At 44.1% G+C, this 288,358-nt stretch overlaps 2 protein-coding genes and 2 long non-coding RNA genes across 9 annotated transcripts; 3 read left to right on the top strand and 1 right to left on the bottom strand.

The window, feature by feature from the left end:
• Window positions 1–43,560: 43,560 nt before the first annotated feature.
• LOC149121715 (uncharacterized) lies at window positions 43,561–45,496 on the top strand. Its single transcript, XM_089315615.1, has 2 exons — window positions 43,561–43,812; window positions 44,774–45,496. Exons 1-2 carry the CDS (start codon window positions 43,744–43,746, stop codon window positions 45,494–45,496), a joined length of 792 nt encoding a protein of 263 aa, XP_089171741.1. The 5' UTR covers window positions 43,561–43,743.
• Window positions 45,497–100,860: 55,364 nt separating this feature from the next.
• Window positions 100,861–227,441, bottom strand: LOC138845849 (uncharacterized). Of its 5 annotated transcripts, none has more exons than XR_016222442.1 (3): window positions 227,216–227,441; window positions 159,937–160,027; window positions 100,861–100,945 (listed from the first exon to the last, which is right to left on the bottom strand). It is a non-coding gene; the product is annotated as an uncharacterized LOC138845849 (long non-coding RNA). The 5 variants fall into 5 exon arrangements; XR_011383051.2 differs by lacking the exon at window positions 100,861–100,945 and adding an exon at window positions 125,706–126,541; XR_011383052.2 differs by lacking the exon at window positions 100,861–100,945 and adding an exon at window positions 125,706–126,541 and having other exon boundaries at window positions 227,257–227,441.
• Window positions 207,840–214,758, top strand: LOC149121714 (uncharacterized). Its single transcript, XR_016222443.1, has 2 exons — window positions 207,840–208,399; window positions 214,494–214,758. It is a non-coding gene; the product is annotated as an uncharacterized LOC149121714 (long non-coding RNA).
• AGR3 (anterior gradient 3, protein disulphide isomerase family member) lies at window positions 226,062–252,841 on the top strand. Of its 2 annotated transcripts, none has more exons than XM_051832549.3 (8): window positions 226,062–226,142; window positions 230,002–230,137; window positions 235,394–235,457; window positions 246,003–246,055; window positions 247,104–247,180; window positions 248,075–248,138; window positions 249,520–249,603; window positions 250,350–252,841. In XM_051832549.3, exons 2-8 carry the CDS (start codon window positions 230,032–230,034, stop codon window positions 250,397–250,399), a joined length of 498 nt encoding a protein of 165 aa, XP_051688509.3. In that variant the 5' UTR covers window positions 226,062–226,142; window positions 230,002–230,031; the 3' UTR covers window positions 250,400–252,841. The 2 variants fall into 2 exon arrangements, with proteins under 2 accessions (XP_051688509.3, XP_008272298.3); XM_008274076.5 differs by having other exon boundaries at window positions 226,142–226,281; window positions 250,350–252,838.
• The last annotated feature ends 35,517 nt before the right edge of the window (window positions 252,842–288,358 follow it).

Raw genomic sequence — 288,358 nt, 5'->3', positions numbered from 1 at the left:
ATGGATGCCTTATTGTGCGAGTTTTTCATTCAAAGGCATTTGTCAGGAGATCTAAATAGCAATAGTAAGCACATAGATTTGTTCACCACCACGATGCGATGTCTTACTATAGAAAGACTGCACGCTGCAGCTTCCCTTTCTATAACAGAAAAGTCGGTTTGCCAAATGACGTCGTAAAGTGCCTACAGGGAAGAAAGATTCAGCATTGGTGCCATGGGCCCACGTCATAAATCCAAGCTCTGCTTGACTCTGGAGTATCTTTCATCTTTCTCAGCCCCTGTTTGATCGACAAATGATCATACACAGTCCAGGACTTAAATTTTCTTACGTGACCAACAGGAATAGGTGATTTTTTTTTCTGACATAAGACAGAAGCAGATTTTAGCAATCAGATTTGAACGAAGAAAGTATAATGATGAATATTATGTTGTTTTTCTAAGAGGTGTGTGCAGATAAATATTAAATGACACATAACACAGTATTATCCATTCAGAATTGTTTATATTAAGATATTCAATATCGGGCCAGCGCCACGGCTCACTAGGCTAATCCTCCGCCTTGCGGCACCGGCACACCGGGTTCTAGTCCCGGTCGGGGCACCGGATCCTGTCCCGGCTGCCCCTCTTCCAGGCCAGCTCTCTGCTGTGGCCAGGGAGTGCAGTGGAGGATGGCCCAAGTGCTTGGGCCCTGCACCCCATGGGAGACCAGAAGTACCTGGCTCCTGCCATCGGATCAGCGCGGTGCACCAGCCGCAGCATGCCGGCCACGGCGGCCATTGGAGGGTGAACCAACGGCAAAGGAAGACCTTTCTCTCTGTCTCTCTCTCCATTGTCCACTCTGCCTGTCAAAAAAAAAAAAAAAGATATTCAATATCTTAGCAGTAAAGAGATACTAAAGCAAAGTTTTATGTTCTGTGACTATGTCCAATCCTATCTTTCTTTTTTGGTACAGTACTGTTCACCAAGTATACAGTACAAAGATATTTTTAAAGTTTATTTATTGGGGGGGGGTATGAGGAAATGTACTTTACTACCTATTTGTATAACTCCTAGCATCAGTTATCAGATTTCCCCAAATGAAAACATGCTTCTGGCCGGCGCCGCAGCTCAATAGTCTAATCCTCTGCCTGCGGTGCCGGTACCCCAGGTTCTAGTCCCGGTTGGGGCACGGGATTCTGTCCCAGTTGCCCCTCTTCCAGGCCAGCTCTCTGCTGTGGCCAGGGAGTGCAGTGGAGGATGGCCCAAGTGCTTGGGCCCTGCACCCCATGGGAGACCAGAAGTACCTGGCTCCTGCCATCGGATCAGCGCGGTGCACCAGCCGCAGCATGCCGGCCACGGCGGCCATTGGAGGGTGAACCAACGGCAAAGGAAGACCTTTCTCTCTGTCTCTCTCTCCATTGTCCACTCTGCCTGTCAAAAAAAAAAAAAAAGATATTCAATATCTTAGCAGTAAAGAGATACTAAAGCAAAGTTTTATGTTCTGTGACTATGTCCAATCCTATCTTTCTTTTTTGGTACAGTACTGTTCACCAAGTATACAGTACAAAGATATTTTTAAAGTTTATTTATTGGGGGGGGGTATGAGGAAATGTACTTTACTACCTATTTGTATAACTCCTAGCATCAGTTATCAGATTTCCCCAAATGAAAACATGCTTCTGGCCGGCGCCGCAGCTCAATAGTCTAATCCTCTGCCTGCGGTGCCGGTACCCCAGGTTCTAGTCCCGGTTGGGGCACGGGATTCTGTCCCAGTTGCCCCTCTTCCAGGCCAGCTCTCTGCTGTGGCCTGGGAGTGCAGTGGAGGATGGCCCAAGTGCTTGGGCCCTGCACCCCACGGGAGACCAGGAGAAGCACCTGGCTCCTGGCTTCAATCAGCGTGGTGCGCTGGCCGTAGCAGCCATTAGGGGGGTGAACTAATGGAAAGGAAGACCTTTTTCTCTTTCTCTCTGTCTCTCTCTCTCTCTCACTGTCTAACTCTGCCTGTAAAAAAAAAAGAAAAAAAAAAGAAAAAGAAAGAAAGAAAGAAAAAAAGATGCTTCTGAGCAACTTCATCCAAGCAAGCAGGAGAAAAGATGAATGGGGTTGGAGAGGTTTGGCTTTCCAAGGCCATGCAACAAATTTGATCACTGAATTCTTAAGTTGCATCAAATATTTCACTTACATTAACAACTGTGATGGATTAACCAACTGTGGCTTATAATTACTGCAATAGCTCAGTAGTTTGGGGCCAAACCATTATATTCCAACACAGAAATTGCTTAACATGCCAGAGACAGAAGAACAATGGGCATGGGCCAAATGTTAAAGGGGTTGAAACAAAAATTTTAGGGTGAAATGTCCTAATTTGAGGTCTTTGCAAAAACTCTTCATTAGGGAGATTACACTTTTTTTATAAAAAAAATCCTATTTTGGAAAGACTGATTGATTTGTTTCTAAGTCAAAAAGAAGGAATAAAAGAGAGAGAGAGAGATCTTCTATTTGTTCATTCCCCAAATGGCCTCAACGGCCAGGGCTGGGCCAGGCTGAAGCCAGAAGCCCAGAGTTCCATCTGGGTCTCCCACATGGGTGGCAGGGGCTCAAGCACCTGGGCCATCCTCCACTGTCTTCTCAGACACATTAGATGGGAGGTGGATCGGAAGTGGAGCAGCCGGACTCAAACCGGATGCTCCGATACGGGATGCCAGCAGGTGGTATAGCAGGTGACAGCTTAGCTCTCCTCGCCTCAACGGCCAGGGCTGGGCCAGGCTGAAGCCAGAAGCCCAGAGTTCCATCTGGGTCTCCCACATGGGTGGCAGGGGCTCAAGCACCTGGGCCATCCTCCACTGTCTTCTCAGACACATTAGATGGGAGGTGGATTGGAAGTGGAGCAGCCGGACTCAAACCGGATGCTCCGATACGGGATGCCAGCAGGTGGTATAGCAGGTGACAGCTTAGCTCTCCTCACCACAACGCCAGCCCCAGGAAGTTGTTTTTATTAGTGAGGATAGGTAAGTACAGTTGAAATTGTAAGAGGAGACTTCACAAAGCATACAGAAAGCGGAAGTAAAACATATTTATTTTTGTGCAAAACAGTGAAATTCAGGCGACATAATTATAATATGCATTTTCCATGAGCTTTTGGAAGACCCTCATATGAACAATATCTGAAACTCAACGACAACTCAAAAGAAAAGGTTATTTCTTATTTTTTTTCATTTATGCAACATCCGCTGGGGGCCTGGGAAACTCCAGAAACACAGTCCTCTGTGCGCCACAGGGTGTTTGGCGCTGTGGGTCCCACTACCTGCCCACAGGGCCTCCTCTGTACTCGCTGTAGCAGGTGCATAGAACACAATAGCATCTACACATGCAGTCAACACCCTCAACCCAGAGATGACACTGGCAATTAGGCGCCTCCCTCCATAAACCCTTCCACCTGCAGCTCACTGGCTGTTTTCACTTGCGTGGAAAGATGAGACAGCTACACATCACCGGGAAGAAATATGTGTCATGGGATTCTGCAGAGTCCCTAACACAGTGTTTTCCCCCTAATAGTCACTGCCTATTGAATTAATTCCTGGTTCAACTCGCCAGATCATTTAGCTTTCATACGAGCTTTCCATGTGAGGGCCAGGGATCATAGGGGTGCCACTAGTGGAGTTTGGATATGTGTGGGCACCTGAGAACATGGGTGACACAGACAAAGCAATAGTACCTTTCCAAGAGAGGTTGAGAGATGAAGGAAGAGGGTCCCGCCCTACAAGAAGCAGAGTTGGGAAGACGGTAGAGTTCAATAGCAGAGCCTCACTCTGGGGGAAGTGTAAGCAGTGTTTGGGTGATACGCTGAGCATCGGATGAAAGAGTTGCTCTACTATCAGTTCTTAGAAGCATGGAGGTCCATTTCACTCTGCATTGGGGTGCTCCTTTACAAACAAAATCATGGCAATGCAAGAAACTCTCTCCCAAGAGCTGATTCTGAACAAAGCTTGTCACCCTGAAAGCTGCAGAATCTGCGACAGGAGTGATTAGCACCTTGCAATAAGTGCTGGTGTTCAGGGAGGTGGTCCTTGGAGCCAGGCAATGGTGTTAGAAGCTGGAGAGGACTGGGATCAATTTGGAAATGACAGCGCCCAGCAAAAGCAGAATCAGTAGCCCAGAAGATGGGGACAGTGATCCAAGAGTGTGACACAGAGTGGGATTGAAGCAGATGAGTGGAAAAAACACACGGTGATGACGGAGTGATTGAGCTCACCGGGCATATTTTTGGAAGTTTCATGCTCAGATCTGTCTTAGCAGGCAGGGGTCCCCTTCCCAGACACTGCTGGGCATGACAGCTGCTCACGATTCACAGCAGGGCCCTCTTTAGAGAATCTCTTGCAACCAGAGGGGGTTCTCTTGCCCAGGAGATTGGCACCCCCTCCTGGAGACAACCTGAACTCAATAGCTGCCTGGCCTGGGGTATAAATCTGCACTTAATCAACCTGTAGGCCACAGGACATACAATTAGTATATGTCAGTAAACTTTCTTTATAAATGGCATAAGAAGGGGCAGATGTTTAGCACAGCAGTTAAGACACCGCTCAGGGCACCTGCATACCATATCAGAGTACTGGTTTGAATTCTGGCTACTCTGCTTCTGATCCAGCTTCCTCTTATTGTGCACCTCAGGAAGCAGCTGGCAATGGCTCAAGTATATGAGTGCCTGCCACCCGTGGGGGAGACCCCAGTAGAATGCCTACCTCCTGCTTTTGACCTGCACTGGCCCTGGGTATTGTGGACATTTGAGGAGAAAGCCAGCAGATAGAAGATCACAGTCTGTCCACACATTTATTTATATGAATTCATCATGATGCACTTGCCTCCAGGCAGGCCCAACCCTGGTCACTGCTCTCAGGCCCACCCCTCCTGTGGGGCTGGGCTGAAGCCACCTTATAATGGAGACCACTGTCCTTGCTTAGTTTCCATCTCCGGCATGATCCTCTTCTTTCCTGTGAACCTGAACAGTCTCTGTTTCCAGAGAGCTCAGCAGAAACAGTGAAACAGCATGAGAAGTTTCCATGGAGCACAGAGAGTAAGGCCATGAGCTTCTTCCAGGGGACAGCACGTGCGCTAAGATCCGTAGCACGAGGGGACGCTTCCCCTCCCCCAAGACCTGGCTCAGCTCAAGCAGCTGCGCTCTCCCCGCAGCAGCTGGTAGACCAGCTCCAGAGCCACCAGACTTCCTGGAATCCCTCCCCGCCACGCCATCACCCGCAGTGACACGCTCTGAATTTCAGTGCTACTCATTGTGTCTGGATTTGGCGACTTTTCCTTCAATACTCTGACAACTTCAACGTCTCCATGACTTTTCTAAATAATTCATTCTTCTAAGAATAAGCATGTCATGTGTCAGACAGAGGGCTAAAAATTAGGTTTCCAGAGATAAGCAAGACATGGCCCTAGCTTCCGGGAGTGCGGTAGAAAGATGATTTATGCAGGCGCCACCCAGCTCAAGACATGAAGCCGCTCAGCTGTCTCCATTGTTCTCTCTGTCCTCAGATGCAACCAGTACCGTGTTTGGTGTTTATCATCCATCCTTTGCTTCTGGTACACGTGCTATACATAAATATAATCAATTTACAGGTGGGTGCTTGAAATAGCACTCAAGACTCCACATCCCTGTGTGTGAGTCGTGGCTCTGCCTCTGATTCCAGCTTCCTTCTTAGGTAGACCCTGGAAGGCAGTGGTGATGGCTCAAGTACTTGGGTCCCTGTCACCCACATGAGAGATCTGGGTTGAGTTCCTGGCTCCCAGGCATTTGGGGAGCAAACAGAATATCTGCCACTCTCTCCCTCTATCAAATAAAATAACTTAAAAATTTAAATATATATGCTGATAATCAGTTTACTATATTCTTCTGCTCTTTGCTCACTTTAATATCACATTTGTAAAATTTACCCCTAATATGAAGCTTAAATGTGTTCACTTCCACTGCTGTCTAGTGTATATAGACATAGATTATAGATATAGATGTAGATAAAGATGTATATGCGTAGTCAGATCCAACTGGTTTAGCTGACTTGTGGCAAAGTGATATTATAGTCCATGGGGAAAAGAGAGTCATGTCCAGAAAAGATTTTCAATATAGGTGCTGGATTATTTGGATATCCATATGAAAGAATATGTCTATACAGGCAAAATACTCCATACTCTATACAATAATCAGTTGTGCGTGTATTATAGACCTAATGTGAAATACAAAACACCAAAATTTTCATGAGGGAACATAGGAGAAAATCTTCATGATCTTGAAATAGGACAGTACTTTAATAGAATACAGAAAGACTAAAGAAAAGGAAGAGAAATGATACATTTGGCTGTGCTAAAATGGATGATTTCTATTACTCAAAAGATACTATTCATAAGCTGAAAATGTATGCTACATATGGTTATAAAACTACCTTAACAGCTGCATTCTCAAGAAAATATATGAGGCAAATTAGAACAATTCCTAAAAATCAATAAGTGAACCAATACAATGGAAGATACACAAAAGACTTTTAAAAAGGCAATTCACAAAAAGAAACTTTGCAAATGATTTTTAAATATACAAAAAGGTGCTCAAGTAGATGTCAGGCAAATACAAATCAAAACTGAAAAAACAGTGTACTATACATTTTCCAATATGAGAGGTTTTTTTTTTTTTAAAAAAAGATAGGCAAAGCCCAAAGTTGGCAAGATATGAACCAGATGGAAATCTCACCGCTTAGCAGAAATGACTGAAGTTATTAAAGTCACATATCCAATAATCTTGCAATTCGTTTCTTGGACTTGTACCTAACAGAAAGGCACATGTGTTCACCAAAAGACAAAGACAGTGTTCACGGCTACACTACTTACAATAGCTCCAAACTAGAAATACACAAATGCCTGTAAAAGTGGAAGGAATATAGAAATTACGGCATGCTGATAGATTACCTAATGTCCATAAGTGCAAGATTAACTATAGCAGTAACATGGGTGGATCTCACACACATGTTGAAGTGAAAGAACCAGGCAGGAAACAGCACTGGCCGTTTGATTCCACTTACATAAATATTAAGAATTCAGAATAATGATTATCCTTTGGGGTTATGGTTGAAAGCCGGGAAAGGAATCTTCTGGTTGCAGATAATAGTGTATTTCCTCATCTGGTTACTAACTCCACACAGATGTTGTCATTTTGTGGGGGGAGAAAAGCTGTGCACATATGATTTATGCGCTTTCCTGTAAGGATGCTACATTTCATTAATGAGCTAACTTGAAAATATTGCTCAAGGATGAGTCAAGTGATTCTATAGGCTTATGCTCACACTTCACAGCTGAATATTTCTTATGGAAAATCGTGGGAAAATCTCAACTTTCAATGAGGAAATAGAACAATTCCTGCCAATAGCATTCTTTTTGGTCAAGGATATCACAGTAAAATTAAAATGCTGACTCACACGTGGGAATCTAATATAACTGGACGATAGCAGACTGAAGTTCAAGAGTATTGTTTGCTATCTGAGGGTCTCAGTGTTGGTTTTGGTTTACCATTTTCCCCGTGGAAACTGGTATGGGCACATTCATGTGCTGGAACTTACTCGCCTGCTACTATGACTTACAATGATCAGATTCCTTTATAGAGCTCCTTCTACCAACACAGCTCTCCCAAGAGTCTTGCGATTCTGCACTGCTCTTAGAATTTATATACATAAGCTTTGCACCTTCCATTAATGTTATTGGCATACCCACTATCTGAAGCTACATATGGGAAGCTTATAAGTAAAACTCGTTCTACTTTAATCTAATAAAGATGCTTTGGGGAAATATTTTCTTCATGAAAAGGAGCCATCAGAGAGTGTATTAGTTACACCTGAGAAGGAGTGAGTCTTTTGAAACTGACTCAACCTTTTGATAGAGAGAAAGTATCACATCACGGAGGGTAGGTTATGGTGGGGGCACTCCCCCCACAGTCTAGGGAAGGATCTAGTCTGATTTTATTTCAGGCATACTGCCATTAAGTATAGGTGATTCTGAACTGGCAAGAGTGTTCTCTACAAATATGAAAAATTTTTCCACCATGTCATTATTCACCCTCAAGTAAAATCCACATTGGGGTTTTCCATATCTTCTTTACAAAGGAAATAAATTCCAGTATAAAATTTATAAAACATTTCAATGTTTTATCAAAAAGTTTCCAATATTGCAATAGCTCGTTTCTCCATCTTTTGGGTCAGAATGGTTAGTGGAAGCCACCAAATATGTTTGTTATTATTATAGGTTCAAATAACTGTAAATCTTTCATGAGTAATTCTGAAATTGTCATGAAACACTTCCCTGGCTGTTGTAGATTTGACACTTTTTATTAAAGATAAAGTAGGGTTTCTGCCATACTTCAGACAATGCAGAAAAGAACAAGTGATCTGTTTTGCATCTATTTATTGTAATATCCAAGGGCATTGTTTTCGTCTCTGCAATGATAGAGCACTAATGTAATACACAGTTCATTAACTTTAAAGGAACTGCCCAACCATGGGAATCAATTTACCCCTTTTATATTTAGGCACAACATTTGTGGAGTTTTGTAAGTCCAGGAGTTGGGTGTACAGCCTCCTCCGCACAGAGGTGAAAAGGAGAAAACCAAGGCGTCCTTCCACCCTGGGAGGCAGCTGCACCAAGAAGCCAGGGCAGTGGATTGAACAGGAGGTCATGGGAGGGGCAAAGGTCAAGTTCACTGGGGGCCAGGGGACAGTATCTGCCTCCAGGCAGTTTCTTTACTCAGGGTGTTCCCAGGGTAACTCAGAGTCTGCAAAATCTGCAAGAGGAGTCCCATGTGGCACTTAGGGCATCCTCCTGGTGGACAAGCACTCATCCTCCCCACCCTCCCAACAGTGACCTCATAGTGTGGCCCTGCAGCCTCCATCCATGAGGTCTGGAGCAGATTAATTCACAGGTGTTACGCACTTCAGTCACCACCTCTGTGACTCCCATGGGAGACTGCGTTGTGCGATGGCTCATTTTAGGTGTCCACTCACCTAGATTAAGGAATACTACAAACCTGGAAGGACCCAGATTTGGTTGTGTCTGTGAGGCTGTGTCCATAGGAGATAAGCGTGGAAGTTTGAGTGAAGCAGGTGGGAAGGCCCAGCCTCCAAGTGAGCAGCACCATCAATTGGTTGGGGATCCAGAGAGACTGAACAGCAGAGGAGATTGGGCCTCTCGCTCGGACAGCTGGGACATGGGCAACAGCTGCCAGCCTTCGGACCCCAGACCTTAACAGTAGCAGCCCTCTAAAGGTGATCAGACTTCTGCTCTTCACCCAACAGTGACACCCTTGGCTTCTGAGCTCCTTGGACTTGGGCTGAACCATGCCACTGGCATCTCAGGGTCTCCAGCCTGCAGATGACCCATTCTTGGACTTCTCAAATGCCAAGATCACATGAGCCAATTCCTCAATTCATACACCTGTACACATATCCCACCCATTCTCTCTATACCCTAATGCACACTGTGACTCAAACATATTCCAAAGCCACAAGAGCTCTTCTTTCTTGCATTACAATTCAGGGCAACAGAGGGTATGGTATTATACTTTTCCTTAAACACCTTTCATCTAAGGTAACATCAAAGAGACCCTTTGATCTTAACCAAAGAGGAATTAAAGGAGCTGAACTTAGTTTAGGATATTGTACAGTCACAGTATTTTTCCTTATGAGAAATAATAGTTACTACTAAAGGGGGCAGAAGATAAAGAATCACTCATACATATTAAAATATGTAGATACATAATTTCCATTCAGTGATGACTTTTTGACCTACAAAATGCTCTACAGATAATATCTCATTTTTCTCTCTTTAGGAATTATCTAGCCTTATAGTTGAAAACTAAAGTGCAAGAGGTTATGTACTTTCCATACTGACAACGATAGCAAACAGCAGAAATGGAATTGGAATTGAGTTCTATTTGGCTCTAAAAACCACATGCTCTTCCTAAATCGTGACTGTATCACCCTCTAAGACAGGATTTCTCGTCCAGAGATCAACATAGTGCTAGTAGCAGAGACAGCACAGGCTGTCTCTTACAATGCAGACTTCTGGGCTGGACATTTGGCGTAGCATTTAAGCCACCACTTGGTATGGCCCCGTTCCATATCCATATCTGTATTGAGCACCTAGGTTCAAGTCCCAGCTCTGCCCTCCATTCCAGCTTTCTGCTAACACACACCTTGGAAGTAGCAGATGATGGCTCAAGGAACTGAATCCTGGCCACTTATGTGGGAGATGTAGAGGGAGTCCCAGGCTCCTGGCTTCAGCCTGGCTCAGCACTGGCTGTTTCACGCATTTGGGGAGTGAACCAGCAAATGAGAGACCTCTTTTTCTCCTCTCTCTCTGCCTTTCTAAATACATTTTAAAAACACATATTTGTGGTCATCATGCCAGACTGACTATAATTTTAGTAAGTAGCTCAACTGCTTCTTACCCCAAGCTAATATTTGAGATTATCATCCTAGGCTAAACACATTTCCTGTACAGCTGTTCAATGCAATTAAACTTTTAGCACTGTATTTATAAAGAAAATTATATACATTTTTGGGGCATCATGTGATAGCCCAATACAAGTATTCATTGTGTAATGTCTAATTAGGTGGACACATCTCTCTCTTCAAATGCTTATCACTTCTTTAAGGTGAAAACACTGAAAGTCTATCTTATGACTTTTTTCACTAGGTTAGAAAAATATCCAGTACCTTGTCTATAGTTGCTCTACTGTGCAATAGGACACCTACTCCTAGCTGCCATAACTTAGCAGCATTTTAATATGCTTCACCCATCCCTGCCTGCCCTTGCTACTCTCCCCAGCCTCTGGTAACCACCGTTCGACTCTGAACATCTGCGAGATCCACTTTTTTGGATTTCACATAGGAGAGACATCATTTGTCTTTTCTGCCTTTAACTGATTTCACTCAACACAATGACCTCCAGTTCTATCCATGTTGCTGTAAGTCACAAGACTTCGTCCATTTTTGTGGCTGAACAGTATTGTGTTGAGTATATGCACTGCATTTTCTTTATCCATTCATCAGTGGGTGGGTTCTTAGGTTGTTTTCATTTCTTGGGTATTGTGAACAGTGCTGCACTAAACACAAACAACATACTGATTTCATTTCCCTTGGTTACAAACCCGGTATTAGGATAGCTGAATCATAAAAATAGTATTTTCAGTTATTTGAGGAAACTTCACTGCTTTAAGGCATTAATAGGTACTACTCTGGGGACAAAATCCATTAGGATCTGCCCAATCTTGTGTTTTATCAGCCTAGCACTGAGTACTATGGCACGGTCCTAAGGATTCTTGCTTTCCGCCCACATTATGAAGACAGGTACTAGAGTCCCTTGGCCATTCGGGCAGGCACTAAACTGAGTCACACTGGGTCTCGCAGTCACCGCAGTGCACACCAGGCCCACCCAGGGTTGGTGGTGATACATCCTGGGGTAAGAGCATCCCACTCAAGACATAGTTCCCTGCTTGATGCTGGGTTAGGTTTACAGGCTCAGTCTGTGATCAGCAGCCTAGAGGTAGGGGCATGCAGGTTCTTTCGCATGCTGGGTCTTAGCTCTGAGCTTCAGGGCCCAAGCTCACTTTTCTACTCTATTTCTCAGCAGCTGGAGTCTTGTCCCACTGTCTACCAGATGTTGGAGTAGTGAAAGTAGAGGCGGTCTCTCTTGGCCATCTGGTTAAGGACGATCTAACAATGCAGTCTTTAGGTGCTAACCTGGGAGGTCCTTTCTCTCTGTCTTGCCCACTCTCTGTGACTCTGCCTCTCAAATAAATAAATAAATCTTTTTTAAAAAATAAAAATAAAATCAAAGTGGGCAACCTAAGGAACACAGAGCACCTTCTTGAATATGTTTCTGTTATATTTGGAATAGACTTGACTTCTTTTATAAGGATTTTATTTACTGTTTGAGAAGTAGAGTTACAGACAGAGGGAGGAAGGGAGAGAGAGATCTTCCACCCACTGCTTCACTCCCCAAATGGCCACAATGGCTGGAGCTGGGCTGATCCAAAACCAGGAGCCAGGAACTTCCCCTGGGTCTGTCTTCCACGCAGGTGCAGCCCAAGCACTTGGGCCATCTTCCACTGCTTTCTCAGGCCATAAGCAGAGAGCTGGACTGGAAGAGGAGCAGCCAAGATTAGAATTGGCACTCATATGGGATGCCAGCACCGCAGATGGAGGCTTAGCCTGCTATGCCACAGGGCTGGTCCCTAGACTTGACTTTTAAAAGCATGACTTGGCATTAGGTTAACCCTGAACATATCAGTCATATTGGGCTTCATATATGAGAAGTCTTCTAAAACCCCATCAAAAATGAAATTAAAACAGTATTTTGGTACAAAACATTTATGAAATCCATACGAAATTTTTTGATACATATGAATTTTCCATGAGCTTTTTTTGTTAAAAACTCAGGATAGATTGTAAAAATCTTTATGCGTCAAAATGAATTTATCATTTCCTTCCATTTTCCCTGAACTTTTTGAAGCTCCTCATCTATCAAACAAATTTAAAATGCATCTTTGTATATGATTATCGGTAGAACCTGATATATTCCAGAAATGTGGAGCTGAGAGGCCTTGATGGTGAAAAATATTCTGAAATAAGTGATGGTATGTCCAAATTACTATTGCCAACCAGGCGTCATTGCTTTTACCAAATAGAATCTCGATTAGAAGAAAAAGAATTTAGGGGCAATAAATTGGACCTACTAATTTAAAAAACACAGAAAATTAATGAGGAAGCCCATTTATTCATAAAATATTTTTCACATGGTTTTTATGTGCCTGCCACTGTGCTAAATGCTAAATCAGAAATTATTAACTTATGTAAGTCCTCAAGTAGTTCAGACACTGCTGTTGGGACTCTAAAGAAGTACTAGCACTAGTTCTTTGGTCATAAATTTTGTTATATTAATGAGAAAGTTTATAGACATGAAATAACAAAATAATTGCATTTAGCTCAATGATGCTAAATAAAAGAGCTTAAAGATAAAAAAAACTAAGAATCTTTAAAATTTTGGGTACTTTAGTGATTTAATATTTTACACACATCCTCTTTAATTTATACTCACAAAACTTTGTGATGTATTTAAATCAGTATTTTTAATTAAAAAACTCTATTGTATATATTTCAAGTTTGCAAGATATTATGGGATGCAAACAGATAATAAAATGGTTACTATAGTGAAGTACATTGACATATCCATCATATCACATAAGTCTTTTTGCCTCAAGAGTGACTAAAATCTACTTATTTAACAAAAAAAATCCCAATACAGTAAATTTTATAACTGATATTTTATTTTTTTATTATTTTTATTTTTCAATTTTTTTTTTGACAGGCAGAGTGGACAGTGAGAGAGAGAGAGAATCAGAGAGAAAGGTCTTCCTTTTTCCGTTGGTTCACCCTCCAATGGCCGCCACGGCCAGCGCACCACGCTGATCCGATGGCAGGAGCCAGGTACTTATCCTGGTCTCCCATGGGGTGCAGGGCCCAAGCACTTGGGCCATCCTCCACTGCACTCCCTGGCCACAGCAGAGAGCTGGCCTCTCTCAGAAGATGAGAGTGCAATGATGGCTACTGGAGGCTGGGGAGGGGTGGGAGAGAGATATGAGGGGCGGTTGGTCAACAGATGCTAAGGAATTGTTGGCGTTCTATTACTATTATTATTATTATCTATTATTATTATTATTTAAGGAGATAGATGCAATTACCCCCATTTGAATTTACAGTATACACGTGTGTCAAAATATCACAGTATCCCATGAAGAGACATCATTTTTTGTGTCAATCTAAAAATACGTTTAAAAAGAAAAGAATGTGATGAGACTACCATAAGGAGTTAATAAAAATCTCTCCAATTAAAAAAAAAAAAGACACGGCACAGATTTTCACTGAGCTACTATGTGAGGCGAAAGGATCACTGTAGGATTCCGGCATCTGGGCACAGTGAGATAAAACAGGGCAGTCCCAAGTGTGTGGGCACTTCAAAGCACAGCTTGGAGCAACAAAGGGCAGCTGGAAAAATCTGGAAAACAATAGCAGCTGAGACAGCAGCGTGGCATGTGGTTGAGCAATGGGGTAATGAGAACTTGGCAAGCCCCTAACAGGTTCTGCAATTGAGTCTTCAAGGAAGGGGCTGACATGGGCACAGGTACAAAGGATGTTCCCGATCCCTTGTTTGTCTTTGGAGTGTCCCCGGAACATACGTGAAACAGTTACAGTCTTGCTGCCCTGCATTTTAGGAAACCAGCACAGAAATGTGTGGCGAAGTCATCGAGTTTCAGGTAATTTATGAAAGCCTGAAGGTGAGAAAACTGTGACCCAGAGAAATTAAATGTGTAGCCCATGTCACAGGGCTGCTTAGGGGCCACACATTCTAGAACCCAGGTCTCTACACTGCTCCTGCTGTCGTAATGTTGGCCAGAGAATGAAAAGCTCTTGTGGAGTAAATGAAGAAATGAAAGTTATAGATTGACTGCATCCCTAATTTTCAACAAGCTAGAACAATGTCATGCTGCATCCTAAAACTGCCCTGGGGGCTGGTGTTGTGGTGCCATCCCAGAGGGAAACATGGGCTCAAGTCCCAGCTGCTCTGCTTCTGATCCAGCTTCCTGCTAATGCGCCTGAGAAGGCAGCAGCAGAGGGCCCCTGCCATCCATCTGGAAAACCCAATTTGAGTTCTAGGCTCCTGGCTTTGGCATGACCCTACCCTGGCCATTGTGGCCATTTGCGGAGTTAATCAGTAGATGTAAGAACTCTCCCTCTGTCTCTCAGTCTCTCTGCATTTCAAATAAATAAATAGACAACTCCTTAATAAATAAAGTTGCCCTGAGCAGAACTGAAGTGATTCCTATCTGACAGCAGGGTCATCTTTTAAGGCCATCACAGGCCTACAGTGGTATGTACACATCTTTCTCACCCAATGCCTAGTGGAATACATGATTCTGATATGGCTGTTTTCAAACAAGCACTTAAGAATTATTTGACATCTTCCAAAGAGCAAGATGAAAGCTAAATCATATTTTTCTACATATTTGTTACTTCTCTTGGGTCTTTGCTCAGGTGTCACTTCTGCCGTGAGGCCTTCCTTGAACACCAGCCTCAAAACTGCAAATCATACCCATGCTCTCCACACCTCAGACCCTTGCCCGTGCCTCTCTCTGACTTAGTTCTCTTCTCCAAGGCCATTATTTCACTCTAACAGATGATAATTTACTCTGTTACTGTGCCTGTGTTGCAGTGGGAGCCTGACGGAGGCTGGAATTTCTGTGGGCCCTCAACAGCTAAGGACTAACATGATGGGTGCTTGGCAGGATTTGTTGAATGGATAAATGAATATAAAAAAAATAAGCTTCAACAGTATGGAGATTCTGCAGAAAGCTGAAAATAGACCTACCACATGACCCAGCTATTCCACTCCTGGCAGTTTACCAAAGGGAAATGAAATCAGCACAAGAAAGAGTTATCTGTACCCCCACGTTCATTGCAGCTCAATTCACAATAGCTAAGATATGGAATCAATCCAGATGTCCATCAACCAATGACTGGATAAAGAAATTGTTGTATATATACACTATAGAATACTACTCAGACGCAAAAAATAATGAATGAAATCCCATCTTTTGTATCAAAATGGGTGCAACTAGAAGCCATTATACTTAGTGAAATAAGCCAGTCCCCAAAAGACAGGTACCATATGTTTTCCCTGATCTGTGGTAACTAATAGAGGATCTAAAATATAATGTATAGGAGTGAAATTGACCTTTTGAGATCTGATGATTGTTTACAGCCCTTGGCTCTACTGTTGAGGAACAGTGTTTTTTGTTTTTTGTTTTTTGTTTTTTTTCTTCTTACTATTTGTTGAACTCTTTCCTTAGTGTAGGGTTAATCTTATGAGTATAAAGTAAACTGAAAGTGGATCTTTGTAAACTTAAGAGAGGAATTAGACGACAAGGAGGAGGAAGGGTGGGAGTGTGGGCAGGAGGGAGGGTAGGGTGGAAAGTATCACTATGTTCCTAAATCGTATATGTGAAATACATGAGATTTGTCCACCTTAAATAAAATTTTAAAAAAAGAGAGAAAAAATAAGTTTCTAAGGGTGAATTAAAGTTCTTGGTCTCATTGAGCCTGGATGTCTGGAATCTCAATAAGTTTTATATAATTGTCTTATTTTCCCCTTTTTTATGATATTTATTACAATGTAAGATATAGCCTTTGATAACAACAAACAAAACAAGGACTAACATAAAAAAGTAATTCAGTGTGGGTTTTAAAAGCAGTTAGCTTTTTATAACACCATTTGCTTGAAAATTGAGCTTTATATCATCCTCTCTTCATGGATGTTCAAGAGACTTTAATTCTCCTAAGAAGTTTTCATTAGATGTTTCTGTGGTCACCAAAAATTTCTCAAATTCTAAGTACATTAAAAAAACCTACTAATTTAGCATTTTCTTTGGCAAGATCTATTTTTCTCTTAAGGTCGTTAGAGGGGATACCGAACAACCTAGAACAATCCAGATACAGTTGCTCTGAGTGAATCTGTACAGAAATCCCACTTAAAACCATGACAACCATCTGGACACCTTGGAGAGATGCGGGGCTGCCTCTGTGCTGGTGGCCAACATGAGCCTGGTCCCTGGCAGGGGTCTCAGTTGCTCCTTCCCCACCCAGGTCCCCAGAGCCAGTCTTACCATCCAGCTGGGTGCTCTCCAAAAGCTACCAAACAGCCCCTGTCAACCCTGCCAGACACTGAGTTAACCGACATACAGGGGACACAGGCTTGGGAGCCCAGGGCATGTTAGTGTCAGCAGCAGGAGGTCCTGGGCTTGGGTCAGGTTGGGATATGAGGCACTCCTGTTGTCTGGTCCCAGTGCTTTACTTCTGTATATGCTGATGGGGGCGCAGGAGTCCCCTGAAGGGCATTACCCACAGAGCCCATTATTGGGGCTCTTGGCTGAAGACAATGCAGGTCCATAGACACACACACACATACACACATACAACAGAGAGAGTACTTGGAAAATATAATTGAAAGATATGTCTATTTTGCTTTGGATTGGCCCAGCTCTGGCCATTGTGGCCATTAGGGATGTAAACCAGCGGTTGAAGGATCTCTGTCTCTATCTCTTGCTCTGCCTTTCAAATAAATACATAAAAATCTTAAAATAAACAAAAAAAAAAGCGTGACAGTGATCATTCCTGCCTAGTACTGATTTTGTTGAAGTAGTTCTACTGTTACCACTTAAACTGATGTTGATGTAAAAATACTTGTGAATATTTGTTTTGATTTATCAGTGTTCAGTGCATGAAAGGAAAATATAAGTACTCAGTCTGAGGGCTTCCTCAAGCATATTGATTATATTAGTAAATTCTGTACCATCCCTCCTTATGCTTTGTTCTCTAGATGTATGCACCTATGAAGTGTCATTAAACAAATTTATTAAGACATAAATGTATAAATCATCAATTTAAAATGTGATACTGAAATCAGAATAACATTTTACATTATAAAAAACTTACTGGAACACAAGGAAGAAGATGAAAATGTGTCTAAAGGTACACTGTGGGCCGGCACCATGGCTCACTTTGCTAATCCTCCGCCTGCGGCGCTATCACCCCGGGTTCTAGTCCCGGTTGGGGCACGGGATTCTGTCCTGGTTGCTCCTCTTCCAGGCCAGCTCTCTGCTGTGGCCAGGGAGTGCAGTGGAGGATGGCCCAAGTGCTTGGGCCCTGCACCTGCATGGGAGACCAGCAGAAGCACCTGGCTCCTGGCTTCGGATCCGCACGGCACACCGGCCGTAGTGGCCATTTTGGGGATGAACCAATGGAAAGAAGACCTTTTTCTCTTTCTCTCTGTCTCTCTCTCACTGTCTAACTCTGCCTGTCAAAAAAAAAAAAATAGAATGCACAGTGTACCTTTTTATTTTTTTGACAGAGTGGACAGTGAGAGAGAGAGAGACAGAGAGAAAGGTTTTCCTTTGCCGTTGGTTCACCCTCCAATGGCCGCCGCGGCTGGCACGCTGCGGTCGGCGCACCGTGCTGATCAGAAGGCAGGAGCCAGGTATTTATCCTGGTCTCCCATGGGGTGCAGGGCCCAAGCACTTGGGCCATCCTCCACTGCACTCCCTGGCCACAGCAGAGAGCTGGACTGGAAGAGGAACAACTGGGACAGAATCCAGTGCCCCAGCCGGGACTAGAACCCGGGGTGCTGGCACCGCAGGCGGAGGATTAGCCTAGTGAGCCACGGCGCCGGTCACACTGTGCATTCTAATGGAAGATTTAGTGCCAGCAGAGATTCAATCTTCTCCAAAGGTATTAATTAAATGCTGTTTTGATTAGATTCACAGTGGGTTTTCTTTTTTAAATATTATTTATTTATTTGAAAGGCAAGGTGACAGAAATAGAGGAGGGAAAAGGGGAGAGAGCAAGAGAGGGAGAGAGAGAGAGAGAGGTCTTCCATCCACTGGTTCATTCCCCAGATGGCCACAACAGCCTAGCTGGGCCAGGCTGAAGGCAGGAGTCTGGAGCTTCTTCCATGTCTCTCCTATGGGTGCAGGGACCCAAGAACTTGGACCATCTTCCGTTGCTTTCCCAACTGAACTAGCAGGGAGCTGGATTGGGAGTGGAGCAGCCCGGACTCCAGCCAGCGCCCATATGGGATGCCAGTGTCACAGGTGGCAGCTTTACCTGCTATGCCACAGTGCCAGATCCCCACCCCTCTTTTTTAAACTAATAAAATCTATTTGTGATTCCGTCACTGATCTTTGGGGTATTATTTCTCAGTTGAAAATAGCAGACGAAATTGTCAAAGTGCCTTTTAAAGTTCGCTTTATGAACAATATGCTTAGGAGGCCTGTGGTGGAAATCGCAGATATACACATTCAAGACAATATGAGAAAGAAAAAAAAATGACCATAGGGGCCTTGTCTGACTGGGTATGTTTTACCTGTAGACAGCTACTGAGCTGTAGCCCAAATGAGCCCTCCCTCTCAGGCCGGGGCTCTGTATCTGGGCCACACAAGTGCACACAAATCTCCTACACGGTTTGTTGTGCCCCAGACACCGCCTGGATCAGGCTCATCCCACAGTCTTACCCAATGTCTGAATCCTGAAATTAGCACAGGTGAGCCTGCAAGAGCATGGCCAGGTGCAGTGAATTATTTGATCTGTAATTTGCTCAATGGCAAATGTGAGCTGGCTTTAGGTGAGATGCTCAGAAGCGACCAAGAATCACCTTGGAGGGGTGGGGGGTGGGGTGGGTGCTGTGGTGTAGAGAAGCCACCACTTGAGCAGCCTGCACCCTCCATCCCGCAACCCCCAGAGCTCCAGTCCAATTCCCGGCTCCTCTGCTTCTGCTTTAGCTCCCTGCTGATGCACCTGGGAAGGAAGCAGAAGATGGCCCCGGTACTTGGGCTCCTGCCCCCCATGTGGGAGACCTGAAAGGAGCTCCCAGCACCTGGTGGATGGAAGAGCACACTCTCTCTCCCTCCTCACCTTCCTCCCTTCCTCTCTGTCATTCTGCCTTTCAGATAAATACATAAATGAAAAGAATCATGGGGTGCTTGTGCCCGACCTTTCCATGCCTGGTGGAGGATCCAGAAGTGGACTACTGCACAATGCCAGTGAAAAAAAATCCCATTGTAAGGATGGCAGAAAATAAAAGAATTGCTTCTTTTAAGTGCATTTGGAACAGTTGAAGGTTAAAGCAAGGCAGATGCAGTGCAGCAAGTTAAGCTGTCTTTTGGGATGCCTACATCACATATCTGAGCATCATTTGCAGCCCACCCCAGCTCCTCCGCATCCACACCAGCTTTCTGTGACTGTGTCCTGGGAGGCAGCAGATGATGGCCCAAGCGCTCGGGTTCCTGTCACCCATATGGGGGACCTGGAAGGAGATCTGAGCTCCTGGCTTCAGTTTGCCCCAGCCCTGAGTGTGGTAGGCATTTACAGGGTGAAGCAGTGGATGAAAGATTCTCTCTCTCTCTCTCTCTCAATCTCTCTGTCTCCTTCCCTCTCCCTCTCCCACTCTCTCCATTGCTCAACCTTTCAAGTAGATGAAAACAAATATAAAAAAAAATTAAGATGTGGAAACAAAGACCCTATACATACATGATGAAATATTTCAGGATTCTCGAAAAGGAGAAACAGTGAATCTATCTAAAATATCTTTTGGTGCCTTTAGAGATCCTGAGGAAACAACAAGTGACTACAAAAGCTTTTCTTTTTAATGAGCAGTCAGACCCCATTTCAAAGCACACACGTTACTCCAGTAAAATTACTAAACTCAACAGAAACCAAAACTAAGCTTACAGCTCTCTGAATAAGGACACACTATTTCATTTACCCAAGACGTGCATTTTCAAATATTTGCATATCCTTCGCTTAGGAGAAGGAACAAAAGAGGGTAATGAGAGTAGTGCCAGGAGCTAGTGTTTCCCGTCTGTCTCCGTTGGGGTTGCAGAGAACAGCCAGAGGCTTTGCAGAGCTTGCATTCCCTAGCACAGTCTGTGGCTAAGAACTCACAGCAAGAGGAAAGAAGGGCAGACGATTTCTTTAAGTTCTTGAGCTCTTCCCTTCCAGGTGGACACAGAGGAAAGCTGTGACAAAGGCTGGCTGCTGGACACTTACACCTGCTCAGCCCCTCAGCAGATGGAACTGGAGCCCCGCTTGTCTGCTTGTCTCTCTTGCATGTTGTGGGTGCAGGCCAATGGGAGAGGCTCGGGTAAGACCTCTGATGAGAGAGGCAGCTCCTGTTTCTCTGCTAGATGGAAGAAAATACCGGGGATACCTTTAGCACAGTGATTGCTCCTAATCTGCGTTTAGACATTGGCTTCCAAAGTCACTCCAAATACTGTGTCTCTTATTTTACATACAATAGGGGTATTTGGGTACTTTATTTATTATGCCTTAAAGTTTTGATTAACATGTAGTACTTGTACATTTTCATGGGGTATTATGCAATTTTCCATCATACATATGCAACTGGATATCTTAAACATTGATTAGCTGTGGTGGGCAAGTGGCTTAACGCTTAGCATGCCTGCATCCCATGTCACAGTGCTTGAGACGGGATCATGGCTTCACTCCGGATTCCAGCTTCCTGCTAATGCTGACCTTGGGAGGTAGTAGGTGATGGGGCAAGTTGTCGGATCTCTGCCACCCACGTGGGCGACCTGGACTGAATTCCCAGTCCCCAGCTTTGACCTGGCCCAGCCCCAGTCCTTGCGAACATTTGGTGAATAAATCAAGGGTTGGGGGCACTCGCTCTTCCTCCCCCTCCCCTTCCCCCTCCCCCTCGCTCTCCCTCTCTCTCTCTTTCCATTCAGATAAACACCCGATTTTTAAAAATTAATATAGATTAATACTTTTACAACATAACGATTTCTCAGGAAATAACTGCAATCTTGTCACTGGTGCTCAGCACTGCTCAGAAAGTCTGGATGAAGCACTGCTCTACCAGAGACACCGCACACTGATAGCCCATGGAAACAGCAGGGAGCCTGCCCACAGCATGGGGTTGCAAATACAGCCACCTCTTCCATGTAACCCACAAATGAGTGTCTTAAGTATTAATTTCATTTCACAATTTCCTTTCTGACTTCTCTGGAAAGTAGCAGGAGGTTTAGCAACAGTAAGCCTGGGTTCACCCTGCAGGGCGGTGACCATGAGCTGATTGGTCACCCCTCAGCGACTGTCCTCACCCCCAGCACCGCCACCCTACAGTCCACTTCACCCTCAGGCCCCATTTGAATTTGAACTTGCAAAATGAAACCCTGTGACAATAGATTATAGCACAGGTCCCATCTTCATGGAACCTGTCTCTGAGTGAATACATACTAACTCATTCATTCATCAGCAAATATCTGTTGCTGACTGGATAAAGAAAATGTGGTATACTACAGTGGAATATTACACAGACATAAAAAAGAATGAAATTCTGGTTTGTTTTTTTTTTTTTTTTTGGCAACAAAATGGATGCAACTGGAAACCATTATGCTCAGTGAAGTAAGTCAGTCCCCAAAAGACAAATACCATATGTTTTCTCTGATCTGCTGTAGTTCACATAGAATACAAAAAAATGTATAGGAATGAAATGGACATCTTGTGATTTGATTGGTATTCTTAGCCCTTGCTTCTATTCCTGTGGCACTGTGGTCTTTCCACTTTTTACTTGTTGAATATTGCAATTAGCAGCACATTAAGCCTATGATTAGAGAGTGGACTGAAATTATGTTTTTGCAAAATTAACAAAAAAAATAAGAAATGAAGGAAGGAGAGGGATTGAGGAAGGGTAATAGGGAGGGAGGGAAGTATGATTATCTTCTTAGAATTGTACCTATGAAATCTGTTCTCTTGGGGCTAGCGCTGTGGCATAGCGGGTAAAGCCGCCACCTTCAGTGCCGGCATCCCATACGGGCACTGGTTCGAGACCCGGCTGTTCCTCTTCTGATCCAGCTCTCTGCTGTGGCCTAGGAAAGCAGTGGAAGATGGCCTAAGGCCTTGGGCTCCCGCACCCGTGTGGGAGACCTGGAGGAAGTTCCTGGTTCCTAGCTTCAGATCAGCCTAGCTCCGGCTGTTGCGGCCAACTGGGATGGAAGATCTCTGTCTCTCTCTGCCTCTCCTTCTCTCTGTGTGTAACTCAGTCTTTCAAATAAATAAATAAATCTTAAAAAAAGAAATCTTTTCTCTTTATATTAATATTTTTTAAAAAATGCAATGGAGGAAACTTTAAAAACACCAGTATCTGTTCAATGAATAGTTTACTGTGCCTTTTATTCACTTGTGAATACATTCAGCCACACTTGTTCCACAATCCACCAAATGAAGGAATCACATTGTAAACCTTAAAAGAGAAAACCTCTCCTGAGCGCTCACTGCAATCACAGTGCAAACCACCACAGCTATTTAACTCTTAGTCAGGAGCTCTCAATTTGTGGTCCTCTTCCATGTGTATTTATCTTGCCTTCCCACTGAAACTACAGCTTATCAAAGGTCAGGATGTTTGTCTTTTTATGTCTTTGGGGTCGCCCATGGTGTTCCATGCATGATTGTAATGCAATAAGCACACACTCGTTTTTTTGGAAACCTCACGTGCAGCAGAAACATCTCCACATCCTTCAACCATGACAGGGTGGCCATGTCTGCGACCATCCCTCTCGGCCCTCTCCTCCTGTATAGGAATAATCTATGGCTGAGTCACACAAAGCCATGCCAACTGCTTTGTTCTAGTTGTGACTTCTACTGGCTTCTTTCCCTGAAATCACAAGCCTGGATCCTTTGAAGCAGGCCCTGCTGGAGAAATGATAATGATCAGGTCGTGCTTACAGCAAGTCCGCAGAGCTGGAAAGTGGCTCAGGTTACTGGCACTTACATGTTCACACCAGGCCCTGCCAAACCGCATGTGCCCCACTCCAAGGAGCTTCCTCTCCAACACAGGGCAGACTTGCTGGTTGCTCATGCAAGGAGATTAATCAGGGACCCTGAAGGCAAGTAATAAACTTGCTCTTCTTGGCATAGCCTATGGGTAAGACACGTCCAAATGGATGCCATGAAAATAGATAACTATCTGCAGTGAATGCACCCAGACTCTCTTCCTTGTCCAAGGAGGGTTGAAAATTCCCTGTCAGTTCAGGTGGCTTCAAGGTAGGGAACCTTTTTGCTGCCAAGGGCCATTTGATGTTTTTGACATCATTTGCAGCCCATCCAAAATGATAAACTTTCAAAATCAGCCAGTTATAGATTTGTTAAACTTTGAGTCCTGACTGCAGTTGCTTTGACAGGGCCAGGCCAAATGATTTTTGCAGGATTTATGCTGCCCATCCCTATGAGACTGTGGCCGTGGTCTCACAAACATAGTATGATGAGGGGGGCAGGCAGATGTAACAAACCTGACACCGCACCTGATAATTGGGTTCAGTTTGCCTCAAGTTGTGCAAGTGCTGGTCACTCTTGTTGGATGAAACTGTTATCTGAGGGCAGATAACAAGACTTAAATGGAATCAAATCCCCATAGGAGGAAAAAAAATCGTCATCTTAAAGAAGGCAAATTATTGCTGTTGATAATTTTAAAAAAAGTGAAAACTGCATTCATATGTAATTGAGAAGAGGATCATTTTAAAATCAAAATGGCATTTCCCCATAAATGAAAACAACACCTAACAAGATTATATGGGACTGAATAGATATATGAGAGCATTGTAGGTTTCTCAAGGGATGTTGATGCTGTTTGGATAGGGTTTAATTGCATCAGATCCTTGCAGGAAGTGATCATCAGTTCAGTAGGTTAGGTGCTAATAGGCTAAAGGAGGAAACATCTATATGGACCTGGTTCTTATCATGCCTTTCCCCCCACATCACCCACCCTTGGTAACCCTTTGATGGTCTTATTCAGATGACTTGTGATATGGAAAGCAACAGGAAGAGCCGAGACTCCCCATGCAATGAGTTTTAAGGCCTGCCAGTTGGCAATAGTTAACAGTAGGAATGTTATCCCTTAATTTCTTACAAAAATCCTCCTACCCTGCCGTCTGTGAATTTATCCTATTGCTATGTCTCCAACATGCTTAGATTCTGAAATAACTACCTGTGTAAATCTTGTCTACAATTGTCATCACAGTAGGTGCTCAAAAAGTATTTGTCAAAAAAACTAATGAACAAATAGGCAATTAATATTTTCAAATTATCAACATGACCACACCAGCACTTAAAAACATATCATATTCGGGCCTGCGCCACAGCTCACTAGGCTAATCCTCCGCCTTGCGGCGCCGGCACACCGGGTTCTAGTCCCGGTCGGGGCACCGGATTCTGTCCCGGTTGCCCCTCTTCCAGGCCAGCTCTCTGCTGTGGCCAGGGAGTGCAGTGGAGGATGGCCCAGGTGCTTGGGCCCTGCACCCCATGGGAGACCAGGGTAAGTACCTGGCTCCTGCCATCGGATCAGCGCGGTGCGCTGGCCGCAGCACGCCGACCGCGGCAGCCATTGGAGGGTGAACCAATGGCAAAAGGAAGACCTTTCTCTCTGTCTCTCTCTCTCACTGTCCACTCTGCCTGTCAAAATAAAAAATAAAAATAAAAAACATATCATATTCGTATTGCCCAAGATTGTTGAGCATAAGGCCATCTCTGATTCTACCTCTGAGTGCTGTCCCATTTCACTTGGGAGGCTCAGAGACGGGATACAGATTTGTTGTCCACAATTTTTTTGGTGGCAAGAAAAGCAGAAGTGGGATGTTTAGTTTCAGAGAGCACAGTAAACTACTGATGACCTCAGCTAAAAGACTACATATTCTAGACTCTGTTGGACGGGCCAAGCAGAAGTCACTGTGCATTTCTTCCAGGAATGTCCTTTGCAGTGGGATGAGTCAGCTGAGAGAGAAGCCCTTTTGCCCTTTCCACTTTTCTCCTCCTTTCTTCTACGGCTGTGATGGGAGGAACTCACAGAGGCTCTGTTAAGGGTGGAAGCTACACAGGAATGCGGGCAAAGACAGCAGTCTGGCCCACCGTCACCAACTACAGAGCCATTTGCAGCTTTATTGGAAAGCCATCTAACAGATTGCTATGCAATTAGTCCACTACATTTAGGATAACCAGATGATATATCAACTTGAATCATCTAAGCAGTCAAATTGCATTAATATTTAAAAAGAATTCATTTGGTTGGAAGGGTATATTTCACATAAAAAGAAGATGTCTACCATGCATAAGCTATGGATGTTATGAAAATGACTCTTTTTCATGCACTATCAGATCACTGTATTGAAGAGATAATTTTTTTAATTTTTAATTTTTTTTTGACAGGCAGAGTGGACAGTGAGAGACAGAGAGACAGAGAGAAAGGTCTTCCTTTACCGTTGGTTCACCCTCCAATGGCCACTGCGGCCGGCGCACCGCGCTGATCCGATGGCAGGAGCCAGGTGCTTCTCCTGATCTCCCTTGCGGGTGCAGGGCCTAAGCACTTGGGCCATCCTCCACTGCCCTCCCAGGCCACAGCAGAGAGCTGGCCTGGAAGAGGGGCAACCAGGACAGAATCCGGCACCCCAACCGGGACTAGAACCCGGTGTGCTGGCACCACAGGTGGAGGATTAGCCTATTGAGCCGCAGCGCTGGCCTGAAGAGATAAATTTTAAAATCCTGTTTAGAGCTGGTTTTTGAAGAGAAATCTGTGTTCCTAGGTTTAGATAAGTGGCATCTTAAAACTAGCTCCTGAGAGATTTTTCAACATTTTAATCACAAATTTACTTAATCTCTTGACTCTGAATTTTGAGACAGGGTCAATTTTTTTTTTGAGATAATGATTAATGATAAGTAGCCTTGGCAGCCAATGTCATGCCTACAATAATTTGATCAAAGGTAATTTTATTTTAAAGATTCTTATTTACTTGTTTGAGAAGTAGAGTTATAGACAGAGAGAGGGAGAAACAAAGAGAAACGTCTTCCATCCACTGGTTCTCTCCCCAAATAGCCACAATGGCTGGAGCTGAGCCAATCTGAAGCCAGGAGCCAGGAGCCAGGAGCCAGGAGCTTCTTCTGGGTCTCCCACACGGTTGCAGGGGCCCAAGGACTTGAGCCATCACCGCTGCCCGTCAGTATCTGTACAGGCAGGAGCTGGATTTGGGAATGCAGCTAGGGCTTGAGTCTAGGTATTCTTAATCTAGAATGTGGGCGTCCACAAGAGCATCTTAGCTGCTACCTCAACTCCCTGTCCCCTGCGCATATTTAAAAATAAAATAAAATAAAATAATACCAGGCCAGTGCTGTGCTATAGTAGGCTAAGCCTCCCTCCACCTGTGGCACCAGCATCCCATGAGTGCACTGTTTGAGTCCTGGCTGCTCCACTTCTGATTCGGCTCCCTGCTTATGGCCTGGGAAAGCAGTAGAAGATGGCCCAAGTCCTTGGGCCCCTGCACCCACATGGGAGACCTGGAAGAACCTCCTGGCTCCTGGCTTTGGATCAGCCCAGTTGCAGCCATTTGGAAAGTGAAGCAGTGGATGGAAGATCTCTCTGTCTCTCTGTCTCTGTCTCTCTCTCTCTCTCTCTGCCTCTGCTTCTGCTTCTCTGTAACTCTGCCTTTCAAGTAAATAAAGAAATCTTTTTTAAAAAGTCAATAAATGTTTAAAGTATGCATGGGTGGCTATCTGAAGCCTTTTAGAATATCATCATCATGACGATTTCATCCCACTTGAAAACATTAGCCTGGTAAGGAAGGGAGCAGTTATCTTTCGGGATTCTTTCCGTCTGATCTGTCCTGAGCTGGGGACTATCATGTGACTTCTGGGACACAGCTTTCTCAGGCTATCTCTAGACTTGGACATACGGCCTGAGTTTAAATAAGCTCTGGAGGTGCTCTGGGAACTTTCCTGACTATTCCAGGATCTGACTTCTTCCACCTGAGACCTTTGCCTCCTGTTACGATGCCACCTTGAATGTGTCAGGGCTTGCTCCCAATTCTGTCCTGCCTTGGTATCCTAATTCTTTGTGTGGTTTTGGTGGTGTTTCATTTGGCCTCCCAGGGAACCATATAATAGCTGACAACTGAAAAAAAAGAAAGACTTCTTCTTGGCTACAGTATGTATTTTTGGTAACCTTGACATTTGAGTAATATTTATCTTATGGGTTTCAAGGTATTATATTTGTTCTTATGCTTTGAGAGAGTGGCCAAAAACTAATTGAGGCTTCATTTATCCTTATCTTATCCATTCTTTTTTTTTTTTTTGAAAAAAGATTTATTTATTTATTTGAAAGTCAAAGTTATATGGAGAGAGAAGGCAGAGAGAGAGAGAGAAAGGTCTTCAATCTACTGGTTCTCTCCCCAGCTGGCCACCACAGCAGAAGCTGAGCCAATCCAAAGCCAGGAGCTTCTTCTGGGTCTCCCACGTGGGTGCAGGGGCCCAAGGACTTGGGCTATCTTCTACTGCTTTCCCAGGCCATAGCAGAGAGCTGGATCGGAAGTGGAGCAGCCAGGACTTGAACAGGCACCCATATGGGATGCGTGCGTGGCAGGCAGCAGCTAGCTCTACCTGCTACGCCACAGTGCCGGCGGCGCTCATCATCCATTCTTTAGATCTAATATTTTCCATGGTCCTATCACATTCTCAAAAAATGATTGAGGTTTAAAATAGAAAAGATATGAGTAGATCGCATTTATATGATCAAGTTTGCTTTAAGTGGAAAAACAAAACTGAAGCTCTGATAGGAAAATATTTGTCATCACCATTTTCATCCTTCAGCTATTTTTTTTTTATGCTACCAGTCTCAACTACTTAGATTAGTTAAGGTTTATATCAGTAAGGCTGTTTAGGCTGACAATGATGAGAAAATGCAATTCAAAAACATAGTGTGAATGATAAGATAACTTATTATCTCACAAGGCAAGGAGTCCAGAAAGTAGGGTATTTCCAGAGCCGATGTGCTCAGCAGGCCAGTCTGTCTGTTAAGGACACAGGTGCTTTCCGTAACCCGATTCTACCACCATCCACTTGTTAGTTTTTGTCCTCAACACAACAGCTTCACAAAATGATAGTCCAGAGAGAATGTCCTTCTGCTAGCTCTCTTTTTTCATCATCTGACACAACCATGCCTTAGCAGATCACTAAGAAGGCGATAGGACTACCAGGTTTTGCTTAGGGGAGTCGAGACTTGTATCTCATGCCCTGACGTTTCCAATGAGTCCAGCCTTCTTTGAAGGTCAAGACCGTCTATTCCCTGCAATAGTCAGTTATTAAGAAAATCTAGGGAAGATGGCCCTTGGCTAACCACTGCTGTTCCAGGTACAAAGGGATTGACCTTTAGGGTTTATGACTCCACTTCCTCATCTTTAGCTTTCACCTAAGTAGCATGTCAAGGCTCAGTTAGAAAGTCTGTTTACAACTTGATTTGCTTTCCAACCACATAACATCTTAAACAGGACTTGTGAATTTCATTACATTTATTATTTGGAAAGGTTTTAACAGTCCTTACGTGTTAGGTTATTTATAGAGAATTCTATTAAAATGCACTAAAGTCTGCCTGATTCCTTAATATACTCCTTAAAATATTTAATAATAAATAATAATAAAAATAATAAATTCCTTAAAATATTTCTCCTTTAAAGGATTTGAATCTTAAAATCAACCACCCCGTGTTGCCTGAGATACACTGTTTTAGCATTAAATACACATAATTCACTTGAAGAAAAACTGGCATCAATTATCACACAGGTTTGAGAGAGCCCATAAAAGGTATTCTAGTGTTATTGCTAAAGATGTAAAAGCAGGGCAGGCATTGTGGCACAGTGGGTTAAGCCACCACTCAGGATGCCTGAAACTCATATGGGATTGCCTGAGTCAAATCCCAGTTACTCTGCTTCTGATCCAACTTCGTGCTAAGGCACCTGTAGAGGGAGCAGATGATGGCCCAAGAACTTTAGTCTCTGCCACACATGTGAGAGACCCAGATGGAGCTCCTTGCTCCTGGCTTCCACCTGGCCCAACCCCTACTATATTTGGGAAGTGAACCAGTTGATAGAAGACATATGCTCCCTCTCTCTTCCTTCCCCTCTCTCTGTTTCAGTCTGTCTTTCAAAATCAACAAATAGATAAAATCTTTCTAAAAAGAAAATGAGAGGCACCACATGTCATATGCAGACACAATCAGATTTTCAGCCATTAGAGGGCTTTGAAAACTGCCTGAGTTTCAAAGAGGAACTAATGATAAAACTTATATAACAAATTTGTTGTGAGATCAAATAGAGTTCCACTCCTGCTAATAGATAGGCATGTGGGTCTATATGTGTGCGTGAGTATGTGTGACTATATATTCACTCATGTAAATTCACAGACACATGTGTATATAGAAATATATACAGGCAGATAGGAAGACATACACACACACACACACACTCATGTACTCTGTTTACAAATACATTCAAGCTCCTTACAATTTGTAAAATGTAAATGAATGAATAATAAATGTTAGTTACACTGTACACTCATGAATATTTATGTTCAAGTTAAATTATGATGGTACATATGATGAGCATCTTTGTGAGTGAGGCTGATGGAGAAAAGGTCAAGGCATGGCTAATATCTATTATGTTAACCACATTTTAAAAATATGTCACGATCTAAGACTTTGAAAATACTTAGTGTCTTTGCTGTTACACATTTGGCTTTGGGGAGAGTTATTCCACTATTCATTCCTATAAGTAAATTTGCCATCTGAATCCCATGACCCATCGAGGAAAGCTTTTGGTGGACTTGAGGTGTCTTGATTTTGCCCAGAGGGGATAGAGAGACAGACAGGTCTTTGAGACCCATATGAATGAACAGAAGCTTTGTTTGTTTTAGAATTTGGAATCCTTTATCTTTAATTGAGGTTTGCCATATAGATCTTCTAACATCACTGATTAAGAGACATATTTGGAAGCTCTTAATTCTTTAAGAACTATCAGAGGAAGAATCAATGGGAAAATACATTTTAAAAGTCATCAAGTATAATTTTTAATGAGTGTATCTCTTCAGTTGTGATTTTATGCTTAATTTCTGGCCTAAGTATTAGAGAGAGAACAAAGGAAGGGTATGGGCTGCTGAAAAATATTTGAAACTGAGGAAAAATTTTAAACAAATTTTTGCTTAAATAATGCATTCCTAAAAAGATGTAGCTATGCTTGTAAGAGTTGTTTCAAAGAAAGTTATCTAGAAACCAGATTTCACTTTTCCACAAAAAGTTGTTGTAAACTATGGTAAATTCCAAGTGTAGCCCAACAGACCATAGAAACAACATCATTCTTGCAATGGGAAAATTTATGCTGAGCTTTGAAACTTGAAGAACTGGTCGTCGGATGTATTCCAGCCACAGGTGGAGGGGCAGGAATCGCCCTCCTTTTCTAAGACGGTTATGCTGGGATAGTGTCAGAGCAGTGTCTCTTCCTGAAGTGGATGGGAAGAGAAATCATGTAGCTACCAGGGAGAGAGGCAGAGAGTCTTCTGGAATGCTTGTCCAGTTGCAGTGTGGGCCACTTGTATGTCATGTTTCCATTGCTTTGACTGTCGGCCATGCTCTCAATTACCAAAAATGCATACTCTGGGAGGCAGCATATGGTGGCTCAAGAACCTGGGTCCTCGACACCCATGTGGGTGACTGGATTGAGTTCCTTGCTCACAACTTTAGCCTGGCCAAGCCCTGGCTATTGTGGTCATTTGGGGAGTGAACCAATGGTTGACAGTTCTCTCTCTCTCTCTCTTTCTCTCTCTCTCTCTCCTCTTTTCTTTAAAGGTATATTTATTCATTTATTTGAGAGGCAGAGTTACAGAAAGAGAGGGATGGACAGAAATAGAGGCCTTCCAAGTCTGCTGGTTCACTCTCCAGGTGGCCACAATGGCTTGAGATGGATTGATATGAAGCCAGGAGCCAGGAGCTTCTTCTGGGTCTCCCACGTGGGTGCAGGGGCCCAGGCACTTGGGCCATTTTCCACTGCTTTCCCAGGCCATTAGCAGGAAGCAGAGCAGCCAGGACTCAAACTGATGCCCATATGTGATGACCACACTGCAAATAGAGGCTTAACCTACTATGCCACTGTGCCAGCCCCTCAACCAACTTTTTAAAAAATTAAAATGAGAGGGACATAGGCAGCTAATGGTCACATCCTCTTCGATACTGCTGAGTCTAGGCACCCTGGCTTTCCATCCTGCAGGCAGTGGGCAGACATTCAGAAACAGTCAGCGCAAGATCTTCCATTCACTGGTTTACTCCATTAATGCCTGCAACAACTGAGGATGGGCCAGACCAACTACAGGAGGCAGGAACTCAGTCCAGGTTGGAAGCAAAAGAACCCAGGGATTTGAGCTTTGGGTGGGCCGATGACAATCAAATCATCTTGTTGCTTTCTCCTACAGTTCCCAAGAGGAGATGCCATGTGATTCACAGGGGAGCACAAAAGCAAAGGAGTTGTTCAAGGAGAGAGGGAAGAACTGATAAGGAACTGGGAAAACAGGCCCTCTGCTTCCCTCATCACCCTCACCGAACAGTAGGCTGGAATGGAAGTGCAGCACCTGGGACTCGAACTGGCACTCTGATATGGGATGCTGACATCACAAGCGGCAGCTAAACCACTGTGCCAGAAAGCCAGCCCCAAGAGAAAACGTAAAGCCACCAGAAATGAATGAAAGATCTGGTGCAAAGTGCCAATGAGAAGCATTAAATCAATTTAACTATAGGACTAAGAGCAAAACAAGTATATATATAATGATTAAACAGAATACAAATATGCTAACACTAGTAGTGTAGACAGGACATAAGTAATGAAAGGACTAGAAGGGGAAATTTCTTCTTTTATAGCTGGAAATCAAAAAATATGAGCAAGTACAACACCTAACTATACAATTAAATAATGACCTAAGAAAATTAATCTAGTGAACCAAAATTGAATCGTGGGTTTTCCGATCATTACTTATAGTAGCATACTATATGAATAAATCAATAATTAAGCATGAAATAAAATTGTGGTTATGAATGTAACAATGAGAAAAAGAGACAAACCAAATTTTCAGAAAAAGATTCAAAATTAAGACATCATAGACTCTACAATAAATAATGAGAAAAAACTCAGAAAGCATAACATAGATAGAATATGTGAAGCAGATATGGCATCGGACTGGTCCCTGGCTCTGCATGGACCTGGTCAGATATCTATGGATGCCTCTTACCCCAGCCAAGTGTTTGCTCAGATGTTACTGTTTGAAGCTTGTTCCTCACACACATAAAATTTGTCCCTACCCAACTTTGAATTTCCCTCGTGGAAGTATGATCTTTTGACCCACTGTGTGATTTTTCTGGTTGTTCATAGTGTTGGTTTGCCTTCAAAGAACAGAATGCAAGCTTTGTGGGAACAGAGATCTTTGTTTAGTGATGTTTACTGATCTTTGGTCCTTGTTCACTGATGTATCCCAAGCACCTGTAACACTGCCTAGTACAATAAATACTTGTTAAATATGATTAAAAAATAAAACAAAAATAAAAGGAAAAGTATAGTGAACCTAAAGCAATAGTGAGAAAGAGAATAATAAAGATAAGAACAAAAAGTGATGGAATTGAAACCAGAAAAACAATATGGAAAAATCAATGAAACAAAGAGTGATTTTTTGAAAGATTAAACAAAATTAAAAACTGGTAGTTAAGACTCAAGAAAAACAGGTGATACAAATGACCAATGACTTGAATAAAACAGACTCTGCAGACATCAAAATGATAGTAAATGAATACTACAAATAATTCTGCATATCTAAATTTGATGACTTAGAAGAAAGTTACCAATTACTCAAAAATACTAAACTATCATAAATCACCCAATATTAAATAGTTTGATCAGAACTAAAGCTATTAAAAGGATTTCTAATTTAAAAGCTCTTCAAAAACTTAATCACCAGGCCAAATAGTTTCCCTGGAAGATTCTACTTCTGTAGAAAATGCAACAGTGGCACACATTATCTTGCATAAAATACAAAAGCAGAGAAAATGATTCATGTTACAAAGTCTATATTACCCTGATACCAAACAAAATCAAAAAGAGTAACAAAACAGAACAAAACTACAGCTCAACCTCTCTCACAAATAAGACGCAAAAATCTTAACAAAATATTAACAAACAGAATTCAGTCATACATAAGACAGATTCCACTCCAGGGCCATGTGGGTTTTAAGACTAGTTTAAAATGGAAAAAATTGGCTGGCGCCATGGCTCACTAGGCTAATCCTCCACCTAGCGGCGCCGGCACACCAGGTTCTAGTCCCGGTCGGGGCACTGGATTCTGTCCCGGTTGCCCCTCTTCCAGTCCAGCTCTCTGCTGTGGCCAGAGAGTGCAGTGGAGGATGGCCCAAGTACTTGGGCACTGCACCCCATGGGAGACAGGATAAGTACCTGGCTCCTGCCATCGGATCAGTGCAGTGTGCCGGCCGCAGCGCACCGGCCACGGCAGCCATTGGAGGGTGAACCAACGGCAAAGGAAGACCTTTCTCTCTGTCTCTCTCTCTCACTGTCCACTCTGCCTGTCAAAAAATAAAAAAAAAGAAGAAAGAAAAGAAGAATCCAATAGAACATGAAATTGAGATCTTAAAGAGAAATCAAAATGAAATGAAGAATTAAATAGAACAAATTAAAAATGCAGTGGAGAGCCTTAAAAACAGAATCAGTGAGGCAGAAGAGACAATATTGGACTTAGAAGACAAAGTGCAGGAAAGTATACAGTCAAACCAGACAAGAAGAGGAAATTAGAAAACTAAAACCAATGTTGAGAATCTACAGGATACTATAAAAAAAAATTTCAGGTTCTAGGAGTTGCTGAAGGCATGGAGAGAGAGAAAGGATTAGAAAGTCATTTTAGTGAAATACTAGCAGAAAACTTCCTGGGTTTCGAGAAAGGGACACCCAAATAAAGGAAGCACACAGAACGCCCAATAGACATGACCAGAAAAGACTCTCACCACAACACATTGTAATCAAACTTACCACAGTGAAACCTAAAGAAAAGATTCTAAATATGTACAAGAGAAAAATGCCAAATTACTTTCAGAGGATCTCCAGTTAGACTCACAGCAGACTTCTTATCAGAAACCCTATAGGCTAGTTGCCCCTCTTCCAGTCCAGCTCTCTGCTGTGGCCCAGGAGGGCAGTGGAGGATGGCCCAAATCCTTGGGCCCTGCACCCTCATGGGAGACCAGGAGAAGCATTTGGCTCCTGGCTTCAGATCAGCGTGGTGCACTGGCCACAGCACGCCAGCCCAGCGGCCATCAGAGGATGAACCAATGGTAAAGGAAGACCTTTCTCTCTGTCAGTCAAAAAAAAAAAAAAAAAAAAAAAAAGAAAGAAAGAAAAAAGAAAAGACAAGACAAGACAAAAGAAACCCTACAGGCTAGGAAGGAATGGCAAGATATAGCACAAGTATTAAGAGAAAAAAACTGTCATCCCAGAATATTACACCCTGCAGAGCTCTCATTTGTGAATTAAGGTGAAATAAAGATCTTTCATAACAAACAGAAATTGAAAGAATTTGTCAACACCCGTCCAGCCCTGCAAAACATGCTTAAGGATGTGTTCCACATAGAAACACAGAAACATGGCCATGAATATGAAAGAAGATAAAGGAAGAAAATCTATCAGTAAAAGATCAAAGGAAGTTCAAAGTATAAATCAGGAATATCTTTGACAAAATGGCAGAGCAAAGTCATTACTTATCAATAGTCACACTGAATGTAAATGGCCTCAACTCCCCAGGTAAAAGGCACAGACTGGTTGAATGGATTAAAAAACAAAGCCCATCTATTTGCTGCCTACAAGAAACACATCTTACCAACAAAGATGCACACAGACCGAAAGTGAAAGGTTGTAAAAAGATATTCCATGCCACCAGAAACCAATAAAGAGATAGTGTAGCCATCTTAATATCAGAAAAAATAGACTTTAACACAAAAACTGTTAAAAGAGACAAAGAAGGGCCGGCACCTCGGCTCACTAGGCTAATCCTCCACCTGCGGTGCCAGCACTCTGGGTTCTAGTACCGCTTAGGGCGCTGATTCTGTCCCGGTTGCTCCTCTTCCAGTCCAGCTCTCTGCTGTGACCAGGGAGTGCAGTGGAGGATGGCCCAAGGGCTTGGGCCCCTGCAGCCACATGGAAGACCAGGAGGAAGCACCTGGCTCCTGGCTTCGGATCGGTGCAGTGCACCGGCCGTAGCAGCCATTTGGAGGGTGAACCAACGGAAAAAAGGAAGACCTTTCTGTCTGTCTCTCTCTCTCTCACTGTCTAACTCTGCCTGTCAAAAAAAAAAAGAGAGAGACAAAGAAGGGCACTATATAATGATTAAGGGATCAATTCAACAGGAAGATGTAACTATTATAAGCATATAGGCACCTAATTACAGGGAACGTGGCTATTTAAAAGAAATATTTAGAGATTTAAAGGGAGACTTAGTCTCCAATACAATAGTATTGAGGGACTTCAATACTCCACTCTCAGCAGTGGACAGATCAACCAGACAGAAAATCAACAAGGAAACAGCAGTTTTAATCGACACTATAAACCAAATGTATCTAACAGATATCTACAGAACTTTTTATCCTAAAGTTGCAGAATACACATTCTTCTCAGCAGTGCATGGAACTTTTTCTAGGATTGACCACATACTAGGCCATAAAGCAAGTCTCACCAAATTCAAAAAATCAAAATCATACCATGCATCTTCTCAGACCACAATGGAATGAAGCTAGAAATCAGCAATCCAGGAATCTCTAGAGCATATGCAAATACATGGAGACTGAACAACATGTTCCTGAATGAACAGTGGGTCATAGAAGAAATCAAAAGAGAAATCAAAAACTTTCTGGAAGTAAATGAGGATAACAACACAACATATCAAAACTTACTGGATACAGCAAAGAAACAGTGTTAAGAGGAAAGTTTACACATACCAGGGGATTCCAATTCAATCCCATCAAGGTGGCATGTGCCAATGCCATCTCACTATTCCAAGTGATCAATTTCAGTTCACAATTGATCATAATGAAAGGACTAAGAGTCAAAGGGAGCACATAAACAAGTCTAGTATCTGCTAACACTAACCGATAGAATAAATAAAGGGGAGAGTGATCCAACATGGGAAGTGAGATACTCAGCAGACTCATAGAATGGCGGATGTCCTAAATCGCACTCTGGCCTCAGAATCAGCCCTAAAGGCACTCGGATCTGGCTGAAAAGCCCATGAGAGTATTTCAGGCATGGAAAGCCAAGGCACTCTGGCAAAAAGATCTCTGTGAGTGAGATCCCAGTGGAAAGAACAGGTCTTCAAAGAAGGAGGTACCTTTCTCTGAAGGGAGGAGAGAACCTCCACTTTGACTATGACCTTGTCTAAACAAGATAAGAGTCGGAGAACTCAAGGGGCTTCCATAGCCTTGGAAACTCATGACTGGTGCATAGGGAGATTATTGATGCCATAAACAGGAGTGTCAATTTGTAAAGTCAACAACAGGAGTCACTGTGCACTTACTCCTCATGTAGGATCTCTGTCCTTAATGTGCTGTACACTGAGGCTTAATGCTATAACGAGTACTCAAACAGTATATTTCACTTTGTGTTTCTATGGGGGTGCAAACGATTGAAATCTTTACTTAATGTACACTAAACTGATCTTCTGTAAAAAAAAAAAAAAAAAAAAAAGAAATTATCAATTCCCAACTTGACTCTCACTGGGATTAAACATGACAATAGGTCTGATCTGATTTCATCATGATTTAAAAAAAAATCATCTATTATTTTTCACTTTATGTTTCTGTGTGGGAACAAGCTGTTGAAATCCTTACTTAAGGTATACTAAGCTGATCTTCTGTATATTAAGATAATCGAAAATGAATCTTGATGTGAATGGAAGGGGAGAGGGAGTGGGAAAGGGGAGGGTTGTGGGTGGGAGGGACGGTAGGGGGGGGAAAGCCATTGTAACCCATGAGTCGTACTTTGGAAATTTATATTCATTAAATAAAAGATTAAAAAAAAAAAGAGGAAAGTTTACAGCAATAGGTGCCTACTTCAAGAAACAGGAAAGGCACCAAATAAATGAGCTATCAATGCATCTCAAGGATCTAGAAAAACAATAGCAATCCAAACCCAAAACTAGTAGAAGAAAAGAACTAATTAAAATCAGAGAAAAAATCAACAAAATTGAATAAAAAATACAGAAGATCAATAAAACAAAAGCTGGATTTTTGAAAAAATAAACAAAATTGAAACACCATTGGCCCAACTAACCAAAAAAGGAGAGAGAAGACTCAGATCAATAAAATCAGAGATGAAAAGGGGAATGTAACAATAGATACCACAGAAATAAAAAGAGTCATTAGAAATTACTACAAAGAGTTGTATGCCAGAAAAATGGGAAATCTATCAGAAATGGATAGATTCCTGGACTCATACAACCTACCTAAATTGAGCCATTAAAACATAGAAAACCTGAACAGACCCATAACCAAGACAGAAATTGAATCAGTGAAAAAGGCCCTCCAACAAAGAAAAGCCCAGGAGAAGATGGATTCACTGATGAATTCTACCAGACATTTAAAGAAAAACTAACTCCAATTCTTCTCAAGCTATTCAAAACAAATGAAAGAGAGGGAATCCTCCCAAATTCTTTCTATGAAGCCTGCATCACCTTACTTCCTAAACCTAAAAAAGATGCAACAGAGAAAGTGAATTACAGACAAAATTTCACTGATGAACATAGATGCAAAAATCCTCAACAAAATTCTAGCCAATAGAATCCAACAACACATCAGAAAGATCATCTACCCAAACCAAGTGGAATTTATCCCTGATATGCAGGGATGATTCAATGTTCGCAAACCAATCAATGTGATACACCACATTAACAAACTGCAGAAGAAAACTCATATAATTATCTCAATAGGTGCAGAGAAAGCATTTGATAAAATACAACATGTAAACTCTAAGCAAATTGGGTATAAAAGGAACATGGTCAACACCATCAAGACAATTTATGACAAACCCATGTCATATTGAATGGGGAAAAATTGGAAGCATTCCCACTGAGATCCAGTACCAGACAGGGATGGCCACTCTCATCATAATACTGGAAGTTTTAGCCAGAGCCATTAGGCAAGAAAAAGAAATCAAAGGGATTTAAATTAGGAAGGAAGAAGTCAAACTATCCCTCTTTGCAGACGATATGCTTCTTTGTTTAGGGGATCCAAAGAACTCCACTAAGAGACTATGGGAACTCATAGAAGAGTTTGATAAAGAAGCAGGATATAAAATCAATGCACAAAAATCAACAGCCTTTGTATACACAGACAATGCCATGGCTGAGAAAGAACTGCTAAGATCAATCCCATTCACAATAGCAACAACAACAAAAAAAATCAGATACCTTGGAATAAACTTACCCAAGGATGTCAAAGATCTCTATGATGAGAATTACAAAATTTTAAAGAAAGAAATAGAAGAAGATATAAAAAATGGAAAAATTTTCCATGTTCATGGACTGGAAGAATCAATATCATCAAAGTGTCCATTCTTCCAAAAGCAATTCACAGATTCAATGTGATACAAATCAAAATACCAAAGACATTCTTCTCAGATCTGGAAAAAATGATGCTGAAATTCATATGGAGGCACAGGAGACCTCAAATAGCTAAAGCAATCTTATACAACAAAAACAAAGCTGGAGGCATCACAAATTTCAAATCATACTACAGGGAAGTTATAATCAAACCAGCATGGTACTGGTACAAAAGCAGAAGGATAGACCAATGGAACACAATAGAAACACCAGAAATCAATCCAAACATCTGCAACCAACTTATATTTGGTCAAGGAGCTAAAACCATTTCCTGGAGCAAAGACAATCTATTCAACAAATGGTGCAGGGAAAACTGGATTTCCATATGCAAAAGAATGAAACAAGACCCCTACCTAGGGCTGGCACTGTGACATAGCAGGTAAAGCTGCCACCTGTAGTGCTAGCATTCCATATGGGCGCTGGTTCTAATCCCAGATGCTCCACTTCCCATCCAGCTCTCTGTTATGGCCTGAGAAAAAAGTAGAAGATGGCCCAAGTCCCTAGGCCCCTGCACCCACAAGGAAAGACCCAGAGGAAGCTCCTGGCTTCTGGCTTTGGATCGGTACAACTTTGGCCACTGTAGCCAACTGGGGAGTGAACCAGTGGATGGAAGACCTCTCTCTGCTTCTCTCTGTGTAACTCTGCCTTTCAAATTAATAAATAAATTTTTTTCTACAAAAGACCCCTACTTTACACCTTACACAAAACTCAACATGCATTAAAGATCTAAATCTACAACCGGACACCATCAAATTATTAGAGAACATCGTAGAAACTTTGCAAGATATTGGCACAGGCAAAGACTTCTTGGAAAAGACTCCAGAGGCACAGGTAGTGAAAGCCAAAATTAACAACTGGGATTACATCAAATTGAGAAGTTTCTGTACTGCAAAACAAACAGTCAGGAAAGTGAAGAGGCAACCGACAGAATTGGAGAAATTATTTGCAAATTATGCAACTGATGAAGGATTAATAACCAGAATCTACAAAGAGATCAAGAAACTCCACCACAACAAACCAAATAACCCACTTTTTTTTGTTGTTTTTTGTTTTTTGTTTTTTGACAGGCAGAGTGGACAGTGAGAGAGAGAGAGAGAAAGGTCTTCCTTTTGCCGTTGGTTCACCCTCCAATGGCCACCGCCACCGGCGCGCTGCGGCCGGCGCACCGCGCTGATCCGATGGCAGGAGCCAGGAGCCAGGTGCTTTTCCTGGTCTCCCATGGGGTGCAGGGCCCAAGCACTTGGGCCATCCTACACTGCACTCCCTGGCCACAGCAGAGAGCTGGCCTGGAAGAGGGGCAACCGGGACAGAATCCGGCGCCCCGACCGGGACTAGAACCCGGTGTTTGGGCGCCGCAAGGCGGAGGATTAGCCTAGTGAGCCACGGCGCCAGCTAAACAACCCACTTAAGAGATGGGCCAAGGACTTAAACAGACATTTTTCAAAAGAGGAAATCCAAATGGCCAACAAACACATGAAAAGATGTTCAGGATCACTAGTCGTCAGGGAAATGCAAATCAAAACCACAATGAGGTTTCACCTAACCCCAGTTAGAATGGCTTTCATAAAGAAATCAACAAACAACAAATGCTGGTGAAGATGTGGGGACAAAGGCACACTAATCCACTCTTGGTGGGAATGCAAACTGGTAAAGCCACTATGGAAGACAGTTTGGAGATACCTCAGAAATCTGAATATAGCCCTACCATATGACCCAGCCATCCCACTTCTCAGAATTTACCCAAGGAAAATTAAATTGGCATATAAAAGAGCTATCTCTACCTCCATGTTTATTGCAGCTCAATTCACAATAGCTAAGACCTGGAATCAACCTAAATGCCCATCAACGGAATACTGGATAAAGAAATTATGGGATATGTACTCTATAGAATACTACACGTGTTTAAAAAAAATGAAATCAGGTCATTTGCAACAAAATGGAGGAATCTGGAACACATCATGCTGAGTGAAATAAGCCAGTCCCAAAGCAACAAATATCATATGTTCTCCCTGATCTGTGACAACTAACTGAGCACCTAAAAGGAAACCTATAGAAGTGAAACTGATACTATGAGACGCAATGACTTGATCAGCCCTTGTCCTGACTGTCGAGGAAAAGCTGACAATTTTATTCTTTTTAGTATTTTCTTTTTCTACTTGATACCATTGTTTGAACTCTTTACTTAATACAGAATTATTCTTAGCTGTTTAAATCCAATGGAAAATTGAGCCCTGTTAAAAATAAGTGTGAGAATAGGCCGGCGCCGCAGCTCACTAGGCTAATCCTCCGCCTTGTGGCACCGGCACACTGGGTTCTAGTCCCGGTCGGGGCGCCGGATTCTGTCCCGGTTGCCCCTCTTCCAGGCCAGCTCTCTGCTGTGGCCAGGGAGTGCAGTGTAGGATGGCCCAAGTGCTTGGGCCCTGCACCCCATGTGAGACAAGGAGAAGCACCTGGCTCCTGCCATCGGATCAGCGTGGTGCGCTGGCCGCAGCACGCCAGCTGCGGCGGCCATTGGAGGGTGAACCAACGGCAAAGGAAGACCTTTCTCTCTCTCTCTCTCTCTCACTATCCACTCTGCCTGTCAAAAAAAATTTTTTTTTAGTTTAAAAAAATAAGTGTGAGAATAAGAGAGGGAGGAAATGTACAGTTCAGCACACATTCCCTCAAACTTACCCCTAAGGGTAAAGCTAAAAATTTGCCTTAAGACTCCAAATCCCATTAAATTGGTAGGTTCCTTGAAAGCCACCTTGATCAGTGCTGGGCTCAGTTCCAGATGAGGACTCCAGCAGACACTGGGGAGTCGATGCACTCCTTTCTGAAGGAACCCGGGGGTCCCCGAGTTATCAATGTTGCCTGAGTGTGTGAAGGACAGAGCGGCAGGCCGGGGAGGTGCCTGGTGCCCCGGACAGCAGCTTCCCCCATGCCTGGCTGGGTCCTGCCCTTCCTCCTCCTGTCCAGGAAATGCTCAGCTGTGACTGACCGAGTTCACCTGCTGCTACTCCCTTTCGGCTGCTGCGGGAGCCTCTGGGATGGGCAGGGCTCCCTGGTGCTCCAGGTTCAAGCCCCCAGAAGTGGCCTGGGGCTCCCTTCTAGCTCTGGGGCTCCACAGTCCTGCAGGCTGCAAAGGAGGAGCCAGCAGCCCCCAGGTCTGCCCCTCACTCATGGCTCCTCCTGATCGTACCTGCAGAGGCCCCAAAAGCCACTCAGGAACCGTGAGGGTTTGAGAAGATGCAGGAGCCAGAGGCTTCCCCTTGGAGAAACTCCTCACGACCAAGCAAACCCGAGGGAGAGGAAGCACCTGCCCAGGTCTCCCCCAGGCCCAGGGGCACAGGCAGCAGAGGAGAAGGTGCTGCATCTCGTGGCTTTGCCCGTTCTGGGGTCATGGACAACACTGGACCACGGAGGGAGCTGGGGTACCACCTGACTACCTGGGATCCTCCAAATTTCATCTGACAGAAACTTGCTCTCAGGAAGAGGTCGGCTAAGTGACTCACTTCAGATGACCAGAGAAAAATCTGATTCCTCTATCCCTGGAAGTTGAAGAGCCTGGGGTGTATTCCCCCACTCTCCATCACACCTGGACAGAAAGAACCTCATGGGCAGCAGCTGTGGGCCCTGCTCCTGGCTCTACCCCAACGCAAGGGCCTGGCTTCAGATTTCCTGGGTGGTGAGGGCATCCTTCCCTGGGGAAGGCTCCTGTGGTTGGGATGCTCCTGGGAGGTAGTGGCCTTCTCCCAGAGCCCCGTCACTCTCCAGCAGGTGCCAGGTCCTCTGTCTCTTCCTCACCTCACACTCAGCAGGACTTGTTTTCTGCTTTTAGGATCAAAAATCTGGGCTGGGCATATTAGGTTAAGATGCTGCCCAAAACAGTCTTCAGAAACTCCTGGCAATGGTAGTTCCCATTGGACAGGGCCCCTAAGGTGCCCCCAGAGAACTCTTTTCTCAGAGCAGCAGCGGCTAAGTGGCCATTAGTAAGCAGTGCCCTTGGAAACAACACCCATCAGGTGACCGGTGGCCACATCCGGGTGCAGCCTGCACTCAGAGGGAGGTTATGGTTAGGCCACAGCCCCTATCCCCCTGCAGCTGGCCCTGGGCAGGCAGGCCCTGAGCACCTGCTGATCCCCTGTCCCCGCCCAGGGCTTCCCAGTATGAATTCCCTGAACCCCTTCCCAGCTCACAGCCAGGCTCTGGGGACAGTCTGGCCAGGTCAGCCCCTCCCTCCCAGTTTAGGAAGGTGACAGTGACAATCCTCCACAGCCTGTGTCGCATGGTGTCCTCTGAGGAGGCTCTCAGGCAGATAGGATCAAATTGATTAGATTTGTAAACTGCAGCCCAGGCGTTCCCTATGGGTCCTGAGTGATCGCATGCCCCTGAGGACACCTGTGCACCCACCTGCCAATCGGATTATGTAACCACGCCCCATTGGAAGTAATGAAAGGCCTGGAGCTCAGTGGGCCCCTCCCTTGTCACCCCTGCCTGCAGGTACTTGGCCGTCCGGCTGCCTCTCAGCTTTGCTTTCCTGCCTGCATGCCGGCTCCACAGGGCTGCTGAGCTGCTCCGGGCCTGCTCTGGACCCCGCTGATGCTGCCGGACTTCGTTCTCCCCTAATGAAAGCCCTCACTCTCCTGTGCATTTCTTTCACTGAAGAAAACGTTTACAACTTACCATGTCGCCTGGTAAATATTGAGCCAATACTCAGAATTCTTATTAGAATAGATGGCAAAAAAAAAAAAACCAGGATTCCATATATTAAAAATTATTAATAAAGGTATATGACATCAAGGCCAGGTCTGACACGCCCCTGATGGCCCTGGGATCCAGCTCAGCAGACAGCAGGGACCCAGTAGCTCGGCAGGTGGTCACCTGACTGTGTCATCTGGAGTCACACTGGAGGGTCCCACACCCACAGATACACGACACCCACGAGAGACACTGACCTCTGCCCTACCCTCCAGGTCAGGCTGAGAAAGTCCCCAGGACTTAGCATTTTTCATGGAACAACTCTCCTGGTGCCTTGGGAGGAGCCACACCTCAGGGGCGGGTACAGTGCCCCTAATACACAGGTAGCAGGGTCCTGGTCCCAGTGGGGCTAGAGGGGAGCAAGCAGTGCACACTGGGAATTTGGGGATATTTTGTGTGAGGAGGGGGCTCAGCTCAGGAGCCACAGGAAGTGACCTCACTATGCTGGTGATGACCTAGAGAAGTGGGTGCCCCGGCAACCACCCCCACATTCCGAGTTGAGTCTGAGCCAGCTCACCTGGATAGAGACTCATAGAAAGATGTTCCTCTGTTGTATCCCGCGATGCCGAAGCCCAGGCCCCGAGAAACCCTGCTGTGGGCGCCTCGCCCAGTGGTGGGGACGCTGGGCCAGCCCTCACCCCCGACGCTCCAGGCGCTTCAAACAGAAAAAGGCCAGGGTGAGTCTGAAAGCAAGGACAGGTCTCTGTGGACCAAGACACCACTGGGAACCCACCGGAAGCCCATAGGCCCCTGGGTGTGGGGGGACATGGGGCCACTACACGCTGGGCAGGGGGAAGTTGGGGTTCAGAGGCGGAGGAGCCTGAGGCCCAGAGCTGCTGGCTGCAGAGGGATCCAGGGACTGCCTCTTACCTGCCATTCTCTGCTCTTGTCTCCTAGGTCCAGGACAGGTCAGCCTCGCCTCTGGCGCAGCACAGCGGGCTGGGGATCGCCAGCAGCCCGGACAACCGTCAGCCAACTAAAACTGATGACCTGTGTGTGGTGGGGGAGTGGTCAAACTCACCCACAGCTCCGAAGCTCCTGTATCGGGCATTCCCCTGGGCGCACAAACCACCTGAGGTTCCCCTCAGGCACACACTGTTGGTCAAAGCCAAGATAGAGCCCAGGGGGTCCGCAAATGCCCATTTCACAGCGGGGGCAGTGGGGCCCGACAACTTCGCCTGTGTCAGTCGTGACGCAAGGTCAGGGCCAGGCCTGGCACCTGACCTCACGGCTGGGGTGGAGCAGAGCCCCTATATTCAAACAACACCCCCTCTGGAGCAGTGCTGGCCCTCCAACGGTCAGCGCCGCCACAAGGATGCGCGGGGGACAGCTGTGTCCCCAGGGGCCGAGCAGGGCTCAGGGGAGGCCCTGAGAGAAGAGGCTCTGGGGATGGAGGGTCTGGAGCCAGGACTGTACGCAGCAGCTGAAGCCGAGGACGCTGCAGGGGCACCAGACGCAGCACTGGCCCCGGCCTCAGCCCCAGCTCCGAAAGTCCCTTCTGCTGCAGCCCCAGTGCCACACCTGTCCTTCCCCACCCCCGTCGTCCTGTATTTCTTTTTACTCCTCCCCATTGTGTTCCTTTCCTACACCTTATTGTCCCTGTACCTCAATAAATTTTAATTCCTTACCCAGTGTGTTATGTACTGTGCGAGCTCCCCAGGCCGTGCTCTCCCCACCCCACTCTCCCTGCACCATGGCTCCAATGCCCGGGACCTGCATCCTCTGCAGAGGACACGGGCACCTCCCCAGGGGCAGAGCCAAGGTTCCCCATTTGGACAAAGAGCACCACACGCTGGGAAGGCCAAGGGAAGCAAGGAACAGGGAGACACTGTCATGGCTGGGGCAGCGTCTCCTCATGGTCGGGTGACACAAGCGGATATTCTCACTGCAGCCTCAGTGCCCTCATCTGTGAAATGGGATGGCAGCCCTGCCACAGCCATCACCAGGACAGGGAATGCGATGCACCGCACCTCCCTGCACACACTGGGGACCCCCAGCTTCTGGGATGAGGGGCGTACAGAAAGGAGGAAAAGAGTTCTTCCACTGAGGGCACAGCCTCATGTCCACACACAGAAGCTGTCACAGTCTCTGTCCCTGTGCTCAACAATGGGTCACTGGCAGAAGAAGCAGAGCAGGGATTTGCTCACGGCACAGGAGGCAGAGGGGGCCTTGTCCAGGACCCCATGTGACCCAGACTGCCTGGTGTGCAGGTGAGATGGGTGGGTCTTAGCTGGGAATATGGAGACACAGAGGATGTCCCCAACGACTTGCCATGGGACTCCAAATCCCATTAAGTTTGCAGGTACCAATTCCATCTTACTAGTTAAAGTGATCACTGTAAGTTCATACCTGATCATAAAGATAGGGATAAGTGTCAAAGGGATCACATAAACAAGTCCAGTGTCCACTAATAATAATAGATGGAATTAAAAAGGAGAGAAAAATCCAACATGGGAAGCAGGACACACAGCAGATTCATAGAACTGTAGATGTCCTAAACAGCACTCTGGCCTCAGAATCAGCCCTTAAGGCATTCAGATCTGGCTAAAAAGCCCATGAGAGCATTTCAGGCATGGAAAGCCAAGACACTGTGGCAAAAATGACCTACATGAAAGATCTCTGTGAGTGAGATCCCAGTGGAAAGAACAGGTCATCAAAGAAGGAGGTACCTTTCTCTGAAGGAAGGAGAGAACTTCCACTTTGCTTATGGTCTTGTCTAAATAATGTTGGAGTTTGTGGACTCAAGAAGATTCCATAGCCTTGGCAGCTCATGACAAGAGCCTCAGGTGATCACTGACGTCATAAATAAGAGTGTCAATTGTTAAGTCAACAACAGGAGTCACTGTGCACTTCCTCCCCATGTAGGATCTCTGTCCTTAATGAGTTGTACTATGAGAATTAATGGTAAAACTAGTCTTCAAACAGTACTTTACACTTCGTGTGTCTGTGTGGGTGCAAACTTTTGAAATCTTTACTTAATATAGAGTTGATTTGTATATAAAGATAGTTAAAATTAATCTTAATGAAGAATGGGATGGGAGAGGGAGTAGGAGGTGGGACGGTTTGGGGATGGGAGGGCGGGTATGGGGGTAAGAACTGCTGTAACCCAAAAGTTGTACCTATGAAATTTATATTTATTAAATAAAAGCTTTCTATAAGAAAAAAAAGAGAAAATCACTACATTTTGAAATCAAAGCAGAGACATCCTGGGAATTGAGAGAAGACCCATGAGCTGGAGCAGCTCCCCAGGTCTGGAGAAAAAAAACAAAACAACTGTGTCCTGTACAGATGACATGATTAGCAAAATAGAAAATCTCAAGGAATATAAAAAGCTCCTTTGGCCTGGTGTTGTGGCACAGTGTGTAAAGCTACTGACTGAGATGCTGGCATCCCATATGGGCGCTGGTTCAACACCCATTGCTCCACTTCCAATCCAGCTCCCTGCTAATGTGCCAAGGAAAGGAGAGGAAGACGGCCCAAGTACTTGGCCCCTGCACCTACAGGAGAGACCTGGAAGAAGCTCCAGGATCCTGGCTTCGGTCTGCCCCAGCCCTAGGCATTGGTTTCATTGCAGCCATTTGGGGAGGGACCCAGTTATGGAAGACCTCTTTGTCTCTCTCTCTCTCTCTCTCTCTGCTTCTCTCCCTCTCTTTCTGAAACTCTGCCTTTCAAAACATAAAATAAATCTTAAAAAAGAAGCTCTTAGAACTTAAAACATAAACTCAGCAAGGTTGCAAAATATTTAAGGTAGACAATATCAGCTACATTTCTACATACTAACAATAAACAACGGTAACCAATTTAAAATATAATTTCACTTATAAACATGAATATTAAATAAATGGTTCAGGGTAATTCTATCAAAACATATATAACTTCTGGGTTGAAAATGACAAATGCTAATGAAAAAATTAAGATACAACCAATTCAAATATATTCAATGTTATCTTCATAAAGTTGTAAAAGCATTTCAATAGAAGAGGCACAGATTTAAAAAAAAAAAAAAAACATGATGCTGAAACAACTGAACATTCCTTGGTTAAGCAATTGGATGGGCAAAAATAAACCTTGACCTAAACTTTATACCTTACACTATAAAAGTGAATTCAATACGTATAACAGACTTAAACATAAAATTATAAAACCTTTTGAAAAAACATAGATCTGTGAGATCTAGGGAACAACCTAGGTGTTCTTCAATGGGTGAATGGTTAAAAAAAAACTGTGGAATATTACTCAACAATGTCAAAGAATAAGTTATTAATACAAACAACAACTAGTATAAGCATTCAGAAAGTTATGTGGAGTGAAAAAATGCTAGCAAGTTATATTTTATAGGATTCTGTTTATATAATATTCTTGAAATGACAAAATTATGGAAATAGAGAAAAGGTGATTGAGATGAATGGTGACTTCAAATGGTTACAAAAAGCAACATTTGCACAGATCCTGCAAAACATTATTTCAAGAGGGAGAATTTACCAGTGAGTTATTGTGGGATACTAGACAAGAGGTCGATAGAGTTTGAGACTGGGAGCAGAAATGGGAGCACATTCCTTGTATGTTCAAGTGATATTTCAGAGGGAGAGTGACAGGACTTGAAGATAAAAGTATATAGAAACTTGCTTTCCCTTTTAAAAACCAAAATTTCTATTTGACATTTTTTGGCTTTTTTTCTGTATGTATTCACCTTATCCCAATCAACAAAGATGAAAGAATTATTTGCTCACAAATCAAAATTTCAGGGCTAGTGCTATGACATAGAAGGCAGAGCTGTCGTCTGCAGTGCTGGCATCCCATATGGGCACTGGTTTGAATTTAGGCTACTCCACTTCTGATCCAGCTCTCTGCTATGGCCTAGGAAAGCAGTAGAAGATGGCCCAAGTCCTTGGGCCCCTGCACCTGCATGGGAGCTCCAGAAGAAGCTCCTGGCTTTGGATCAGCTCAGCTTCGGCTGTTGAAGCCATCTGGGCAGAGAACTAGTGGATGGAAGGCCTCTCTCTCTCTCTCTCCTCTCTCTCTCTCTGCTTCTGCCTCTCTGTAGCTCTGCCTTTCAAATAAATAAATAAATAACAGTGATTGTCACAATTTTTAAAATCTCATTTTTATTTTAAATCCTCATGAAAATATTCAGAACAGCCCTATTACAAAGCACTGACTTAGCCACGTGACAATTGTTGGATGGATCAAGAAATTTATCTTCATAAAAAATGTACTGAAACCATGACACAAACTCGAATTTCCTATAAATCTGAAGAGAAAACAAAGTCATTTTGTTCTTTGTTTTGATGGGATGCTTGACCATGAAAATATATATATATTTTTTGACAGGCAGAGTGGACAGTGAGAGAGAGAGAGACAGAGAGAAAGGTCTTCCTTTGCTGTTGGTTCACCCTCCAATGGCCGCCACGGCCCGCTTGCTGTGGTTGGCACATTGCGCTGATCCGATGGCAGGAGCCAGGAGCCAGGTGCTTCTCCTGGTCTGCCATGGGGTGCAGGGCCCAAGCACTTGAGCCATCCTCCACTGCATTCCCTGGCCACAGCAGAGAGCTGGCCTGGAAGAGGGGCAACTGGGACAAAATCCGGCACCCCGACCGGGACTAGAACCTGGTGTGCTGGTGCCGCAGGCGGAGGATTAGCCTATTGAGCCGCGGCGCCAGCTGACTGTAAAAATATTTTATGTATCCTATTTTTTTTTTTTTACCAATAAATAATACCCTTGGTCAAGGAAGGATTTTCTTTCTTTCTTGTTTTTTTTTTTTTTTTTGTGTGTGTGTGTGTGTGTGTGTGTGTTAAAATATTCTCTGTATGATGTCTAAGAAATGATCAGTGTTGTTCTAATAAAATCTGAGATTAATACGCAGGCTTGAAACAGATACACTTAGCGTTGTTCTATGATTGTGATGTGAACTATAAATTTTGAAGTGGGTGGGCATTTGACGTGGCAGTGAAGCCATCCATTGGACTACCTGCATCCCACATTGAAGCACCTGCCTTCAGGTCCTGGCTGGGCTCCCGTTTCCAGCTTCCTGCTAATGCGCACCCTGGGACACAGTGCTGATAGTTCCTCCTCAGGCTCCTGCCACCCACATGGGGATCCGGCTTGAGTTCCAGGCTCCTGGCTTCTGCCTGGCCCAGCCATGATAGTTGTGGGCATTTAGGGTGTCCATTTGTCTGTATCTATACCTCTCAAATAAAATAACTATTTTGGAAAGGGCAAACTATTCATTACAATGAGCAGCAGCAGCAGCAAACTATTCTGTAATTTGCTCTCCAGAGTGCCTGCAGCCTTGCCAGGAACCACCAAGCATCATCACCAGTGGGGAGAACCAATTACAGATTTTCTCTTTTAAATGGTATCCTAAAAATATGTGAAAAGTGAATTACTCGCCAAGGTTCAGATCTTTCAAAAAAACCTCTCATGAGACATTACACTGTACTGAGCTTGTAGTGACTGACTAAACCAATACTTTGAAAGAGACAATTGCTGTCCCCTAGGTGTGTTCACATATAGTGGACATGGGTGGAGTTTTGAATGGGAATGCCTCGGATTAGAGTGTACTCTTGCGCTGGTTGTCTAAAAATTAACCAAGAACACATTCTCCATATGAATCATTACAAGACGTGGAGGAATCTTCTTTTGGAAATGCCTCTTATTGTTGGGAATAAACAGCCTTTTGGGTTCAGACAGCATGGAGGCCAGTATTGACAAACCATTCTAAAAATACATCTAACATTGATCTCTGACCTTAACCCATTTCTGTTCTCTCTTCCCCTCAAGGCAAGAGAGTTCCACACAAGCCTCAAAACAGTAGACTTAAACTCCAAGGAATGAATGCATGGATCTGTGGTGGAAACATGGGGTGATTTGGAAACAGGATACATTTGAGCTCTGGAAAAAAAAAAAAAAAAAACCCAAAGAACTGAATAGCCTCTTTTTATACAGCAGCAGTATGCATCAGGATCACAACACCACCGCTGCTAGAAGTCAGTCAATCACACGGAATTAGACGTGATGACTGAGCTTCGTGCCTGCATGAGGAAATTCGGAATCTGTGTTTCCTTCTAAAGGAATCCTTCAACCGACCCAATGGGATAAAAACCTTTTTGAGAAAGGTCAGCTTAGTATCATAGAGAAAGGATGGTAAATAATCTTTGAGTATGTCTGAATATGTCATTCTCCAAATCAGGCTATCACTTGCTTAATATAATTTGGGAAATAATATTTCATTATTGTGTCAAGAAGGGTACATTTACTAAAAATAACCATCATGTATTGGCACTGGGTTTCTATTAGAAGGTGCTAACTTTCTGATGTCAACAGAAACTTTCAAAGTCATACTCAAAATATTTGGACACCCACATGAATGTTAACAAAACGAAAACAGGAAACCCTTAAATCATAGATGATGATGATAATGAAGATGACGATGGTGATTCAATTCTGAGCTTCATAATTTATCAGGAAATTCAAGAGTTTGAAGCAAGTTGAGAGGTTACCTGTAACGATTCAAAGATTGAAAAACGAGCTTTGAGAGTAAGAACAAAGGAAATATTTAGACAAAAGGAGACACCAAGATTAAGGACTTAATAAACTTCTAATTATGCGAGATAGTTGGGCAGCTGCTTTCTGTTGCTTTCTATCCAACTCTTCTATGACTCCACCATAGCTTTCTTACTGTCTACCTTTTCACAAAAGAAGGCAATTGCATTATTTTTAAATGGTAGGACCTTTCAAATACAAAAATATCTGGCAAGGGGGCAGCGTTGTGGCATAGTGGGAAAAACAAAGTCTGCAAAGCCAGCATCCCATACAGGTGCCAGTTTGAGTCCTGGTTGCTCCACTTCTGGTCCAGCTCCCTGCTACTGCATTGGATAAGTAGAAGATAACCCAAGTACCTGGAACCCTGCACTTACGTGTGAAACTTGAAAGCTCCTGATTCCTCACTTTAGCCTGCCCCAGCCCCGGCCATTGGGTCATTTGGGGAGTGAATCATTGATGGAAGATTTCTTTCGTTCCTTTCTTTCCTTTCTTTCCTTTCTTTCCTTTCTTTCTTTCTTTCCTTCCTTCCTTCCTTCCTTCCTTCCTTCCTTCCTTCCTTCCTTCCTTCCTTCTTTCCTTCCTTCCTTCCTTTTCTCTCTCTCTCTCTCTCAAATAAATAAATCTTTTAAAAACATCTGCTAAGTGCCATGGAATATACAAATGTCCTTGGGAGTCTCCTGATAATTTTATTCACTAGTTTTTCCTTCTAAGTAGCTGTCTCCATAGAGCACTGGATTTTCATCCTTTACTCTAGAGTCCTGATAGAGACAGATACCAAGAAACTGTCCTCATTCATGGAATATTGGAAATGTCGTTGCTTTCTTACTTTATTGACATACTTCAATAGATGTAAATCATTATTGTACCTTGAATATCTCTTCAAATTAAAATTCATTAAAGCATGCGAGCGTTTTCTGTTTCTGTTGCTGGACACAGCTCTAATATTTATTCCCAATGGCACGTACTTTAAAGAAAGAAAAGAAAAGAAATTCTGTAATGCTCTCTGTGGCTTATCCTTTTGAATTTTATCTTCTGATTTGTGAAGGTTTCTGATAATATATCTCATCAGAAGTATTCTTATAGAGGAAGACTTAAGTATTAAATTATGTGACACATTTATTTAGATAATACAAACATAAATGTTTTCTGTCTAAATTCTGGCATCAAATATCACCTTTTACTAGTTATCTAGCATAGTTACTACCTAAATGACAACAAGCTTCTAAAATTTAAAAGTTTTTAAAATTTTATTTATTATTTATTTATTTTAAAGGCAGAGGGAGACAGATACAGAAAGAGAGTAACATACAGAGATTTACCATCTGCTGTTTCATTCTCCAAATGCCTGCATTAGCCAGGGTTGTTCCAGACAGAAGGCAGGCGCTAGGAGCCAGGATCTCAATCCTGGTGTCCTAGGTGAATGGCAGGGACCCGAGTCCTTGGGCCATCATTGCTATCTGGGGTGTGCATTAGCAGGAAGCTGGAATTGGAAATTGATCGGCACTCTAATAGGGGATGTAGGCATTCCAAGGGGCATCTTAACCACACCTACCCCAAGTTTCTGAAATCTCACAGCATGTCTGAATATTAAATTTGTCACCATCCTCTTTCCTCTCACCAAGTGGAGTTCGGTGTCTCTTGTACTGGAAAACTTGGTCTGCCCAGAACTTCAGAGAATGAGATCTGAGTCAAACCTTAGCTACAAGTCTAAAGACCACATTGTATAAAACACACACACACACACACACACACCCCACACATTCCAGATTTCTTGCCAAATTTCACTGCTATTAGATTCCCACAATAGTCTCGAAAATATCAGACAAACAGGCATCAGTATGATTAATTCTGATGATTACTTATTTTTTTTTCCTGTGCCCAGTGACCTCTGGAAGCCCTGAGTTTGGTTAACTATACAAAGAGTCTCTTCAGTTAACTGAAATGTTTGTAAATAAATGATATCTTTTCTCCATTAACATGTCTTCATCTTGACCTATAAGAGTGGATTGTGTGGGCAATCTCAGATGACTAATTTGTCTTTCTTTAACCTACAGCAAGAGAGCAGAGAGTCAGAGAAACCCAGAAATATTTAAAACATATACATGTTCAGCCATCACCGCAAAAAGCCAATTTATGCTGAATTTAAGCCAGGCTTTCCTATGAACTTCTAGTTTTTGTCATGAAATCTGAAGTCCAGCGAATTCTGATAATGAGTAACACTTGAATTTTTATTATGAATTAAAAGAGAATTTACTGTTTTTCCTGTATTTTTCCCTGTGTTTTTGTTAGGCAGGAAGTTAGAAATTAGCCTATGAGTGTAAGAAGGGCCTAAGGAGACTGACATCCACAGCAGTCCAGCACCTACATCCAGCACCTGCATTTCAAAGTCCTGCCCAGACCCTGAGAACCTTCCAGGGGGCCCTGCCCCTTCTACCTGGCCTGATGAACACCCTTCCTCTAAGGTGAGCACCCTAGAGAGAAGCCCCTCGGCTGACGCCAGCAAGGCATCCACCCCCTGTCTGACAGCCTCAGTAGTAAACTTTGACAGCAATTTTTCATATTTTCACCCAACAAACCCTTCCACCAGGGCTCCCCATCCTTTGTCCTGGGGGATAGGGGAGGGAGGTAAAGAGACTCCCTTAAAGGCTCGGAGTCCAAAGAAAGGCTGTGCGCTCAGCTCTCTGCCTCTCTGCTGAGCCACCTGCCTGGCCTGCCCAGGTGTATTCTCTCCATTCAACCACGGAACCTCACTCTCTCCCAGTCCGAGTGACTGGGCGCTCTCTCTCTGTCCCCTCCATTTTGATGGATGCTCTATCCTCAAAAAAGCCTTATCACTTCGCTCTCTGTCACAGGCCTGAATTCTTTCTTGCATGAAGACAGGAGCCCCACGGTTTCCACGGCTCTTTTCTCCAGTGACAAAAATATATTTTATTGTTTCTAAATTGTACATTTCATTATTTTATTTATTTTCATCATTAGTGTTATTGTGAGGACCTCAGAATCCATGATTTGTAACATATCTAGGAGCCCTAATCTGTGAGGCAGTTTACATAAAGACTAACAAAGAATTTTGAAATACCTTGATGAGCTTTATACAAAAACCTCTTAGATTTGACCTCCTCACGAGAGAAGACCCCTCTCTGAGGAAGATCTCACAGCAAGTGGACCCATGTTGTCAAGTGTAAAATTTCCCTGAACTGGGCCAAGCAGGAGAGAACAGAAACGTGAAGTAGAGGCCCTAACAATCCTGCATGTGTGACAAAGAAACCTACGTGGTGGAGGAGGAAAAAGGGCAAGACAACATGGATTTTCAATTTCCTCATTAAATCTAGATCGAACATTTACATACGTGTGTGTATTTGTATATGTGTGTATATTTAATTTAAAACAATTTTATAGATTTGTTGATCCATGACATCCTTTTTCTCTCATTTTGAAATCAAATTTATGATCTTGACCTCTAGCATTCTAGCAAATGATCTTGCATTTTCACTATGCTCTTTTCCCTACTCAAATATCTTCTGACTACTCAAATACCTTATTCTGCAAGTGATAAGTTCCAGGAAAAGAAAAACTCTCAAGATAGCATCCTCCTGGAACACACTCAGCTGATAGAAACAATACGTTTATTTTAGTGCCTTGTTTATGCTATCAAATTTCAGCCTCCCCACCAAAAGCCCCTGATGACTGCTGAGGTGTGCATGTGAGCACTCAAAGAGGCTTCCTAGGGGTGGGTGTTTGGCACTGCAGTTAAGATACCACTGGAGATGCCTGTATTCCATATTTGAGTGCCTTGTTCGAATTCCAGCTGCTCCACTTCTGATCTAGCTTCCTGCTAATGCACACTCTGGGAGTCAGTGGTGATGGCTCAAGTACTTGAGCCCCTTCCACCATTGCAGGGAGGGACCCAGATGGACTTCCAAGCTCTAGCTTTGCCGTGGTTCTGCCCTGACTGCTGCAGACCTTTTAGGGAATGAAACTCCCCCCTCCCCGGGTTACTGGAGGTGAGGGCATCACTGGGTCAATTTGTTATCTCTTCCCTGGATTTTTCTGTTGTTCCAACCCTGCCAGAGTCTCATTAAGGATGCATGGAAGGTAAAGAGAAAACACCCGCATTCACATGGGAAGACATGGGAAGAGACGACACATTTCATTGATGACCCTCAAAAGAAGTCTTTCTTATTGAAAGCAGCAACCTGAGCAACTTTAGCACACCAAGAGCTCCAGCACCCAAGTGCCGTGGCGATTAGAGTAGGCTGGTGACCCTCAAGGCACCCAGCACATACTGGGTTGGCTTGGGAGCAGACTTGACCATCAGCCTGTGTTGGGCAATCCAGAAAACCATGCAGATTCTCTCTAGATAGCCGAGACATAGATCAGCAAGCAAGGACAAGGCCAGGGCACTCATCACCATCTGCGTGACAGCACCTGTCACCGTGTGTTGCTGATGCCCGGGGAAAAGGCAAAATGCAAAATCAAATTGCTCTATGACAGAATGAGCCAACTTTTTAGATTTCAGAAAAACTTCTGTTTTGAACTCTCAAAACTAAAAACCTCTATGAAATAGGATGTGAAAACTTCCAAATGGTATTGCCACATAATGGTTTTTTTCCTCCAAATATAAAAAAGGATGTGAAAAAGCTTACCAAAACACGTCTTGGACATAGCATCACTATTCTTTGTAAAAGCAAAAATATCTATTCATTTCATTCACTAAATCACTAACCCTGATACAGTGTATGAGATGCTAATCATGGTTTTAATAGACAATTGGATGAACACACACACACACACACACACACACATATGATCCCAGAACAATTGCAGAAATTTTGAACCATAATTTTTCAAGGGTTTGCTTTTCTCTTTTGAGGCGGTGTGTACACTGACATAATCACACACCCCTGGACTCTGAGCATGCCTGATCCTTCCAATGAAATGGCCGTGACTCGTAGCACACTGTTTAACCTCGCCTACAAAACATCACAGGACAAAATCGGCACCTGTTAGTTGAGCAGACGATGTCAATTGTTTTCTTTCTTCCAAATTCCCCACCCCCATTTTCTTTCCCCCATACTTTCTCATTCCCAATATCCACAGGCAGGATTACAAAAAGGCTGAGACACCACCGCATGGGTAGGTGCCCTGTTTCTGGCCAGTTATGTGAAATTGTCGAGCCTCAATTCCTTTACCCATAAAACAGGGATCAAGACACCTTCCAGGTAGATTTTTATGGGAGTTCAATGGGTTAAGTTCTGTCACGTGTTTAGAAGCATGGCTACTTTGTAGTGAGAACAGGAGCTTCGTGGGAATGTTTCTGTCATCCCTAAGACATAAGACAGTCCCTAGAACTCCTACGTACAAAACAAACGTTCGTGAGAAATGAGGAAATGCAGTCACATGCCAGACCTGAACAAGCCCTGTGGAGACACACATATGTGTGGAGCACAAGCGTCTGGAGACTGCACTCTTCAGGGAATTAAGGAAGTCTCCCTGTGGCTTCTCATTCCCCAAACTGTGTTTCCCACGACTCTTCAGCACCTGCTTCTGTACTACTTACATCTGCACCATCCTGTACAGAGTGCAGGTGTGTGTTAGATACTTGAGCACTTATCTTTGTGCCTTCTGTCCAGGCTGACTGTGAGCTGAGGCTGTTGGAGTCCTTTTGTTCCTTTAGTACCCTATGGCAGGTAGTCACTCAATAAACACACATGCAGTGACTCTCTTTCCATTGGACTTTGTGAATAAATACTCACATTATAATGATTCTATTGTACAACTTTCAGTACTTACTGTTTTCTTAGCAGAATTACTGTTAATTCCAGGGTTAGAGTAAGCACAACTAGATTGTGGCACAGTATGCTAGCTGATGTACCTCCTATTTCCTACTGTAGGTTATGGGCTGGGGAATCCAGGCACGGAACAATCACACTGCTGGAAAACTATAAACTTAACTAACTTTATTCCATGAAATTCTGCGAGAATCTGTATGCCTTGAGTGGTACTGTATTTCCAATATCCTTTTGTAAAAAGTTTTACTGCTTTGATTGTTTGCAACGTAGAGGGAGGTGGGGCCTGAGCTGCGGTGTAGTTGGTAAAGCCTCTACCTGTGGAGCCAGCATCCAATATGGGTGCCAGTTCAAGACCCAGCGGCTCCCTTTCCAATCCAGCTCCCTGCTAATGTGCGTGCGAAAGCAGCAGAAGATGATCCAAGTACTTGGGCTCCTGTACCCGCATGGAAGACCCAGAGGAAGCTCCTGGCTCTTGGCTTCAGGTTGGCCCAATTCCGACAGTTGCGGCCATTTGGGGAGCAAACTAGCAGATAGAAGATCTCTTTGTTTCTCTCTCTCCCTCCCTCTCTCTCTCCCTAACTCTTTCAAATAAATAAATCTTCAAAAAAAGAAAGAAAAGAAAAGAAAGAGAGAGAGAGAGAGAGATCTTCGATCCACTGGTTCACCCACCGAATGCTCACAACAGCCAGGGTTGGGTTAGGCTGAAGCCAGGAACCAGGAACTCCATGCAGGTCTCCCATATGAATGGCAGGAACCCAAGTAATAGAGCCAGCACCTGCTGCCTCCTAGGGTCTGCATTAGTAGGAAGCTGGATTGGAAGCAGAGGCAGAACTTGATTCCCGGCACCGTGATATGGAATGCAGGCATTCCAAGTGACATCTTAACCCCCGGCACTGCACCTGCCCCTCCTGTATGGTTTTAAGTACAGCCTCTCAGTACTGCATCTCCAGCACTCCAACTGTATCAACTCAGTCCTCCCCAGCACTCGATGTGCTCTGCCTGACAAGTCTCATGTGGTGAGAGTAGAAGACAAAGATCATGCAGTGTTTCACCTGAAACAAACCGAAAGACATCTATTGCTTTCAGCTTCAGTGTGCTGCTTGGTTTTCAACTCCTCTTTGATGAGGAGCCAGCAAACAGCTTATGATGAGAACTGCTCCAAGGGTCAGGCACTGCTGAGTGGAAACAGCCAGGTCAGCAGCCCGCCGGGAGCAGACTTGGAGCCTGGGCTTTAATGGGCCATCCCACCTCTCCCACAAGGCAAGCACAGGAGACAGCAACTTGGGAAGATAGCTCCCTAGCCGAGAAGATGTACGTGTAGGAAACTGAATTAGCTGCTCTCCTTGCCTTGGTCCCCTCTACACACCACAGGCCCCATGAAGACTTCCCAAGACAATTATTTTCTCCCCAAAGCCAATCAAATGAAAGAGATTTTACAGTTCCTCATTCTAGTGAGCAAAAGGCCTGGTATGGCTCAAGACTGAATCACACTTGCTATCCCTGGACTAAATTTGTCCAAGCGTTAGTAGATGCTTAAGGAGAGCAAATGCACCAAATCGTTTTCTTTGTGATTGTGTGTGTGTGTGTGTGTGTGTGAGAGAGAGAGAGAGAGAGAGAAAATGAATACAGGTCAAAGTCTAGAACATATACTTTCCTGATACTTCTCAGAATTGTAAGCCAAACGATCCTTAACTTGAGAATCAGAATCAGTTGGAGATTGATGGTCTTAAAAATACTCTAAAACTTTTGACAAGCTCCCTTCCCCTCAAAATAATCTTAGAATAATACACATAAACTTTCATTTCATTTCTTAAGTAGATACTCCAGCTTTCAAATGCTTCAGGATGTGTGAATAGAAGGATTCCTTCCCCAAACTGACAACTTTAGGACTTACCTTCTAGCCCTGCTTTGTCGGACATCACCAATGGGTCTCTTGGGAGTCTGATTGCTGCAAACATACATGTGCAAGTATACACACGTAGTCACATACAATACACACACACACACCTGTCATCAGAGAAAGAACCTAAGAATAATAGGTCAAAGCACTGCCTACAGCAGAGAGGGAGTGATTACACCCTCAGATAAACAGATCACAACATCATTATTTGATATATCTCATTAGGAACCACTGGGCATGTATACATTTGGAATATTCTCAACTTTGTTTCCATACAGAAGCTTTAATGAGCAGATCTGTCAGATATCTAACCGATGCCTAGGTATCTTGTAAGGTGTTTGCCATTTGGTAATACCAAGCCAACCTTATAGGATGTTCACCACCTGGCAATGCCACCTTGCCCAAAGGTGAACTCTCAAACGGAGCTGATTCTTGAAAAAAATTCTATCCCTGCCCTGGGATCACGCATGGGGATGGCTCTGCTCGGCCCTGCATCCTCTCAGAGCAGCACTTTCGCCTCTTCCCAAGGAACTCTCTGGAGCATCCAGTGATGTGTCCAGAAGAGCTCAGGTGTGGCTGTCACTCTTCAATACTTCCCAACATGTCTACGATGGTTTTTGTAAGATTCCCTCCCCATAGAAGAAGGCAAGAGAGGTACGACTTCTTCTTGGATAAATATGCCTAGGAAATTAAGCAAAATGCCCTCTCATATGTGAAATTTTGTAATACAAATTAGTACATTAAAAATCTGTTATATCAAGTTTTCTCAAAATTATTTCATGAGTTAAACTTTCATTTGACTGTTGTGCCAAAACCCATTAACATCCTGGGGACTGATATTTTGCATGCCATACCCTAAAGTTCATTCACACTTTTCTTGTTTGTCTCCACACCTAGACTCCACCCAACCAGCAGAGCAGCCCAATTCCCTTTACCCTCACCCTTATCTATAGATGTTTCTCCAGGAATCATCACTTCCTTCCCACTGCAGGGTCCATGTCAGATAGGACCTAATCCTTGATTTTCTCATAGGAATTTCCATTACTCATGTCAGATTTTTTTTTCAGAAGTTTAGAATTGGGTTGGTGATTAAAGGCATCACATTAATGAAATGTGTTCTGCTTTATGGTCTTGTTGTCACAATATAATTCCTCTTAACAGATTATGGCAAAACACATGAGGCACTATAATGCAATTGAGTTGCCAACTGAATCAATGCTGTTAGTTCTTCCTACCTATCACTTGATCTAAATTTGGATGAGTAAAAATGAGTAATTTTATCATAACGTTATTTTGCCAAACTTGTGACTGCATATTTGTGTCCTGTTCTGACACAGCTAGCCTTCAAAATGGCCCAGGTACTCTTTGTACTAAAGGACTACTGATTTCTCATTGTTTACATTGCTTTTTAATCCCTTAGGGACTATGTTCACCCATTATTTCATGAGCTCTATCAAAATTACTGGTATGCACATGAGATGTACAAGTTTTCTATCCCTGTCTCTAATTCCTGGGACTCTGGCACCAATCCCCTCTCTGTGAGGCAGTGTTCCACCATTTACTCTGTGGGCTTTGCAAAGTTGACCTCTTTGCCCTTGGTTTTCCAGCGTGAAAACTGGCAATAACACTAATGCAATCCCTTATAGGACTACCAAGAGAACTAAAGGAGATGATAAATTCAAAGGGCTTGGCATACCGCCAGGAGCATGGCAAGTCCTCAATAAATGTTATCTGTTGTTAACATGGCAACAGTGATGCGAAAAATAAAACATTCACATACTTCCATGTCTACCTGTATTGAGACAAAGGAAGCTAATTTGTTTGTATGATGACCTGAGGAACTTGCCCATGATCTTGACATTAGTAAGCATGCTTTGACTGTAAATGACAGAGGGGGAAAAGGTCCTTAGCAGAAAATTTGATTCTCTTAACATTTGTTGTCTTTGATGAAATATCACCTTCTCACGCCTTCTCTGATTACTCTGTAGACAGCTACAACACCCGCTACTCTGCCTAAGGACATCTTAGCCCCTTATTGGTTTAATTTTTATTGCATTCATCACCTTCTTATACACTATATAATTTACTATTTATTCTAGGTAATGTCTGACTTCCCTTACTCAAATGTAAACTTCATTGCATAGGAATTTTCCCCATATTTTCAAAGCGACACCCCAGCTTTTAGAGCAATTTTGGTGTGCAGTAGACTCTTCATGAGTAATTGATGAATGAATGAACAGCAAATCCCAAAGTAGAACAGATACAGTTTAACCACAACTAAAGAATATTATCCCGATTCAACTCCTTACAGCCCTTTCCTCTGCCAACCTCAGTATTGACTTTATCTTAAAGAAGAAAAAAAAATCTTCTGGTTACATGATGCAGCTCCTGGCTTCACATCCTGACATGACAATATCCAGAGGCAGAATGCCAGAAAGCCTCCTTTTAAAAGCAAGAAAACACTCACAGGAACTCTCAACAGATTTCTCTTTGTACCTCACTAAATGAAGCTTGAGCACTTAAATCAGTGTTAAGGAAAAGGAAAATTCTTTAAATATTAAACAAATGAGGAATTCTCCCCAAAATGGGAAAATGGCTCATGTTCCTCAAAGAGCAAATATTTGAGCCAATCGGATGTTCCATGAGCAAAGAAGAAAGATACGTCTGGATACATGACGAGAACAGCTTGAGAAATCCTCAGGTCTCTGCCCCTAAGCTCAGCTGCAGGAAGACTGAAGTTTTCACAACCACATGGAGTCATCTTGTCTTTAAATAAAAACAAAACTGGTAAAGCAGCCCCACGTTCAGGTGGAGTTCATCGGACCAGTTCACCCTCACTTGTGGGCTGATTCAGGGAAGCCATCATTGAGCAACTGAAGGCAAGCACAGTGACGTTGCAATCGCATCCTGCTCTCCAGATTCCAGCTCTGCTCACAAAGAGCGTAAGGGACAGTGACCTAAAGAAATCCATCTGTGTACTGATCTGCTCCAGGGACGTCCACTTAAATTTCCAAAAGTGTTTGATATGCCCTTGTAGCAAAGCTTAGCTGCTCTTTATTTAAAAGATAAACGGGCCGGCGCCGAGGCTCACTAGGCTAACCCTCCACCTTGCGGCGCTGGCACACCGGGTTCTAGTCCCGGTCGGGGCGCCAGATTCTGTCCCAGTTGCTCCTCTTCCAGGCCAGCTCTCTGCTGTGGCCAGGGAGTGCAATGGAGGATGGCCCAAGTCCTTGGGCCCTGCACCCCACAGGAGACCAGGAGAAGTACCTGGCTCCTGCCGTCGGGTAAGCGCGGTGCGCTGGCCGCAGCGCAATGGCCGTGGCGGCCATTGGAGGGTGAACCAACGGCAAAGGAAGACCTTTCTCTCTGTCTCTCTCTCTCACTGTCCACTCTGCCTGTCAAAAATAAATAAATAAATAAGTAAACAGTCTTCAAGTGGTCAAGATAAAATACAAAAATAAGTATTTTACAATATGTCTGAAGTCATGGGTTGGAACAGTTTACTGGTTTAGGTTTGGTTTGGTAAGCCTTTGCCTTCTCTCTCTTTTTTTTTGAAGTAGCATGGCAGAAATTAGAAGAATGAGGTTTATAAAATATCTTCTAGAGAACAAAAGAGCACAATTGGACCATTGTTCAACTACGCGATAAGACACTGCATTTGGATGTTAGACATCTGACTTTTGTATTTTTAAAAAGATTAACTTTGTTATAATGTTTTTTAAAGAAACCAACAGAAGGAAGACCTTTCTCTCTGTCTCTCTCTCTCTTTCGCTGTCTATAACTTTACCTGTCAAATAAATAAAAAATAAAAAATATAAATTTTTTTTATATTTTTAGAGTACTGTGTGACAACTCAATATGTGTATATACATTATGTCCAGTTTTGAAAAATAAAGCTTAGTTGTGAGACTTGCAGTATTCCAGTCATGATTATGTACTCTTTTTCACCTCCATCTGCTATTTCACTTCATATATTTTACCTCATATTGGCATCTACAAAAGAAGAAAGGGAGGTGCCTAAAAGTTAATACTTCTCATTCAACCCTCTTATTGGCTAGGATGAAACTGATGAATTGCTGTGAATTTACTGTCTTCTAAGGGAATTAAGAATTGAGTCCTATCAACCTCTTGGGGTTGATATTCAGGGCTCTCCCAGATAAGCGTGATCTTTATATGCACCTGGCCAGAGTCCATGGGTAATAGGTATTGCACAGGAACACAAATGCTAATATTTTATTTATAATACAATATCAGTTATTCTTCATGCATTTAACTGTCAGATTACAGTCAGACCTTCCCTGAAGACTTCATTAGGGACTCTGAGAAAGTGCAAGGAAAATACATGTTACAAAAAAATGAAATTTTTGCATTAAACTTATCTTTTAACTCCATGTCCAAGAACTTTTTGAAGCCCTTTTATTTACAAGTGCTTCAGCCTTCCTCCCCGTTCCCCTGAATGGCCTGATTCTCCTACCCATTGCCTTAACCCATTGCACCTGTCACCTTTTCCACACATTACATAACTTGCAAATGTATTGTATTTCTTTTTCTAATTAAAGGTGAACTTAGATAGAAAGATATAAAGGTAACACAAAATTTAGCAAATCAAGTAACTAAGCAGAAAAAAAATAAACTTCAACAAACACGTAGTTGGCCACATTTTTTTTTTCAACTTACAGAGAATCACGTTCATTCATGTTTTAGGTTTGTGATTCATGTGATAGGCCCAGCAAACAAATCAGACAGTAACAAATTTCTGCAGCCTATGCTATGCATCCTGAGGATTTCCTGCTAGAATCATAGAGCACTTCTAACCTTTGACCTACATACCAAGGAAAAGAAGATGAAGGCCTTTGTCAAACTCTGCAGGAGGTCAAGATCAGAGGACCCCCTGGACAATGAACAGGGACAAGGCATGCTTTCACAGTCAGGCTGGGACTCCACTTCCCAGAATTCAGCCCTCTGGCCCATGGTCAAGTCGAAAGCTGTCAGACAACAGTTTCTCCAACAACAATGCTAGTTCCATTCAAGTTTATACTCAATGTGTGATCAACAAAAGGTAGAAAAACATGAGCAGTCTCCCCAAGGTGTCAGAGGAATGGCTGAACACAGCAGGGTGTCACAGTCAGGGCCTGAGCTGGGAGCAGAGTTGGTGAGATGGTATTTCTCACAAAGGAAAGTGATCACAGTGAGGAACGAACAAATTATGAGAATCCTAACTAGGAACACAACTTTCTTTTGCAAGAAACTCTGAGGGTATATTAGTGCTGTGTAACTTAAGTAAAACCTGTTGAGCAGGTTGAATGAGGGGCTGTCCTTAATACCTCCAGGTATAGTTCCAGGGTTAGGGTGTCAGGTTCATCAAGATTTGAGAGTACATAGTACATTCACACTTACCCTTTCAGCTCTACATTTCTTTACATGAGATAGAATTATCTAGATCCTTTTGGTTTGGACTCATTTAAATAAGAAATCACCTAATTTGTATCCTTCCCTTCAAATATTTACTGACACACAAAATGGCTGTAAGTTTTATCTGAGCAAACACTGCTCTTTTTTCTACAACAAAACATCTTCATGTTCAACTTTACAGAGAAACTCTATAACAAAGAAGAAAAAAGGCAGAAAGAGGAAGCAGTTGAAATCAACTGTGCGTTCCACATGATATGTAAGCAGTTTTTTACTTTTACTCTAAAGTGGTTTTTTTTTTAATGTCATTTCATTTTGTCCTTGAATGCAAAAGGGTCCAGATGTGTGGAGAACCAGTGGCCAAGCAAATTTACCATTACCTAGGCAAATTATATCCAGTCACCTAAAATGTGCTAGACTTGTTCAAGGACAATCAGTTGCATAGGAAGGGTTTTTCCTAGCTCACCGCATTGGGTTTATAGAGCACTGGTACCTCCTAAACCACAGATTTATGATAATATTTGAAACATACGCATATTTAATCTCACCCTCCCCAAGCATTCTTCCCTTAAAGTCATCAGTAACAGTAAGTACAGAGGTGAGTTCAGAAATACACATTGTCAAGGAAAACGAACAAAAAAGACATCATCTGAGAAGAGTTATAACATAGTCTCTGAATATAAACTCCTTGTGTGTATAAAATATGAGTGTTTGATATTGCAACCAGAGCAGACAGTGAGATCTGTACCACTGAAGCTTTTCAAGACCTGGTGAGGTGACCACTCAGCAGGTGTACACACAGAGTCGAGTGTATTTTATGGCCATATGTCCAGAATGAACAGCCTGCAAAGTCTCTCTCTCATGGGAGGCCAGAAAGTCATGACCGTTCAAGTCACTCATCAGCAGTCATTATTAATTATCACCTCAGTGTGAACGGGCAATTTTTGCCCCCAAACAAATCCCTGAAATAAAACAGCAGAATTTGGGCAACTAAAGATGCACCATGTGTCGTTATTTCTTTGATGTTCGTTTCAGTTCCCCTAAAGCAGCTTCTGTTTCTAAATTTCCTCTACAACTGTTTGCTCAGAGTCAGTTGGTGACTCATCTCCTCGTTCTTCTTGAAGGAAAAAAAAAAAAAGTGGTCTGTTGTGGGACTTTGTCTCAGAGTTTATTCTCTCTTTTCTTTCTAAATGATGTTTGTTTATTTGAGAGTCAAGGAGACACAGAGACACAGAGAAAAGTTCCCATCTGCTAGTTCACTCTCCAAATGCCCACAAGAGAGAAGGATAGGGCCAGGCTAAAGCCAGGACTTACAGCTCAATCTGGGTCACTCATTTGGGTGGCAGGGATGTGCACCTGCTTGGGTCACCTCTGTGCATTAGCAGGAAGCTGGAGTCAGGAGCTGAAATCATGAAGCAAACACAAGTCTGGTGTGGGACCTGGCCACCATAACTGATATCTTCGCTGCTACATCAAATCCTTCTTATCTCCATTGCCTATGTGTCTTTTTATTTTAAATATATTGAGTTTTCCATTCATAAAAAAAAAAACTTTCATTTTTAGTTATCCAAGGTCTATTGTTTTCCAAAGCTCATTCCCATAACCCCTGACTTTTGACATGATTTGTTTACCAGTTTCTATACTGTTTGTCCTGGGATCCTTTTATGATATTGGATTTCAAAGACTCATTGAATATTAGAACTATGAGGGGGAACTCAGCCTAAATATTACATTGTAACACACAAAGAACCCAATACTTGAAAAAGTGAATGACTTAGTTAAGCCAGTATCAAGCAAATGAAAAACAGAACCACAAACACCCTTGCCTCTATTCTCATGTTCTTTCTGGAACACCAAACCACCCTCCAAAATATTTTACTATCAGAACTTTCCAGAAATAAACACTTGAATAAAATACCCCCTTGATCTGTAATCTATAACTGTGTATGATTACCCACCATTGAATTCTTACTAATGTGAACAAAATGTTGGGTATTTGCTGTGTAAATCATTGAGATGAGGTTCAACAGCTTGGATGAATGGATGATCTATAATAAAATATTATTTGGAGCACAATAAAATGAATACCTAATATTTAAAGACAATCACTAAAGCAATGCTATAAGGTAATGCCCAATCAATTGTCCTAAACAAACAATAGTGGCTTCTGTGGATTAAAGGAGAAAGCAAGCTCACAGAATAGTGATCACAATGGATTTCAACAAACAGTAGGTTTTTAAGCTTACACAGGATTTTTTAAAATATTTTATTGTTAAATATAACACAGATATGAAATGTAAAAAGTGAAAAAAGTCTTAAATCATATATTCACAAACCAATCATCCTACCTGCCTCAGAATCTCAGAATTCAACATCATGCTCACTCACTCATTTGCTCATTGTGCCCCAAGAGATTTCTCTCTTCAATGTAACAGCAATCATATCCTTGCCTGTTTTATACTTTGGCTACTTCAGCATACAAATTTTATAAAAGGAAACTGGTGGTCAGTATTCTTCTGTTTCTTCTTTCATTTGCTGGTTCAGTCCCCAAAATGACTACAACAGTCAGGGCTGGACCAGGTTGAAGCCAGAAGCCAGGAAATCTATCCAGGTTTCCCACATGGGTGGCTGGGACATAAGCACTTGGGCCATCTTCTGCTGTATTCCCAGGCATATTAGTAGGAAGCTGAATCTTAATAGTAGCCAGGACTTGAACAGGTGGTGTCAGAGTATCTACCCCTCACGTAGGTATTTAAGTGCTGGTCATCTTTTACATATGTATTTAACCTTATGAGATAATGTCAATTTTTACAGTGTCTGTGAAATTATTCATTACTACCTGTTGTGTATGTGTATCTATGTATCTACTCCCTAATCAATATTCAGTACTACTGGGTTTTTAAATTAAAACAGTTCTGTGCAAGTGATGTGTTAAGAACTAAAGTCAATTCATGGAGTGGGGATACAGAATGCTCAATATATAACTGTTTAGAAGAATTTCTAAAAAAAGATTTAGAAAAAGGATAGATATGGAAGGAGTGGTGATAATTTAAAGATGGTTTTCTATTTTCACACTAATATTCTTGGGGCAGTAGTGACTACCATATAGGAGAAAGGAAAGGTGAAATGACATGCAAGTTTGTAGAAAAACTATAACTTTGGTTTCAGATATTTGAGAGGACAAGGAAACAGCTAAGTTCAAATAAGTATATGGATCTGGATTTTTGGAGAAGGATATTAAATATATTAATTTGGAGCTTTTTTACACAAATAAAAATTAACTAGCTTTGGAAAAAAGAGAATGACATAATTTTTTAAATTACTTTAAATACATATACCCTAAGAAGTCATTATTTTTGCCAAAATATTCATTATGTATAAAAAAAATCTTGGGCTTCTGGTTGGTGCGTGACATAAGCTTGCCATAGGAGTACCCATTCAAGTCCCAACCACTCTGCTTCTGACCAACTCCTTGCTAATCTGCCTGGGAAGGCAGCAGAAGATGATCCAAATACCTGGATCCCTGCCATCAGCAGCAGAGACCTAGAAGGAGCTCCAAGCTCCCGGCTTTGGCCGGGCCAGCCCTACCTGTCATGGCCATTTGGACAGGGAACCAACAGATGGAAGACCTTTCTCTCTCTGTCTCTTCCTTTCTCTCTGTCACTCTGCCCTTCAAACAAATAAAGCTAAATCTTAAAAAACATCTTCTTGGGATCCTGCAATAAGTCCTATTAATTCCCATCTCCAAAAGCTTCTATAACTTGCATTATCTAAAGAATAAATTCCAAGCTTCTTACTGTGGCACTTAGCTCTCCAAAACCTAGCCATCTGCCCTTTCCTTCCTCACTGGCCTTCCCTCCTAAGATCCTCCAGGTGGGTCAAACTGCCTTCCACACAGGTGGAGAAGATAAAGGCATCCACTGGGGTTTCTCACCATTTCCCATCACGACAAAACACAAGAGTAGTTACAATGCTAGTCATGGAAGTTTCTTGGTTTTTACCTGGATAGTTATAAGCTATTAGCAGTAACTCATATGCACATGTATATCAGACACATCCAAACTTCCTCTATGTGAATACACAGGCTTTAGGTAATAAGGATTGTTCCTGATGCAGACTGAACATCGGGACCAGTGGCTACAATGGCACCGCTGCCTGGCTCTGTGAACTGACATCACGTCCCAGCTCCATGGCAAAGAGAGTCCTCTACTTTATTATCAGCCAATACTCGGTTAATTCACGAGTCCAACACAGGCTGATCAGACACATGAGACAATGAGAAGCTCTTCTGTGAGCTGGGAAGGGTTATGTGCTGTCTTCCTGCAAGACCATATGACTCTTCCATCTGTGCAGATGCTAGAAAGGAATCTTTGATTTCTTGTAGACACACTGCAAACCCTTTTGAACCATCATTCCCACATGATGGTTTTGCACCTTTATTACTTGCCCTTCTTTGAGTGACAGATTTAATTCTAAGGAGATCACACTCTGCTCCATAATTAATTGCCAGTTTGAGAGTTAAGTGACCACTTGTCTTTCTTCTGCTAATTTTTCTTAAAATGTTAGTCATTCAGCACCAATGTGTGATCTGTTGAAACTGGTAGTTAAAATACTGCTGGGGTATAATTTATTTATTTTCTAAAATAAGTAATAAACTCACAAAGTTCCTTGCTCTTTCATCTGGAATATTCTCATAGCCACATGCTTGGATAGCCAATAGAGTCTAAAATTCCACTTACTAGATGTTTCCGGATGTTTTCCCTAAAACCTGGTGACTCCACCCTACAGGTGCTCAGGCTAAAACTTTAGGGCTGTCCTGACTCTTGCTTTTCCTCAAGACTCCACATCCAGGGGGCTTGTCAAGAAACATTCTAACATTTATTCAAACTTGACCACTTCAAAATGGGGCCAATTTTTTTGGCTCTTAACTTATTTCCCTGCATCCTGGCCTCCCCAACAGTCTGTTCTACAGCCAGCAGCCACAGTGAAACTTGCCACTCCATACAACATGAAGAAGGTCATTATTATGTCATGCATTGTTCCTTGCAATGTTCCCCACCTCCATTTCACTCAACAGAGTCAAGGCATGAACCTGACCTTTGCATTCTAGCCCTTGGTTCCTTTTCCTATCATTACCCCTTACTTCTCTTTCCTTCTCTGCTCCAACTCATGGGCCTTCTGACCCTTCACTGAACCCCCATGGAGGATTTCCCATAGATATTGTCACTAACTGGTCCCCCTCCCTGGAATGTTCTTCCTCCAAGTAAACAGATGGCTTTGACAATTTCCATAAGAATATGCAAGGACAAATGTTCATTAACCATAAGGTTTCTGTATTGTTATTATTTTAATAATAGATATTAAATATTTGTTGGCATTATTTCTTATTTCTTTTGAGTGAATTTGATTGACACATACCCAAACATTGGAATCTTGCTAAGATAGCACAAGAAATACACAGCTTTAGTTATATCACTTGGTGACATTGCAACCTTTGATACACTTATATTTTAGGTATGTGCCGTTACTCCCAGGGAGATGACAGTTACCATTTGTTTAGGCCCTGGATTTAAAGCACGTTATCTGATTTAATCCTCACTCCAACCTTTTGAGGTAGCAAGTAGTTCCCCCCAGTTTAACAAATAAGGAATCTGAGCCTGGTAAAACAGAATGACAGCCTTAAGTTCACAGTAACTCAATGTGTTGGTATTCCAACCAAAGTTCCAAAGTCATCCACAGTCCTCCTTATACCAGACATCAGAACTAGAAAACCATCGCTGTGAATGTGTATAGACTTATCTGGTTTGTAATGCTCTTGGTTATATTTGAACTATTTTGGATGCCAAGGTAACTCAAAGACAAGAAAACAATTCCATGCTCTGAATTAAGTCGCCACCCTGCTTCTATGAGGCAGTCAAGCAAGCCTGAAAAATTCTTGGGATACAGTACAATGTGGAAAAAGAAAACATTAAAGTAAATGAAATGCTCAATAGGAGGAAAGGAAAAAAGTGAATCATGTTTGAGGGGACCCAGAAGACTTAAGAGTAAGGAGTTCTAGAATGTTATAGAGAATCAAAACCCAAAAGGACCAGCAAGTTTTAACAAATGAGCTCCAATGACCTAGGGCCACTTGACGGCAAATCCACGCATATGGACCATGCAAAAGCACATCAATCCCTGCTGATATGCTCCCGCTTACCAAGCACACAAATGGTCACATAGCCGTTGAACATGGGAGCCTTCTCCATTCTCCCCCTTTGCCTGCTATGTGAGAAGGCACATAGTTTTAGAGCCAAATGGAAGATAACATGTACAGAAATGGTAATGCCATCTGTGCTTTGCTATTCCTGGTCCGGAGAAGTCACTTGCAAATTGAGAAGACACCAACAGATAGAGCTGTTAATGGTTACTCTAAATTGGTGTGTGTTGACCGAAGAATGGAAATGCTCAGCCTCCTTCGGATGAGGGAATGAGCTGTAAGTCTATTATTACCTCTTGGTGGAAAATAGTGCTGACCAACCACCCAGTAACAAAGACATCGATTCCATCTATCCATTCCATCTATAGAAGGCTTCTTCAGAAACTCTCAACTCAAAAATCTTCGTAATTGACACAGGGATCTGCAGACCATAAAACAACTGGAACACAATGGTTATAATGAAAGAATGACCAAGTATCACAATGGAAGAGTGCATCTCAGGAGTCTGTACACTATAAATACAACATCACACCTCATCCTTGGGAAACCTAGGAAAAGTAGCCTTGTCTGTTCAACAAATACATGTAAAACTTCCTTAGATAAAAATGCTTTTTTTTCTAAATTTATTTATTTACTTGAGAGACAGAGTTACAGAGAGAGGGAGAGACAGAGAGAGAGTAGTCTTCCATCTACTGGTTCACTCCCCAAATGGCTGCAATGGCCAGAGCTCAGCCAATCCAAAGCCAGGAACCAGGGGCTTCTTCTGGGTCTGCCACGCAAGTGCAGGGGCCCAAGCACTTGGGCTATCTTCTAGTGCTTTCCCAGGCCAATTGTAGGGAACTGGATCAGAAGCGGAGCAGCCAGGACTCAAACTAGCACCCGTATGGGATGCCAGTGCCACAGGTATACCTTACTACACCATAGCGCCAGCTCCAAGAAAATGCTTCTGATAACAAAAAATTCTAGTGATTGAAGAACATTAAAAGATAATTTAAATTATGTTTGTTTTTCATCCACACAGAAAGAAAATATCCACAATGCCAGAAGCAAGAAATGACCAAAAGAGAAAAAGTGGCTAAGACTTCTGACATCTTGGTGGAAAAAAAAAAATAGTCTCTCTGAACTATGAAAACCCTAAATAGGTTCTGTTTGTAAAGAATGCCAAAGTCTATCTTGGAACCCAGGAGCAATCACTGACAAAGATGTTGTCTTAGTGTAGATTCCACAAGCGTGTGTTGAGGTCTTTCATTCACTTCCTTCCTTTATTTAACAAATATTTAAGAACGACCTACTCCTCACTAAGCACTATTCTAAGCACAACAATGAACAAGACAGAAAAAGCCCCTATGCCCAAGGGGATTTCATTGTACTGGGGAGAAGGGGACTGATAACTGAGTATGATTTTATATAATTACAAAAGCTTTGAAGTAAGCAAAACAGGAAAATACTGCAATTGACTAAAAGGAGAAAGGAGCTGGGTGTTAGTTCCAGGTGGGTTAGGTCTGTTGTTCTAACGAATAGCCCCATGTTCTGAAGAGTGCAAATAACTACTACTGATTCTTCTTCCCAGAATCCCGCCATCATGGTTCAGCGTGGAGCCCATCCCCCCCCCCACTCCCAACCACTCCCTACCCCCCAGAACACAGGGTGGGAAAGGCTTCCTTACCGAATGTCATCAATTACAGTGGCATGAGCAAGTATCAATAGCAAATTATATTTAATCTGTTAAAGACATCTGCCATGCAGTGTCCATCATACACCTTCACGTTTCATTGACCAAAGCAAGTTGCCTATCATAGCATTGCATTGTTTTTACAGTAAAATTTTTGTTAAATAATACTAATAGATTTTTGCCTCTCCCCTGCTTCCTTATTTTCCCTGAAAACCCTATGCACAATGCAAGATTTAATTTGCTCACAAGCCACAAACCTCTCGTTTTGACTTTCTGCCCTTTGAGTATTCATTTCAGTAGAGACTATCTATTCAGCTTGAAAAGGTACCTTGGTTCTCTGTGAGTGTGATGTAATCACTGATTTGGCAACTGTGCACCACTATCAAATTCTCACAATTCATTGATTTGTTAAAATATAAGTGTATCAACAAAGCCATCAATCCCGAAAACAAATGTGCCTTGGGGTCTAAACCACATATCAACATGTATTTCTTGAGAACCTATCCCATGATGAGATCAGTGAGGTAACCTAGGCTCTGCTTGCAAAGATTTTACACTTGAATTTGAACCACAGTCATAGAACAATAAAGGACACCATGGTATCTTAGGACACTTTTGAATGGCTCAATGTCTGAACCCTATTCTATTAGGTGAGAAACAGATTTGGGGCATCTCAGTAGGAAGTGAGATCAGATCTTTCTCTCATTAGTCCCTGGAAGCTAAGACTTGGGAGTGTGGCCAGAGAGTCACTGGAGACTCCCACTGCGACTTTTAACAGTGAACAACTGGTAGAAAGGTGAGGGCAAGGGAAGGGGAGATTGATAATTCACTAATGGCAATGGCACAGTTTCCAAGTACAACAGTGCCCAGCCATGGTGTCTTAACCCAACTGTTCCTGCAGAATCTCACCTGTGCTTCCTGCTGTCTAGTTTCATGCCTTTTATTTTATAAAGTTTTATTGATAGATTGATGGACAATTGGTATTTGAAAGACAGACACAAGCCTTTTCTATTTCCCTTGATTCTTCGGAAGACATGAAAGAAAGGGATGACTCTATGTGGGTACCCACACTTGAGTGCCACCCCCAATCTTCATCATCTATCTTGTGTGGTTTCTGTGGGTATCTACTTACTTTCAGCAACAGATTGAGATGTGAAGGGACTGGCACTGTGGTATAGCAGGTTAAACCACCACTTATGACACAGGTTCTAGCCCTGACCTCTCTGCTTCCAATACGGCTTCCTGCTGATGTGCCTGGGAAGGCAGCAGAGGATGGCTCCCCTGTCACCATGTTGGAGATCTGGATGGAATTCCTGGCTTCAGCCTAGTGCAGTTGTGGCTGTTGCAGCCATTCTGGAAATCAATCAGCTGATGGAAGATCTCTTTTCCTCTTTCTGTCTCTCTGACTATTTATTTCTTTGAAAGGCAGAGTACAGAGGGGCAGAGGCAGAGGTACTCCCCAAATGGTTGCAATGGTCAGAGCTGGGCCAGATCAAAGTCAGAAGCCAAGAGATTCCTCAGAGTCTCCCACATGGGTGCAGGGGCCCAGGAACTTGGGCCATCTTCCATTGCTTTCCCAGGTGCATTAACAGGGAGCTGGATCCGAAGTGGAGTAGCCAGGACTCGAACTGGTACCCATATGTGATGCTGGAGCTGAAGATGGCAACTTTACCTGCTATGGCACAGCACTGGCCCCAATAAATCTCTTTTAAAAAATCAAGATATAGGGCTGGCACCGCGGCTCACTAGGCTAATCCTCCACCTAGCGGCACCGGCATACCGGGTTCTAGTCCCGGTCGGGGCACCGGATTCTGTCCCGGTTGCCCCTCTTCCAGGCCAGCTCTCTGCTGGGGCCCGGGAAGGCAGTGGAGGATGGCCCAAGTCCTTGGGCCCTGCACCCCATGGGAGACCAGGAGAAGCACCTGGCTCCTGCCTTTGGATCAGCGCGGTGTGATGGCCGCAGCGCGCCAGCCATGGTGGCCATTGGAGGGTGAACCAACGGCAAAAGGAAGACCTTTCTCTCTGTCTCTCTCTCTCACTATCCACTCTGCCTGTCAAAAAAAAATCAAGATGTATAGTCAATGGAAAAAAAGACTTTTGGTGTATTTTCAAAGGAGTCAGCTGACTTCCTCAGCTTTCATATGCTCGAAGGCTCTCAGTGGAAGGTCACAGAAACAGAAGCAAGCCCTCTGGAGGAGGCTGGGATTTCACTGTCTCCTTCCTTGCAGAATTGACTGTGTCCTTTGTCAATGGCAGCCCTTGAGCTTAAGAAGCAAAGGAGCTGACATACCATAGGAATTTACTGAATGTGTGAGGATGAGTGGGAAGAAGGGAGGTAGAAAAGAAAGAAATCGGCAGCACGGAGGACACAGAGAGCAGGGTCTCTCACAGCGTCATTATCTCTTCTTGGACAGCCTCGGACCCATCCCAAGTAGCTGCAAGCTTTCTGAATCATGAAGCAGGAATTCTGTGGCTCCTGGATGACAAGATGCTGCACAGATAGAGGTCAACCCACGACCATGTAATCGCCACCCACTCCCTATATCCTGTCCTCTCTCGAGCCAGAAGTTCCATGTCCATGGCAGGGTGGACTCAGTGAAAGCCACTACTTTCTGACCAGTATGAAGATCACATCATTGGTATGAATCTGTTACTAAGCAGCAGCAATGTTTGTGCCTTTTATAAACAGAGACTTTGATGTGAGCGCAACTTGCTGAGTTAGGCTCAAGGATGAAAATGGGGCCATTGGGAAGTTCCCCACCTCCTCAAAACCCCCGCGGTGGATGGAGAGTCAGGCTGTATCATGAAGAAAGAAAAGGGGAAGGAAGGAGGCAATTTGTTAGCTTACACAAGGATCCCAAAGAGAAAATAAAAATAAATTTTAATCTTGGCTAAGGGCTGCTAGAGCTGAAAGCCGTCAGTGAAACCCAGAGGTCAACGTGTAGATCTCAAGCACTGATTTCCACACCTCCCGGGACTCCAAAATTAGGTCAGAGATTTCCTCCACGCAGTCTTCAGTGCACACTTAGGCCATTGGGGAAGACGAAGGGAAGCAGCAGTTCGAAAAACAATTCCAAGAATAGGTACAGGTTCCGTGGACAACGCAGACACTTGTTTCCACAGAACTGAACAAAGAAGAGCAACAAAATCAGGCATTTGCAAAAACGGGCTTTGTTGATGTACAGTCTCACTCAGAATCAATGACTGTGGAAGTTGACAGTGCACAGTACCATTTCCTGCTTTGTCATCATGACTTATTCAAACAGGACACAAAGCTGCTGAGGCCACAGGTGATTTCAAGTTACTGTGTACTTCTCCTCTTTGGATAATCAAAGTGGACTCCCTCCCCGACAAGTAAACTGGGCCTTGAAATCATTTGCAATATTGAGAATCTATGAAGTTATTTTTCATTCCAGAGGTGATGAATGCATGCCTCCTTTTGGAAGTACTCATCATGTGTGTTTCATTTTAAACAACCTTTTTAAGGTAACATTTTTTTTAAAGATTTATTTATTTATTTGAGAGGTAGAGTTATAGACAGAGGGAGGTAGAGACAGAGAGAAAGCGGTCTTCCATCACTGGTTCACTCCCCAAATGGTCGCAATGGCTGGAGCTTAGCTGATCCGAAGCCAAGAGGCAGAAGCTTCTTCCAGGTCTCCCACGTGGGTGCAGGGGGCCCAAGCACTTGGGCCATCTTCCACTGCTTTGCTTTCCCAGGCCATAGCAGAGAGCTGGATCAGAAGTGGAGCAGCTGGGACTCAAACTGGTGTCCATTTGGGATGCCAGCACCACAGGCAGAAGCTTAGCCTACTACGTCACAGCACCCCAAGGGGTAACACATTTTCTAGACATTGCAATTGATCAAGTCTGTCACCCAGCCAGAGAGGGAAAACATAATCAATGACTTTACACAGACAAACTTCAGACCATCCAAGGCTTTCAAGGAATCAGAATGTTGACTTCTCTCACGGAAGACAGAGCTCACTATAAAAAGTAGATTATTCACACATTTATTTCAAATGATCCACAAAATCTAGGAGAAATTAATAACACTATTAACAAAGTGCTCAGAAGCTAGCATATCTGTGAATTAAAAAAAAGTTTTCAGAAAGAACTTCCCTCTTTCTCCCAATGTCTACCTCCTTTTTCTATCAATCTACACTTCTGACAATCACATGTCCACCTGCAATGGAGAGTTGCATACACAGCAACGTATGGCAATGTGTACACACACTCAGGCACAATCATATAACTGCAGTATTCTCCTACAGACACACACAAAGGAATGCAGCAAACGGACGAAACATAATCCTTCTCCTCTTTCCTCTGATTTTAACTGCCCGGCTTCCTGCATTCCACATGAAAGCTATCTAATATGAGTGAACACACTCAGAACGTGACCCTACTCTCAGAGCACAGGCCTTAAAAAAATGACCCGATGCATCTAATCAGTTCAGTGGTAATTGAATAAAATGTACTTTTAAAAACTGGGTGGCCATTCTCCCTTATATGTGGAAGCTAGCATTCAATAAATAAATGAGCAAACAAACAAGAAGAAAAAAGAAATGTCTGAGTATCAGTTTTGCCTCAAATATAGTTTTCTAAACCTTGTTTTTATACCTTTGTCTAACCAGTGGTTAAGAATGTTATTCTATTATAGTTTTAATGATTTGTGATTACTTTAAAGTTTACTGTATTTGAGTGAAATGGTCATTTTTCCATTCAATTATTATTTATAGCTGTTGTCTATATCCCCACCAAACTAGGGTCATTTTGTTTTTTACTTCTTAAACTTCTTATTAGGCAAAATAGTAAGCCTTTTTACTGTAATGTAGATTTAAAATGTTATCTCAAAAACTACAAAAGAAAGAGAGAAGGAAGGAAGGTAGGAGGAGTTTAGGGGGAGGGAGGGAGGAAGGAAGGAAATATCACTATGTTCTTAGAATTATATCTGCAAATCACACTGAATCTGCTTTAAAAAACCTAATTACAATTTCAAAATGTTTAAAAAAAACTGGGTGGATCTCTGTGTTGAAGTTCATTATCATTTTTCCAGTCCCACTGTTCATGGTCTTCAAATTAATTTGCTTTGAGAAGCCCTTGAGAGATTCAGACACAATCAATCTCATAAAGCTTTAGGGCTTCTATATCACTGGTTGCTGGGTTTTGATTTTGCTGGGCTGATGCACAATAAAGAATTGACTTCAGCTTCCTTCTCAGGGGTCCCTTTGTTTGGATCTGGGCTCTGCTGCTACCTGTTTCTGTTAAACCACCTTTCTAGTTCAGTAATGAGGTGTGTGTGTGTGTGTGTGTGTGTGTGTGTGGCACTCTTTTCTTAACAATCCATTTTACTTTATGAAACTTACTCTATTTTCTGTGCCAAAAAAAAAATCTACTTGACATTGAGCCAATGTCTCATTCCAAGTAGAGGAAAGGATATCAAGAATTTCCATAGCAATCTGAGGATGGAACTGAATCCGGCAGGAAACCTCTTTAGAACGCAGAGCAGCCTTGCAAAAACAGTGGTTTAAAATATTCAGGAAGTGTGTCACAGCACAGTGAAAGAAATGGACATACGAATACCTCTGTAATGTAAACTCTCTAACCTTAAAATAAACAATTAAATGTTAGCCTTTGTCCTACAAAAATAAACTCCCAAACAACTGTCATTTTTAATCAAATCCTTTGTTATGGTTGGCTTTAAGTTTTTTTTTGTTGTCATCCTTATCTTGTGATCAACACCATGGAAGAATACAAACCCAGTTGTTTATGTAGGTAGGGAAATAATTTCTTTTACATTATTGCTGTTAAATTTAGTTTGTGGGGGCATTGTACAAACATCACCAATTATTTCTTTACCAGTGAGAGTAGAGGGAATGACCAAAATTTATTTTCATGCCGGATGGAAGAAAGAGACAGATTCCTTAGTTTTAGAGAAAGGAATTAGACTTTTAAAAACAGGGACTTCTAATGGTACTTTATGATAGATGATTTTGTAAATGTCACTCTTCCTGGAGTGCAATGGAAAGGAGTGGATCTTGCAATTTCAGGAAACAGAAGCATTGGAATAAACCAGGGATTCCTCACCTGCTGGATAAATGCTGAGGTGTCATAAAAGTTGGCTTGGAAATTTGGATTTCACCTACTCAACTAAGTATTTCTTTCACTTTTTTTAAGATTTATTTATTTTATTAGAAAGTCACAATTACACAGAGAGAGGAGAGGCAGAGAGAGAGAGAGAGAGGGGTCTTCCATCTGCTGGTTCACTCCCACAAATGACTGCAACTGCCAGAGCTGTGCCGATCTGAAGCCAGGAGCCAGGAGCTTCTTCCGGGTCTCCCACATGGGTGTAGGGGCCCAAGGACTTGGACCATCTTCTACTGCTTCCCCAGGCCATAGCAGAGAACTGGATCAGAAATGGAGCATCCGGGTCTCGAACCAGTGCCCATATGGAATGCCTGCACCGCAGGTGGTGGCTTTACCTGCTACACCACAGTGCCGGCCCCGACTAAGTATTTATTTCTAGAAGATCTCCACATCACCTGAATGATTATTTTCCCCCTTTAACAACAGGGTTGTGGTAACCAATATTTCTAAAGCATATGGATTTGCCTTAAAAAAATTGTTGAAACTAATCCTACAAATCCATGACAAATCCTCAACTTTTTAATTAAATCCATGTGTTAGTTTCAAGTAGAATCATTGGGTGTCTTTTGATACCAAATGCAATAAAATAAAAATGGGATATACATCTTAGAAGAGGAAGGCACTATACATTTTTATCTCAAATATTCTGGCCTTAATTTTACGATGAACTTTGAAGAAGGACCTCCGTGCTTTCTGTGTATAGCATGAACTTGAGGGGGTGCCGTGGGCCACTGCCTGCTATTGATTTCCTGACATCATTGTACTAAGCTTTCCCCAAACTTTCTGGGCCAGAAACATTTTTGCATAGACACAGCCCACATGTGGCACAACATTCCTCACCACCACCACCACACACACACGCAATCACACACACAGAGAGAGGACCCAGCCTAAGCACAGTACCAGTGTACAGCATAGGTCACAGGTATGCCTCCCAGAAGTGCTCTTGGAAATCCGATACTCCGTGCACTGGCCTTGGGGTCCTATGACCATCATCTTTCAAGATGCTTTCTCCGATTCCATTACAACCCCCAAATCACTAATCTCACACACGAGACAAAACATGACAAGAATCTCTTAAAACACGATCTGTTAAAAACCTACTTGAATTTGCAAAAGTGTCTTTCTACATACTAGGTAGGAAAAAAAATTTAAAGCAGGTGGTTTTCTTAGCGTGGGTTAACAGACCCCAAGACGAGAGAGTTCAAATGCATGTGGTTTATTTGGGACACGATCCTGGGAAGCACAGCGGAAAGATAAGGAAGTAAAACAAGGAAGAAAGGCAACACACGCAGCACCTGTATTGCTAATGTGTAGATCCCTGCCGCGGTCCCACTGAGGTAGCCTAAGAAGCTGTGGGAGCCTTCCCCAGAGCGCTCCGCACAATGGCAAGAGGGGCTCAGTCCTCTCGCGTCCCCCTGCTTTGCGTTTCCCACATTCCTGTGGTCAGAAACACTCTCAGGTGGAGAGATTCTGGAAGATTCACTTGCTCTGTACACTCGAGTGCCTGGGACTCTCATAAATGCTAACGATCCAAATGTCTGGTGTTGGCTAGAACAACAGGATCTCTAGGGGAGCTGGGCGCAGCAGACAAGTCTTACCGCAACAAGACTCCAGCCAGGGGGCCGGCTTTTTCCTGGTCACTGGAGACAGCCACATTTGGCCCCTAATAGTGAACAGGCTTCCTCCTGCCCCAGATACCCCAGCGTGTGTGCGAAAGGAGTCCCTTCACCGAGGGTCATACACACAGGCAACAAAGTGGCAGGAGACACGATATAGAACGAGAACTGTCCAATTTTTCCTGCACCGTTGACTTAGATATGAATATGTACACAAAGTTGAGATTCGTGTAGCGTGGAGTCATGGCATTAACTTCCAAATGTCTTCTCCTTGAAAGCATTAGAAAAATCGGTTAGACTGAGGAAAGTCTCTCTTTGAAGTCCTCTCTGGGGTTGGTTCTAATTTTTCCTCGTCCAAACCACTGCATTCAATACATTTAAGTCCCTCCGTGGGACTCCATCAGAATGACTGCTGCCTGGAGCAAGGCTGTGACCATAACTCCAGGAAATCCAGAGAAATCTCATAGTCTCTATCTGTTATACCCCAAAATTTGTAAGATCTTGCTCAACACTATTCATAAAGAGATTTCCTTTGATCACTTTTTTTTTTCAAAGTGTTTGTTGCTGGTTTTACCTAACGAGTGTAAATCCTTTGATCAGGTAGCCTTTTAAATCCCAATTCTATTTTCCTGAAATACTCCAAGATTATTAGTGAGAAGAATTATTTCATATTTTGGATTGCATTGGGAAAAGTTATTTTTTTCTACATGTTACCTCCTTGGGCAGAAGTCTTCAAATCCTGGAATATTTCCCCTGAACCACTAACCTAATCAACTGAATAGTGTCTGATGTGTTGGTTGCTTGGGGTTCTAGTGTTTAACAAGTTCACAGTCATTAGTGTGTAGGTCGGGCTAGCATTAAAGGAAACTTGTGGACGATATGGTGCTGCTTTGTGGACAAACAAGGACTTGAACTTTGCCAAAAAAACAAATACCTAAGAATAGGGCTCAGGAAAAAAACAAACAAACAAAACCAGCATTCAGTGTGGGTGGGGGCACAGGTCTTGAAGTTCAAGTTTATGCCTTAATAGCAATTGACTCAAGTCTAGTTGGCAACTTCTCCTAACCATTATGGCTCATGTAAGAAGTGGGATGGTGTTACCTATGTCACAAAGTGGGTGGTAGCTTTAAATTAGATCCTAAGCATCCCCCATTAGGGCATATCACAGGCTTTCGGGAAATATTAACTCCCTTTCTTCTTTCTCCAAAGTTGCCTGAGAAGCCAAGTTACAGCCCACAGCTGCAACACCCCACAGCTCTGCACCTGACCTCCGATGCCGGCTCTGGATGCCCCACTGGAAGCTGGGTGTTGACAAATAGAATGATCCAGATCCTGGAGAGCCATCATAACTGTATGCAAAGATAAACTATCACATTATGTAGAAAAGATCAGAATGTCTTATGAGGAGCATGGATATGTGGGCTAGGAGCTCTTCTTCACCTTGGACAGTAGAAGCTGCTTTGATGGAAGAGACAGGAGAACACACAGATCTGGGAAAATTCTCCCCTGGGAAATTTGTCACTGCTTTTAATGCTACATTAGAAAGACAACCTGAAGGCTTGGGGGAGGACCAGTATGGATGGTACCCAGTGGTCCCCTGATCATTTGCCTAGGACAATGGGTTCAGTTCCAACACCCTCTGCATAAAGTGTTCCCTGAGAACCAGCAAAAATCATTCATTCTATGGGGCCGGCACTGCGGCATAGCGGGTAAAGCTGCTGCCTGCAGTGCTGGTGTCCCATATAGGCTCCAGTTCAAATCCTGGTGGCTCCACTTCTAACACAGCTCTCTGCTATGGCCTGGGAAAGCAGTGGAAGATAGCCCAAGTGCTTGGGCCCCAGCACCTGTGTGGGAGACCTGGAAGACGCTCCTGGCTCCTGCCTTCTTTAGCTTGGCTCTGCTCCAGCCATTGCGGCCATCTGGGGAGTGAATCAGCAGATGGACCTCTCTTTCTCTCTCTCTCTGATTCTGCCTCTCTGTAATTCTGGCTTTCAAATAAATAAATAAATCTTAAAAAAAAAAAAAAAAGAAAGAAAGAAAATCATTCACTATTTTTTATAGCACAGATATGCAGATAGGTTATCTTTCCTTTTCATGATTACTTGATCAGAATATTTTTTCTTTTTTATTTATTTTTTTCTTTTATTTAAGAAATACAAATTTCGAAAGTACAACTTTTGGATTTTTTTTATAGCGGTTCTTCCCCCCTTAACCACCCTCCCACCCACAAACCATCCTGCCTACTACTCCCTCTCCCATCCCATTCTTCGTTAAGATTCATTTTTAATTATCTTTATATACAAAAGATCAACTTAGTATATATTAAGTAAAGATTTCAACAGTTTGCACCCACGCAGACAAACAAAGTATAAAGTACTGTTTGAATACTAGTTTTACTGTTAATTCGCATAATACAACACATTAAGGACAGAGATCCTACATGGGGAGTAAGTGCACAGTGACTCCCATTATTGATTTAACAATTAACACCTTTATTTATGATGTCAGTAAATTACCGGAGCTCTTGTCATGAGCTGCCAAGGCTATGGAAGCCTCTTGAGTTCACAAACTCTGACCTTATTTAGACAAGGCCATAATCAAAGTAGAAGTTCTCTCCTCCCTTTAGAGAAAGGTACCTCCTTCTTTGATAGCCTGTTCTTTCTGCTGGGATCTCACTCACAGAGATCTTTCATTTAGGTCATTTTTTGGCCAGTGTCTTGGCTTTCCTTACAATCAAAATATTTTTTTATCAAAGGAGCTAACACACTGATTTTTACGTGGAGGCAATTGTAGAAATGTAATAAGTCTCCTTCATTTTCTTTAACCCAATCAAGTCCAGAGGTACAGTAGCCTATGTTAGAACCTGGTTTCGTCTCTAATCAAATGAGTTTCACCTCCCAAAATAACTCTGTAGGTGCTGGGTATGAGCATGACTTCATTCCACATAGACAAAATTCTGAGTTTAATGACCTGCAATGCTATCCACTGATGAGGTGAATTTCAAAGTAGTGATTCCATATTCTGGGTGATTTTAAATCTTGAAACTAGAAGATAAAGATATGAACCCCTTAAGAAAATTAATGATCTCCCAGAAATAGTTGAGAAAGAACTCTGTTACCAACATTAAAATAGGAAAAAGTAGTAGCAGGTGGACATTTAGTTGTCATTATAAATGAGTAGGACTAGCGTGAGCTTAAAGTTTTGTAGTCATAATGTTCCACTTGCCTGGGACCAGTCCATTATTAAATATGGGGGTCCTTTGCAAAGCTCATAGAAAGAGAATTAAAAGCTAAATTTACTTTGATGCAAAAAAATGAGATCCATGAACTTTTTAAAAATAATATGCACTTTCCATGAACTTTTGGAAGATTCTCCATATGGTGTTCTTGCTCGCACTGCCCTGAGCGGGCATGGACCATCCCATGCCAGCAGGAAGAGCATTGTGTGCCTGCCTAGCTATGGGCGTTCTTTCTTTCTCTCCTTCTATCCTGCCTGGTCTCTCCTTATTAAGCTACCAGAAATCAATCATGGGTCCCTACCCTAATGGCCTAATCCAATCTAATCATTTCCTAAGGGCCCTGCTGCTAAACACCACAACTGGATTAAATGTCTACCCTCTTAGTGCCATTAATGTGAGATTTTAGGATTTAAACTCCTGTACGAGTTCAGGGGCCAGGTATGACTTTCTAAGTCACTTTGCCTCCACTGTGTATTTTCCCATTCTCTTTTTTTGCCGAAGTTTCAGCTATCAGCTCTCATATTAAGTCAATATTTCTAAGATCATTCTAATGTATCATGAAATGGGATATTTCCACAGAAATTTTGAAACAAGGACAATTATGTTGTGCTATGGAAAGTATACACTTTCTGCTAATCTAAGGGGCGGTTTGGTCAAACTGAAAAGGATTTGGGATTCATTTCATGCCAACACCTCATTTTATGTACTGGAGCTTAGATTTCAATGTAACTTTTCCCACTATTTTCCCAAAGCCCCGACATCACTTGTAAAAGATGAACCAACATTTGGTAATATATCCCCATACTTTTTGTTTCCCAGGGGATATGGAAATGATAGAAGAGTAAACGTGGATACATTAAGGAATCTGGATTAGGGGTGAGTGTTTGGCACAGCAGGTAGCCATAACTTGGAATGCCTGCCTGGCATCAGATTCAAGTCCCAGCTCTGCTTCCAACTTCCTGCTAATATGCACCCTGAGAGGCAGCAGGTGATGGCTCAACTAGTTGGGTCCTTGTCACTTATATGAGAGAGCACGACTGAGTGTCTGGCTCCTGCCTTAAGCCTGGCTGAGCCCTGGCTGTTATAAACATTCGGGGAGGGAACCAGCAGATGGGCGATCTCTCTTTGTCCCTTACCTTTCAAATACATAAAACAAATAAATTAAAAAAAAAAAAAAAAAACTGTGTTAATGCCTACTCCACTAGGAGTAAACCAGAACTAATCCAGTACACTAAGAATAAACAACTCTCCTCTTGCTAACCTTTAGTTGGTTCCTCATGTGTTCTACAGATCCCATGTGTTGTATCTTTAAAATCTCATCCTATCTTGAAAACTACTTATCAAGGTATGAATTATTATCTTCCTTTCACAAATAAAGAAGTGGAGAGGCACACAATTTTTGTCTTTCCCCACTTCTCACAAGTGTTTGCATGCCATGCCCTAACTGTCACAGTGGATTGAATTTTTACCTATGATGTGCCCTTGAGTTAACCTTCTTTTTTCTCTAATAATATTTGGTAGGAGGAACTTGCAGCAGATTGAAGTAGGCAACTGCACAAGCTGCAGCCTTCATTTAAAACTAATACTCTTACTTTAGACAACAGGAAAACCACAGGGAGACCACTGCCTAGAGTGTGCAACCCATGACAGCCTTATAACATTAGTACCATCAATCTGGTATGAAAACTTAAAGGAAGATTGCAGAATAATTTTTAATGCAAAAATAGCATGTAACTCACCAACTAAAACAACAGCTTGATCCCAATCAGCACTTGACAAAAAATAGAGCTGACGAGCAGACAGATTCCTTCAAGGGACATCAGGACACAGTTCTGCAGAGGAATTTTCTGGGTAGGAATTTTACAATATTATTTTTGGCGCCAGCATTGTGGCATAATGAGTGGGGTAAGGTGCAACTTGCGATGCCTGTGTACTGTATGGGCCTGCCAGTTCAAGTTCCAGCTGCTTCTCATCCAGTTTCTTGATAATGTACTTGGGAAGGCAGCAGATGATGGCCCAAGTACTTGGGCCCCCTGCCACCTATGTGGGAGACTGGAAGGAGTTCCTGGCTCTTGGCTTGAGCCTGGCCCAGACCTGGCTATGGTAGCCATTTGAGGAATGAACCTATGGATGGGATCTCTCTCTCTCTCTCTCTCTCTCTCTCTTTCTCCCTTTGTTATTCTGACTTTCAGATAAATAAATATTTAAAAATTATCATTGTCTTGCTGTTCATTAAGCATTTATTGGCTCTTTCACACAAATACATCCCTTCAAGTTCATTCTTGATTATTAAGGTGCATTGTAGAACAAGGAGTAGGAATCCACAGTTTAAACTTCAAACAACTTACTTAAATTTTCTGACTGCATTTGATGTTATTTCCTTATAAAGTTGGGACAACGGAGGGGGCGTGTTGTTCCTGTGAAAATAACTTTCACACTAAGAATGCTCATTGGGACACAGTAAGATGGTAGAATAGGGAGGGAGCTTACCATTCTAGTCTAGGAGAAAATAATTTTTTTAAGATTTATTTATTTATTTGAGAGTCAGAGTTACACAGAAAAAGGAGAGGCAGAGAGAGAGAGAGAGAGAGAGAGAGGTCTTCCATCCGATGGCTCACTCCCCAGATGGCCGCAACGGCTGGAGCTGTGCCGATGCAAAACCAGGAGCCAGGAGCTTCTTCCAGGTCTCCCACATGGGTGCAGGGGCCCAAGGACTTGGGCCATTTTCTACTGCTTTCCCAGGGCATAGCAGAGAGCTGGACAGGAAGTGGAGCAGCCGGGTCTCGAACCGGCGCCCATATGGGATGCCGGCACGTCAGTCCAGGGCATTAACCCACTGCATCACAGCATCAGCCCCTAGGGGAAAATAATTTTTTTTATAAAAGTGGAGAGAGTGCAATCTCAGGGAAGAGTTAGGGAGAGAACTGCAGAAGAAGCTCCACAAAAATTGGAAGGACAATGTGGATACATACAACTCAGGACCCCAGCAGCTGAGAGCCTCAGCACTAGCTTTGGAGAGTGGGGTTAGACCAGACTGCAACAGAACCAAGCCACTGCCAATAAAGCTGATGGGAGACAATGGCCTGAGTCCGGCCTAGGGGGACAGTATACCTGCCAACCTAGAGGGATAAAAAGAGAGCACACTTCTCTCTCCTGGACCACCCAGCACCAGCATCCTGTAACCAGCAGAGTGGTGCCATTTTGGACATATGTAACAGCTGCACCACCTTGTGTCCGTGTGCCCAGCAACGAGGGGAGAGGAGACCCCTTAGTGTGGCTGGGAGAATTGAGAGGGCTGGGTGCTCATGACTGTGGAGCCTTGCGAGCTGGGACTGAAAAACTGGCTTTGTGGGAGGGCACAGGGTATGGCTGGGTCTTTGCACAGTCACTATGGGCAGCTCCACATGCTCGGGGCTCCCTGATTCCCTGGTGAGGGCCATTGTTGTGGGATCCATGCTCATACCAAGAACTGCACAGATTCTTTGTGTGGTCCTTCTGTTAACAATGATGAATATTATACCTACTGGGGCTAGCACCCAATTATTGGTCTCCTTAGAGGACCGGAGGTGAGTATGAGACTATGCCAACATAGTTGATCAAACCTGCTATCTGATTAAAAAAAAAAAAAAAAGGAGGAGATTTAACCATGCCCAACTTGGTAGTCACCTTGGATACTTCCCTCACCCTGGAGTGCTGAACAGAGCTCCCTGGCCACTCCCAGCACACACCTCTGGGTATTCACTGAAAGAGCAGACACACAAATTAAAAAAAAAAATCGAAAGCATACTATGCATCCTCTGAACACAATGAAATGAAACTGGAAATCAACAACTCAAGAATCTCTAGAACATATGCAAACGTATGGAGACTGAACAACATGCTCCTGAATGTACAGTGGGTCATAGAAGAAATCAAAAGAGAAATAAAACATTTCTGGAAATGAATGAAGATGACAATAGAACATATCAAAACTTATGGGGTACAGCAAAAGCAGTGTCAATATTCTTAGAATAGTTAATTGTATGTGTATAAAGTTAATTGAAAATAGATCTTGGTAAAAAAAATAAGAATGGGAATAGAAAAGGGAGGCGGAAGGAGGGTGGGAGTGTGGGTGGGAAGGCAGGTACAGTGGGAAGAATCACTATGCTCCTGAAGTATTTATGAAATGCATGAAGTTTGTACTACCTTAAATAAAAGGTTTCTGGGGGAAAAAAGAAAATAACATTTATATATTCTTCATTTATGTGTTATATATAAACTACTTAGCACAATCTTGAATGCTGTAAGATCTCAATACGTTTTAAGTGGTGGAACTAGTCATATGAGTAGCTGTAGGAGTTATAGTAACAGTTATGAAAGCTATTTTCTCTTGAGCACTGATCAACTTGGAGACTGGTATTCTACTGCCCTGCATTTATGTTAGAACCTGAGTCCATCGCTCCTTCTGCAATTCTACAACAGTTTGGGTGGAGCCAGAAGAAACGGTCTGGCTTCTGTCATCCAAATTTTCCCATTGTTGCTACAACCTGTAGGCCCTCTGGACAGAACCATCTCGGCAAAAATAGGACACAAAATAAAATTTCAACTAGTGAGTTACCACATCAAGAGAGAGACACACAAGATAGGAAAAATCAAACAACATATTAGAGGAATTCATATTTCTTTGGAGAATGAATATTAAGTGTCTACCTTACTCTTTTCTCCAAAATAATTTCCAGGTGGTCTAAGTAGCGTCAAGTGTCAAAATAAAAATCATGCAGAAACCAGAAGGAAAATGCAGCTGAAAACGTATCTGAGGTTGTGATTGGGAAGATCTTCCTAAGCCTGGTTTTAAAAGGCTGAAAGAAGGGTGTGGAGCAAGATGGTTACTGAGTAGGACACTGTAGTGAGCACCTCCCCACAGGGACACCAAGTTGAACAGCCAGACACACACCAAGTCACCTTCAGAAGAGCTAGGCGAGCCAGGTGAACGACCATGGTGCCTGGAGTTAGCATAATAGGAAGAAAAGTTGCACTGAAGAAAGCAGTCCGGCTCCAAGGAGCACAGTATATAGAAAGTTGCCTTCCACTTGGGGGAAAGCACAGGGAACTGCACCCCAGTGCTAGGTACATTCAGAGTCAGACAGGGCCCCCCACACCCTGCCACTAGATCCATACCAGCAGAGCAAGTATTTGTGCCCTCCAGACAATCTCCATCGCGCCTCCCCAGATGTCAGCAGGAAGAGGAGCAAGGGCCCAGGCACTGCAGAGTAGGGTGGAAGAAGGAATTTAGGCCCTTTCCCTGAGACCCAGGATCTGCTGAAGCACAAAAGTCTTTATGCCAGGCCAGTGCTTAACAGAGAGAGCATCTAGATTTGCCAGCATCAGGCATAGCCTTGTGCTCCAGTGGGTAGGAGGGACTCATTTCATTGAGTATCGCCATTAGCCTGAGCAGGCCTGGTATGCACCCACGATGGCCCAGTGCCTATGAGACACAAGTATGACCCAGCCTAATGCCAGTCTGGCTGGCCATGGGGATGCCTTTATCACCTCCCCCTAACCTTTGCCAAACAGCAAGGAGTCACAGGATTGTGTCTTAGTACTCTGTGCTGGGCTGGTAAAGCCCAACACTATGCAGAGCCTAAAGGGCCCCATCCCTAAGGCAGTGCTAGAGAATGGAGTCTGTAGACTTGCTCCAATATCAGGCAGAGACCTGTCCCTGGGTAGGGGGTGCTTATTTCAGCAAGTGTCACTGCCAGCCTCAAATGGGCCTCCATTCTCCCCCAATGTTGTGTGGGGCCTAAAGACCCAGCAGCGGGGCTGCTTCTGTCATCCCTCCTGCAACACTGGGCAGACAATGAGGAACTCTGCACATTCTAGGACTTTGCACAAGGCTAGTAAAACCTAACAGGGAGCAAACCCTGATGGTCTGTGTCCCTATGACAGTTCGCACAGAGACGCTGCACCTGCTTCAGTGCCATGTGGAATTCTGTGGCCCCACTTCTGGGGACGGACTGCCCCTTTAAAGGCACTTCCCCCATGCATTGTGAATGACAACACAGCAGCTAGAGAGCTGCACAAATCTAAGACTGAGGAGTGTTCTAGGACTGAAACGGTGCAAAAACATCAACATGGAATCTGTAGCAAACCGCATCTTAGTGTGCTATCTAATGCTGAAATAGCATAAGTGTCCACAGAGGAAAATCAACAGACTGACTAGAATTTCTAGAAAAGCCACGAAGTCAGATTTCTGTAACTAATTATCCAGCGTGCAGCTAATATGGAACACTGACAAACATTATAACCTCACCTACTGAGCAAAGTAAGGTGCCAGAAATGAACCATCTAGGAGCTGAACTTCTCAAATGCATGGGTGAAGATTTCAAACTAGCTGGTTCTAGGAAGTTCAGCAAACTTCAAGAGCACACTGGTAGATGATTTCATACTCTAACAGAGAGTTATTAAAAAGATGGAAGAAGCTTTAAAAAAAATCAAACAGACATGATTTAAATGAAAAGTGAATTAAACAAAATTAAAAACACAATAGCAGACTAGAATGAACAGAAGAAAGAACCATGAACTTGAAGACCGGCTAATTGAAAATACACAGTTGAAGGAGAAAAACGAAAAAGCAATCAAGAGGAATGAAGAAAGTGCATGGTAACTTTGAGACGCCATGAAATATCTAAGTTACTGGGGAACAAGGGGAACTTGAGAATCCCAAAGGGATAGAGAGCATATTCAAAGAGATGATAACAGAAAATTTGCAAAACATGGAGAAAGATACAACTCTTAGGAACAGGACGGTCAAAGGTCACAGTCAGATTCAACCCAACCCAGCCTACATAAGACATATTATAATGAAGCTTTCCAAGTTAAAGAGAAATAGGATTCTCAAAGCTGAAAAGAAGCAAATAACACACAAAATGGTTCCAACAGAGCAGGCTGCAGATTTCTCAGCAGACACCTTACAGGTTGGGGGGAAGGGGATAAGACTTTCACAGTACCGAGGGGAAAAAAATGAACAGCCAAGAATACTATACTCAGCAAAACTGACCTCAGATGTGAGAGAGATAAAGCTATTCCCAAACAAAACCCAAGAGAATTTATCATCACCAGATCTCTCTTACAAGAAATGCAAAAGGGTGTTATTCAAACTGAAAGAAAGAGGTGAGAATGAGTAAGGAGAAAATACCAAGAGGTGGAATCCTCATTGACAAGGTAACTACACAGATAAATTCAAAATGCTGTAATATAGACATGATACCAAAACCACTCACATCTCTTAGGTGAAGATGTAAAAATGCAACAAATGTGGCTGGCACTGTAGTATAGTGAATTAAACCCCATCTGTGATGCGGGCAATCCATATGGGTGTGGGTTCATGTCCCAGCTGCTCTACTTCCAAACCAGCTCCTTGTTAATGTGCCTGGGAAAGCAGCAGCAGGCAGCCTAAGGACTTGGGTCCCTGCACCCATGTGGAAAAACTGGATGGCTTCAGCCTGGCCTAGCCCTGGCCATTGTGGCCATTTAGGGAGTAAATCAGTGGATGTAAGATCTCTCTTTCTCTCTCCCTCTGTCTCTGTAACTCGCCTTTCAAATAAATAATAAATCTTTTTAAAACAATTTAAAATAATAATAACTACATTAAAACTTTCATAATGTCAGAATTTCAAAATGTGGGGAAATGTGGGGTGCAAGCATAGTTATTTTTCAGTATGTATTATATTTGTTCTTTTCCTATATTATAATCAATGTCAAGTTGCTATCATTTGAAAATAGCATGTTTACAACCAAAATGTTTTTTTTAAGCCTCGTGGCAACCACAAAGCAAAAACGTATCATAGATTAACCAAAAATAAAACACAAAGAACCAAAGTACACTACTAGAGTAAAATCACATAACCACAAATGAAGATTATAACAGAGGGAAAGAAAGGAAATATATAGAACTACAGAATAAGTGTCAAAATGACAGGAGTAAAACCACACCTAGCAATAATTTCTTTAAATGTAAACAGATTAAATTTTCATTAAAAGACATGAGGGATATTTTTAAAAAGAAGAGAAAATAGCAAGAACCAACTATGCACTGCTTACAGGAAGCTCTTTGCCTCTAAGGATGCACATACACTGAATGACAAAGGTGGAATAAGATATTCTATGCAAGTGGAATAGAAACAAATGCAGGATTAACAACATTTCTATCAAACTTTACAATAGATTTTACTCAAAAGCATTGAAAGAAGGCAAAAATAATGATAAAGACTTAGATCCAACAGGAAGAAACAACAACTATAAATATGCAAGCAACCAATTTTGGAGCAGTCAAATACATAAAGCAAATATTAATAGACCTAAATGGAAAGATAGACTCCAATACAATAAATACATCCAACTTTCAGAGATGAGGGGATCATCCAGACAGCAAATCAACAAACAACAGCAGAGTTAAATTGTACCCTAGATTAACGGAACATGACAGACAAGCTGCAGAACTGTCCATCAAGAGCTGCAGAATCCACACACTTCTCAACAATGGAACATTCTCCAGGATGGATCTTATGGTAGACCACAGGTCTCAACAGGTTCTATTTCATTGAAAGAAATTATGAATGAGCCGGCGCCGCGGCTCACTAGGCTAATCCTCCACCTTGCAGCTCCAGCACACCGCGTTCTAGTCCCGGTCGGGGCACCAGATTCTGTCCCGATTGCCCCCCTTCCAGGCCAGCTCTCTGCTGTGGCCAGGGAGTGCAGTGGAGGATGGCCCAAGTCCTTGGGCCCTGCACCCCATGGGAGACCAGGAGAAGCACCTGGCTCCTGCCATCCGATCAGCGCGGTGCGCCAGCCGCGGCGGCCATTGGAGGGTGAACCAAGGGCAAAGGAAGACCTTTCTCTCTGTCTCTCTCTCTCATTGTCCACTCTGCCTGTCAAAAAAAAAAAATTAAAAATTTTAAAAAAGAAATTATGAATGAATAATTGACCAAAAAAACGGTATATGGGTGGAATGTTCACTTCTCCATTCAATTATTGTTTATAGCCATTGTGTATATTCCCACTAAATTATAATATTTTTGTTTTTATTTGTTATCCAGTGAAGTATTATGCCTTTATAATTTAATGTAAATTTGAAATATTTATCTCAAAAACTAAAAGAAAAGCCAGGTAGAAGGAAGGGGGATGGGAGGAATGAAGAAGGAAGGGAAGAAGGAAATATCATTATGTTCTCAGACTTGTGTCTATAAATCCTATTGAATCTGTTAAAAATCAATTAAAATTAAAATTAAATGAAATTTAAAAGTGCTATCCTGAAAAAATAGCCAAACTATATATATAAGAAATAACGGAAAATTTTTATTATGTTAAATATTGAAAACTTCTATATGTAGAAGCAATCCAGAATGAGAAAAAATAACCACAAACACACGCACATATATGTATGAATGTTAAAGGATCCATATTCCATATAAATTGCACATATAAATACATATTACATCTACCAAATGGCCAATGAATAAAATAATTAATGCAAGTTCAGTGAAAGTAACAAAAACTAAGTAAATCCCATGACATTTTCTCTACAAATGGGCAAAGTAAGAACATGATCTCTGGGCTGGTATTGTGGAGCTGTGGTTAACATGCTGCTTGCAATGCCAGTGTCATTCCATTGTGTGAGCGTGAGTGCCATCTCCTCAGCTTCCGTCCCTTCTTCCTGCTAATGTACCAGGGAAGTGATGAGAGACAGCCCCAAGTATTGGGCCCCTGCCCCTCATGTGGGAGACCTGAATGGGGTCCATGGTTTCTGGCTTCAGTCTGGCCAACACCCAGCTGTTAACAGCCATTTAGGGAGTAAACCAGAGAATGGAAGATCTATCTCTCTCTCTCTCTCTCTCTCTCTCCCTCTCTCTGCGTCACTCTGCCTTTCAAATATATAAATAAATAAATCTTTAAAATGATAATAATATATTTTTAATAATTCATATAAATAAACATGCTTTAATTGAAAAATATGTTAAATTACATCTTTCTGGAAATGTTTTGGCAATTAAAGTCTTATAAATGTCTATACTCTGATTTGAAAATTTCTTATGAAAATTATCAGAGATATCTGAAAAAGTTGTAACTATGAGTTGTTCATTTCAGCAATATTTATGAAGCAAAAGACTTTAAAATAGCCTAAATATCCAAAATTGCAGCGATGTTTGAAAGAATAACAGGATTTTCACACAATGGAAGAGCATACAGTCAGAGAAAATCATGGTGCAGGAATTACTCACCTAAACAACATTCATAATGTGCTATTATAAAAGATACAGAATGATTATAATTTTGTGAAACATCTTGATATGTACATAGGCATAGAAAATATCAGTGATTTTATCCCTGGAAAATTGTATTATGGATGTTTTGATCTGTAATTTCAAAAATGCATATATGTCTTGAAAGAGAGCATCTAAGAAGTGAACTTGGGAAGAGAAGGAGGCCAGTGTAACCTACAGGATGGGAGTCAGGCAGTGGCATGGAAGAGCACTGTGAGGCAGGGAGAGGGGCTAGCCAGTATCTACTGATGGGAGGACTCCCATCTTCAGTGGCATTTCCAATAGCCAATGGGCCAACCAACTAACCTGCAGATCTCCAGAGCCATCTGACTGAGACTGGGCAGTTGCTGCAAGTAAACATCTTTTTGCTTTCTGGCTCTGCCTGTAGAAAACAGAGGACAGGGGCATGGCTGACAGAGCTGTTCCTCCCATGAGTGGTCATGTCCACGAACAGACAGGGAAGGGGAACGCGGGAAGTTTTCTGATTTTTCCTGAGAAACAGGCATAGTGTCAGCAGCTTTTTCCCCAATTTCGTTCTGCCTTTCTTCCTGTCCCCTTAGGGACACTGTCTGTACACTGAATTGAATTTCCTGCTCTGAGATTTAAATAACTTACCTATAGTATTAATAACAAGGTGTTGATTTTCATAAAAGGAAGATGTCCTCAGACCAGCTTCACCTAGATATAATTCACTTGACTAATGTTATAGAAGAAACATTGAGTATGGAGGCAAACAAGACAGGAGACACCTGAACAGAATATGAGTTATAGAACAAATGCCCTGACTACCAGAAGTTCTACAAAGGCCTTAGGTGCCATGAGCTTCTACCATAGCATAGCAATGCCCAGTAGTAGCTGAAGGAAAAGTTATTGGAAGCTTCATCCATTGGAGATCTTGGAATTCTTAGAGATCCTACCAGCAGGCTGGTGTCTGCCCTTGTGCTGGTGTGGGAGCTGTGTAGTCAGGCAGCTGGCTCCCCTGCAGTTCACATGAGTGACAGTGATTTACAGAAGAGACAAGTTGTACCTGAGGATCAGCATCCCCAAGTGAGGGCTGTCTCTGTGGCTATGGTATTGCATCACAGCAAACTCACAATGCTGTCATGACTTCATCTCTAACACTGCTCCAAAGCCAGAATCTATACATTGCACTGATGGCTTCATCCCCAACACCACCCCAAAGCAAGAATCTATACATTGCACTGATGGCTTCATCCCCAACACCACCCCAAAGCAAGAATCTATACACTGCAATGATGGTTTCATCCCCAACACTGCCCCAAAGCAAGAATCTATACATTGCACTGATGGCTTCATCCCCAACACTGCCCCAAAGCAAGAATCTATACATTGCACTGATGGCTTCATCCCCAAAGCCCCCCCAAAGCAAGATCCGAGATGGTGCACTGAAGAGAAAATGACTCCAGAGTTTGGTTGATGAAGACTTCCCCTCAGTCCTGTTTCAGACTTCCCTTTGGAGAGTGGAAGTCTCAGGATAATATCCTATTTACAATACAAATCTGATCATCCTTTTTAGCTATTCTGCTTTTCTTGACAAATTAGCATTGGATAGACTTGATAATCCTATTTAGAGACTTTGTTATGGGAAAAACAACCCTCAACAAATGACTAAATTCCCTAAGCTTACCTCAGACATAATTATGTGATCCAAGGTACAGACTGCCTGGGTATTTGGAGAAATGGGATTAAGGTTTGTAGGATTCACTCTGTTGCTACCAAGAAAACAGCTGAAGGCAACTGAGTTGAATCTAAGACCCTCAGGAATATGGAACACCCAAGCAGGCAACGTCCACCCTGACTGACCGGAAGTTCTGTTAGCCATCTGCAAGCTTTACAGGGAAGGTGGGTTCTGACACAGGAAACCGGCATTCTTCTTATTATCTTGGACTACATCTCGAAACAGGGCTACAAGCAGAAAGATCGCAATGCCACTTCCTCTCTTCCTGGGTTAGCTTTAATAGTCCAGCAATGACCACAAAATAGATCGTGTCGATTATAAGTCCTCGCTAGGGCAGGCCACTGGATCCTGTTTCAGTTTGAAACAGCAAAATGCCACTAATCCAATTAAGAAAGTTCAGCTCCCCAGGTCATTAAAGGAAAATACCTCTCAGGAGTGACTTAACATGAAAGAATGAAGGCCTTGATTCCTTCCAATATGAAGCTTTGTGGACCTCTTGGAAAAATAGAGATCATTAGATATATAAATAAATGGGATTACCAGAAATTTGTGAGAACATCAGCTTCTCCACCATCTTATGAATAAACTAAGGCATCTTGCTTTCATGATTTTTTTGCCTGGAGGATCTCTTTTCTCTGCTTTTCTGGTTAAAATCATACTTTTCCAGTCAGTCAAACGTTGTTTTCCCTATAAGAACCACCCATAGCTTTGCTCAGCTCATCGTTTGCCACTTAGGACTCCACCATTCATTCATTAATTCATCCGTCAACAAACATTTATCCAAATTTATACCATGCTGGACATGGTATTAGTTCCTGTCTATACAATGATGATCAAAACAGAGGCAGTACTGCCTTTATGGATCATTAATTGTGATCAGTTCTGAAGAACAAAAACTCAACAACCAAAGGGACTATGGAGGAAGTGACATGGGAGACACACTTTAATGGAGTGGCCAGGGATGGCAGATGGCAGGGGATGTCGGTCATTGCTTGCCTAATATCTTTTGAGTGCCCTTGCTACATTGTGATAGCTTCCTACACTGTGAAAACAGCCTTCTTAAGATAGAAACAAGGACAAATACCACATGTTCTCCCTGATCTGTGATAACTATAAGAGCACCTAAGAGGCAATCTATAGAAGTGAAATTGACACTCTGAGATGCAATGACTTTGTCTCGATTATGTGAATAAAGTCAATTGAAAATAGATCTTAGTAAAAAATAAGAATGGGAATAGGAGAGGGAGGAGGAAGAGGGATGGGAGGGTAGGGAGAGTGGGAAGGATCACTATGTTCCTAAAGTTGTTTGTATTCCTTAAATAAAAGGTTTCTGGGGAAAAAAGAAACCAAAAACCTTGCTGTCAAGAACAAAAATTTGCTGTGCATCCTTCAACTGCCTACTTCCTTCTGAAGACACTACCCTCTTCTGGACTGGGCCACCACCCCGCGGAGCTCACAGGCTGGCTGGAGGCTGAGAGGAAGCTCTGAGTCCCACGGCCTCCATCCCTCCCGCGTCGAAGCTCTTCTCCCTAAGCGGCCTTTCACGTCCATACTTGCCTGACACGGCAAGGTACCGGCAGTGACAACTGGCTTCTCTAATGGTTGCCAGTGGCCTGAACTGTAGAACTTGGGAGCCAGAAGGAACTAGCCCATTGTGAGGCCAAGCCTGACACATAGGAAATGAACATGGGAGAAATCTCCACAGACGAGTTTCTTCTCCTTTGTCCCTTTTAAGGATTCCCTTGAATCAGTTCTAGTTTTCGGTGCTTAGGGGTCATACAGCACATGTACGCATGCGCATCCTGGGCCACTACTCGCTCAGAAACCAAGAGCACCACCGTGCTCTTTAGTCACTTTTTCCTCATGCTCTCTCCTGGATCTGTACCTCTCAGAAAATATCAGCATGTGGGCCGGCGCCGCGGCTCACTAGACTAATCCTCCACCTCGCGGCGCTGGCACACCAGGTTCTAGTCCCGGTCGGGGCGCCGGATTCTGTCCCGGTTGCCCCTCTTCCAGGCCAGCTCTCTGCTGTGGCCAGGGAGTGCAGTGGAGGATGGCCCAAGTCCTTGGGCCCTGCACCCCATGGGAGACCAGGAGAAGCACCTGGCTCCTGCCATCAGATCAGTGCAGTGCGCCAGCCACAGCGCGCCGGCCACGGCGGCCATTGGAGGGTGAACCAACGGCAAAGGAAGACCTTTCTCTCTGTCTCTCTCCCTCTCTCACTGTCCACTCTGCCTGTAAAATAAAATATATATGTATATATATCAGCATGTGCATCCTCATCCCAGGCTCTGCCTTCTCGGGACCTGATCCAAGAGCTGTATGTTTTCTAGACACTTTTGCATATATGATTGGAAATAAACCCAGGATTCATGGCTCAGACACAACCGAGATTTGGCTGCGGATAGAAGCAATTTGTTGAGTAACCAGTAGTGCATTTTGGTAGGTACCACCATGCGGACAGTATCCTGGAGCTTCTGGAATTCATATCAGTTTCCATGTATGACCCATGACTATCAACCAGCTAGGAGTTTTTGCTATAAAAGCCCAGTGGTGTATTGGATATGATTCTAGCTAGATATTATTAGACCCTAAAATCAATAAGCTTTGGTCTTTATTCCTTCTGGAAATTCTTCCATCTAATATCCTATTATAAATCTTTCTGTTCAACACTGTGAATTCTACTTTCTGCAACTAGGAATGCTGGCTGATAGAAAGTTGGCTCACTGACTACCTATTTTCCAACTTTTCTTTTCCTGGCCATCCTTGAAAAGAAAGACTACTAGGAAGTGAAACATCTTAATTCCTCTTCTCCTCTGTGTAGGGTGCCCCTGGGACGCAGTGTAGGCCTAGGAGACAGAGGGAGAATTTGCTGATCAGAACTTTACTTCCTGAATGCGGAGGACCAACCTACACACTTCCATCTTCCCCCTACCTTAAAGACAAATTAGACACCCCGTTCCAGCAGTCATCTTGCAACCATGAGCTAATGACAAGAGCATTAAAGAACGGCAGACTGGAAAGAAGGAGGAAAGTTGAAACACTGATGTAGAAATAAATCTGTAGCTTATGAGTAACTGTACCAGTTTCTGTAATAGCTGAGCTGGCCTTATGCGTGGAAGGCTGAGTGATGGCCCGCCAGTGTCCGTGTCTGAACCCCTGAATCCTGTAACCTTACCTGGCATAAGGGATTTTACAGACATGAACAAGGATGTTGGGATGGAAAGACACTCATGTGTTACCCAGGTGAGTCCAGTATAACCACAAGAGGGAGGCAGGAGGGGCACAAGGTGCAAGGGTGCAGCAGAGGCCAGGGAGGAGGAAAGATGCTAAGATGCTGGGTTGAGACTGGAGGAAGGGGCCAGGCACTACTTATGTAGCTATGGAATGCAGGCTACTTCTAAAGCTGGAAGTCACAAAGAAAGGATTCTCTTCTGAGACTCAAGAAAGATCATGGTCCTGCTGACACCTTGAGCTTTGGCCCAGAGAAACTGAGATCAAACTTTTGACCTCTAGAACTGTAAAATAATAAATTTTGCAGTGTTGCAAGCCACAAAAATAGTGGTAATTTGTTACAGCAAGAGTGGGAAGTGAGTGTTTTACGTGAGATGTTCTGTTACTCCTAGAGGCTCTCCCAACTGATCCGGTAACAGCTTTTTACTTGGTTGTGGAAAGGATTCTTAACCATAAGACCTTCTTTGTGAACTTGAAGATCACTCTCTCATCTACACTGGAATTAAAAATACTGCTTTCTTTACAGAACTGTTGTAAAAGTGAACTGTGTCAGAACATGTAAATATATTGCACAATCTATGAAGTGGCATTGAAATGTCTGTTTTTTTTTGTAAATTCAGGATATTGAAATATATTAGAAATGCCAAAACACTTACTATACCTGCCACCATTCTCTATGTTGGGTCCATGCAGACATAAATAATCCATCACAGAGATCTTGTTCCCTAATCTAGATGCAGCCCTAGGATCCATCTCAAAAATGTTCCTATGCAACCACATCATTTCACCAGTGTTACCACAAGCATATCAGCCTATTTACATTATTTCTAAGATCTGTCTTATTATACACTAATTCTAGTATTATATACACATGAGTAAATTACAAATAGTTCCCTGCATTATGCTATAACAAGGATCCAGTGTATAATAGATGTTCAACTTCAGGCATGTGTCTAATGGAGGATAGTTAGCATACATTTTTAAGTCAGCTCGATGTTCTACAGTCATGAAATGCCTAATGAGTTTTCTAGAAACACTAGATCATATGTATAATGATAGTCACATAAGATCGTTTGGCCTGGTGATATCATAACCATCTTAGTTTGTGTATGTTCACTTTATGACATTCACACAACAATACATTTCCTAGAATGAACATATCCCCCAAGGTTAAGTGTGCATGATTCTATTAATATGCCTGATTTATAAATATGATAAGACAGATTATTAAACAAATTAAACCTCAGAGTATAATTTTTATGATTTCTAAATCATGCATTCATCTGTTGCAGCTCATTAATTTTCAAGGCACATGCTGCTCCATGGTCAGTCCATCTGCCCTTCCTTCTTTCCTTCCTTCCTTCCTTCCTTCCTTCCTTCCTTCCTTCCTTCCTTCCTTCCTTCCTTCCTTTCTCTTTGATATACGAATATATAAAGACACCAATGCAAGCGTAGACTCATACATACACATAATTTAGATTTCTCAATGTCTATAATAAATAACCTACACAGATCCTTACTTAAGGTATACTAAGCTGATCTTCTGTATACTAAAATAATCGAAAATGAATCTTGATGTGAATGGAAGGGGAGAGGGAGTGGGAAAGGGGAGGGTGGTGGGTGGGAGGGACGGTATGGGGGGGAAAGCCATTGTAACCCATGAGACGTACTTTGGAAATTTATATTCATTAAATAAAAGATAAAAAAAAAATAAAAAAAAAATAAAAAAAAAATAAAAAAAAAAAAATAAATAACCTACACAGAAAACAAATGTATAATGAAGCATCTGCTTTCATTAATGAGATTACATGCACAAAACGACAGGACCTGGCAATAAATTCTGGACAGCGTTCTGTGCCATCTCTGCAATGATGAGGTCCAGGAATAAAGCTAGGCCCAGCTGGACACACTGTAAAATCTGCAGACATTTGCAAATTACTCAAGCTGCCCGGCAGTTTGATATTGAAGAGCTCTGATGTCCAGGTAAGAGGCAGTAAACCTCAGGATTTAATTCCCAGTGCAAACCAACCCATCTCTTAGCTGAGATGGCACGGGATGAGGAAGCAGAGCTGTAGTTAGAAAATTCACCCAAGCACTCGACCAGTCAGAGCCCAGCCATAGGCTGTTGTCTAATTTTCTTAGGGGTTTCCTTAAGGCACTCAAGGATTTAGGTTCCAGTCCTCTGAAAGAAGGTTTTGTTATTGAAAAAAAAAAAACAATGTCCCTTAGGGGGCCTACCTTGTGGTGTAGGGGGCATCCCATATGGGACCGGTTTGTGTCCTGGCTGCTCCACTTCCAATCCAGCTCCCAGCGAATGGCCTAGGAAAAGGCATGGAAGATGGCCCAGGTGTTTGGGTCCCTGTCACCCATGTGGGAGACATAGAAGAAGCTCCTGGCTTCAGTCTGGTCCAGCCCTGGCCATTGCAGCTATCTGAGGAGTGAAACAGTGGATACAAGATTCTCTCTCTCTCTCTCTTCCTCCCGCCCTCTTTCCCTCTGCCTCTCCCTCTCTGTAACTCTGATTTTCAAATAAATAAATAAATATTTTTAAAAATGTATCAGAATGGGGGCCGGCGCTGTGGCGTAACGGGTTAAGCCGCCACCTGCAGTGCTGGCATCCCATATGGGTGCTGGTTCCAGTCCTGGTTGCTCTACTTCCAATCCAGCTCTCTGCTATGGCCTGGGATAGAAGTAGAAGATGGCCCAAGTCCTCGGACCCCTGCTCCCACATGGAAGACCCAGAAGAAGTTCCTGGCTCCTGGCTTTGGATCAGCACAACTTCGGCTATGGTGGCCAATTGGGGAGTGAACCAGCGGATGGAAGACCTCTCTCTCTCTCTCTCTCTCTCTCTCTGTCTCTACCTCTCTCTGTAACTCTGTCTTTCAAATAAATAAATAAATCTTAAAAAAAAAAAAAGCATCAGGATGAAGCTTCCTGAGACAGAACATTTAAAAATAGAAACAAAGGCCCATCAGTATCCTATGCCTATAAAATTAGGACACAGCTTTGGTCAAACACAACTCAATTGTTGGTTATTCAGTTTTGCTGCCCAAGTTCTTTTGGAATTAATATTCCTTTGGCAATCAGTCCAGGACTACCCATTTTCAGTCTTCACTTCCCATGAACAATTCATGAGTGGGAAAGTAGAGCCTTCTCTTTTGACTCAATTCCCCACTCTCCACAAGTAGGTGAAGGAGGGGGAGCAGAATTGCCCCATCTTCCATTCTTCTTCTGCAGAGGAGGAATAAAGGGAAAACAAATGACGTAAGGGAAAGGAATTCTTTTCACTTGCAGTTCTCTAGTTTTATCCTCCAGTGTTCTACGAGAAATAATGTTCCCATTCCAACAGACACCAAAGAGGAAAAATGCTCATCATTAAGACAGAAAAATCTAGTCATAGAGTTAATCTTGAAAACATTCATCCACAATTATATTGATTAGCATAGTCCAAGCACCAGAAATCCATTTGGCCTGGCCCCAAAATGCAATGTCTGGAAAAACAATAATAATTTAAATTCTAATCCATGTTTTCTGGTACAGTAAGACATTTGTTAAGACTGCTTACGCTAATCACATTCAGATGCATCAACATTATGATATTATTAAAAGTGAGAGAAAGAAGACAAGTCAAATCTCATTATCATAAATAAGGTTTCATGTTTCCATGCAGAACAGTTAGCAGGGTCATTGCACAGAACTGTAATTTCACTGATAAGCTAAATTCCAGGACAGAGATAGGGAATCTTCATGGAGGAAGTGATGCCCCTTTAAAATATCTGTGTACAGAACCTGGAATATGGAAATTCGAAACTATCAGAACCCACAAAGGAAATATTGTAGACAACTTTGAATAATAAATGAGTTACATGAAGTGTAGACTAGTAGAAAACATAGATGCAAGGAAAATGACATTCTAGTTATGTATTGTAGTAAAAAAAAACAGTAATGGAACTATATTAGATAAAACCTCACACTGAAAACTATCAGCAGACACAGCATTGCACAGAGCTGCAGACATGTGCTCAAGTATTCCCCTTTTTGAGCAAAGCTGAAACTGAAATATTCAATATCTCAATAAAACTCTACAACCTTGACCTGATTTCTTAAGGCTCACTCAGTCTTGAGTAAATATGCATTGCTTAGAAAACATCATGTTCTTATGTAAAAAGAAAAGGGGAGGGGTTGGCATAGCAGTTAAAATGCTGCTTGGGATGCCAGTGTACCATATCATCAAATCTCACCTCCATTCTCGCCACCTTCCTGCTAATGCACACCCTGGGAAACAACAGGTGATGCTTCAAATAGTTGGGTCCTTGTCACCCAAATGGGAGACCTGGGCTGAGTGCTCTGTTCTTGGATTCAACATGGCCCGGTCCCAGCTGTGGTGGGCATTTGGGCAGTGAACCAGCAGATAGGAAATTTCTATCTTTCAAGTAAAATTATAAATGAAACATTTTTAGAAGAAAAGATTATTAGGTTTCCAGATAAAGTACGCGAGTGTTGGCCTTAAGTTTCAGCTTTAACTATATAATGCATAGGTTGGAAACTTCTGTATTATTGAATTGTACTCATATTGGGATAAGTTCCCAACTATAGCAGAAATGTGTACTTGAAACTAACAATTAAAGCACAAAAAATACACAGATAGGTATGTGGTGCAATGTAAACCATATCTATAAATAAAGAGGGGAAAGAATGTTCAGGGATGGTGGGACTTGAATTGGAACTAGGTCATAAAAGGTCTTGCAAAGACAAACTCAGCCGCTTTGCTTAGCAAGACTAATCCAGACACTCAGACTAAAATAGAGGATGAATCAACATGTGGAAATAGATCTACTTGAGTTCAACCTATCCATGTGAATCATCCACAGGCAACCTATCATTATTACAAGGATATTCTTATATATTTTATTGCTTCCAATAATCTATATGCAATTAACTATATCATTTTGCTTAACTAGCTGATAAAGACATGTGTTCCTCAAAAACCCCTGTGTTTTCCATGTAATTTTGCTATAAACACATTTCCTAAACAGCTTTGGTAATGTCTACCTATTTTGTAAAAAAAAAAAAAAAAAGTCCAGAAAATGTTATGCTTGCTGCAAGTTCATCAGAACCATACACATACACTCCCTTTCTGATGCCTTATGGGCTTTCTTTCACTGAATTGAATTCCACAGACTCCCTTGAAGAACCTTATGAAGAAAGTTACATGAATCTTAGCAAGTTTGTGCCTGCTAGAGGAAAGCCGTAGGTTGTATACATTATATGTACACTACACTTATCCACTACATTATACTGTGGTATTTTTTTATTATTATTTTTTTATTTTATTTTTTTTGACAGGCAGAGTGGACAGTGAGAGAGAGAGACAGAGAGAAAGGTCTTCCTTTGCCGTTGGTTCACCCTCCAATGGCCGCCGCGGCCTGTGCGCTGCGGCCGGCGCACCGCGCTGATCCGATGGCAGGAGCCAGGAGCCAGGTGCTTTTCCTGGTCTCCCATGGGGTGCAGGGCCCAAGCACCTGGGCCATCCTCCACTGCACTCCCTGGCCACAGCAGAGAGCTGGCCTGGAAGAGGGGCAACCGGGACAGAATCCGGCGCCCCGACCGGGACTAGAACCCTGTGTGCCGGCGCCGCTAGGCGGAGGATTAGCCTAGTGAGCCGCGGCGCCGGCCTATACTGTGGTATTTTTATAAACGTATACAGAGGAAACATTTCTCTCAGCATGATAGCAAGCTCTGCTTCTCTGAACAAAGGATTTTTTCATTTGATAATCACCATGAATCTAAATACAGATCTTATTTTCCTCTTCGCTTTTTCAGAAATGAATGGAAGAAAGCCTAAATAGATTACAGACAAATAGCTCAAAAAATGGCAGATGGTGACAATATTTTACTCTACCATATCATATTAGAGTGGCTTCAAATTTCATCCAGCTAAGCTCCACGGAGGGAATCCTCTCCACACTAATAACTACAGAAGTATCCTCACTGAATCCTGGAAAGCTCTTTCTCTTCCTCTGGTTCTCCAGGGGACCCAGTACCTGCTTTGCTGTTAGCCACATATACAAATCGTCAGCTTAAATAATCTGACATGCACCTCTTCCTATATCATCTGGGGTCGGACATTGTGGAATCAATAACTTTTTGCCAAAACAATTGTCAAAAGGTATATTGGAAAAATCATCTGAAGACTCCTAACACCACATTTAGAACCACAAAAGCTGATGATTCTTGAATCATGCATGCGTTAATTTGGAGATATCTTTTCTATTTAGACTTCCTTTACTAGGCTTAAGTTCATGAAGTCTAAAACATTCTAGCAGGAGTAGAGTTTTGGCTAAGGACCTGGTGGCTAAGGATCTGGGAAGAACTACAGGCAAATGTTTGGAGGAGGCGGAACATGTAGCTGCCCCAATGGCCCTTAAGTGAGATTTTCAGAGTGACAAACCAAAATCAGGGAGGAACCTTGGCCAGGGCAATGAAAAGGCTTGATTTTAGGTGTGGAGGAGGCTACCTGAGTTGTCTTCCAGCCCAGCCCCTCTAAGACAAATTTCTTAAGCACGAGGAGGTACATGAATAAATCAAGAAATGTGCTTCATTGCCAGGGTATAGCCAACGAGCAAGAAATCAGGGTCAAATAAGATCAACATAGGTGATAAGAGGATATTTACCACCAATCTCTTCACAGCCACAGTTGGAGAAGTGCTGAAGAGATACAGGAAAGATGGCCCAGACACCATCAGCATAGCATTGGTAATAAATGATTGGGAGCACATTGAGAACGTCAATTGGAAAATGAAACCAGGGACCTGGAGCTGAGAAGAAGGAACAGTCTAAAGTCAGAGGGTGAATTCACCACCAAACTATGCCTCTGCTCATCATTCAACAGTTGCACCGGTGGGTTAGTGGGTAATAACCTGTCAAAATAAGGATTTTGTTATTTAAACAGCCTGGAGTCACAGAAATGCTAGAGCCCTGGACACAGATGACAGAGGAGTTCCAAAGAGCAGAGGGAACCAACAGAAAAATGAAAAGATGATGGTACTTCTTGGGTACAGCAGACTTCTGCAGTTACTGAATCACAGGGTGAATAAAGAAAAAAGCTGATATTGGAAATAGAGGTCAGGATAAGCTTGTTGTGAACCTGGAGACTGGGTTAAGGAATTTGGATTAATTATTAGAGAAGTTTGGAAGCCATTAAGGAGTCCAGGAGAGGGGAGTGCACCTGTCACAGATGTGTCTAAGGAAGTTATGAGGCTGATAGTTGGGTGGATGAGGTCGGGGCTGAGAACAAGCAAGGGATGCTGAGGGCCTCCTCCTAGGAGTACCACTGGGGATGGTGATGGCAGGTAGGGGATATCATAGAAGCAGAAGGATGTGGTGGCTGATTGGGACTGGAAGGTCTTGAGAGCCACCAAGAAGCCACTCACTCAAGTGTGAGAATGACTCCAGGCTGCAGTGAGTTCTACGAAGGAAAAGTCAGTTGTGAGACAGCTTGTGAAAAATATACCTGAGAGGCATTGGACGAGGAATTTGCACTTCACATGAGACACACAGGACACAGAAGAGTTAGCTACATGAGGGGGTATCGAGAATGTTCTAGGCAGAGAAAGAACATGGGCAAAGGTCCTGCAGGAAAGAGACACAGGCTCACTAATAAACATTTCAGCGCAGGGCCACCCACTTGGCACAGCAGATTAAGACACTACTTGGGATGCCTGCATCCCATATCAGGGTGCCTGGTTCGAGTCCTGGCTACTCCATAATTCTGACGCAGCTCCCTGCTAATGCTCCTGGGAGGCAGTGGATGATGGCCCAAGAGCTTGGGCCCCTTCCACCCATGTGGGAGACCTGGTTGGAGTTCCTGGCTTCTGGCTTTGGCCTGGCCCAGCCTCAGGTGTTGAGGGCATTTAGGGAGTAAATCAGTGGATGGAAGGATGCATGGAAAAACATCTCTCTCTCTCTATTTCTTTCTCTCTTTCTCTTTCCTCCTTTCAAATAAATAAATCTTTAAAAATATATATATTTTCATGGTTTCCATGACAACTGGTGGTGCTGTGAGATAGAAAATACAGTAAGAGAAGATGGCTTAAGCGGAGCAGTGATAAAAGAACACGTGAATGTGCTGTGTGCTTGGGGCACTTTAAGTTTAGAATGTCAATAAAACCTGGTGCAGCTCTCCAGAGCAGGCAGCCAGATGGAACTGGAGAGTGAGATTTGGGATTCATCGGTATCTACATGGTACCTTTATTCATGGCTGTGATGCAGTTGCCCAGGGAATGTATGCACACACAAAAGATGACAGTGAAGAAATAAGTAAAATAAAAAAAGAGTCACAGAGACTTTAGAGAGTGCTCAGGAAGGCTCCAAGGGGAACACGAGAGTGGTGACATGGTAGTCAGCAGCTGCAATTCTCATGGAGGAAATGGTTCACTTGGCTCATGTCATAAGATGATCAGGGACAATGTGCCCCAAACAACCCAGGCCCAGTTAAGTCACAGGTGAAAAACAGCGTTAGCAGGGGCAGGCATTGCGGTACAGCAGGCCAAGTGGCTCCTGCTAGGGATGCTGACTTCCCATCTCAGGGAATATGCATGATGGAGTCCCGGCTACTCCACACTTCCCATCCAGCTTCCCCAAATGCACCTAGGAAGGCAGCTGGTGACATCAGCCCACGTACTTGGGTCCCTGCCACCCATACAGGAGACTGGGCTCCTGGGTTCAGCCTGGGTATTGCAGGCATTGGGGGAGTGAATCAGTGGGTGGAAAAACCAATCTCTCTCTCTCTCTCTCTCTCTCTCTCTCTCTCTCTCTCTCATCTTTCCTTCCATGTATGTGTGTGTGTGGGCACACATATGTGCATCTCTGTGTGTGTGTGTCTCCTCTGTCACTCTGCCTTTCAAATAAATTTTAAAAATCTTTACTTAAAAATAGCTTTAGCAAAAATAGTTTCAGTTCAGGATGGAATAAGGAAAGTTACTGAGCAGGAAAAAGAAGGAAAGTGCCAACACAAACTAAAAGACTGGTTTTATTTCTATAGTTCTTAGTTATTGTACACTCGTTTTCTTACAAAGAAGGGTTTTGTGACCTTCACCAAAAACTGAGGTTGCAAAGGCAAGTTCCACAGCTGGCTCAGTGCTTGAGGTAGGACAGCTCACAATTTCGTGAAGTAGCCTAATAATTCTTTTTTTTTTTTTTTTTTTTTTTTTTTGACAGGCAGAGTGGACAGTGAGAGAGAGAGACAGAGAGAAAGGTCTTCCTTTTGCCCTTGGTTCACCCTCCAATGGCCGCCGCGACCGGCATGCTGCAGCCGGTGCACTGTGGCCAGCGCACCGCGCTGATCCGAAGCCAGGAGCCAGGTGCTTCCTCCTGGTCTCCCATGCGGGTGGAGGGCCCAAGCACTTGGGCCATCCTCCACTGCACTCCCGGGCCACAGCAGAGAGCTGGCCTGGAAGAGGGGCAACTGGGACAGAATCCGGCGCCCCGACCGGGACTAGAACCCGGGGTGCCGGCACCACAGGTGGAGGATTAGCCTAGTGAGCCACGGCGCCGGCCAGCCTAATAATTCTTGAAAGCAGGTCTAGCATGAGTCCTGTACCTTTGTTTTGTAACTTCCTTGTAGAATCAGACTTGGTTTGCTGAAAGGCAAAGTTTCCATGTGTGTACATAGGATATCATCTTATACACACACAGATTCCAAGAAATTCAGCGGTGTGGGTGGTTAGGCAAATATTCTTTTTTCAGTTCCGGTACTTTCCACTGGACTCTTGCCTTGTAAGTCTGAACTTGCCTACTGGGGAAGCAAAGAATCTGGACGAAGCATGTGTCAGCAAGTGTATGCATATCTCAAAACAGTACCAAAAAAAATGAAGTGGGGCAGGTAAAAATGACTTTGATGGTATAAAAATCAAGTGCCTTCTACAAAGTTGTTAGTGAGCCCAGATTTAAATAAATTAAGGGCTTGGGTTTTTATTCTCATTTTTTAAAAACATTTTTTCTCAGAATAGTTTTAAATTTATACAAAAAAATGGGAGGTAGTGTTACAAAGAGTTCCCATACACCTGTCCTCACCCAACTTCGCCTATTATTCACATCCCATGTTAGTCTATTTGTCACAATTAGTGAACCACACCCAGCTCTCGCTATTTTTTTATCCAAATGCTCTACTTACACACATTTGATCTATCAATGTCAGCAGATATTTGATGAGTTTGAGGATATGCACACATGCCTGCTGCCGTCACCATAATCAATGTAGTGAACACACCCAGCCCCTCCCAGTTTCTGTGGACTCCACTTGTCTTCAGGTTTTTGCAGTAGCGACACAGACCATACGATATTCCCCTTAACAAACTGAGGTGCTCAATACCATGTTGTTGCTGATATTACGTGGACACTACATTTTACAGCAGGTCTCGTGAGTGCATGCAGTTAACATAGCCACAACTTTATACCCATTGAACAGCAATTCCCGTCTCCTCCAACCTCCCAGCTACAGGCAACCGCCATTGTATTCTCTGCTTCTGTAAGTTTCACTGCTAAAAATCTCTCAAGCAAGCAGAATCAGGCAGCATTTGCCTTTCTGGCTCTGGCTTATTTCACTTAGCCTTGCACCTTCTGAGTTCTTCCATGGGGTCACACATAGCAGGGCTTCCTTTTTTGAGGCCGAGTAATATTCCACGTTTTCTTTATTCATGCATCTGTTGATGGACACGTGGGCTGCTTCTCATCTGGGCTCTGTGACTAATGCTGCAGTGAACATGGGAGGATTCAGTGCTGCCCTGATGCCTCTTCTTTTGGGTATATAGTCAGAAGTAAGCAATTAAATTGTACTTCTCTAGCTGAGGAGGGGCTCCTAGAACGTAGTTTTAAACCAACAATGCTTCTTTTTCTTTTACAAATTTCATTTTGTTTATTTATTCATTCACTTGTTTTTTTCATTCACTCATTCTAAAGGCAGTGAGAGAGGGAGAAAGAGAGAGAGAGAGAGAGAGATCTTCCACCCACTGGCTCACCCTTTAAATGGTGTCAACAGCCAGGTGTTGGCCAGGCTGAAGCCAGGAGCTAAGAACTTCAGCAGAATCTTCCACGCAGGTGGCAGGGGCCTAAGTACTTGGGCCATCACCTTTGTAGGTATCTTCCCATTTGACAGACAAGAAAACTCGAGACTTGGATGTAGTACATTTTGTCCAAGATCACACAGTAGTGTTCCTTTGCAAAATGAATGAAGCTGGGATTGATGCTGTGGCACCGCAGGCTAAAGCCCCGGTCTGAAGCACCAGCATCCCATATGGGCGCCAGTTCGAGTCCCGGTTGCTCCTCTTCTGATCCAGCTCTCTGCTGTGGCCTGGGATAGCAGTAGAAGATGGCCCAAGTCCTTAGACTCCTGTACCCATGTGGGAGACCCGGAGGAAGCTCCTGGCTCCTGGCTTCAGATAGGCACAGCTCCGGCTGTAGTGGCCATCTGGGGGTGAACCAGCAGATGGAAGACCTCTCTCTGTGTCTCTACCTCTGTAACTCTGTCTTTCAAATAAATAAAATAAATCTTTAAAAAAATGAATGAAGTCCTCCTCAGAGGCAACCCCAGTTTATTACCAATTTTATTATCCATTCATGCACCCTGGGATGTAATACGAACTTTGGAGAAGAAAAGAAATGGGAAAGAAACCTTTGCAAAAAATCTTTTGTGATCCCTTGAACTTCCTCTGCAATGGGTACATTGTTATAACACAGGTTGATTCCTTTTGACAGAAGTCTAGGCTAAGCTTGTGCTAGAAATAACAAATGCAAATATCAATTCAGCCACATCAAAACATTCAAGGTGCACAGTGAGACAGAACTGCTGGCAACCCACCCCCGTATGCAGATAGCAATCACCACCACCAGTGTTCTCCTTACAGGGCTGATGTCTAAGTGCCTGGAAACCAGGAAAAATATAGGCCCTGAGATTTGCTGATCAAAGTAAGCTGAAGTTCCCTAAAGGAATCAAGATATTAACTAATACGCATGCTTTGAAAATGAGGATACACTCAGATGATACATCTATAACCCCTGGATGTGGCTGATGGGCATAAAAGTCTAGACCACACCCCTTGAGTTCCAAAAGAATGGGAGCAATGAACTTGGCATGGCCAACTCTCTCGTTCATGGTTTTAAGGCTGGAAACCTTGAAATTCCTCACATTTCTTCCAAATCAAGATATTTACATTGCAAACCCTTTAATCCAACTAAAAAGAGATATTTGAAATGTCTGTGCGCTCTGCCCAGATTGAAGAGTTATTTTTCAATTAGGACCAGGGATTGAGGAATTTTCTGGCATCTGCCAGTAAGCAAGTAACTCAAGGAACATAAAATAAACTTTACAAGAAAAAAAAAAAGTACATTTTAATTAACTTCCGGTGTGTCTTAAAAGACAGCCTAAACCACAAAATGTCAGTTTCCAAAACACTGCTCTTTTTTATTTTTGCCAGACAGCCTGACTCCACTGACACTTGTTAGTCCTGATTTGTAAGTGCATTGCTTTAAAAAAAAAAAAAAAAGTAATTGGTTCATAAACCAGGAAAGTACAATTTTTAAAAGAATGAGGCAATCTTAGTACTCCTAACTGGCTTTAAATTAATTCATAGAAACTAAAATATGACTCTATCTCAATATTGACCATCTCAGAAATCAAGGCTATAATAAATTTGTACCATTTCCCCTAAATGGTAAAATAAAATGCATTAGGTTTTTTTTTTTTAATCTAGGGGCATTTTCCAACTTTTAAATGTATATAATTACTCTATAAAACTACAGCCTCAACTTCCTCAACCACGCCTGTGTCCTTATATTTGCCACAATATCCGATGTGTAGCACTTTTAAAAGCTTACATTTCAAATAAATCACATCCATTCATTGGCAATTTGAGAAAATTTGCCATGCCATTGAGAAGCCTTTAATTTTATGGATTTATTATCTGTATCTCCTTTACACTTCAACACTATCAAACATTTTGGCAAGCAGAACTGCTATAAAAGGTGAGCTTGTATGCTGGGAACACTCTTAGTCATACCGAGAAGTCTTATTCACGTGAGAAGTCTATGCTTTACAAGCAAAAGTAGCCAAGAGGCTGAGCGCTGTGCACAATCTGCTAATTCAGTACTTACATTTAACAGAGGTTGCAAATACTGGATTGATGGAAGCTTTATCTCAAGAAATTTGATTTTTTTTAATATGGTAATTTAACCACCGTTTCCCAAGTCCACCTTGAAGTGGGGCCTTAGCTAAACTTATACTCTATTGCCTTTAATGATGTTGTACTGCTTACTGTCTAAAGAATTAGTATGCACCTACTACAATTTATTTGCTATACTGTATAAAATGTATGGCAGAGTTGTTATCCATGCATGAAAGGTTAATTACTTTTTTAAAGAGTGTAAAGGATCCAAGATGGCTGGGTAGGGTATATCCACACTAACTTAAGCTGCTCCATGATATGAAAAGAACAAAGGAAGAACTGTGTTTCCCAGGGCCGGCACTGTGGCGCAGTGGGTTTACTCCCTGGCCTGAAGCACCGGCATCCTATATGGGCACTGGTTCGAGACCCGGCTGCTCCTGTTCTGATCCAGCTCTCTGCTATGGCCTGGGAAAGCAGTAGAAGATGGCCCAAATCCTTGGGCCCCTGCACCCGCATGGGAGACCCAGAAGAAGCTCCTGGCTCCTGGCTCCTGGCTTTGGATTGGCGCAGTTCCGGCTGTTGCGGCCAATTGGGGAGTGAACCATCGGAACCATTTAACCATTGCCAAATAAATACATCTTTGAATGGAAGGGAAGAGGGAGCAGGAGAGGGGAGTGTTGCAGGTGGGAGGGAAGATATGGGGGGCGGGGAGCCATTGTAATCCATAAACTATACTTTGGAAATTTATATTCATTAAATAAAAGTTTAAAAATAAATAAATAAATAAATAAATCTTTTAAAAAAATAAAAAGAACTACATTTCCAGGGGTCTGACAGAAATTTTTAGCAAAGAAGTGGAAAAATTAAAAAAAAAAAAAAAAACTACCGATGAAGATCCCATGGGACAAGAGGAGAGAAGACATAGACACTGCTGCAGCCACCCACGTGGCACAGCCAGTTGACAGCCCTGAGCTGCCATCTTACCAAGCCAAGGTGGAAGGAAACCCCAACACGCCCCACCACTCACAGTTTAAGTGGAGAGGGAATTCCACAGTCACCCACTGACTTTCACATTTTGGCGTGGAGAACCTGAGCAGCTGCCAGGCTTGGAGCAGGGAAGCCGTGTTGCTTTCCCTTCCTCCCCTCTCCCACATGCACAGAGTGCCCGACGCGGCAGCAAAAAGCCATGCAGCACCTCCGTTCCGCTTCTCCCAGCATCGTAGTCAGAGTGAGGGCAACATGTGGGGCAAAGGACAGATCCTCAGCATCCTGTAGGTAAGGGGGCTTGGGGGAATTGGCCCCAGAGCTACACTCGCACACTGCACGTGAGCAAGGGGGACTCACCTTAGCTTCTGGGGGCTAACGGCAGGAACAGCCCATTCAAAAATAACCCACTCCCACCCTGGGGGATCCGGGTAATCACCCTGCTACATCCTGCAACACCAGGACTACAACAATTCCGTCTAAATTTCTCAGTGCCACAAGAAACCACCTAGTGGACAGAGGGAAGAATCCACCTGCGTTCCTCCTCTCTGGACTCATACCATCCAAAGAAAAATCCCCTGTATACCTATAGTCACCCTGTAGGACTGGAGCAAAGTTCAGCTCACATCCCCTACTCCTAGGACCAGAGCTGTTGGTATTAAAAGCCGCAGCATCAGTTGGACTCTCCTAGCAGGAACTGAGGAAGTGTCCATCCACATCACACAGTCCTAGAGCTGCAGCAATTGATGCCATAAGGCCTGGCTTACCAGTCAGTCAAGGGCACAGCCATCTCTGTCCCCTTCAGCACCAAGAAAAAGGCTCCGGCTATCACATTCACCAGGGAGACTGACACTGAACTCTGTGGTTCGAAGATATACACCCAAGGAAACCCCTATCCATCTCATAGCCACACTTCTATCCCTATGCACTGCAGCAGACTACACCACTGTATACTTAAAGACACAGCTGACACTGATTAAGACAAAAGCAATCAGAGTCTACAAACCTGGGCTCACTTAGAACCAAAGCCAAAGCAACAAGCCAAGAGATGCCCCATATTCCAGCTGAAACATAAACTCTTTTACAATAAAATCTGCTCCGTAAAGAAGAAGGGACTAATATACCAGATAGGCAGATAGCAATGGAGGGAGACAAAATGCTCCTCCAGAATTAGATACTGAACTGAAGGAAATCTATGAAATTACAGAGGATTCAAAATAATGATCGTAAGGAAACTCAATCAGGTGCAAGATGGACAGACAGATTAAAGAAATGAAATCAATGAGTAACATGAAAGAAAACATTGCTAAGGAGATAGAACTCATTAAGAAGAACCAAATAGAAATTTGGGGGAATGAAATCTTCAACCAGTGAAATAAAAAAAAAAAAAAACAATTGAGAGCTTTAATAGTACAATAGACTAGGTGGAAGAAAGAAATTCTGACCTTGAGGACAAGAATTTTGAAATAGCCCAACCAGACAAAAAATAAAGAGAAAAGAATTAAAAAGAAGAAGAAAGTCTATGCAAAATAGGTGATAAAATTAAATGACCAAATATTTGTATTATAGCCATTCCTGACGGAGAAGAAAAGGAAAAAGCCATTGAGAACGTGCTAAATGAAATAATAGTTGAAAATGTCCCAGTTGTTGAAAGAGACATGGATATCCACATTCAGGAAGCTCAAAGAACCCCAAGTAGATTCGACCAAAAAAGGTCTTTGCCAAGACATACTATCTTTAAACTGTCAAAACTGAAAGACAAGGAGAGAATCCTAAAGGCAGTAAGAGAAGTGTCAAGTTCCATATAAAGGAAAAACAATTAGATTAACATCTGACTTCTCAGTGGAAGAGAGTGGAAAGATATAGTCAAAAGCCTTAAAAGGAAAAAAACTTCCAGCCAAGAATATCATATCCTATGAAGACACCCTTTAAAAGTGAAGGAGAAATATTTTTTATGTAAGCAAAATCAGAGAATTCACCACTACCAGATCAGCCTTACAAGATATTCTAAAGGGTATCCTGCAGTATAAATAAACATCATGAGGGCCAGTGTTGTAGAATAGCTGGCTAAGTCCCACCTGCGGTGCCAGCATCCTGTATGGGCACTAGTTCGAGTCCTGGCTGCTCCAATTCTGATCCAACTCTCTGCTATTGTGCCTGGGAAGGCAGTGGAGGATGGCCCAAGTGCTTGGGCCCCTGAACCTATGTGGCAGACCCGGAAGAAGCTCCAGGCTCCTGGCTTTTCCTGGTGTAACCTCAGCCATTGTGGCTATCTGGGAAGTGAACCAGTGGATGAAAAATATCCCCCCCATCTCTATAACTCTGCCTTTCAAATAAATTTTAAAAAGTAAACATTTTGAAACACAAGATACCACCAAATTCACTAATAGAGCAGTTAGAATCATTATCCAATCAACAAAATGACAGGTTCCGAGTTCTTATCTATTAATACTAACTTAAATGTAAATGGATTAAATTAATCAATCGAAAGACTTGGCTTGGCTGAATGGATAAAAAAAACCAGACCTGACTCTGTGCTGCCTACAAGAAACTCACTTCACAAACAAAGATATACACAGACTGAAAATGAAGGGGTGGGAAAAGATACACCAGGCAGATGGAAATGCTAAGCAAGCAGGTATGGCTATCCTGATATCAGATAAAACAGACTTTAAATCAAAAACTGTAGAAAAGATATAAATAATGACATTATATTTTGATAAAAGGTTAAATTCAGCAAGAAGACATAATAAGCGTAAACATACACATACCCAGCACAAGACCACCCAGATATATAGAAAATAGTATTAGACCTAAAGAGAGAAATAGACTCCAATACATTAACAGTGGGTGACTTCAACACCCCACTCTCATCAACAAATTATCCATACAAAAGCTCAATAAAGATACATCAGAAACATACTACAGGCCGGCGCTGCGGCTCACTAGGCTAATCCTCCACCTTGCGGCACCGGCACACCGGGTTCTAGTCCCGGTCAGGGCACCGGATTCTGTCCCGGTTGCCCCTCTTCCAGGCCAGCTCTCTGCTGTGGCCCGGGAAGTGCAGTGGAGGATGGCCCAAGTCCTTGGGCCCTGCACCCCATGGGAGACCAGCGCCGGCCACAGCGTGCCGGCCACGGCAGCCATTGGAGGGTGAACCAACGGCAAAAGGAAGACCTTTCTCTCTGTCTCTCTCTCTCACTGTTCACTCTGCCTGTCAAAAAAATAAATAAATAAAAATAAAAGAAAAAAAAAGAAACATACTACAGAGCAAATAGACCAAACAGACATTCAAGGACATTTCTCCCAACAGCCACAGAATACACACTCTTCCCGTCAGCACATGGAACGTTTTCTATGATAGCCCACATATTAGCCCACAAATCAAGTCTCAGCAAATTTAAGCAGATTGAAATCATACCACGTATCTTCTCAGACCATAAAGAAATAAAACTAGAAACCAACAAGAAAAACAATGGGTCACTCATAAATACTTGGAAATTAAACAAATTGCTATTGAATGATGAATGGGCCATTGAAGAAATCAAAAATCTAATCAAAAAAGTTCATGAAATAAATGAAAACAAAAACACGACATACCAAAACCTATGGGATACAGCAAAAACAGTATTAAGAGGGAAGTTTATAGTGTTAGCTTACATTTACAAAAAAGATAAATGTGTCAAATTAAATATCCAATGATGCATCTTGAAGACTTGAAAACAAGAACAAACCAAATCCAAAATTAGCAGGAGGCAAGAAATAATAAGGATCAGAGCAGAAATAAATGAAATTGAAACCAAAAAATACACAAAACATAAAAAAAAAAAACAAAAAGTTTGTTTTTGAGAAGATAAATAAAATAGACAAACCTCTAACCAGACTAACAAAGAAAAAAAGAGAAAAACCTCAAATAAATAAAGTTAGAGATGAAAAATGAGACATCATAACTGACACCACTGACATACAAAGAATCATAAGAAACTACTATGAAGAACTGTTTAGATTATGTATATCTTCTTGCTTTAATCTTGGTAGGTTATATGGATTCAGGAATTTAACCAATTATTCAAGGTTTTCCAGTTTAGTAACATATAGTTCTTCATAGTAGTTTCTTATGATTCTTTGTATGTCAGTGGTGTCAGCTGAAGCAGTAATCAAAAGTCTTCCATTAAGAAAAAGTCTGGGACCTGATGGCTTTACTACTGAATTCTACAAAACATTCAAAGAGGAAGTAACCCAATAATCTTCAAACTGCTCCAAAATATGAACAGGATGAAATTCAGCCAAACTCTTTTTATGAGAGCAGCGTTACTTTGATACCAAAATCAAACAAAGACTTGCTAAAAAAAGAAACTACAGATATATATCTTTAATGAACACAGATTAAAAGATTCTCAACAAAACTAGCAAATCAAATGCAAAACCACATCAAAAAGAGTGGGATTTATCGCAGAAATGCAAGGGTGGTTCAACATATGCAAATAAATAAACCCAATAAACTACATCAATAGAACAAAGAACAAAAAAAAAAAAACCACGAATAGCCAAAGTGATACTGAGCAAGAAAAGTCAAGTGAAAGGCATCACAATATGTGACTTCAAAGCACGCTGCAAAGCTATAGTAATTAAAACAACTTGGTATCGGCATAAAAACCAATGCATAGATCAATGGGACAGAACAGAGAGCCCAGAAATTAATCCACATACATACAGCCAACTGATATTTGAAAAAAGTGCTCAGAATATAGAGTTGAGTAAGGATAATTTCTTCAACAAATGATGCTAGCAAAACTGGATGTACATATGTAGAATATACAGAAATCAACTCAAGATGGATCAAAGATCAAAATTTAAGACCTGAGACTATGAAGTTGCTGAAAAAAATTGTAGGGAAAACACTCCAAGGGAGACCTTCCTGAACAAGACTCCCAAATCACAGACAACCAAAGCAAAACTAAACAAATGGGACTATATTAACTCAGAAGCTTTTGCACACCAAAGGAAATGATCAATAGAGTGAAGAGACATCCAAAAGAATGGGAAAAAATATTTGCAAACCACTTGTCTGAGAAAGGATTAAAATTCTGACCATATCAGCAACTCAAAAAATTCAACAACAAAGAAACAACCAAAGGACTTCAATAGAGAGTTCTCAAAAGAAAAAATACAAATGGCCAACAAATATATGAAAAAATGCTCAACATCACTAGCCATTAGGGAAATGCAAATCAAAACCACAGTGAGGTATCACCTCACCCTTGTCAAAATGGCTAAAATCCAAAACACAGAGAGTAACAAATGCTGGTGAGGATGTGGACAAAGGGGGACACTTGCACACTGTTGGTGGGAATATAAATTAGTTCAACCACTGTGGAAAACACTGTGGAGATTTCTTTAAAAACTAGAAATAGACTGGCCATGTGATCCAGCAATCCCACTTACCACTACTGGGTATAAACCCTAAAGACTTGAACACAATGTATCAAAGAGACACCTGTACCACCTTGTTCCTAGCAGCACTGCTCACAATAGCCAAAAATTGTAACCAACCAGGGTGTCCATCATCAGATGAATGGATAAAGAAAATGTGGTATACATACGCAGTGGAATATTATTTAGCTATAAAAAAGAGTGAAATTCTACCACTTGCAGCAAAATGGATGCAACTAGAGGATGTCTTGTTGAGTGAAATAAGCCCAGACCCAGAAAGACAAATATTGCATCTTCTCACTCATATGTGGGAGATACAACTTAAGAAACAAACAAGAAAGAAAGAAAAGAAAGAAATGTCTGTATCAGTAATGCTGCAAATATAGTATTGTAAACCTCCGTTTTACACCTTTGTCAAAACAATGGTTAGGAATGTTATACTACTATAATTTTAATTACCTACGATTACTTTAAAATTTATTGTATATGGGTGAAATGGTCATTTTTCCATTCAATTTTTGTTTATAGTCATTGTCCATATTTCTATCAGTCTTTTGGCTTTTTACTTGTTAAACTTCTTTGTAGGCAAAATATTAAGCCTTTTCATGGCGCTGTAATTTTAAAATATATTATCTCAAAAACTAAAAAAAAAAAGAAAGGGAGAAAGGGGGGGAGAACAGAAGGGGGAGGGAGGGAGGGAATATTATTATGTTCTGAGAATTGTGTCTATAAATCATGTTGAATCTGTTAAAAACTAATTAAAATTAAATTTTTTTAGAAAAGAAAAGAATGTGATTAAAAAAAAAAAACATGATAACACATAACCTGTGTTGCTCTTAAAGAATTATGGCTACAGAGCCATCAGCGGTATGGTATGTGAATTCTGATAACACAATCCTGCACACCTTCATCTTGTCCAGGATTCTCTACCACCGACCACTTAAAGGATTCATGCTGCAGAGCATCTCCATTCACTCTCATGGAAATTTCTAAGAAAAAAAGGAGCTCTTTCCTTGTCTATCTCGTTCCTGGGGCATCAATTCAAGGGTCAGACTAAAGAAGAAATAAAAGAAGAAAGAAAGGATGGAGGGAGGGAGAAAAGTATCCTTCTATTCTTGGAATCGGTCTATGAAATACACAGCATGTGTTCTCTCAATAAATATTAAAATGTTTTTAAAAGGATGATAATCAGAAATCAATTTTTGAGAAAGGACATGAACTCTTGATTTGAGGGAGTGAAGTTTCCTTTCTCAAATTAACTATTAACATTAATAACAAACAACTATTAACATGATAATGATGATTATGATGCCTAGCTTCTACACTCTGCCTCTCGCTGAGCCTGAACTAGTTTAAGGGAGCCGGATTATATCGTCTGCCTTCCAAGTTGGCCTCGTGGGCAGCATTAGAATGGACTCTGCTCCTTTTAGATTGCTCAGCCCGGGGCCGGCGCTGTGGCTCACTTAGTTAATCCTCCGCCTGCGGCGCCGGCATGCCATATGGGCGCCGGTTCTAGTCCCAGTTGCTCCTCTTCCAGTCCAGCTCTGCTGTGGCCCGGGAGGGCAGTGGAGGATGGCCCAAGTGCTTGGGCCCTGCACCCACATAGGAGACCAAGAGGAAGCACTTGGCTCCTGGCTTCGGATAGGCATAGTTCCAGCCATAGTGGCCATTTGGGGGGTGAACCAACGGAAGGAAGACCTTTCTCTCTCTCTCTCACTGTCTAACTCTGCCTGTCAAATAAAAAAAAAATAGATTGCTCAGCCCCAGGGTTGACACCACAGTTGACACCAGGACCACACTGCTCACATGCAGGCTACTCCTTATGTGTGGCTGACAGCACAAGCCCCAGCTGGCTCAGGGTAGGGACACCACCCCCCCTGCCTGCATATGGAGACAAAGGGGGACCCCATGCTCTTAGTTCTGTCCCAACGGAGGAAAACTAGACGGAGACAAACACCTTATGCTGACACCACCAACATGGGGCTCTGTTCTCAGCATCACCTAACATGCCTCCCATGAACTACAGACCCTCTCTGCAACCCTCCCTTGGGATCCACTGGCTTCCTTGCAGGGAAGATCCTCCAATCACTTTCTGTCCCCTTAATGTTGGACGTTCTTTCACCATCCACAAGGAGAAAAGGATGAGAGAGAATGACCCTGCAATGAGACCAAGAGTTGCCCCTTCCATGAGATTGGCCACGTCCTCTGGCATAAGCCCAGTGACCTAGAGATACATCATAGCTTCTTCATTTTGCCATTTTATTAGAGCACAAGGTATCAGGATAGGAGTAAGCATTTCTCTCCAGAAGGGCAGCCATGGGGAAGAGAGACGTCTCCATCCTCAACGCTGTGACTGTGAGAGCCCTTGTTTCTCTCAAAGCATCCTGGAAAAGTTATGTTGGAGGGTCTGCAGGCACTGGGGTTCCAGAAGCAAATGAAAGAAGTGGAACCCAAAGAGTGCCCAGATCTCTGTCTCCAGTTCACAGCTTATAACATGGACATTTTCACAGCCATCGCATGAGAAAGCAAATGCAACCACACCTGGGACACAGGTCAGAGGTGAGAGGAGGGGAGGTCGACTACCTGAGGGTTTCTGTCAACATGCACTGTGGTAGAATAACACAGAATCCAAGACTGCTACATTTCTATAGGTGTTGAAATGTATCACAATACGGAAATCAGAAAAGAGGATTTCTTTTTTTGTTGACAGGCAGAGTTAGACAGAGAAAGACAGAGAGAGAGAGAGAAAGAAAGAGAGAGAGGTCTTCCTTCTGTTGGTTCACCCCCCCAAATGGCCACTATGGCTGGAACTATGCCGATCCATGGCCAGGAGCCAGGTGCTTCCTCCTGGTCTCCCATGTGGGTGCAGGGACCCAAGCACTTGGGCCATCCTCCACTGCCCTCCTGGGCCACAGCAGAGGGCTGGACTGGAAGAGGTGCAACTGGGACAGAATCCGGCGCCCCAACCAAGATTAGAACCCGGTGTGCCGGCGCCACAGGCAGAGGATTAGCCAAGTGAGCTGCAGTACCGGCTGGGAAAAGAGGATTTTTAAAAGGTACATTAATCTAACTCATGAGTTATCAGCCACACAAAAGATAGAGACCAAGAGAAATCAGCACATTTTCAGTATTCTACAAAGTCCCGAGATCTCGCAATCTTGATAATACCATGCTGTCTCAGAAGAACGACATTGGTCGAAAGCTCTCAACCCATAGAAAGTAGCTATAAATATATTACGTGTAGGTATGATTCCTAAAGCAATGCTCAGAGATGACTGACACTAGAAACGCCTGAGGATAGAGTTTCCCAAAATCTTTCCTGCAATGTCAGTTGCTGGTAGCTCTCCTTTGTCCATCTGCAGATCCTGTGCCCGTGAACCTGACCGTGAACCTACAGGCAAGTATGCTGCTCCCTGTGCCCCGGGCACACCGCACTGCCCTTCCACCCTTCCATACAAGGTGGGGTCCTCTTTCACCTTCAGAGCAATCCCATCCCTTCCCTTGAAGCAGGAGGAGCAAAGGGCAGAGGAGAGGAAATTGGAATTGCAGACGGCAAAGTTCTCCAGAAGGGAACTGTGCCGTTCCTGGAAAAACGGGAAGGCCGGCAGAGGAGGGACTGTGTCAGCAGCTCCTCTCCACAGCCATTTGGGGACCCCCAGGAAACTGCTTTTTCTGTCATCACAGCCCCAGAAACCACACTGCTGAGATCGCCCGGCACCTGCCCTGTTTCCACACCAAGAACAAAATAAAAGACCCTCGTTGAGCCCTTCCCCCTTGCTCTCTTCCACCTGAAAATCTCTCCCGTCGTTAGCCAGTCTCATTTCCCCTATTCAAAGGAGGAAAAGCGGTGACTTCTCTGGCTTGCAAAGGAGAGAGCCACAGTGGAAGTTGCAATGCATGATTCTCTAGTCTCAAGTTTACCGATTATCTCCCTGGCCTGGTGGAAATTTTTAAAGGAAGCCGAAGACAATTTTTATTTTAGGCGTTTAATATAAAATGAAAGGATCATAAGTAATTAAGTTTACAAAAACTGCAGCACTAAGGGTTTCAATATCATTTCTCTGATTAAGAACAAAGTCATCCAAAAATCCAACAGCCGCTTTTTGCTGCATACTTACTCATTTCAGTTCAGTGAAAGTGTTTTTCATGCAAATAATTTAGGTTTCCTCATGGTAAAGCACCACGAAATGTTAGTGAAAACAAGACTGGTATGAAAGCAAGTTTTTTTCCTAGTTGTATCCCCTCTCCTCCTGTTCTTAAATTCCATTTTCTTTCTGTAACTCACCTTCTGCTTTCAAATGCTCAAGGAACCTTCCAGATGGTGGAGTACAGTGTCTAGCAGGCATTCCGTACAGCAGTTGGGCTGCTGGTTGGGACACTTACAGCCCATACCAGTGTGCCTGGGTTCCACTCCCAATTCCCGCTTTCTGCTCACACAAACTCTGCAAGGAAGCAGATGGTGGCTCAAGAAATTGGGTCCCTGACACCTTTGTGAGAGACCAAGATTGAATTCTCAGCTCTGGTTTGGCTTGGCCCAGCCCTGGCTATCGTGGGGTGAACCAATGGATAGGAGAGTCTCTCTCTCTCTTTCTCTCTCTCTCTCTCTCTCCCCCCCCTATCTATCCATCAAACATAAAATTAAAAAAAAAAAAAGATAGAAGGATGAATTACAAATGGCCAATGGATACGTGAAAAAATGCTCAGGGTCACTAGCCATCAGGGAAATGCAAATCAAAACCACAGTGAGGTTTTACCTCACCCCATTTAGAATGGCTCTCATCCAAAAATCAAAAAATCATAAATGCTGGTGAGGATGTGGAGAAAAGGGTACTGTAATATGTCACTGGTGGGAATGTAACTAGTACAACCAATATAGAAGACAGTATGGAGATTCCTCAGAAATCTGAAAATAGATCTACCATATGACCCAGCCATCCCACTCCTGGGAACTTACCCAAGGAAGTGAAACAAGCAGATGAAAGAGTTTTCTGTACCCTCATGTTTATAGAAACTTAACTCGCAGTAGCTGATGTGGAATCAACCCAGATACCCATCAACCGATGACTGGATACAGTAAATGTGGTATATACATACATGATGGAATATTACTCAGCCATAAAAAAGAATGAAATCCTGTCTTTCGCAACAAAATGGATGCAACTGGAGACTATCACACTTCATGAAATAAGCCAGTCCCCAAAACATAAATACCATATGTTTTCCCTGAAATGTAGTAGTTAATATACAGAAAAAGTATTACAATGAAACTGACACCTTAGGATTTGACTGTTGTTTATGGCCTTGACCATATTCCTATGCAACAGGTGTCTATTTTTTACTTATTGAGCATTGTGGTTAGTAGCGCATTAATCCTGTGATTATAAAGTAAATTGAAAGTATGTTATTGCAAAAATTAAAGGAAAGATAAAGAAGGGAATGAAGGTAGAGGGGATTGAGGAAGAGAGGGAGGGAGGTATGGTTATCTACTTAGAATTGCATCTATGAAATATATGAAATCTGTTCTCTTTGTATTAATTTAAAAAAAAAAGATAGTAGGGTAGAACAGGGAAGAGGGTCTGGGAGAAAAACCAGTTTTTCGCACTTTAAGCTCCCGAAGAGGGAACCACGTGGGCAGATAACGTCAGTTGCTAATAACCCCAGCCTCTGACCTCCTTGTGACATCCTGGAGCGAAGCAGCTGCCGCCTTGACCCCTGTTTGCTTACTTCAATCTCTCTGACATCTGCAAAACAATGGATTATGAAATCGCGTCCTCCGGCACAGTTTTTGAGAAGTATTTTTTCCCGTTTTTTAGTTTCGGGGCTTTGGTCTTGGGTAACTTCTCTGGGTCCGAACTGAGAGAGGCGGCAGCCGATCTGACGGACCACACTGTCCACACGCAGGGGTCCCGCCGGGCAGGTGCTTCGGCACGTGGCAAATCACTCAGAGCAGGGGACAGAAGATGCCCCTGGCTCTTACGCATCTGCGCAACACCTTTTACTGAGACCTTTGTGACATTTCCGGCATGGACACAGCAATTCTGTGTTCAATCCACAGCGAACTTACTAGGTCTACTGTGCTGAGATGGCTTAGGTCCCCCTGTAGGGGGCGCTGTCCTTGTCTGACCATTTCTGCCCACCTTGGCCTTAGCTCTCACTGCTGGCTGATACCGATCTTGTCTTCATCCTTCGAATGGCTGACTGAGAGATCCTCAGAAATGTGTCCTCAGAAAATGTCCATCGCAGGTCACTAACCACCCAGTGTATTTTCTGTATTGGTCTAGTTAGGTGTGTGTCACAGGGGAGGTGCAATGTTGAATAATTCAGTTTGCCCCAGTCCATCAGCAAGATCCTTGATGTGGCTGTTACCATGGAGATCCTCGAGGGTACAGCAAGGCACTTGGCCCCCACGGACTTGAGAGTTTACAATGGTAGGGGATGTTCAAGGCGAGCGACAAGGTTCAAATCAGAATAAAATCACACTTAAGCAACACTGTCCAGGTGGTTTTCAAAAGTGAATAATTTTTGTTTCTATTACACTAATGCATCCACTCTTTCTGATAAATTTCCTGAGACACAGGGTTAACAATATCCCCATATTTCTATAGAATCTTACAGTTATCAAAATTTAGGATTTGCTGTCTATGAAAGAAAATCCGAGTTAACAATGGCTTAAACACAAAAGGTGTTGTTCGTGCATGTGCATAGGAAGGCCAGGAGTCCGGGGCTGAATTTGCAGTTCTACGATTTCGTCAGTGTTCTACCTTCTACTGGCTTTTATTCCTACATCCCTATGTTGGGAAGCTTCAGCCTCCCTCCCCAAAATGACAGCTGGTGCCCCAGCCATTACATCCAAGTTCCAGGGGGCAGACTGAGGAAACAAGAAGAGCTGGTGCCCTCTTTTAGAAGCATCATGCCATACCACAGCTTATGGCTCAATTGCCAGAACTCTGTCACGTGGCTACACAATCTACACTGACACCTGAGAAATACAATACTTTAGCTGAATGAATGGATCCTCCAAATCAGAATGGTTTCTAATAACTGAAAGGAGCTTACTTTGTCTTCAGTGCAGACAAGCTAACACCTTCCCCTGTTACTCCCTCTCCGTCTAAGAACTCTGGGTGACAGCCAGAGGCGGCGCATCCAGTCACAGTCTGGCCACTTGCAAGTCCAGAGCACCCTGCCCCGAACACACCTGATGCAAACCACAGCAGAAAAGGAACAGTGCGGCTGTAACAAAAACTCCACGTGGAACAGGGGGAGGGTGGTCAACAGGCCACACTCAGTGGCCCAGGCATTTTCAAAATTCAGCTGGGCAGAGCTGGAAGGTGCCCAGCCCCCGTGACGGAGTGAGTGCCTTGTTGGACCTGTCTGGTGGTCTCTGGCTCTGCAAAAAAAAAAACACTGGCCTTCATTTTCTGTGACCTTTGACCTTAAACCCTGGGAGACTAATCCATGTCCGCTATATCTATGGACATATTGAACTAAGTCCTGGGAGGAAATTACTTTAAAAAAAAAAAAGATTTATTTATTTGAAGGTCAGAATTACACAGAGAGAGGAGAGGCAGAGAGAGAGAGAGAGAGGTCTTCCATCCGCTGGTTCACTCCCCAGATGGCCACAACAGTCGGAGCGGCGCCGATCCAAAGCCAGGAGCCAGGAGCTTCTTCAGGTCTTCCACGTGGGTGCAGGGGCCCAAGGACTTGGCCGTCTTCTACTACTTTCCCAGGCCACAGCAGAGAGCTGGATCAGAAGTGGAGCAGCCAGGACTTGAACCAGCGCCCATATGGGATGCTGGCACTGCAAGCGGCGGCTTTACCTGCTACGCCACAGCATTGGCCTTTTAGGAGGATGTGCACAAGCTTCACAGCCCACACTCAACTGGGACCCAAAGGGGGAAGCTGTCTGTGTCCCAGGGCTCCATGCCCACGTTTGGAGCCTCTTTGCCAGCATCATTCCTCCAACCCTGAAAGACATCAGCTACACTTCTTCTCAGTTACTTCCACATACAAGTAACCAAGATCTCCTCTGTTCTTAGGTTTTCCTCTTTGCTTTAAGATTCTTTTATTTATTTATTTGAAAGGCAGAGATACAGAGAGAGAAGGAGATTCCATCCACTGGTTCACTTCCCAAATGGCTGCAACGGCAGGGCTGGAGCTTCTTCCAGGTCTCTCATGCAGGTGCAGGGGCCCAAGCACTTGGGCCATCTTCCACTGCTTTCCCAGGCCATCAGCAGGGAGCTGGGTCAGAAGTGAAGCAGCCGGGACTTGAATCGGTGCCCATATGGGATGCCGGCACTGCAGGTGGAAGCTTAGCCTACTATACCACAGCGCCGGCCCCCTACAACACAGAAGTAAACAAAATAGGGATTTGGTTTCTCTCTCACAAAAAAAAAAAAAAAAAAAAAAAAAAAAAAAAAAAAAAATCCTGCAAGCAAATAAGGATTGTTAAGCATTGTCTTGAGTATAACAGAAATGGATTTCTGTCTGCAAAGAGGGCAGGCATTTTTTTTTTTTAAGATTTTATTTATCTAGAGCCAGCGCCGTGGCTCAATAGGCTAATCCTCCGCCTTGCGGCGCCGGCACACCAGGTTCTAGTCCCGGTCGGGGCGCCGGATTCTGTCCCGGTTGCCCCTCTTCCAGGCCAGGTCTCTGCTGTGGCCCGGGAGTGCAGTGGAGGATGGCCCAAGTCCTTGGGCCCTGCACCCATGGGAGACCAGCAGAAGCACCTGGCTCCTGCCTTCAGATCAGTGCAGTGAGCCGGCCACGGCGGTCATTGGAGGGTGAACCAACGGAAAAGGAAGACCTTTCTCTCTGTCTCTCTCTCTCACTGTCCACTCTGCCTGTCAAAAAAAAAAAAAAAGATTTTATTTATCTATTTGAGAGGTAGAGTTACAGACAGTAAGAGGGAGAGACAGAGAGGTCTTCCTTCCTTTGGTTCACTCCCCAGATGGCCGCAATGGCTGTAGCTGCACCGATCCAAAGCCAGAAGGCAGGTGCTTCTTCCAGGTCTCCCACCTGGGTGCAGGGGTCCAAGGACATGGGCCATCTTCTACTGCTTTCCCAGGCCACAGCAGAGAGCTGGATTGGAAGAGGGGCAGCCAGGACTAGAACCAGCACACACATGGGATGCCAGTGCCTCAGGCGAATGATTAACCTACTGTGCCATGGTACCGGCCCCATGAGAGGGCAGGCACCTTAATTGGCACACTATAAAACACTGTAGTTCCTTAGCTGTGGGGTGCACCTTCTGTAATACAAACCACTGCCTGTGTCACCTGGCCCTCCTCATGGCACCCTAGAGGAACTGGGGGGCAGAGAACCAACAAAAAGGCCAGCACCCTAGATGATGCTATTGCTGTGAATAATACAGTCTCTGGTGTCTGATCGCAGAGTTCAGTGGCTCTCTGTATCACCTGAGAAACCCTGACAAGGTAATTTCTGGGTTCAGGGCAAACTACGTGGGCAGAATCTCAGACCTTTTGCAATTCTTGACAGACAAAATAAACAGTAACTATAAGCTTTGTCTCCAGGGTGAACAACGATGCTCAGGGAAGCAGTCAGTCTACCCAGAGTCACAGCATTTGTGGAACTGCTGCCCTTCGTCTTCTTCCTACTTCCATTGGACCGCCCACAGCGGCTTCACTGGAAGCAGAAGTGGCTGGGGTGGAAGCTGTGGACCGTGGTTCTTTGTCTCAGAAGCAGATCTGGGAGTTTAGATGAGCCATGTTGGGATTTTCAAGGTGTAAAACTTCAGAAGGCACTCAGTCTCAGGCATTGAACGTGCATTTGCATGCACATGGGGATAAGAGCCTCCTTAAGTATCATGACCTACGACGGATGCTGAGTGGAATAAGCCAGCCACTGAAGGCCGAAACCTGCGTGGCTCCAGATGAATGAAATCTGTAGAGTGGTCAAACTGGGGTGGGTATCACAGCACAGCAGGGTAAGCCTCTCCTGGGAATGTGTACATCCCACATCCCAGTGTGGGCTTGATTCCCGGCTACTCCACTTCCAATCCAGCTTCCTGCTAATGTGTCTGGGAGGCTGCAGATGCTGGCCTCTGGATCCCAAGTACTTGGGGTCCTGCAACAACATGTAGGAAACCCAGATGGACTTCCAAGCTCCTGGCTTCTTCAGCCTGGCCCTTCACTAGCTGTTGCAGTCATTTAAGGACTGAGCCAGCAGACAGATCAATTTCTCTCTCTCTCTCTCTCTCTCTCTCTCTCTCTCTCTCTCCCCCCCCCCCCAGCCCTTGCTATGCCTTTAAAATAAATTAAAATAAAACTGAAATTGTGGAATTCCCAGAAGCAAGGAGTAGAATGGTGGTTTCCAGGAACTGGTGCTTTTAGAGGAATCAGTGTCACTGTTCAGCAGGTGCAAGGTGTGATACCAGCCTCCCAGGACGAGTTGAATTCCTTTTTTTTTTTTTTGACAGGCAGAGTGGACAGTGAGAGAGAGAGACAGAGAGAAAGGTCTTCCTTTGTCGTTGGTTCACCCTCCAATGGCCGCCGCGGCTGGCACGCCGCACTGATCCAAAGGCAGGAGCCAGGTGTTTCTCCTGGTCTCCCATGGAGTGCAGGGCCCAAGTGCTTGGGCCATCCTCCACTGCACTCCCTGGCCACAGCAGAGAGCTGTCCTGGAAGAGGGGCAACCGGGACGGAATCTGGCTCCCCAACCGGGACTAGAACCCAGTATGCCGGCACTGCTAGGCGGAGGATTAGGCTGTTGAGCCGCGGTGCTGGCCACGAGTTGAATTCTTAAGGCAAGCTTGGACCCAAGCAATGAGTATTCAGCGTGGAATCTCAGGTGGTCTAAGTGGGATTTTATGGGGAGTAGCTAAGGGGGCATTTCTGCTTGCAAGGAGCAGCTTAGGACACAGAAAACCTGACTCCCAGCTGGCTCCGCACCACGCTGATGTCTAAAATGTGCCGTGCCGTATATCAGGGTTACTAATGAAAGTTAGAGTCTGTTTGAGAAATCTGACCATATCGTTATTTTCTGGATGAGAGACGACCTTCCTTACCCCTTTAAAGATGATGGCAGGGCAGGTGTTTGGGGCAATGTTTAAGACACACATTCCATAGCGTGGTGCCTGGGTTTGAATCCTGCTCCATTCCTGATTCCAGCTTCCTGCCCATGCACACCCAGGGAGGCACCAGGCTATGGCTCAAGTGACTGGGTCCCTGCCACCCATGTAGGACACCTGGACTGAGCTCCCAGTCTCTGGCATTAACCTGATCCAGCCCAGGTTGTTGCCGGCATTTGGGGAATGGACCAGGAAGAGTAAGATAGATAGATCTCACCCCCACCCCTTTAAAATAAATATAGTACAATAAAAATGGAGGCCAGGGAAGGCTAGAAGGACCAGTCACACCATGCCCAGTCACATCATTCTCACTTGGTGAAGCCACAGGATGGAAAGCAAAGCCTTCCCTCGCCCAGAGGCGCAGGCGAGAAGGCAAGGGAGAAAACCCCAGCTTCTGAGGCTGCCTGGAAGCCCCCTGCATCTGGGTCCCAGCGCTGTACAAAGGAGCTTTTGTGTGCACCCGCCACAGCTCCCTTTGAAGTTCTGGCGTCCCGACACTGGCAGCTTTGCATATCTGCCATCTCTCCGCACCCTCGGAGTGGAGAGATTGGGAAAGAGAGAGAGGGGCAGGACCCGCAGCAAGAGGCGGCCTTGGCCCAGCTGCAGGCGCGCTGGGTAAACACGCTTCTCTCGCCCTGCACAGGTGATTTGTCCCTCAAGCAAAGGGAGTGTCTGGCTCGGCTGGCAATCCACAGCAGGAAATGACTCTCAGCTGTCCACACACGGAAGACAACAGGCACCCAGCAGGGATGCAGAGCCGACTGGGTCTCCTCCAGGGACCCCCAGGGTGCAGGCCCCTTCTCCTGCAAGCTGGGTGCAACCCATGCACGGCCTTTCTTCCCTGCAAAGACTACACAGGCACCAACTTCCCTCCAGGACCAGGCAGCTTTGCTTTGCTGAGCGCTTTCTTAACCTAATTATACCTACAAGGGGCTGTGTGGCCTTTAATTTCCCTGCGGGGTTATGGGTTTGCAGCTCTGAGACCCAAACTGACTTTCCTACCTAATTTCTTGTGTGGCCCTTCCTTCACAAGCAATCACTTCCTGTCCTGTTTTTCTGGGCTGTTGAAGGGAGTATAGTGGGAGGAGTTGGGGAGGGAGGGTTAGATCCAGTTTTAGATCCTCAGAATTGATCTCCAGACCACCAAGTGTATAATCAATCATTTACTACTCCCAGACCACAGTGGGCTAAGAGATAGAGGAAAAGGTTAAAAAAAGAATAGAGAGACCCTGAATTCAGGAAACTTGCAAATGACTTGGCAAAAGTGAAGTACTTATGGCACCTAAGAACTAGCAAAGCAGTCTGTATCCAAACACATAACTGGACAACATTAGCCATAAATATTGTAAAAACTGGGGGGAACATATACATATACAGGAGCCGGTGCTGTGGTGTAGTGGATGACGCCACTGCCTGCAGTGCTGGCGTCCCATATGGGCACCTGTTCAAGTCTTGGCTGCTGTACTTCTGATCCAGCTCTCTGCTATGGCCTGGGAAAGTAGTGAAAGATGACCCAAGTCCTTGGGCACCTGCACCTGCCTGGGAAATCCGGAAGAAGCTCCTGGCTCCTGGCTTCAGATCAGCCCTGCTCTGGTCATTGCAGCCATCTGGGGAGTGAACCAGCAAATGAAAGTCCTCTCTCTCTCTCTCTCTCTCTCTCTGCCTCTGCCTCTCTGTAATTCTACCTTTCAAATATATAAATAAATCCTTTAAAAATATGTAAAAATATAAATATTTGAAAAAAGATAAATATACATAATCTATATTTAAAAATGGACTTCAAGTTAACTGTAAAAAAAAAAAGAGTGTTAATCTGTAAAGAGGAGAGGTAGTTAAAAAGAAAAGTAATTCTGTCATCCAGAAATAAAATAAACACCACAGAGCTGGATCGTGGTTAACGTCAAGGTTAACCAAAACCTGATCTCATTCTCCTTAGTCATTTGCAGCCTGACTGAATTAAAAGCAAATGCCAACAAGGAGGCAATTTGTGGATTTACCAGGAGATTTTAGCAGGATTACCACATGGTAAGTGACTTTTTAGGACACTGAACCACGGAGCCTGGTCCTCAGACTCCTAACTTCTTCAAAAACTATTTTTTTTTACCTACTGCTTCTTCCTATTTGCAGTTGTTTTGTTTCCCAAATAACAGCTTTGTTAAGGCATGTTGAGAAGGCACAACTGTATGCACTTTATGCAATAAGAATACAATGTCACCAGTGTTGCTGTGAGTAGCTGTAGATCAAAGATAAAGACACATTGTTTGGGGCCAGCACAGTGGCATAGAGGGTAAAGCCGCCATCTGCAGTGCCAGCATCCCATATGGACACTGGTTCGAGTCCTGGCTGCTGCACTTCCAATCCAGCTCTCTGCTACGGCCTGGGAAAGCAGTAGAAGATGGTCCAAGTGTTTGGGCCCCATTACCCGCATGGGAGACCCGGAAGAAGCTCCTGGCTCCTGGCTTCAGATAGGTGCAGCTCTGGCCATTGCGGTTAATTGGGAAGTGAACCAGTGGATGGAAGACCTCTCTCTCTCTCTCTCTCTCTGCCTCTCCTTCACTACCTTGTTCTTTACATTGCCTGTGAAGGCCAACACAGCACGACAAGGTGTGGTTTGGTGCCTGGCTTGTGAGGATGAGTCCCTCTCTTCCACCACTGTCGGGAGTTCACCAAACTTGCCGTGTTGGCCTCCAGGTTACCTGTAGTGCTTGGGTTGTATTCCCAACACACGCACACACATGCATACACATGCATGCGCACACTTACTTGCTACAGACAAATCCAAGCTGTCTTAGAAGAGCTTTAAATACTGACTTGCCCCAAATGGTGGAGTTAGAAACATACCAGGGGACTCCAATTTAATCCCATCAAGGTGGCATGTACCAATGCCATCTCACCAGTCCAAGTGATCAATTTCAGTTCACAATTGATCATAATGAAAGAACTAAGAGTCAAAGGAAGCACATAAACAAGTCCAGTACCTGCTAATACTAACTGATAGAATAAATAAAGGGGAGAGTGATCCAACATGGGAAGCGAGATACTCAGCAGACTCATAGAATGGTGGATGTCCTAAACAGCAGTCTGGCCTCAGAATCAGCCCTAAAGGCATTCGGATCTGGCTGAAAAGCCCATGAGAGTATTTCAGGCATGGAAAGCCAAGACACTCTGGCAAAAAAAAAAAAAAAAAAAAAAAAAAACAAAACCAAACCCTAAATGAAAGATCTCTGTGAGTGAGATCCCAGTGGAAAGAACAGGTCGTCAAAGAAGGAGGTACCTTTCTCTGAAGGGAGGAGAGAACCTCCACTTTGACTATGACCTTGTCTAAACAAGATAAGAGTTGGTGAACTCAAAAGGCTTCCATAGCCTTGGAAACTCATGACTGGTGCATAGGGAGATTACTGATGCCATAAACAGGAGTGTCAATTTGTAAAGTCAACAACAGGAGTCACTGTGCACTTACTCCTCATGTAGGATCTCTATCCTTAATGTGCTGTACATTGAGACTTAATGCTATAATGAGTACTCAAACAGTATATTTCGCTTTGTGTTTCTATGGGGGTGCAAACTGTTGAAATCTTTACTTAATGTATACTAAACTGATCTTCTGTAAAAAAAAAAAAAAAAAAAAAAAAAAAAGAAGAAGAAGAAGAAGAAATTAGCAATTCCCAAATTGACTCTCACTGGGATTAAACATGACAATAGGTCTGATCTGATTTCATCATCATTTAAAAAATCATCTATTATTTTTCACTTTATGTTTCTGTGTGGGAGCAAACTGTTGAAATCTTTACTTAATGTATGCTAAACTGATCTTCTGTATATAAAGATAATCTAAAATGAATCTTGATGTGAATGGAAGGGGAGAGGGAGTGGGAAAGGGGAGGGATGCGGGTGGGAGAGACGATATGGGGGGGAAGCCATTGTAATCCATAAGCCGTACTTTGGAAATTTATATTCATTAAATAAAAGTTAAAAAAAAAGAAGAGCTTTAAATAGAAATAAGACAGAGAGGCTAAAGAAAGCTGAAAGTGTGTTCAGCGTCACTGGCTCAGGATCTATGTTTGTTGTTGTTCTGTTTGCTTCTCGGCCTGTGACATGTGATAACCAACTTAATTTTACAACTGTGTAAAGGCAGATCACACTTTTTTTGATCATTTATTTATTTGAAATGTGGAGTTACTTGGAGGGGTGGGAAAGAGAAAGAGAGAGAGAGATCTTCCATCTGCTGGTCACTCTCTGGCCACAACGGCCAGAGCTGGATTAGGCCAGAGCCAGCAGCCAGGAGCTTCTTCCAGGTCTCCCATGTGAGTGCAGGGGCCCAAGCACTTGGGCCATCTTCTGCTGCTTTCCCAGGCCATTAGCTGGGAGCTGGATTGGAAACACAGCAGCTGGGACTCGAACCGGCACCCATATGGGATGCTGACGGTGTCGCAGGTAGCATCTTTACCTGCAAAGTCACAATCCCAGCCCCAAGCGTTCTGCCTTTGAACTTACAGATCTGCTCATTGATTTCGTGTCTTAAAGGAAACCCTACTGTGTACCCCCAGAGATGCAGCTTTTAACAAAAGAGAGAGAAATCTAGAAACTGGCATCCGTAGGTCCTATCTTCACATTAGATCTTATTTTCTTGTCTGGGAAGTCCAATCCAAAAGCTTTCCATCACAGTCACACCCCTGCATCCAGGAAAGACTACAGAGACATTTGTAGCATCTTGAGAGGGTCTCATCAACTCCCTTCTGCTCCCCCCTCAACAGTGCTAATGCTGAGGATAGCCAACCAACCCACCCATGTCAAAGATAACTTGCATCTGGAGCCATGAACAATTTCAGTGGACACAGGAGGGTGAATTAACGGCAAAAAGGAAGACCTTTCTCTCTGTCTCTCTCTCTCACTATCCACTCTGCCTGTCAAAAAAAAAAAAAAAAAAAAAAAAAAAAAAGAATGTTTTCTAATGAAAAATTGGCATAGTTATTTCCAGCCAAGAGAGAGCTACAGGGACTGGATTTACTCTCCCACCCGTGAAACCACTAAAAAAAGAAAAGAAAAAAAAATTTAATGAAACAATGGTTTCCACACATTGCACATCAGGCAGTGTGGAGCAGTGACCAAGAGATGGGACAACAAAGAAAGTGGTGCCGGTGGTGCCCAGGCCTCCTGCCTGGAGAGAGTTCCAGGCCAAAGCTAGCAGGAACCTGGGAGAGTCCTCGGTTACGGAGACAGAGCTGGGAGGTCCTTGGTTACGGAGACAGCTAGAGATACAGGCTTATTCCCTGGAGAGACAGCTGCAGAGAGAGAGAGAGAGAGAGAGAGAGAGAGAGAGAGGAAGAATTGGGTCTAGAGCAGCTTACGGTCTACAAGGCTGACATTATTTATTTCTCATCTGTGGGGACAATGGTCTTGGAGAAGAAGCACCTGGCCCCTCCATAGATGTTCACCAAAAGGTTGGACAGAGATTCTTGACTCGGTACCGAGTTCAGCATCTGACTCCCCTCGTTGCAAGAGAACTGCAGAGGTCCCGGTGAGAAGGTGGATAGTGCAACCAACCCGCCCCGCGACTGCTGGCTCTTCCACCTCGCTTGGCTCCCCTTCTGTAGCAGACGACTCCGATTCCGTGCATAAAGTGATAAAGCCTGCTGGTGCCATAAGGTTGAGAAGTGTTTAGGGAGCTTGTGATGGCGACACTGGGAAGTGTTTCATTCCTTACTCGGAGCAGACAGGGCGTTCAGTAGCCTTGCTGCATCGTAGGCAACAATGCACGGCTCCCAGAGCCCACGCACGTGATCTTTTCCCACCCCTCACAATCGCTCACGGCTCAATTTTACTACTAATGAAACCACGAATTTCACCAGCTTCTTCATATCGCTACTGGAATGGGAGCTCAGTTTCCCAACGCTGGCTTCCCATCAGCCTTTTTACTAAAAAGGGATTTTTTTAATCTGTTCTTTTCTACGGTTTGAATGGAAGGATTCCATCGTATTATTTTGAAAAACAAAGCAAAAACTAAGTGAGGATTCCCCAGCTGTCATGATAAAAGCCTTAGGTGCTCCAGAAAAATCCCTGGGGACAATGATGCCGAATGGGTGACCGGTGCCAGCCCAAGCAGCTGTGGAAGGAGCCCTGCTGTCGGGACCAGAGCGTCTGCCGCCTTCGCCGTGGGAGAGTCCATCCTAGGAGACTTCCTGGGCACGGGGCAGTTGTCTCCAAGGGTCCAGGAGCTGCCTGCATTGCATCTGGGCCAGGTGCTTCCCTCGATGCCCGCTCCCTGCCAGCAGCGGTCCTCCCCTCTCTCTTTACTGATATTTAACTCCCCGTTGTCTTTACCCACCCGACAAGAAAGCGACAGGATGACACTATTTCCTTGTTGTCCAGGAGGAAAATTACATCCAGGTCCTCCCTGGGTCCAGTTGTAACCCAGATGAAGGTCCAACACCAGGCGTCGGGGGGAGCTCCAGGTATCCTCTACCCTCCTTGTCCCCACGTGCTGTCAGCCCACACTGAGTGTCCACTTCTTTGAGACAACTGAAGTGGGCCAAGGCAAATAACGTACTGGTCTCTAGTATGGATTCTACAACGTCACCGACACCAGGCACTTTGTTCATACGCCAATAAGGGCTGTCTTCCTTCTGGACAAGGTCACCCATCTAGTCCTGGCCGAGTTCACTGGTGCTCTGTCTTGCAAAAAGAGAGGCTGCTGTAGCCCATATCTAGTTACAATTTCATTCCAAGGGCATGGGATCAAAGACACACTGAAGACTAATTCGTTAACCAAGAATTTGGAAGAAATCACCAACCTGATGGAGTTTCTCCCCTAGGTTTCTTAAAATATATTAGAGTGAGATCCTGAGATTGTTTAGAGCTGCCTGCCTTTTATGGCAAAAGACCTTTTTTCTCAAGTGTGGCATTTTCTTCAGTTTCACTTCACTTTTTTTCTTCTGTTAAATTGCAGTAAACTGAACTGTAAACTCATTATTTAAAACACATAATAGCATGAGCATCCTTCAATAGCAATGTTTCTGTGCATCTACCTACTTGGTGATATCTATATATACATAGAACAATATTAGGAATGTATTTTACCTAATGTTCATGAAGCTGGGATTTGGAACTTTTAAAGATTTATTAACTTATTTATTTGAAAGAGTTATACAGAGAGAGAAGGAGAGGCGGAGAGGGAGAGAGAGAGGTCTTCCATCTGCTGGTTCACTCCCCAGATGGCTGCAACAGTCAGAGCTGCGCCGATCTGAAGCCAGGAGCCAGGAGTTCCTCCGGGTCTTTCCATTTGGGTGCAGGGGCCCAAGGACTTGGCCCATCTGCTTTCCTAGGCCATAGCAGAGAGCTGTGTCAGAAGTGGAGCAACTGGGACTTGAACTGGCACTCATATGGGATGCTGGCACTGCAGGCGGCAGCTTTACCCGCTACACCACAGTGCCAGCCCGGGATTCAGATTTTTTAAAAAAAATCTCCAGGCTATTCCATGTTTCTTGAATAAGGATTTTGGTTTTCTTTAGTTTTACTATTTAGGCTGACATTTATTTATTTCTTGATTCCTTGCTATTTTCAAATTTCTATTCAAGATACAGCTTTTAAAATTTTCTTTTATTTGAAAGTCAGAAGGAAAGAAAGACAGAGAAGGGATCTTCCATCCACTGGCTCACTCCCCAGATGTCCTCAACAACTGGGCTGGCCCGGCCAAAGCCAGGAGCCCAGAACTCAGTCCAGAGACCAAAATATTTGAACCATGACCTGCTGCCTCCAAGGGTCTACATTAGCAAGCGGCTGAAATTGGAAGGGGAGCTGAGACTGGGATAAGGGATGTGGGCAACCCAAGCAGTCCACTGTTCCCAAAGGCAGTCCCCAGTTCCTAAAGGCAGTCCATTGTTTCCAAAGGCAGTCCACAGTTTCCAACGCCTGCCCCACTGTTTTTCAAAAGAAAAGCAAAAAATAAAAATAAAAAAGTAAATTGTAAAAACTGTGAAGCCATCAGAATATGTCGAGACTCTTTGGAAAAAGCGACTCCAGATCTCAGGACTGGCTCAGGATTGCTGTAACAGGAGGTGGTTTGGGTTTCTAGAAAGGTGGAATGAGCATTTGAGGGAAGGCTCCTCTCTTCTATCTGATCTCAGTCTGCACTGGCCCACACCAGACTCAAACGCCAGGGCTTCAAGCTGCATCCCACCGCTCTCCCAAGCAGTACTTTCTAGACATAGCCTAGACCATGCACCTAGCTCTTTTTTTTCCATTAAAGTGGAAACAAAGGGCTTTGGATAGGACATGGGGAATTCCTCTCACAAGAGATCGGGTGACTGTGTGAAACCCACTGCTATGGGACTGAGAGAACCATGATTTTTGAGGTTGTCACTAGGACTAGATACGGTGACAAACAGGGAGAAAGGACCTTACCATTACCCTGAAACTTCGAGACGAGCGCTAGAAAAGGCAGCATAGAAATCTAGACAAGGATGGGAGCTGAATGAAGAAACCCTGAGAGCGGTAGACAGAAAAACCAGGGACTATTATTACTAAATGAAGGGTTGTTTTTTTCTGGAAGATCTTCTATTAACCACCTCCACACACAGCTCAAAAGATCAGAGGAATTTGGAGGGTATACACAAGCCTGAAGAAGTGACAGAGTCTACAAAATATTTCTTGATAATCATGGGAGAAGATACTTACATTTAAAAACAAATTTTGTGGGGCCAGTGCTGTGGCGTACCGGGTAAAGCCTCCGCCAGCAGTGCCGGCATCCCATATGGGCGCCAGTTCAAGTCCTGGCTACTCCACTTCCGATCCAGCTCTCTGCTATGGTCTGGGAAAGCAGTAGAAGATGGCCCAAGTCCTTAGGTCCCTGCACCCACGTGGGAGACTGGAAGAAGCTCCTGGTTCCTGGCTTTGGATCAGCACAACTCCGGCCATTGTGGCCACCTGGGGAGTGAACCAGAGGATGGAAGACTTGTCTCTCTCTCTCTCTCTCTCTCTCTCTCTCTCTCTCCTGCCACTCTTTAAATAAATAAATAAATAACTCCTTTAAAAAAAAAGTGGTTATGAGTGAGGACAAAATTATGCTCCTACTGAATGCATGCCCCATGCATTTTCAATTCATGTGTGATATTGAAACATGTGCCCCCCCCCCTTTATATAAGTCTCCTCTCCAAATAATTGAGATTCTGATTCATTTAGGAAAGCTGCCTCCTTTGTCCCTTGTAAATTCCAGGAACTCTAATTTGGGATCAAATCTCCAAGGAGAAGCCCATCCATTTGGAAAGTCTTTGTGTACGGCTCTGATAAAAAAGGCTAATTAGCGCCATTTCTTTTTTGAACATTTTGTTTATCCAGCTAATTTTCCTGGGAAAATGACGTGTTTACCAAGTCAGAGTAAACAGCGACAGCAGACCCAACCAATAAACCAGGCTCTTGAGGAGGGGCTGGGGCGCCGGGGGCCCCTGGCTCTGGAGAGCGTCTCTGTGAAAGAGCACCACGTTCAGGAGCGTGGGGGTGGGAAAGGCAGGGCGCCTGTGGAACGAAGCCATCCGGGAGAGCTGGTTCGCGAGCCCCGTGACCTTGGCCATCACCGGGGTACAGAGCGCCTTCGCGGACCTTAACCGCGCCTGGGAGCTCCTCCTGGTCCGTCTTCTTCCACTCCGTGTGCACAATGCCCTCTGCTGGCCACTCTCCCGCACTGCATCGGGAGCAGAGGGTGGAAGGGTGGGAAGCAGAGGGAGAGAGAGCACAGAGCAGAGGAAAAGCAACCGAGCAGAGAAAGGGAAGTAAATTAAAAACAAGGTGTTGTTTACAGGGGCCGGCTTGTGGCTCAGCGGCTAAGCCACAGCTTGGGACATGGCATTCCAGCCACTTCTGATCCAGCTCCCTGCTAAGGCACCTGGGGGGCAGCAGGTGATGGGAGACCCGGATGGAGTTTCTGGCTCCTGGCTCTGTCCAGTCCCCGCCATTTGGGGAGAGAACCAATGGATGGAAGATATCGCTCGCTCTCTCTCTCTCCCTCCCTCTCTCTCGTTCTCTCTCTCTCTCTCTTTCTGCCTTTTGAATAAATTTTTAAAACATTCAATTACGATTGTTCAGTTAAAAGCACAACCTCTAAGTCAGACGTGAAACATTAGAAGAGAGTGTTATCGCTGTTGAATCTGTGTTAGTACCTTAGTGTAGAAGGTTTTCAAAGGTAACTTAAGACTCAGTGAGCTACAACGTTCTTCCCTCCCCCACTCATAACAGTGCCCGGGAGGCCCGGATCCTCACATGTTAGGTGGTCAGAAACACAGATGTCTTGAGCTGTATTTTAAAGGGCTCTGACTCACTCAGTACCAGAGATTCAAGAACCTGAATTTTCATATTTATCCTTGGGAGACACTGGTGCCGGGATTTTACTTTGCTCAGTAAGAATGCAAGGGCTGCTGTGTACCTGGCCTCACTGTTCAGAACGGTACCTGAACCCCATGGCGAGGCGGGGACAGAATTTCCTTTATCTGGGTGTTCACATAGCATCAGCAGCAACCATAGCAACCACATTGCTAGCATGCACTGAATAGTTACCAGGCATCAAGCACTATACTCTCAATTTCCTCATAGTTTCATATTTCTTACACAGTTTTGGCTTTGAAAATACCTCTGCTTTCTTTCTTTAGAAACAAATTCTATCTTAAAAAAAAAAATGACCGGGCCGGCACCGCAGCTCACTAGGCTAATCCTCTGCCTGCGGCGCCGGTACTCCAGGTTCTAGTTCCGGTTGGGGTGCCGGATTCTGTCCCGGTTACTCCTCTTCCAGTCCAGCTCTCTGCTGTGGCCAGGGAGTGCAGTGGAGGATGGCCCAAGTGCTTGGGCCCTGCACCCGCATGGGAGACCAGGAGGAAGCACCTGCTGGCTCCTGGCTTCAGATCGGTGCGGTGCTGGCCTTAGCAGCCATTTGGGAGGTGAACCAACGGAAGGAAGACCTTTCTCTCAGTCTCTCTCTCTCACTGTCTAACTCTGCCTGTCAAAAAAAAAAAAAAAATTACCGGGACCACAGCTAGCACCTCATTGGCTCTCAATCAGTGTTAGTTTGCTTCCCCCGTTCCCATGCCCCTTGCCATTTGGGACTGCACCGTTGAGTAATCATAGATACACCACACCAATATCCGATGAATCATGAAGAAGACTTAGTTGCTTTGTATAATTGCTCATAGGTCAACTTCTACGGCTCCAATACCTCAGGAATGGATTTCTCAAGGGATTTTTAATTTCCTTCCAAGCATGGTGAAACATGGCCACCCCCAGGCGCTCTCTGAAATGTGTTTGCTTGTGGCTTCTTCTCCTTTTCCCTCTCCCAGGATGCAGCCACACCTCTGGCCAGTCTCCCGATGTTCTTGACCTGTTGAGATCAGGAGAGGTAGCAGAGCCTGCCGAGACAGAGTCCACTTAGAAAGCAGTCTCTTTCCATCCTGTCAACCCAGAACCCGATCATTTCTCAGTGACACCGTTAAACAGCCACTGGCAGCCGTGACTACAGAATTATTTCATATCCGCATTATGTAAGTCCACTCACACATGTGAGGTCATCTGTACTTGATAAAACTGGTACGCTTCACCAAGCAAGTAAGGAAAGCAGGAGCGGCTGGTGGGATTAAAGAAGAACCCAGGAGTTACCTAATGGAATTGGTGAGAATGCACTCAGCTATGAGTTGCACATCCTCGACTCAAACTGGTTTCAGAGGGGAAAGCATCTTGGATGGCTTCTGTTAACACAAAATTCCAGGAACACCAAGCAGTGAGGCAGGTTAGCTTCAGGAGCCGAGGTGTCCTCAGGGAACCTGCCAAGCCCCTCGGGCATCCTGTGCTCCTCTGTGTTCTCATATTCTCTCGCGCGCGCTCTCGCTCTCTCTCCTCGGGATGGTGGAGAGGGTCCCTCACAACCTCAGACAGAAATGCAATGCTGCTTGCAGTGGTTTCAGTAAAAAGACTTGGGCTGAGCCACTTGCTCGATGCTGAAGCAATCCTCTTTATGAGGAAAGAGAACAGGACAGAACCAGAGTCACCGGCCCAACCCTTGTAAAATGAGATGCAAGTCCCAGAAAAACAATCCCAATGATGGGAAACGGGGCAAGAAGGCAGCAGAAATAGAAAGAAATGCTTCCTAGTCAATACACCCTCGAGAAAGCTTACAGAGGACCAGTTTTCAAAAATGGAAAGATTCAATTGACTCTGAGTCGGGAATCTGGACACGAGTGTGAGTCTATGTGGCTGAAAGCAATCAGTGTGCTGTGATTCACTACAAAGCCCCAGAGAGGATCCAAGCCAGGGGAGGCAGCTCAAGGGTCCAGTGTGGATTCACAGACTCAGACCTGGAGGCAAATGTAGGAGCTTTCTAAGAAGGCTGGATGTCACAACGAGACGTGCTAGCTTCTCAGCTAAAAGAACGGACTTTCTACTGATGTTTGCAGGTGGTCAAATACACCAGGTTGACTGCTTAAGACAAATAAGTTTTGGAAAGGCAGCCAGAAAGAACTCCTGAACTCCTACAAGGCTGGTTTGCTCCTCCAGTTTTAGCACACATGGACATGGCCCATTGCCACCTGGTACTATCATCTCTGAGCCACAGAAATCCATTTTCACTGGAGTTGCAATGCATCTACTCAAGGATTATATTTCCCAGCCTCCTTTATAGCTCCCGGTGGGCATTTGGGGAAAGGAGGATTGGCAGGGTGCTTGCAGAAAGCCAGCTCAGCCAAGATATGCTCTGGTCATCTCACTTCCTGCTGCCTGGAAGATGAAGCTGATAGATGGACCTCCAGCAGCATGTTGGACCTTGAGGCTGAAAATGGAAGAGTAGAAAGAGGGAGCTGGATTCCTGCTCTCCTAGGGACTCTTTTCCATCTATTTTTGTTGAAGGCAACTGTGATTTTATGTTTTCTGCTACATATTCACAAGCAAATAAATTCTGATATTCACAAGCAAAAAAATCTTCAGACTGAAAAATGTTGAACTAACTTTGGTCCGTTGAGATAAGGAAAGAGCACTCTTGTTCAATACAGCCAAAGTGGCAGGATTTGGGGAACCCTTGGGGAGGCAGTCTTTGACCCTGAGAGATCTGTATGATGATCTAGTGACTTTAAGTTCATTAACCTGCCCGGCAGGCAAAATAAAGCCGGTGGGGCTGGCACTGTAGCACACCGAGTTAAGTCACCACTTGCCAGTCTGGCATCCCATAGCAGAGTGTAGGGTCGAGTTATGGTAGCTCAGCTTCTGACCCAGTTCCCTGCTAATGCGCTTGTGAGAGCAGCAGAGGATGGTCAATGTACTTGAGCCCCTGCCACCCACATGGAGACCCAGATGGAGTTCCAGTCTCCTGGCCCAGCCCCGGCTGCTGTCGTCGTTTGAGGAGTGAACCAGAGCATGGAAGAGCTCTCTCTCTCCATCTCTCTTTCTCTGCTTCTCCCCCCCTCTCTCTGTCACTCTGCCTTTCAACTAAACAGTGAATCTTTAAAAAGAAACAGTCCACCCTGGGTGACTGAGTTTGAAAATCAGATATGATGACAGCCGAATAAACACCACATACAGAACAACGCCGAACTGTGGGAGGCAGGGAACATGCAGCTACTTGAGAAATGGTGGCTTTGGGTGGCAAATTTCCAGGACACCTCCCCCGGAAAGGTGCTTTCCACACAATCGACAAGAAATGGGCGATCAACTGAATGCATCAGAGATTAACTAAAAACCAGCTGCACAGAATTAATTGCCTTAAGTTTTCCTCTTTGATAAGGAACTGCAATGCATAGACATTTCTAGCAACAGTTTTGTTGACATTTTTTGTTATATTCTTTTTTAAAACAAGTGGAAAACATATCAGCTGAGTGTGGGGAAAACTAGGTGAATTCGTTGCTTTTTGGACAACAGTGAAAGGCTCCAGTTAAGGGACTCACGTCAAAATGCAGGGCTTCTTCTAGCGATCATTTGCAAGGGTCTCTTGAGCATTTTTATCATGTCCTCTGATGAAGCCTACAGAAATCTTAACAAAGCCTAAGAGGTAACTTGAGGTCAAAAGGGACAATGAAGAGTAGGCATCTGTCCCAGAGGCGGCTTGGGACTCACACACCTTACTGGAGTGCTTGAGTGTGAGTCTCAGCTCCACTCCCCATTCCAGCTTCCTGATACTGTGCACCCTTGGAGGCAGTAGGTGATGGCTCAAGTGCTTGGGTCCTTGCCACACACATAGGTGATCCTGGTGGAGTTTTTGGCTCCTGGATTCAGCCTGGCTAAGCCTCAGCTACTGCAGCATTTGGAGAATGAATAAGTGAATGCAAGATCCTCCTCCTCTCTCTCTGTCTCTCTCTCTCTTTTTCAGCATCTGAATGTCTCTCTGCCTTTCAAATAAATTGAATGATGTGTGTTTGAATAAAGGGATCATGACTATATTAGATTGCAGATTCAGAATCCAAACATTTTAAGTAAAGAGCTCTAATAACATAAAACATAATGTGGATGAACCTACTGCCTTGGTGTGAGGCCCGGAAGACCTACTATGTAAATATACAATGGGTTAGAAAGTGACTTTGCAGTTTCTATCTCAAGAGCCAAGATTGTGTGACCCAATTTCAGAATGAACTCACATCATCGTATCACACTGTGTCCACACATGTTCGAAGGTGAAGGTGTTTTTAGGCTACAATATGAGAGCAATAACAAAGAAGGAGCGGCAGAACACATTACAGTAGGGTTAGAGACCAAAAGAAGAATCCAATAGCCGACCAGGTGCTTTGGATCCTTCGGACTTTGGATCACTTTGGAGTGAGAAGTCATGAAAGAACTGGGAATGCAATGCCCTCAGGGAAGACTGGGAAATACACGATGATTTTCTAGATACTCAGAATGGGAGGTTTGGATTGGCAGCTTCAGAAGCAGAACCAGAACCAGGGCATAAAAATCTCAGAGAGTTGTAGGCATTTGACGTAGCAGTTAAGATGCCACTTAGGATCCCCAAGTCACATATCAGGGTGACACGGTTCAAGTTCTGGCTCTGCTTTCAGTTCCTGCTTCCTACTCAAGTACACCCTGGAAGGCAGCCCATGATGGCTCAAGTGGTTCAGTCCCTGCCACCCACAAGGGAGAACTGGGTTGAGATCCCACTTCCCAGCTGCAGCCTAGTCCAGGTCCAGCTGTTCGCTGCAGGCATTTGCGGGGGTGAAATAGCAGATGGGCGAGCTCGCGCTCGCTCCCCCAAATAAAATAAACAAAATTAGTTTTGAAATCCAAGAGCAGCAAGTAGCAGTTCAATAGGAAGAAGAACTTTCTGCTAGGTCTGTCCAAACGCCACTCATCTCGAGGATTGTTCAAGCAGAGCACATTTGTACAAAGAAGGGGTGAATTGCTTCCTGGTCTCTCTCAACCCTGAGAGAGAGGTTTCGTGATAATTGGCTTTTTAGTAGTTTTCATGTTAAATAGAATTTGGGTTTATGCCTATAGAGCATCTGATTTCTACTGAAGCAGACCATGAAACTTTCAGGTTGTTACAGAAGTCACCTGAGAAAGGTCTCAGAATCTAAAAGATCATCATTCATTTGAAGCTCTAACCACACATTCACATAAGACGGATCCAGTTTCAACGTATTGATCTCCCATCATCCAGTTCACTCTCCAAACTGATGCAATGGTTGGTGCTGGCCAGGCTGAGGCCAAGAGCCCAGAACTCAATACATATCTCCCACGTGGGTGGCAGAGACCCAAATACTTCACTTGCTGCTCCCCAAGGGTACACATTAGCAGGAATCTGGAATAGGGAGCCAAGCTGGGACTCCAATCCAGGATCTCCAATATGAGAGGTGAGGATCCCACAGGGCAGCCTAGCTGTTGCTCTACAACATCAATCCCACGCATTTCCTTTTCTTTTCTTTTTTGAAAGGCAGAGTTGAGAGAGAGAAAGAGAGAGAGGAGAGACAGAAAGAGAGGCCTTTCATCTGCTGGCCCACTCCCCAAATGGCTGCAATGGCCTGAGTTGGGCCAGTCCAAAGCCAGGATCCAGGAGCCTCTTCCAGGTCTCTTACATAGGTACAGGAGCCCAAGCACTTGGGCCATCTTCTACTGCATTCCCAGGCACATTAGCAGGGAGCTGGATCAGAAGTGGAGCAGCAGGGACCCCAATGAGACCACATGGGTTGAAAGTCAAGATTCCAAGAGGTATGTTGCAGCAGTAAAGGAAAGCCATCCCCATGTGTTAGGCGTGGCCAGGCACAGGATCGCAAGTTTGGTGCACCTTGGGGACAGGCCCACCAGCGTGGGGTTCAGGGGACTCCAGAGCCCCAGTGGTTACAGTCATGGGAGAGGATCACAAAACTCCAAGTGAGCACCCAGAGGAAAGGGACAACAGTCACGCTAAGAAATGCTGGAGCAGGAAAATGAGCTGGAGCAGGCTGACGGCAGGGGAGGTAGTGATGCAGGGCACAGACTGCGCAAGTCAGTCTCGCTAGAGAGGAAATCTCCCGTTGTCATCCTCCTCTTGGTCGGGTCTCTGAGAACTGGACTCCCACCCATGCATCCAACCGTGGGGTTTTGTGAGCTCCCTAACACAGGGATGGCGGCTCTTCTCTGGGGTTTCCTTGGGGATGTGCAGGAGGGAAACCAAACCCATCCCTCAGTGCCAGGACCCTGCCTTTCCCATTTTGGAAAACCCCCCAAAAACATCCCAACACAAAAAGCCAAAGCTTTCATTGGGCCAGTGTGGGAACTCCAAAGCAAATGAGGGTAGCCTTACAGTCCAACAATAACAACAACTACTACTGTCCTTTTCTAACGGGAAAGAGACAGGAATCCCACTCAGAAATTCACAGGGAAGCCACGCCCTTCTTCTGAGCCCTTAGAGTGCTGTGCAAAGGGAGCGGTGGAGTCAGCCCCGCCATGAGAACACACTCCACGCTCCCGAGGCAGCCAACACACTGAATCACTGCAGATTAAATAAACACGCTCAGCCGAATCCAAAAGTAAATGAAAGGCCTCTTCTGACATAAGTTTGTATTTACAGAAATCCTGTGACTAAAAGCAACTTAAATTTGGACCACTACAAAACAAAACAAAACAGAATAAGCTTCCCCCAAGTTTACGTTAATCATACAACGTATCCAGAAACCCTGGGCCTGATAAGCCGTGTAGCAGAATCTCAAAAATCAGTAGGTGGATCAAAAAAAAAAAGTACTTTTAGCAGGAAAGGCAGCTGATTTTCAAAGCAGACGTCAACCTGTTTTTAGGCTAATTCAATGTTTTGATGGAAGGTTTTCTCATCATCACTATGATAGTTGTGATTATGATAGTGGAAATGCTACAGACGCTGTTTCTTAAGAAACTCAGCATCATGTAAATGAAACAATTCTGGTCACTCTGCATGCAAAATACAAAAGGCCGTCAATGACCGTGGAAATATGAATTAAAAGCATTAGTTTGCAGCCAGCATTGTGGCATAGGGAGTTACGCGGCTATTTGTGACACTGGCATCCCATTAGCAGATTACCAGTTGGGATCCCAGCTGCTAACCTTCAGAACTAGCTTTGGCTAATGTGTCTAGGAAAGCATTGCATGATGGCCCAAGCGCTTGGGCCCCTGCAGCACCCACTTGGGGGACCCAGATGGAGTTCCAGGCTCCTGGCTTTGGTATGGACCAGCCCTGGTAGTTGCAGCCATTTGGAGAATGAAATCAGTAGACAGAAGTTCTCACTCCCTCTCTCTGTCTGTCCCTCTCTCTGTCACGTTGCCTTTAAAAATACATTTTTTTGGAAAAGTTTATTTTGGTACAAAAAAATTTGTTGTGAAGATTTTTGTTCACAAGTAGAAAGTACATATTATTAAAAAAAAAAAAACCTCTACAAGGATTACAGTAACTTTTTACACCAAAATAAACTCATACATTTTTTAAGGTTTATTAGACTTATGTGAAAGATGAGTAATGGAGAAAGGGAGAGAGACAGACAGAAATCTTCAAGGGGCTGGTGCTGTGGCATAGCAGGTAAAGGCACCAGTTAGAGTCCCAGCTGCTCCACTACTGATCCAGCTCTCTGCTATGGCCTGGGAAAGCAGTAGAAGATGGCCCAAATGCTTGGGTCCTTACACCCATGTGGGAGACCTGGAAGAAGCTCCTGGTTCCTGGCTTCAGATGGGCGCAGCTCCGGCCATTGTGGCCAACTGGAGAGTGAACCAGCGGATGGAAGACCTCTCTCTCTCTCTCTCTCTCTCTCTCTCTCTCTTTCTGTCTTACTCTCTGCCTCTCCTTCTTTCTCTGTGTAACTCTTTCAAGTAAATAAATAAACTTTTAAAAAAAAAGAAATAAATCTACCATCTGCTGGTTCACTCCCCAAATAGCTACAATGGTCAGGGCTGGGCCACACTGAAGCCAGAAGCCAGGAGCTTCCTCCAAATCTCTCACATGGGTACAGGGGCCCAAACATTTGGGCCATGCTTTCCCAGGAGCATTAGCAGGGAGCTGGATCAGAAGTGGAACAGCCAGGACTCAAACCAACACGCATATCGATGCCAGCATTGCAGGCAGCAGTTTTACCCACTGTGTTCACAGCACTGGCCCCAGTAAACTCATACTTTTAATTCCATTTTTCCACAAACATTTTGAAGTTGCCTTATACTATAGCAAAGTAATTGATACCTTTAAATAATTAATATGAGATATATCTTAACTTTGGGGGCATAATTTGATCAGACGCCTCAATTTTCAACTCTTGTTTTCTATGAGTCTCAGAAATAAGAAGAAGAAGGGAACAAAGCCAGCCCTGTGCAGACTCCTTTGGTGTGTGTTAGAGATTCTCAGATCAGGAAAGGTGTCCTTGTCTGCCTAGATGGGGCATACTGACCCCACTTGAGGATACAAACATACTAGATGAGGTGCAGTCTTTTCATCAACAGGCAATTAACTCTGCCACTGTGCTAAGCATCAGACTGTGGACATACAGGGGAAATGTACCCAGCCCCTCCTGGGTATACAGGAGCACAGGGTGCTACTTAGAAAAGTGTTCTGGGGGGAAAGTAACGGGTATTTTTGAAGATTTATTTTATTTATTTGAAAGGTAGAGTTACAGAGAGAGGAAGGAGAGAGACAGAGAGAGAGAGAAAGAAAGAAATCTTTCATCCTCTGGTTCACTCTCCAAGTGGCCCCAACTGCTAGGGCTGGGGCTGGGGTTAGGCCAAGCCAAAGCCAGGAGCCTGGAACTCCACCCAGGTCTCCCACATGGGTGCAGAGGCCCAAGCACTTGGGCTATCCTCTGCTGCTTTCCCAGGCACATTAGCAGGGAGCTGAACTGGAAGTGGAGCAGCTGGGATTTGAACTGGCACCCATATGGGATTCGGACGCTGCAAGCTGTGCCTTAACCTGCTATGCCACAGTGCCAGTCCCAAGATAAGTTTCTAAGAACACTATGAGTTATTCAGCAAAACAACCATTGGGGAGAGAAGGAGGCTGAGAATTCTCACCAGAGATGGAGATAGGCAGGACAGTGGTCTGTGAAATGCGCAGCTAAGTCGAACTGGCCGAATCAAAGAGGAGCTAGATCAGCAAAGCTGAGCATCAAGGATGTAGCACACACTGGATTGTAAGTGCTGGGGCTGTCACTCTGAGAGCTTCTGAGAGCCACCCAAGGATAGGGGTGGTGGCTGCCGTTGCTTTTCCTTTAAGGCAGCAACTTGATGAAATCTGTGGTCCATAAGCCATTGTCCCAGACAGATCAGTACAACAGAATAGAACGGGGAATCAAGGTGGCATGTGCCAATGCCATCTCACTATTCCAAGTGATCAATTTCAGTTCACAATTGATCATAATGAAAGGACTAAGAGTCAAAGGGAGCACATAAACAAGTCTAGTATCTGCTAACACTAACCGATAGAATAAATAAAGGGGAGAGTGATCCAACATGGGAAGTGAGATACTCAGCAGACTCATAGAATGGCGGATGTCCTAAATAGCACTCTGGCCTCAGAATCAGCCCTAAAGGCACTCGGATCTGGCTGAAAAGCCCATGAGAGTATTTCAGGCATGGAAAGCCAAGACACTCTGGCAAAAAGATCTCTGTGAGTGAGATCCCAGTGGAAAGAACAGGTCTTCAAAGAGGGAGGTGCCTTTCTCTGAAGGGAGGAGAGAACCTCCACTTTGACTATGACCTTGTCTAAACAAGATAAGAGTCGGAGAACTCAAGGGGCTTCCATAGCCTTGGAAACTCATGACTGGTGCATAGGGAGATTATTGATGCCATAAACAGGAGTGTCAATTTGTAAAGTCAACAACAGGAGTCACTGTGCACTTACTCCTCATGTAGGATCTCTGTCCTTAATGTGCTGTACACTGAGGCTTAATGCTATAACGAGTACTCAAACAGTATATTTCACTTTGTGTTTCTATGGGGGTGCAAACGATTGAAATCTTTACTTAATGTACACTAAACTGATCTTCTGTAAAAAAAAAAAAAAAAAAGAAAAGAAATTATCAATTCCCAACTTGACTCTCACTGGGATTAAACATGACAATAGGTCTGATCTGATTTCATCATCATTTAAAAAAAATCATCTATTATTTTTCACTTTATGTTTCTGTGTGGGAACAAACTGTTGAAATCCTTACTTAAGGTATACTAAGCTGATCTTCTGTATATTAAGATAATCGAAAATGAATCTTGATGTGAATGGAAGGGGAGAGGGAGTGGGAAAGGGGAGGGTTGTGGGTGGGAGGGACGGTATGGGGGGGAAAGCCATTGTAACCCATGAGTCGTACTTTGGAAATTTATATTCATTAAATAAAAGATAAAAAAAAAAAAAAAGAATAGAACGGGGAAGACCAGAAGTATGAGATCGCTCATCATAATCCACGCATGAAATGTTGAGAGCCCAAAACAAGTCCAAAACTAGTCAATGCAGGCTTGGGGGGAGGGAGCTGGAGGCAAAGACATTTATGTTCCCTTTAGGGAACCAAGAAGACACAACACATTGGACTTGGAAGGATTTAGAGGAATGTGGTCCGTCCCTGGAAACAGCATGCCGCAGACCTCAGGAACTCGGCTGCTGGAGCTGCACCTGTCTCGTGGAGGGTAGCTGGACAGTAACTCTCAGGTTGGGGGAGTCACAGTGGCAGAGAGCAAGTGAAGGGGTCAGGGAGACAACAAGGGAGACCAGAGGGAAGGTGAAACCACAGGATTGCCCACTGCAATAGTCCAGGCGAGGAAGAGTAAAGAAGTGTTCTAGATTCTGGAGGGCACGGACTCGGGAGATACCCACAGAAGCTCCTAGGCTGGTGTCCTGGTGTCACAACCACACAGAGCCACCACCCTTACTTTGATCTTCCACAATCGGGACAAGTGGGTTCTATTGAGCCTATCACCCATTCCTGAGAGGTGTCAGTCCCAGATACTTCCAAGTGTGTCCATGCCCAGAGCTGAGAAATGGCCATGGCAGCACAGTAAGGACTAGGCAGATATTTAGAGAAACAAGATCATCAAACAAGCCCAGAAAAACAAGGCCGAGAGAGCCAAAGTGAGAGTATTCCCATGTAACCACACATCTATACCAGTGTGGACCCTCACTCATGTACTGTACATTTTGCAAAGCTTTAAGGATGGCAGATGTCAGCCCTCAAACCATGTGCTACTTCCACACCCACAACAACCCAAGTCCATTTTCAACCAGTTCCAAGATGAGAATGCAAACTGTTAGCACGGCACAGTCATCCCGTCTCATTAGACAACAAAAATGGCAAAGCTTTAGCCTGTGACTCTGCATGAATGTAAGAAGCAACTGACCTCCACAGGGCATTCAAAGGTGATGTCCAGGCTCTCGAGCGTCTTGCTCTTTTGTATGGTGTAACTGAAATCAAGTCATTTAGGTGAGAAGATGAGGAGAGAAAAGGTGGAGGGTGCATCCTCCTCTGTGATCTGTGGACATTTGGAGATTGCTGGAAAGCTATCCCCTGATGGCTCCCGTTCCTATAAAAGGAGGAGTGCTGTATTGCCAACAGTGCTGAGCAAGGGGCACCTCCCCTGGCCCTCACCAGGCCCTCACCTCTCTGATCCAGAGAGACGGAGGACGACTAATCTGACCGTGCAGGGTTTGACATTCACCCATCGTGTTTTGTGGTTGGCTCCTTGCAGCAGCTCACAAGCAAGAATTAGTGCACGTACTTCCTCTTTCTCTTCTTAGTCTTAGGTGAGCTGCGGCCTCCCTCCCTCCCCACCTCTACTGCTTCCTGTCTCAAGTGGTTAGCACAGGTGGACTGGGCTTGCCCAAAAGGCCGGGAAGAGGGAACCACTCGCCCTCCCTCCATGCTCTGAGAGTGACTGTGACACTGACCTGTGGACAGGTTCCCTGACTCTGGCCGGACAGCTGGATCCTAGAGTCTACTCTATGGACATCATCTGAAGCAGTAGCCCCCTCAGTAGCCTGCCCCCAGAGTGTTTGGTCTAAGATTGACATTCAGTTGGGGGCGGGGGGTGGGGAGAAGGGCTCACCCTCATCTCAAGCTGAAGCTACACTCTCACCTAAAATCTCCCGTTGGCTGGTTCTCTGTCTTACCCCTAAGCATAGCCCACTGGACCAGGGACCCTTGTGTGCTCTCTGTGCCTGGACACTCCAGGAAATGTGCACAGCAAACAAACATGGACCAGCAGCCAACTCAGAAACCAGGTGTTTTTTTTTCTTTTTTTTGGATAGGCAGAGTGGACAGTGAGAGAGAGAGACAAAGAGAAAGGTCTTCCTTTGCCGTTGTTCACTCTCCAATGGCCGCCACGGCTGGCGCGCTGCGGCTGGCGCACTGCATTGATCTGAAGGCGGGAGCCAGGTGCTTCTCCTGGTCTCCCATGGGGTGCAGGGCCCAAGGACTTGGGCCATCCTCCACTGCACTCCCTGGCCACAGCAGAGAGCTGGACTGGAAGAGGAGCAACTGGGAGAGAATCCAGCGCCCCGACCGGGACTAGAACCCGGTGTGCCGGCACCGCAGGTGGAGGATTAGCCTAGTGAGCCACGGCACCGGCCCCAGGTGCTCTCAAAAATACTGATTAAAGAGAATGTCTTGGGCTCAAATGAGCACATAACTTAGAAGGGGAGACTAATGAACAGGGTATTCAGTATGTTTGATTTCTACTTTATACTGTGTGTATGAAATTTATTTTTTGAGAAATGCACAAGCAAGGTATCGTACATACTAGTGTGGTTTTAATACAGTCTTTAAAAAAGGTTTTTTTAGTTCCTCCTTTCCTTTCCCTCTCCCTGTAACTAAATAACCTCCTCTTCCTCCAACTATTTTTCCCACCTTACCAGTCTGGCTGTCACTGCTTATTTTTCACGGTGATAATAGCATTATCTGCAGTTAGGTTGCATGCATCATGGTTTGTACCAGAAATGACTGTCATCTACCTGGTACCCCCCCCCCACCTTGCATTTCAAGCAGCCTCACAACAAACATGTCGTTCCTGGTTCCTGTGTGCTGAACTTTTTAATTTCTATTTCGGTTGGCCAAGTTCACAAAAGCAAAGGGTATGTTTGCTTCTATGCTTATAACATTCTTCCTGATACTTTGTCCCAGATGCTGCTAACGGTTCACATGTCTAGCAGCCATGCATGTCAGAATGCATTACCAGAGACCCAGGGATGGAACTCATTCACCCTTGCAACTTCTCTTCATTTTCTTTGTCCTTTTTTTTTCTATTGGGTTCTATTTTTCCTGTAAGCTTGTTCTTGTTTACGTATAGTTATGTCTTTCCATCCAAGAAGATGATGTCTCAGGGTAGATGTTGCTTCTTGGGACATGCATGTCCCATATTGCAGTGCTTGTTTCAAGTCCTGGCTGTTCTGTTTCCAATCCAGCTTCCTGCTAATGTGCACCCTGGGAGGCAGCAGGGGATGACTCAGTACCTGGGGCCCTATCACTGACATGGGAGACCCAGATGGCGTTCTGGGCCCCTGCCTTCAACCTGACCCAACCCTTTGCAACTGTGGGAAAATTAGGAGTGAGCCAGTGGATGGAAGATCTATCCCTCTTTCTGTCACACTGCCTTTCAAATAAATGAATAAATATTTTAACAGAACATATTGTCTTTCCTTTGTTTTAGATCTTTTAAATCCTCTGCGAGGTATTAAAATGTTGCCATTTTCTTCATACATGTCTTGTGTCTTTCTTACTAAATATATTAATATTTTTAGTATTTGCATTTTAATGGGACTTTTTTCTATTCTACTTCTAGGTACTTATCACAAGTAGATCTTTGCATATTTGTATTGTATCATGTATGAGTTCCTTACACATTTTTGTATTAACTCTAAAGTTTTCTATTTTTTTTAAAGGTTTACTTATTTATTTGAAAGACAGAGTTACAGAGAGAGGTAGAGACCCCAGATGGCCGCAACGGCTGGGGCTGAGCCGATCTGAAGCAAGAAGCTTCTTCCAGGTCTCCCACGTGGGTGCAGGGGCCCAAGCACTTGGGCCATCTTCTATTGCTTTCCCAGGCCATAGCAGAGAGCTGGATCAGAAGAGGAGCAGCCGAGACTGGAACCGGCACCCATATGGGATGCCGGCGCTTCAGGCCAGGGCTTTAACCTACTGTGCCACAGCGCAGATCCCTAAAGTTTTGAAAATATAATATCTTGCATTTTTATCAAGAAAAACAAAATGTTATTAATTCCTCATGCTTATATGAATTATTTTTCATTTTGTCAAAAAGGCCTGAAGTTCAATTAGGGAAATTTTCATCTGTTTTTCAATGACTTGGAAGAGTTTAAGTACCAAGAAAAACACATGGTTTTGAATTTTTTCAACTTTCTTGATAAAATTCAATAGTAAGACCATCTGACCTTGTGAGAATTTTTAATGCCAAATCTTCAGTAATCATTTCTAACTCTTCTATGATAACTGCTATGCTGTATTTGAGTCCGGGACTTCCATATGAGTGGCAGAAACCCAACTACTTGAGGCATCATCTTCTGCCTTCCAGGATACACATTAACAGGAAGCTAAGGAATCAATAGTGGAGCCAGGAACCAAACCCAGTTACTGGACATGGGATGCAGGTGTCCCAGTTGGCAGGTTAGACTCCAGGCCAAATGGCCACCCCAATAAAAGAAACACTTAAACAGGAATTTCCTTCATTGTATACCAAATTGTTTACAGACAAAATAATGCAATACTTTAGATTAGTTGTAAAATAATCCCCGCCCAAAAGTAGGTGTAGTGTAGGTGAATCATGGTTGTCTTTGTGATCATAATTGTTGAAGCTGAAAGTTAGTGAAGGTTGACCAGTTGATCATATTTTGTGGTTTTGTTTTTTTTTTTTAATTTTTACATAATAAAACTTAAAAAAGAAATCTGAGAAGGAGTTGTAATGTAGTTCCATGGTACTAAGTTAGGCACTTAATTCTTTTCCTTTGTTCCTGTCCTGATGGAAATCACTTTCAAATGCTTTCCAAATAACATCCTATTAAGATCAGTGCATCAGCGCTGAATTTCCCAGGCTCCCCTCATGAACTTTAAATATTTAGTCTGAGTGAGTACTCATAGCTCTCTGTTTGGGATGAAGAGGAGTCTCCCCTACTTTCCAAAACAAACTTCCCTCTCTCTCCCCCAAGAATCCACCCAATCTCCTGTCCACATTTTATGTGCATCCTGTATATTTTGTCCACACTCAAGTAGACACAAACTGACCTGGCTTTGCAGCTAATTGCAGAACGTACCACCTAGCAAAATGATGCATCACAAGACATCATGGCTGGATCATAATCTATTTAGCAACATACTTTGGGTTCTTGAGCAGAGCAGAAAACTGGTCTTTGGAGGGAAGGGAGATGAATGGAAACAGGAATGGATCAGCAAAATGCCATGCCGGTCATAAGCCTGCTCTGAGAATCACACAATGTGGGCTCAGCTCCTGCCCCTGCTCTGCTGGGCTCAGTTGCCACCTGCCCTGCTGAGGATGCGAGTAGACTGACCCCTGTGTAGCATATCACAAACCCACCTAGTCCTGTCTAACTGGGGAGTAGTGTGATGGTTTGGCAAGATGCTCATGGGCCCCTCTAAAATGTCAGGGGACTGCTCAAGCAACCTATTGGAAAGGCCAGGGAGATGTTATCAAACCAAGCCTGAAGCTGGGAAGTGTTTTCTACAGGAAATGCAGAGTAGCACCCTCATCACAGATAAATTTCATAAGTAACATGGCTAAGTCTGCTGCATCGGTTTTCTTGTCAGCAATTATCTCTTTAAGCCTGTTTTGTGTTATCTACTATAACTCAAAAAAGCCTTAATGAATGTATAGCTACCAAATTCAGTGGCCTTTCATTAAGCTCTATTTGTCCTGGTGTCTCTAGAGCTCATGGGTGCCCCTGTTAAGAGAGCAGCAGGGCAGCTTCAGCGGTCCATCCTGCCTTCAATTCTTCTTAGTCTCAGAAAGTCCTTCTTAACTTAGTCTCCTTTCACTACTCTGTATCTCTTTCCTTGCCCTGCCTCTGGCTCCTCTTCCTTAAATGTTGGCTTCCCCAACTATCACTATTGTTTTACCTTCAAAATAAATCCTTCTGTGTAAGGCGACAGAATAGGATAAAAGGATAAAGAAAACTCTATCACAAAAACACTTACCAGAAGAAAACTGGCTAGCCCACAGTGATATTTGAAAAAGTCAGTCTTGGGCTGACGCCGTGGCTCAATAGGCTAATCCTCCACCTTGCGGCGCCGGCACACTGGGTTCTAGTCCCGGTCGGGGCGCCGGATTCTGTCCTGGTTGCCCCTCTTCCAGGCCAGCTCTCTGCCATGGCCCGGGAGTGCAGTGGAGGATGGCCCAAGTACTTGGGCCCTGCACCCCATGGGAGACCAGGAAAAGCACCTGGCTCCTGGCTTCAGATCAGCGCGATGCACCAGCTGCAGTGGCCATTGGAGGGTGAACCAACGGCAAAAGGAAGACCTTTCTCTCTGCCTCTCTCTCTCTCACTGTCCACTCTGCCTGTCAAGAAAGAAAGAAAGAAAGAAAGAAAGAAAGAAAGAAAGAAAGAAAGAACAGAAAAAGTCAGTCTTAGGACAAGAAATAGTACTAAAATAGATTTATTTCATAGTGGAGAAACCTCATTATTCTAAGCCTACATTCATCTGCATATAATATGCAAATTTCAAAAATCTGTATGAGAAAACAAGAGGCTGAACAGGAGTGACAGTGGGAAAATGTAGCATGCTGCAGTAGCTGAGAGAACAGGCTAACGACAAGGCACTGAAGACACTTTGTACAGGTCTGAACATGGCGAGAGACAAGCTTGACCTCACTGGCACTTCAGAACACTGTCCCATAGAACGCATTTTGGAATACACGTACACGTTCATTTCCCTGGCAATAGAAGATGGACCAAAATAGAAAATGCACTAGGCCATAAAACAAGCCCTAACGAATTTCAAAGGATTGAAACAACTCCAAGAATGTTTTCTGGTTTTCGCTGGACTAAGCCAAAATGAGTAACAGAAAGAAAATTAGGCAACTTCCAAATTTCTGAAAACTGAGCAGCAGTTTCTGCATAACCCAGGAGTCAAGCTAGAAAAGATCCATCTCACAGTCACAGTACACACTGTGTGACTTAGAGACGTAAGGTGCCACACGCCTCAGTGTGCCCGTCCCTGGGGGAGATTCTGAGATAGGCTCTTGAATGGGGTCATAGTCCAGGTCGTGATTTCTATGTGAGCCACGGCAGATCACCATAAAGTTTTACTTCAAATGTGTCCGTCTTACTGTGTTATTGTTCAAAACAAACACTCACCACAGAGCATCAGCTGGATACGGTTTTGTGATAAAGCTCCTCTTTTTTATTTTTAAAAGATTTATTTATTTATCTGAAAGTCAGAATTACACAGAGAGAGAAGGAGAGGCAGAGAGAGAGAGAGAGAGGTCTTCCATCTGCTGGTTCACTCCCCAATTGGCCGCAACGGCCAGAGATGCGCCAATCTGAAGCCAGGAGCCAGGAGCTTCTTCCAGATCTCCCATGCAGGTGCAGGGGCCCAAGGACTTGGGCCATCTTCTACTGCTTTCCCAGGCCATAGCAGAGAGCTAGATTGGAACTGGAGCAGAGGGGACTTGAACCCGCACCCATATGGGATGCTGGCACTGCAGATGGCGGCTTCACCCACTATGCCACCGTGCTGGCCCCCAGAGTTCCTTTCATTAACGTCTTCCTTGTTTGTCTTCATCCACCACCTTGGTTTTAGTTGTTTCCTCCATGTCTTTGCTCTGTAACTCTATCCTATTTTTCACCTCTAATTCTGGCTCTGGTTCTGAGCTTTTAAATGTCTTCCCATTGGACATGCCATTCATGAGCCCAACTGTAACGGATTTTCAACAGAATTTTTCTAAAAGAATTGTGCATTTCCAAGGCTACTACTTGTGACCAGACACGTAGGCTCCCAAAAATACAGTCGTCTTTATGGTTTCCCTCTTTTTACCTGCCCAGACCTTATCATGAATAATTGACGATTTTTTTTTCTTTAATTATCTCTTGAGGGTGGGGCTTCAGCATGGTGGTTAAGGCGTTGCTTGGGACACCACCTCAGAGGTGGTGAGTCCTGGCTCCACTTTCTTTTAAGATTTATTTACTTGAGAGGCAGAATTACAGACAGAGAGGCAGAGACTAAGAAAGAGAGAGATCTTCCATCCACTAATTGGTCCACTACCTAATTGGCTACAACAGCCAAGGCTGGACCAGGCTGAAGCCAGGAGCCTAGTTTCATCTGGGGCTCCCATGTGGGGTGACAGGGGCCCAAGCACTTGGACTATCTTCCACCGCTGTCCCAGGTTCATTAGCAGGGAGCTGGATTAGAAGTGGAGCAGTGGCCGGCGCCGCGGCTCAGTAGGCTAATCCTCCACCTGCGGCGCCGGCACACCAGGTTCTAGTCCTGGCTGGGGCACGGGATTCTGTCCTGGTTGCCCCTCTTCCAGGCCAGCTCTCTGCTGTGGCCAGGGAGTGCAGTAGAGGATGGCCCAAATGCTTGGGCCCTGCACCCCATGGGAGACCAGGAGAAGCACCTGGCTCCTGCCATCGGATCAGCGCAGTGCGCAGGCTGCAGCGCGCCGGCCACGGTGGCCATTGGAGGGTGAACCAACGGCAAAAGTAAGACCTTTCTCTCTGCCTCTCTCTCTCTCACTGTCCACTCTGCCTGTCAAAAAAAAAAAAAAAAGAAGAAGTGGAGCAGCCAGGACTTGAACCAGCGCTCATGTGGGATGCTGGCTTTGCAGTCTGTGGTTTCACCTGCTGTGCCACAATCCTGACACCCTGGCTCCACTTTTAATTCCAACTTCTCAGTAATGTGCACCCTGGGAGGCAGCAGGTAATGACTCAAGCACTTGAGTCCCTGCTACCTGTGTGGGAGACCTGGACTGAGCTCCTTGCTCTTGGCTCTGGCTTGGCTCAGCTCAGGCTAAGGAAGCATTTAGGAAATGAGCCACTAGATGGGAGATGTCCTTCTGATTCTCTGTCTCCTTCCCCTCCACCCATTCTCTCTGTCTCCCTGTATGTGTCTCTCTGCCTTTCAAGTAGCAAAAATTTTTCTTTTAAAAAAGGAAGGGCAGATGCTTGGGATGCCTACATCCTATTTCAGAGTTGGGTCCTAGGCTTGAGTCCTGGCTCTGCTCCCAATCCCAGCTTCCTGCTAATGCAGATGCTGGGAAGTAGCAGGTGATGGCTCAAGTAGCTGGGTCTCTGCCACCTGTGCTGGAAGAATCAGACTGAGTGCTGGACTCCAGCTTTGGCCAGACCCAGCCCTGGACATTGCAGGCATTTAGGATGAACCAGCAGATGAAAGTGCTCTCCCTCTCTCTCTTTTTCAAATGAAATGAACATTAATAAATCTTTAATCAATCAATAAGTACTCTCTACATATCTTCAGTATTTCCAAGTCTGTTGAGATGATGAAGGACCTATAGCCATAGAGAGTGCTCTGGTTACCCTTGACCTTGACCCTGCAGCTGTCACTCCCTGCTAAGATGGTGACAGCAGGCTCTTCACTGGCCGCTTGCACCTCGCTTTCCAAATCCTCCTTTGCACAGCTGGTGCATTCTGATCAAGCTTCCCTTATTTGGAAAGCTTTTTCAGTAATTGAAAGGAAAATAAAAGTTTTGAGCCAGATTTACGAATGTTCACATGTTTTGGACCCAACTTGTCGAATGGAGCAAGTTGGGGCCAAAATACGTAAACATTCATAAATCTGGCTCAAAATTTTTTATTTTCCTTTCAATTACCTGGTCAAATATCCATGTTCTGTGATCACCTCTTACTCTTCAATTTCCTCTCTTGGAAGATTCTGGAAAAACACATTACCCTCATGTCACCATAGAGTCCACGAAGCTCCCTGATTCTCTGAACGCTTCTGCTACTGTCTACACCTACATCTGATCATGCATTTTCCTGCAGCTTTCAAAAAATCTGTTCTATTGCCTAGTCAACACTGTAGGCATGTCATCTCCTAACGAACACCAAGCCTTTGAAGGGCGGGGATTGAGTTTATAGAGCTCTGTAGGGACCAAGGCTCCCAACATATGCTAAGTGTGTGTGGGTTGAATGGGTGGAGCCCTGTGAACCTCAGTGGAGTGCTTGAGGCGATTCCAGAGTGTTCTCCTCCCACGCAGAAAAACAATCCGGCCCAGAGTATTGGGAAGTAGGAACGTCATTTCTCACTTACCCTTTTCTGAGTTGCTTCTACTCGTTTTCCTCTTTCGCCTGCCAAGTTGTTTCAAATCCCCGGGAACCCAGGAAAAGGCTGGTTTGGGCAGCTGACAAGAAATTGGATGAAAGGTTGATTAAGAGAGAAAAAAGCTTTAAAAAGACCCAGAATTCCCTGGAAAAAAAAAAGTGCCTTACAATTGAATTTCTAAAAGGAGCCTTGATTCTTGGAATCTGTTTATTTTCCCCTTCAAGCTTGGGAGGCTTTCCAAAGGAAGTTAAAACCAAAATACTTCCCACTAGGAATCGGAGACTTTGCCTTGCCAAGTTTGCAATCTGCTAATTCATTGGAGCCTGGATCTGCAGGCAGCCACAAAGATATCATTTTGTTTGTCCCTTGGGGCCCAATTTCCAGTTTCAAAGGCATAAGTGTTCTAAGATGTTAAGTTGTACCCAAGTAATCCAAGTAATAGCTTATGAATATTAATGTTAAAGAATAAAAATGCTAAGGTCATGTCTTCTGTCAACACATATATGTTTTAAAACTAATGAGAAGGCTATTTGGTGAGAATGTGAAACTTTTTTTCAACTCCCTAGTATTGGGAGAAAAAGAAAGTGATTTTAAGTTTTAAAACCGTGGGCCTGAATTATAAGCAGTGATATTGCTAGCGGTCCTTTTGTACGGTACTCTCCTCCAAACATCTGAAACCAAGATTCTAATGTATGATTTGAAACTGGCTACCCATGGCTCTCCGTGCACCAACTCTCCAAGGCCTCTGATCACCAACCATCAACACTGACTGATGAGGCCTATCTTGTTCCCTTTTCTATTAAATCCCACAGATATTTTTGGAATGGTGGTGCCCTGCTGGGTGCTAGGTTTGGTTCTCTGGGGACATACATACAAATGGCTAAGTCTCAGCCCTCAGACTCCTAGCTTGCTCCACAACACAGACATCTGCAGCCATGAAACCATCAGCAAAAGAGCATGAAGCAGCCTTTGAAAAATGTGGTCACAGAGACACACGCACTGCCACGAGACAGGGCACCCACCGGTGGGAGGCCGTGAGTGATGCATCTACATCGGAGAGAATCTGGAAAGATTTCTTGGAGCAGTGGTCATTGATCCACACATGGGAGGAAAGGTTGTGTGGGGCAAAAGCTTTCCATACAAAAGTCACAGCTCCAAGAAGTAGTTTACAAAAACAATAGCTTTACGAGAGAGAGAGAGAGAGAGAGAGAGAGAGAGAGAGGGAGAGAGGGAGAGAGGGAGAGAGAGAGGGAGAGAGGGAGAGATGGAGAGAGAGGGAGAGGGAGAGAGGGAGAGAGAGGGAGAGGGAGAGAGGGAGAGAGAGAGAGAGAGAGAGAGAGGGAGAGAAAGGTTGTGGGTACCAGTACACTAGGAAAAGCTTAGATGCAAAAACGCCAGGATGTAGCTACTAGAGAGTATGAAACAATCAGCAATTCCAGGGGTCTGCGGCCATCCCAGCATAGTAGGCGGTCAGGCTAACCTGGTGGCAATGTCAGAACCACAAACCCTGACTGGAGAAGAAAACCAGGTTTGTAACTCTGGAAGAGCAATGGGGCCACCCTGTTCAAGGAAAGGGGGGAAGAGCTTAGGGTCTGAGAGGGACACAGCCTCCAAGTGGCCACAGGTGGGAGGCCGAGCTGTAACCCTCAGCAGCTCCAGCACCCGTCATGTCCTCCCAGGGCAGGTGGCTACAGAGCAGGGCAGCTGGTGCCATGGCCCGAGGCCAGGAACAGCAGCTCTGCAGGAAGAGATCTCAGTCAGCCATGCTAGTTTTCTATGCTATGCTATAAAAATAAGGGGTCCTATTATTTATTTAGCTTTGATGTGAATGACTCAAAACGTTCTAGAGCTTCAGATTCGGGGATGACACAGGAGATGTCCTAGAACACTGGTTGTGTTAGTAATAGTGTGCTCTTTTCAAAGGAATTGGTCACTGGCCCATATTTTAGAATCTACAGGTTGTATTTCAAGCATTTTTGTATTATATTTTGGAAACTAATAATATTATGCATAAGTACCATAATCAAAAGTTTTGGGAGGTGTTGTTAGATGGAAACCAGACTACCCTTAAAAAATGACTCTCGCCCTTTCCCTCCACTGGAAGGTCTGTGACAAACAGGAATCAAGGCTACTTTGTGTACTGTCATCATGTTGCTGATTGCACTGCAAAATCATGCAGAAAAATATATTGCCATTTCTGGATGAAAAGAAATGGTGCAAATGAATTAGAGGATTAGGGAGAGAGTCAGAGAAAGAGTTGAGCAGTGGCAAAGACACACCGGGAGAAGGGTCCTTGGCAGAGATTTTATGCTAATGATTCTCTAAGGTGTGCTACCAGAGGGAATTCTTTTATGAGGTAGGTACAAACTAAAATTAGGTAGCATAAAAATAAAAATCTTGGTTTTATAACTTGTTTCCCTGCTTTCAATTTCTTTTATAAAGATTATTTTTATTTATTTGAAAGGTGGAGGAGGGAGAGGGAGGAAGGGAGAGAGAGAGAGGGAGAAGAAGAGAGAGAAAGAGAGAAAGAGAGAGAGAGAGAGAAAGCGCTCTTCTGTCTCCTGGTTCAGTTCCCAAATGCCTATATAACAAGTATGGCTGGCCAAGGCTGAAATCAAGAGCCAAGAACTCCACGCAGATCTCCCATGTGGGTGGCAGGAACCCAAGTACTTGAGCCGTCATCTACTCCCTCACTAAATGAAACATGCGCTAACTGCAAGAAAGAGCCCACAAAGCTGAAACAGGGCCTTGTTTCTATATGGGGATAGAATAGTCCAGCTGTTTCCTATCTTTCTGGTCATCTTTTCCAGTTTAAAAAAAAAGAAAAAACCATGGCTTTAACAGAGGAAAGAACTTGCTCTCCCATCTCTGCTTTTGCATATGCAAAAGACCTGCTCCAGGTCTCCAGGGCATGGAGGCATTTGGACCCAAATCTCTATAATTCTGATGCTCTATCCTGTTCACATCTCTTCAGTACTCCTAGGATACCTTATTTTCCAGGAAGGATTTCATATACAATTTTTGCAGGGACAAATCTAGGTATTTGCAAAATACAAATCTAGGTAAAAGCTCACGGCTCCAGAAAGGAACACCAAAGAGTCAACTATTCCATTACATTCTCAGTGTTCTAGAAAACAAAGAAGAATCAGCCTTAGCCATCCTCTCGTCCATCCCCTCACTCCTGCTAATTCCAAGTCTATGATTTCAGCTCCCTTTGTGAGGCATCCAAAAGCTTGTGATTCGCCGCATAGCTGGGCACTTACTTTGTAGACTCGAAATAGAGCGGTGCCAGGCCCCTCCGCTGCTTTCATGTGTCCTAATGCAGTCCGTCCCGGAGCACTATTAGCATGGCCATGTGTTTCCGAAGTGGTGATGCACACCCCTCCCAGAGCCATATCTCCAGCGTGAGACAAATGTTTGTGAAAAAGCAGAAACAACTGCCTACAACTCCCTTCTTCAAAGCAGTGCCTGCAACATACTTTCTCAAAATATGCTTCCTGCCCTGCAGTTGTGGGATTTTTTTTTCCAGAACCAGATTTTTCCAAGGCCTTTCACTCTCTGTAGGAGTATATTCCTTGCATTCAGATTTTAGTTGCTCCAAACTCTCCTGCCAAATAGAACATATGGCTAAAATCTAAACTCTAACTATTTAAAACAAAGGCATGCCGTTTCATAAAATGTTATGGCAAGCACTTTCAATTACATGCTTAATATTCACTTTGAAAGACTCCAAATGCTTTGATTCTCATATGAAAGTGAACATTTTTACAACTTAAAAGCAGGCAGTTACCAAAATTTTACAACTGAGCTCAGAGTTTCCGGCCAATCTGATCTCATCAGTCTAGCTTAGAAACGAGAGCAATGAGAAGCCCGTGGCAAGTGTCTAAGAAAATAAACAGAATTTTCAGGCTGCAAAAGGAGGTAGAAAAGATTCAGTCCTTCATCCTCTATCAGTAGATGGAGACTTTACAAACTCCAGAAAAAAACACCAAATATTGAGTATATATGGTAAATCAGTAAATTATACACAAATACAAAAATATATGCACAATGTATAAATATACACGAATTATTTTTTAAATTGAGAAACACTGAAGTAAGTAGAAATAGTCTACTTTATACAATTGGAATAATTTTACACAAGAGGGTGCTTCAAAAACACAGAAAATAGAATTTAAAAATAAGTTTATTTTGGAGCAAAAATTTTGGAAATCCAGGCATAGTTTTTTTTCATAACACATTTTCCAGGAACCTTTTGAAGATTCTTGATCTAAAAGGTGTATGGTACAAATTTATTGTTTCTAAATATGTTTCAGAGTGCAAAATAAGTTGATGAGTTGCAAAACCTATTAATATTCAAGGAAGAATCCAAGGTTAGAAGTTCGTAAGAGATAAAACACAGATACAGAGAGACGGGCAGACAGAAGATGAGTCAAAGGACCCTGTCACCAAATTTAAAATGAAGTCAAGGATACATTTCCTTCCAAATCCTAAATTCCAGAACGATCCATGAGCCGAGATGGCGGCCCACATCTGCCGAACTCAAGTGTCAGGGGTCTCTGATAAAATCAGAGGTGAGGGGCAGGGGAGGTGCAAGAAGTCACCTTTATCTGGTGACAAAACCTTGGTGTCAAAAGTGATTCTGAGTGCCCAGTGATGGCTGTGACTTCCACTAGCACCCAGCTGAGCCTGCACACATATTTGCATCCTAGGCTGAAAGACTGCTTTAAGTAAGAACATAGAGACTAGTGTTTTTTAAGACTTATTTAATTTGAAAGGTACAGTTACAGAGAGAGGAATACACACATACACATCCAGAGAGAGAGAGAGAGATCTTCCTTCCACTGGAAGGCCATCCAAATGGCTTCAATGGCTAGGTTTGGGCCAGGTCAAAACCATGAGCCTGAAATTCTACCCAGGTCTCACACACAGGTGGCCAGAACCCAACAACTCAGGCCATCTTCTGCTGTCTTCCCAGACACATTAGCAGGGAGCTGGATTGGAAATGGAACAGCTGGGACTCCAACTGGGTTGCTGGCATTCCAGATAGCGGCTTAAACTCCTGTGCCTCAGCATTGACCCTGACACTAGTCCTTTTTTTTTTTTTTTTTTTTTTTTTTTTGACAGGCAGAGTGGACAGTGACAGAGACAGACAGAGAGAAAGGTCTTCCTTTGCAGTTGGTTCACCCTCCAATGTCCACCGCGGCCGGTGCATCGCGCTGATCAGAAGCCAGGAGCCAGGTACTTATCCTGGTCTCCCATGTGGGTGCAGGGCCCAAGTACTTGGGCCATCCTCCACTGCACTCCCGGGCCACAGCAGAGAGCTGGCCTGGAAGAGGAGCAACCAGGACAGAATCTGGCTCCCCGACCAGGCCTAGAACCCAGTGTGCTGGCGCCGCAGGCGGAGGATTAGCCTAGTGAGCCGCGGTGCCGGCGACACTAGTCTTCTTAACACCTCAGTTTCCGCAGCATTGACCGGAGCCTCCCATGCAGCATTGATCTAACAGGGGAGAGCCCTTCCTCCTCACTTCACTGCAAGCCACAGGAAAACTCTGATGCCTTTAGAAGACAGGGAGAGGCCAAAAGGGAACTGTGCCCTGGCGAAGAAGCAAGAGAGTAGCCCCTCAGTGGGCAGCCACATTGAGTGGAGGACACCACAGGCGTGCACACATGTGCTGCAGCTGCTTCCAAAAGTAGTCCAGAGGAGTGGAGTCCCTGCACGAGCCAGTATGCATATGTCATGAACAAAATTTAAGCACAGCTGTTCTGTGACTTTATCTGTACCAATAAGCTAGTGAGCCTGGAGCAATACAAGTCACAGCCAGTGTCTCACTATAGCACAACTATTAACTACCAAAAAAATTCAGCAAGGGCTGTTTTCGTAGGTTCACCCTTCAGTAATAGGTGTTTCTGCAGCTATTAATACTGTGATCCCATCATAGCTTTTTCAGCACTTGCGGGAGAACAGTGATTGATGAGGCAGGATTCATGAACCGGGCACTTCAAACAGTTTGTGCAAATTTGGAATGAAAAGGGGCTGGGATTGTGGTGCTGTGGGATACATCGCCGATGCCAGCATCCCATATCTGAGCATTAGTTCAAGTCCCAGCTGCTAGGCTTCCTGCCCAGCTCTCTGCTGTGGCCTGAGAAGGCAAAAGAAGGTGACCCAAGTACTGGGGCCCTGCAACCCACATGAGAGACCCAGATGGAGTTTCTGACCCTGCCCTATCGGTTACAGCCATTTGTGGAATGAAACAGCAGTTGGAAGATTTTTCTCTCTCTCACTCTCTCTCTCTCTCTCTCTCCCTCTCCCTCTCCCTCTCTGTGTGTGTGCGTGTGTGTGTGTGCCACTCTGCCTTACGAACCTTTAAAAGGTAACTTTAATTTTGGTACTAAACAAATTTAAAATCCATGCACAGTTGTGTTTTGTAATACGTATTTTCTTTGAATATTGTGAATATCCGTCACATTTTCATCAAGTATTTCAATGCCCTCTGCCAGCATCCCTAACAAGGCAATAATAATTCCAGTAACTTAGAGAATGTGAAAATCTAAGGGAGGGTAATTTAAATAAGGCCTTGGGAACAATGTGATCACAGAGATGTGTTTTATATCAAAAACCTACTCCAAATCCTTCCCATTTCCCTCCTGGTGCAGAATTGTGAACGACAAAATGACCACTAGAGACTCTGCCAAAATAACTTCGCCAGTGGCAATCTGTTAATATCGGTGCCTCTGCTATAAGAAATATGTCAAACATAATTTCCACAGACTGCTTAGAAGCCAGACTCCCACCTACCACTCTGAGCCCATTACACAACTCAGATCACCTGTTGGATGTAAATCTATCCTTAGACTATACATATTTTTGACCATGAGATTAAAATTGTATTAAAGCACAATCTTTTTTGCTGTTTGCTATAGGTTAAAAAAAGTCCCTGCTTCTGTTAGTTTTTCCTAAAATATCAATAGTCAGGCAAGGTTCTGTGATTTGCTTCCAAGCGTCCATCACTGCTCTGATTTCTAAGTGCTGTCCTCATTCTGCTCACTAAGGAATTCAGCAAACAAGTATCGGGCACCTGCAATGCACCTGTAGGTCCTCGGCTAAGTGCTGTGGGCATTACAAACGTGATGGCTTCAAAGAGGTGTGTAACAGAATCTGTAGGCATTGTTTGGAAAACACCATGATCCAAAGTGCGGAGTCCCAGAAAACCCTGCTGTGCGTGCTGGCAGACGAATGCACAGGAGGACACCCGGGCTTGTGATCCTGTCTCTGCTCAGATGGTCACTGTGCTTTCTGAAGGCTGCTCCTCCACCATTGCAGACCTTGGGGGTGGGGCCTGTGGCAGTTGTAACACTAGGCGTCATTTGATGTGTTTACCATCGCAACTTGCCACTAACCTTGAGTTTGGTCTGGAAAAATTGACACCGCTCTGGAATGTCAGCACTCAAATCAGACAGACAAGGAACACTTGTGACATTCTATTGGTTGTATTTCAGGCTCTTATAGCGAGTCATCTTGAGCGGCTAAGTCATCACCATTTTAATTGCCCTCCCATAAGGAGTCGAGTGAGCTTCTGGGGGTCCTTAACTCAATCTTATAAATCCCACCAATTAACCCAATTAACACTCAAGTGTGATAGATTTAATCATTTCAGGATAAAATCACATAGTGAATTGGAAAAGATATGAAGTATAGCATTTAAAGTGCATTTATCCCATTAAACTATCTACCGTTGAAATGAAATATCTTGGATTTGCTTCAAAATAATCTGCATTGGGGGAAATTGAGTACAGACAAAATAAGATTGTTTATGCATAATTGTTGAAGCTGGCTAATGAGTAAATCAAGCTCATTGAACTATTTATGGGTATGTGTGTCTAAATTTCAATAACAGAATATGGTTTGGAAAATTCAGATTACTAGGACACCAACTATGATCGCTATCTCTACAGATATCAGATCAAAGCTGTTCAACCAAAGAACCAGGTGTCAATTTGTCATAAAGACCCCCCTTGGTGCTTGTCTACATGCTGCTTTAAAAAAAAAAAGTATCAACTAGGGCTGGCATTGTGGCATAGCAGATTAAGCCACTGCCTGCAACACTGGCATCCCATTGGGAGCCCCTTTGAGTCCTGGCTGCTCCACTTCCAATCCAGCTGCTTGCTAATGTACCTGAGAAAGCAACAGAAGATGGCCCAAGTGCTTGGGCCCCTGCACTCACATGGGAGACCTGGAAGAAGCTCCTGGCTCCCAGTTTTAGTCTGGCCCAGCCCTGAGTATTGTGGCCATTTGGGGAGTGAACCAGTGGATAGAAGATTCTCTCTCTCCTCCCTCTCCCTTTCTGACTGTAACTTTGCTTTTCAAATAAATAAAATAAATCTTTTTCAAAAAATTACCAGTTTGTCAGCCAACAAATATTTGAATTGCTATATGCATAAGCACTATTGAAAATTAAAGGTGATTCAGACACAGACCCAGCCCAATAAAGAACATAAAGCTTGACTATGTGCAAGACAGAAAGAATTAAAGGCCACAGACAAAGCTCTAGGAGAGGAAGTTGTTAGATGATCCTAATGTCACGTCCCAAGCTGGAGAAGGACAGTCAGGACCCTGGAATCCTGTTGGTGTGTGTGTTTGTGCCCACGCAGAGGGGAAAGACCCCAAGTCCAAAGCACAGACTTTGACCCAGAACTATAAGAAACTCCTCTCCCTGGCACGTGTGCGGGATTGAGGGGTGAAAGTGCTCCTTGGGCTCCAGGCAGGCCTGGCCTCCTCTCCTTCCCTGCCTCATAAAGAGGCTGCAGAGCCTCTTGGTCCTATTCTCCCATAGCTCTCACCCTCACCGAGGGCCTCAAGGTTGGAGAATTCCCAAAGAGAGAGAAGGACCCAGAACAGATGGGCATGGGGGCATGTCTCCTGGGGCCATCAGCAGCCCAGGGTCTCTTTTCCGTAGGGCTTTCCATGAGCTCCCTGGGCGGGTGGTGGAGCTGGGGTTGGGGCAGAGCTGTTTGCTCTTTGCTCACAGGCATAAGTCCCACAGGTCTCCCAGTTACCCAGGAGAAAAACAGAAAGTGAACAGCAAGTGAGAGTTAATCATAAGCGAGAGGTCGTAACTTCCAGAAAGAGAGAGTCTAATTAACAAGCCACATTTGGACAGATTTACAACCCCTTCTAGTCTAATGGGGAGGTGCCCTCGCCCAAGGCATCTTGGAAGAGGACTCCACGTTGTCCCTGACCCAGGCTACTCCTGCTCCTTCCTGGTTTAGCCATGAAAGAAAGAACAGACAGAGGAGTCTGGATTTCCCTTCACAGGAACACCCAGGAAACTGAACAAGACCTTCCCCGCCTCTGCACTCTGTCTCACAAGTGTTCCTTTGTGCATTTGTGCCCCTCTTACATGAGGTTAGAAAGAAGGGTCTGACCTGATTCAGAATTTTAACCACAATTTAACTTTGTGTTCTTTTCACTTGAACATGCACGCATGCACGCACACACATGTATGTACACACACACACACACGACCATTATTTTCTGGATATACTAGATTGAGGTCATATCATCGTCAATGACCCATGACAACATCTGAAAGGCCCACAGTCATCTTGGTCTGTTTACTGTGCAAACCCAGAGTAGCCACAGATATTTTTCAATCACTCCATTCATGATGATTTCGCTTCAATCACAGTCACTTATGGTGGGTCCAGCTGCTTCGTTCCTATTACAGGTCAAGTGCCAGTGTTCAAGGGCAATGCACATTTTGCTTTGCACCACTTCTTGAGAGACAAGGGCAGGTAAGCTAAGCTGAGGCCCGAGATGCCACAGGCTTTACATGTGTGGAATTCCCCACAGGTGAAGGGCATCATTTGTCAACATGAGAGAGGACTGCTGGAAGGGCACCACACTTGACAAAAAGCATTAGATGCTGGCTGAAGGAGTTTTTGACTCCTGCCTTTGGGAAGGTAACACTTGTCTGGAAAACAGAATCAAGTCGTTTGTCTTTGGTGTTGGTAAGTCCAGACAGTTGAATCTTAGGTGTAATTTAGCCAGAATCTTCTAATAGAGTAATTTATATCACTGTTGAAATACACAGGGATAGGCCGGCGCTGCGGCTCACTAGGCTAATCCTCTGCCTTGCAGCGCCGGCACACCAGGTTCTAGTCCCGGTCGGGGCACCGGATTCTGTCCCGGTTGCCCCTCTTCCAGGCCAGCTCTCTGCTGTGGCCAGGGAGTGCAGTGGAGGATGGTCCAAGTACTTGGGCCCTGCACCCCATGGGAGACCAGAAGCACCTGGCTCCTGCCTTAGTATCAGCGCGATGCACCGGCCGCGGCGGCCATTGGAGGGTGAACCAATGGCAAAGGAAGACCTTTCTCTCTGTCTCTCTCTCTCTCGCTGTCCACTCTGCCTGTCCAAAAAAAAAAAAAAAAAAAATACACAGGGATAAAGAAAACATTTCCATTTGAGCTTAACACACATGATTTTGCTTGCCATCAGTACTTGCAGTACTTTGGAATGGAGAAAATTAAGGTGAGTGACCATCTAGTTGGTCACTGGGCTCCTGCCATTTCAGAGACTTTCTTAGGAAATCTACAGCTGGGTCTCCTTAGCTAGAAGCTGGTGTGCCTGAGACGGCAGTGGATGGAGAGAGCTGCAGATCAATAGAACTTCCATACCCTAACTTTAACATAAGTTATGCTGAGCTACACAACCCAACTCTCTGTCACAGCCATCATCTTCTCCCCAACACAGTTTAACAAAAGAAAGAGTATGGGTGCCCTCCCAGAGGCTCTCCAAGATCAAAAATAAAATGAGCAATCAAAATGCCTTTCACAACTTCATAAGAAGCACATACTCAGCTACCGGTTAAAATAACACTCACTAGCCTCCAAGGTCACAGGTCAATGCCAAGTTTACCCATGGAGCTCTTTATTGAGAAAGCATTTGTTAGCCACAGGTTATCTGATAACGTTCAAGTTGAGTACAGTATGACGTTCATTTTATTAAAGTAAACAACACCCATAATAAGAAAAACAGCATTCAATGACCAAAACAAAATTTGTAATAATCCTTTACAAGGAGCAAACCACTTTAAGTCAGTTACACTGTTGGTGATTTACATATATGTACAAGCGGAGCAATTAACAACAGCTGTAGCTATAGATTCTGCTCTTATAACGTCACGCTGAAAGCCCCACGCTTGAAAGCTTTCTAGAGTACTCATTCGTTCTCCCCAGGATTCTCCATATCCTTCTTCCTGCCCCTGCAAGAAATCTTTTAAACAGCTGTTTGCTTAGCAGAGTGGAAGTGCAATTGCACCTCCTTGCCTGCTGAGTCTGTTGGGAGGGGTGCGTTCAAATCTATGCTACACCTGTTCTTAAAGAGGGTGCTTGGCAATGAAGCATGTTGTTCACTTCTTCTCTTTTTTGCATAGTCAAAAGAGAGAAACTGAGAAAAAAAAAAAAACCATAGAGATTTTTTTTTTGGCTTGGGCACCAAAGCTAATGTTTCCCTTTACGTCCTAAGACTGTAACTCATGAGCAGATCCAGCCTTCGGTGCAGCTACCCTGCTCTGAATCTTCCTGTTTATATACAAGTTAATATGTTTACAATACCAGGGATTTCTCTTTACCTAATCTTAGCTAAGGGACTCAAACTACATAAACAGGAAGAGTGAAAAAATAACTTATTAACTAGACCCATGTTAGACGTAACAGAAAAAAAAAAGCAAAGCTCATATTTAGAAGAGATTAACTGGCTTTTGTGTAACTATGTATATTCTTTATATCTTTATAGCCTATTTCAAACAATGTGTCTGTATACTTGAACTATGTTTAAATAGAGTAGTGTAGTGATTTCTCATGGATATTATAATGCCCATAAGAAAGTCAAGTCTTACTGTCATCATTTTTTAAAAAAACCTAATAACTTACTAGTGTTATAAAGCGCTAAAGATTCATCTGCTACTATGCCCAATCACAGTCAAACTCACCCTACAAATGACAAGAGCTTGTGAAAATACAGAGTGGACAGTGAGAGAGAGAGAGACAGAGAGAAAGGTCTTCCTTTTCCGTTGGTTCACCCTCCAATGTCCACCGCGGCCAGCGCATCGCGCTGATCCGAAGCCAGGAGCCAGGTGCTTCTCTTGGTCTCCCATGGGGTGCAGGGCCCAAGGACTTGGGCCATTCTCCACTGCACTCCCGGGCCATAGCAGAGAGCTGGACTGGAAGAGGGGCAACTGGGACAGAATCCGGCTCCCCGACCGGGACTAGAACCTGGTGTGCCTGCGCCACAAGGCGGAGGATTAGCCTATTGAGCTGCAGCGCCAGGATAAATATATAAAATATTTTTTTAAAAAAGCCTAGTTAAGATTCCTGTGTCACACATCAGAGTGCCTGGATTCCATACTCACCTCTATCTCCAAATTCCAGCTTCCTGCTGATGCAGACCCTGGGAGTGATGATTGGAGCAGTTGGGTCCTTCTACCCAAATGGGAGATGTGGATTTGCATTTCCAGTTGGCTTTTAGCTTGGTTTAGACATTTAGGGAGCAAACCACTGAATGGGAGCTTACTAGCTCTCTGCCTCTCTCCCTGTCTCTCAAATAAATGAATAAATAAATATATGTATATGTATTCAAATGGAAAGACAATAGACAACATTATAAAAAAATTAATTGAAAAGAAAGAGGTAAATTCATAAATATGTTAGATATAATCAGATAAGAGAAGATAAATAATTGAGATTTTTTCACACATGATTGTTACATTATAGACTTTGTTTTTAATGATTTATTTATTTATTTGAAAGTCTGAGTTACAAAGAGGTAGAGGCAGAGAGGGTAGAGACAGAGAGAGACAAATCTTCCATCCACTGGTTCACTCCCCAGATGACAACAGCTGGAGCTGTGCCAATCTGAAGTCAGGAGCCAGGAGCTTCTTCCAGGTCTCCCACATGAGTGCAGGGGCGCAAGGACTTGGGCCATCTTCTACTGCTTTCCCAGGCCATAGCAGAGAGCTGGATCGGAAGTGGAGCAGCTAGGATACAAACCGGCACTCATATGGGATACTGGCACTGCAGGCGGCGGTTTTAACTGCTATGCCACAGTGCCAGCCCCTGCTTTTCAACTTAATAAAAATAATCCCACTATAATATTATAAAGACAAGTCATCTTGCATATCTTCCAAATGCAAGTAACTTCTGTCTGTGCATTGTGATTCCCGGAATTTGTTATTTGGAATGATCTGGTCGATCACATCTACCATAAATCTATCAAATGATATTTGAACTTGTACAACAACATCGTGTGAATCAGGCATTGTAAGAAAGGAGTAAAGGCCGGTGCCACGGCTCACTAGGCTAATCCTCCGCCTTGCGGCGCCGGCACACAGGGTTCTAGTCCCTGTCGGGGTGCCGGATTCTGTCCGCAGCGTGCCGGCCACAGCAGCCATTGGAGGGTGAACCAATGGAAAAGGAAGACCTTTCTCTCTGTCTCTCTCTCTCTCACTGTCTACTCTGCCTGTCAAAAAAATAATTTATATATTTATTTGAGAGGTAGAGCTATAGACAGAGAAGAGAGACAGAGAGAGAGGTCTTCCATCTCTTAGCGCCCCACACCCCAAATGGCTGCAATGGCTGGAGCTGGGCCAATCTGAAGCCAGGAGCCAGGAGCTTCTTCCACTGGTGCAGGTGCAGGGGCCAAGGACTTGGGCCATCTTCTACTGCTTTCCCAGGCTGTAACCAGCAAGCTGGGTTGGAAGTGGAGCAGCTGGGACATGAACTGGCACCCATATGGGATGCCCATGCCACAGACGGAGGCTTAGCCCACTATGCCACAGTGCTGGCCCCTTGACGGGGCTCCTAATCACTAGGCTAACCACCAGCCCTGTCCTTTCCATCTCTAAACAGAGATTTCAATGAACAATAAAAATGGAAGAGAATGGCATTGAAAAAACACCATCCTCTGGCAAAATTGCTTATGCATACATAATCTTATTTCCTATTCCTGAAGAATAAGAATCACTCTGAGAGGGTGGTTCTCAATCCATGTAGCATTATTAATAATTAAGAAAGTGAAGCCTCACAGAGGTTAAAAGGTGCCAGTGTCTCTTAAACAAACACATCCATTTTTGGTGCTGACTCTTCCTACTTCTCATCAATTAACCTTGAAAATGAAAATAATTGTGATTGGTGTTGTGGTGAAACAGGTTAAGCCACTGCCTGCAATGCCAGCATCCCATACAGACACCGGTTCAAGTCCCAGCTGCTCCACTTTCAATCCAGCTCACTGCTAATGCTCCTGGGAATCCAGTGGAAGATGGCCCATGTCCTTGGGTACCTGCACCCACGTGGGAGATGCAGAAGCAGTTCTGGGCTCCTAGTTTCAGCCTGGTCTGGCCTTGGCCATTGCGGCCATTTGGAGAGTGAACCAGGAGATGGAAGATCTCTCTCTCTCTCTTTCTATCTCTCCTCCTGTCTGTAACTCTGTTCAAATAAATAAAAATAAATCTTATGCAAAAAGGAAATGAAAATAATTTAAAGTAATAAAGCTTGTACTTGTAAAATAAGAAAGCGACCACTATTGGTTGATATTCTATATAGTAGTCACTCTCCTAATGCCTCATTTTGATTCCATTCAATAATGGTCATCATAATGACAACAATGACTGAGAGTACAGACGTTTTTCCCATGTTTCACATAAGGAAGTTGCCTGAGGTCACACATTCTTTGCTGTAGACATTGCAAATTGTGATTTAAATGTACTGTCAAATTTTCAAGTAAATGTGTAGGCCTTTTTGATTTATTCATCTAAGAAGTGTCTATTTCTATGATTGGTCCATTTTTTAAGATTTATTTATTTATCAGAAAGGTAGAGTTACAGAGAGGCAGAGGCAGAGAGAGAGAGAGAGAGAGAGAGAGAGAGAAAGTCTTCCATCCGCTGGTTTACTCCCCAATTGGCCGCAACAGCTGGAGCAGCACTGATCCAAAGCCAAGAGCTAGGAGCTTCTTCCAAGTCTCCCATGTGGGTGCAGGGGCCCAAGCACCAGGCCATCCTCTACTGCTTTCCTAGGCCACAGTAGAGCGCTGGATCAGAAGTGGAGCAGCCGGGATGTAAACCAGTGCCCTTATGGGATGCTGGCAATGTAGGCGGCGGTTTTACCAGCTATGCCACAGCGCCAGCCTCGATTGGTCCATTTTTTAATTGCATTTTTTGTTATTGAAGTTTTTTTAGGTCCTTATATATTCTGGATATTAATCTTTTGTCAGACAAACAGCTTGCAAACCTTTTCTTTCATTCCGTATCCATCAGGGAAATGTGGGTCAAAACAACAGTGAAATATGGTCTCACCCCAGTTAGCATGGCTGCTATCAGAAAGGCATAAATAGGGGCAGGCATTGAGGTGCAGTCATCACTTGGGACCCCTGCATCCCTTATCAGAGAGCCTGGTTCAAGTCCCAGCTACTCCGTTTCACATCTAGTTTCCTGCTAAGTTGCCCTGGGAGGTAACAGGTGATGCCTCCAGTACTTGGGTCCCTGCCACCCATGTGGAAGACCCAGATGCAGTCCCTGGTTCCTGGCCAAGCCCCAGCTGTTGCAGCATTGTGGGGTATCAATCAGTGGATGGAAGACCCTTCTCTCTCTCATTTCACTTTTAAAATAAATTAAAGAAATTAAAGAGAGAGTGACCTTCAGGAACGGTACTTTAAAAAAGACAAAAATAATAATTGCTGATGAGGACATGGAGAAAAAGGAACTCTTACACACCACTGGCAGGAATGTAAATTCGTACAGCCATTATACAGGTTAAAAAAAAAAAAAAAACCTGAAAACAGATCTACCATACAACCCAGCTACTCCAGTCTTGGGTATAGATCAAAGGAAATGACATTATCATATCAAAGAGATACGTGCCTGCTCATCTTTTTTTTTTTAATAAATTTTTTTTTGATGGGCAGAGTGGACAGTGAGAGAGAGAGACAGAGAGAAAGGTCTTCCTTTTTCCATTGGTTCACCCCTCAATGGCCGCTGTAGCCAGCACGCTGTGGCCTGCGCACCGTGCTGAACTGAAGCCAGGAGCCAGGTGCTTCTCTTGGTCTCCCATGTGGGTGCAGGGCCCAAGAACTTGGGCCATCCTCCACTGCACTCCCGGGCACAGCAGAGAGCTGACCTGGAAGAGGGGCAACCAGGACAGAATCCCGTGCCCCAGCCAGGACTAGAACCTGGTGTGCCGGCGCCGCAGGTGGAGGATTAGCCTATTGAGCCGTGGCGCCGACCCTGCTCATCTTTATTGCTGTACTATTCACAATACCTAAGAAAAGGAATTAACCAAGATGCCCATCCATTGATGAATGGATAAAGGAAATGTGGTATGTATACATATACACACAAGGGAATATTATTCAGCCATGGAAAATGATATCCTATCAAATTGCAACAAAATGAATGGAAATAGAGGACATCACATTAAGGGAAATCAATGAGACACAAAAAGACAAATACTGTGCATTCACTCTCATATGTGGGAGCACAAAATAGTTGATCTGAATGTAGAATAATGATTACTAGAGTTTGAGAAGAGGAAACCTAGGGGGAAAGAAGGAGGTTGGACTAGTGCTAGCAAAACACAAATAGAAAAAAACAAATTCCGGTGTTAAACAAAGGTAGGGTGACTACAGTTCACAAAAACATTTTTAATAGATACATAGATACAGATATGGATATAGATATAGATATATAGATATAGATATATCGTGAATATGTAGAAGAAACTTGAAGCCTCCAAACATGAAGTATTGATAAGGAGATGGAGATATTAGTTATCCTGATCAGTACACATTTTACACATGTTTTGAATTATTGCACTGTACCTCATAATTATATACAGTTAAACAATCCTTTCAAAAATTAAAAAAAAAATACATATTCTTGGGAGTAGGAATGCAGCCCAGCAGCTAAGATGCCCACATCTGACATCAGAGTGCCTGGGTTCTGTCACCTGCTTTTTATCCGTACAGACCCTGGGAGGCAGCAGGTGACAGTTTAACAATAGTGCTCCTCCCAGGGACAAAGGAGACCTGGATTGCAGTCCCAGTTCCCGCCTTCAGATAAATCTGCCCCAGACTTTATCTACTTGGCTGACAAGAACTTCTAAACCAGGTAGAGGAGAGGAGGGCTCCCTCCCCTCTCGGTGTCTCAGGAGAATCCCAGGAGCCCAACTCACAGCAGAACGTGAAGAGGGGCCTCTGTTCTCAATCACAGGTACAGCTCCCATCACTATCTCATGCTGCCACTGCCCCCTTGCCATCTGCCACCAGGGAGTCCTCTCTAATCTTGCCCGGTGATTGCCCTCGGCAACTTCTGCATCCCTACCATCTGTCATCAGTCCTGTGACCCATAATCGCCACGGGAGAGGAAGGGGAAAAAAAAAATCCAAGTATCAGAAAGGACTCCAAGGAACATTTTGCTCTGAAAGGTGACCTGCTTTTGTCCTTCTCAGCCAAGGTCTTCCCCAAAACAAAAGCATGGGTGGAGGTCACCTTCTCAGTACCTGGCCACTTGTGCTTGGAGGGCAGTCAACACAACAGTGCTAAGTGATGCTCTTGAGACCAGCATCCAGCTACCTTCACAGGATGCAAATGGAGAGGTGTCTTCTGCTTCCTCCAGATTTTGATGGAAGAGAATAAAATGAAAAATAATAATGGCATATCCTGCCATGTGTCTGTGTGTGTGTGTGTGTGTGTGTGTGTGTGTAGTTACTGAGAAATTTGGGCTTCGGGATTCCAACAGAACACAACCTTGCTTTCTCTACCCAGAGAGTAAAGTAATGGTAATAGTTTAAATTTCAGATTCTATGTTTCCTCTTTTTTGTTTGGATTTTTACCATCTTTCCTATGACAGTCAACAAAATATCATGGCTTTCTTGTAAACTGATGAAATAGCAAAAGTTGAGGATATCATCAAAGAAAGAAAATGGGAAAAAGCCTCTCATCAATCATTTCAGCCCTCCTGGAAAAATGTCTTCTTTAGGACGGAATTGAAACGCTGAACTAAAAAAGTGAGATTTAGGAATATTAAACTGATTTTTTTCCCTGTGGTAGTCTGACCTCCAATTGCCTTAGGAAGATGCCATGCTGCAGGTCGTGTCTCCGCAGAAACTCAGGCATGCACAGGACTCTCCGGGATGAAAGGGTCTCCACGAGGAACCTGGCAGGTGTCTCTGAGAACAGAGCACCTGCTCCCACACATCTCCATCTCCTGTGGACCACACAAACCAGAGATGTCATGATGGCCTCATCTGTTGAAATAACTCAGTAGATGTTAGCCCGTGAGGCAATGTCTCTTCCTTAAAACTGTGCTTCCAACAGTAAAGGACACTGCTTTCTCTGTGGGATTTGCAAGACATCAAAGCTGCCACAGAGAGGAGAACAAAGGTTTTGTGTTGAGCACAGGTCTCCCACTTCCCTGTTCTTCCTCACCCTGGCCTCACCCTGGATTTCCTAACACAGAGCTCCCAGTTACCTAAAAGGAAGTCCTGTCTAGACCAGATAACATAGTTTTTCTTGTCTTAGAGACGACGCTTCTTCTTATCACTTGTTAATGTTGTTGTGTAGAATGTCAGGGTCTTCCATCCCTGTTCCTGAGTTCAGTGATCCAGGAAAGGAGCTACAGAATGTAATGGGTGTGAATACCAATGACAACTTCTTGTTCCTAAGAACCAAGAGATTTTTCATTTGGAAAGCTGATTCCAAAACTATATTCAATTAACAAGGTCACATGTATTGAATCAACCTAGAATCTCCCCTAAAGGGTCAGTACACCAGAAAATAAACAAATAAAACGAAGTGAGAGTTACTTTCACTATTTCCCAACAAGCTTACAAAATCTTATAGAGTATGTCATTTTTTTCTGACAAACGAAGCGAATGGTCCTATAAGGATTTTATCTAGTGGAGTCGTTTATTTTTTACCTATCAAGAAGTTACATAGTAATCATTTTTGTAGGGAATAATTAATGGATTATGATTTCACCCAGCAATTTAAAAAAATCAGGGAGGCAGTGGAATTGGCACACCAGTTACGTACCCACTTGTAACAACCACATCCCCTACTGAAGTGCCTGTTAGAGTCCCAGCTACTCAACTTCCAGTCCAGCTCCCCGCTGACGCATCCTGGGAGGCAGTAGTTGATGACGCAAGTGCTTGGGCCCCTCTCACCCATGTGGGAGACCCAGATGGAGATCTGGGCTTCTGGCTTTGGCTTGGCCCAGTCCTAGCTGATGCTGTCATTTGGGGCATGAGCCAGTGTGTGGAAGATCGCTATCTATCTCTCATATCTTTATCTCTATTTCTCTCTGTCACTCTGCTTTCAAATACATAAAAATACTCTGTTTATGCTTAAATATTTACTTAGGGTAGAGTTGGCCTTCTGAATATATATAGTTAATTAAAAATGAATCTTAATGAAGAATGGGATGGGAGAGGGAGTAGGAGGTGGGATGGGAGGGTGGGTATGGGAGAAAGAACCACTATATTCCTAAAGTTGTACCTATGAAATTTGTATTCATTAAATAAAAACTTTAAAAAAAATACATGCTTAAAAATCATCAAAGTTGATTAAAGCATGCCATAACACACTTACATTATAAGAGCTTGGCATATTGCTATTGTTGAAGAGGCTATATAGATACATACCTCAATACAAGGGATTTCTATGCATGATTAGAAGTTTGCATAAGGCCCAGAGTAGCACAGTAATTCAACTAAGAGAGAGGATGCATAAATCTCCTCACGCCATTAGGACAAATGTGTTCCATGTAAAATAATGGAAAAACGATTTGTCCCTATTTGCAGTTTAAAGGGGATAAATAATCCCTCTGTGCATGAAGTACACATTTACATGTTTATATACACACATGCCTAAATACACCCATATTGCATATCAACATTTTAATTTCAGGTATTTTATGAGTAAGATTGTTTTCCTTTTGTGAAACGTATATAAGTTTCAGCCCAAATTCTAGGTGATGTCTCACGCAAAGGGAAGTGCTTCCATCATACATAGTTAAAAATTAGATGCCCTTGGGGCTGATGCTGTGGCACAGCGGGTTAAAGCCCTGTTCTGAAGTGCTGGCATCCCATATGGGCGCTGGTTCGAGACTCGGCTGCTCCACTTTCAATCCAGATCTCTGCTGTGGTCTGGGAAAGCAGTAGAAGATGGCCCAAGTGCTTGGATCCCTGCACCCATGTGGGAGACCCAGAGGAAACTCTTAGCTCCAGGCTTTGGATCGGCACAGCTCTGGCCGTTGCGACCATCTGGGGAGTGAACCATCGGATGGAAGACCTCTCACTCTCTCTCTCCCTCTTTCTGTATTTCAAATAAATAAAATAAATCTTTTAAAAAAATTAGATGCCCTCTGAATCAAATGACGCCACAACCCCACCCCCCACCACCACCATCTGCGGGTTTGCTTTGAAGGTTTCCCTTACCTCCCCATCATCATGGTCTGAAAACACAAAACGAAAAATGGCAGAAATGAAGAACAAGTTGTAAACAGCACGATGTTCTGAGTAGGGTGAGGGAATCCTGCACCATCCTGCTCCATCCCGCTGAGGGTGTGACTCAGCCCTGTGTCCCACGTGTCCACTCGGTATGCACTACCTGCCCGTGGGTCACCTACTTAGCTGTCTCAGTGGTCTGTCTACTGTGGTGCTATCACAAGTGCTTGCGTACCAGTAACCCTTGTTTTGCTGAATACTAGCCCCAAGTCACAAGGTGTAGCAATGCTGGCAACTCAGATCTGCTGAAGAGAAGCTGTGAAGTGCTCCCTTTAAGTGAAAAGGTGAAAGTTCTCCACTTTAGAAAAAACAAAAATCAGGAGCTGGCGCTGTGGTGTAGTAGGTAAAGCCACCACCTGCAGTGCCAGCATCCCATATGGGCACCAGTTCAAGTCCTGGCCGCTCCACTTCTGATCCAGCTCTCTGCTATGGCCTGGGAAAGCAGCAGCAGATGGCCCAAGTCCTTGGGCCCCTGCACCTGTGTGGGAGACCAGGAAGAAGCTCCTGGCTCCTGGCTTCAGATCAGCACAGCTCTGGCAGTTGCAGTCATTTGTGGGAGTGAACCAGCAGATGGAAGACTTCTCTCTCTCTCTCTCTCTCTCTCTCTCTCTCTAACTCAGACTTTCAAATAAATAAATGAATCTTAACAACAACAACAAAAAAAGACAAAAGTCATATGCTAAGATCTATGGTAAGAAAGCATGTTCTCTCTGTGACAATGTAAAGAAGGTTGTGCCAGTTTTGCTGTGGCACCTCCAGCTGTAAAAGTCACAGCCATGGCGCATAGGAAGTACTTCGTTACAGCACTGGGTACCATCTGTGGTTTGGAGCTCCCCCTGGGGAATTTGGAACACATCCTCCCAGGATCAGGGAGGCAGCCATCTCCTCACGTTCACTCTGAGAAGGAAGCATTGGCCTGTGAGGTTAAGACCTCTCATGCACCTGTCTGCCTCAGCACGGTTCTGGAAGTTTCGAGGCCCTCCACACCCTCTTACTTTTCTTCTCAAGTACAGCCATGAATTACACCAGGACTTAGCACCCACCTAGGGCGGCTGCCTTGGTGCACCTGTCGCCGGGGTCACTGCCTGGCCTCTTCCTGCCTCTCCATTACTCCTGCTACAGACTGCCTGGGCTGACTGGTCAGAAAAACACATTTCTCCTTTAAGTTATTCCCCCAAATAGCCACTTGTCCACCCAAAGGTTACCAGATCCTTCCTTGCCCTTCACTTCATTTCTCCCATCACAGCCCATTTTGGACTCACAAGTTTCTGACGTGTATTTCCCATGGTCTTTATCCTACTGTGCACTTAGCAAAACAAAGATTAGGAGTCCCACACGTTGTGGCTCTGAGATTCACAGATGGAATCAACCATGGAGAAAACCTGCAGTTACAAAGTCTGCTGAGGGAGGCTTGATCAGCATTTCCTAAAATGATTTGCCCTTGGAACTCTCCTGCAGCAGACACTTGGCTGTGTAGCCTGCTCTCACAAATTTCAGTAACTGTACTTGCTACTGGAATGAACAAGGCAGAAATCAATCAAATGTCTTAAAGGATAAAGAAAATTAAGAATATCACTTTGGCACATATTTGGGCGTGCACATTTCTCCTGCTGTTTTTCTCTGAATTATTAGCTATTTTTATAAATTAACCTGTACTCACTATTAAACAATTGAGGCACACACATTTAGACCAATGATTTCCAAGTAAACTGTCTTCCCCCACCACCATCAGAATACATCTGATGTAATTAGGTGAATCTGGGACTTGGTCCCATCTCCTTTGCAGGAAATTGGGATGTGAGTCCTGTTCCTACACACCCTCCTGCAAACGCCTGGCAGCGGAGGCAGACCTCACCACCAGCACATCACTGTGGGTGACACCTGTAATAGATGGGGAGCCTCGTAACAGTAGTGCAAAAGGCAGGTAGGACAACCAGCTAGAATCATTTCTGATACCAAGGAAAAACTCTGAGCCACAAATGGTAAACTAGCTTCAATACTCCAGCAGAGTAGGAATCTCACTAAAAAGGTACATTTTCAGGGCCTGTGATGTGACATGCAGTGCCAGCATCCCATATGGGTGCCAGTTTGAGTCCTGGCTGCTCCACTTCCAATCCAGCTCTCTCCTATGGCCTGGGAAAGCAGTGGAAGATGGCCCAAGTGCTTGGGTCCCTGTGCCTGTGTGGGAGACCCGGAAGAAGCTCCTGGCTCCTGGCTTCGGATTGGCTCAGCTCCAGCCATTGCAACCATCGGGGGAGTGAATCAGTGGATGGAAGACTTCTCTCTCTCTCACTCTCTCTCTCTCTTTCTCCCTCTCTCTGCCTCTCTCTCTCTCTCTCTGGTTCTCTGTAACTCTGCCTCTCAAATAAATAAATAAACCTTTTTAAAAAAGAGGTACATTTTCTTAAATATGCTTTTTTTTTAATTTTGAGCAATATCTTCATTCAAAGATAGTAAGAAAGAACAAATAGCCTTTGGAGATTTGGGGGTTTTTATTAAAACAATGTAATTGTAAGGTAGAAAAAAAAAAAGCAAGACCTCTAAGAGGATCCTAAAATAAAAAGCAATCACCTTGAGCCCTAGCCCCACCCACGCACCCTCTCTACCACTTCCTACTTCTCACTGTTTCTGTTTTGACTTCTTGTAATGGTTCCCTCTCCTACCCAAAATAATATGCTTCAGCACAATTTCTTGAATTAAGTGTGCAAGGTGTCATCTATTTGCTTCTACTCTGACAAGTGGAATTTTCATTCTTCACTGTTTTTGTTTTAATCCATCAGTTACATTCATGTCTGTCAACATTGTATTTATGTATTTTGTCATTGTATTTATTTATGCACTTATTGTGTTTATGTTTTGTACCATTGCTTTTTTTTTTTTTGCATCTTTCATATTTCGCCTATAGGTCTGTTCTAGAAATTGGAACCAAAAGCAGTGAAATTAACCCTAGTGGGGGATTTTGCTTATTAGGAATCCCCAGGTGTCCTCAGACAGCTCTGAGCTCCGTGGCTGCAAAGCTGGGAACCTCCAAGCACATCCCCTGCCATCTCCTCACCAAAGCACCTGGAACTTCTCCTCTGCCACCATTTCTGTAGCTGTTATTCCCGGAGGCTGGATGTGTGCCACATAGCTGCACCCAGTTTCCTGAATCACTTCTGGAACATATCCAAAGTGCAGTTCTTATGACTCTATTTTGCTTGGCCATGGTATCTGTTAAGTGGGTTTGCCACACTGAAACCTACAAGTTTTGCATGCCCTTCTGTATTGAGAAAACCATTTCCATTGACAGCTTGGTATAGTTTTCTCATACAATAAAGATATTCCCATCCCTTAGGTATTGATGGTAGCATTGAGGGTAGAAGGATATAGAACCAATGTAAAAGTCATCCAGGGAGAGGCTAGGAGAAAGACTGGGAGTCAGGAGGGAGGGAGAGGCCGTTCTCTCAGTGGCACAGGTGGCGGCAGACACACCAGGATGGCAGTGGAACAATGGTTTCCTTGGTCCCGATGGGTCCCCGCCCTGGGTCTGGAGAGTTCCCTGTGGCCTCTGTGGTGAGTCCCTGCAGCTCCCTCTCCTCCCTCCAGAGCAGCTTTGCAGTTTGTGAACCTCCAGGTCCAGCCTGACAATGCAGGACCAGAAAGATCTCACTGGCGATGCTATTATTTCCATTCTCCTGTCTTTCCACTGATTGTGTAGGCATCGAACTCCCTGCCTTGAAACTCACTGACCTTAAAAGACTCTTTTTTTTCTCACATGAAAACCTGGCTGGTGTTTGTTTATGAAGACCTCATTCTCAGAAGAGTCAATAATGTGTGAAGAGCCCATTGCTTATTCACGGGTTCAGTGGCATCAGCTCCATGCCATGCACAAGCAAACATTCTCCTACTCCCTATCACTTGCTCACTCAGCACCAAGATCCACTCACAGTGGCTCACACTTGAGCCACAGCTTTGATCTTCACGGAGCTGAACCTCCCATTAGCTTGTGGAGGAAAACTAACAGATGCTTTTAAAGATTTACTTATTCATTGATAGAATTACAGAGTGGGGTGGAGACACACAGAGAGAGAGAGAGAGAGAGAGAGAGAGATCTTTCATCTGCTGGTTCACTCCCCAGGTGGTTACAATGTCCAGGGCAGGGCCAGGTCAAAGCCAGGAACTTCTTCCTGGTCTTCCACATGTTGCAGGGGCCCAAACACTTAGGTCATCCTCTGTTGCTTTCCCAGACACATTAGCAAGGAGCTAGATCAGAAGTGGAGCAGCTGGGACTTGAACTGGCACCCATATGTGATGTTACCATCACAGGTGGAGGCTTTACCCAGTACATCATAATGCCAGCCCTCTTTCTTAGTTTTTGAAATAATATATTATAAATTTACATTACAGTAAAAAGGCTTAATATTTCACTTAATAAGAAGATTAACAAGTAAAAAGGAAAAAGACCCTAATTTAGTGGGAAATAGACAATGGCAATAAATAATAATTGAATGGAAAAATGACCATTTCACCCTAAACAGTAAATTTTAAAGTAATCACATGTCATTAAAATTACAGTAGTATAACATTCCTAACCACTGGCTTGAAAAAATGTAAAACAAAGTTTTACAAAGTTATATTTGCAGCAATGCTGATACACACAAACTTTTTTTTCTTTTTTCTTGTTTTTTTTTTTTTCTTTTAATTTTAGCCCCTACAAATAAGTGAGAACATACAGTATTTGTCTTTCTGGGTCCAGTTTATTTCATCCAGTATGATGTCCTCCAGTTGAGTCCATTTTGCTGCAAGTGGTAGAATTTCATTCTTTTTTTACAGCTGAATAATATTCCACTATGTATATATACCACATTTTCTTTATCCATTCATCTGATGATGGACACCCTGGTTGGTTCCAAATTTTGGCCATTGTGAGCAGTGCTGCTGGGAACACGGTGGTACAGGTATCTCTTTCTCACATTGTGTTCAAGTCTTTTGGATATATATCCTGTAGTGGGATTGCTGGATCATATGGCAAGTCTACTTCTAGTTTGTAAAGAAATCTCCACACTGTTTTCCACAGTGGCTGCACTAAATTAGATTTCCACCAACAGTGTAAAAGTATTTCCCTTTGTCTACTTCCTCACCAACATCTGTTACTCTGTTTTGGATGTTAGCCATTTTGACAGGGGTGAGATGGTATCTCTTTGTGGTTTCAATTTGCCTTTCTCTGGTGGCTAGTGATGTTGAGCATTTTTTTTTTTTTCATGTATTTGTTGGCCATTTGGATTTCTTCTTTTGAAAATTGTCAGTTGAAGTTCTTAGCCCTTTTCTCAACTGGATGGGTTGGCTTTTTGTTGCTGGGTTTTTTTAAGTTGTGGATATATTTGAGATATTAACCCTTTGTCAGATAAGTGGGTTGCAGATATTTTTCCCACTCTGACAAATGTCTCTTCACTTTATTGATCATTTCCTTTGCTGAGCAAGAGCTTCTGAGTTGATATAGTCCCATCTGTTCACTGTTGTTTTTGTTGCCTGGGCTGTGGGGTCTTTTCCAAGAAGTTGTCCCCTACACCAATGTCTTGGAGTGTTTTCCCCTACTTTTCCTTCTAGCAATTGCAGAGTCTCAGGTCTTAAATTTAGGTCTTTGATTAATCTTGAGTTGATTTTTGTATATGGTGAGAAGTATGGACCTCATTTCATTCTTCTACATATGTGCATCCAATTTTGCCAGCACCATTTGTTAAAGGGATTATCCTTACTCCACTGTATGGTCTGAGCACTTTTGCCAAAAATCAGTTGGCTGCATATATGTCGATTAATTTCTGGGGTCTTTATTATGTCCCATTGATCTATGTATCAGTTTTTATGCTGGTATCAAGCTGTTTTAACAACTATAGCTCTGCAGTATGCTTTGACATCAGGTATTGCAATACCTCAACCTTGTGGTGTTTTTTTGTTTTGTTTTGTTTTTGTTTTGCTCAGGAGCTCTTTGACTATTCTGGGTCTTTTTTGAATCCATATGAATTTTATGGTTGCTTTTTCTAGTCCTGACAAGAATATCATTGGTATTTTAATAGGTATTGCATTGAATTTATAGATCGCTTTAGGTAGCATAGACATTTTAATGATATTAATTCTTCTGATCCACGAGCAAGGAATATCTTCCCATTTTTGTGTCCTTCAAGATTTTTTTTTTTTTTTGACAGGCAGAGTGGACAGTGAGAGAGACAGAGACAGAGAGAAAGGTCTTCCTTTGCCGTTGGTTCACCCTCCAATGGCCGCCACGGCTAGCGCTGCAGCTGTTGCACCACGCTGATCCGAATGCAGGAGCCAGGTGCTTCTCCTGGTCTCCCATGGGGTGCAGGGCCCAAGTACTTGGACCATCCTCCACTGCACTCCCGGGCCACAGCAGAGAGCTGGCCTGGAAGAGGAGCAACTGGGACAGAATCCGGCACCCCGACCGGGGCTAGAACCCAGTGTGCTGGTGCCGCAGGCGGAGGATTAGGCTATTGAGCCGCGGCGCCAGCCAAGATTTCTTTTATCAACATTTCATAATTTTAATTGTAGAGATCTTTCACTTCTTTGGTTACATTTATTCCTAAATATTTTATTTTTGTGACTATTGTGAATGGGATTTCTTTTTTTATTTCTCTGTGAGTTCATCATCAGCATACAAAAAAAACTACTTTCTTATATTTATTTTATAACCTGCAAATTTACTGAATTTGTTTATCAATTCTAATATCTTTTTGGTGGAGTGTTTAGGCTTTTCCATATACAATATTGTGTCATCTGTGAACATGAATAATTTTGACTTTCTCTTTTCTAATTCTTTGGAGCTATTGTTTTCCAGGTCTGCTAACACAACCACCATCCTAGGATTGACTCAAACCAAACTCCTGGATATTGCCACTCTTTCTTGTCCCCTTTAAACTCATTTCTTTTTTTTTATTTCTTTCTTTGCTTCTTTCCACATTTTTCTTTTCTTTTTTTTTACCATATTTCTTTAAGTCACGTTTTCCAAATAAAGTACATGAAAACTTGAAAGTGCATGAAAACATGAAAAGCTTTCTCAGTTGATACATTGCTTTTCCACTTAATACTTTGCTTAATATAAAATTCTGGGTTCAGATAGTTTATGGCCTTGATCTGTTATTTTCTAACAGTCAGTATTCACATACTGCTCTGGTTCTTGCTAATATGAGGTTACTTCAAAAAGTTTATGGAAAATGGAAGTAAGAGACAGGTTTATTCTGGTGCAAAACAAACTGAAATCCACACACAGGTTTTTTATAATATGCTTTTTCCATGAAGTGATGGAAGACCACTCAAACACATAGACTTCAAAAGTTTTTACATCAAAGTCAACTTTTTTAATCCCATTTCCCATGATTTTTCTTAAAAAAATTTTTAAAGACTTATTTATTTATCTGAAAGGTGGAGTTACAGAGAGGGAGAGGCAGAGGCAGATAGAGAGAGACAGACACTGGGTTACTCCTCAAATGGCCACAATGGCCAGAGCTGGGCCAGACAGAAGCCAGGAGCTAGGAGCTTCACCCAGGTCTCCCATGTGGATGCAGGGAGTATCTTCCGCTGCTTTCCTGGGAGCATTAGCAGGGAGCTGGATGGGAAGTGGAGCAGCTGGGACTCAAACTGGCATCCATATGGGATGCCAGCACTGCAGATGGCAGCTTAACCTGCTATGCCACAGTGCCAGACCATCCCATGATCTTTAAGAAAATGTATTTGAGAGTCAGAAAGACATAGAGAGAAATAAAAGCTTCCAAAAAGCAGTTCACCCTCCAAATGCCCCCTGAACAGCAAGGACTGGGCCAGTGCCAAAGCCAGGAGCTGGAAACTGGATATAGGTCTCCCTCTTGGCAGCAGGAACCCAACGACTTCAGCCATCACTGATGCCTCGCAGGATCTGTGTTAGCCAGGAGCTGGAGCCAGGATTCAAGCCCAGGTGCTTCAAGAGGGGCCGCTAGGCTAAGCACCTGCTCACTCTCATGACATTTAGGGAGCACCCTTACACATACATGGGGAGCACCTGTCCCTGGATTTTACCCTGCGTGGGAGGATTTCACAAATGTGACCCCACTCATGCCATCAGCAGCTCTTTAACTCTGATGCTGCTGGTCTCTCTGCAGCTGTGGGAAGCATCGTTCTCACATTCCTTTGAAAATTCCCACCCTACACCTGTTGCTTTGTTTCACAGTCACTGTACCTCCCACGTTGTAATTTTCAGATAGATTTTTTTTTCTTTTTTGCTTTTTAAGTTTCCTTTCTTGTTGTCACTGCTTTATTTTCAGGGCAATTTCCCCAGGGTCGTCTTTAGACTTCCCCTGGAGACGATTGCACTGGAGTAAAGGCAGGTTAGCATCCAAGAGTTGCTCTTGTTCTCCAACTTTCCATGGACCCCTGATGGATTTTCATCACATTACCCCTCTGTTCACCGAATTATCCATTTCCATTAGAATCTATCCTGTTTCTTTATCCTGGTTTTCCTCATTTGTGCCATTGGTTTTCTTTTCCATCCATTCTGGATGTTTTCCAAAGTTGAGACTGAGACCTGGTCTGTATTGGCCAGGTAGATTTCCTCTACTTGGTGGACATTGACTCCTTTCACTTGGATATGTAAATATTTGCATCTGTATTTTACCTGTGTTTTAGGTACACGCTATGTGTAGACGTCTATGTACGTGAGCAAGACTTGTGTCTGTGTTTGCTTAGGACCCCAGGCAGGAAACAAATGTCAGAATGAGAGCGTTTTAGTCTAGGATATAGGTGCCAACCTGGGAGTCTTATATTTAGAATAGGATCCCTTTTTTTTTTTTTTTTTGCATTCTGAATACAATGACAGGGAAGAGAGGGTGAGTAGTGAATGCTAACAGCAGACAGCTGTGGATAAAGTAGAGATCCACCAAGCAATCCTCCCCAGGGAGTACTGGGTACAAGAGAATGCCAAAGAGCCCCAGGTGACATCACACATCCTCAGTGGATACAAGTGAAGACAAAGCAGAGAAGGGACAGTAGCATCCCAAAGGAATTAAACACACCAAAAGGCTCAGCTGTTTTAACTACTCAATAAAGAATCATGGCGCACCCATCTAGGCAGAGCCTTGCTCCTTCTAACTCGGTTGCTTCATGGCCTGCAGGTGGGTAATTCTTCACATGCTCTTCACCTATCAAAAAGCAGAAGTTGCTTCCTGCCTCCTGCCTCTCAGAAGACTACAGTTCACCTAAGTGTGGCTACAACAAGTCCCTGCCTGCTGCCAGGGCCCGGCACCTGGGAGTGCCAGGATCTGGGCCCAGATGACAGTGACGTCACCACAGCCTGACAAAGCTGGGCTCTAGGAGGAAGTCACATAAATCAGAGCCAGCCCCGGGACTGTGCGTGTTATGCAGATGACATTGTTGGAAATTGTTGTGACTTGGGGAATACATTTACTACCTGATTCAGCACTTAAGTTTTTCCACATACATGAAGTCTCCATATTATATTTGCATTATAATTTTTTTTGACAGGCAGAGTTAGAGAGAAAGGTCTTCCTTCCGGTGGTTCACTCCTCAAATGGCCACCACAGCCGGCGCTGCGCCGATCCGAAGCCAGGAGCCAGGTGCTTCTTCCTGGTCTCCCATGCGGGTGCAGGGCCCAAGGACCTGGGCCATCCTCCACTGCACTCCCGGGCCACAGCAGAGAGCTGGCTTGGAAGAGGAGCAACCAGGACAGAATCCGGCGTCCCAACCAGGACTAGAACCCGAGGTACCAGCGCCGCAGGCAGAGGATTAGCCAAGTGAGCCGCGGAGCCGGCCTATAAATTTTTTTTTAAAAAAGCACATTTATTTACTTGAAAGGCAGAGAGATCCTCCATCTGCTAGCTTACTCCTGAAATGGCTGTAACAGCCAGGGAGGCTCAGGCTGAAGTCAGGAGCCCAAAACTCCATTTTGGTCCTCGGCATAGATGGCAGGAGCACAAACACTTGAGCCATCCTCTGCTGCTCTCCCAAGAGCATTAGCAGGGAGCTGGGTGGGAAGTGCAGCAGCCAGAGCTCCAATATGGGATGCCAGCATTGCAGGCGGAGGCTTAACCCACTGTGCCACAGCACTGGCCCCACTAACGTCTTGCGGAGAGGACCTGGGTAGTTTAGGACCACAAGTGTGTGACCCTAAGAGAACTAATTTCTTGATCACAGAGTAGGAAAATCCTTCAGAGGATAGTAAACATTTGCAAGTTTTGTTTAGATGGGAAGGTTGATTTTCTTCCTTAAAGAACAGAAGAGGGTGCTGGTGCTGTAGCATAATGAGTAAAGCCGCTGCCTTCAGGGCCAGCATCCCATATGGGTGCTGGTTCGAGTCCTGGCTGCTCCACTTCTGATCAGCTCCCTGCTAATGCACCTGAGAAAGCAGCAAAAGATGGTCCAAGTGCTTGGGCCCCTTCATCTATGTGGGAGACCCAGATGAAGCTCCTAGCTCCTGACATCAGTCTGGCCCAGTTCCAGCTGCTGCGGTCCTTTGGGGAGTGAGCCAGCAGATGGAAGATTTCTCTCTCCGTCCCTCCCTCTCTGTGTGTGTGTAATTCTGCCTTTCAAATAAAAAATAAATAAATCTTTATTTTTTTAAAAAAGAGAAGAGTCATGCATTGATGAAGGCAGTCTGATAACAGAAAGGCAATGTACAGAAATGGTTAGCGGGCAGCACCTCAGCCACATCAAAGGGCACAGTGCAGCCCATCAGCCCCCCTCTCCAAAAAGGCAGTAGCTAAACAGTCGGTTATGGAACGGTAGAGTTTTGTGCAAGTGAGTGGCCATCTTAATGTTCCAACAGCAAACTCAAAAATAACTTCAATGTTCTTTTGTAAGCAGTAGACCCTGTAGAATATAGCTAAGGATTCTTTGATAAAACAAAAATATTATTTTCTGGGCAGGTGTTGGGCTTAACTGTTAAGACACCTCTTGGAACACCTGGGTTCAAGGCCTAGCTCTGCTCCCAACTCCAGCTGCCTGTGTAAGGTGCACCCTGAGAGGCACCCAGTGATGGCCCTAACACTTGGGTGTCTGCCATCCACCTGGGGAGACCTGAATTGGCTCCAGCCTGGCCCAGCTCTGGTTGTTGTGGGTATCTGTGAGCCATAAATAGGAAGATGAGAGATCGCTTGCTTTCTGTCTTTCAAATCAATATTAAAAATTACAATTTTAATCACAGCAGTTCTATTTTCAGATTTCAGTAAAGGATGGGTCTGTTCTCAGTATCAACTCACAAAAACTACAAATGGGGGAAGGGAGGAATGACTCTGGGGACAAGGCCAGAAGAAAGAGGAAGTTGATGTGAAAAAGGGAAGCAGCTGGGAAGGAATAAAAAGGGTGTGGGGAGTGGTGGGGGAGGGGGAAGGGAGAGGAAGTGGCTGTGCCCGCCCTCCCCCACCCCCAGCACCAGAGATGCAGGGGAAACCTCCCCACCACAGTGAAGACGTGTTCGGGGTGGGGTGGGGGGGCAGTGAAGACGTGTTCAGATGCTCAGGAATGCAGCCATGGCCAAGCCCTGGCCCTCGCCATCATATCAGGTGCTATCTGACCATGGACTTGGCCAGCTCAGGAAAACAGTGCCATGAAAACGTCCACTGTTCTGATAACATCCTCTGGCTCAGAGGAAACCTGGAAGAGCCCCTCGTGTAGAACTTTAGGAGTCTGTCTTTGTTGTTCTCTTGGCTGTCCTCAGAAGCAAAGCAAAGCAAAAAAAAAAAAAAAAAAAAAAAAAAAACAAAAAAAACAACCTCGGGCTCTGGGCTCTGGCGTGCAGATGGGACACTCAGTTCAAGTTCAATGGTGCTTGAGGTGGAGAAGCTCCAGAGGCCCACGGTGGGACAGGACAAGCATGCCAGGCCCCCACAACCAGGAGTCATTGCTCCTTGGGTTTTGCCATCCTGTGTTTTAGTTCATTAAAGAACATTTACTAAAGGAACTTGCTACATTCGAAGGAGGATTGTATTTACAGTTGTTTGTCTTTTATTGTTGCTTTAAGGTAGATGACAAACCCCCTTTGTTCTTTTTGTCATTTGCTTAGAGAGAAACCGACCCTGTGTTCTTTGAGAAATACAAGCAGATTCCTCCTGAGACAAGTCAAGACGAAATGAATTCTTTCTCAGTTCCTCTTTCTGAGACAATATGAGAGTACTTCAAAAGGCTTGGGGAGGCAGTGGGCATTTAGCCCAGTAGTTAAGATGCCCACATCCCACGTCAAAGTACCTGAGTTCAATTCCAGGCCCCAGCTTCCTGCCAATGCACACCCTGCGAAGCAACCCTGAAGGCTCAAGTAACAGCCTCTGCCGCCCACATGGGAGACCTGGCTTGAGTTCCCGGTTCCAGCTTCAGCCTGGCCCAGCCCCAGCTGCTATGGGCATCAGAGGATTGAGCCAACAGATGAAAGCCCCCATCCCCAGCCCTGCCTTTCAAATAATTAAAAGAATAATAATTTTTAAAAATTAAAAAACAAAAATTATTAAAAGTGAGATTCCCAAGTAAAGAGGTTTTTTTTTTTTTAAGAATAAAAATATAAACTCCACAGACATTTCGTTTTCTTTGTGCATCTAATTCTGTGAAAGCACCAATTCTACCTTTCTCAGCAGTGCCAGAGCTTAGCGGGAGAATGGCGAAGATGTCCCCATGATGCCTCCTCCCAGGAACAAGATTTGTGGAGACTTTAGGAATAAGACATTTCAAATAAGGAAAGGAAAAGTCAATGCATGTCCAGGAGCACGACATAGGGTCTGGAATAAGAGAGAAAGCGAACTGGGCAAAAAGCAGTCAGCAGGGAGGAGTTCCTGGGTAGCTGCATCTGGCCGTGCGAACCGAGGAGGAAAACCACCCTGGGGAAGAAGACACAGAAGCAATGACAGGGATCTTGCATTAGCCCAGACAATCACAAGACAGAGCAGTCAGTAAGAGCACTGATTTCCTCAAGGAACTTGAAGAGCAGGCCGTGCAGGCCAGGAAGCTACTAGCACGTGTATGGAAGACGCTCTGGAATTTGCGGGGTCAGAAAACACTGTAAATACCAACCAGCAGCAGACGCAGATGGTGAGGGGCTGCCTTTTCACAGGCACACAGCGCTTTGTCCTCTGCCGGCCCTGTGGCACCTGACTCCCCTTGTGCGGGGATCAGAACGCTTTCCCCCAGGCCTGGAGATTCCAAGGGCTAAAGGTGTGCCTTCTATGTCTTTTGTGAAAGAGAGAGACAGAGAGAGAGTTATAGACAGTGAGAGAGAGAGAGACAGAGAGAAAGGTCTTCCTTCTGTTGGTTCACTCCCCTAATGGCCGCCACGGCCAGCGCTGCGCCGATGCGAAGCCAGGAGCCAAGTACTTCCTCCCGGTCTCCCATGCGGGTGCAGGGACCCAAGCACTTGGGCCATCATTCCAAGGCTCCAGTAGAGGCAGGTCTTGGGCATTTGATGGACAGCAGTTGCACGCATGACTAACTGAGAAGTCAGGACCTTCACAGAGTGTTCCCCTCTCCAGTACACAAGCAGAGATTGCATCTGCCTCGCCCACGTCTGTCCCTGACGTGGATCCTAGTTCCCAGCCAAAGGTGCTCTGTAAATACTTGTGGAAGGGAGGAACCTAAAAGTGTGCAAAAATGTGTTTTGAGGTTTTGTCAAAAGCCTAGACACAGGAAATCTCAGCAATAAATATGTTAAGGATCATCATTGTTTGGGGGTGGTAATTGTGATACGAAGGTACTGCAAAAAGTTCATGGAAACAGAATTAAGCTTTAATTTGGAGCCAAAAAAAAAAAAGATGGAAATGCACACATCCAATGGGTCTCTAAAAAGTTCATGGAACATGTGTATTATAAGAAAAGTATGCATAGATTTCAGATTTTTTGCACAAAACTAAATATCTTTAATTCACTTGCTATGAACTTTTTGAATAACCATCATATTTTATGACTACTCTAGGTTTTTGGTTTTTTATTTTTTATTTATTTATTTTTTGACAGGCAGAGTTAGACAGTGAGAGAGACAAAGAGAAAGGTCTTTCCTTTTCCGTTGATTCGCCCCCCAAGTGGCCACTACGTTGTGGCCAGTGCACAGCGCTGATCCGAAGCCAGGAGCTAGGTGCTTCCCCCTGGTCTCCCATGCGGGTGCAGGGCCCAAGGACCTGGGCCATCCTCCACTGCACTCCCGGGCCACAGCAGAGAGCTGGACTGGAAGAGGAGCAACCTGGACAGATTCCGGTGCCCTGACCAGGACTAGAACCCGTGGTGCCGGCGCCACAGGCGGAGGATTAGCCTAGTGAGCTGCGGCGCCGGCCTGACTAATCTCGGTTTTTAAAAGACTATCAATTTTTGAAATCCTTTCATTTATTATAGACCCTTTTATTCTAATTTGCATACACATGAAAACATTGTCTTTTTGTGAACTTGGGATGAGAGTGACATGAGGCTCCCAGTACCTATATCATGATCCAATCATTAGATCAAGCAAGAACTTGAACCTATCCTTATTTATTTTTTCCTAATTAGCTTTTTAAAAATCCCTCAACTGGATTCATTTAAGAAGTAAGCTCAATCCATGGACATCTAATAAGCATCCAACATTTTCCTCTTCATTTTATAATTTAAAAGAAGTATTGGTGGGAGGGTGGGAAACAGATCTTCTATCTGCTGTTTCACTCCCCAAATGCATGTAAAAGCTTGGGCTGGGCCAGGCTGATGCCAGGAGCATGCCACTCAATCTTATCTCCTGCATGGGTGGCATGAACCCAAGTACTTGAGCCATTGCTGCTGCCTCCCAGGGTACACACTGAGCGAGCAGAAAGCTGAAATCAAGAGATGGCGCCAGGACTCAAATCCTGACTCTTCAATATGGGATGTGGGTGTTCCAACCAGTAGCTTAACCTCCAGGCCAAACGGCCACCCCTTCTTCTGTTTTCACAGATAACATTTGGAGAAGATATAATGTTCTCTGTTAGTGTTTAATGACGACCTCCGTCAGTGAGCAGATGCCATTCCCTTGTTCACTGAACATTGCCTAGTCAAAACATAGAAGACAGCTGGCGCCATGGCTCACTTGGCTCATCCTCTGCCTGCGGCGCCGGCACCCTGGGTTCTAGTCCCGGTTGGGGCACCGGCTTTTCTGGAGCTTGAGTCACAGTGAGAAGGAGGTGCCCTTTTTCTAAAGGTAAATCTAAAACCTACAATACGATGGTGACTGATACAGCAGAGCCATGACACAGGGAATGAACTCTCGTGTGGTATGGGTTGACACAAGGTGACCAGTGCAGCTCTATGGAACAAGGAAGAGAAAAAAGTGCATGAGCATGGAGAATGCCCTGCTGCCCCGAGGTGCTGATTAAGCTAGCACTAATAATAGCTAACACTGTTGAGACCCCAATGCATACCAGGCAGTGTCCTAGGCACTTTGCACATATTAACATCTCCATTCTGTTTTAACATTCAAAAAAAATTGGGAAGGGGGGCAGCCCCGTGGCGCAGTGGGTTAAAGCCCTGGCCTGAAGCGCCGGCATCCCATATGGGCGCTGGTTCTAGTTCCAGGAGAGGGGGTTGCAGGTGCCCATGTCCTGCAGGCAAAAGGAGCTGAGCAAACCACAGGAGCTGGAGGAAAGCCAGTGGTGCTGCAGCTCTGAGCTCTGGCTCAGAGTGAGGCGTTTGGATCATTCATAGTATAAGCCACTGGGAAACTACTTATTCTGGGTGTTACCTGATTTTTCCTTTTAGAAAATACCATGTTTGCTCCTGTGTAGTGAAGGAATTAGATTTTCTTTCTTTTTTTTTTTTTAATTTTTTTTTTGATAGGCAGAGTGGACAGTGAGAGAGAGAGACAGAGAGAAAGGTCTTCCTTTACTGTTGGTTCACCCTCCAATGGCCGCTGCGGCCGGCACGCTGCGGCCGGCGCATCATGCTGATCTGAAGCCAGGAGCCAGGTGCTTCCTCCTGGTCTCCCATGCGGGTGCAGGGCCCAAGGACCTGGGCCATCCTCCACTGCACTCCCGGGCCACAGCAGAGAGCTGGACTGGAAGAGGGGCAACCAGGACAGAATCCGGCGCCCCGACCGGGACTAGAACCCGTGGTGCCGGCGCCACAGGCAGAGGATTAGCCTATTGAGCCGCAGTGCCTGCCAGGAATTAGATTTTCATGGACAGTTAATAGGAAACGTAGTTTTGGAGCATTTTTTAATGCAACATAAAGACAGTTAAGAACAAATGGGGGCCAGCATTGTGGTGCAGTGGGTTAAATCACCACTTGCCAAGATGTCATTCCATTTCAGAGTGCAAGTTCAAGTCTTGGCTGCTCTGTTTCCAATCCAGTGCTCTTCTGATGTGTTTGGGAAGGCAGTGGCTGTGGCCTCTCCTGCTGTGTCCAGTTGGGGAGTGAACCCACTAATGGGGTCTCTCCCCCTCCTTTCAAATAAATAGATCATTAACAGAAAGAGAGAGAAGGAAAGGTAGGAGGAGAGGGAAGAGAGGGAGGGGAAGAGAGGAGAGGGAGAGAAGAGGGATAAGAAAAAGAAAAAAGAAAACAAACCACCTCTGGATATGGGTAGATGCATTTTTTAAGTTTTTTTTTTTTTAATTTATTTATTTGACAGGTAGAGTTACAGACAGAAAGGGAGAGCCAGAGAGAAAGGTCTTCCATCCACTGGTTCACTTACCAAATGGCCACAAAGGCCAGAGCTGGGCCGGTCTGAAGCCAGGAGCCAGGAGCTTCCTCCGGGTCTCCCACATGGGTGCAGGGGCCCAAGGACTTGGGCCATCTTCTACTGCCTCCCCAGGCCACAGCAGAGAGCTGGATCGGAAGTGGAGCAGCTGGAATAGAACCAGCTCCCATATGGGGTGCCAGCGCCACAGGCAGAGGCTTTAGCCTCCTATCTAATACCACGGTGCCAGCCCCTAGACGGGTATATTATACAAAGGCTCTTTGAAAAGTTCATGGAAAATGCATGTTGCCTTTTAATTCCACTTTCCCATGAACTTCTTGAGGCTCCCTGGCCTCTGAGCTTTGGTGTCCAGTATCTACTCGTAAGTCAAGTGATTGGAGGAACTTCCCTGCCTGCGCTCATTCTGTTTTATTGAATAGACCTCACGCAAGAATTATCTCCTACCACCTGTGTCCCTAGGAGTTCCAGGTCCTTGCAGTCCTTGGATGGACTGAGTGAGGAGGAGCAGGTGACACATGTCTGTCCCTTTTGAGCTTCGTTCTACAATCTTTTGATCACTCTCTCCCTTCCCAAGGTCATTCACACTGTTATGGCTTGCCTGGACTGGACAAGTTAGGACAGCTTTGGGGCACACATTAAACGTATTCTTCTCATTTGTGAGACGAGGCTGTTGACAGGGGACTGTTCTGGAACTGTACACAGGGACCCCACCTCAGTCTGCTCTGGCCCGATTGCTCTCAGTATTTTAAAGGATGCCGCAGTGGTTTTGAATTTCGGATCCAATTTGGAACTGAGCCACCTTCCGTTCAGCAAAGCAGAACTAAAATAAAATGCCACAGCTGGGAAGATTTGTGGCCTCCAGAGGAGCGTGACCCTGCCGTGAGCACCACCAAGTGGCCAGCAGAGTCCCTACACGTAACCCCTGGATGCCCAAGGACTGGAATGGCAGCTTTTAACCAACGTGTTGGGTTTAAGTGCACATTTTTGAGAAGTGTAGTCAGTGACAGAGAGAACCACCGACTGCTTTGACGGAGAGACTCCAAAGTTGCTGTCAGCTTTCCCCCAAATGAAACCACTGCAGGGCGCTGTGTGTATTTTCCGCCCACTATATTATCACCCATGGAGACCATGGCCTGGGGGCGCCAGGCCTAAGCCACAGGGTGTGGAGCATCTGTGCCCACTCATGCAGAATGAGCCACTTCCCACACCAGCAGCCATGTCCTCTTGCCTGCTCCTGGGGTCACCCAACCTGACTGAGCAACCTGACCTTGGGAACAGGGAGCAGACGAGTAGGCACTGTTCTCAGGTTCTCATGGGAACATTTCTCACTCCATGGGGGCAAACACAAGACTTAAAGATTTTTTTTTCACAAGGCCAACTTTTCTGATTTTTTTAAAAACTATCCAAAAAGCAGGTTTTGCACAGCAATAAAAAAATGTGACCCCAGCCCTTGAGGTGAGGCTCCAAGGACTATGCCCTCTCCTCCGTCCTTCTCTGCTCCCAATACCAGCTGTGCCCTGGGAGAGGAAGCAAGGGCTATGCGGTGCTCATGGGTAAAGAGAGCTCACCCCAAAGCAGCTCCCCCAACCTCCATCCCAACCCATTCTCATATAGGCAAACAGAATTAAATTTTAACTGATAAGAATTTAGCAAACAGAATTAAATTTTAACTGATAAGAATTTAGTCAACATTTGAGGAATTGATTGATTTCTATTAGGGTCAGATTATTATCTTAAAACAAAAGATTAAGATTTTGTAGGGACTGGTGTTGTGGCACAGTGGGTTAAGCTGCTACCTGCTACACAATCATCCCATGTGAGACTGGTCCAAGTTCTGGCTTCTCTGCTTTGCATCCAGCTCCCTGCTGATGCACTTGGAAAATCAGGAAGATGGTCCAAGTGCTTGGGCCCCTGTACCCACGTGGGAGACCAGGATGAAGTTCCAGGCTCCTGCCTTCAGCCTAACTGTTGTGGCCATTTGGGGAGTGAACCAGCAGATGGAAGATCTTTTTCTCTCTCTCCTCCCTCTGCCTTTCAAATAAATAAATAAATCTTATTAAAAATTTAAAAAATAAATCACTTTTAAAAAGATTTTATAAAAAGTCATTAAAAACAAATGCCACTGAAGTAGAATATTACAGATCATATAATGCACTTGTAGGGTATTTAAGAGTCTGAAGAATTACTATTATTAAGGAAAATACATATACCTATGTCCACAAAGAGAAATCTCTAAAGAGGCCCTAATTCAAAGTTCCATCAGGCCCCAGGAAGGAACCGAACACTCAACAGGTGCCCAAGGTGCCCGACTCGGAGCGAGGCATTGGCAGAGTCCCCTGAAGCCACCTACCCATCCCTGTTATGCCTTTTACAGAATGTTGTTAGGTCAATTTGTTCACTTCCTCTGAAGTTGACAAAAGCACCAATAGAGTGTGACAGGTCGCCCGTTTAGAGTAAGGTGGCATGACTAGTGTCTCAGAGAATAAAGATGCATTAGTGGCCGAACCTTCCAACTAAACCCAGGCCAGGCTTGCTTCATGTCAACGACTTGCATGGATTTTTCTAGTTTCCAAAACAAGATCGCCTTTCATCTGTCTCTCCCAGGAACGCTGCAGGATGCGCAAAGCAAGCACCATTCCTAAGGAAGGAACCAGGAAGGAAACTGGCAGCAGAGGGGGAAAGTGATTTACCCGATTAAGTAATTTCCAGCTGGCAGAGCCGCAGGGAGCAGTCAGAGCAAAGCTCCTGGATTCCAGTCCAAGCGCCCTTCCTACTCTCTTCAAGTGCCACCTTCCTGATTCCAATGATCAGTTCCTACAGGAATCCAAGAGGAAAGGGTTCGGAGACCCTAAAAGGCACAGGAAAACGTGATTAGATGAAAATTTTCCAGAGAGAAAGTGGGCCCCCCCCCCAAAAAAAGAGGGTTTTTCCATTATGGATTTTGTTTCCATACAAACATCTGAAGGCTTTTAAAAAATGCACACAGACGTCACACTTGAAAGCAAAAAACGTGTCTGCTGGGGACAGTGAGCTGGAAGGCAATCAAGAGGGAGATGTGGGGGTTTCAGGGAGTATCTGTGCATTGTAATTCCCACTGCTGCACGTCCTTGAATTCACAAACACTGCGCTAAGAAAACATGTTGTCTACAAAAAGGCAACTTGCCAGAAGACTTTATATTCAGTAAGAAAAAAGTGGATGGGGTACGGTTAAAACAGATAGAGAAACTGCAGAAATACTTCTGCCAGCCTGGTGAAGAGTCAGGTCTGTAAGTTAGATCTGCACTTTGGTGCAAGGCAGAATGTGATGATTGGTAGTCACAGGCAGCCCCAAACGGTGGTGAGAACCCTCTGAAGGGTGTTAAGTGCTGAGACCCAGGACCGCACAGCCCTCAGAGAAACAAGGGCCCAGAGAACCTAGTTGCAGCTCACTCCACCACCTGGAAGTTAGTGACTGGACCTCAATTATAAACTGACGAAAATGCTCATGAGAACAGGGACCCCATTTATACCCAATACCCACTTGGCTGGCACTCAATCATGGCGCACCCAGCACTGTGGGGTAAGTGTACACTCACTCCCATCTGACCCAACCAAGGCCTCGAGAAGGTGTTAGCACACTCAGAGACACCACTGGTCTGGTCCTCAAGGCATTTCCTTAATCCACCTTATTGTTTTTGAATATCTGTCTTGAATCAGTCCCCTCATGCCCAACTCTGAGGATGACACCAAAATATCCAGACACTTCAGAACTGAAGATGGGATCCCAAACTGAGACGGAGCCCTTATAATGTAAAAGCAGGACCCTGCCTCTCATCTGTCTCTGGTAGCCCAAGGTGTCCTTGCCTGTCCTTTATCAGAGAGAATTCACTGTTTCCAGGGAATGATACAGCCAGCCCTATAAGATTCAAATCAGCAGACTCAAGAAATCAATTACTTCTCCAGTAGATAAAACCTTGTTGGCCAGTTTTGTCCAGAGAGATTTGTTTCGAGAAATTCCAAGTCTAGAGCAGAAGGTAACCGCCACTTACATGGCCACCAACTGAAGCCCATGTGGCCATCCTAAATCCCCTAAAGAGCATGGCATCACCAGCCAATCAAAGGAAGGTCACTGTGGGGAGCAACCCAGACTGGACTGAGTTACTGGAATTAAGACTTATTCTATGCATCTGCTCTCCCACAATATGGCGCTGGGAGAGGAGAAAACAGCTTCTACGCAGCTGCCTCTTGCCAACTTGAGTGATGACCTCCAGGAGCTGATCCTGCTCCTGATTGGAGGAGAGCAGCGTACTCGGCGTGTGGGCAGCCGAGTTAGGATTGGCGGAGGAGGACTGTAAAGGAGGAGAGAGAGAACATGCACCAGGAACATCTAAGGGGAACATCTATCTGAAGGAACACCTGTGCAGCCCCTGAGAGAGCCGGCCGGCGGTGTGCTGCTCCCCCGCGGAAGTGGGGAATGTGGCAGGGGGAACCACCCTTCCACGGAGGTGGAAGGGACGGTAGCCAACCCGGGAAGAACCAGCAGCAAACCCGGGGAGGGCCGAGCAGACAAAAGAACAGCACAGGGTCCTATGTCGTTCCTCCACGAAGAGGGGGAGCGACATAATGGTGCCGTGACTCGGATAGTGTCGTTCCTCCACGAAGAGGGGGAGCGACAGGTCACAAACACCATGGATCAACCAGGAGCTTGGACATGAGCTGATCATGCACCTCTCAGCCCCAATTTCAATCCGTAAGAGCCCTTACCCCTAATTCCTTGGGGATCCCAGGAATAAAGCAATAGCTGCCTCAGCTCCCTGCTCTGTGCTTTGCAATAAACACCTACTTCCCTCCACCACACAATGTCAGTGATTGGTTTTCTGTGCATTGGGTGAGCAGATCCAGATGTAGGGGTCCCATAGCAACACTTGGGGGATTGTTTGGCAACAAAACTAAGGCAACAGCGAAGCCTGTGTAGAACAAGAACTAGTCCTTGGTGAGACTCTGCTAGACCCGTTTCCGGTAGAAATGTTGGCAACTATCACCACACTGCCATTACTTCTTTAAACTCTAATGGGATGGAGAGAGGCAGAGGGGCTCAAACCGTGTCCTGCTTGTAGGCTGGGTATGAAAGACCACATTTATCCTAGAGAAAACAAAACGGAAGTCAGCACCCTGAATCTATCCTCTGAGTAAATATCTTTGAGACCTCCAAGGAGAACTCAAAAGAGGTAGTAGCAAGGATCAAACTGGAAGGCCTTCTCCAGAAATGGAAATGCGAACTCAGCTTAAACACCACCCCATCTGTCATGCCACATTCTCTGAAAAGCTTGCCAGCACAGACCTGAGGGATGGGATGAGGATGTCTCAGGGTAGGCTATGCCGCTTGGAGAAATGGGTCATGGCAGAGGAAGGTACAAAAGGTGGTGATTTTACAAGCAGGCATGCTCTAAATATTGGCACCATGGTAGAAAGTCCCACACATGTGGGGTTAGGCAGGTGGAAGTGAAAGGTGCAAAGAGTTCAAGGCCACTTCCATGGGACTAGAAGTCCTGTCTGTTCATGAGAGAGGGGTGGGTGGCATATAAGCAAGACAAATAAATACTTTGAACTTATGAGACATATCCTGCCTACACCCTGGACAAATATTTTAAACAAACAGGAAAAAAAAGAGAGGTGCTTTCTCCTCCCTTGTACAGGTAACACCCCGCCCCATTTCTCCAGTTCAGGTTGGCTCTGGACGAGGTCTAACCAGGCTAAAGCTGTAGACCATTGTACCATTCGACCTCCACTCTCTGTGGCTTTGACGCTTGGCCTATCTGGTGAAACAGCAGATCACGTGGGAATGACCAGCTTGGGAAATGAAGCCCAGGTGTGAAGGTTGCACCTGAGACTCAGGACAATAGAGCTCTTGGAGAGAGTGAGAAAGCTTTTCCATCTGTGCATGGAGCTACAGGAAGACGCGGTGCCTCCTGCAGCATGATTTGTTAAGTATAAATGAATTCACAAGCTATAAAGAACCCCCTGGGGTGGCTTAATTGCTTTTGGAACTGTTTAATTCCTGTGAGTAATCCGCTTCATTAATTTTGCCTAGCAATTCTTACACAGCCTTTGACTTTCCATGGCTTGTTTCCAAAATGGTAACATTCGGGCGACGACACGGTTTGCAAAAAAACACTCTGCCAAAGAAAATGCTAAGAGAGACCCAAGAAACTTGCAGTTCCACTCACTCTTCTGAACTGTTCCACTTAGTGCTTCAAAGATCAGAACCCCCATGGTTGACGCTGTCTGATTGTCCTTGACCATGACCCCTGTGACACACGGAACATTAATTTTCCCCAAAGATGTCCTCACATCCTGGTGCCCAGACCCATGGATGCTGCCTTACAGGGACAGCAATAAGGACTTTGCAGATGGGGTTAAGCTAAAGATCGTGTGATTGGGAGATTGCTCTGGATAACCAGCTGGGTCAAGGTCATCACAAGGACCCTTATGGGAAGAACACATGGACATGAGGCAGAAGGGAAGGCAGGCAACAACAGAAGTGGAGTTCGAGTGACCCAGCCACAGTCCAAGGTGTACAGCACCTCCAGAAGCTGGAGGAACCCACCATTAAATTCTTCCCTGAAGCCTGGAGGAGGAACCTGGCCTTCCAACACCTTGACCTGATTCTAACCCTGCCAGACTCGTTCCAGAAATCCGACCCCAATGTTGCTTCTAGCCGCTGGGGAGGGGGAGACTTGTGACAGCTTCAACATGAAAACTGAAACAGACACACTGCTAATTCACAAAAAGTTGGAAACAGATGGTCAACAGCCCATGAAACATCCTCCCTGCTGGCCTCATACCTTGGCCTCTCGAAGCTGCCCACGGGCTTGGCAGTGTTGGATGGGACCAGCCATGGCCACCCAAACAGCCAGAGGCCATGAGAAAGTTGAGGATGCTCAGGGCAAGGAGATTCCTGTAAGGTCCTCCACTGTGGACAGTGACCAAGCAAAGGGGTCCTATCCCTCCCAGAGGAAGCAGAAGGCAAGACATCAAGAAGTGCAAAGGATAGAACGGTGAGAACAGAGTCGGCAGGAGAAGGAGCAGCAGCACCAGCTCCCCAGGGACAGACTGCCTTCACCGGGGGCCTCACGTGGCTGCAGAGTGGATGAGCAAGAGAAGCCCAGTTCTTCATGCACCCTGAACACGTGGCTGCTGAGTCGCACTCACGCTTCCGTATTTTCCCGGTGCAGCCTGCATAATAACCACTCCGCACCTGAGACAACCTGGTAGACACTGTGCTTTACAAATTTCAAAAGCCCAAGGATGATTCTGTCTGCCCTCATCTTATCCTTTATAGCCTATTCTTAAAAATCATTAAAAGGGGCTGGCACTGTGGCGTAGCAGGTAAAACCGCCGCCTGCAGGGCCAGCATCCTATATGGGCACCGGTTCAAGACCCGGCTGCTCCACTTCCGATCCAGCTCTCTACTATGGCCTGGGATAGCAGAAGAAGATGGCCCAAGTCCTTGGGCCCCTGCACCTGTGTGGGACACAGAAGAGGCTCCTCGCTCCTGGCTTCGGATCGGTGCAACTCTGGCCATTGCAGTCAATTGGGGAGTGAACCAGCTGATGGAAGACGCTCTCTCTCTGCCTCTCCTTCTCTCTCTGTATAACTCTGACTTTCAAATAAATAAATAAATCTATTTTAAAAATTCGTTAAGTAGATCTTTCCCATAAAGAAACATCCAAATGGACAACAGGCTCACGCCAAGATGTCCAATGTCATTAGATTAAGGGAACACAAAAGGGGCCACTTTTTTTTTCTTTTTTTTGACAGGCAGAGTGGACAGTGAGGGAGAGAGACAGAGAGAAAGGTCTTCCTTTGCCGTTGGTTCACCCTCCAATGGCCGCCACGGCTGGCGCGCTGTGGCCAGCGCACCGCGCTGATCCGAAGCCAGGAGCCAGGTGCTTATCCTGGTCTCCCATGGGGTGCAGGGCCCAAGCACTTGGGCCATCCTCCACTGCACTCCCTGGCCACAGCAGAGAGCTGGCCTGGAAGAGGGGCAACCGGGACAGAATCCGGCGCCCCGACCAGGACTAGAACCCGGTGTGCCGGCGCTGCAAGGCGGAGGATTAGCCTAGTGAGCCACGGCGCCGGACAAAAGGGGCCACTTTACATCCACTCAGATGGCTATATTCCTAGGGACACTCTTGGGGTGAAATTAGTCTGCACAAGTGGCTGGTGGGAAGGCAACATGGTGCAGGCACCACAATAAAGTTTGGTGATGCCTCCATTAAACATAGAACCAGCATACAACCTAGGAATTCTACTCCTAGGTATATGCACAAAAGAGTTACACACCAGGTGTTCAAATAAACATTCGTGTGTGAATGTTCACAGTGGCACAACTCGCAATGGCCAAGGCTTGGAAGTAACAAAGATGTACAGGAATGGATGAGTGCATACACAAGTTTCAGTATCGACAAGGGGAAATTACTTGTGAAGAGGGAGATGGTTTGAATGCTGACTGCCCCTCAGTGGCCTGTGAGCTAAGTGGTCAGCCCCCAGGCTGGTGCCACTGGGAAGTGGCAGAACCTTCAGCAGGAAGTCCTTGGGTCGCTGGGGCTGTGCCCTCAGAAGGAAGTTCCTAGGAGAGGGTCTCCACAAAAGCTTGAGTCTGGCGCGCTCGCGCTCACGTTCTCCCTCTGCTACGTGAATCCTCATGGGGTCAATCCTCAGCCTCTGCTCCACCACCCACCCTGGGGCCCTCCCCAGAGCTGACATTTATGCTGTTTGGACTTTCAGCCGCCAGAACTGTGAGCTGAATAAACCTCTTTTCTCTTCAGCAGTAGCAGTGCACCTCGGGAAATTGGATATAGTACTGAGGGACTGCACCTGCTACGACACGAATGGACCTAAGACATTACACCACGTGGGAGAAGTCACAAAGGGCCACCTAACGGATGGTTCTATTTGTATGAAACATCTAGGAACATCTATGAAACATCTAAGCAAATTCACAGAGACAGAAAGCCAGTGAGTGGTTGCCTGGGGTTGAGGAGGTGTGGGGTGGACAACAACTACTTATTGGGTACACTGTTTCCCTTTAGGGGAAATGGTGAATGTTATGTGATTTTTATCACAATAAAAAAATGACGAAAAATGCATTTCATGTCACGTGTTCATTTATTTGCATACATAGTTACAGTACAACCACTTCAACTCATGACTCTGCTGGCAAACCCCCCAAGCGGCTTTGGGATGCAGGTTATTCTGTGCCATCAGGGTCCAGGGCAGGCCGTGGAGCCCACACACATCTCTCCTGGCCTCTCACAGTCAACCCAGAATGCTTGTCCCGTAAGCCTCTGTTATCAGCCAAAAACTTAGAGCTCATTTTATAAATGGAGCAGAATGTTAGCCAGGATATGTGTTCCGATTAATCTGCTCCTGAGTTAACCTGTGAGCAATCACGGAAGAGATTCAGAATTCAAGTTCGGGGCCAGCTTGTGGTGCTGTTCACACGTGGGAGATCCAGATGGAGTTCCAGGCTCCGGATTCAGCCTGGCCCAGCCCTAGTCAGTGCAGCCAGTTGGGGAGTGAACCAGCAGATAGAAGACCTCTCTCTCTGTCTCTCTCTCTCTCTCTCTCTCTCTGTCTCTCTCTCACACACTTGATCTTAGCCAAAAGGCCGAGAAGTGATCTCTCTCTCTCTAGCTCTCTCTGTAACTCTGCATTTCAAATAAATTTTTAAAGATTTATGTTCATAAAAAGATAGTGATTGATACTTCAAAAGAATGCTATATTTCCTCATACTCTTCAATAAAATAAAGTTTCCTAAGAGAAGAATGAAAAAGTGGCTGAAAAAGATACAACAGCACATCTTTTTTATTTCTTGCCGGTCAAAATATTCCAGAATTGTCTTTTTTCAATCAGCAGGTGGCGCTACCAGCAAATCTCTGAAATTTAAAGAAGGACGATGGCCATTTTCTTTAAGCTCTTTGTCATACAGGGCATTTGGAATAATTTCTTTTTTAAAGGGATTCCGTGCTTAGAATAAATTTCACTATTCTTGGCATTAGCTGGATATCCTCAAAGTTCTGAAATTCTAAGAAATCGAATTCAACTATCTTACAGAGACAGCTTTGTTATCAATAACTCACAGGAACTGGGTATTTTCTGGGGGAGGTATATACCAACATCCTGACACATGGCCTTTTACTTAATCCTGACCAAGTGAAAGGGTATTATTTCCTTTTTTCAAAGGACAAAACTGACACTTAGGTAGGCTGCCTTTTTCTGCCCAAGTCACACATCTCTCTAGGGGACAGAACCAGAACTCAAGACAAATTCTAACTCCCTTCAGCGCCCACGTCCTGAACTCATGTATGAAACACGTGCCCATGTGTGAAACATGGTGCCACTGTAGGACAGTGGAAAAGACATTTCAGAGGCAGGTTAACTGGGTGAATGATGAGGTGGATGTTCTTAAACCTGAACATGCAGGTGACCTTAATTCCAGCCATTGAAAAAGCTAATTCCATTTAACTCCTAAGTGCAGCTTCTATCGGGGATTTCACTGAAAGCTTAAAACAAGGGTGACCTTGTTTCTCTCTGGGGGAATGGAGTCAAACCACCCAGGACCAAAACCTGGAACAGCATGCTGGATGAAAGAACTGAAACACACAATGATGAGAAGTCCATTTACTGTGTGGAAGAAAAAAAAAAAGGCTAAAAAGTGAGACAAGTCTGCAACAAAGGGAGGAAAAAAAGAAAATATGTAATCTACATAGCTAAAATTTGACCTTTGCATGATCAGACTGTTTTCCTGAACTGCTACCGGAGGAAAAAATCAGTCATTTTCCTATTGTGACACTATTTGGAATAAAAACAAGAGAATAGGGAAACGTTGAAGGAAAGGGAAGGCATGGGAGTACGCCTTCTCTTTCGAAAGACCAAAAAAAAAAAAAAAGGACATAGTAAGGGAGTTTTTCCTTCTTTGCAAGCAACTGTTAGTCATCCCTACAGCGTAGCCATGATTGAGACCTCAGTAGAAACCACTCAGTCATGCTAATGCTACCGCCGCCTGCAGGGGGAGCACTCCCACCCCACGCGCGCTATTTTATAACCGAACAAGGTTGGGTTTCCGGGCGCGTGGCACTGACCCCTGTGAGCCGGACTGAACCCAGCGTAGTCGGAAAGCGATGACTCACTTCACCTGAAGCCAGCCGGAGCACTTGCCCTTGACTTGTTACCAGTCACCGGGGAATCACAGTGGAGCCAAGGTGAGCCACGCCTCTCCCGGGGTGTGCCTGTACTCAGCTACTCAGCGGGTCACAGAGTGACAGGGGAGGGAGCAGAGGGACCATGCACCCCTCACAGCCCCTCCCCATCCCTGGCACCGTGGCTGTCAGTTTTCTTCCATTTGAAACCCCAAATGTCCACAACAGCTAGGGCTGGGCCACACTGAATCCAGGAGCCCAGAACTCCATCAGGGTCTCCCATGTGTAAGGCAGGGACCCAAGCGCTTGGCCATCTTCTGCTGCCTCTCAGAGGACACATTAGCAGGCAGCTGGCTCAGAAGCAGAGGGGCCGGGCACTCTGGTACAGGATGTGGCCATCTCGAGTAGGGGGCCTAACCCGCTGAACCGTGTCGGCCATGTTGACCGAGCACAGCTCGTGTCACACCCAAAGCACGAGGTTATCTTTGCTTCCTTGTAGCCTTTTCACGCGCATTCAGCAGAAGTCACCCCTCCCTGCCCTGGCACGTGGAGCACAGCCCTGGGCTTTCTCTGCGCACTCTCGGGTCATACACAGTTCTATGTCCCTTGCAAGTTGCAAACTGATTCAAGAATCAAATCCCCCGCCCTGATTAACCATCAAAGCCCTCTCCCTTCAGCCGCCTCAGGCTGGCTTCAGCTCAAGCCTCCAATGGCACAGGGAGACGCATGTGGATTTTTCTGGAAGCCTCCCTCTTGCACTTTTCTTACCTCCTTGTCTTCCTGGCCGGCTTCAACTCCCTCCTTGAGCCCCGTGGGTCTGGGTCCAAGATGAGCAAAGTCTGAACTGGCACCATTTCTAAGCCAGTTTCCAACGCTGGGTCTGGCAGGAGTTAGGACTTGTTTGCTCTTGTAGGGACACATTTGAAGAGTTGTCACAGAGGCCTGTCCCAGGGATGTCTCTCCCTGTTCCCCACCCCCAAGCTCTCTGACTCCAGCTGCTGTTCCCGCATGCAACCTCCACCCTGGGCCTCTTCCCCTAGCAGGTGCTGTTCCCCTGTGGCCAGCTCCCTTTGGATACAAACATCCCTGTTGTGGAGAGACAGGCTAGGGGGCATTGGCCGGCCCCGGTCTCCCTCTCCCACTTGCAATCCTCAGAACAACTTTAGACCTTGCTGAGAATGCACTATCCTGGGCAAAGAAGGAAGTGGTCAGAACAGCCAGCACCATGAACTGGTTCCTCCCAGGGCAGCGCATTCTGCAACACGAGAGCTCAGCGACCCAGGAGCCCCTGAAGCAAGGTCGAGAACCCATAGCAGAGTGTGCTCAGGGCCTCGTGACTGCACAGCAACATGGGACACCCACACGTGAGGCTCCGGCTGCCCTGGGAAGCTTGCCTGGGCCCTGGCAGATGGGCTCACTGTGGGCCCAAGGCTGTGTGCTCTTGTTGCCATCCGGGGAGTGAACTGACAGAATTAACAAAACTGCGCAATCGTAACTTACAATTTTCTATTCTGCTTCTGGAACTAGGGAGAAGCGATGCCTTTTTCTATTAATTCCACTAAGCACAGCCAAAAGCCCTGGACATTATGAATAAAATGAAAACTAAGAAGTCTCTGAAAGGTGCTAAGAGGGAAAAATACACACCTGAGACCTCAGGCCCTGAGAAGCAATGGGTCAATGAGTTTCCCGGGTTTTCTTTTTATCCTTTTCTGTCTTGGACCTAATACAACAGAAGCCAGCAAACCAAAAACACCAGCAGGTGCAGACCAAAAGCAAACAAAACAATAAAAACTGAAAAGGAGGAAAGGGATAATCTAATATAAAAAATTTTAAGAAAGTATACACAATGCTCTATCATACATGACAGGAAAGATCCTGTAAACTGGGCTGGCACTGTGGCAGAGCAGGTTAAGCCACTGTCTGCAGGGCCAGCATCCCATATGGGTGCCAGTTCAAGTCCTGGCTGTTCTGCTTCCAATCTAGCTCCCTGCTGATGACCTAGAAAAGCAGTAGAAGATGGCCTGTGTGCTTGGGCCCCTGCACTCACATGGGAGACCCAGAGGAAGCTCCTGGCTCCTGGCTTCTGATTGGCCCAGCTCCACCACTGCAGCATTTTGGGGAGTGAACTGGCAAATGGAAGACCTTTCTGTCTCTCCCTCTCTCTGTAACTCTACCTCTCAAATGAATAAAAAATAAAATGTTTAGAAAATAAGTAAGCAAATCTTTAAAAAAAATCAAAATTTCCCAAGGGAAATTTTAGAGCTGAAAAACGGAACAATCAAAATTAAATCTATGTTTATAAGCTCAATATACAACAGGAGTAACTGTGCAATCTAAACAACAGAGAGGAAATGTACTGAAACAAAAAATAAACAGGACTTCTGGAACCGCCACCATGCTAAGAAAAGCTCTAACATCCATGTCATTGAAATTTTGGAATAAAAGAAAGAGGATGGGGCTGAAAATATGTTCAAAATTATGACTGGAAATCTTTCAAAATGCATAGAGACCATATAAACCTACAGACTGAAGATGGTAATAAACTCCAACCAGGATAAACTCAAAGAAACCATCCCAAGACATATGGTATTCAAAATTCTAAAAACTAAATACAAAAAATATTGAAAACAGAGAGAAGTATCCACTACCTAAGAGGGAGAAGCAAGTCAGCAGTTCAAATGATAGCAGATTTATCATCAGACACCCTAGTCATCAGAACGAAGTGAACATCATTTTTCAAGACTGGAAAGAAGAAAAATGTCAACTCTAGGATTCTATAGATTGTTGTTGGATGGAATAATTTTGTGTCTTGGTTGCAGCAATGGGTACACAAATCTATGCATGTGATAAAACAGCACAGCATTGTACACACATTTTGTAGCAATGCCAATTTCCTAGCATTGATATTACACTATATCTGAGATGTGTACCAAGGTAAAAAAAACTGAGGAAGGCTACACAGAACTTCTCTGCACTGTCTTTGCAACCTTTTGTGAATAGATGACTATTTCAAAACAAAAGGGTTATGTTTTCAGATTTAGTCTTTCCACGGGGTGTTGTAGTGAGATCTACCAGATATTTAAAATAAAGAGATAATATCAATTATTCGTGAAGTTTTTCAGAAAAGAGAAGAAAAAATATTCCTGAAATTTTTTATGAGGTTGGTATTGTTCTATACTAATGTCAAAAGAAGACATGACAAGACAAAAACTTACTGATCAAAATACCTATAAATACAGGTATAAAATCCTTTAAAAAATATTAGTTCAGCAATATAAAAAAATCACAATTAAGTATGATTAATACTAGGAATGCAAGGTTAGTTAACATTTGAAAATCAATTTCATTTATCATATTATTCTTGGAAATGTATATGATAATAGAAAAAGTCATTTAAAAATTTCAAAATCACTAGATAAAAATTCTCAGAAAAATCATAAGATGGTAGTTCCTCAATCTGATTTTTAAAAGTACCTATGAAAAATTTTCAGTCAATATCATTCTTGATTATGAAGGATTCAATGCTTGACCCTAAACATCTCTGCTTTCACAACTTCCATTTAAAATTGAACTGGAGATGTAATAAAGAAGAAAAATAAATCAAAGCCAGGAGAAGTAAAACTCTATTAATAGACATCATAAATATGTACAATGGAAAATCCTGAAGTATCTACAAAAAGATACTAAAACTAAGGAACTGCATTTAATAAGGTTACAGGGTTTAAGGATAATACCCAAAAACCAACTGTATTTCTATACTGTAACAACAAATAATTGGAAAATATACTGATTAAAATAAAACCATTTACAATACCATCCAAGATATAAAATATTTCATGACAAGTTTAATAAAATGTGTGTATGACTTGTACCCTGGGGCCAGCACTGTGGCTTAGCTGATCAATCCATTGTCTGCAGTGCCGGCATCCCACATGGGCACCAGTTCAATTCCCAGCTGCTCCACTTCTGATCCAGCTCTCTGACATGGCGTGGGAAAGGAGCAGAAGATGGCCCAAATGCTTGGACCCCTGCACCCAGGTGGGAGACCTGGAAGAAGCTCCTAACTCCTGGCTTCAGATCGGCCCAGCTCTGGATGTTGCAGCCATTTGGGGAGTGAACCAGCAGATGGAAGGCTTCTCTCTCTGTCTCTGTCTGTCTCCCTCTCTGCCTTTTAAATAAATAAATAAATAAATCTTAAAAAAAAAAAAAAAAAAAAAAAAAAAAAACTTGTACTCTGAGAACTACAAACCATCACTCAAAGAAATTAAGGGGGACTTAAAGACACAGTGAAAGGCATAATGTTCACAGATTGGGGGACTCAGTTTTTACAATGCAATTCTTTTTAAATTAATTTGGAGATACAACATATTCTTTTCGATAAGATTTATTTATTTATTTGAAAAGCAGAGTTAGAGAGAGAGAGAGAGAGATTCAATCAATCATTCATCTTCCATCCACTTGTTCACTTCTAAAATGGCCATAACAGCCAGGGCTGGGTTGGGCTGAAGCCAGTCCCATCCCAGTCTCCCAAATAGATGTCAGGGACACAAGTACTGGGCCATCTTCCACTGCCTTCCCAGGAGCAGTAACAGGGAGCCTGATCAGAAGCCGAGCCACCAAGACTTGTGCGGTGCCCATTAGGGATGCCAGTGTTGCAGGGGGCAGCTTAACTAGCTGTGCCAAAATGCCAGCCCCAACGTAACACATACTTAATCAAAATTCCCATAGGCTTTTCTGTGTGAGGGGAAGAGGAGTGAGTAGAAACTAAAAAACTCAATCTGATAATAATCTACTAAAAAAAAAAATCTTCGAGAAGTCTTACATTCCCTGATTTCAAAACTTACCTTTTAGCTACAGTAAACAAAATAATATGGCACGAGCATAAATATAAACCAATGGAAGAGAATAAAGATGTACAGAGATAGAAAAACAAAAACTTCAGGAAGAGGGGGAGTTCAGCACACCAGGCCATTTGGGATGGAATGCCTACATGCAAGGGCCTGGATTTGAATACCAACTCTGCTCCCAATTGTAGCCATCTGCTTGCTAATTCACACCCTGGCTGATAGCAAGTGATGGCTCGAGTAGTTGGGTCTCTGCCAATGATGTGTGAGACCCAGATTGAGTTTCAAGCTCCTAGCTCCAGCCTGGACCAGCCCTGGCTGTTGCTGTCATCTGGGGAGTGAAACAGTGATGAGAGCCTGCTCATTCTCTCTGCCTCTCAAATAAATAAGTAATTTTTAAAGTAGTTAATATTAGATCTAACCATCAAAACTAAAATGATCAAATTTCTAGAAGTAGGGAAAACTTTTTACAATATTAAGGCAGGCATAGATTTCTTTCATAGAAAGAACACAAAAATGCAAAAATCAAAATGTGATTAATTGGACAACATAAAAAAATTAAAACTTCCACACTTAGGGAGACATACTAAGGAAAATTAAAACACAAGCTACATGCTGGGAGACAACATTCTCTCAGCAAAAGAAGTCAGCTCCAGAATATAAAACTAGGCTTAACTCAGGAACCAAAACAAAAGAACCACGTTTTTTAATGAGTACAGAGAAAATGTGTTAGTGGACTTTCACCAAAGAAGACATGTGAATGGCAAAAATGTTCATGAAAAGATATTCCACATCACTAGTTACTAGAGGAATTTGAACTAAAACTAGAATGGGATACCACCACACAAAGTCAAAAAGCCTGATAATTTCATGTGTTGGCTAGTTATCAGAACAAACAATGGTGATGCAAATTATTGCAATTACATTAGAAAAGACTGCAGTAGTCTCTTCATAATTAAGCATATACTTACCAGGGGATCAGCAGGGCCATTCCAATGGCAAGAAAACCAAATATCCATACAAAGTACGATGCATAAACACTCACAGCAGCTTTATTCATAATAACGCAAAGCTAGAAACAGCCCAAGGATTCAACAACAGGTGAGTGGGTAGACAACTTGAGGTACAGCTATGTGATGGGACACAGCTATAACAAGTAATGGACTACCTATATATATAAGTACAAAATATAGGAAAACACAAAAGACTACATTCTGGGTCCTGCATTGTGTAGTGTGTAAAGCTGCTGCCTGCAATGCCAATATCCCATATGGGCAACGGTTCAAGTTCTTACTGCTCCGCTTCTGATCCAGCTCCCTGCTAATGTGCCTGGGAAAGTAGTGGAAGATGACCCAAGTGCTTGGGCTCCTGCACCCACATGGGAGACCTGGAAGAAGTTTCTGGTTCCTGGCTTCAGACCACCCTACCTCTGGCCATTGCAACCATCTGGAGAGTGAACCAGAAGATGGAAGATCCCTCTCTCTCTCTCTCTCGCCCTCACCCTCGCCTTCTATTTTTCCCTATCTCTTATGTAACTCTGCCTTTCAAACCAATAAATAAATCCAGAAAGTAAAGAAATAGTTGCCTGGGTCTGGATGGTAGGAGACTGACCATGATGGGCCCTGGTGGGCTTTGGGAGCTGGTAGAAATATTCCAGAAAGGGTCTTCAAGAAGTTCCCAGAAAATTCACATTATAGGAAAACTATGCATAGATTTCAAAATGTATTGCACTCCAATAAACTTATCTCTTAATTTTGTTTTTCACAGACTTTTTGAAGTACCTTTGTATGCCTCAAAAGTCATTGAAATGCAACTTTAAACAGGTATAATTTATTGCATTCATGTTCCATATCAATAAAGATGTAGTAATGCATCAATAGAGGTATTCTTAGGTCAAAATCATGCCACCTCAAGGATGTAGAGAAAAAAAGTGGCCTAATACACTGTTGGTGGGAATGTCACCTGGTACAGCCATTATGATGGACAGTATGAAGAGTCCTCAGAAATCTAAAAATAGATATGCCTTATGACCCAGCTATCCCACTCTTAAATTTACCCAAAACCAATTAAATCAGCATATGAAAGTTACCTGTACCCCCATGTTTATAGTTACTCAATTCACAGTAGCTAAGATATGCAGTCTACCCAGATGTCCATCAACTGATGAATAGATGAAGAAAATGTGGTAGTTATTCATAATGGAATACTACTCAGCCATAAAAAAGAATAAAATCCAAAGCATTAAAAGAATCATTGGTCTAAGCAGTCTATTTATTTTCAATGAGAAAAATCATCAGAAAACACAAATACCAACAAAGTATCAAATAAGAGTTGGACAACTAATATGAAGTTATAATCTAAGAAATATAAATGATGCAGAAACACTGTGCACATGAAAACGACCTGCCCTCCAAGCCTTTATAGAATAGTCCTTCCTCTCCAACCAATCTACACACAACAGTTGGCTTACAATGCAAGCTGGTATCTGAATTAATAGGTGGAACAAGGTGGGGGGGGGGGTCAGAGTTCAAGATACTCTGAAGCAAACTGTTTATTACCAGTACACAGACCCTCACTCCCATCTCCAATACCAGTATACTCCATGGGATCACCCAGGTGATGTAGTTACGTCAGATACCACCAATCTGCTGTAGTCTTCAGAGATGCATTAGCCTCCTGCTACTAATCAGAATCGTGGGAGTAGAAGAACCATTGCCTCCATTTCATCTTGAAGAAGGGAGATACGGAAATTTATAGTCCAAGATTCTCTCTACGTCTTTCACAGTATTACCCCTTTGTGAGACCTCCGCATCACCAAAGCCACTACTGTGCAAAAATCAGCAACAGGGACCCTGACCACAAGAGTTAAAAAGATTGAACTTTGGATACTTGCACCTGAAGTCCGATTGGCTATTGATAAACCAAGCTGTATACATATTAAGGCTGAAATTCAACCAGTAAGTACAGGTATAGCCATCCTGGTTGCTAGTATTTTGAAACACAAGTACTTCCCCCAAGAGTTAGTAAACAGGGGTTGCAGTAACTGCTCCCCCTTGGGTCACTCCCACTATGTACCCACATGTGGAGTTCCCTTCTTTTCCTGTAGCTATCACTAGTCTAGATCTACTGCTATGTCCACCTTATCAATTGTTAAATATTATTAACCTATTCTAATAGTATATGCCAGTTCATAAATGTAATCCAATGTTTGTTGGGAGGATGGACTTTTCAGTTCACTTTATTGCCTAGCGATAAAAGGAAATATTAGAAGGGTTTTCTTCTGGCCAATTGTTTGTAGATATTTTGTTTAATGTACCTGGTAACTGTACACCCAACACACAGCAATTAGTGACTTGGAAGAAAAAAAGAAAACTTCCAAGAATGAAACAAATTTCTGATTGAAGTTTACTGAATCTTTGTATCCTTAGCAGAAAAAGTTTTGAAACACTTGATATATTATATAACTTTTATTATATAGCTAATGTATTTAAAAGAAGACCTGAAGTTTAAACTTCAAGCTCCTTAGAAAAGCTAGATTCTAAGTGATGTAGATTTCTTTTTATTTTTACATTTTGTATTAGTTATTTGAGAGAGACAGGGAGCTCTAATTTGCTGGTTCATTCTCCAGATGCTCACAATATCTGGGACTCGGCCAGGCCGAAGTCAGGAGTCAGAAACTCACTCCATGCTTCCCACGTGGGCAGAAGGAACCCGACTACTTGAGGTACCACCTGCTGCCTTCTGGGATACAAATTAGCAGGAAGCTGGAAAGAGGAGAGGCGCTAGGACTTGAAACGAGGCACTCCTATATGGGATGCAGGTGTTCCAACCAGAATCAACCTCTCAGCCAAATTCCTGCTCCATCAAGGAAAGGTTTTATTTATTTATTTTTATTTTATTTATTTAAGATTTAATTTATTTATTTGAGAAGTAGAGTTACAGACAGTGAGAGGGAAAGACACAGAGAGAGGTCTTCTATCCACTGGTTTACTCCCCCAAATAACCACAACGGCTGGAACTGCACCGATCCAAAGCCAGGAGCTTCTTCCAGTCTCCCACGTGGGTGCAGGGGCCCAAGCTCTTGAGCCATCTTCTACTGCTTTCCCAGGCCATAGCAGAGAGCTGGATTGGAAGAGGAGTGGCCAGGACTTGAACCAGCGCCCATATGGGATGCCAGCACTGCAGGCAGAGGATTAACCTACTACACCACAGTGCCAGTCCCCAAGGAAACTTTTGAGACATTTGATAAATTATGTAAAGAGTATATAACAGAAGATTTAAGGCTTAAGCTTCAAGCTCATTAGAAAAACTTGATTTTCAATGGTGCAGTCTAGTGAAATTCTGATAACCTCTAAGAATTATTCTGCTTTGAAAATCCTGCGAGGCCTCTATCACTTATATCTTCTGTTAGGGGAAGAAACATCAAGGTGTGCAAAGTGACTGAGAGTCGCTCCTAGCCAAAGTTTTAGAACAGATGCTGGGCTGGTGCCGTGGCTCACTAGGCTAATCCTCTGCCTGCAGCGCCGGCACCACGGGTTCTAGTTCCGGTTGGGGCACCGGAAACTGTCCCGGTTGCTCTTCTTCCAGTCCAGCTTTCTGCTGTGACCCGGGAGGGCAGTGGAGGATGGCCCAAGTGCTTGGGTCCTGCACCCACATGGGACACCAGGAGGAAGCACTTGGCTCCTGGCTCCGGATCGGCGCAGCGCACCAGCCGTAGTGGCCACCTAGGGGGTGAACCAACGGAAAAAGGAAGACCTTTCTCTCTGTCTCTCTCTCTCACTGTCTAACTCTGCCTGTCATAAATAAATAAATAAATAAATAATTTTAAAAAAAGAACAGATGCTGTTACCATTTGCATACTGAGATGCTGCTTTGCCACAGCCATGCACATGACACATGTGCAAATCCTGTTGCCACAGCTCCCCAGCCAGGTACTCTGTACCACGACGTAAACACGGATCGACCCCCTGCATGTTCAAGTTCCACTTCCTTGCTCGGTTGCTTCTCTGTTTTCCTTTGGCTGCAGTGACATCTATTGTCAGAGTCAGTGTTTTCGGCTCAGCCCCTTGTCAAGCTTCCGTCTCTCCTAGCCTCTGCAGACTGGGAAACCACTCACTCTGCAGATACACAGTTCGGGGTTGGGGGCGGGGTGTTTGTCTGGCTAAGAAGACCGTAAACAAGATCAAGGTCAAGTCAAAGTCGTCTACAATTCAAGTAGGATTAGTCCTTGCAACAACGCATTTGAACCAGACACTCTCGAAACTGGCTGTTTCTCAAAGAGGATTCTCCTCTTTACAACATCATCTATTTTAGAAAACACCTAAATCACATGAGTCCATGTTATTGCTATTGTTTTGTATTTTATATTTGGGCTTAGGGAACTCATTTGAATGAGATAATAAATAAGAGTAGTTAGTACTTATTGGGAATTCATCATCAATGATCAATTTTAATACTAATTTATTTTCTCTTCAAAAAAAAATACATACAAGAAAGTTATTTGACTTCTGTATTCTCTGTTGTATCACCAGTAACTGCAAGAGAGCATGGCCCAGGGACTGGCGCTGTGTCCCAGCAGGTTAATGCCCTGACCTGAAGCACTGGCATCCCATATGGGCTCTAGTTCGAGACCCAGCTGCTCCACTTCCCATCCAGCTCTCTGCTGTGGCCTGGGAAAGCAGTAGAAGATGGCCCAAGTCCTTGGGCCCCTGCACCCATGTAGGAGACCTGGAAGAAGCTCCTGGCTCCTGGTTCCTGGCTTCGGATCAGCCCAGCTCCGGCCATTGCAGCCAATTGAGGAGTGAACCAGCAGATGGAAGACCTCTCTCTCTCTCTCTCTCTCTCTCTGCCTCTCCTTCACTCTGTGTGTAACTCTTTCAAATAAATAAATACATAAATCTTTAAAAAAAAAAAAAGGGGGGGGGAGAGAGAGAGAACATGGCTCAGAGTTGCCCTGCTTGTCTGGGAAGGGACTCTCTCCTTTGAGTTACTCTTCATGTCCCCTCTCCTCTCGTCTTTGTAAAAACTCCATAAGATGAATGTTATCATAATTTCTATTTACATTAATAGCTTCTCTGGGGTCATAGTGACTAATGATCAACACTTGAACCCAGATGTCCTGGCCCTCTCAAGATTTAACAGCGGGCACTGATTTTGTGGCATAGCAGGTTAACCCTCTGCTTGCAACACTGGCATCCCATAGGAGCGCCAGTTCAAGTCCCAGCTTCTTGGCTTCCAGTCCAGCTCCCTGCCAATGTATCCAGGAAGGCAGCAGAAGATGGCCCAAGCACGGGGGTCCCTGCCACCCACATAACCCAGATAGACTTCCCGGGTCCTAGCTTTAGTCTGGCCTGGCCTCAGCTGTTATGGTCATCTGGGGAGTGAAGCAGTAAATGGAAGGAGTCTCTCTCTCTCTCTCTGTCACTCTGCATTTTAAATAAATAAGCAAATCTTAAAAACAAAAGATATAACAGCTGCCTGTACCTCTTCCAGAGACATCTTTCCACACATAGATAAAAGCACGGTCTGTCTGCCACCATCAAGGGAACGATTTGAAAGCAGAAAAGAGGCTTAAAATTCAAAAGCAGGATTAATAACTTTTTTTACTATACTGGGAACAATAAAGACTAAATTGAATATCACAAAAATTAAACCTGTTACCTAGAAAACAAAGTTGAGAAAATCAGGCCTCTGAAGAAGAGGCTAAAAAAAGATGAAAATTCCAAAGGACACATAGAAAATGGTGTCAGATCTTCAAAACACACAAAACAAGGTTGCCACAAAGAAAAAGTTGGATGGAATAAAAATCAATAACCAGTTCTATAATAAGAAAAGAACCCTTCTACAAGAACAGAAACTTGGATATTTATATTAAACACACTCATTGACTCCCACACAAAATTAAGGAGCAGCAATTTACACTTTATAATACCTTGATTTTCTTTTTATTCAAAGAATATGCAAAGAATCCTACAAACATCTGGACCACAAGAGGAAAGAGGGTCACACAACAATAAAGTTGAATTGATCTCAAAACTTTCTGCAACACCAAACAGTAGAAGAGATTGTACACTACACAAGTAGAATATTGAACAGCACATCTAGGAAATGTACTGAACTACAAGGAATTCAACAGCCAAGTGAGCTCTCACTCCCACCAGAGGAAAAGCAAGACAGTCCAGACCTACAGAGATGAGTAAATATCATCTATGTACATGTCCTCTAAAATTACACACACACACACACACACACACACACACACAGCCAGCCTACTGGTAAATCAAAATAAATAATGGGAAAGATACGACATAAGAGAAATGTGAATGAGAAATGAAACCAATTAAACACCAAGGGAAGCTTGAAAGCCTAATTAGGGAACAAGAAAATGCTGAACAATGTTATCAGTTAGGATGCTCTGAACAGTTGGCTTAAACAATAGTTTAAAAAATCCTAAGATAAGACAGTTTTAGTTAAGTCAGTGATTCTGATATTGAAACACAAATATACACACACAGACATCCCACATTCTATCTTCCTAACAGGCTCTTTAAAGTGTATCTGCTCTGTTCTTCCTAACCACTCTTATGATGTCATGATGACTGCCATACTTCCATGTATGACATCAAGACGTGACGACACCCAATAGGAAAAGGTGACATTTTCCTGCAGATTTACTGATTGTTACTAATAAAGGGGAAAATAAACTTTCCTTAGATTTCCCCTCCTTTTTCATCAGCAAAAACTACAACACACTTGGCTTAAGCCAACAGTGATGTAGGGAGGAGACCACCGTGACTGAGTTGAAAATAGACCAAGGTTCTCAATCCTACAATACTGATATTTTTGCCCACAAAATTGGTCATCACAGGAGCTTCCATGTACATCGTAGGGTATTTAAACTCACGCCCGCCTTCTACCCACTAGGTAACAGTAGCACCTTTCCCGATTGTGACGACCTTGTCTCCAGACATTGTGGAACGTCCCCTGGTTGAGAAACCCTGGACTTGACTCATCAGGATTTCCCCTTGGAGCTGGCCAAGGGACCCACCTCCCATACACATAGAACAGAACAGAAGAAAGGGAATCTCTGAACTAAATCAGTGTCTTTCACAAAAGAGGCACTCGTGAAAGAAAAACAGTCTTTAGTAAGCAGCCAGTAATACTAAGTAGAGTAATTCTTTAAAAGGGATATATAAAAATATACACAGTTGTAAAGTGATCAGGGAGAGAGAAATGTGTCCGCCCCATCCTTTACTTAGTATAGAGTTGATCTTCTGCATTTAAAGATAATTAAAAATGAATTTTAATGAAGAATGGGATGGGAGAGGGAGTAGGAGGTGGAATGGGAGTGAGGGTGGGAGGGTGGGTATATTCTAAAAGCTGTACCTATGAAATTTATATTTATTAAATAAAAGCTTTCTAAAAAAAGAAAACATAAAAAATATGAACTTAAGATCCTGTATTAATTAATTCAGAGGGAAATGAATGAAGAGCTGTTGTGGGACTGAGGGTTGTTCACGCATTATTTAATCATCCAGCACACTGTGTGTATGCATAAGGATTATAACATGCAATGTAATTGACTTTTAGAAATGTCTTCAACGTTAATTTTCCCTGTCGACCATACGCACGATGTTTGGCCGCTCCAAGAACCTTGGCAAAGTATTGTGTTTGGCCAACGCTCCTCCAGTACTCTTTCAAAGCTATCAAAATGAAACAATTCCCTATATAGATTCAATGCTCCTCACTGGCCCTGAAAACATCATCTGTTCTATGGTTTGGTGCTTTCACACCTGCAGTTTATGCACATAATACATTTCTACATGTGAGAACACCAACTTCAAAACTCTTATTGGTCACATTAGGAGTACTACATTGGCCGTCTTATAAAGATTCTTTATCCTCTAACCTTCCAGGGCAGGCCACATCCAAACTCTGCAGTCCACTGGGTACAGGCAGGGGTCCGTTTGCTGCCAGACTCACTGCTGGTCTCCACACTGTCCTGGCTGTGTGACTCTGTGGCTATGCTATCCTCTCCCACCATCTGCACCTGCTCATCTTTCCACTTTGACACCCACCCAGGGTCCTCTTGGTCCATTTGCAAGTAGAAATTGACAAGAGGTCAATGTTCAGCTCAAACATGAAAGGGGAAGGGGGGCTTATCAGGCTGAGGAGGTGTGTCTGCACACTCTCAGTGTCTACTTCCTCCCTTTTGGCACACAGCACTGGGGTTTGCACTGGGCTCAGTGTTCCACCCAGGCACAGCTGCTTCTTTTTCAAATGACACTCTCAAAATGGCAGTGTTGCTCACTAGCGCCTCTCCTGGAAGGTCTGACATTGGCTGTATATTGGTAGTATTGGGCTATCCTGGGCATGCACCTGGCAGGGAGCAGGGTGGGGGGTGCTCCCTAAGGGACCAGTAGGAGACTTCTACAGGTCAAGTTTGGACTTTACTTGCTCCTCATTCGTTTGTAGCTGGGTGGAATGACCTGTGGCTGGAGAAGGATAGAAGTTCAGGCTGGAAGATGGATAACATTGGGTTGGGAGGGACTTGGTTTGAGGAGTGCTTCTTCTATCTACCCTCATCTTCAGACTCACCATGGCTGCCTCCCAGCTCTGCAGACTCCATTCTAACTTCACCCACATCTTCCAAAACAGGATTTCCCTAAACTGAACTAAGTTTGTGATCTCCTGCTGTGGGAGGAAAAATGCTATTCCTATTCAAGGTACAAGAACATTTTTTAAAGATTTATGTATTTATTTGAAAGGCAGAGTGACAGAGGGAGAGGGAGAGACAGTGAGAGAGCGAGAGTGAGAGTGAGAGCGAGCCAGAGAGAGAGGATGTGATCTTAAATCTACTGGTTTACTTCCCAAATGGCTGTAGCAGCTAAGGCTGGACCAGGCAAAAGTCAGGGGCCTGAAACTCCAGCCAGATCTCCCATGTGGGTGGCAGAGACCAAACCATTTGGGACATCTTCCACTGCTTTCCCAGGTGCCTTAGCAAGGAGCTGGATCAGAAGTGGAGCAGCCAGCTTTTGAATCAAAGATTATATGGGATGCTGGCATCACAGGAAGTAGTTTAATCTGCTGTACCACAATACCATTCCCAGGAACATTTTTATTAAAAATAATAAGAAGAAGGATGAGGAAGGGAAGGAGGAAGAGGAAGAAGAGGATGGGGAGGGGGAGAAGGTGAGGAAGAGGATGAGGAAGAAGAATTCTTTACATCAGAGGCTACAGGTAAGGAACTGATTGAAGGACTTGAAATTATAATCAAAAAGTTATATTTACATTCTGCTTCTTACTTAGCTCATAGGACAAACACCAGGGGGAAACTGCATTTCTATCCATGTAGTGAAAATATCACAAGTTTAACAAGTGTTGAGGTGTACAATCCTGAATGTTCAGGATCTAAGATGCTTCACGGAAATACACAGGTTATGACTTTGCAATGAAGGTATAACCACTTTTTTTTTTGACAGGTAGAGTTATAGACAGTGAGAGAGAGAGACAGAGAGAAAGGTCCTTCTTCCATTGGTTCACTCCCCAAATGGCTGCTATGGCTGGCACTGTGCAGACCCGAAGCCAAGAGCCAGGTGCTTTTTCCTGGTCTCCCATGCAGGGACAGGGGCCCAAGGACTTAGGCCATCCTGCACTGCCCTCCTGGGTCACAACAGAGAGCTGGACTGGAAGAGGAGCAACCAGGACTAGAACTCGGTGCCCATATGGGATGCCGGGGCCGCAGGCAGAGGATTAACCAAGTGAGCCACGGCACCGGCCCCAGTATAACCATTCTTGACAGAACAAGAACCTGCAGTGTGCAGACACTGAATATGAGAGATCCACAAAAACATTGTGCTTGGGGTTGGCGCTGTGGCATAGTAGACTAGACCTCCGCTGGCAGGGCTGGCATCCCACATGAGCACCGGTTCGTATCCCAGCTGCTCCTCTTCCAACCCAGCTCTCTGGTCATGGCCTAGGAAAGCAGTGGAAGATGGCTCAAGTGCTTGGGCCCCTGTACCCACCCAGAAGAAGCTCCTGGCTCCTGGCTTCCAATCGGCCCATCTCTGGCCATTGAAGCCATTTGGGGAGTGAACCAGCAGATGGAAGACCTTTTCTCTCTGTCTCTCCCTCTCTCTCTCTGTAAATCTACCTCTCAAATAAATAAATAAAATATTTTTAAAAATTTATTTATTTATTTGAAAGGCAGAGTTACAGAGAGGCAGAGGGAGAGGGAGAGAATGAGTTCTTCCATCCATCAGTTCACTCTCCAGATGGCCACAACAGCTGGAGCTGGGTAGAAGGAGACTGTGTGTGTGTGTGTGTGTGTGTGTGTCAGGGGGTGGTATGCGTACATATACGTGTGTTTGTGTGTGGCTAGATTCTTAGCATGGTAAACCAAATGCAGTGTTGTGTCTAAACTCAAAACACTAAAAGCACATTCCCTGGACATCAGGAGCAACACAACCATCACTCCCATTTCTTAGCAGTGTATTTGTGCACTTACTCAGAGACAAAGGAAGGAAGGAAGGAAGGAAGGAAGGAAGGAAGGAAGGAAGGAAGGAAGAGAGAGAGAGAGAGAGAAGGAAGGGAGGGAGGGAGGGAAGAGGGGGGAGGATTAAAAAGGAGAAAAGGAGAAGTGAGGGGTCAGCATTGTGGGGCAGTAGGTTAAGCACCGCCTGTGACACCGATATCACAAATGGGCACTGGTTTGAGTCCTGAATGCTCCACTTCCAGTCCAGCTCCCTGCTAATGCACCTGGGAAAGCAACAGAAGATGGCCTGAGTGCTTAGGCCCCTGCCACCCACGTGGGAGACCCAGATCAAGCTCCTGCTCCTGGCTTCAGCCTGGCCCAGTGCCGGCCATTGTGGCCATCCGGAGAGTAACTCAGAAGATGGAAGATTTCTCTCTTTCAAAATAAATAAATTTTTTAAAAAAGGAGGAGGAGAAGGAAGAAAAGGGAGAGAAGGAAGGAGGGGGGAAGGAAGGGAGACAATTAAGAGTTTACTTTGGATTAGGGGACTGTGAAGGATCAGTTAGTACATGTTTCATGTTTCCGGCTGTCCCCTGTGCCCTGTCACAGCCAGCAGGTAAGCAATGAACATGGCCACACTCTACCCACTATAGTCATCTCTTTCTGGACCCTAGAATTTGACCTGCATGTGGTTTTCACGTATTATAAAATCCAATTCTTCTTATGACCTGTCCCCAGCCATTTAATAATGATAAAAATGTTAAACTCATTCTTAGTTTCTAGTCTGTGCAAAACCAAATGGATTAGATTTGGTGACCCATGCCCTAGACCATTTTAGCAGTAATTATATTAGTTAATTTAATTAGCTATTAAATAGCTTCTATTATAGACAAACTTATCTAATTGCCTGTCTTCCTGTTGTGTGGTTTTTTTGTTTTTTTTGTTTTTTTTTTTTTTTTTTGGCATTGTAGGGTAAAGGTTTTATAGAAAGATTGGGAATAATAATCCAGTTACAAAAGTGTTGAATTTTAAAACAGTATTTTCATTTTTTATTTCCCTCTCTGTCTCCGGTTCGCTCTTTCTCTTTAAAAAAAAAAAAAAAAAAAAAAAAGGAGTGGTTGCTAATCTCTTCAGTTGTTAATTATATTCCTGTAAACAGAGTAACCCCTAGGAATTTCTCTTTGCTTTTCATCTAATCTGCAGGCCTCAGGATCTCTCAAGAACAATGGGGCACACACAGGGACCACATTCATTCCCTGTTCTTTTCTTCCTTTTTTCCCCTCTCGGTGTTGAACTCCAGCCAAACATTAAATTAGCCTGGGAAGCCAAAAGCAGAGGAGAAAGGATCCTAAAGATGGTATTATTTGGCCTGATTTCATGAGGACACTCAGTCTTGATTTAGAGAAACAGAAGAGCCTTTTCAGTGTGAGAAGCATGCGACTTGGTAGGACAGAGTTTTTCGGACAAGCCTATTTGTGCAAGTCTGCAGGTGACTATGCGATTGTACCTAGGCAGGTGGGGTTGTAGGTCAGTCAGGTGCGTATGTGTGCAGGTGTCTATAAATCCACACCCGTTTTTAACCAGAAACATCCAGAAAACATTTCTGACAGGAGCACGGGCCAGGACAGGTAAGCAAGCAACGTCTCCAGATTATATAATTAATCAGTGCTCAACCTCCGCTATGTTTAAATGATCAACTTTTGCTGTTTAAAAATGAGGCTTTCAGGAAAGGGTGGGGAAAGTGAATGGAACTGTGTTTTTCTTCTCTTACTGGACTGAATTTCCTTTGCTGGCCTCACAGTTTTATTCTCTATTTATACGGATGTTAGAATATAAACTGGCATCAACCAAAAATGACTCTTTAAAAATTAGTCTATAGGGAACACTGGTTCTTCCCACTATCCTTTGTGTGTATGTGTGTGTGTATGTGTGTTTTAAATATAGAGATTTTTAATACAATATTTAAGTAAGTGGCTTGTGTTGAATTATTTTGAAATGCAAAATGCTATTATTGTAAGAAAATGCTAACTGGACAATGTTTATAAAGGCAAATTGTGCTGTAACCTGCTGTGGCATCATGACCAAGTCTCCTTCATCCCTGTACCCCCTTCAAAGAAGCTTGCCTTTGCAATGGGGACTAAAGCACCCTCAGTCACCCACATTCCACTTCACCAAGGAAAGCACTGTTCATTCAAAACCAACAATGGGCAAGTTGTAGCGCTTTGTTGTAGTCTATTTTAATTTACCAACCATGTAAAACAGAAAACTAAGATTTTGAGTTAAGCAGAAAGTCTTTGGTAATACATAAATACTTGACATTTGAAAGAAAAAAAAAAGTTTCCCATTCACCTCTAAATTTGGCAGCTTTAAAATGGCAAGAGAGGGAGTTACACTTTCTAATGTAGATTCCACCTGCTTATCTCCACCTCTAACGTGGAAAACATTGCCAGTACTTCCCGCAGTTGGGTGTTCCCTGAGTCTTCTTTACGTATAAGAAACTTAAGGCAATGTGGGACCATTTTCCCTAGGAAAGTGAACAGAGGCACACACACCCATACATACAGTTTCAGGGAGTTTTGAGCTTCCTGTAGCCATCCACAGACCTTCTAGAAGCTCACTGGATCCAGGTGAACAGGCTGTCCCAGGGGGTCCCTTCATTCTGTCCACTGCCACTTACACCTTGACCAAGGTCCCTGCCCAGGCTAGGCTCTGTGTTCAGACTCAGCTGTCTCTCAGCCCTACTGGAATCCACCCTTGCTTGGATTCAATCTTTAAGGTACAAGATGACCAGCCCTCGGGGTACAGGAAGATATTCTGCAATGTTTTATGGTTTAACAAGTTATAAGAACTTGAATTGAGATCTTTATCTGGCACCATGGTTACTGTTTAACAGAATTGTTTAGTGGGCAAAGACAAGAAAGTAGAACAAAAGGAGTTAGTTGTAGATTCTGGAGGCAAATCATTTAAATTCAGCAAACCTGGAGTGACAACCCTTTCAGTCCAGAGCTGGGCTGGAAGAGACACCCCACTGAGAAGAGGCACACACTGGCACCAGAGGAATGCGGAACTGTCTGGAAAAACCCATCCTCTGTAAACCTCACCACCACCACACTGCTGCTCTCCATGACTACAGTTGTTGTTTACCTGACTACACTATGGCAAGTGCCACTTGTTTTGCCAATGCCAAAGCACTGGGCCTGCTTAGAGTTTCAGTTTTGCACAGTGACTAACACAGCTCACTGCAGAAACTTCTATGTATGACCAATCACTGAAGAGTCATTCACTGTACTTCAGCCAGGAAATTGCACTATTTTAGTGAGACGTTCACCACTGAATAACATAAATCGTCAGGGGGGGAAAAACTGTAAAGGAACTTTAAATAAACCTGAAGGACAACTGTCCATCATTTATTTCCTACTTTGAGATGAAGTTTCAGAATTGCATGTGGGATTTATATGCTAAGAATACTGTAACTAAACAACATCTCACAAGTATGGAACATACTTTGTAATGCATTTACCAAGTGGTTTAAGACCAACTCAGGCCACACTCTGGACTTTTGATTAAATCTTACCATGCAAAGTATAAAAAAGAAAAGCACACTAACTTTAGAATCAATTGTAATGTTAGCTAACAAAAAATATGAACTCCACTCTATTCTATATACATATGTTTAAGTCACAGCAATGTGCCAATGCTTGACTTTTGGAAAAGAGGTGAAGGGCAGAGGGGCTGAGTGACCATTGGAGTGACTGACCATAAAGGAATTGAAGGACAAGGATTCTTCGTGGTCTAACTTTCCCCTGATTCCTGTTTCAAGCAGTATTTGTTCATGCTTAGCCTCAGTATGATACAGAGTTAAAATGTTGTTTTAATCACTGGGTCTAGAAGAATCAAGAGGTAAAGGCTATCCCTGGCTGGTAGACCTCACTTTTGTATCGCTCTTTACAATTCCAAGGCCATTAACAAACACCATCTTGTTTGCGTTTCTCTGCGGGGCTGTGCAGTTTGGCAGCAGGTTTCATGTGCCTGTGTTACCAGTGAATGGCAGGGTTCTTGTCTTCGCACAAGAAAGAATTCAGGCATGAGACAGAGTGGTGGAAAGTAAAATAGCAAGGTTTATTAGGGTAGGGATATCCGTAAGAACAGATGGGCACCTCTCCAGACAGAACCTGAGAGAGAGTGCCCAGTCACTCAGACTGGGGGAGAGCGAGGTTCCATGGTTGAGTGGAGAAGACACCTGACCAGGCCAAGTGGGCGGCTCAGCAGAGAGGCAGAGGGCTGAGTGCGCAGTCCAGTTGAGGCCAGGGGTTTTTAAGGAGATGGGTCTTTGTCTTCTCACATCTCCTCCTGAAACAAAAGACTTTATGGGTGTAAATACTAGAAACTCCTATCTGAGTTTTCTCCCAGAAGTTATCAGACAGGAGGAAGCCTAGCTGGTGCCACCCTGGGTTTAGAGGAAGGGTGAGCAAGACCCCCTGGAGGATCGGAGCAGGGTATTTGAAATGCAGATACTGGGCTGCATCTGGAAGATTATCAGGCAGAAGGGGCGGGGACCCCCACCTGGCAGGTTATTGGGTAGAAGGAGCAGGGCAGGATGCAAACACTGGGCTGCCCCTGAAACATTATTGGGATGACTTTGAGATGCATATGTTGAACCCAAATTCTCCTTAGGCCTTTGTCACACACACAAGCTCATATCTGACTTCCTACCTAACACCTGGATCCAGTTCTCTCTTAGTTGCCTCGCCCTATGTGCAGGATGCCCAGAATGTGATTTTTCACCAAGTGACCATTCACAGAGTTGATACCACTTCTAAGATATTTATTAAGAATAAAACCTGGGGCTGGCGCCATGGCTCACTAGGCTAATCCCCCACCTGCAGTGCCAGTATCCTGGGTTCTAATCCCAGTTGGGGCACGGATTCTGTCCCGGTTGCTCCTCTTCCTGTCCAGCCCTCTGCTGTGGCCCAGGAGTGCAGTGGAGGATGGCCCAGGTGCTTGGGTCCTGTGCCCGCATGGGAGACCAGGAGGAAGCACCTGGCTCCTGGCTTTGGATCCACACAGCACGCCGGCCATGACAGCCATTTGGGGGGTGAACCAATGAAAGGAAGACCTTTCTCTCTGTCTCTCTCTTGCACTGTCTACTCTACCTGTCAGAAAAGAAAAGAAAAGAAAAGAAAGAAAGAAAAAAGAATAAAACCTGGATGAAAGGGTGGGTAGACTGAGTCAGATTAAGGAAGCAGAATGATTCATCCACACAGGCTGGGACCAGCTCTAAGTAAATGTCTTTTAACATGGCCTGAAGTAACCCAGTAAGGTCCTGAACATTATCTTCTGTCCTCCAGCTTCTCCCGAGGAACGTTCTAGAAGGCACCATGTTACACTATGCTTTGGCTCTCTGCCTCCTCCTTATCACCGTCTCTTCTAACCTTGCTATTGCCATCAAAAAGGGAAAGAGGCCTCCTCAGACACTCTCAAGAGGTATGGTATTCTTTATGTCATTTCCTAAACTCAATCATTTGCATTGTTTGAAAAATACTTGATATCTTCACCCATACTCTAGTTATGAAGCAAATTCAATTAACTGGAAGATTTCTATTGTGTGGCTCCAAAGGTGATTTTTAAAGACAAACAGGAAGGATCCATTGAGTTTTGACAGTGAATTAAACCAACTGGGAAAAAATAACAACAATTTCCTGGGCCAAGCATTTGGCCTATATCCCACATTGGAATGCCTGGGTTCAAAACCCACCTCTTGCTCTCATCTCCAGCTTTCTGCTAACATGTGCCCTGGGAGAAGGCCATGATGGCTGAAGTAATTCAGTCACTGCCACTAACGTGGGAGACCTGGAATAAGTTACCAGCTCCTGGTTTTGGCTTGGCTCAGGCCCAGCTGTTGCAGACATTTGGGTAGGGAATCAACAGATGGGAGCTCTGTTCCTGTCTCTGTCTCTCAAAAAAAATCTAAAATTTAAAAAAAAAAGATACATGTCGTATCTTTTAGCAAAAGTAGTGGAGAACTGAATTCCTCTCTACAACTATGATAACCAGAGTCGTAGAGAATGATTAATATGATTGATGGGTATATCATCATAATATCTTAAAAATACCTAAATTCTTCGAAATGTACTCAAATTCCAAGTCCTGCTTATTAAGAAAATAATTTGGACTGATTTTATACAAAGTTACCCAAAAAATTAAACTTTATCCAAATTCCTGAGAATTTAGGCCAGTCTTGCTATATTGATTCCCAAAGACACATGCACCGGTTTTGGGTGTCATAAGCTGGATTTATCATTGGCTTTGGGATTAGAAAACATTTTTCTTTCTGTGATGTTTTTCTTGGCTTAAGAAACAAACATAACTTCAGGTATAAATAGACATTTTTATAAGGGAAAAATTCCCAAAACTGGTTTCTACAATTTCCTGGTAAGTTAGAACCATCTATCCTCACTCGGGGAATTCAAAATCAGCAGTTCAACTACAAGAGCACTTGAGCACTGTTTGGAAAGATCACATGAATAGAGCGAGGAAATGAAGACCTCCTGTGGTATGATTTCAAATTCTAAAACATTTATTTGCTTATCAAGTCCACTCATTTCTTAACAGATGTACTGGGTGCCAGCCAAATGCCTACTGGGGTTTACCTGATAACTCATTCTACTTCAGTTTAGCAATCACAGCAACTATATACTAGAGACTCAGTAACTTTTTGCCAAGGAAATCAATTGAAAGGGAGAAATGTAATTTATTATATATCCCTCTATATAGACATAAAGATAATAGAACAGAGAGGTCAAGTAATTTTTTTTAAAAGATTTATTTATGTATTTGAAAGTCAGTGTTACACAGAGAGAGAAAGAGAGAGAGAGGAGGTGTCTTCCATCCACTGGCCCACTCCCCAGTTGGCTACAACAGCCAGAGCTGTGTGGATCTGAAGCCAGGAGCCAGGAACCTCCCCCAGGTTTCCCAAAGTGGTACAGGGGCCCAAAGACTTGGGCCATCCTCTACCCCTTTCCCAGGCCATAGCAGAGAGCTGGATCGGACGTGGAGCAGCCAGGACTCAAACCAGCAGCCATATGGGATGCCAGCACTGCAGACTAGGGCTTTAACCCACTGTGCCACAGCACCGGCCCTGGTCAAGTAACACTTTAGTGGCAAAGACTAAACTAGGCATTGACTCTGATGAGCTTCCAGGACTGAGAGAAGCCACGTTGCTACACCTGCACCTACCATAAGACGTCAACATGCTCTGTGCTCACTTTTAAATGTCGGCTTAAAATTTTTTGGTGAATGTTATGAAAAATATATTAAACAGAAACAGCATATGCATACAACTTAATGGATCTCCTATTACAATTATTAATGAACTATTTTGATAGCAAGGATGTGATAATAACTGAGAACCCCATTGTTAAAACTTGGCTTCTATGTAGTTTTGCTTGTTGCCATCTATTGCCATTTAGGAAACCAAGAGAAAAGGCTCAGAATGAATGAGGGTTAAAAGGGGAAGAGGGAAGGATGTGGGTACAGGATGTGAAGTAGCACTTGGAGCCCCTGAAAGCAGAGGGCAGCAGTAAGCAGCTAAATAAACAGACAGTAAGGCGAAAAACAAGAGAATTAATTGGATCAAGGCAATAGATGGTTCAAGAAACAAAAGCACAGGTACATACAATGACTCAAAAAATGTCTTACTTCTTTTGAATCAAGACAGCCGCCCAGCACCCAGTGCATTGCCTGACATACTCAATAACACGTATTACAGGAGTGAATGAAACCTCAGAAGGCAAAGAAAGCAAAGACAGTTTACAGGTGGGATTAAAAGCAATGAACAGAGATCCTGAGAGGACCTCAACTTCTGAGTGCCCTTTGCCCTATTATGACTACGAGACAGAACATATCAAAACAAGTAGACTAGAACACAGCTGCTGATGGGGCTGTGAGTGATTCTTTGAGGGTTGGATTATATTACTTAACGTTTGTATTCGCAGTGCCCAGTAAAGTAAGCAGACACTCTTTGATGTTTGTGGACCCATGTTGAATAGGAATACACAATGTAAGTTCTGCCCATTGCTGATACTCCAGCATTGAGTGATGTTTGCAGCAACAGAAGAGGGAAAATTAAGCAGGGGCATAATCACACCTGCTGTTCTAGAACAGCGTTCTTTTGATGTGTAATGAATGTGGGAAGCAGAGTTGGAAGAGAATCAAGATTAGGACAGAGATGAAGTTTCTGCTAAGATGAGGTGTTAGATGAACATGAACATGAAAGAGCCTTCCAATGTTAAGAGTTTCAAAGCAGGCAAAGACAAACCGGCAACATTGCTGGTGTGAATGTGGAATGATGCAGCCACCTTGGGAAAAACAGTCTGGCAGTTCAATTCAGCAGTTTTGCTCCTGTGTGTATACCCACACCAAAGCTTGCACACTTAGGATCACAGCAGCATTATGCATTAAAAAAAGCCAAAAAATGGAAACAACCCAAAGGCCCATCAACTGATGAAAGGATTAGTAAAACGGGGTATAGTAATATAATGCAATGATATTTAATCATCAAAAAGGAATTAAATACTAATGCATGCCACAACATGGATGAATCTTAAGAACGTTATGCTAATTGAAATAATCCAGTGACAAAATATCACATAGCAAATGATTCCATGTATACAAACTGTGCACAATTAGCAAATCGATGGTATATAGGATCAAGGCAAAAAAAGAGATTGGGGATTGGGGGGCATGATAGCTAAAGGGCACAGGGGTTTTCTTAGGTAATGAAAATGTCCAAAAATGATTGTAGCACAACTTTTTATTTTTAGAAAACTTTTATTTAATAAATAAATTTTGAAAGTACAACTTTTGGATTGTAGCGGTTTTCCCCCCATAACCACCCTCCCACCTGCAAACCATCCCATCTCCTACTCCCTCTCCCATCCCATTCTTCATGGCTAATCCTCCGCCTGTGGTGCCGGCACCCCGGGTTCTAGTCCCAGTTGGGGCGCGGATTCTGTCCCAGTTGCTCCTCTTCCAGTCCAGCTCTCTGCTATGGCCCGGGAGTGCAGTGGAGGATGTCCCAAGTGCTTGGGCCCTGCACCTGCATGGGAGACCAGGAGGAAGCACCTGGCTCCTCTCTTCGGATCGGCGCAGCGCGCCAGCCATAGCAGCCATTTGTGGGGTGAACCAACGGAAAAAAGAAGACCTTTCTCTCTCTCTCTCTCTCTCTCTCTCACTAACTCTGCCTGTCAAAAAAAATAAAAATAAAAAAAGATTAATTTTTAATTTTCTTTATATATAAAAGATTAACTTTGTATATACTAAGTAAAGATTTCAACAGATTGCACCCACACAGACACACAAAGTATAAAGTACTGTTTGAAGACTAGTTTTACCATTAATTCTCATACTACAACTCATTAAGGACAGAGATCCTACAAGAGGAGTAAGTGCACAGTGACTCCTGTTGTTAACAATTGACACTCTTATTTATGATGTCAGTGATCACCCAAGGCTCTTGTCATGAGCTGCCAAGGCTATGGAAGCCTCTTGAGTTCACCAACTCCGGCCTTATGTAGACAAGGCCATAACCAAAGTGGAAGTTCTCTCCTCCCTTCAGAGAAAGGTACCTCCTTCTTTGATGGTCCGTTCTTTCCACTGGGATCTCACCCACCGAAATCTTTCACTTAGGTCATTTTTGGCCACAGTGTCTTGGCTTTCCATGCCTGAGAAACTCTCATGGCCTTTTTAGCCAGATCCGAATGCCTTAAGAGCTGATTCTGAGGCCAGAGTGTAGCACAACTTTGTGAATTTTTTTTTTTACTAGAAAAAGTGTACAGTGTCAACAGCTGAGCATGTATTGGTATGTGAGTTGTATTCCTATAGTTACAAAAAACATGAAATCATCTTTAATTTTGCTTCATAATTTCTGGCTATTATTTTTCCATGATATTACAACCAGAAATTACAACTGGACAATATTTGAAACATACAAGAAAATCTGGATCCCAAACAGCCTCCAAATATTTCTGTGTTCACATTAGTTCAGTGTATCTTATTGTACACTGTGGTATTTCCTTAAAATACTGTGCAGTATTCCTGAAGGTCTGTGCACTCTTCTGCTTGATCTTATTCTGTCTCTAATACACATCCTTGCCTCTCGTACTTCTTTAAGGCTAGTGGGTTCACCCTCCACTCACTGCTTTCTCTCTCTCTCTCTTTCTCCTCCAATATCTTGGATGCATCCAAAACACCTGTATTTTATGCTGTCTCTCAACCATGAAGTTCCCATACCAGAATTTTTCCAAGTCAGAAGTCAAACCAAAATTTTGAATTCCCTTTTCTCACAATAACTACTGACTTAGAGGGGGTCACCATTTCTTGGCACTCCAAAGTATGATATATAATCCAAAGTATTCCTGACAGTTATACAAAACATGCAAAGATTATTTCCTATGCAATCTGGAAGCCAGAGCTTTTGCATAGTCCTGAGATGTCCTTTCAACTACTATTAATCAGAAAAGCATTTAGCTAGTACTTATTGGGTTCAATGCCAAGGGCCTTGGGGTTTTAAACAGAGTACCCAAATATTCTCACTCTACCTATTTGTACCAAATTAAAGTGTGTAACCTCCACACAACAGCCAAAAGCTTGGCGGTTCAGACAGATAAATACCAGTATCAAAATCCCATATCTGAGCTCTTCGGTAGCCATTAATGCATTGATTTCTCTTCTCTGTTCTAGGGTGGGGAGATGACATCACTTGGGTACAAACTTATGAAGAAGGTCTTTTTCACGCTCACAAAAGGTAAAATGCCCTTAAGTTAATTTTAATAGGTCATATAGATACAAAGTTAATTTTAATAGGTCATATAGATAGAAAGCAAGTATTGGCATTGCTATCATGTGCTGTTTGGACCAAGAGTTGCTACTAAAATTGTCTTTATGAAAGAGAACGGTAAATACCTTTGTGTTAATTTCCTTACTACCCAAGCAAGATTTTTATTTAAGTTGTATAACTCAAGCAGTACCACTCATTAGGCATGCTACAAGCTTACATAGGAAGCCTGTTGGGAGCAGGTGTCCTCAGCCTCCTGATCATCAGAATGATGTGGGGCTCTGCTCTTAACATCCACACTGGCAGCTGATGGGTCAGGGACTCACCAAGCGTCCACTGCTATGTCTCAATCACCATGCCAGGCTCAGTACTCAAAACTGATTTAAGCCGGCGCTGTGGCTCAATAGGCTAATCCTCCACCTTGTGGCGCCGGCACACCGGGTTCTAGTCCCAGTTGGGGCGCCGGATTCTGTCCCAGTTGCCCCTCTTCCAGGCCAGCTCTCTGCTGTGGCCAGGGAGTGCAGTGGAGGATGGTCCAAGTGCTTGGGCCCTGCACCCCATGGGAGACCAGGAGAAGTACCTGGCTCCTGCCATCGGATCAGCGTGGTGCGCCGGCCGCGGCGGCCATTGGAGGGTGAACCAACAGCAAAAGGAAGACCTTTCTCTCTGTCTCTCTCTTTCACTGTCCACTCTGTCTGTCAAAAATAAAAAAAATTAAAAAATAAATAAAAATTAAAAAAAATTTAAAAAACTGATTTAAAGACCCATGAAATCTTTGGGAGAATGTTATATTTTTTAAAACTCCCCAAGAATTTATTAAATATCTAACAATTCCAATACTCTTTAAGGAAGGAGAAAGATTCCAAATTAGGTGAGAATCTAGTACTCTTGAAACCAGACAAATATTACCAAAGACAGAAGTCTAAGACCATCTAGGAATGCTAGCACGATTCCAGCTTAAAAAATGCATTAATTGGGGGAGCATACTACCATGGCACAGTTGGCTAACTGGCTGTGTGCAAACACTGCATACCCAGTTGGAACACTGGTTCAAGTCCTAGCTACTCCATGTTTCCATCCAGGTTTCTGCTAATGTGCCTAGGAAGGCAGTGGATGATGGCCCAAGTTCTTGGGTCCCTGCCACCCACATGGGATACCCAGATGGAGTTCCTGGCTCCTGGCTAGCCCTGGTTGTTGAATGCAGTTGGGGAGTAAGCCAGCAGTTGGAAGACCCTTCTTCCCTCCCTATCTCTCCCTTTCAAATATATAAATTAATCTTTCCAAAAGGAGTTATATTAATTAAAATAATTTAACATTGATAAGGAGATAAAACACGCAAGTATCTCCTATCTGTAAAATACTAAGAAGACTTTCTTTTTTTTTTTTACAGGCAGAGTGGACAGTGAGAGAGAAAGACAGAGAAAGGTCTTCCTTTGCCGTTCGTTGGTTCATCCTCCAATGGCCGCCGCGGCCAGTGCACTGCGGCCGGCACACTGCACTGATCCGATCGCAGGAGCCAGGTGCTTCTCCTGGTCTCCCATGGGGTGCAGGGCCCAAGGACTTGGGCCATCCTCCACTGCACTCCCGGGCCATAGCAGGGAGCTGGCCTGGAAGAGGGGCAACCGGGACAGAATCCAGCGCCCTGATCGGGACTAGAACCCGGTGTGCTGGTGTCGCAAGGCGGAGGATTAGCCTATTGAGCCGCAGCACCGGCCTAATGCTAAGAAGACATTTAATAGAATGCAATATACATGCCTAAATTTTTAAAAAACAATTTGTATTTCATAATATTAATTTATTTAAATTTATTCTAACAAGGAAGCATCCATTCCAGAAAGAAAAAAAAAAGTAAACATCGTACTTACTGGGAAAACAAACATGGGTCCCATTAAAGTCTGGACAAGGCAAGGACATCAACAATCACTACAATTACAACACTACTCTGAAGGTATTAACCAGTGAAATTCCATGAAAATATTAAAATTTGGAGAGAAAGTACAAGTCTCCTTATGTGCAGATGATGGCTATATACACGAAAAACTAAAGAAAATCCACAAAAAATTTCAGAACAATAAACACTTAGTCAAGTTACATGAGAATAAACAAATATATAGAAATCAGTAACATTTATATAGAGAAAAGTATCTTCAAAAGAACCTACAGGGACTGGCACTGTGGCCAGTGGGTTAAGCCACCACTGTCAGTACGGGCAATGAGTGAGTGTTGTTCACATCCTGATGGCTCCACTTCCAATCCAGCTCCCTGCTAATGTGCCTGGGACAACAATGGAGAATGGTCCAAGTGCTAGGGTCCCTGCACCCACACGGAAGACCCAGGCTCCTGACTTCGGCCTGGCCTAGCCCCAGATGTTGTGGCCATCTGGGGAATGAACCAGCAGATGGATGATCTCTTTCTCTGTCTCTCCCTCCCTCTCTCTAACTCTGCCTTTCAAATAAATAAAATAAATCTTAAAAAAAAAAAACCATAAAATATTCAACTTAAACTAGCAACCAAAAAGTTAAAATACCCCAGAATGAATGACAGAAAATGTGCAAAATACATGTGATCTTAAATGTACTAACAGAAAACATTACAAACCAATGGGAAGGCATATTCTGCTTTTGGCTAGGAAGACTCAACATCATAAAAATGATCAGTTCTGTCTTCACTTAAAAAAAATTTTAAGACAATGATAATACATTGCCACAGAATGTTTTCAAAAGGCAATTCTAAGGTAGAAATGGAGAAAAAGAAATGAATAGTTAGGAACATTCTGAAAAGGCATGTATGAGGAATAAGTCTTAATCAGTATTGAATATTTTACAATGCTTTTATATATATATATATGGTATATTACTGGTAAATTAATTGAATGGAATAGAGAGTATAAACCTGATTGACCATAAATGGATTAAAATCACCAATTTAAAAACAGATGGAAAGATTGAAAAAAATGTTTGAGGACGGAAAAAGATATTCCATGTACATGAAAAGTAACAGAAGTGTTGCTATACTCATCTAAAAGAGAAATTAAGTCATAACTGTAAAACAAGACAAAGATCTTTATATAATGATAAAGGGATAAACTCATCAATAAATTATTATAAGTGTAAGTAGAAATGCACCCAAAATTGGAGCTTCTAAATTTTAAAGCAAATATTAAAAATCTTCATGGAAAATGTGTATGAGGGTATTTTAATAGGTGTGTAGGAAAATGAAATTAAAATATTAGTTTTCTTTGGTTCAAAAAAATGAACTTTGAACTGCACAATCCACAAACATTTGAAGATCCCTTAGAGTATTACAAAAAAAAAACTATGCATGTATTTAATTTTCTTTTGCATCAAAATAAATATACAAATGTGTTGTAGCAGTTTTGAACAGGATCTAGTCATCTAGAAGTAGTTTGAGACATTAAGAAGAAAAAAACTTCTTTTTGTTTCTTCATTGTAAAAAATCTTTAGAGTTCTCCTGTTTCTCTTCTTTTCAAAATCCAAGATGGCAGTTACACGGTTACATTTCCAGCATCCTTAGACATTTAGAGATGGAGTACATGCTAGCACTTGCAGTGTCTTGAACTTGGTGGAGTTTATGTAGAGAGACAAAGTTTATATATATGGTTTTTCACTTTTTTATCTTTCAAGTCCATTTTTCCATGAACTTTTTGAAGTCATCCATTGCTAGAACTGAAGGAGAGATAGACTGCAATACAGTAATAGTAGGGGAATTCAGTACCCTCCTCTCAGCAATGGATAGATGATCCAGATAGAAAACTTGCAAGGAAACACTGAACTTGAATACACTTTAGACCAAATGGACATTGACAGACATAAACAGAATATTTCATCCAACAGTAGCAGAATACACAGCAAGCAGACATGGGGTATTCTTCAAAAGAGTTCACTCACTAGGACACAAAACAAGTCTTAACAAATTTAAGACTGAAGTCATGTTAAATATCTTTTCTGACAATGCTGATAGAAAATTAGAAATCAATAATAGGGGCCAGCGCCACGGCTCAATAGGCTAATCCTCCGCCTGCGGTGCCGGCACACTGGGTTCTAGTCCCAGTCGGGGTGCCGGATTCTGTCCCAGTTGCCCCTCTTCCAGGCCAGCTCTCTGCTGCGGCCCAGGAGTGCAGTGGAGGATGGCCCAGGTGCTTGGGCCCTGCACCCGCATGGGAGACCAGGAGAAGCACCTGGCTCCTGCCATCGGATCAGTGCAGTGCGCTGGCCGCGGCGGCCATTGGAGGGTGAACCAACGGCAAAGGAAGACCTTTCTCTCTGTCTCTCTCTCTCACTGTCCACTCTGCCTGTCAAAAAAAAGAAAGAAAGAAAAAGAAATCAATAATAGGAATTTCCAAAAATTAACAAGTATGTGGAATGAAACAATATATTCTTAAAAAACCAATGGGTCAAAGAAGAAATTAAAAACTACAATTGAAAATATTTTTGGACAAATGAAAATGGAAATACAACATACCAAAGCTTAGGGAAACCAGCAAAAGCAGTTTTATGAGGGAAGATTATTGTTTGCTACTTATTTCATTTATTTGAAAGGCAGAGAGACAGAGAGATCTCACTTCCACTGGTTCACTCCCCAAATTCACACAATAGATGGAGCTGGGAACTGAGCCAGGCCAGAGTCCGGAGACAGGAATTCAATCTGGGTCTATCACACTTGGTGGCAGGAACTCAGCTACTTGAGCCATCACTGCTGCTTTCCGGGGTCTACAATAGCAGGAAGCTGCAATCAGGAGCAGAGTCGGGCTCCAGTTCAGACACTGAGATAAGGGATGTGGGTGTTTAAAGCTGTGTCTCAACTTCTGCACCAAACATCCATCCCTAAGGAAGAAGTTTATAGCAATAAATGCCTACATCAAAAAAGAGGAAATAGACATCTCACACATTGTTTGTGGGAATATAAATCAGTAGAGTCATTACAAAAAAAAGTGTATAGATCCTCAAAATGTTAATAGAGCTACCACATGATCTATAATTTTGCTATTGGGAATATATCCAAAAGATATGAAATCAGTGTATCCAAGAATTATCTTCACTCCCATGTTTTATTGCAGTATTATTCAAAATAGCCATGGTACAGAATCAACCTAAGTGTCCATCAGTAGATGAACTGATAAAGAAAACACAATAGATAGACAGCATGGAAGACTTTCTGCCATTGAAAAGGATATCCCATCACTTGCAACAAAACAGGCAAACGTGGAGGTTGTTGTGTTGATTAAAATAAGACAGGCCCATAAAGGCAATGTCACATTATCTCACTTATATGTGGAATCTAAAATAGTCAAGTTCTTAGAAACACGAAGTAAAAGGTAGTGATCAGACGCTCAAGAATAGGGAAATTGGGGATATAGTGACCATATGATACAACACTTGTTAAACAGTAAAAATAAATCCAACAGCTTTATCATACATTATGAAAGTGATAATTGAAAACTGTTAAGAGAGTATGTTTTAAGTGCTATAACAAAAAAAAAAAACAGTAAGGATGTGAGGAAATGCCTATGTTAAATAGCTTTATTTAGCCATCTCATAATATCTATGTGTATCCAAAAATCAGGTTGTACACCATAAACATACAGAATTTCTACTTATCAAAAAATAAATAAATACATGAATGCAACATGATGAGGTGAGGCAGCATTTGGAATCAGGGGTAGGAGAGATAGATTGTGTAATAATTAGTATGATAGAGGAGTTAGTAGCCATCCAGGAAAAAAAAGAAATTTGGACCCACATCTCTTGTTTATGCCAAAATAAATTACAACATTGTAACTTCAAAACTGAAACCATTAAGGTAATAGAAGACACTACAGCAAAATTTTGTTTCTTTAGATTCTTGGAGTAGAGGAGGGATGAGATCAGGGAAAGGCTGGAGCCGCACCTGGGTACAGCTGAAATCCTTCATGATTGCACTACAGGTTCTCCCAACCCCTCACTCCGACCCTAGTCCTGTTCCTTAGACTTGAGCATGGCCAAGGAAGGCAAAAGACAGAAAAAATTAAAAGAAAAATAACGAACCTAAAATAAAAACTAATATTTTTAGCTCGTGAATTTTCTGCATAACCAAAAACAACACAAGCAAAGAGACCAAATAACAAAAACCCAGCACAAACAGCGGCATGCACCACGTGGGAGAATTTCTGTGATATACAAGGTTCTTCTGTCCAGTAATAAGAAAAATGCTCACCAAACCAGTACGGGAAAAATCACAGTTCACAGAATAGAAAAGTAAGCAAGTCAAATATCTGAGTAAGATTGACTATTATTTATAAGACAGTAAAGCCACATCAACTTCTCTCTTTTCTACCTATTTTTAAGTTGATAACCAGTGTTAGTGAGAGCAAAGGAAACAGCTAGAAACTCAGATGACCAGAGAGCATGTAAATTGTTCCAGTGACTCTGGAGGGCATGTATGAGAATCATAAGAGCATGTAGCTTTGTATTGAGAAAATCTACTTCTGGAAATATATTTGCAAATATACCTACCCATGTGCAAAATCATATTTAAAGGACAACATGTCTACCAAATAAATATCCCTATAAATGTCAAGGCTTGGAAATTATCTAAAAGTAAGAAATTGGAAACAATTCACATTGCTGATCTTTGGGAGAACTAATTAGATAAATCAAAATACTCACAGATCCACAAAATACAATATTAGATGGTGCACATATGTTTATAAAACAAATGATATTACGTATGTGCTCATATTTGTGTTTTTTTTAAAAAGAAAGGAATGTGTATGCTTATATAATCATAGATAGATACACACACATGGGAACACACATGCAGACATATGCAAAAGAACCCTGTTCATAAAGATGCACACATTTGAGTACATGACATGGAAATCTCTGGAAGGAGGCATAAATAGTAAGGGGGCCAGCATTGTGGTGCAGCGGGTTTAGCGGCTGCTTGCAGTGCCAGCCACCTGTGTCAGAGCACCAGTTCAGGTCTGGCTGCTCCACTGCCAATCCAGCTCCCTGCTAATGTGCCTGGGATGCAGCAAAAGATAGCCCAAGTGCTGCCACCTAGGTTGAAGACCAGGGTGTAGTTCCTAGCTCATGGTTTGGCTTTGTTTCAGACCTGGCTGTTGAGACCATGTGGAGAATGAACCAGCAGACGGGTTTCTCTTTTTATGTTTCTCCATATCTTTCTGGTTTTCTGCCTTTCAAATAAGTAAAATCAATATTTAAAAAAGAAATAGTAAGAGCAAGCATGACCTAGGGATTAAGATGTTCATGTCCTGTATGGGAGTGCCTGGGTTTGAGCAACACCTGCCTCTGACTCCTGACTCCAGCTTCCTGCTAATATAGACACTGCACGGCAGTGGTAATGGCTCAAGCTATTGGGTTCCTAGCACCCACACAGGAGACCTGGATTGAGTTCCCAGCTCCTGGTTTTAACCTGGCCCTGTCCTGGGTGTTATGGGCATTTGGGAAGTGAACCAGCATATAGGAGTGTGTTCTCGTTCTCTCACTCTCTCTCGCCCGCTCCCTCCATCAAAATAATTTTTTAAAAAGGAAAAGAAATACTAACACAGCTTACTTGTGCAAACAAAGGAAGAGGAAGAGTTTTTACCTCTGAAATTTCAAACCAGCTGAATTTGTAATCTATTTTGAAACAAAAAACTACAGGGACCAGTGTAGTGGCATAGTGAGTAAAGCATCACTTCCAGTGGTAGTGATTTGAGTCCCTGCTGCTCCACTTCCTATTCAGCTTCCTGTTAATGTGCCTGGGAAAGCATCAGAAGATGACCCAAGTACTTGGGGCCCTGCCACCCACAGAGGAGACCTGGATGAATCTCCTGGCTCCTGGCATCTCCTGACCCAAGCTCTGACTGTTGCAGCCATTTGAGAAGTAAACCAGTGGAGAATCTCTCTCTCTCTCTCTCTCTCTCTCTGCCTCTCTCTCTCTCTCTGTCTCTCTGCCTCTCTGTAACTCTTCCTTTTGAATAAATAAATAAATCTTGTGAAAGAAAAGAATAAAATCATAGGGGTAGGCATTTGTTCTGGCAGTTAGGACATTGCTTAGAATGCCCGCATCTATCCCATTTTGAGGGCCCAGGTTAGTCCCAGCTCTGTTCCTGATTCCAGTTTCCTGCTATAGGTGCTCTGAAAGGGAGCAAGCAATGGCTCAAATATGTAGGTCTTTGCCATCCATGTGAGAGACCTGGGATGAGTGAGTTCCTGGCTCCTGAATTGGCTCAGCTGTGGGTGGAAGATCTCTGTCTCTCTGCCTCTTTCTTTCTCTCTCTCAAATAAATAACAATTTTTAAAAAGAGTACAGAATTTGAAAAGATAGTTCCCTGAGTGATGCTAAGGCTTTCTGGAAGGCTTTGGTTTTGGAGCCTCAAGAGTACAGCAACCAAAGAGCTACTCTGTCAGCTCACATGTCTCCCAGTCTAAAGGTCAGACCAGGAATCACCTGTGTTTACACACAGTGAGAACTATGGCAAGCTAAGAATGATTTTTACATTTTTTAATTTTTAAAAAGTTCAAAAGAGTAATATTTTGTGATATGTAGAATTATATGAATTTAAATTTCAGTGTCCATAAATACAAGTTAAGTATAACACAACCACACTTATTTTTTAAAGATATTTATTTACTTACCTACTTATTTGAAAGGGAGAGAGAGAGAGAGAATCAGCAGGTTGACTTCTAAAACATCTACAACAATTTGGGCTGGGCTGAAGCCAAAGGCAAAGAACTTGGAGCTCATTCCAAGTCTCCCACATGGGGAGTTGGGGGAAGCAGGAACACAACAACTTGAACCATCACCACTGCCTCCCAGGGTCCACATTAGCAGGAAACTGGAGTCAGGAGCCAGAGCCAGGAGTCAAACCCAAGTACTGCAGTATGTGGGACAGGGGCATGCTAACTGGTGCCCTACCTGTCCTACCCGCTATGCCAGTCACTCACCCCATCACACTCATTTCTGTACAGATGCTCAGTGGCTGCTGCTGCATGGTAATCACAAGGGTGAGTAGTTGCCAATGGGCAGTACGACCTGCAAATCCTCAAGTTTTAACAATCTGCCCTTGCTGAAAAAGGCTGTGGAGCCCTGTGTTACACCGTCTCTGCTTCCATTTCTGCCAAAAAGCTTTCCTGCGTTTTTCCTGAAGTGGAACAGTAGCATCTTAGTTTGAATATGTGAAGAACTCGCTCATAGCTGAACTGTTAATGAGTAAGCCTCCTATGAACTTGATGAATTTTTCCTTGGATACATTGTCCAGAAATCTGACCCTGAATTACTTCACCAAGAGTTTCTACTTCTTTCTCTTTCCCTAAATATAGCTGTCCTTGTCTCCAGCTGCTGCGTAGGTGCCAGGAAGAAATGGCAGCTGTCAGGAGATGGGATTGACTCACACCCCCAACCCATCTATGCCTCAGGACAGCTGTTAGCTACTACACTCAAACACAGGAGCTCTCTGTCAGAAAAGCACTGGGTCAATGCTTACAAGTTCCAAATGCCAGACTCACTTCTAAAATATCAGTTAATAGCTTTAGATTTATTTTCTCCTAATAAAAATGTGGGAATATTAATTCATCAAATCTCTAGTCTCCTTTCCTGCCACTATGTTTGAATTTGTTGGAAAATACTCACTATCTAATAAGATCAAAAAATTTTCAAGTTAAATTATAGGACCTATTCTTGCCTAATATTTGCTTATAGTCCAAGTTGAAGGTTGAATAAAATCATTAACAGCTCAAAGTTTCTACTTAACACTTCTGGGGACTACTGAACACCTGGAAGAGGCCAGGATTATGCAATGGTCGGCTTCTCCTGTTCTTATGTCTGTGAACTGCTGAGTTACCCGAGGTGTGTACAAGAGCCTGGCTCCTTGTTGGCTCACACCCCTATCACAAGTCAAACAACATTTTTTAAATCATCTCATATGTCCAAATCATAATTATCTTTTCTTCACTATGGTTAATATTCTAATTCTTCTCTTAATCTAAAGAGAAAGGAACTCAGTTAGCTGCCATAAAAACTTCATTTCATGGGACAAGTGTCGTAGCACAGCTGGTTAAGCTACAGCTTGTGATGCCAGCATCCCAGGACTAAAACCAGCACTCCAGAATGGGATGGGGGCCTCACAAGTAGTGGCTTAACCTGCTGTGCCACAATGCTTGCCTCTGGAAGTGAACAGTGTATTCATAATATTTTTTCTTCTCTGAAAGAGAACCTACTTAACTCACTGCACTATTGTATAATCTGAGGCTCCCTCGCAGGGATTCTGATTGAGTGGGTCTGGGATGGAGCCTATGAATTCACATTTCTCATAAGCCCCTTGGTGACACAGATGCAGTCAGTTCTGGAGCCACCTACGGAATACCACTTCTGTAGGCAGCATTGCTATTTGTAAGCCTGAGACCTTCACGTCAAGTCTTGTCAAAAGCACTAAAGTCTTCGATCTATTTCCACTGTCCATTTTGACCCAAAGTTAACCACTTGACTTATTTTTATATTTTCTTTGTTTAGTAACAAGCCATTGATGGTTATTCATCACTTAGAAGACTGTCAATACTGCCAAGGTAATGTTAGTTCCCTAGATCTTAGTCTATTTCCAAGAAGTGATCAGTGAAGAACAGCTAAGAAGCCAATCAGTAAATTTCATTACAAAAAAAAAAAAAAATCAAAGATGGGGCAGGCGTTGTGGTGCAGGGGGTTAAACTTAACCCACTGCTTGGAATGTCCACATCCTATTATCTGAATGCCTGCTCTGCTTCTGATCCAGCTCCCTGCTAATTCACCTGGGAGGCAGCAGATAATGGCCCAAGTACTTGGTTTCCTGCCACCCACATAGGAGACCAAGCTGGAATTCCTGGCTCCTTGTCTCAGCTGTTGCAGGAATCTGGGGAATAAACCAGCAGAAGGAGGATCTCTCTTTCTCCCTCTCTTACTAAGATGCTGAAAGAAAGCATATTGTCAGCAATCTCCTGGATATAGTTGTTCTATCTCTTCAGAAGTTGATATTCTTAGATGGGGAGGGCCCTCCTGAAGGAAGTTATTTTAACCAACGAGTCAATCAATTACATGAAATTAGAAAACTGTGTTGGGGACTGAGCTGTGGCATAGTGGGTAAAGCCGCTACCTGCAGTGCCCGCATCCCATATGGGCACCGGTTTGACTCCCAGCTGCTCCACTTCCCATCCAGCTCTCTGCTATGGCCTGGGAAAGCAGTGGAAAATGGTCCAAGTCCTTGGGTCCCTGTGCCCACATGGGAGACCCAGAAGCTCCTGGCTCCTGGCTTGGGCTGGCCCAACCCTGGTTGTTGTGGCCATCTGAGGAGTGAGCCAGTGGATGGAAGACCTCTCTCACTCTCTCTGTCTCTGTGTAAATCTTTCAAATAAATAAATAAATTTTTTAAAAAAAGAAAGAAAGAAAAGAAGACTGGTGTCTCCAGTAATGTGATTAACCTTGCAACTCTGTGGACAAACTGTCCCTCACTGGGAAGCAATGAGGGACAAAGTGGCAAAAGCCAGAGCAGCAAACAATTGCAAATACTAGCTTTACTTTGCTATGCCATATGGACGATGTTTTGATCTTTAAAACTAATTGGCATTTTGTTTGCCCTCACAGCACTAAAGAAAGTGTTTGCCCGAAGTGAAGAAATTCAAGAAATGGCTCAGAATAATTTCATCATGCTGAATCTCATGGTACAAGGACTCCACGTTGTTTCTTAATATCATAATTTAGGGGCCAACATTGTGGTTAAGCCACCAGCTTGCAATGCTGGCATCCTATATCAGAATGCTGGTTCAGGCCAGCGCCGCGGCTCACTTGGCTAATCCTCCGCCTGAGGCGCCAGCACCCGGGGTTCTAGTCCCAGTTGGGGTGCTGGTTCTGTCCTGGTTGCTCCTCTTCCAGAGGAGCTCCAGGAGGGCAGTGGAGGATGGCCCAAGTGCTTGGGCCCTGCACCCGCATGGGAGACCAGGAGGAAGCACCTGCTGGCTCCTGGCTTCGGATCAGTGTAGCGCACCAGCCACAGCACACCAGCCATTTGGGGAGTGAACCAATGGAAGGAAGACCTTTCTCTCTGTATCTCTCTCTCACTGTCTAAACTCTGCCTGTCAAAAAAAAAAAAAGAATGCTGGTTGAGTCCCAGTTGCTCCACTTCTGATCCAACTTCCTGCTAATGCACCTTGGAAGGCAGCAGAAGATGGCCCAAGAACTTGGGTCCCTGTCACCCATGTGGGAGACACTGATAGAGTTCGTCAGTCCTGGCTTCAGCCTGGCCCAACCCCAGCTGTTGAGGCCATTTGAGGAAGGAATCAGTAGATGGATAGAACTAATTCACTCTTTCTCTCTTTCTGTTGCTCTGCCTTTCAAATAAATAAATAAATTCTTTGAAAATCAGAATTTAGTAGAAAATTTTAAATTTTGTCTATTTTTAAAACATAAAGAGCAAAGTGTTAGCTGATATAGAATAATGTAAAATTCTAAATGGCCAAAAATAAATTACTGAAATTTTAATTCACATAAAATACTCTTGAAATTTACTATCAAAAACAATCCTATCCAACAACATTCACCCTTTTTCTCCCCTCCAGCACGAGACCACTGACAAGAATTTGTCACCTGATGGACAGTATGTGCCTAGAATCATGTTTGTAGGTATGTTTTTTCTCAGATGCACTGAATCAGTAGAGATTTCAGCCCACTAGTTCAAGTACTATTTTCTTTTAAAAGGAAGTCATTTGTAACTCAGTCAATAACAGTTCATTATTTCTGCTATCGAAATTCACAATATTGGAGTAGGCCTAGTGGTTAAGACAGGACATTGGCTGGCGCCGTGGCTCACTAGACTAATCCTCCGCCTTGCGGTGCCGGCACACCGGGTTCTAGTCCCGGTTGGGGCGCCGGATTCTGTCCCGGTTGCCCCTCTTCCAGGCCAGCTCTCTGCTATGGCCTGGGAGTGCAGTGAAGGATGGCCCAAGTGCTTGGGCCCTGCACCCGCATGGGAGAGCAGGTGAGCACCTGGCTCCTGGCTTCGGATCAGCGCGGTGCGCCGGCTGCAGCGGCCATTGGAGGGTGAACCAACGGCAAAGGAAGACCTTTCTCTCTGTCTCTCTCTCTCACTGTCCACTCTGCCTGTCAAAAAAAAAAAAAAAAAAAAAAAAGACAGGAGGTAAGAGGTCCACATCGCACATCAGAGAGCCTGGTTCAATATCCAGATTCCTGCTGATGTCCACTCCTGGAAGGCAGCCATGATGGCATGAGTAGTTGGGTCACCTGCCAACTACACTGGGGACCTGGATGGGGTTTCCAGCTCCTTGCTTCAACCCAGCTAGGGGCCATTATGAGCATCTGAGAAGTGAACCAGCAATGGGAAGACTCTCTCTCTCCTTCCTTCCCTCCCTCCCTTGTTCCTTCTCAAATAAGTACTTTGGTTTTTACAAGTCACACTCTATGTAAATTTTTCCCATTCTTAAAAAGTGACACCTTATTCAATCCATATCCCAACGAGCTTTAAGTACAGTGCCCCAACTGGATTGACAGAAACTATGATATACCAAAGGGTGATTCGAGTTAATTTCATCATAAATTCACAGGCATAAAACTAACTTGGTTGGCTGGCGCCACGGCTCATTTGGCTCACTGCAGCGCCGGCACCACAGGTTCTGTTCCTGGCTGGGGAGCCGGATTCTGTCCCAGTCGCTCCTCTTCCAGTCCAGCTCTCTGCTGTGGCCCGGGAAGGCAGTGGAGGATGGCCCAGGTGCTTGGGCCCTGTGTCCTCATGGGAGACCAGGAGAAGCACCTGGCTCCTGGCTTCAGATTGGCAGCATGCCGGCCATGGCTGCCATTTGGGGGGTGAACCAATGGAAAAGGAAGACCTTTCTCTCTGTCTCTCCCTCTCTCACTGTCTAACTCTGCCTATCAAAATAAATAAATAAATAAATAACTTGGTTGAAGTTTATTTTAGAATAGGAGGCAGAAATGATTTTTTAAGAACATGGGCAAATAACACTTTGGTGTCTTGCGTTTTTCTTGGCAGATCCTTCTTTAACAGTTAGAGCTGATCTAACCGGAAGGTACTCTAACAGACTATACACCTACGAGCCTCAGGATTTACCCATATGTAAGTACCCCTCAACTGTCCTGAGCAGTGGTGACAGCTGACCCCTGACGGTGTGTGAAAGACAGGTGACGCCCTATCTCCTTGCTGCTCCACACCCAGTGCTGTCCACAAAGCAGCGTCCCTGGGGACCAGCTGTGGGCTTGAGCATGCAGGCAAGCTCAGCGTTTCTGGGCATCTCAGAATTTCTAGATTAGCAGGGATCCCTAAGGGCTCATATGATTGCTAAATTTTGAGAATGCTAAGAAGAACATGGCACACTTTAAAAATGGCATAATCCTTAAGAAAGACAGTGCATTCCCCTGGGGCCATGCTCACACGTTATTTCTTTGAATGATCATAATAAGGTCTTTTTGTCTTCCTGAATGCCTATAAGCAAAGAAGTACTGTCTCAGGATATTGATCCGTTTCTTGCAATATTCACTACCACCTTTATTTAGTAAGACAACTAATTGCACACTCGTAAGATCCAGCCATAACCACACAAAATGATCAGTCAAAAAAAAAAAAAAAAAAAAAAGAGATGCTCCCTCAAAATCCCTCTGATAAAACTGGTTAACCAAAAACAGTTGATAAATCAATCCTAAATGGTCAAATCCCTAAATGTACCTTTAGGATAATATTCCCTAATGCCTCGAATGAATGTTTGCAAAGCTATTAGTCCAATTTCAGATGCCAGAGTTAATCGGTTACAACATTCAGTATTTTCATTTGGTAAGTTGCATAATACTCATTTATTCTTATTTCAGTGATAGAAAACATGAAGAAAGCACTAAGACTGATTCAGTCAGAGTTATGAGAGATGACAGAGAGAAGCCATCACTTCTCAGAAGCCAAATGTCATGAGGAAACCCTCAGCTCATTGACAAATACTAAATGCACAAGCATATGCATTTTGCAACATTAGCTGAAGCATTTGGATGGAAGATCCTGTCTCTTCCCCCTTTCTCTGCGTGTCTCTTCCCCCCTCTCTATAATTCTGCTTTTCAAATAAATAACTTTTAAAAAAAAGTAAGTAAAATGTTTTTAAAATTAAAAGAAAAAGGAACAGTGTTTAGCCTATCAATAAAGACATCTGCAAACCACATTTGGTGTGCCTGGGTTCTGGATACCTGCCTCTGGCTCATGACGGTAGTTTCCTGCTAATATGGGCCCCAGGAGGCAGAAGCCATGGATCAAGAGATTGGGTCCCTGCTACCTGTGGGGGACACCTGGATTGAGCTCCCAGCTTCGGTCTGGCCCGGTCTTGAGTCATTCCAGCGACCTGCAGAATGAACCAGTGGACGAGTTCTGTCTCTGTGTCTCTGCCTCTTGAATAACTAATTTTTTTAATTCAACTACATGTTTTTATAAATTATCAAGTAGATACTTAAAAATTTTTAATAATCTTAAGAAAAATATAACTGCCTCAGAAAAACTGAAAAAAAAAAGTCTTAACTAGCAGGAGAAGGTAATATCCATTCGGAAGTTACCGAATATCCAACCACTGACTCAGTCATTCACAGGAAATCTCCCGGGGGTAAATACCATGTCTTCCATTAAAAGAACACTCCTGCCACTGGAAACCCCATAATCAGTTTAGAGTAATGAACAGAACTTGGAAAATCCATAGGATTTAAATGTGTTTAACAAAATTCTAAACCATAGGATTTAAATGTGCTTAACAAAATTTGAATTGCTTTGAAAAATAAAAGTACACTCTTAGGTGAGATACACACACAAACACAACATCTGTGATACAGACACTGATTAATTCTGTTTATCAGAAAACAAAACATTTTCTCCAGTTGTTATTTGATCACTATTGGGTTAAATTTTAGCAGACTTCTAGTAAACTGATCTATTTGGATATGAGTGGACTAAATAGCATATATTCATGCAACCTATTTGCAAAAGGAATAAAATGTTCTATCATTAAATATATTTTTACTTTAAATCAAATATTAGAATTAATTTTTCAAATGAATACAAGGAGATCATAATGCATTGACGATCTTTAATGTTTAAAGTCTAAAGTAGTACAGTCGATTCCATTGATGCATAAGTCATTCAAAGCAAAAATGTCCACAGACATTTGTAGTGAACTACAGAAGAGACTGGTTGACAATTTAGTCACTGTTTTAAGAATTAATAAATAAAATTGGGGACTGACACGGTGGTGTAGTAGGTTAAGTCTCCATTTGTGGTGCTGGCATCCCATATGGGTGCTGGTTCCAGTCCTGGCTGCTCCACTTCCTAACCACCTCCCTGCTAATATGCCTGGGAAAGCAGTGGAAGATGGCCCAAGTGCTGAGGCTCCTGCATCCATGTGGAAGACCCGGACAAAGCTCCTGGCTCCTGGCTTCAGACTGGCTTCAGTTCAGCCGTTGCAGCCATTTATGGAGTGAACCAGCAGATGGAAGTCCTCACTCTCTGTCTCTCCCTCTCTCTGTCTGTAACTCTACCTCTCAAAGAAATAAATAAATCTTTAAATAAATAAATAAAATTGAAGAAAAATGATTGGGTGTTTAACTTGCAGTTAAGATGTGTGTGCCCCACAACAGAGTCCTTGGGTTTGACACCTGCCTCGGGTGTGAGATTCCAGCTCTCTCCTAACGCAGATCCTGGAAGGCAGCAGTGATGGCTGAATTAATGGGGTCCCTGCCAGCCATCTGAGAGACCTGGAATGAGTTCCTGACTCCTTGCTTCAGTCTTCAATTAGTATAAAAGTATAAATAGGTGACAATTTCATTTTTTGTAAAATAAATATATATGCTTTTGAATTTTAACATACTTACAATTATACGTGTAATTTTATTATGCAAGTGTTAAATACAGATGTCTAACATATATGGATTATATGTTTAATTACAGGGCTACATTGACTGATGTTACTGATTTGATAATCAGCTTAGTTTTCCTTGTCTGCTCTAACTTTTTAAACTCTATGTCCTGGTGGCTATTTCTATCTAATATCTTCATTTTTAACAATTAGTTGTTTGGGGGCTGGTGCTGTGGTGTAGTGGGTAAAGCCGCCACCTACAGTGCCAGCATCCCATGTGGGTGCCAGTTCAAGTCCTGGCTGCTCCACTTCCGATCCAGCACTCTGCTATGGCCTGCGAAAGCAGTGGAAGATGGCTCAAGTCCTTGGCCCCTGTGCCTGCGTGGGAGACCCGAAGAAGCTCCTAGCTTCTGTCTTTGGTTCGGCCCAGCTCCAATCATTGCAGCCATTTGGAGAGTGAACCAGCAGATGGAAGACCTCTCTCTCTCTCTCTCTCTCTCTCTGTGTGTGTGTGTGTGTGTGTGTGTGTATGTATCTCTCTCTCTCTCTCTCTCTCACTGACTGACTCTCTGTAACTTGTATTTCAAATAAATAAATAAACATTTTTTAAAAATTAGTTGTTTGGATTCAGTAACTTCTGATGTTATCCCTACCTTTGAAATATAGTACTAAACTTTGTGTGTGTGTATAATATAACTTTACATCCAGTACCTTTAGCACTGTAACTGCCAAAAAATTATTTTTACCTAACATATCCAATGTGTTAATAAAAAAAAATTGCTCACATCAGCTACCTGAAACAGTATGTGGAATTTTACAAGCATAAGTATTTTTAAAGAGGAATTTTCAGAGCCTTCATTTGAGTTTCAAAGATATTTAATAGCTTTTAAGAAGTTATATACACAGAAGGAGTTAGAACAGGATCGCCAGATAAATTATAGGTTATCCAATTAAGTTTAAAGTAGAGATAACTTTTTTCAAAAATTCAAATATGTCCTATACCATTGAGGGACAGCTCTATATTAATATATATTTGTTTCTTAACTGAAATAATAAATTGAACTGAGTGACATGTATTTTTAATTGCTCATGCAGATAACCCTAGTGTAAGCTGACTTCCTCTTCCTCTCCCCCCATTTTTCATTTTTTTGGTCTAAAACAGCAACTTAATATTATTTATTTTTATTCCTGATGCATAAAATTATACAATTTATAGAGTAGTATATGTTTTGAGTCAGAGGTACATTGTGTAATGTTCAAATCAGGGTAAGCATATCTATCTCTATATTTCAAGTCAATTTCTATTTCTGAAATTTAAAAAAACAACTCAATTATTTTACACCATTTAATCTTTCCTAATTATCAACCATTTAAGTTGTGCTCTGTGCCAGATAATAGGGCTGATATTGTGACCCCAGATATGGACTGAACAAAAGGTGATTTTGCTTCCCCCACTGCAGAAGAATACACTGCCTAGTGGTAAGATGTACAACAGGTGGGAAATAAAATCCTTATTACATAATGTACTGGGGAGACATAGGGTGAACGGACACTGGGCCCCTCCATTGTCAGGCTTCACACACGAATCGTGAATGTTGTGAGAATGGGTGGCATCACTATGGAAATCATTATGATGAAACAGAAACTAAACATACCATAGGGGCTAAAGAAACTCTTGTATAATGCTTTCATCCTAAAATCCAAAAGTACACTGAGTTTTCTTAGGAGAGTCTCTCAGAAGTTAAAAATGTGCCAAGCTCCAAATAAACTTATTGATTTTATTTACTTATTTATTGCAAAGGCAGAGAGATTAGAAAGAGGGAAAGCCAGAGAGACCTTCCGTCCGTAGGTTCTCTCCCCAAATTCCACTACAACAGGTGAAGATGGGCCAGGCAGAAGCCAAGGGCCAGCAACTCAATCCAAATCTCCCCTATGAGTGACAGGGACCCAAATACTTGAGCTATTACCCTGCCTCCCAGGGTGCACATAAGCAGGAAGCTGGAATGGGAAATGGAGCCAGGACTCAAACCTAGGCATTCTGATATGGGATGCAGATATCCCAAGCAGAATCTTAACCGCGGCACCAAACAGCTCACCCCAAACCTACTTTTTTAACATATTAATTTACACATTCATAATTTATGCATTCGTGAAGATTTATAGAGGTTGTCATGCTTACAAAGTATGTCTTAAAACACAATTATATAAAATCTGTATATTTATGAACACTCCTAATGAGTAAAAAAGGATAAACTTTTTTTTCTATTGTTAAAAACTTGTTTCTTGGGCCCAGTATTGCAGCATAGCAGGTTAAGTTGCTTCCCGCGACTCAGCCATCCCATATGAACACTGGGAGTCCCGGCTGCTTCGCTTCCAATCCAGCTCCCTGCTAATGCACCTAGGAAAGCAGCAGAAGGTGGTTCAAATGCTTGGGCCCCTGTCAAGCACATGGGAGACCCAGATGGACCTTCTGGCTCCTGGGTCTAGCCTGGCCCAGCCCTGGCCATTGCATCCATGTGGGAGGTGAACCAGTAGATGAAATCTCTCTCTCTCTCTCTCTCTCTCTGTCTTTCTGTAACTCTGCCTTTCAAATAAATTAACTTAAAAATATTTAAAACAAAAAATGAAAGTTGTGTCTTGTGCAATGTCCTTTTCACAAACAGAAAGCCCTTGGGGACAGAAAGTCTGTTTCCCCACCCCTGCCCCACCCCCAGACACTCACATAATCTCAGAAGACAGGTTGTATGGGGCGGGGGGGACAGGAGCATGGTGAGCACATGAGATGCAGTGAATGGAGACAAGTTCATCGATCTCTTTTCTGGAATGAATCCACTGGAATTTTGCTGAATATTGATGCCTGCAACTCCTGGAGATGCATGGTAGCTATTTTTTAGGTCAGGATACCAGCCCCTCAACACACACACACACACACACACACACACAATAGGTTGAAGTCCTAGCCTAACCCCAGTATGTCAGATGTGACCTTATTTGGAAATGAGGTCATAGGCAATACAATTAGTAACAGCATATGCCCTTAATCCAATATGACTGGCATTCGTACAAAAGAGGGATCTTGGATACAGCAACACTATACAGAGGGAATATCATGTGAAGCTGAAGGCAGACACCAAGATCATGCAGCAGAAGCCAAGGAATGCCAAAGGCTGCCAGAAAACCGACTAGGCACGGAGCGCGCGACACAGTCTCCTCCGCAGCTCTCAGAAGGAGCAAATCTGCCAACATCTTGACCTCAGATCTGCAGTCTTCAGAACATTGAGAAAACAGATCCCCGGTGGTTGGGGGACCAGCACTGTGGTACAGCTGGCAAAGCCACTGTCTGTGATGCTGGCTTCCCATAGTGCAGTGCCAGTTTCATTCCTGGCTGTTCAACTTCTGATCCAGCTTCCTGATGTTGCACCCCAGAAGGCAGCAGAAAATGACACACACACTTTGGCCTCTGCCAGCCATGTGGAAGAGACCAGGATGGAATTCCAGGCTCCTGGCTTTGGCCTGGCTCAGAACTGGCTGTTGAGGCTATTGCATAGTGAACCAGCAAATGGAAGATATATCTCTCTCTGCCACACCATGATTCAAATAAGCCTTTTTTTTTTTTAAAGAATAATAAATTCCAGTAGCTAAGCCACCCAGCATGTAATACTTTGGTTTGACAGGCCTAACAAACAGCTGCTTAGTATTTGGGTCACCTGCCATCCATACAGCAAACCTTGATTGAGTTCCTGGCTCCCAGTTTAGGCCTGGCCCAAGCCCAGCTGTTGTGGGCCTTTGAGGAATGAACCAGCAGATGGAAAAGTGTCTCTTTCTCGCTCTCTCTCGCTCTCTCTCTCTCTCTCCTTCTGCCTTTCAAATAAATAAGTTAACTAGCTAATTAATTAAAAAGCCCTGATAGAATGGAAGAATCACAGTAAGTTTATCAGGTTCTGGTTATATCCTCCAAACAAATTTCTGCCCAATTAAAAGTTATTACTGAACTCAGAGCCTTCTATCATTGGTTAAGTGCATTAAGTTTATGAAATACATAAAGCCAGTGCTATGATTTTTATTCAAAGCCAAAGTCATTCCCACAGAAAAGCTGATTATTATATTTGGATTCTTAGTTATTATTTAAACAAACTTATACTGAGGGGCTGGTGTTGTGGGACACTAGCACCTCACATGAGTACCTGTTCAAGTCCCAGCTGCTCTGCTTCTGATCCAGCTCCCTGCTAATGGCCTGGGAAAGCAGCAGAGGATGCTGCTTGGACCCCTGCCACCTATGTGGGAGACCCCAGTGGAGTTCTAGGCTCCTGGTCCAGCCCTGGCCATTTTGGCCGTTTAAGGGAAGTGAACCAGCAGATGGAAGATCTCTCTCTCTCTCTCTAACTCTGCCTTTCAAATAAATAAATAAATAAATCTTAAAAAAAAATACTGAACCTTTCTGTGTTCTATGTACACTACTGCAGCCTTTGCATGGGCTCCCTCATCAGTACTTGATTCTCACTGTGAAGTAAATACTGGTATCCCCGCTCCACCCAGGAGTTAGCTGGGGCTGGAGAAAGGAAATAATAATAAATAAATAGATAGCTCACCCAGCTTATTAGTGGGCACAGGACTCAAAGCAGTCAGTTTCGTTCCTGGCTCCCTCCACCTGCATCACTGCCATACTACTCGGTCTTGGAATTTTTTATATTGTGAAAAACCTAAGATTTAACCAAAACTGACATGGTGCAACCATTGACAATATTTAGAGTCTGGCCTTTGGTAAAGAGGTGAGCAGACACAGACTCCACTTCCCTGTGAGAGCAAAAGCGTGGGCAGGCTCCCTCCCTCCTCCTCCCCAATCCCAAGAACGGGGCTCTAGCAGTGTAACTGTGTAGCTCAGCCTGGGAACTGTCAGGGACAGCAGAGGGGGCAGGGCAGAGGGGTGGGATGGTTGTGGGGGTGCCACCCCCAGCCAGGCTTGTTACAGGTTCTTGGCTCCACGAGAGGAGAGAACTCACAGGGGATACAGAAAGGCACACAGGAGAGCAGGGCTCATTGGAAGGGACTTTACAGTCTCAGCAGGAAGGAAGGTCTGCTGTCCCCACCAAACCTGGGGTCATCCTCATATACGTAAGGGGGGTGGTGCCCGGGGCAGGTGCCCAGTGAATGTTCAAAGAGAGCAGAGATTGGATGGGGCTGAGTACAGCTCACTTTCAGTCCACTTTTGGGCAATCTTAGAAGTGCCATGGTGTCTGGAGCACACACGTGTCCGTCTCTAGGATAAAATGTCATGGCTTCCCGCATGTGATGGGGAATGGGCGAGCCAGGCCTGCAGTGGTGTTGGATACTTCCCGGCAGGGCAGGGCGGGGGGTGGGCCTTGGGGCGCACAGGTGCACGGGCGCTGCTGGCAGCCCCAGCTTCTCATCCACTAGCTCCCTACCTGTCCACATCAGTCGCATTTCAATATCCTGCTCACGCACACCTCTGGTCTAAGTGAGGCAGTTCTCTCATACTATGCAACATGACTCATAAGAAACTTTCAAGGAAAACAAGCGACCTGTGGCAGCATTCTCCACTTTTTCTGGGACTTCTTCCCACTTTAGATGATTACATTTTCCCACCTTTACATTCCTCAGACTGGGGCTCTGCACCCCGCCCTGACTCTAGGTGAACTCTTGCTTCGAAAACTTTTGCTCTCCCTCAGTCACCTTTGCTTTCCTCAACCTCCTTCAAAATCTTATCTGCCCTTTGTCCAGATACCCCTTAGAGACTATTCGTGGTTACAACAGCTCCATGGATTAACCTGTAAGGTACTCTGATGGATGTCACTTGTGTAACCGTGGGAAGCTGAGGACACTGAAGTTTATAGGTCCCAGGTGCCAGTAGTGTCAAAACAGAGTGCGCAGGACTTTCAACTGCCCCTTAAGAGCATATCGCTCTAGGGGCCTGTGCTGTAGTGTAGCGGGTAAAACCACCACTTAAAGTGCCAGCATCCCATGTGGGTGCCGGTTCTAGTCCCAGCTGCTCCTCTTCCCATCTAGCTCTCTGCTATGGCCTGGAAAAGCAGTAGAGGATGGCCCAAGTCCTTGGGCCCCTGCACCCAAATGGGAGACCTGGAAGAAGCTCCTGGCCTCAGATCGGCACAGCTCCGGCCATTGCAGCCAATTGGAGAATGAACCAGAGGATAGAAGGCCTCTCTCTCTGCCTCTCCCCCTCTCTGTAACTCTTTCAAATAAATAAATCTTAAAAAATAAAAAAAAGAGCATATCGCTCTTGCTCTTAAACCTGGGGCTGGTGTATAGAAGTCACCCTCTTCTGGATTTATTAATCTTACGGGACACTTAAGAATCGAACTCAGGGCTGGCACTGTGGCATAGTGGGCTGAGTCACCACCTGCAGTGCCTGCATACTGTGTGGACACCAGTTCATGTCCCAGCTGCTCCTCTTCCGATCCAGCTCTTTGCTATGGCCTGGGAAAGCAGTAGAAAATGGCCCAAGTGCCTGGGCTCCTGTACCCACGTGGGAGACCTGGAGGAAGCTCCTGGCTCCTGGCTTCAGATCGGTCTAGCTCCAGCCATTGTGGCCAGTTGTGGAGTGAACCAGTGAATGGAAGACCTCTCTCTATCTATAACTCTGCCTCTCAGATAAATAAAATTTTTAAAAAAAGTATTGTACTTGTCACAATCATATAACTCTGCTATCCTGTGAAAAACTGTAGAGAAAAAGAATATGTTCCCAAGAAACAGGCTGGGCTTGATATGTTTTCATGCAAATATGTGTGGCAAATAATATGTTTAAACTTACATAAGTCACCCTCAGACTTTTAAACCAGACTAGAACCTTGGTGAAAATTTCTTGGTAATTGGTTTGAAAGCATTCAAGCTCTAAAAATGCCACACCTCATCAGTTTTCTGGCTTCATTTGCTGTTGGGCATTTCCTAAAGAAGAGGCATTCCAGAGGAGAGGCCAGAGCGGGAGGTGCTCTGTAATGAGACACATAGGAAGCTCTGCCCCATGCGGGTTCCTTCAGAAAGAAAGGCAGCTGCTTAAGGGAAAAACTCTCCACCACCATTTCAAGTTCCAGCTTCCACGAGCTACTGTGAAGTTTCAGGACAAATGCTAGGGCTAAGTAGCTGCCAATGTCCTTGTCAGTTTAAGAGAGCGACTGAGGATCACTGAAAACACACAAAGGTGGACAGTTAGCCTAGTGGTTAAGACTCTGGTTAAGATGCCTGTGACCCACAACAGGAGAGGCTAGGTTTGATTTCTGGCTACTGCAGGCCCCAGGAAGCAGTAGTGAGGCTCAGATGATTGGGTTCCTGCCACCCATGTGGGAGATCTAGACTGTGTTCCCAGCTCCTGGCTCTTATGAGCACCTTGGGAGTGAACCAACAGATAAGAACTCTCTCACCCCCTCTCCATGTTGGCATCTCAAGTAAATTAATTAAAAATAAAAATGAAGGGATCAGCACTGTGGCACAGCCGGTAAAGCCGCTGCCTTCAACGCTGGCATCCTGTATGGGTACCTATTCTCAGCTGCTCCACTTCTGATCCAGCTCCCTGCTAATGTACCTGGGTGAGCAGTGGAGAATGTCCCAAATCCTTGGGCCTCTGCACCCATGTGGGAGACTTGGAAGAAGCTCCTGGCTCCTGGCTTCTGCTTGGCCCAGCTCTGGCTGTTGCAGACATTAGGGGAGCAAGCCAGCAGATGGAAGATCTCTGTCTCTCCCTCTCACTGTGTAACTCTAAGTAAATCTTTTTTTAAAAAGTAAAGTAAAATTTATTTTAAAAAGTAAAATAAAATTATTAAATTTTTTTTAAAAACCACTCCAAGTGGGTAAGCCAATTTTCTGTCATTCTCCATGCACCTGCTAGGAACAGGAAATGAAGCTTTTCTCTGCAGCTGACAGGAGCGGTCACACTTGCTGACATATTGCGGATGTCAAGTAATTCATTCATCTATTTCATTGCCTGCACTAAACTATCAGAGTAGAGTATCCACAAATGCACCCGCAAACCCCAAACCAATGGCGCTGTAGCATTTTTCTGACCTCATTCCTGTAAAAAGACTTCTGGAAGGGGACTTGCAAGGCAATCTTTACAAGGTGCGTCAAATACACACGCCCTTTTGGAATTTTATCAGGCACTCTTAGCACGGGGCAACTCAAACAAACCGGGGCCCCACCGCGCCAGTTGCTGGACTGAGAGAAGCCGGAGGAACAGGATACCAGCCCATATCCGTCTTCCTAGGGTGGGTGTTGGCTCCACTGAAGCAGATGGTGGGTTTACGATTCTTATGGGCTCACTGTTTCTCAATAGACAAATATTTGTACTGGACCAGAATAAATAAGAAAAAAAATTCCCCACCTTCCAAAGAATGTCCAAAGTTTTAGGACACCTCAGCATTTAAGCTCTGGGAGGAAGTCAGTGAATGAGACATGAGTTCTGTCTGCCTTCTTTCTTCCTCTTAAAACCTGCCCTGACCAACAAAAGAGAATGCTTGCAAGGCAAAAGCACAGTGAGGTGTACTTAGGAATCGCTCTGTTTTTGCCACTCCAAGAATGCTTCAAAATATGCAGGATAAGCATATTGCAGCCCAGATCAAAGGACTCTTGTTATTATTATTATTATTTGGAAAACTTTTTCTAGTAACTTGTTCTTTCCACCATTTGTGGGGTTTCTCATCACAGTATGATCAGTCCTATTGCCTAGCTGGGAATGCACCGATGAAGGGATTGGAGCAAGGCGAGGGTATGTGTGTTTGTCTCTCTTCCAGGGGCTTCTTCTTGGTCAAGTTTGGCGTATACTTGTTGTTGAGGTGGAGATTAGTGTTTGCTTTGGCTTCTATGCCAGACTTGGAGAAGTGGCCCCACTGCAGGGCTCTGAGACAGATGGATTACAGTGGTGTTGAAAATTGTATGGGGGCCGGCGCCACAGCTCACTAGGTTAATCCTCCGCCTGCGGCGCCGGCACACCGGGTTCTAGTCCCGGTCGGGGCCCCGGATTCTCTCACGGTTGCTCCTCTTCCAGTCCAGCTCTCTGCTGTGGCTCTCTGCAGTGGAGGATGGTCCAAGTGCTTGGGCCCTATGCCTGCATGGGAGACCAGGAGGAGGCACCTGGCTCCTGGCTTCAGATGGGCATAGCGCGCTGGCCGTAGCGGCCATTGGGGGCGTGAACCAACAGAAGGAAGACCTTTCTCTGTCTCTCTCTCTCTCTCACTAACTCTGCCTGTCAAAAAAAAAAGGAAATTGTATGAGGGCTGGCTTTGGGGCACAGCAGGTTAAGGCATGGCCTCCCACACCAGCATCCCATAAGAGCTCTGTTTCTAGTCCTGGCTGTGCACTTCCGATCCAGCTCCCTACTAATGTACCTGGGAAAAAGCAACAGAAAATGGCCCAGTACTTGGTTCCCTGTGCCCACATGGGAGACTCAGATGGAGTTCCAGGCTCCTAGCTTCAGCCTGGTCTATCCACTCCCAGCCCATTCAGCCATTTGGGGTGTGAATCAGAGGATGGAGGCTCTCTCTCCTCCCTCCCTTTCTGTCTCTAACTCTGCCTTTCAAATAAATAAGTGAATCTGTAAGAAAAAACATGTTGTGGAAACACATAATCTTCAAAACAACATTAAAGGAAAAGCAAGATTCAGCTCTGGGGGTAGAGGTAGATTTATTTATTTCTCAAAGTCCATAAATTTTTTTCAGTCCTCTACAATTTAACATTTGATTTTTGGAATTAATGAGTAAGATATTTTATATAAATGTACATTCTCCCCCAAAAGAAAAGTTGTTTGAGTTATAAACTCTCTCATCCAACATGAATGTAAAATTAGAAGGAAGATAATTCGATTCATCTGAATTTCTCTAAAAGGGTACTTCATAGAATTTGTAAACAAAAGAGTAAAAAGATTGCTTTTGTGCAAAAAAAATGAAATCCATGCAGTCTTTTTTAAAAATATATTTATTTTTATTTATTTGAGAGTTACAGAGAAAGAGAGAGAGAGACAGAGAGAGAGAGAGAGATCTTTCATCTGCTGGTTCACTCTCCAAATGGCTGCAATGGTGGGAGCTGAGCTGATCAGAAGCCAGGAGCTTCTTCTGGGTCTCCCTCATGGGTGCAGGGGCCCAAAGACTTAGGCCATCTTCTTCTGCTCTCCCAGGCCATAGCAGAGAGCTGGATCAGAAGAGGAGAGCCAGGACTAGAACCAGTACCCATATAGGATGCTGGCACTGAAGGCCAGGGCTTTAACCTGCTGCACCACAGCGCCGGCCCCCATTCATCATTTCTTACACATATATTTATTTTCCATGAACTTTTTGAAGAGCTCTCATATGCATGGAATCTCGAAATTTTCTGGCCAATCTTCCCTAATAGCTCCTCAAACTCTCCTAATCAGCCCCCAAATTTTCAAAGTGCTAGGACTCCATCCTAGCTGCCCCACCCTCATGCTTTTTTTTTTTTTTTTAAGATTTATTTATTTACTTTGAAAGTCAGAGTTACAGAGAGAGAAGAGGGAGAGAGGTGTCTTCCATTCACTGGTTCACTCCCCAATTGGCTGCAATGGCCAGAGCTGCACTGATCTGAAGCCAGGAGCCAGGAGCTTCCTCCAGGTCTCCTACGTGGGTGCAGGGGCCCAAGGACTTGGGCCATCTTCCACTACTTTCCCAGGCCATAGCAAAGAGCCAGATCAGAAGTGGAGCAGCCGGGTCTCAAACAGGTGCCCATATGGGATGCTGGCACTGCAGGCAGCGGCTTTACCCGCTACGCCACAGCACCGCCTCCCCCGCCCCCTTTTTTAAGATTTATTTTAAAGGCAGAGTTACAGAGAAAGAGAGAGATCTTCCATCTGATGATTCACTCCCCAAGTGGTCCCATTGGCCGGAGTTGGGCCAGACCAAAGCCAGGATCCAGGAGCTTCTTCTGGGTCTCCCATGTTGGTTCAGAGGCCCAAGCACTGGGCCATCCTAGTGGAAGCATTAGCAGAGAGCTGGATCAGAAGTGGAGCAGCCAGGACTCAAACTGGTGCCCATAAGGGATGCTGGCACCTTAACCTGCTGCACCACAGAGCCAGCCCCCTCCTATATTTTTTATCTACAGTCCCATCAAACATTGCCTGCTCCAATTCCCTTTACTCAAAATCCACTCAGGTGCCAATGACTCACAAGTTTATCTCTAGCTCTGATGTCTCCACCACGTGCCAGACTACCATATCCAATCATACACTTGTCTGATTCTCATCCAGGAAAATGGTTATGTCAAATGTCAACCTACCCACAGCTGGAAGCTGTTTCCCATCCAGCCCTCAGCCCAGCTACTTCTCCTTTGCAGTAAATGGCACCACCTTAAGCTTTCAAACCACAACCTTCCCATGGTTTGCCACCTGTGATTATGATTATGATTATGATTATTCCTGCTTCTTGTTCCTCACAGCCGGCACTCAAATTCTTCTAATCCTGCCACCAAAATATATCCATCCACCCCTCTCCAGCTCTACTTTATCTCCAATGTCACTACCCTAGGCCTCTTCACTACAATCTCTGCCTCTTATTACTACAACTGAGTCTTACCTTTTCTTCTCAGTCTATTTTTTTCTTTTGGGAATCAGTAAATATCCCTTATTATTTAAGCTAGAACACCTTTCAATAAACAGAACAAGTGCAATCTCACTCCCTTTGTAAGCCGTGTGGTGTGTCACAATGGACTGTGACTCTATGTGTGCAAATGAGAAAACCCAGATCATGGGCTTACACAGGACAGGGGACCCCAGAAGTCAAACAGCCCAAAGTTGCCATCAATGCCCTCTTTTCTGCTCTATTCTGCTGTCCATAGAGCTTACTTTCTCCTAAATCAATTTGTGAGAGGCCTGCAAGACATAACCAGGACAACAGATTTTCTTGCTGTTTCTGTGCCCACGAAAATCCCTCTCCCCGGCCTTCTCTCCAACAGAGTCTCACAGGTGTCTCTAATTGCCCTCTGTGGGTTCTAGGCTCACCCCTAAAACAAGGACTTGACCACAGGGTTAAATGCCCTGATTGGCCTAAAGCAACCAGGACCCATTCACAGCGCTGGAGGTGGACTCAGCGTCCCCCTGAAGTAGATGACCCATGGGTGAAGGAGGGAGGATGAGACTCAGAAAAATCAGGGAATGGAAAAGGAGGTGACAAACAATAGGGAGGGCCTGGGTTTGAGTCCTGGACCAGCTCCCAGTTCCAGCTTCCTGTTAGTCTGCACCCAAAGAGGCAGTGGTGATGCCTCAAGTAACGGTCTTTGCTACCTATGTTGGAGACCTGGATTGTGTTCCAGGCACCCAGCTTTGGTCCCGGCCCAGCCTAAGAAATAGTAGGCATTTGGGGCACAAACCAACAGACAGGAGACCTGTCTGTCTCAAATAAAAAACTATTGATAATTCACAGCCTGTGATGTCAATAATAATCCCATCATATTCTCTGTACTTGCTGCTCCTGCCTGAGACTCGCTTCTCCAGCAGAGACTCTGTGTGTCATCTTCCTCTCTCTCCTTCTGATCTTGACTCTTGACATTTTCAATTTATGCATTTAGAAAGTAAATTGAAGGGCCAATGTTGTGGTGTAGTGTGTTAATCCTCAGCCTGCAACACCAGCATCCCATGTGGGTGCTGGTTCATGTCGCTGCTCCTCCACTTCAGATCCAGCTCCCTGCTAATAGCCTGGGAAAGCAGCAGAAGATGGCCCAAGTGCTTGGGCCCCTGCATCCATGTCGGAGACCTAGAAGAAGCTCCTGACTCCTGGCTTCAGTCTGGCTCAGCCCCAGCCATTGCAGCCATTTAGGGAGTGAACAACAAATGGAACATCTCTGTCTCTCTCTTCTTCTAACTTTAACTTTCAGATAAATAAATTAAGTAAATTAAGCTCTTTCTGACCTAGAATTTGTATTTCACTTTCACTTGCTCCTCTAATTATTTATGAATTATTTAAAAGGCAGAGATATGCTCAGTGAGAGAGTAACAGAGAGACAAAAGGAGCTCTTTCATCCACAGCTTTGCTCCCCAAATGCCCTTGAAAGCTCTAGCTGGGTCAAGCCGAAATTGGGCCTAGAACCTCAATCCTAATCTCCCAAGTGGGTGCCAGGGACCCAGTTCCTTGAGTCATTGCCTGCTGAGTCCCAGGATCAGCATTAGCAGGAAGGCAGAATCAGGACCCGACTTGCACCAGGTTCAATGATATGGGATGTGGGTGTCCCAAGAGGCATGTTAGGCTATGCCAGGCACCCACTCCCTTGCAACTCTAGAAGGTAAGAGTGAGGGATCCAGAGTCAAAGCTTAGCAGATGTTTGACATCAAACAGTTTACAGGACCTCTCTGAGGCTGTGTTTCAGTTTGTAAACGAAGAGTAATTGTAGTGATTCTCCTGAGGCTGGCACTATAGTGTAGCATAGAAGGTGAAGTGTCGTGGTACAGTGGGTTAATCCTCAGCCTGCAACACCAGCATCCCCTGTGGGTGCTGGCTCAAGTCTTGGCTGCTCCACTTCCAATCCAGCTCCCTGCTGATGGCATAGGAAAGCACCAGAAGATGGGCCAAATATTTGGGACCCTGCATCCATATGGGAGACCCGGATGAAGCTCTCCTGACTCCTTAGCTTCAGCCCAGCTCTGTCCTGGCCCTTGCGGCTACTTGGGGAGTGAAGCTACTTGGATGAAGCAGCGGATGGAAGCTCTTCCCCGCCCCCATCTCTCTTTCTACCTCCCCCTCTCTCTGTAACTCTTTCAAAATAAATAAATCTTAAAAAAAAAAAAAAAGAATGAATGGATCCTAGCACACAGTAAGTACTCAGTGGATGCCATTAGCGTCACTGGTCCACTCACAATTTGCATATAAGAAACACAGTGTTGCAGTTACTAAAGCTGAGTTACAAACCATCTCAATCCTTCAGATCTTCAAAGGGCCCTTTGTTCTCTTCACAGATGCTATGGGTCAGAAAACCAGTGCCACACAGAAACCCTGAACTGTGAAAAGCAGATTAGGCTCCCGCATTCTGAAACACAGCAGACTTGAAACAAGAGCGGCTTCTCAAATGAATGAAGCCGGACGAAGGTAACGGACAAAATAGGGTTTCATTAGGTATACAGATGACCAAGAGCTGCCACCTATCAAGCAGGCCAAGTCCATAGGGCCAGTCTGTTGTCAGAAAAGGAGGTAAAATGAAGCAGCTCCATTTGGAAGGATTCCATGTGTTCTTAGGGTCAGATTGTAGAATTCTTACAATTTAAAACTCGTGACCCTTTTTTGAGCACTAATGTGTAAAGTGCCTTAGCAGGATGTTTCCTTTTAATGTCTGATCTCTACAGTATTCTAAGATTGGGATAGCTGTCCACTTTTTTATAGCTAAGAAACTTAGAGCTCATAAAGCCTAATTAATTCGACCTGTTCTACCTATAATCACAAATTCACGCATTTTCCATAACTGAAGTTTACTCTTGATTTGCTATGAAATCATCTTCTAAGTGGACATTTAAATTAAAAATGACCAAAACAGACATTTCTAGCTAGAGTAGCAAACAGGATTGAGTTGACTTTAATATTTTTATGAAGATCATGAACCAAGAGGAAAAAATAGGTGAACTTGAAACATGTGGACAGTAGAAATATTCATGAAGATTTCTTAATGTGACAAAACCTCCCAGATCTTGTGCACACACACATACATACACACAAATGTGCAAATGTTGAGAGAGAGTTACAGAAATCAGTAGAGACAAGGGGGGTAACATATACAAAAACCTGAAGTTGTTTACAGTAATTAGCTAGAATAAAAATAAATGTTAAATCAGTGTTGTTGGAGCCCAACATTGCTAATAATGAGAAACAGACACTGACATTAAAATGTTCTGAAACTTTTTAACCTACAGACTTCTTCATGGGCCCATTTTCTGCTTTTTCATTTTAACTTCTTTGGCTGAAACTTGAACTTCCCCTAGGGACACCCTGAGGGTTGCATTTCCCTTACTGTCAGGATTAACAGCCCTCCCCAGTTTCTTTGAGATAACCAAGTACTTTATTGAGCTAGTAAAATTTTGTTACTTAGAAAGATTTCTTTCAAGATAGTGCAATAAAAAAATTTTGCCGGCGCCATGGCTCAATAGGCTAATCCTCCACCTTGCGGCGCCGGCACACCGGGTTCTAGTCCCGGTTGGGGCGCCGGATTCTGTCCCGGTTGCCCCTCTTCCAGGCCAGCTCTCTGCTATGGCCAGGGAGTGCAGTGGAGGATGGCCCAGGTGCTTGGGCCCTGCACCCCATGGGAGACCAGGAAAAGCACCTGGCTCCTGGCTCCTGCCAGGATCAGCGCGGTGCGCCGGCTGCAGCGGCGGCCATTGGAGGGTGAACCAACGGCAAAGGAAGACCTTTCTCTCTCTGTCTCTCTCTCTCACTGTCCACTCTGCCTGTCAAAAAAAAAAAAAAAAAAAAAAAAAAAAAAAAAAAATTTTATTGCAGTTAGACACTTAAGCCAAAAGGAATCCTGGGTGATTTTTTAAATGGGTGTCACAACACAAAGCAAATTATGGACCTTTACAAAAGATAATCCACTTGCTGGTACTTGCATCAAAGCAGTGCACAACGCACTCCCATAAAGCTGGCTGTTTACCTAATGTCCTGCTGAGGGAGTGAGGAAAAGGTTTTCCTGCTTAAATTAAGAAGCCTAACCAATGCTCACAATATCCAGGTCCAAAGTGGAAAATACAGGCCGGCGCTGCGGCTCATGAGGCTAATCCTCCACCTGTGGCACTGGCACACCAAGTTCTAGTCCCGGTCGGGGTGCTGGATTCTGTCCCAGTTGCCCCCTTCCAGTCCAGCTCTCTGCTGTGGCCAGGGAGTGCAGTGGAGGATGGCCCAAGTGCTTGGGCCCTGCACCTGCATGGGAGACCAGGAGGAGGCACCTGGCTCCTGGCTTCAGATTGGCATAGCGCGCCGGCTGTAGCAGCCATTTGGGGCGTAAACCAATGGAAGGAAGACCTTTCTCTCTGTCTCTCACGTCTAACTCTGCCTGTTAGCAAAAAAAAAAAAAAAAAAAAAAAAAAAAAAAAAAATTAAATTTAAAAATTTTTTAAAAAAGTGAAAAATACAAAAACAGACTAAGATTAAACTGCATCCTTCCTACAAATCAGCTGGTTCTCACTTTTCAAAGATTTATTTATTTGAAAGAGTTACACAGAAGGAGAGGGAGAGAAAGAGAGAGGTATCTTCTACCTGTTGGTTCACTCCCCAGATGGCTGGGGTTGAGCCAGTCCAGAGCCAGGAGTTTCTTCCAGGTATCCCACATGAGTGCAGGGGCTTGGGCCATCTCCTGCTGCTTTCCCAGACACATTAGCAGGGAGCTAGATTGAAAGTAGAGCAGCGGGGACTTGATCCAGTGCTAACATGAAGTGCTGAAAATGGTTGCAAACTCCAAGTTTAAAGATATAAACCTGACCGGCGACACGGCTCACTTGGCTAATCCTCCGCCTGCAGCGCTGGCACCCCCGGGTTCTAGTCCCGGTTGGGGCGCAGGATTCTGTCCCTGTTGCCCCTCTTCCAGTCCAGCTCTCTGTTGTGGCCCGGGAGTGCAGTGGAGGATGGCCCAAGTGCTTGGGCCCTGCACCTGCATGGGAGACCAGGAGCAAGCACCTGGTCTTAGAGGTGTCTTAGAGGACAGAGGTCCTGCATGGGGAGTTAGTGCACAGTGACTCCTGTTGTTAATTTAACAAGTAACACTCTTATGTATGACGTCAGTGATCACCTGAGGCTCTTGACATAAGCTGCCTGGGCTATGGAAGCCTTTTGAATCCACAAACTCCTTCACTATTTAGACAAGGCCATAAGCAAAATGGAAGTTCTCTCCTCCCTTCAGAGAAAAGTACATCCTTCTTTGATGACCACTTCTTTCCACTGGGGTCTCACCCACAGAGGTCCTTCCTGTAGGGACACTTTCTGCCACAGTGTCTTGGCTTTCCATGCCTGAAATGCTCTGATGGGCTTTTCAGCCAGACCAGAATGCTTTAAGGGCTGATTCTGAGGTTAGAGTGCTACTTTAAGCAATTGTCTTTCTATGAGTCTGCTGTATGGATTGCTTCCCATGCTGGAACATTCACTCTTTTTTAATTCTATTACTATTACCAAATACTTAATCCTATCTATATGATAACTTTAACACTTAATCATATCTGTATGATCACTTTAACACTTAAAATGCTATTTTTAACACCTAGCTTAAGGGGACTTGGGGTCCCATGGCAAGTTTTTAAACTGTACCCTTAGAAGTAAGTCCATAGGAATGAATGAAGAACTATACAGCTTACAAACTTCATACATTTCATAATTACAACTTTATGAACATGGTGATTCTTCCCTCCTTGCCTGCCCTCCCACCCCCCATTCCTTCTCTCCAAACTGGTAAAATATCAGTGCTGGGAAATGCAAATCAAAACCACAATGAGGTTTCACCTCACCCCAGTTAGAATGGCTCACATACAGATGTGGGGAAAAAGGGACACTAACCCACTGTTGGTGGGAATGCAAACTGGTAAAGCCACAACGGAAGTCTGTCTGGAGATTCCTCAGAAAAATATAACCCTACCATACAACCCTGCCATCCCACTCCTTGGAATTTACCCAAAGGAAATTAAATTGGCAAACAAAAAAGCGGTCTGCACCTTAATGTTTATTGCAGCTCAATTCACAATAGCTAAGACCTGGAATCAACCTAAATGCCCATCAACAGTAGACTGGATAAAGAAATTATGGGATATGTACTCTATAGAATACTATACAACAGTGAAAAACAATGAAATGCGGTCATTTGCAACAAAATGGAGGAATCTGGAAAACATCATGCTGAGTGAAATAAGCCAGTCCCAAAGGGCAAATATCATATGTTCTCCCTGATCGGTGACAACTAACCTAGCACCAAAAAGGAAACCTGTTAAAGTGAAATGGACACTATAAGAAATAGTGACTTGATCAGTCCTTGCCCTGACTGTTGATGAACAACTTAATACTTTATCCCTTTTGGTATTTTTTTGGTTGTTCTATTTAATACTATTGGTTGAATTCTGTAATTAATACACAGTTATTAAGTTTGAAACTTAACTGAAAAGTGATCCCTGTTAAATATAAGAGTGGGAATAAGAGAGGGGAGAGATGTACAATTTGGGACATGCTCAATCGGACTTGCCCCAAACGGTAGAGTTAGAAACGTGCCAGGGGATTCCAATTCAATCTCATCAAGGTGGCATGTACCAATGCCATCTCACTAGTCCAAATGATCAATTTCTGTTCACAATTGATCATAATGATAGGACTAAGAGTCAAAGGGATCACATAAACAAGACTAGTGTCTGAAAATACTAACCGATAGAATAAAAAAAGGGAGAGAACAATCCAACATGGGAAGCGGGATACACAGCAGACTCACAGAATGGCAGATGCCCTAAACAGCACTCTGGCCTCAGAATCAGTCCTTAAGGCATTCAGATCCAGCTGAAAAGCCCATGAGAGTATTTCAGGCATGGAAAGCCAAGACACTCTGGGGAAAAAAAATGACCTAAATGAAGGATCTCTGTGAGTGAGATCCCAGTGGAAAGAACAGGTCATCAAAGAAGGAGGTACCTTTCTCTGAAGGGAGGAGAGAACTTCCACTTTGACTACGACCTTGTCTAAATATGATCAGATTTGGCGAACTCAAAAGGCTTCCATAGCTTTGGCAACTCATGACAAGAGCCTAGGGTGATTACTGACGCCAAAACAAGAGTGTCAATTTGTTAAGTCAACAACAGGAGTCACTGTGCACTTACTCCTCATGTAGGATCTCTGTCCTTAATGTGCTGTACATTGTGATTTAATGCTATAACTAGTACTCAAACAGTATTTTTCACTTTGTGTTTCTGTGTGGGTGCAAACTGTTGAAATCTTTACTTAATAGATACTAAATTGATCTTCTGTATATAAAGAGAATTGAAAATGAATCTTGATGTGAATGGAAGAGGAGAGGGGGCGGGAGAGGGGAGAGTTGCAGGTGGGAGAGAAGTTATGGGGGGGGGGGAGCCACTGTAATCCATAAGCTGTACTTTGGAAATTTATATTCATTAAATAAAAGTTAAAAAAAATATCAGTGCCAATATTGACTGTTTTGAGATGTGTGTATATGGAGAGAGAGCATGACAGCACTAGAAAAATCTATGTATTCAGAAACACTATAAATAAATCAAAATTCAATTCTAAAAATTGCTGAAGTAACCTACAGGGAGACAGGAAAAAAGGTCTGATTCTGTTTGCTAATTGCTTAGTCAAGTTCTTCACCAAGATGACTTGAGTCCCAGCTACAACCTCCCTTGACTCCAAATGTTGAAACACACGAGTCTACAATCAAGGGACCCACTAATACCCATTATGCTCTTAGGCAAAGTAATAATCAAAAATGCATTGAATAAATAATACTCAGGGTTGATTGTTGGAAGAACAAGAGGCCTATTTTCCCAGAGTCAGTATAGCCCTGGATTCAGCAAGGTCACACAAGAGAAGGCACTTGGACTGCCCTGTGTTGTACCTCCCACGCCTCTCCCAAGCACACCCAGAATAACTTCTATCATGTTGCACTTTGTGTTGGACTATCAGATACAATATTATGAATGTTTTTCAAGGAGACACTCCTGTATGTAGCAGTATGGCAATAACCTCGTATCTTCCATTTATGGGGCACTGATTACCTATCAGACAGCTTGTAAAATTATTATTAGTCTTTAACACAAGCCCCCCGAGGCAAGAGTTTGGGTCAGAAGATAAGTCTGTATGTCTGTCTCTACTCACTCTACTGTGACAGTGTAATTTTACTGTAGGATTCTTCTCTTTATTATTACTTCACAGTGTTCTCCTTAGGAAGAAATACTAGAAGAAATTCTGAGTTCAAGAGGGAGAATACTAACAGGAACTAGCAATCACAAGGCTGAAAAACAACCCTAAGTCATTAGGATTGGTAGCCTGAAGATTGGGCTGAGTCCACAAATGCCCAAGGAAGACAGAAGAAGAGAAAAATCCATGTGGGACCAAGGTGGGAGAACAAGGTGTCAAACTACTCTGATGCTGACGCCAGCTTCCCACAGCCGCAAGGACTTCTTAAGCGCCATGTAGGCAGGAACTAATCACACATGGCAGTTCTAGCAAGCATAGGCCAGGGATAACTAAATGCTCCTGGATATAAGAGGACAATTGAGGGGTTGCAGGGTATCAGGTTAAGCCTCCGCCTGTGGTGCCAGCATCCCATATGGGCACCGCAGGTTCAAGTCCTGGCTGCTCCACTTCCAGTGCAGCTCTCTGCTGATGGCCTGGGAAAGCAGTGGAAGATGGCCCAAGTGCTTGAGCCCTTGCGCAGGTGTGGAAGACACGGAAGCAGCTCCTGGCTCCTGGCTTCAGATCAAGTCAGTTCTTTCCACTGTGGCCATTTGGGGAGTGAACCAGAGGATGGAAGACCCCTCTCTCTGTCTCTCCCTCTGTCTGTAACTCTGCCTTCAAGTAAGTAAATCTTTTTTTTTTTTCTTTTTGAGAAAGGTCTTCCTTCCGTTGGTTCACTCCCCTAATGGATGCTACGGCCAGCGCACTGCGCCGATCCGAAGCCAGGAGCCAGGTTCTTCCTCCTGGTCTCCCATGCGGGTGCAGGAACCCAAGCACTTGGGCCATTCTCTGCTGCGCTCCTGGGCCACAGCAGAGAGCTGGACTGGAAGAGGAGCAACCGAGACTAGTACCCGGCGCCCCAACTGGGACTAGAACCCAGGGTACCGGCACCACAGGCAGAGGATTAGCCAAGTGAGTCAGGGCGCCGGCCAAGTAAGTAAATCTTAAAAAAAAAAAAAAAAAAAAAAAAGGGCAGGGGGACAACTGAAGGAGCTAAGTCCTGCAGTCAGGTTCTGAAACAGTGTTTGGGTTTGTTTGGGTTTCTATTCACTTCCTGTGGTTTTTTTTTTGTTTGTTTGTTTTTGTTTGTTTGGTTTTTTTGACAGGCAGAGTAGACAGTGAGAGAGAGAGACAGAGAGAAAGGTCTTCCTTTGCCGTTGGTTCACTCTCCAATGGCCGCCACAGCTGGCACGCTGCAGCCGGCGCATCGCGCTGATCCGAAGGCAGGAGCCAGGTGCTTCTCCTGGTCTCCCATGGAGTGCAGGGCCCAAGCACTTGGGCCATCCTCCACTGCACTCCTGGGCCACAGCAGAGAGCTGGCCTGGAGAAGGGCAACCGGGACAGAATCTGGTGCCCCGACTGGGACTAGAACCTGGTGTGCCGGCGCCACTAGGCGGAAGATTAGCCTAGTGAGCCGCGGCGCCGGCCCACTTCCTGTATTTTTTAATGTATATGCACAGCAGAAGCAATCCAGATCTGACCCTGGGAATTCTGTCACTGTAAGAGACAGCCTTTTCTTGAAGATGAGAGGTTTTGGCATCTTTGTCTTGTTTTGCGCTAAAGCAGTATTTGGTGGCCGCTTAACTCCTCTGAACCAATTTCCCCATCTGCAGGAACTGATCCCTAACACCATTCTCAATTGAGAAATCCTGTGATTCTATGGAAAGCATTTTAGAGGCAAACTTTTATGCCTACTTATTTGAAGAACATCTTAATTATAATTCCTGTCAACTTGGGGGCTATTATTCCATGTCCAACCATTTTTGTGAACGTTAACACATCCTTACAATGAGTAGCCTTTGTACATGGTTTGTAGTGCTTGGTGTTGGTTAGTTATTTCAACTGCTTAGAACATGGACTATCAATAGATGTTGGGCAAATAACAATGGAAGCTCTTAAAAAAAATATTTTTTGATCAAAGGATGTGTAAGAATTCTTAGTTAAGCAACATTACCAAGTTTCTTCCCCTGCAGAGCTTCATACAGACAATCTTTAATTGGCTAGTGTGCAATCCTCTGTGGCTACTGTTAACACTACAGTGTCACCATAGAACTATTTTCCTAGGGAACACCTCTTGGGAATAATGCCCAGGGAGTATCACCTAGGGAACAGAGCACTGATCAAGTATCTTCTCCTGTATAATTTGCTGAATGGACCAGAACCTATTGCATATATATCCCAGAGCTGGGATTTCAGACAGATGCAAAGAAAGAAGGCAGAATTTTCAACACCGATTCCAGCTGGGCTAATCACTTTTCTAATAACATTAAAATAAATAGGGATTCTGGACAGCAGGTATTTTAAAGAAAGCACATCCTTCGATTCCCAAGTTTGAACATAAAACCACAGCTAAAGAGAAATCATCTGGTCTAAATCCACCTGCCCATGTCACCAGAGCTCTTCTCCCTTCTCACCACTCTTCCTGCCCGTATTCTCATAGTCCTTATTTTTGACATTTTGATTATTTCTTTTACTTCTCTATTTACGACTTCAGCCCCTAAACTTTCTGTTGCAAAACAGGGCATCCTAGTGAGAGAGAATAGTGCAGTAAATAACAACCTACTCAGGAACAAAGCTGCAGGCTGGCCTATCATCCTCCTTTTACAAGCAATGTGGCCTTGGACAAGTTACTGCAGTCCCTTGGCCTCATTTTCATTCACTATAAATTCAACAATACAGATCTCCTTGCCTTCTAAATTTAGCCACTGAACAGACTTGAATAAATCCCTTGAATAAACTCCTACTATTGCTATCTGAAAATCAGGAACCAATGGGGTGGGCGTGTGGGGCAGTGGTTCAGGCACCCTTTGGAATCCATCTCCCATGTTGGAGTAGCTGGGTTTGAGTCCTTGCTCTGCTTCCAATCTAGCTTCCTGCTAATGTGCACCCTGGGAGGCTGCATCACCTAATGGGGCAAGTACTTGGGCCTGTTACCCCCATGGGAGACCCGGATTGAGTTCAAACTCCTTGTTTCTGTCTGGCCCGGTCCCAGCTGTTGCAGACACTTGAAGAGTGAACCAGTGGATGGAAGATTACTCTCTATCCCTCTGTCTTTCGGAAAGAGAGGGAAGAAGAGAGGGAGGGAGGCAGAGAAAGAAAAGGAACCAAATGGATTTGGATGCCATAATGTCAATCATGTTGTTTTTTTGCTACCCAAACTCAACTGATGAGATAGTAAGAAGTATTTGCAGTGCCTACAGCATAGAGTTGTTATGAGACTTAGATGGGTTAGGCACTCATGAGAGCTCCTGGCACACCATATTTGTTTTTCCTATCATTCTACCAAATAGAACATAACATTCACAAGAAATATTAATAACAGACATTATCTAGGCAAGTTATTCCTAGTTATCGCAGGCTCTCAGTACCTTAACCCAAGGTTTTATTATAGCACTGACCCTTGAATTTTATGTATGTATTCATTTATTTGTTTTTGCCTGTGGATCTGTCTTAGGAGGGAAGAGAACACAGGGCTATGAACCAGGAGACCTAATTTCCAGCCCAGTCTCTGCAAAGAACGGATCATAACACATTAGGCAGGGAAATGCCCTCTTGAAAGATTTCTGGTGACGCCTCAAAAAAGTGGAACAAACACCTTTGTGCTTCACGGGGTGGGCATAGAAAATGACCGAGGCCGGCGCCGCAGCTCAATAGGCTAATCCTCCACCTGCGGCGCCGGCACACCAAGTTCTAGTCCCGGTCAGGGCGCCGGATTCTGTCCCGGTTGCCCCTCTTCCAGGTCAGCTCTCTGCTGTGGCCAGGGAGTGCAGTGGAGGATGGCCCAGGTGCTTGGGCCCTGCACCCCATGGGAGACCAGGAGGAAGCACCTGGCTCCCGGCTTCGGATCAGCATGGTGCGCTGGCCGCGGCGGCCATTGGAGGGTGAACCAACGGCAAAGGAAGACCTTTCTCTCGTCTCTCTCTCTCACTGTCCACTCTGCCTGTCAAAAAAAAAAGAAAAGAAAATGACCGAGTGTGTTGAACAAACAGTAATGTAACGTTCAGGAAAGAGACTGCCTGTCACTCCAGCGAAGTCATTCTGATCCGTTGGTAGGACATAACCTCAAAATCACGACCCTCAAACCCAGAGTCACGGATAAATCTGGTGCTGCAGAGGAAGCCACAGCATATGTAACACTGATGAATAGATTGGGGATTGCATAACAGGACATCTTACACACAATTTTTTTTAAGATTTATTTAATTATTTGAAAGGCAGAGTTATAGAGGGAGAGAGCAGACAGAGAGGTTATTACGTCTTCCACCATTTGGTTCATTCTCCAAATGGCCGTTAACAGCCGGAGCTGGGACCAACCAAAGCCAGCAGCCAGGAGCTGCCTGTTGCCTATAGCACTAGATGTTAATGTCAGTTCCCCTCTCTCCTGCCCTATAACTGCTATTCTTTGCTCCTACTCTTGGCTCGGGCCACCTTCCTGTGGCTTTCGGTGGGAGATTAGCCAGGCTGCTTCATGATCGGGAACTACTGGCAAGATCATGTTACTGAAGTGTTTGCCCTTCTCCAAAAGGAATGTATAACTGCAAACCAACTACTTATCACAGATGTGTCAGAACCCTGGTTTGTAATGGCAATGCCTGCTTTGTTGTTCACTCATTTTCTTCCCTTGGAAATTTAAGAAACTTTATCTCAAAGGTCTCAGTGCTTCCTGGGTAGCAGTACCAAATGTATTTGTGTAGCATTTAATATTTAGCCAACCCTTTATAATCTTGCCGTTCATTCTCCTCCTAGAAACCCAACGTAGTTCATTATCATCATAATCTTTTAAAAATGGAAACACAAAGGCCTCAAAGCATGCACAATTTATCAAGCGAAAACACCAGTGTAACCCTCACCCTAAAGTTGAATAACATTTTAGCTTTTTTTTTAAAGATCTATTTATTGATTTGAAAGGCACAGTTACAGAGAAGCAGAGGCAGAGAGAGAGAGAGATCCTCCATCTGCTCGTTCACTCCCCAATTGGCCACAATGGCCAGAGCTGGGCCAATCCAAGCCAGGAGCTTTTTCTGGGTCCCCACATGGGTGCAGGGGCCCAAACACTTGGGCCATCCTCCACTGCTATCCCAGGCCATAGCTGAGAGCTGGATCAGAAGAGCAGCTGGGACTCGAACTGGTGCCCATATGAGATGCCAGCACTGCAGACAGTGGCAGCTTTACCCACTATATCCCAGCACCAGCCCCCATTTTTATATATTTTTTTAATTATCCACTAAGCCTAATTGCCCAAACAAACAAACAAAAAGATTTAACCCTATCGGGGCGGTGATGGGGAAGCTCTAATAGGATATATTCTCAGTGCCATAGAATAAAAGACATTAGTGTGTTATTTCATATAAAAGAAATAGGGCCAGCACCGTGGCTCACTTGGCTAATCCTCAGCCTGCAGCACTGGCATCCCATATGAATGCCGGTTCTAGTCCCAGTTGCTCCTCTTCCAGTCCTGTTCTCTGCTGTGGCCCAGGAAGGCAGTGGAGGATGGCCCAAGTGCTTGGGCCCCTGCACCCGCATAGGAGACTAGAAGGAAGCACCTGGCTCCTGGCTTTGGATTGGCGTAGCTCCAGCTGTAGCGGCCATTTGGGTGGTGAACCAACAGAAGGAAGGTCTTTCTCTCTGTCTCTCTCTCTCTCTCACTGTCTAACTCTGTCAAATAATAAAAAATAAATAAATAAAAAAAGAAATGATCCTTTCTCTCCCTTCAATATCTGTTCTACCTTATTCCAATTATCTGTTAAATTACTCATAAAATATGCCGTCAGCTCATCTCATAGCCATGTAAAATGGCAAAAGAGAAAAATATTCCAAGCAACTAAAAAGTCAGGTTAAAAGGAAAAGTCACTAAGGGCGTCGCAGCTCCATGGACTCGGGTATGGCTTCTCCAGCTCAGAAGCAACATGTTCTGTCAAAGAAAGATCAGACGCCCGACTGTGTGAGCAGACCTCAGAGTCAAGCCCTGCGCCCCCCGGGGGGCCCTTTCTGGCTCCCACATGTAATGGCCCTGTTGAGTCTCACTGTGCTCGGCCACCAAGGAGACTCTTCCTTTGCAAGCACCCGACTTCACTTCGGTAAGCAGAACCTTCTCCTGTTTGCAAAGGGGATGAGAGCAAACCACACTGCACGGCACCGGCTTCCCCACCCCGCCCCGCCTCCAAGTGTCTTTCCGCTAATGGCAAGAGCTATTTGCTATTTTTTTTCGTAATATTTTTGGAAGATATATTTATTTGAAAGGCAAATAGAGAAGGAGAGACAGATAAACATACAGAGACAAAGAGAGAGAGACAGAGAGTGAGAGATCTCCTATTGGCTTATTCACTCCCCAAATGCCCACAACAGCCAGGACTGGGCCAACCCAAAGCCACAGAACTAGAACCCCATCCAGGTCTCTCACATGGGTGCAGGGGCCCAGGCACTTGGGCCTTCCTCCACTGCATTCCCAGCACATCAGCAGGGAACCGGACTGGAAGTGGGAGAGCTACTCTACTTTCAGGTGGAGGGAAAACACTTCCATCAAGCTCCTCCCGGCTTCACTATGCTCCTGGCTTTCCTGGATCCCTGCTGTCCTCTGGCATCCTGTCACCCCTAACAAGCCCAGACAGCCTCCACTCCAAAACAAACGTTCATCAGCCCCGCTGCTCACACAAACCATCATCACCTCTCCTGCCAGTGTTTAGTCTTCCAGAAATTATTCTCCACCCAACCACAGCTTGAAACCCTAACCTGGCATTTGCCCTCAGTCATCTACTTTCACATTTTTTTTTAACTTTTATTTAATGAATATAAATTTCCAAAGTACGACTTATGGATTACAATGGCTTCCCCCCCATACCGTCCCTCCCACCCGCAACCCTCCCCTTTCCCACTCCCTCTCCCCTTCCATTCACATCAAGATTCATTTTCGATTATCTTAATATACAGAAGATCAGCTTAGTATACATTAAGTAAGGATTTCAACAGTTTGTTCCCACACAGAAACATAAAGTGAAGAATAATAGATGATTTTTTTAAATGATGATGAAATCAGATCAGACCTATTGTCATGTTTAATCCCAGTGAGAGTCAAGTTGGGAATTGATAATTTCTTCTTTTTTTTTTTTTTACAGAAGATCAGTTTAGTATGCATTAAGTAAAGATTTCAACAGTTTGCACCCCCATAGAAACACAAAGTGAAACATATTGCTTGAGTACTCGTTATAGCATTAAATCTCAATGCACAGCACATTAAGGACAGAGATCCTACATGAGGAGTAAGTGCACAGTGACTCCTGTTGTTGACTTTACCAATTGACACTCCTGTCTATGGCATCAGTAATCTCCCTATGCTCCAGTCATGAGTTTCCAAGGCTATGGAAGCCCTCTGAGTTCTCCGACTCTTATCTTGTTTAGACAAGGTCATAGTCAAAGTGGAGGTTCTCTCCTCACTTCAGAGAAAGGTACCTCCTTCTTTGAAGACCTGTTCTTTCCACTGGGATCTCACTCACAGAGATCTTTTGCCAGAGTGTCTTGGCTTTCCATGCCTGAAATACTCTCATGGGCTTTTCAGCTGGATCCGAATGCTTTTAGGGCTGATTCTGAGGCCAGAGTGCTATTTAGGACATCTGCCATTCTATGAGTCTGCTGAGTATCTCACTTCCCATGTTGGATCACTCTCCCCTTTATTTATTCTATTGGTTAGTGTTAGCAGGTACTAGACTTGTTTATGTGCTCCCTTTGACTCTTAGTCCTTTCATTATGATCAATTGTACTTTCACATTTTTTTTTAAATATTTTATTTATGTATTTGAGAGGCAGAGTTACAGAGAGAAACAGAGAGGGAGAGACAGAGAGAACAGTCTTCTATCTGCTGGTTCACTCCCCAAATAATGGCAATGGCAGGAGCTGGGCCCATCCAGAGCCAGGAGCCTCCTCCAGGTCTCCCAGGCAGGTGCAGAGGCCCAAGGACTTGGGCCATCCTCTGCTGCTTTCCCAGGCCATAGCAGAGAGCTGGATCAGAAATGGAGCAGCCAGGCCGGCGCCGCGGCTCACTAGGCTAATCCTCCGCCTTGCGGCGCCGGCACACCAGGTTTTAGTCCCGGTCGGGGCGCCGGATTCTGTCCCGGTTGCCCCTCTTCCAGGCCAGCTCTCTGCTGTGGCCAGGGAGTGCAGTGGAGGATGGTCCAAGTGCTTGGGCCCTGCACCCCATGGGAGACCAGGAGAAGCACCTGGCTCCTGCCTTCAGATCAGTGCGGTGTGCCGGCCGCAGCACGCCACTGGCCATGGCGGCCATTGGAGGGTGAACCAACGGCAAAAGAAAGACCTTTCTCTCTGTGTCTCTCTCTCACTGTCCACTCTGCCTGTCAAAAAAATAAATAAATAAAAATAAAATAAAAAAAAAGAAGTGGAGCATCCAGGACTCGAACTGGCACCCATATGAGATTCTGGCACTGCAGGCAGAGGCTTTACCCACTACACCATAGCGCTGGCCCCTACCTTCATGACTCACGCCAGGGCACATTTATTCATCCCGCAAACACGTTTGGAGTTCACACCGACACTTGGTACTGAGGACACAGCAGTGACTCAGCTTATAATATAGTCAGGGAGACAGCTGAGAAACAGGCAAGCAATTGAAAAAAAAAAATATTTGCAGATAGCAGGAAGGAAGTGACCAACAAGAAGTGACAGGCAGTAGCCAGGAAGGGGGGGTTTCAGAAACGGTGGCAAAAGTTTATCAGTTCTGTGAAGAATGCAGGGTGACCCTTCAGAACAGAGCAATCACCCGGGGTCTCCGTGGAAGGGAAAGAACTGAGGCATTTGTGGGATGATCCAGTTCTATTCATCCCAAGGAGAGGCCTCCTGCGGTCAGGCAGCCTCTGATACCCAGCCTCTAGGGTGAATCTCAGTATGAAATCCAGCCAGGCAGGCAGAGAACTATCTAGAAGCAGCAGGTAAGTTCCAGCCAACAAGTTAGAGGACAGCAGGGCCCTAACATGGAAATCAGCGCATGGCAACACCCAGAGAGAGACAACAGTCAGAGATGTGAGCAGCAGCCCGGGCACACTCTGTGAGCAGACAGCAGAGCCCAGTTACTGAGTGCCAGGGCTAGGAAGTCTCTGGAAGACTAAAGATGGAGGTCCCTGGTCAGAAAGACCAAGGCCACCCCACACTGAAGGGACATAATAATAAAAAAAAAAAAAAACACTCAGAATTCCATCTACCAGAATCCGGGTAACTTGTGAGGCCTGAGCTTCCGCATCTGAGCTTTTGAGTGAAAGAAAGCGAACTCTCAGAAAGCTCATATTAAACCCAAGTTCTTCTCTTGCGTGTGTCCCGTGAGAACAGACCCAACATAGCCGTGCCACACTTACTCGTCTTCTTCCAGTCATTAGAACCCTTACAGGATAAAAATTGTGGAGTAAATACATTTTCCTCATCTTAGGTTAAATTCATTGTCAATTCCGTCTCTGCCTCCTCCTGTCATTCCCGAGGGCACAACCCAATTTATCACCACGGTCTCACCTACAATTCCAGTCTTCCACGCTACCTTTCCTCCCTATCCAAAACAAAGGAACCAATTATTTTTCTTGCTTAAAAGCCAGTATCAATCATATAAGTCTCCTTTCAAAAAAAAATCAATATGTTAAAACAAATAGCCAAATTAAACTTAACAGGTGTGGGGGAACAAAGAACAATTCATAAACCACACAGTACCTAGCACTAGAAGAGGTTCTGACAGCACCACCTGTAGAGAGAGCAGCAAACTTTTATAGGCCAAGCACAGAAGCGAAGCAGAGAAATCATCTGATTGGCTACAGCGAGGCCTCTGCCTTCCTGCGGCGCCGGGTGATGAGTTGGCTGCCTGTGATTGGCTGACGGTAAGGGTTTGTGATTGGCTAACGCCTGGATATTTGGTACAAAAAGCATACTCCTAAGTTAGGCTTCGGTTTGTTGACATAGTTAGGCTGCAGTTTGTTACTGCAGTCTAATATTCTTTTTTTTTTTTTCTAAGATTTATTTATTTGAAAGAGTTACACAGAGGAGAGGCAGAGAGAGAGATATAGGTCTTCCATCCGCTGGTTCACACCCCAGATGGCCGCAACAGCCGGAGCTGTGCCGATCCAAAACCAGGAGCCAAGAGCTTCTTCAGGTCTCCCACACTGGTGCTCGGGCCCAAGGATTTGAGCCATCCTCCACTGCTTTCCCAGGCCATAGCAGAGAGCTGGATCGAAAGTGGAGCAGCGGGACTCGAATCATATGCCCATATGGGATGCCGGCATTGCAGGCGGCAGCTTTACCGGCTATGCCACAGAGCCAGCCCCACTAATATTCTCTTGATCCTGAAATTTAATAAGTAGTGCCTGGGGCAGATCAAACCTCTTACAGCAGGAGCTAGATCTTCTTGTGTCTGGGGCTCAGCAGCCCCCTTTGGGGCTCTGGTCCCACTTCTCCCATGCTCATAGTCTACACTGCAGTCAAATTGAACACAGTGTTTTTTTATGTTCCCTCATTCCCTCAATGGCTATTGATTGAGTGCCTGCGGGCCAGGGGTCATGCTGACTGCTACATTTGGTGACAGACACAGTAGGGTAGTGATGATGGGTTTTTATACCAGTGCCTTTCAAATGTTCTGTCTCTAACTTGTTGAAATGTTTACCCCGTGTGAAGCACATACCCAAGAATTGTTCTGAATGAGCTGAATGGGCCTGGGTTTCCTCTTCCACCTACAGTATCCCTCAGAGACTCTGCAAAATGCCTTGGCCATCCTTGGTTGCTCCTCAGAGTATATTATTTTGAAACACATATACTTCTCAAGGTAGACTAAAATTTTCGCAATTTTTCCCAAGCACATCTTGTGTTTTTGTCCTCTCTTGCTCATGTGTTCCTTTATGCAAAATCAGGGCCAAACTTTACATGATACCAGTTGTACCACTACAAAAAGACTTTTTATTTTTACAGCCTCAAGCATGAATGGGGTGTGCTATGAGTCAGCAAGATCCTACGCAAACAGCTAATTCTCAGATTACAGATGTGCAGTGCAAATGGACAAGCCCACAGCAGCACCAGAGCTTTTGAACACATCAAACTTTTTGGCTTCCTCAGACTCAGAGACCTTAGAAAGACTTTTTTTTGAGGGGGCCAGCATTGTGATGCAGCAGGTAAAGCCGCCGCCTATAGTGCCAGCATCACATATGGGAGCAGGTTCGCGTCCCGTCTGCTTCACTTCCAATCCAGCTCTCTGCTACGGCCTGGGATAGCAGTATAAGAAGGCCCCAGTCCTTGGGACCCTGCACCTATGTGGGAGACCCAGAAGAAGCTCCTGGTTCCTGGCTTCAGATCGGCACAGCTCCAGCCTTTGCGGCCACCTGGGGAGTGAACCATCGGATGGAAGGCCTTTTTCTTTCTCTCTGCCTCTCTCTAACTCTGCCTTTCAGATAAATAAATAAATCTTTTTTAAAAATTTATTTATTTATCTGAAAGGCAGGGTTACAGAGAGGAAGAGGAGAAGAGAGAGAGAGAGAGAGAGATCTTCCATCTGCTGGTTCACTCCCCAAATGGCCGCAACCACTGGAGCTGTGTCAATCCGAAGCTGGGCATCAGGAGCTTCTTCAGGGTCTCCCACATGGGTGCAGGGGCCCAAGGATTTGGCATCTTCCACTGCATTCCCAAGCCACAGCAGAGAGCTGGATCAGAAGTGGAGCAGCCAGGACTCGAAACAGTGCCCATATGGGATGCCGGCACTGCAGGCAGAGGCTTTACCCACTATGCCACAGCGCCGGCCCCAGAAAGACTTTAAAAATTCTATACAGACACAGATAATGTAGAGATAAAAATTCCAACCTACAAATGATTGGAAAGTACAGAAGTCACTTTACATAAATTAAAATAATTAAGAGACTCACCACAAAGGAAGAGAGATTGAAATGTTATGAAGTACCATCTGTAAAGTTTTAATTCTAGAATCTCAGTTATCCAGAACCTTCTGTAGTTCTAAACAATTGGAAGATTTAATAACTTTTGGTCCCCTTCAGGGCTTACAGAATCTCTCCAAGTATTTTTCTCTTGGAAATTTCCAGACTCTTCTTAACGGGGCAAGGATTTGTATTTGCTCATGCAAGCATCAACTGTCAATGAAGACAGGGTGCCTAAAGAAAAAATGGCTAAGTACTTTATACTTTTGTGTGTCTGTGTGGGTGCAAACTGTTGAAATATTTACTTAGTATAGAGTTGATCTTCTGTATATAAAGATAATTAAAAATGAATCTTAATGAAGAGTGGGATGGGAGAGGGAGTAGGAGGTGGGATGGTTTGGGGGTGGGAGGGCGGGTATGGAAGGAAGAACCCTATAATCCAAAATTTGGATTATAAATTATGAAATTTATATTTATTGAATAAAAGCTCTCTATAAAAAATAAATGGATGCCCCCCCCAAAAAAAGGAGGGGGGAACTACTTTGATGCGGGGGATCCTGTGGGACATTTGCAGTGCTCATTGTGTATGGGCATGGTTCTTACTACCTTACAGATGACAACTCATTTGTTCTTCCAACACACACCTGTGTGGTAGCTCTTTCCTCCCTAGTTTAACTAGGCGACAGGAAGATTAAGAAAGTCTCCTCGGGCAAGAGTCGTGGAAGAGTGAGTTAAGCCAGTGCTTGGGATGGACACATCCCATCTTGGAGTGCTGGTTCAAATCCCAGCCCCTCCACTTCTGATCCAGCTTTCTGACAATGCACCCAGGGAGGCAGCAGATGACAAGCTCAAGGGCTTGATTCCCTGCCACCCACATGGGAGACCCAGGTGGAGTTCTCTGTTGTTGGCTTCAACCTGGCCCAGCCTTGGCTGTTCTGGCCATTTGGAGAGTAAATAAGCATATGGAAGATGCTCTTACTCTCTGTGTCACTCAGCTTTTCAAGTAAATCAAACTTTTTTTAAAAAGAAGAAATTCCCTAACATAGCCCAGCAAACAGCCAGGAACCCAGGGTCTTCACACCGCAGGCTCCCATGCAGTGGTCTGCAGATGGCACTGTCTGAGACAGGGCACTGGTGATCACACCTGAATGCAATCGCCTTTTGCACATGTCCTTCAAACTGTGCTTTCAAACTTTCCAGTAAGTTCTCTTTCCCAAAAGTAATTTACCACATGGCCAGCAACCATGTCTGAAATTCTGTCATCTCACACCTCTTTGTGTCTCCCCAAAGTACCAAACATGCAGATTCAAAAAGGTGTGCAAAGGGGACTTTCTGTGTGCAAAGAATCAAATTAAGTCATCTCCGATTCTTAAGGGAAGTTTGTGTCCAAGCATTCGAAGAAGCCAAAGCAGGCAAGGCCAAGTTTATTGGATGATTTTGAAAACATTGCAGCGGAGCACCAGCTGCTGAGAGAATTCAGCCCAGCTGTAGGACAGGCTAAGCCGGAAGGAGCAGGGCTCTGTGGGTTCTGCTCCCCTAGAGCTGACCCTGGGAACAAAATATACCCTCCCCAACACCCATACATGAACCCTCTCCACGCTTTAATCCAGAGAACCCATTCTCCCAAATGCTAGAGCTTCTGCCCAGAGCTCTCAGCTCCATGAGGGATTGAGCATTGGGCTTTTTCTGCCTTACCAAGGAGCATGCACAGCCCCTTAGCATCTGCCTGCCTCTCCTTCACTTCCCACCCCTAGCTCACACGATCAGCCAAACAGCCGCCTCTACCACTCAGTGATCCTTGCTCTGTCTTCCACCCAGCTCGGTCCCTTCACTTCCTCCCTCTCCATGAAGCCTTCCCAACCAACATTCCATGCCTCTATTTCTTGCTTTATAAAATCATTTTTTAAAATATTTATTTGAAAGGCAGAAAGAGAAAAAGGGATTGCCTATCTGTTGGTTCACCATCTAAATGCTAGGCCAAAGCCAGGAGCTGGAACTCAATCCTAGTCTCCCATGTTGGTGGCAGGGATCCAACTACTCGGGTTATCATCTGCTGTTTCCCAGTGAGAGCTTGCAGGAAGCTGGATGGGAACAGAGCCAGCACTCAGAGCAGCCACTGCAACAGGGGATGTAGGCACCCCAAGCCTCAACTTAACTGCTGTGCCAAACACCACCCCACTCCTACTTGCCTCCATCTAACGTGCTGTATACATTTTACTAATTTACTTTGTTATCTGCCTCTCTGTTCCAGAATATGAGTTCCATGAGACTGGGAAAGTAGCAGCTGCATTCACTGCTGAATCTTTGGTTCCTGGAAAAATGCCTGGAGGGACAGGCGTCAGGCCCTGTCATCAAAAAAAAAAAAAAAAAAAAATTTTGGGAGCCCCATGTCTTACATCAGAGAATGCCTGGGTTCAAATCCCCCTCCACTCTCAATTCCAGCCTCCTGCTAATGCACACTCCAGGAAGCAGCAGTGATGGTTCAGGTACTTGGGTTCCTGCCACCCACATTGGAGACCCAGATTGAGTTCTTGCTCCTGGCTTCAGCCTGGCCCAGCAGAGGTCATTGCAAGCGTTTGAAGTGTATTTCAGTAGACAACAGCTAGCATGTGCACGCTCTCTCTCTTTCTGATAAATAATAAAAATGTTTATTAAAGTTGGTAGAAAATAGAATTAAAAGTTTATTTTTTTGTTTAAAGATTTATTTATTTGAAAGGCGGAATTATAGAGAGAGAGGTAGAGATGGAGAGAGAGAGGTTTTCCATCTGCTGGTTCACTCCCCAATTGGCTGCAACAACCAGGATTGGGCTAGGCCTAAGCCAAGAGCCAGGAATTTCTTCCAGGTCTCCCATGTGGGTGCAGGGGTCAAAGCATTTGAGCCATCTTCTGCTGCTTTCCCAGGCACATTAGTAGGGAATTGGATCAGAAGTGGAGCAGCCGGTACTTGAATCTGCGTCCATATGGGATGTCAGCATTGCAGGACAGGGCTTTAACCTACTGCGCCACAGTGCTGGCCATGATAAGTTTACTAAAGAAAAAAAAAAAAAGACAAGTACCTGGAAATGGTAGGGAAATCACAATTATTTTTTGGTTGAATGAAGTTTCCTTTCTTGTTTACTAATGACTAACCCCCAAGTATAATAGAACCAGGAGTGTGCTCTCTCTCTCCCTCTCTCTCACACACACACACTCCTGGATAGCATATTAGATATATTAAGCACGTGCTCAGTATCAAACATTGAATGTTCTGAGAATAAAAACACTGGAGATAGCGCCTAACTTCCCCTGGATCGCGTCAGCTCCCTTTCTCCCTTGTTTACACTAGGGCGCAGATCCTGAATGTTATCATTTCTCATTCCGAGGATAAATACAGAAAAGCAGGAAATAAGGGCCTTCTCCCACTGGCACAGAAAGAAATAGATGCTGTTGCCACTCCCCCCACCCACTGAAGCCTCTGCCCAGGGCCCCATCTGCTCTGGGCACCTGTGCAATCGCCAGCGGAAGACCCAAGTTCACAGCCTGCTCTGCACCTCACCTACTTCCTTCATTCTCCTTCTCTCCAATCAATGTGAGCAAAGCCCTGGGCTGGCTCCACCCAGACTTTAAATAAAGCCACTCCCAAGTTACCATGGCAACAATCACTCCTCAGACAACACTCTGTAAGCTTTGTCCCTCTACATCCGTTTTCCAGGGAGCTAACGCTTTGTTAAAAAAAAAAAAAAAAAAAAGTTACCTCGAGGGCTTGCGTTAACACTGATCAATTCAGATCAGAATATTGCCAGGAGATTCGGATGGCTTCTGTTCCCTACTCTCCTCCACCTGACAGTTCCAAAGACCCTTCTGGAATGTCAGGTGGGTGCAAGGAAAGTGATTTTTCTGCAAAGAAGACAAAACTAAGAACTCCGTCGGAATCAGAGAGCAAAGGCAAAGAAGGCTGGGAAATGCCACCCACTGACGAAGAAGCCCAGGGCAGAAACCTCTTTTACAGAGACCTGCGGAAAATGTTAAGTCTGTCCTGTGTGTGAGAGGAAGTTAACACTATCTTCTATGTGCTGGAATCTTCTGAAGGGGAGCAATTAACACAAAAATGGCCATGACCCTGAGATAGTATTCAGGCACCTGCCAGGCTCTACGGAAACATGTCTACAACCCAGCACCCTGGACTCTTAACAAAATAACAATCCCCACTGGGACATGAGCTCACAAAGTATAGACCACCGCAAGAA

Source organism: Oryctolagus cuniculus, chromosome 16, assembly GCF_051225735.1.
Source record: "Oryctolagus cuniculus isolate XC-2025 breed Fujian yellow rabbit chromosome 16, ASM5122573v1, whole genome shotgun sequence".
NCBI classification, from domain to species: Eukaryota; Metazoa; Chordata; class Mammalia; order Lagomorpha; family Leporidae; genus Oryctolagus; species Oryctolagus cuniculus.
The sequence above is the reverse complement of the archived record's forward strand: the minus strand, read 5'-3'. Positions and strand labels throughout refer to the sequence as shown.

Excerpts from the sequence above, each read along its gene's own strand:
- LOC149121715 (XM_089315615.1), top strand. The coding sequence starts at position 43,744 with ATGAAAGCCCTCACTCTCCTGTGCATTTCTTTCACTGAAGAAAACGTT. Across the intron at positions 43,813-44,773 it reads ACAACTTACCATGTCGCCTG|GTCCAGGACAGGTCAGCCTC; the intron begins GTAAATATTGAG and ends CTTGTCTCCTAG.
- AGR3 (XM_051832549.3), top strand. The coding sequence starts at position 230,032 with ATGTTACACTATGCTTTGGCTCTCTGCCTCCTCCTTATCACCGTCTCT. Across the intron at positions 246,056-247,103 it reads AGACTGTCAATACTGCCAAG|CACTAAAGAAAGTGTTTGCC; the intron begins GTAATGTTAGTT and ends TTGCCCTCACAG. Across the intron at positions 249,604-250,349 it reads GCCTCAGGATTTACCCATAT|TGATAGAAAACATGAAGAAA; the intron begins GTAAGTACCCCT and ends TTCTTATTTCAG.